This window comes from Prionailurus viverrinus, chromosome D3, assembly GCF_022837055.1.
Source record: "Prionailurus viverrinus isolate Anna chromosome D3, UM_Priviv_1.0, whole genome shotgun sequence".
NCBI classification, from domain to species: Eukaryota; Metazoa; Chordata; class Mammalia; order Carnivora; family Felidae; genus Prionailurus; species Prionailurus viverrinus.
Window position 1 is genome coordinate 68029034 of NC_062572.1, and position 288358 is coordinate 68317391.

Genomic DNA, 288358 nt, shown 5'->3' on the forward strand with positions numbered 1-288358 from the left:
GGAAGGTTTTTGTTTAACCTACTTAAGAGCAGAAGTGTTTTTTAGACTTTGGTGCAACAGTTTGTATGTAAATAGATTGTGCTAACTGCAAATGAGTCTTATCTTTTCTTTGATGTGGGCCCCTGGGGATATTTATTTGGAAATACTTTGTTAGCAGTTACTCGAAAGCAGTGCAATTAAGTTTCTCTCCAAATATTCTTTAATGGAGACTTGTCTCTAAATCAGGAGAGGAAATGTGGAGCTGGTAGAAAACCTTGTCACTCAAGAAGCCAACCTTATAAGGAAGAAGTTTCCAACAAAGCAAGCTGTGGGTGCCAGGGGGATTTGGGGAGGGAAGGAGCAGCTCTGGCAAGATCTGAAGGAACGGAAAGGAGGCTCTGGGGGAGGCAGAGACCATTCCTTCCTTTCCTTCACCCTGAGCTCCAGTGAGGGGCTCTGTCTTGGCTGGAGGGTTGACGTGTAGCGCCTCCTGCCCATGGCCGACTGCCCAGCAACGACCTGGGACTCTGGTGGCAGCCCGGCCTCGGGCGAGCTGGGTTCAGGAGGGACCGTCCCCAGAGGGTTCACCCTCGCCATGGCTGGCTGCTGGGTCTCAGCCTCAGAATTCGGACTGCTGGGGTGCAGAGCTTGGCCACTGCTACGGATAGAGTAACTTTCTGCTTGGGGCCAGGACTAGGGGGAGGCAAGGCGGGTGCCCGGGGGGCAACATTTAAGGGGCCTCACTCTCAGGTGCAGCCCTGCCATTGCACGAGCCTGAGACTGAGCTCCCTTAAAGCTTCTTGCTTGCTTTATCCTAACCCCAGCCTTGCCTTCTGCCCTCCAAGAGGAGGATTCCTGGGACAGCCTACAAGGAAGAGACCGGACCTGAAAGGCAGAGCATCTCGTGGGGGTCCCTCGTTCCTTCCTCGGGGCAGAGTGCCCTTCTCCCCAACCACCTTATAGGGGGTGCTCCCCACCTTTGCCTGCATCCTCAGCACAACCTGATGGAGAAAGGAGGGCGGTACGACATGACTGGCCGGGGGCCCCAACACTTCCTCGGGCAAGGTGGTGCCCACAGAAGCAGGGCTGTGGAGACTGGACCTGCCAGGTGTTGAATTCTGCAAGCCCCTGTGTTCCCCTGGCTATCCACCTCTCCCCCCACCTCCTCCACCTCCTCCACGGAGTGTGAAGGGCGTCAGACGGCCTGGTTCAAGCCCCGCGTTGCCCCTGGGGACCTGTGGGTGAGTCAGAGGCCTGCTCTGCCCCTACAGAGCAGAGAGAGTGGACTAGCATGAGGCCTGGGAACATGGTGGAGGGATGGGTGGCTGGGCGGGCAGCAGGAGACCTGAGGCAGACGGTGCCGTCTCAGCAGGGGCCCAGCAGGGAGGACAGTGTGTGTGGTGGTGCTGGAGGGGAGCCCGCGGGACCTGGAGCTGTGGGCATCTCGCCCCTGATGGAGATGGCCCAGGTCCCGGCACTCAGGGAACCGGGCTGGGGGGAATGTGCCTCGTGGGTAACAAAGTGCGTCTTCGTGCACCAAAGGTGTGACCACTGTTTACGGGGTCTTCACAGCAGCAGGGTCGTGGGTCTCAACAGGCCACCTGTTAGGGGGGCAGAGGAGGCAGGCAGGGAAGGGGTGGAAAGGGCTAATGAGGCCGTGGGTTGTGTTGGCAAACCAGGCCTGCCCCACCTGGGTAAGAGTGAGCCCACCCTGGACCTGGCAGCAGCAGGATGATAACACGGGCTGTCCCTGTGCCAGCTCAGGAGGATCAACCGGACGACAGCTGCCGCATTCCACAGCGAGAGCACACGGTGCTTGCCGGGGGGCACGGCAGAAGACTTCAACTTTCAGCTGGTTCAGACACAGTGGAGAGGCTGAGGAGGAGGCCATGGCCACGGGAACAGGACACGCAAAGATTGCTGTCGGTGGCCTGGGAGTACCTCCTCCCTCCTGGCTGCCCTTTTACCCAACGCTAGTGACCGCGACTTCCACAGGGCTACCCAGGGAGGGGATGTGTCCACCTCGCTTGAAGGCATAGAATCCTGCCCCATCCACAGAAACCGTAGGGATGAAGGATGGGCTGGCTGGCCGCTGGAAGCAGAGATGAGTGGCCCGAATGCCCAGAGTTCGTCAGAGCAAAGGATGCCGCGGGAACTATCTGGGTGTCTTAGGTCCTAAAAACAAGGCAGGTGGAGGCTGAAGCACGGAGAAAGAACCCCCGTAGGCATCCTTCCCTTCCTTCCTTCTCCAAGGGATCGGAACCCGTGGTCAGCAAGAGGGGGGCAGGAGTGACGGTGCAAGGTGGGGGAGGGGCGCCCCCATGCACCCACACGTGTGCACACATGCACCTGCACACACAGTTGCACTCGTGTGCACACACACGCGTGTCCTTCTCCTTCACTTCTGGTCCCCCTGTGATAGCACTGAGTTGGGGGATGGCAGAAGATGAATTTTGAGCCTGACTTTGGCCTTTACATCAAAGCCAGACATTTAAGGGGGGCGCCTGGGTGGCGCAGTCGGTTGGGCGTCCGACTTCAGCCAGGTCACGATCTCGCGGTCCGGGAGTTCGAGCCCCGCGTCAGGCTCTGGGCTGATGGCTCAGAGCCCTGGAGCCTGTTTCCAATTCTGTGTCTCCCTCTCTCTCTGCCCCTCCCCGGTTCATGCTCTGTCTCTCTCTGTCCCAAAAAATAAATAAATAAATAAATAAACGTTGGAAAAAAAAAATTTTTTTAAAAAATAAAAAAAAAAAAGCCAGACATTTATTATTTTTTAATATTCATTTATTCTCGAGAGACAGAGTGTGAGTGGGGGAGGGGCAGAGAGAGAGGGAGACACAGAACTCAAAGCAGGCTCCAGGCTCCGAGCTGTCAGCACAGAGCCCGACGCCAGGCTCGAACTCACGAACTTCGAGATCATGACCTGACGCTCAACCGACTGAGCCTCCCAGGCACCCCCAGAGCCAGACATTTAAATTGCACACCTGTAATAGGCTTTGTGACTTTTAAGGCAGTGGTTGCACTTTTTACGACCTAAGAGAGTTCAGAAGAGCCGAGGCCTGGCTAACTGTTCATCGGGGGCATAGGGGTGCTGGGGCTGGGCGGAGGCCAGTTCCACGGAAAAAGATACAAATAAAGGTGTTTCATGACTACTTCTCCCCCACCCCCACCAACCCAGCTCCCCGGAGGCCCGCTTGTTCAACACGATGGACATACCCTTCAGTGCAGGTGCTGAATTAAACTGCCCGCAGATTAATTTATTTAGTCTGTATGACGACTTATGCAGTAGCTGCTATCATTGTCCCTGTTGGACAAGTGAGGAAACTGAGGCCCCAGGAGATGAAATAATGTGCCCAAGCTCGCCCAAGCTCTCTGGCTGCCTCTGAGCCAGTGCTTGCAAACTCAGCCTTTCTCCAAGGGTCTCTGGGAGCTCCTGGAACTTGCTTTAGACCCATCAGCCTCGATAAGAGTTTACACCTGTCTGGGCTACAGGACACAGGGTGACGGGGGTGGGGGGGTGCCCTCCTATAGGAAGACTTCCTTTCCACTCAGTCCTGCTTCGCCAGGAAAATCAGAAGTCAGGTGCTGAGACCTGAGGCACTCTTGCTGCCTTGCAAGGATCTTGCATTGCAGATCCCTTCGTGACTGTCCACGAGGGAGGGTGTGTGTGTGTGTGTGTGTTTCTCCTGCAGCCTCGTCATCAAGGTCATATCCCTTGGAGGGCAGAGACTGCACCTTTATTTTGTGTCCCTCTCTGTCCCCACCCCCACCCCCACCCCCGCCCCATCACCTTCTGTTCAGGTCTGTGGGTCTCAACTGTGTTCTCACAGGTTAGAACAACCAGTGGGCACCTGGCACAGAGTTTCCCATAAATGATGGACAGAATCACGTACCTTTTTGCAGGCTTATAAACCACCCCCCGCCAGGGCTAAAACAGTTCCTCCTGCTGCTTTTCTCTGTTTGCCACTGGAGTCATTGAAACTGGGGGAAAGGATGCATTTCTTCGTGAGCAGATGCCAAGATGAGTTCTTCGTGGGGTGTGGTCAGTAAAAAATTTAATTAGCCCAGCTTTGGGGGGAAAAACGTGTTAATTAGTTTTCTCTTCAAATACACCACCTCGACGGCCTCCTCTTCCCCACTTCTATCCCCTGGGTGAAGCCCCAGTTTCTCATCTACACTTGGCAAGTCTCAGCCTGGCCACTGCTGTCACTGGAAAAGAAAGCGCAGAAAGTTACTTTTGTGCAGCCAGGGATTCCGACACGCGGTGATCGGTTCCTGTAGGTCCAGGGGACTGAGGAGGGGCGGGGCCCACAAGTAGTCCCCTGCAGCGGCCTCCGGAGAACCGTGAAGTTCCGGGCCACCGCGCCACCCATGCCACCCTTCTGGCGCCCAGTCCCGGTCCCAGGAGGCTCTGAGAAAGGCCTGCTGAAAGCCAAGGTGGAGGCAGCAGGCTGTGGTCAGGAGCATCTCGGCGAGACGGTGGGATCGAGAGCCTCCGGCCCCTCAGACGGAAGGGAAGAGGTCTCTCCAGGTGAGCCCGTCGCCTCGCTTCTTGTCCAGCCACCGGCCGCAGTTAAAGATGGTGGCCACTCCGGTGCTGGTGTTGGTGACTTCCACCTTCTCCACCAGCCAGCCCGAGTAGTAGCCGCTGCTGTCGTGCTCCACCCGCACCTTGCGCAGCTCGCCCAGCTCTAGCGTCTCCAGGAAGAAGCGGTCGGTGCTGCCCCGCTCGAAGAGGTTACGCATTTTCTGCTTCAGCTCCCGCTTGCCCGTGTCCCCGTTGGCCCCGAAGATGGTCACGAAGACATTGGCGTCGGTGCCTGCACCCGGCTCGTAGCCCGTCGTCACAATGACCTCGTACTTGACCGGCACCAGGCTCTGGACCTTGCTGGCAAAGCTTTCGGTCGTCTTGGTGACCTCGAACACCTTGAAGTACTTCCTCTTCCTCTTGAGGGGGATGAGGCAGTCACAGTTGAAGAAGTACCTAGCAGGGACAGAGGAGGCTCAGTGGATACCAGCCAAGGCTCTCACCCTCCCCCCGGGCCCCCTGGGCCATGAATGATCCCCTCTCCAGGTGGCAGGAGATGGGGTCAGAAATGTCTGCATTAAAATATGAGGATGGGGGGGCGCCTGGGTGGCTCAGTCGGTTAAGCGGCCGACTTTGGCTCAGGTCATGATCTCTCGGTCCGTGAGTTCTAGCCCTGCATCGGGCTCTGAGCCTGGAGCCTGCTTCAGATTCTGTGTCTCCCTCTCTCTGACCCTCCCCTGTTCATGCTGTCTCTCCCTGTCTCAAAAATAAATAAATGTTAAAAAAAAATTTTTTAAAAATATGAGGATGGGGTCTTGTTTGTGTTAAAACCCACGGCGAGAGGCATCTCTACTCTTCCAGTGTCTCCTTGATTCTTTCATTTCCATCCCCCCCCCCCCAACTCCACATCAAATCTACCAGCAAATCCCACCTTTAAAATAGGTCCAGAATCAGCCACTTGAAAAAGTATGCAGTATTTCACTATCTGTCCTGCCACTCGTCTGGTCCAAGTCACCACCACCTCCTCCCTCCTAAGTCGGCCTCCTAGCTGGTCTCCCTGCTTCTGCTATCTGTGGTCCATTCTTTCCACAGCAGCCAAGTGACCCCGTGGACATGTAAGTCCAAGAATGCAATTCCTCTACTCAGAACCTTCCAATGGCTTCTTAGATTAAGTAAAAATCACCACCTTACCAAGGGCTGCAAGACCCTATGTGGTTGGACCCTCTGCCTGCCGTTTGCCTTTCTGACCGAGCACCTGGCCTTGTCTAACTAAGCTCACTCCGTGCCAACCGTGCTGGTCCCCTTGCTCTTTCAAAGGGACTGATGAATGTTTGTACCTGGTATTCTCACCTTCAGGGACAGCTGCGGGATCCAGGCAAAGCCAAGTGGAAACGTCCCAAATCCCTCGCACTGGGCTGAGTTAAAGTATGAGTGTGTGTGTGCACGCACGCACGCGTGTGCGTGCGTGAAAACACGTACATGCACGTGCTCATGGTCTGAGGGGTGCAAGGGGTAAGAGAAAATCCTCTACTGAAGCAGCGCCATAAGCAAAAGCAAGTACAGGGCCAAGAGTAATGGTCTTGGACCAAAAGGTCCCCTCTCTATCCCCACCCTCCACACCCCCAATTTTACCCTCTGGGTAATGGTAGTCTAATAATTAATCACAAGGGAGGAAGTCAGGAGACACAGTGGGAAAATGCTGCCTGGAGTGCCAGGGGGCCTTGGGTCTACTCCAGCCCTGCCACCTGCTACTCTTGTGACCTTGGGCAAGCCACGTCTCCTACCCAGACCTTGATTTTCCCATTGGCAATGCTAGAGGTTTGAACTGAACAACTGCTATGGTTTCTTCCTGCTCCCAACTGCTGATATTTTAACAGCTTTGGAAATAAGCTGTCCTGGCACTGATGACTTCAGGAATGCATCCCTAAAAGGGTGTGCCCAACGGTGCAAAATCAGACCCCTTTTAGATGAAAATCCATAACCGCAAAAAAAGCAGGATTTTCTGCTTGCTTCCTCAGTGCCGACCGGGGCTTTGCACCCTTGCATCTCGTTGGCTCCCATGACAACCCGGAGCTTCAGGCATCATCCTCCCATTTCACAGAAGGGGAAACTAAGTCACTGCCTAAGGTGAGCCAGAGCGGGCCCAGAGCCAGCCTGCCTCGCCACCTGAGGAGACAGCCACGGAAAGACACTGGCAGGAAATCCATATTCTGTTTCGAGATCTCTCTTCCCCCAGTTCATCACTTGATAAATTCGGATTGTTGTTACATACCACACTTTCTCGGAGGGGGATATAACTTCAATCTTTGTTTAGACGTTCTTTAAAAATGTATTTCTTTATGCAAATGCTGACTGATATACATAATTCTCTATAAATGCACAAATCATGTGATCACATGCGTGTTTTTCTAAATACACTCTTCTTCCCCTTTTCGCTTGGCTCTCTCTCCTTTTCCCTCCTTCCTTTCCACTTCCACATCCCACCTTTACCTCAGATAACCCATGGAACAGTTGCGGGTGTATCTTGCCAGATTTCCTTCCATTTCACCCAACCATGCACAGACCCACACAGACACAGACATATGTGGGATGTCAGTGTTCCCTTTACAAAATGGCATCATATAATATGTGTTTTCCCATATCTTGCTTTTCCCGGGAATCGCTCCAAGTCATCTGGTACATATTTAATTCATTATTTTTAATGGCTGAAAAATATTCCCTAGTAGACCCATAAGGAAAACGTTTCTCATACATATAAGATCACCAAGATGTGGGACCCTAGAGCTCCGTGGGGTCATGACTCTAGGTGTGGACCCACTGGAAAGGAGGGTAGGGACATCAGAAAGACTAATGACAAAAGCAAAAAATAACAAATGAAAAATTAAATATATTTGAAAAACATGTAAATAGGATCACACTTCTGTGAACAGCGTTTGTGAGATGTTAGAAAAGTGTCAGAGAGAGCGGGGTCACCAAACACTCATACGGTGGCTGTCTCTGATGGGTAGGGCTTTCGGGAAGTTTTACTTAAAAGACGATTTGTATTATTTGAATTTTTATAATGGCTGGGTATTATATATGGTATTGAGATAAAACAATGAAGTTATATTTGGTGAAAGAAAGAAAGAAAGAAAGAAAGAAAAGCCCCTGGGTGTGGCCTTCCATCGAATCCGGAGGGTCTCAGTGCAAAGGAGAACCTTAGAAGGTACAGCACACCCTAAGGAGGAGTCACCACTGGAACCGGCTGAAAGATGAAAGCTGGAGACTCCTGTGTTTACAGGAGAGTGAGATTAAATTCATTTGTAACTCCTGGAAGTCCAAACGGTACGGTTAATGTGGTGGCTGGAAAGGAACTGTGGACGCATGTATGCCATCCATCAGGAAGGAACCAAGCTCGAGACCTGCACAGGCCGGTGCACTATGACCTCCGAGAGCTCCCTGAGCTGGACCCCTGTTGTCCTTCCCCCCGAGCCAGACTCCAGTGAACATCCAGCTCTCTTCCCGGAGGGAGACAGCACAGAGAGGTGACGGGTTACTGCCTGAGGCCACACAGCTGACTTCGTGACAGTTCTAGTATTCAGGGTCTGGACTCTCTGCACCCCCTTCCCTTTGGGCAGAGCCCCCACTCCACGGACATCCCTTCCTCCCCCTCCAGGCCTAGTGACATACTGACAAAAGGCCACCCTCTTTTGAGGGTGTGGGAATGGTGGTTTCTTTCCCTGGATGAGAAATTCTACAACTCGGCCCCAGGACTGTGGGGTAGGAAGCTCCCAGGCTGAGCTCGTATTTCCCCTTCCTTCTGAGACTGGAAGGTGCTTGGTGGTGCTGAGATTTTTGGCTCGGTGTCTTTCTTACAGCCACCATGGCTGGTTTAAAGCTAACTTGAGGGAAGACTATTTCTTATTATTGCATAGTGTTGCACTGTATTATATTGTATTTTCTTGTACTGTTTGGTTTTTTTTGGGGGGTGGGGCTTGCAGAGGTGTGGTATCGGTAGCAATACTCGATGTGGTTGGCAGGCAGTGCTGGGGTGCAGAAGGGGCTCTGCCCTGGGCCCGACTTGCTGGGTGAGGTGGTAACTCCTCTGGGCCTCTATGTCTCAGCTCTCAAGTCTCCATCAGTAATCGCTCCAGGCAGCCAGGACCAGCAAGTCTGGCAGGATTTACTGTAACCGGCTGGTTTTTCACTAAAAGAGCAATGGATAACACACTCTCTCTCTCTCTCTCTCTCTCTCTCTGCCATGACGACACGGCAAGCCAGGGAGAAAGGCCTCACCAGCACCCAACCATGCTGGTTCCCTGACCTCTGACTTCCAGCCTCCAAAACTGCGAGAAAAAGAGGTCTGCTATTGGAGCCACCCGGTCTGTGGCATTTTGATACGGCAGCCTGAGTTGGTCAAGACAGAAGTTTACAAGTCACAGCCCTTCCTGACCGATTCCCAAAGGGGAAGCTTGGGCATCCCAGGGAGCCTACTGTCACAGGTGGAGCGTGGAGAGACACTGCTTTGAGCGACTTGAGCTCCTGAGGCCAGAGAGGGCAGCCGAGGGCGCTGCCCGGGTTGAGCCTGCACCGGTCTGCTGTGCTCACCGTGAAGGCGTCGCCAGGGGCAGGGCCAGCTCGGGGAGCGGGTGGCAGCAGCTCTGGGGGGTGACCCAGCGAGCAGTGGCAGGCTGGCCCCGGAGCTGCACATGTCACCTGTCACTCACTCCTCGGGTCTAGCCTCCCAGAGGCAAGCACTGCCCTCGGCTTCCCCTTCCTCCTCTCCCGGTGCCTTCACACTGTTGTTCCTGCCTTCCAGGGCCTCGGGGCTCTTTCTGGCATCCAACGTGGTAACCAAGTGGTTTTAATTAGAAAAACTGATGGCTGTGGACTGTTACCCAGGTAACTAAAACCCTTAATCCTTCAGAAATGCCTGAGTCTCCAGAAGGCCCTGGTGGGAGAAATGCAAAGCTCCTTATCCGGGGTCCTCAGAGGCAGGTGGGCCATGGGATTACTCCAGTTGGGCTCTGATCCCCACTCTGCCCATAAGGATGGCAGGGCTTTCACTGTGCCAGTGGAAGCATCAGGCTTCAAAGCTGTATTTCTTTGTCATCGCACAGTGATGGGAGGGGGAGGGAAGGGAAGCGTCCGCTGTCTGGTCTTGTTTGGCTTACTTCTTCCAAGGAAGCGTCCCTGGATTAAAAGGCTGGAGCCCTCAAATTCATCTGGCCGAGTCCCTGCCTCTGAGGGTAGGCCTATGGCTCAGAAAGCTCCAAAAGAGTACGGCTGCCTTTCCCTCCCTATCTCGTAAGTTTCCTGAACTAGGTGGCCTCGAAGGGGACAGCTCCCTGGGTCCTGGCATCCTGCCTGTGGTCTAGCCCCGTCCCGCTGTGCGGAGGGAGCAGCCCTTCCGGGGGGAGGGGTGGAGGCACGGTACTTACACGTTGCCGTACTCCATCTCGGTGATGGTGATGGTCTTGACGTGCCAGACCAGCTCTCTCTTGGGGATGAACCGGTCCTCCCTGGCGAGATGGCCCACGCAGAGGGAGGCAATGTCCCCCAAGTAGACGCTGTCAAACTCGAACGTGTCCGTGGTCCCCCTGCAGGACACAAAAGCATGGCTTCTAATAAGAGATGCCGATGTCCGCTGTAGGAAGTGAGCCTTTATTGAAAGCCTACTGCATTCCAGGCACTGGTCTAAGGAGGAGGGATAGAATGGCAACCATGACCTGATGTCAGCCCTGCATTCTTGGAGGGGTTCAGTGCCATTCTGGAACAAGACAACCACAGCCTGGTCCCAGCAGGAGGGGGTGGTAACATCAGGAAGCAGACAGAGGTGGGAGGAGGGCGAGGCCCTGAGGGTTAGGCTGGGGAGGGTGGTGGGGATTCAGAGAGCACAGCAAAGGGAGGGAGGGAAGAGGCCCCTGAGGTGGGCTTGACTTGGCAAAGTCACGGGATGGGGACTGAGGGCAAGGAGGCATCTGTGGGGGGGCGTGTTGGCTCGGCTGCAGTTGGGGTCCAGTCAGGGAAGCAGCCATGGAAAAGGTGGGGTGCGGCCATCTGTGGTGGTCTGCGGGTGCCAGTCTAAGGAGCTCATACTTCATCCCGATGCAGAGGGAGTTCAAATGCAAGGTGCCGTGGGTCACAGGAGGGGGAGACTTCTGTAAGCAGTTCTGGGGGAGCGGGGAAATGAAGTGGGCATCTGGGCAGTTCAGGGGTGGCTCTGGTGTGGAGGAGAAGTTGAGGTTTCCCGGCTGTGCCTGTCAACCAGGAGGGGTGAGAAGCGCCTTTTCCCGAGACCCGATTTTGATTTTCCTACAAAGCATCTAAGAGGCTCTCTCCTCCCTTCCTCCTCCTAAGTAGAACTTAGTCTGTGCTCTCTTACACGGCTCCCTTGCAGACCAGACTGTGAGGTCTGCACGGACTTGGATGGGGTCTGCAATGATTCCTGGTCCTGCCGCACAGCGGGCTCTCTTTAATTAATTAATTACTAATGTTTGCTGTAGCTGTCCATTAACTTTTTAAAACTGAAATATATTTGACACAAACCCGTGTAAATGTAAGGTGTACAATGTGCTACTTTAATATATTGATATATTGTAGTAGGATTGCCACGGTGGTGATATTGGCACCTCTGTCTGGTTACAGAATTATCCTCTCCTTTTAGTGGTTGGAATAATTAAATTCTCCTCTCTTATACTGGCCTCTCTTTGTGTGGCAATCTCCCCCTTTCCCTTTTATAAATTTCCTGTTTCATCCTGTGGTAGTCCATCCGTAGGAGTTCGCATAGGATTGGCACAAAGTAGGTACTCAATTAAGTGCTTGCAGTTTAGGCCCATTTGCATACTTAGGGCACCCACCAAGGGGGTTGATTTTGGAGGTCCCTCTCTTACCCACCCCACCCCCCTCACTCCCCAGTGGGAACCCCCTCTTCCTACTTCCTAAAGGCCCGCTGTCGGGAAGAATTTTCCACGAGAAACTCTTTGGATCGGTTCTTCCTGCCCTCCAGGATGAGCCAGACGTTCTCCCTGGTTTCGCCTCCGTTGCCCGTTTCTATGACGATCTCGTAGGCTGCAGCGGAGAAGGTGGGAGAAGGTCAGCTGGGGAAAGCAGCTTCTCTGTCCTCCATCTGATCTTAGACCACAGCCTGGTGATAGGCTGGAGTCCCCACAAGGAGGCACTACAACAAAAACCTGCCCCAGTCTGGCCGCCATAAGCATGTCTTTTATTTATAGAGCAGCCACTCTGCCTGGTGACCATGGAGCCGCTGGGAGTGAAACACCAGGAAGCAGGCGGTGGGGAGTTTTTTGGGACAGGTGCTGGGGCCTGGCTCTCAGGGATGGATAGCACCCCCCCACCCCGAGATGCAAAACGGAGATCCCGTGCAGAAAGAGGGCAGAGAGGGAGAAGTGAGGGGGAAGCTACAGGCAGTCCAGACTCCAGGAGAGCCCTGAGCCCTATCCACATGCAGTCAGGTTCTGCCCTGTCTCAAGGCCGAGTCGCACCCAGCACCACGGCACCCCTCCCCTGCGCCTCGTTTGAGCATGTCTGCATTCACTCAGCAACATTTGTTATGTCGGTGCTAAGGGTCAGGATGGGGCTAGACTCTGGGGGGGGTGGCCCTAGAGCTCCACCTGCAGCCCCAGGCACACACTGACTACCACAGGCCACAGATGGGATGTGCTAACCTTGCAACAAGGGGCTGAAGTAGCTCCAGGTGAGAGGACAAATGAGCTGCCCATTACCTCTCCCAGCTCTGTCTCCTCGCATTTGCTCTCCCCCTTGCCCCCCCCCCACTTGGGCCCTCTGCCCCCCTGCTGTCCCTGGAGCCCTGGGGTGACTGTTCCCCTGGAGTGCTTCCAACTTCTCTCACTTTGCTCGTGGAGATCGCCCCACCCACCCTAAGATGGCAACTCGCCTGCCTCCAGCGCCCCCGGGTGGCCTTAAGGGGCTCCATGACATTCTCTTTATCACCTGCTACCTCCTAACATGCTATGTGGTTTGCTGCTTATTTTATTGTTTCCTGTACTCCCCCTCCCACCTGAATGTGAGCTCCAGGGGGTCAGGGGCCTTCGTTTTGCTCACTGATAGATCCCAAGTGCCCAGAACAGTGCCTGGCATGCAGGAACTCAATAAGTATTTGTGGAGTGAATGAATGAATGGTTGGGCCACAGGAAGCTTCAGGAAGGAGGTCGCGTTTGAGCTTGTGCTTGAAGACGGAGCCAGGATTCCCGTCTGCGGAAGATGAAAGGAGGTTCTAGGCAGAGGGAGGAGCGCAGGCAAAGACTGAGGGGGGAGGGGATGGGAGTTCACGGGACCCAGCTCCCACTCCCAAGGGACCAGGCCAGACTCGGAGCTGGCACACGGGACACAACCAATGTCGGTCAGAGTGTCCCCTGTGCATATGGCTCTTGCCACAGTAAAGGACTCGTTGAGGGGTTGGGACTCTGGATGCACAGGACAGCTCTTTCCGCACGGCTCTCCCAGGGACGTGATACAGACAAGGGAGACGAGGCGCCGCTGTGTCTGTAGCTCAGTGTATCGCTAGCCCTTCTGCCCTGGCGGCTTCTCTCCAGGACAGTGCGTGCTGCTGAGACGCGTGGAAGCAATCCTGACAAAGAGGCAGGTCGCCGACGAGAGGGCAGGAGAGCCATGGACAGCATAGAACTCCTGAAGAAGGTGGGGCTCTGTGGGTCCGTATAGACCCCAGCCCAGGAGGCTGGGGCCGACCGATGGCCGAGCCACTGTCAGGTCTCACGCCTTCCCCACAGAGGGCGGGGTGAGTTCTGCAAACCCAATACCCGTGAGTTCAAAGTGGGTCCTGGGCTTTGCTGAGGACGTGGTTTGTCAGAGCCTCGGGGAGGAGGCAGGGGCGCTAGGAACCCAGGGCTCACTAGGTGAACTCAAGTCTGAGATTTGAGAACAAATGCAGATGGGGTGCAAACAGACCATTCTTTCCTGATGGTCCTGGGTTAAGGTACATCAGCAAAGACGTTTAGAAAGATTAGGAACAAATGTTGCCAGGGGCATCTGCGGTCTTTTGAGGAGAAGAAGTTTCAATGAGCTTAGTTCACCTTGCCCCCTTTCCCAGTATTTCATCGACAGCTTGATACAAATGTGGAAGGCGTGATTCTCAACTTTGTGTCTATGTTGCTGGGGGGAAACGGACAGAGGAGCATTAGGGACCTGAAAGAATGGGGGCAGTGGGGAGCCCAGGCTAGTGGGGATCAGTGTAAGGTCATCCGTGGGGCCAGCACACCCACAGGACAAGCTCAGCTGGAGAGAGGGGCTCAGCAGCCATCGTGGGAGGCACCAGCACTAAGGGGCCGCCAGCAAAGCCACCACAGGCTCTTGGGGCATGAGTGTAGTTCAAGTGGCAAGACAGGAGAGAGGAGAGCAGACCACCCTTGAAATCTTGCTCCGGGCATGGCATCTGCAGAGGGAGATGAGCAAATAGTTGAGGGCCCCCCCATCATGTGGGCAGGTGCTGGATAAACAGGTGTTCGTCCCGAGGCAAGAACTGCAGGGGCACGTGACGCTGTGGAGTGCCAGCAGGACGGCAGTGGGCTTCCGGAACTTCCTGCTCCAGATCACCTTGCCCACCTCACAGTGTCAGGAGTGTCTCCACTCTAAGGAGCTCCTGCAGTGTGGCTCGCATGGCCAGCCAGAATCTTCCCGTGGGAGACACTCTCCCCTTCCACTGAGGCTGTTAAGTAGAAGGCTGTGGGGCTGGGGCTCCCAGTGGCCGTCTTCCCACGATGCACAGGAAGAAGCAGAGCTGAGACGAAAGGGGAGACGGGGATGTACTGAGATGACTGGAGCCTCTGGAGACAGCCAAGTGGAAACCAGCTCCGCCCGAGCCTTGGAGTTCTGGGAAGCAACACGCTTCCTCTCTGCTGGAGCCAGCTTAGGTTTGGGGTTCAGACACACACAGCCACGAGTCCTGGCCACTCCTGAAATTTTCTGTTTGACTCCACTGGGACTGCCAAAGAATGGAAGCTTCAAGAACGTGAGTATAAAGATGGGTTTTCTAGCATCTTCTAGAGCTGCCCGGTGATGCGGTGAGGTCCCCCACCCCCTGGGGAGCTGGCCATCAAAATGGACTATATTTGGGCTGGAAATGTTGCAGAGAAGGCTGACTGAGCAGCCCTAAAGGTGTCAAGGGAGGGAGAACAGGGAGGGGAAGGGCTGTAAAGAGGGAAGCACCGGTCCTGCTGGAGGACGTCCCAGCGAGACAGATCTATTTTGTCCTCCCAAGGGTGTATGTGTGCACGCGCGTGAGCGTGACCATGTGGGCACATGTGCAAGTGTGCATGCATGTGTGTGTGCACGCATGAGCAGGTAATCCTATTGCCCAGGCCTACTCCAGATTAATCGCAACAGAATTTGGGAGTAGGACCCAGATGTCAGTGTTATTTAAAGGCTGCCAATGGCTTTCAGCTCTGCTGCGCATTGGAGTCATCTGTAGAGGCAGGTGCTTGAAGAGGGCTGGGAGCAGCTTCTGGAGCTGCTAACAGGAGTTGGAGGTGAAGGTAGGGAACAGGGGGCCGAGGCAGGTGGGGCAATCGACCCATCTGGAGTAGCAGCCAGGCCCAATAAAGACAAGGCAGCCAGCAGCGGTGCAGCGAGCCCCGGTCTAAGAATCAGGTCACCTGGGTTGTACCAGCTGTCAATGGGCCTTAGATGTGTCACTTCGCCTTTCTGGGTTTTTGTTTTCCTTACCCATGGGATAGAGGTGTGAATTTGTACCCTATCTAGCTCACGGGGTGGGAGTAGGACTGTGAGGATCTAATGAGAACAGAGGTGTAGAGTGCTTTGCACATATGAAGCTGTTTGAGTATGAGAGGGTGTTGTTCTCACAAGCTGAGTGCTCAGAGGCGCCCCAGGGGTCACAGACACTGAGAGTAAGTGCCACAAGGGCAGGGTCTTTGTTTTATCCACTGGTGTGTCCCAGAACTCAGAATAGGCTGTGGCACTTAGTAGGTGCTCAGTAGATCTTGGCCAAATGGTTACATAAAGGTAGCTGAGGATTGGGATGTTCGGCTCCGGCTGTGTCTGTGGCTCTCCCCAGGATGACCCTCCAATCTGAGGACACGGAGGTGGCCGTCTGTTCCTCTGTGGACTCCTAGAGGGTGCCCCTCTGCCCTCCACAGCCTCTCAGTAAAGACCAGTCATCCAGGCCGGCTCCCGGGCTCCGTGCCCTTGCCGTCCAATCTCCAGTCTGTAACATCCTTCCGGAGCTAACGCAAGTGCCGCCTCCCCTCTGCAATCTCCCTGCCAACTCAACCCTCGCAGGTCTTAGCAGCTGTTTGGCAGGAAATCTGTGAAGGAGACTCAGTGATTATGCTCTGAGCATCACGAATCTCTCCTCCCCTGGACGCCAGTGGCCCGAGGAGCCTCTAGCGCTTATCTTGGCACGTGGGTCAGGGGCTTAAGCATTCCTACTGCGTAAGGGGCTTCAGCGTCTCCCTCTAACAGGATTATGAGGCTCCAAGGGAAAGGACCGCCTCTTCTTCCATCCCCTGAGCAGTGACAGCACACCGAGTCCCAAAGCCTACAGAGCTGCAGAAGGCTACAACAATGAGCGACTCTGTCCCTGACCTCTGGGAGCTTATAGTTGTACAGGGAGACTTACCATGGGCAAAGGTCAACACAAACTGGAGGTCACAAAGTGGTATGTGCCACTCACAGCATCTACAATGAAACTGGGCACCCAGTAACTCCTCAGCTGAGTGTGGTTTACAGAAGCTGGGAGTCCACACTCTGAATTAGGGCAGGCATCCTTGTGCAGTAAGCCTGACAAGGGGGTGCTTGGCCCCTCCTTTGGGTGCTCCCTGGGACACGGGGCTCACTACCTCTGAGAGCCGCTAATCTCATCGTTGGGTAGTTTGGATGGTGTGGCCAACATGGGGGGGGCTTTCTACCAGAGATCCGTGCTTCCTTTCCTTTCCCCCCACCCCCAGGGGCTGTCCACCTGGGCACTACATTTCCCTGCATCTAGATGGAGTCAAGTGATTAGTTCTCACCAATAGAAAGTCAATCAATTCGTTAAGAAGGTAGGGGAGTATGCCTACTCCACACTCTTCTCCCTTTTCCAAGAATGTTGAAAATGGCAGAGACACAGATCAAAAGAGCTTGGGTCCCCCAATCACAGCGTGGAAGGTCTCCTGCCAACAACCACACTGTATGGTTTATCACATGAGTGAGAAATACATTTTGGTTTGTTAAGCCATTGATTTGAGGGTTCACCCCTTACTGCAGTTAGTGTTCCCTTAAAAACTAAGGTTAAAAAATCCTTTCCTTACAACGGGCTCTGCCTTTGATAAGGTTTCTTTGAATCTGTTGGACCCAGACGCCGGCATCTGTATTAAAGAAACAACTCCCTAGTCCTGGATGGCCAGCCACTTTAGGGATCAATTTAAACTCTTTCCCTTTAAATATCACCTGAGGAAGGATCAAAGAAAGTGGCCGATGGGGATGCTGGCTCCCCCTGCAAATTCTGTTTCCAGAAGTCTTGATCTGTCAGCTGTGGCCACAGGTACCAATTGTATGGAGCCCATGATATAAAAACAACCCAGAGAAGGCTTCCCACCAAAGTGCCCAGCCTGGCCCTCGGGACAGGGTAAGCTTGTCCCCAGTGTTTTTCCTGCTACCTAATTAATCCCCATGATTGGGGCCAAGATTTGGTAGCAGTGTCCTGGCTGTTCCAAGTTCACCGAGTAACACTTAGGGTGTTTATTTATGTACCTTCCCAAGACTCTTTCCTTCACTGCACGTCTGATTCCCCTCCAGCTATAAGGGTCTCTCCTTCAGACTTACCAACACCATTCCCATCCCGTCCTGAGCTACCTCGCATTTAACTCTGAAGCTTCAGCCCAGGAATCACACCTGGGTGCCCACCCCCACCCACCCCGCCACGTACTGGTCTCCTCCAGCTCATCACGGATCTCGTTGTTGGCACAGGCAAAGTCACGGAGCGTCTGCCTGTCACCCTCACTCCTGGAGAGCCAGCAGTCACATTGGAAGCGGAAGGTCTCATCACGCGAGTTGTCCTTCACGTCGATGTAGCTCACGTGCCAGCCAGGAAAGATCCCTGGGGAAGAGACGTGATGGGGATTGGGAGCCGAATGCGCTTTCACCTTTCTGCTACCCCCAGCCCACTGGCCGTGTGGCCCCGCACAAGTTCTCTGTCTTCTCTGGGCCTTGGTTTCCTTGTTAACGAAATGAGGAGGTGGGTTAGACGATCTCTGAGGGCTCCTCTAGCCCCAAGCATATAATTCTCTTCGCAAAATCCTTAACCTGGGGTTCATGGGCCCTTGGAAGATTTGCATATAGGCATGAAGCAGTCTAAGGGTCCTGAGAAATTGTGCTATACATAATTCCACATTCACCAAGGAGAGGGCTCATGGCCTTCGTCAGATTCACAGTGGGGTCACTGACTTCCTGGGAGTTCACACAGCTGAAGGATGAATCCTATTCTTCCTGACACCAGTATCCACCTAGTTCATGCCCATTATCCTTTCAGAATCACTGCAGGCATCACTTCCTCTGGGGAGCCTTCCCTGGTGTCCCCTGATTGCTCAGGAGGCCTGTATCTGATGTCCTCCTTGCTCCTACAGCACCCTGCACCTGCCTTGGCCACATCCTGACCACCCTGTGTCATCACTGTTTACATGTGTCTCCTCTCCTGACCACAAGCTTCTGGGGACAGGGACCTGGTCTTGTTTTTGTTTCCCTAATGACTTGCATATCGACTGGCAGGTAGTACCTGCTCAGTGGATGCTGAATGTGTATGTTAGGACTTTGAGGACCTTGGCTGTTCGGCAGTTACAGAATGAATAAGAAGCTGCTATTTCGTCAGGGTATATGTGAAACTTGAAAGGTCTTGGCCTAATATTGAACATACAGCTACTTCTGTGCTAACTGGCAGGGCGTCCTTCAAAAGTGCTCCCCCCAAATCACAGCCATCAAGTATAAGTCCGTGTGCATTTGCTGTGGCAGCTGCGTATTATTTGTACCATGCACCAGTTCAGTTACTCTCCACCCTTCCAAGTCCCTGAGCACTCTGAGAGCCAAAGCACCTGCCACCAGTGGGGGGAAATCCAGTGGTGTGACAGGTTATGGTGATGATCCGTGCTGCTCATCGTATGTTCACAAGGCAACCTCACAAGGAAGGCTTGTATATGCTCTACTCTAATGTCTGGCCCTCTAAGGTCACCAGGGGGTGTGGGGACCACCCCAATGTCCGCACCAAAAAGCCATTCTCTAGGACTGGACACTGCCCACAGCAACATCTGCTGACAGCAACATCTGTAGATCCAAAAGCATTAAGGTCTTACAAGCACAAAGACACAGAAAGATGGACACACACTTCAGTCACGGGACTTCTGGGGTGGGTGACAGATGTGGCGGCTCTGGGCAGGGCATGCATATTGGCAGTCCTAGGATACTTCAATTCTGGGTTTAAAAAGTACTTCATATATTTTTTTAAATGTGAATCTCAACTGAAGTGGGAAACAATGAGTGCTAAAACAATTATGCTAAAATTTAAAACACTTCTGTTGAGTTAAAAGAGCGGTGAGTTACTTTATCAATAAACTTTTTAAAAAATCTCAATAATCGTTTTACTTTTCTACACTAGGGCCAGTTCCGCCCATGAGGTTATAAATTGGTTGCTTTCTGAGACGATTCCTGATAATATCATGAAACTAATTAAACTGCTTAATAATCCCCAATGTGTTCAGTCTGGAAATGATGTCCATAAGACCTGCTGGAGGGGTTCTTACAGGGTTCCAGAGTGGAACAGAGAAAGGGCGAGGCAAGTAAAAAGGAAGGCAGAGAATGAGAAACCAAAATGTTGGTCCTTTTGGAAGGTGTGTGTGTGAGAAAGAGAGAGAGAGAGAGAGAGAGGCTGATTCTACTATCCAGGCCTTACCCAAATCACCTACAGTAGAATCTCTGGAGTAGGACCGAGGTATCAATAGCCTTTAAAGCTGCCCAGTGATTTCAATGTGTACCCAAGGCTGAGAACTAGCACCTGCACTGCAATCACCTGGAAGGCTTGTGGAAATAGATTACTGAGCCCCGCCCCTCTCCCAGAGATTCCGATTGACTGGGTTTGTGGTGAGGTCCAAGAATTTCCATCTCTAACTAGTTCCCCGGTCATGCTGATGCTGCTGGTCCCAGAGCCACACCTTGAGAATCACTGGCTTAATGCCATCTCTTCTGACTCCGGGATGATGGTCTTTCTATCATATCACATCATGACAAAATGACCAGTGGGAGTCAATGGGAATTATAAGTGTGTGAGTGTGTGTGTATGCATGAGTGTTGGTGGAGAGGGATGGCATTAATTGGAGAGGTGGGTCATCATGAGATCATTTCTGTTGCTGGAACACACTATTCATCTTGCCTTACACCCCAGGTAGGTTTCACTCCTGAATTTCATCTCCTGGATTCCAAGCAAGGTGGTGACAGAGGAAAGCCGTGGGCTGAAGGGAAGGGTGGATTCTGGGCTGGCTTTAACTCTATCCATGGACAACCAGAGAAGGAATCTTCCTGGCCCATGTTGCCCTGGTGCTTGGTGGCAGGTTGCTTCCCACCCCACTGCACCTCCCTTCACCTTGTCCTCTGAAAGCATGGCATTGCCTCACCCATCCCAAATTCTTTTCTCAAGTTAGAATTCTATGAAAATAAACAAACTGTTCCTTTCATGGTAAATACCACGGTAAAAACTCTAACTCCTTTAAGATGAAGCACACTTCACCCTCAGCTCTTTTTTTCATTGCTGATTTAGTTGTCTTGTTTTGAAAATATTGGATGTGATTGACAGGGATCCTACCACAACTAGCTCCACGAAGAACTTATCAAACATGTAGCTGGGAACAGGTAGTTCTGGGAAGGCTGATATCACATGGTTGGCTTTCACTAGTGAAGACAAACCCACAGTTACAGCTTGGCTAACTGTGTGGCCAGCACTAGCCTGAGAGTGGAGACCCTGGGGATCCACAGCGAGTCATCTGAAACCTATTATGAGCGAGTCTGTTTCTTAAACAGTCTCCTCTTGTAAACTTATATTTTATTTATTTTTTTTTACAAAAGCATTCTAGCTAGTAAGTGGATAAGAAAGGACAATTAGAAAATCACCATTCGTAATCCTAATTGATCATTACTGGATGAACCCATTAGATGAAGAGTTACGGGACTGACGGTGGGGGGCGGTGGTTGGGGTAACCAGGCTGATAGTCCCTGCACCCACTATTGGATGGGAGAATCAGGAAGAGTAGAGCTGCTGTGGTGTAATGTGAAATACACGATTCCCATTGTAAAGAAGTCCTGATATCACCTATAAAGTATTCTTGCCAAAGAAAGTTGAACCTGAATCCAGGCAAGCCTTTAGAGCTGACTTCCAGATTATATGAAATATGGGGAATAAAGAGGAAGTGACGCCATGAAGAAGTAGACAGGCAGGTCCAGAATAGAGACATGCTACAGATCATTGGGCCCACTTCCTTCGACAAGCCAATAGCATGAAAAAAAATAAAGGGAGTCAGCATGCTCTGCATTAACAGATACTAAGGGGAAGTCACAGATAAATGCAGTGTGTGTGGACCTTATTTTCATCCAGATTCAAGCAAAATCAAAATACAAAGACATTTTTTCATATTAAGGAAATTTGCATACGGAGTGGAAATTGGACGACACAAGGAAGTCACGCTTAAGTGTAGTGGCACTGGATTTCATTTAGAAATGTGCATTTTTGGGGCGCCTGAGTGGCTTGGTTGGTTGGTGGCTGATTTCAGCTCAGGTCATGAACTCACGGCTTGTGGGTTCGAGCCCCGCGTCGGGCTCCATGCTGGCGGCTTGGAGCCTGGGGCCTGCTTCGCATTCTGTGTCTCCCTCTATGCCCCTCCCCTGCTCATGCTCTGTCTCTTTCTGAGTCTTGGAGATGGAAAAACGTTAAAAAAATAGAAGTGTCCATTTTTAAAAGGGAAACATAGCAACCAAAAGGAACACAAGAAAGAAAAAGAAAAAGTGAAAAGAGGAAAGCAAGTATGACAAGTCATAACTGTTGAATCTACATGATGGGTATGTGGAAATTGATTATACTATTTCCCTCACTTTTGTGCAGGCTTAAATCTTTTCATTAAAAATTTTCTGGATAAACAGAAAAGATGGAAAGGTAGAATCAAGGAAAGAGATAACTGCCATACTATTAAGTTAACTAAATGTTTGTAACTTATATGGTATCTGTTCAGGGATCCACAACTTTTTTTGGTGGAAGGCTCTCAAATGAAATATTTTTGTCCTCATAAATTGCTATGCAAGGGAAGCATAATGTAGCTTGAATATTTTTAAACTAAATATGAAAAAATGTGGCATAGAGAGAGCGCTTAAGGACATATTTAGCTGTCTTGGCTTATATTAACATTTAAGCTTCCATCTATGGAGGAGAAAGTTACTATAAAGAGGAAGCTAGGCACAGAACCTGGACTTCCCTGTACCTCTCCTGACCCTAGTATCCCAACCACTTGGGTTCAGTGAGGATACAGACATCTTCCTTTCCCTGCTTTCAGATCCAAATTCTGGTTGGACGCGAGGAGGCCCACTTCTCTGCTTTCAAAGGAATGAGGATAATATTGGTGCCTCTGGGTTTCTTTAAGCCCAGGAGCCATTATAGGAAGAAGGCAATCAGATAGTCTTGAGTTACCAAGAGAGGAACCAAGCTTTTTGAAGAGTCTGGCATGTAATAAACCACAGTAAGCAGCAGCCAACAATACAGTAGGACCTGTATGCAGCTGTCCGTGGTGCTGAGGGGCCTCCTTTTTCTTCCAGGGTTTTGACTGTGAGGAAATACGAAATAATTGGCAGTCAAGTTTTGGCATAAAAGAAAAATGCACCAAGAAAAATGAGCAAGTCTAGATATGTGCACAGTCAGTGCTGGGGAAAAGGTGGGGAAGCTGGTATTAGAGGACCTAATCATGGTCCTGAGATTCATGGCCAGGACTCAATTTTTGAAGTATTAGGCATGGGGAAAACTCTGTTTCCAGAGAAATGTGGTTTTCCTGTGACTGAGGCATGAACAAACCAGAAATGGATCTGAGAGAGTGAAACATGGCTATAAATAAATTCCATTAAAACTATATTAAGTCCCTACTATAGTCCAGGCAATGTGATAGGCATTAGGGGAAGAGCAATGAACAAGAAAATGGTGTTAGGAACGAAGCTTGATTTCTAAAATTTGCCCAGAAACATAGGACATTTTCTAACTGATGCAAGTGTAAAAATGGTGACAATCAACAGTTTTTAGTTGCCTGTCACCCTGCAGTAAAAGGTCAACATGCAGCCAGGGGGACGGGAAAGGGCTCAGGTGGAGAGCTGGGGCCTGCCATCCCCACCACCTCTGACCTTGAGCAGGAGTTACCTTTGTTGTCATGCCAGACCCTCAGCTTGCAGAGGTGGCCCAGGCTCAGCATGTCAGAGAAGTTGAACGTGTCCGTGTTGTTCCGTTCAAACTTGTTCCAATTGGCTGACTGCTTCAGGGCCAGGGTCCCACTGTCCCCATTCTCCCCAAAGATGATGATGAACACATTGGCATCGGTGCCTGCTCCTGGGGTGCAAAGACAGAGGCTCTAGGTGCTAGCCTTTCCAACGCACAGCCCACTTACTCTCCAGGTCTCCATCCTGGCTTCCTCGGAAGCACCAGCGGTGCGGATGGGAAGTTTAATGTTGACGAGGCCACGGGTGAGGTTGGAAAGGGCTGGTTCGTTTCCTGGGACCCTTGGGTCTCCAATTCTATCCTTCGTCCTATCTCTGTACCTTGTAGATGCTGTTGAGCTAACTGGAGTCCTGGTTAGCAAGTATGAGTGGTTTTAGTGCAAGAACTCATTTATTTCTGGGGGAAATGCACCCATACTTAAAAGGTATGCCATGAAGACTGGCTTTGTGGTTTAGAAATACAGACTCCTTCCTGCACAATGTGGGTTCAGAGGGAAATAGGAAAGTTCCTTGCTCCCCAGATCTACGCTTGGTTGACAGTCTACACTAGAGCTTCATAGCATCTGCTTAAGCCAAATAGAGGTATTGACCCTAGTTAAAAAAAAAAAGAGATGCTTCTGGAAGAGGTGGCTCCATGAAAGTTTCCTGACACACACCCCCTATGGTTATTAAGGAACTTATCAACTATTTTCTGAGAACACATCATGAGGAGATGGAGGGTACAAAACATGTGGACACTTGGAACTTCCACCAAAAGGAGTGAAGGTTCCACTGTCAAGAGCAAGGAGGAAGGGAGGTGCCAACAGATTTACCAGCTATACTAACCCATCACTTGTGCCTGAGATCCTACCAGGAGAGCCTAATTTCTTTGGCTAAATGCTTCTCTGTTGAACATGTAAGCTATTAGGACCAAACAGGCTCATCCCTCACTAGTCATTTATAATCAGTGTGAATGAGTTTGCCATATTCCTCGCAACAGCTCCTGGAGAGCAGGTTTGATATAGAGAAGGGTAGGCGGGAGACACTGCCTCCATAAGAGCGTGTTCCCTCTCAGCTTCAGGCCTTTGCAAACACTAGTATTTTTGCTCGTAAGACCCTTCATCTGGTGTTCCATCTGCCTCAGTGGCTTCTCTGTATTTCTGGACTAGACTTTGGCATTGCCTCTGGGAGGCCCTCCATGACCCTTGCCCTTTATCCCCAACTGGGTAAGACACCCTCTTGTGAGTTCCCCAGCTCCTATGCAGACCTTGGGCAGAGCTTCATGTCACGGCTGTGCTAGAATGTCAGATTCATAAGGGCCCAGGGTCATATTCCATCCTAAGACCCAAGGCCTAAAGCCGGCACACAGAAGATTGCTGCCAAGCACACAGATGTGGGAAGGAACCCAAGGGCCTCTGAGATGCACAGCATCTGCGTGAGGGGCATGGGACAGCAGTAGGAAGACAGAGGGCCTCTGAGTTAAGCTCCTGCATAGCTTTCGAAAGTTCTGACCACACTGCCTCATCATGTTCTCCCAGACTGCCTTGGGTGATGGGGGACAGAGCCAATTCAGTAACTGGGAGAACTACTTTGTTCAGACAGACAGTGACATATGGTGGAAAGGACTTGTGTTGACTAACATTTGGGAGGTCATCCAAAGAAAAGTGCCCTGGCCTGGGCCCGAGTTTGAGGAAGGGCAAGGGTAGTGGGATGTGGGACTGGGAGACGGGAGGGCCCCACCGACTCACCCAGGATGTCACTGGTCTTAACTGAGACAGTGTAGGAGGTCCACTCCATCATCTCCTCCCCATCGATGACAGCGCACATTTCACACACCAGGGTCTTCTTGCCTTTCCGCTGGGACAGCCAGTCTCCATAGTAGAACATGGTCAGGTCTCCAGTATTCATGTTCTTCAGTAGGATCTGGGTGAGGGAGCCAGTGTGGGAACACCTGCCCTCACTTCCATCAGCTGCCCACCTGCTAATGCATCCCCCTTGACTGAACCCCAAAGACCCACGACTCCAGACCTCAGATGAGTTCTTTTGACCTAGACTCTCCAAACAAAGACCCTGCTCTGTATGACTTGCACAGGGTCTGAAGCCCCTACTGTGACCACCTTAGTTTGGAAATTTGGAAATGGAGAATTAATCCAAACGTGTTTCTGAGAGGTACCTATCACTGTGCACAAGGAACGTTTGCAGAGCGAATGACAGAAGAACGGACGAACAAAACCACTGTCAGCCATAAACACCTGAAGTCTGCCAGACTGTCCTTGGTGTGGGCACCATATTGTTGGTTCAAGGAAAATCTGTTAATGGCAGAACAGGGACGTAGGAGCCTGAGGGGACTCAAAACAGATAGCTTTTGGTGGATGGGAGAGGAGAGGACTGAGTGGGGGAGAGCAGAGCCCAAGATGGAAAAAGAGGCAGCTACCTAATGTGCGATCACAGGGGCAACCGAAAGCTTCCTGCCTTCCTGCCTGAAGTGCCCACCATTAAAGCTTCTGCTGCCCCAGTTCCTGCTGGGAGCCTGGCTCGTGTAATAACCCTCTAAAGTGACATCTGCACTTTAACCAGGTCCACTGACAACACAGAAGAGCAGGAAGAAGGGCTGGGCAGAAAGGGTGGAGGGAAGACATTTTACCCTCTCCAGGAACCACTCAGGCCGGCTGCCCAGGCCATCAATTCGGATCCGCATCTTAGTGAATGGAGCGATGTCCAGGATCTCCATGATGAAGGTATCATTCTGCTCCCGCTCAAATCTAGGGAAGAGAGGAGGGGCATAAAGTGGGGACCTAGCTACCACGAGGGGCTGGGCAGGGGTGAGGAGGGTACAGGAGGCCCTTACTCAGCTCCTATCTCAGCTCCCAGTGACTCCCCAATAGCCTGTCTCTTACACCCCAGATGTGTTCCTGAAAGCCTGGATTAAGTGAGTTTGGCTGACAGCAATGGCCCTGCATCAAGAACTACCAGCTCTGGTTCCTAATCTTATTCTTCTAGCCACCTAGAGCAGTCCAAGCTTCTTTCTGGGACTTGGTTTCCTTATCTGTAGTCTGGGGGAAATGACACGGACCCTGCAATCTCACAAAACTGTCAGGAGGACCGAGTGAATGTGAAGTCAGTTTAAAATGTAAAAGGAATTCTATACCTGCAAAGCTTTAAATGATATTCTATGAGTGACAGGGTTGCCATGAATGGTGGGGCAGGTTATCCACTGCTCAGCTCTAGATGATATATTTCTATACACAATCCGCAAAACTAAAAGTAGTGGCCTTAGATTGGGTAATAACTATTAAAAGGCAGGCAAACAGAAGGTACATTGCGTTTGTTGCTATTACTGTTTTTCTGGTGAATGACCTCATCATCTGTGAGATGCTCTATCTTGATAATCTTACTCCTCTTCCCACAGTGCTGCATGTATAATGCAACCTTCCATACTGACTGATTGCTTGACTGCTGACTGATTCCAGATGCTGCTGTTGATAAGCCCCTGGGGTAACGCAAGTGGCACTGAAGACATGATGCTGCATGGCAATTATGCTTCCTTGTATACAAGAAGTATTTTTAAAAACAGAGGCCACCGCCAGTGTGGCTGGGACTGAAAACCAAGAACTACTCCTTGCCTTAAAGGCAGTGGTGGGGCAGAGGCCTAATCCTTTTTGATAACATACTCATGTGCACTTTATGATTATTAGAAGTGAAAACATTCTCCAAAAGTCTGCCCTAAATCCCTCCTGCTCTAATTTAAGCCCTGTCTGTCCTTCTGGTCTGCAGAAGCTAGGAGGAGGTGCTCACTAGTTCCCTCGTCAGGCTCATGTCACATACTAGAAATTCCCTCAAATAATCTTTCAACTAGTTGACTCCTCACCAAGCGTATAATTTTGCAGATCAAAGGAATTTAGAATTCTTGGCTTTACGCTTCTCGTTAATTACCACCCTTTGAATTTAGCCAAGAATCCCTATTTTATGGAGATTTTATGGTGGGGCAGGTATAAGGAAAAAGGGACAAAGAAATAAGTTTTTCTTCTGGAAGACTCCAGAGTGGATGACTCTGCCCTTTCACCTTTATTATGGACTAGACCCCAGTTACATCCGGATGGACCTCCTTCTCGCAGGGAGAAAGGCCCGCAACCAAAGTGAGAGCCCCTCCGTGACCCTTCATCCCTCCGTGACTCACCAACCACATCTTTCCTGCTGTCCCAGGGCCCCTCAGGACACCTCAGCTGACACTCAGAGGGGCTCACACATTGAGGGGCACCTTTGGAGAGGCAGTCAGCCTCTGACCCAGGTCCCCCTTGTTTCTGGCGCAGGAGGACAGGGCCGCCCCAGTGGCCCAGAATGTACCCTGCTCATCTGCTCCAAGGAGCCTCTACTCAGCAGCTAAAGAGGCGGAGTTCGGGGACTGCAACCTTGGCCTCCCCTCAATCCCTTCCTATTCTGGTTTCCTTCTGTTCCCTACCCCATTGCAAGGGCCGTCCATCTTGGGAAAGGGCCTGGCACCCAGCCACTCACTGGTGTCTGTGACTTAGAACAGCCGGAGAGCTAACCAGGACCAGAGCTTTTGTCTAGAAAAGCAATTAGTTAATGGAAGAATTTGAGACACTGCTAAGAAGCTAGGGAAGGTGTGTGGGTAGGGGGCCTGGGGAGGGACTGGCTGGAAGACAGGGAAGAAGGGTGTGGGGTCCAAAACCAGCCTTGCTGGGGGCAGCTGCTTAGGCAGGCTGCCTTTGTGCATCTCAAGAGACGTGGCCGGGGCTCCCAGGAACTGCCAGGGTCAAGCCTCAGCCGCAGCTTCACGCTAGACCAAGTTGCTTCCAGGCTGGGCTCTCCACACCAATAGGGTTAGGGTTAGGGTTAGTTCATGCCCCTGTCACCTCCAGTGATGGGCCCTGCATCAGCCTGGGGCAGCTCTTTCTCTCTCTGGATGGCGGTCACCAACTCCTGATATGTTCTGTTTACACTGAGTTGGGCCTCCCCTCACTGGCCCCAGCTCTGCCCACCTGAGCTCATTGTTTCATTGGCAACAGCTCGGCCACACCTGGTGCCTCAACTTCCCTCCCCGGTCCCTTGCAACAGGCCATCTGGCCTCTCTTCTCCAGGCCTCCGTCAATAGAATACTAGGCAGCAGTGAAGACGAGCAAATACATCACAGCCACACTCAGCAGCTCAGAGAAATCTGAAAAGCCTAACGTTGAGGAAAGAAATAACACATAAAATGCCTGCAGCCTGATTCACTTCCGTAACCCAGAGATCCAGACGAAATGGAAGCTGATTGTTTAGGGAGGCATGCACAGGGTAGGGGTAAAATGTGGAAAGAAAGCAAAAAAGTACCTTCAAAACCAACATAACGGTTACCTCTAGGGATGGGGGGAGGGGGTAGCGTGACCTGGACGTGTTCAATTCCTTGCCTAGGGAGTGGCTGCATAGGTTTTGTTCTGTAAGTATTTACGATTTAGGTACAAATGTATGTTATATATGCCACATTTGTTATGCATATGTGAACGGATGACTGGATACAGATAAATACAACTATATTCTCTGATCAATCTGTGCCAAAGTGGCATGAAGTCATTAAAGTATACAGGTCATCGAAGGAGATGTATCCCCACCCATATATGTTTCAAAATAAAATTCTTTTGGGAATTAAATGTCCCTGGAAATTTTGACTATTCCTTACATGACAGGGTTTTCAGATCCATGCTCTGTGGGTCATGGCCCTTGTGGTAGGCTGACAAATACCCAAGGGCGGTCCTTAACGCAGTCCCGAGTGTCTTCGTAAGAGGGAGGCAAAGAGAGATTTGACACATCCGCAGAGGAGGAGATGATGTGAAGATGGGGAGGGAGAGACTGGACAGATGCTGGCCTTGAAGACTGAAGAGATGCGGCCACAAGCCAAAGAAGTCTGGCAGTTTCCAGAAGCTGAAAGAGGCAAGGAAAGGATTCTCCCCCGGAGGCCTTGAAGGGGGTGAAGCTGGGCTTGATTTCTGCCAAATGACACTGATTTCAGACTCCTGGTCTCAGGAAACGTAAGAGAATATGTTCCTGTTGTTTTAAGCCACTAGATTTGCAGTAAATTTTTGTCACAAGCCCAAGAGGCATGGAAGGAGCACTTTGGGGCCTAAAGGGGGGCAGACGATCTGCACAGGGGGAGCTCCAAGGAGCGGCGAGTAGCAGGACGACTGCCTTGGTGGTGGTGTCAGTGTCCACGGGTGCTCACGTGCCTGGGGGGGTAAAAGGCAAAGCCAACAGCCCCTGGCCCCTCAGATCCCTCCTCAGGACCACTGAGATAAAAGTGAACACGGCACACGCCCCCATGAGACAGAAGGTGGCAACAGGGAGCTGCACCCACCTGCCTGCATCCATGTTGCGTGAGTATGATTGCAGAGGTTTGAGTGCAGACCAAAGCCAAAGAAACCTCAAACAGATTTTAAATATTTATCATTCTCAAATGCCAGAATCAGGCTGAGTACCTGTTCAAATCTGCCAATGCCCTCTTAAATTGTGACCTCCAAGTTGAAGGTGATGTGTCCGGAGGGGTCACCCAGCGGCGGGCCTGGGACTTTCCAACTGCCTGACCTGGGTGCTCTCGAAGGCAGCCTGCATTCCTCTTCTGTCCCCTGAGACTTGTCTCCAAGCCCAACTGAGAGAAGGACTCAGCCTCACCAATGACTCCTCTGCCCCTGAAGTCCCCAAAGATGGGCTCTTTCCATTCTCAGAGTTTTAATGCTAACCAGGCAGTGTGAGTTCCAAATGATAAAGATATGGAAGGAAGACTCGAAACTTACAAGCTTATCACCACCCTGGCCATGGTCACTGGTCAAATAGTTCCTAACTGCCTCCTGAAGTGGCAGCTAGAACCCTAGCATTCCCTTGAGCTCAGCTCCTCCTCTTCTTTGCACTGAGGGCTAGTGAAAGCCATGGGGCCATTCTGTTGGTCAGACCCAACAGAACTCTGAATTCCCTTTGTTTCCAGACCAAGGAATCTCCCAGGACATGAGTTCTCTACTAGACCTAGGAATGATTCCTTACAGGCACTTACTTCCCTAAAAAAAAACCTCACATACCTTTGTCTAAAAATAGCACCTATGCCCACTGGACATCAATTGACTCCAATTCCACCATTAGGGACTCATTCCTTAGTTTTCACATTACCTTTTGAGGATGACCCCTCTTTTGGATGCCACATTAATTCACCAGCATCTCAGTGTGAATTAGTTTACCACAACAGCCTCCCCCAAAGTGGCAAGATAAGAAGTTGGGGCTTCAGCTGGGGAGTGGGGTGAGTGCATGGCTATCAACTTTGGCCTCTGGGTATAACAGCATTGACAACAGGGCAATTGCAGCAGGCAAACCCACATAAGCCCTTCTCTGTGTATGTGTGCATGTTTCTCCCTCCTATCTGGTTGCACACCATTACTTGGAGGAAGCATCTCCTTGCAGCACATGTCACAAGCACAAATGAGTCTTACTGTCCAAGTCCCTGAGTCAAGATGTGGACACCCAGAACAAGGCATGGGTCAAACAGAGCCACTTGCAAATGAGATAAAGTTTAATTTGAGCTTGCAAACCAGCGATGGCTCTCATCACAAACAGCAGGTCTTTATTCAGAAAAACAAAATCCTTTAAGTAACAAGGTGCCTCAAATCATTTATGATATGGCTATACTTATAATGTGGCTTTTGAGCAACACTTTTGGAGTTTAAGTACTACCAGAAAGGTGTCTATCTCTCCGTCTGAAAAATAAGGTGGGACAGTGACATGGGATGATTAATTAAAAAAAACAGCAACCATAGGACTTTGAGGTTGGGATGGAAGTAAGGGTCAGAGTATAGAAGTGAGGACTGAAAGAGCATGAACATCCAAACAGACAGCATGTAAGATAGCAGATCTCTGGCCCACAGCTCTGTGGCAACCATCCCAGGCAGCCAGACCACTGCCTACGGTGGTCGAGACTTGTCCAGGACTGCCTGCTTGGGCTCTGGGTCTCCCCCCTCTCCCCTCTGCTGCTCAACACATCAGAGGCCAGGGATGGCTTGGCGGACAACAGCTGAACACAGAAAACCATCCCAAACCCAGGACTGAGTCAGGGATTCGATAAAAGGTGCAGACAGTAAGGGCTATGGGAGGTCCACTATCATCATCCTTACCACTCACTTAAGAGGCAATAGAACCTAATGCTTAAGACTAGGGACGGGTGCAGTTCCCAGTGCCACAGTGTACCGGCCATGTGGCCTTCGACAGTGTGACTTCACCTTGTTGTGCCTCAGTGTCCTCACCTATAAAACAGGGATGATGATAATGGTCCTCATAGAATTGTAGGGAGGGCAAGGTGTGCCAATACATTCAAAGGCTTAGAAAAACTCATGGCACACAATAAGGCCACAACAGTGTTCGTGCTCTTGCTATGGTTCCCTCAGGTATTAAGCCTTGTGAACTTGGGGATCTTCTTTTCCTGGTTGTACTCCGTCTCCAGTGTCTAAGACAGTGCCTGATGGATACTAGGGGTTCAATCATTTTTTACTATTTAAAAAATTCTTTTAGCTTTTTATTTTGCAATCATTTTAGATGTGTAGGAAGGTTGCAAAAATAGAACTGAGTTTCTGTGTTCTCTTCACTCAGCTTTCCCCTAATCTTAAATCTTACATCACCACCATCCAGTGAATGAAAGCAGGAGATTCACAGGATACAGTGCTATCAACTAATAAATATATAGGCTTTACAATAAACATTTCTAAGTGATGGATGAATGGAAGGCAGGAGGGCAGGAAGGCAGGAAGGGACGAATGGATGGACTGTGGGGCTGAGGTGATCAAAGAAGACTTCCTGGAGGAGGTAGATTTGAGCTGGCCCCTGGAAGAGAAAGGTCCTGAGACAGATGAGAATGGATGAAGGGCATTCTGGGAGGGAGGAATCACATGGAAGTCCCTAAGGCATGAGGGGAGAGTGAGGGAGGCAGGGTAGGACTGGAGGCTGGGGGATTGGATGCGTGCAGCAGCAAGAGGCAGAGGCCACCTCTGGATACCTGGCCTTCTTTTTGTCCAGCTGCACTTCCTCTGTGCTGCCATTGATGCCATAGAGGGTCATAAAGATGTTGGAGTCTGTGCCACCGCCAACCACATCACCCGTCCACACTGTCATCTCATAGAGCACCTGCAGGGAGAGGGATGCGGAACCTGACCCTGGGCTTCACCCACCAACCCCACCGGCTTGCCTCATTCTCTCCAGGGCAGAGCAAGCTGCCAGCTCTATGGCTCTGAAAAGAATCCTGCCCCTGATCAATCGCTATCACCTGGAGAACAAGAGTCAGGCCTTGTTACTCTATGTCCTCAGCTGTGTCCAGTTTGGTGCTAGAGAGGAGTTCAGTTTCTGACAGAGGACATGTGTGCACAGAAGCATGACTGAAAGCCCCAGCATTCACCGATCTCTTTGTCAATCAAATCCCAGCTCAAGCCCATGCAGTTGAGCAGCACGTGATGGCGGGACAGCGGCTTCTGGAGCTACCCAGCGTGCCATCTGCATCCCCAGTCTGCCACCTGCCAGCTGTTGAACTTGGGCAGACACTCCAGCCTGGCCAGCCTCTGCTTCCTCCACTGAGAAAAAGGGATAAACATTTCGCAGAACTGTGAGAGCCGCAGACAGGTAAACCTGGGCCCGTGTCCAGCCTTCCGTGTGCTATGGGCCCGGAAGCAGCAATTCCGGGTCCATCCCTGCTTCCTGTGCGGCCAGCGCACATCCTGAGCCTTCATGAGCCGTTACTGTTGAAGGAGCTCTGGCTCCATTCACTTGGGAGGTAGGACAACCACCGATTCCACGATTTGCTCAAGTTGGGATTTTGCCCTTTTGCCTGAGGTTTGCTCCAGAGAGAATGTATTCCTTTTGCGTGTGCTCACTGGAGGGGGAGGGAGCAGCCTTCTCTTTCCTAGATGCTGCCCTCGCTGGGCTCTTCCTCCAAGAAGCAGCTTTGTGGCAAGGGTGGCCACCTTCACCGCCTCTCTGGCGTCCTCTGGTCCTGGCTTCTTACTCCATTCCCTCTTGCCAGGTGCCCAAGGACCAGCATAAGCTCGGGAGAAGTTTGCACACATGGCCAGGGAAGTGCCGGGCCGACCTGTCTCCTCTGAACACGTCTGGCCCTTCCCTTCCCCTTGTGGCTGCCACACGGCAATATCACCTGTGTAGGTGCCTGGTCCCCACTACCCAGACGCCCTCCAACTCAGAGCCCAAGTTATTTGTCACAGTGATAATGCCCCTGACATTGTGCCTGTTGAGTGCTGGGTGCTTTGCATGCAGTAACTAGAATCTTTACCATGATGCTCTAAGGTCAGAAGTGGCATTTGCAGGCCTGGCCCAGAGGACAAGTTTAGCACTTGTTTGCTGAGGACATGATTGAAGAGCCTCTTGCGTTACCAGGAAAATCCTCTCAGACCTTAACAGGGGCATCGTGGTGGCAGGCGGAGCTATTGGGAATGAAGGCAGGAGCCTGGCACTTTTTGCTTTTAGTCAGACAGGCATGAAAAATAGATCAAAATGAGTGCTTTGGCGACTGTATGGAGACTGGCCCCTTAAGGCTGGTCCCTCTGGACTCTTGTGTTCTCTGGGCCCACTTCTTTCTCCTTTACACGCACACATCTCTTTTTAGGTAAGAGGTTGTTTCCAGAAAGAGACACAGAAACAGGGCTTTTATCATTCTGGTCCAATATCTCCTGGGGAGATGGCCAGTCCAAAGAACCCTATGGTGCTTTGCAAAGTGATAAACCTGTGTTCTTTTGTCACATGAATAATAGGGCGTGGGTCTACATTTCCACAGACTAAAGGGCTCAGGGGGAGACGCGGCTGCACTGAGTGGGGTGTGCATGTGTGTGCCAGGAGGGGGGGCAGCACACACACACAGACACACTCACACCCACGCGCATGCTGGGAACTGGGTCAGGATGGAGGTCCCTGGATGAACTGTGTGCTCACCCACACCATCCGTCTGGCCACAGATGGAGATGTCTGGGGAAGGGAGGGGAGGATATCTGTGCTGTAGAAGGTTCTGCTTTCTGGCTCTCAACCAGGCGAGGGGCAGGCATCCACCCTCCTGCCTGTCCAGGTTTTCAAAGCCCCAAACTCAGCCCTTCCTTCTGTTTCCATATAGAAATAAGCAGGGCACCCTCAGGTCTAGGGTGATTTCTTTTTATCTTTGTGGGACACCTTCTGACCTAAATCTAGTAGCTCGTTGGTTTGGATTTGGGAACAGAGATGAGGGCTGGAGCTTCCTGTTGATGCCACAGCTTTTTGGGGAGAAGGAGAAGCCTGTACGGGCACGTGAACCGAGCCCTCTGAGCCACCAACGGGCCACGTATCCTTGGGCACCAGCACTCAGGCACCCCGACTCTTGCCCAGCACCAACTTGTGAGTTTACACAACTTGTTCCAGTCATTTGGCCACTTAGAGGTGGGGCCTGGACAGGAGCTCAGAGCTCCTGCCTTCCAGCCTTTTCCACTTAAAGAGGGTCCCGTGCAAGCAGCTCTAACTGCACTGCAAGATCCCGAAGTGCACAGCATCCCAAATGCTATCTTTTCCCACCCCTGCCTTTGGGGGTTGAGGGAGCCTTCAGAAAAAAATGACTCCGCACATCTATGCAGAGCTTGCGAAGTTCTTCGTGGACTATTCATGATCTCATTCATGCTCATCGAGGTCTCACGTGGAACAAGATGGGAAGTGTTACTTCCATGTACTGTATGAGAAGACCAAGGCCCAGAGAGGCCAGACGTCTTGCCCAAGGTAACCCAGCAGCAGACCCAAAGAGACCTGAGCAAAGCGAATGTGGCTAGTATACCAGGCTGCAGCCCCTGCCGGTGCCCCAGCACGAGTCTCCTTCTTCCTTCACTTCTGTCTCCCCTTCTGCTCTCCGACCCCAACATGCACTGCCCTTGCCACGCAATATGTACACGCAGGTCCCCCTTATACCTTCACCCCAATGTTCACCACCATGGCATCCAGGAGGTCGAAGACACGGGAGGTGACACCATCGCCTCGGTCCTTGGCAAGCCAGCAGTTGCACCGCAATGTGTACTTGGTGCCCTGCGTGGGCACGGCCAAACACAGCTCCTCCACCAGCCAGCAGCTCTCCGGGGAGGCCCCGTCATGGCCCAGCTGGGAGGGGACAGGCCAGGGCCATGAGGGTCTGGGAAGGAAGCCCTCACCACTCAGCATCCCCTTCCCCATTCTGCACCCTCCTTCCTCGGTGCTTCCTCCCAATGTGCTCTGCACGCACTGACCCAGGTCTTTCCCACGAAGGTGAAGAATTTGCAGATAAAATAAAGGCCCCTCATCAGATGATTTTGAGTTAATCCAAGATTATTCTGGGTGAGCCTGACCTAGTCAGGCAAGCCCTTTAGAAAAGGGTCCTGATGTCAGAGATGGGAGAAGTTAGAGAGATCTGAAGCAGAAGAGATTGTGTCTTATTGGCCTTGAAAAAATAAACTGCCATGTTTTGGAGAAGGTCACGTGGCAGGGACACACACGGCCTCTGGGAACTGGCGGCCTCGGTCCTACAGCTGCCAGGAGTGGATTCCGCCAATGACCTTGGAAGAGGACCCTGAGCCTCAGACGAGACCACGGCCCCAGCAGCAACTTGATTCAAGCCCAATGAGATGTTGGAAAGAGGCCCAGCTAACTCGCATGTGGACTCCTGGCCTGGGAAACGGGGAAATAATACATCTGCGTGTTCTTCTGCTAAGTTCACGGGAATTTGTTACCCGGTAATAGAAAACTAATACATCAGGCTTCCCCACTGGGTGGGTGGAAAAAGACCTGGCTGGGTGGTGACTCATTCCAGGTCACCTAGCCAGCTGATGGCAGAGGCCAGGGGACCTTCCCCGACTACCTGCTCTGAGGTGGAGCTCCAGGTTGGTTGCTCGGCCTGCCCTCCATACTCCCTCCCACTACGTACTGGTTGGCTCCTTCCTTCCCTCGGTGTGGGCACCATCCCAGGACCCCGGGACCAGCACCTCTATTTTCTTGATGATGCCCACATCCAAGCCAGCAACATAGAACTCCTCCACAGAGCCACAGCTGAAGCCCTTCTTCCCCCGGGGGAAGTCCAGCCAGATGCGGTTACTGCGTTCATCATCCTCCCCGATGAGGAGGACAAAGGCCCGGCTGTCGGTGGCTGCGTCCTTGTGTTTCCCGGTGGTGACTGACACGTAGTATGGAATCACTGCAAGAGATCAGGGGGCCCAGCCTCAAAATGGGCCAGGTGGACTCGGGGTGGGCTCACAGATTTGGAAATGACTTTTGGAGAGCAAAGTGCACCAGAGCTTTCTAGACTGGTGAATTATCTATGATGAGGTCTACTCTCCAGGGGATGAGAGATCGGTATCTCCCACGCAAAGATCATCCTAAAAGAGCATCCTTGACACTTCTGGAAAGCCCCATTGACCAATTATCTCAGTTGTGCCCAGCACTCCCTTGTGAAGTAGGGTAAGAAAATAACCTTTCACCAGGTACAGGGGTTAGATGCCTGAAAAGCTTACCTCAGTCAGCAAAAATAAGGTTGTTAAAAACAAGGCCTCACAGAAAGTAGGAATTTGGGGAAGAAAAATAAAATAGCATTATATGTGTAGCATGGTAAATGAAAGTTCTAGAAGGCAGCCCCATTTCCAAAACAGACTAGATTAACCTGCAGGAAAACTTGCTCAGGTAGTGCAGCATAGAGTTCTAGTTGCCCAATGAGTACCCATTCTCCTTGCAGTTAGGGGTGGTCATAAAATGCAACCAGATATTATTGGGCGGGTTTCTGGGGGAACTTTCTGACTTAGCTGGGAGGAGCACCCTTTTACCCCTTATCCTTGCATTCATTCTGCTTGGAATGTGGGTGTGATGGCTGGAACTCCAGCAGTCATCTTGGAACCATGGGCAGTCTTTAGGAAGGAAGTCACTGACTTTATTGGAACTGCTGTGCCTGTCTCGTTGCCTATATGTGCACTTTTATGTGTGAAAAAAGGAAAATCCCTCATTTGTTTAAGCTACTATCTTGTCTATGTCACTTGCAGTTACTAACTGATACAAGTTGGAAACCCTTCTCTGGGAATATCTTGAGAGACAATGCTCTGGTATAGGTTAGAGGTTATATGGTTACAGGTTATGTAATTTGTATCTCTTTGAAAGTTTCCAAACTAGACCTTCTTGGCTGGAATTACCAGTACTGTTTTCTGCACCTGCCAGTGGCCTTATTTCACCTTTATAGGAGGATCCCCTTGGCCTTTCACAGTTTATCATAGTGCTTAATTCAGGAGAAATACTTCTTGTGGGTCCTGTCATTTATTCACATAGTGAGAGGGTAGAATAGAAAATGATTGACGCACTCTGGCCAGCCCCAGAGGCCCCTCCCTGCCCCCCGCCGCACACACACATTGTCTCCTGGGGAGGAATACAGTGGTTGTCATGCTCTATACTTAAGAGAGCTGAACAGATAGGCAGTGCCTTTAAATGTCCAATAGACAAACACAGAACTACTTTTTCTCAAAACTCTGGTTGGAACAATGAGCTTGTCAGGGCATTACAGCATCACTTTATGGAGGAGGGGAAAACTGAGGCCAAAAGAGTGACTGTCTAAGGTCACATATATTATTGTCTAAACCAGAAATGGAACTTAAATCCCCCTAAAGCCATCTTAGAAATTCTTCCTCTGTCTGACCACATCACACTGTGCCTTAAGTCTACACGGCTGAAGTCCTCTGTGTGATGCTCTCCTGACATGCAAAGTGTTCCGACTGCTGCTGTGTGGGTCTGGAGAGAACTGTCCCAGGCCCATGGGGCTGAATCTACATCCTGAGAGTCTGGGTGAGGGCAGAGTTCACGGTGATAGACTCCTGGTAGTGGGTCAGTGGATTAAGGGTATCATCACCCTGACTACTCTTAGCCTTCGTTTCTCCATCGGCAACAGGGCTGATGGCTGCCCCTGTTGGCTGTTGTGGGGATGGAAAACTCGGTGTGAATTACAAAGCGCTAGGTAGAAGTCACATGATGGTGGGGCTAATGCATGGCCTGTCCAAGAACATCTTGAACACACGTCCCGGTGCCTGCCGCCCCTCTGCTGAGCCCCCGGCTCGGCCTACCTGGGCCCTCCTGCACGTAGTCAGCCATGGGCCCTGTCACTGTGGCAATGTCGATGTCGTCCATCTTGGAGCTCAGGGCGATCTCCCAGAAGTCAGCCGGGCTGCTACAGTTGCTGCTTCGGTCCCCAGTGTACTCCTGCCCAGGAGCATGACCCAGTCCCCATTATGGCTCCGGCCCCTTCTGCCACAGTACGAGGTACGGCTGAGCCAAGTCCCCCCACCCCACACCGCCTTTCCCACACCTTCTCATAAAAGAGCCTCTCGAGCCTCCCGTCTTCCTTCTTTAGGGACAGCCAGCGCCCGCACAGGAACAGGAACTCGTCCTCATTGGTGTCATTCCAGATCTCCACCTTCTCCACATACCAGTCTGCGCACCACTTGGTGTTGTCGTGGCGGAGCTTGATCTTGTAGATGACACCCAGGTCAGCGGCCTCGATGATGAAGGTGTCGGCCTGCGGAGTCCAGGTGTGGGGACTCGGGTGGGGGTGTGCCCCACCTGCACCCACTCCAACCCCGACCATCCAGTACCTTCCATACCCCGCAGTTGTGGGGCTGAACAGACCTTCCTAGATGGAAACCCTCCAGGCCCAAGTCCCTACCACTGAGCGTTTGGTATTCTGAGGCCTCCCTCACTTCCACAGCTGCCCTGTTTTGCAGTCCTGTTCCTCCTGGGATAAGCCTTGTGGATGCTTGGAGGATGGAACGCAGGCAGGAGTGGGCCAGACGAGGGCGCTCAGCCTGGCCCTGGCACCTGGATGTCCTCGCTTATGTTGAGTATCAGCACGAGTTCAGGTGGGAGGCAGGAGGGAGTAACGGGGAGGGGCTCAAAACGCCCAGGGGGAAGCTGGGAGGCAGTCCGAGTTGCTGCTGGACCAGGCCCAGAAGAGAGGCAGAGCTGGGGGAGGTCAGGCTGAGGGCTCAGGGACAGCAGCTGTGGTGCAGGTGGTTTTATGTGGGGTGTGATGTAAGGCCCTCTGGGTCCGATTACCCCTTCCATAAAGTGTCCTTACACTCCTGGGCGCTTGGACTCTTTGGGGGTTGCTCAGTGAGATGTGGAGATCCAGGCCCTGAGTGAGGTATGGTCAAAAACACAGGCTGAATGTGGCTGGCAGGACTGTGAAGCAGGGCAGGAGAGGCCGGTGACCCTGAGCTACAGTGTTTTTCTTCCAGAAGGTGGAAGATGTGCTGAGTCACTGCTGAGTGCTGGGAACCCAGAGATAAATCCGATAGGCAGCGTCTGCCCCTCCTTGGGACCTCACGGCCCAGAGAGGGAGAGGGCCAGGTGGATAATCACAGCCCATGGGTGAGGAGCAGCCACCTGCCTGGGGGCTAGAGGCAGGGCTGGGAAGACTCTCCAGGAGGTGGCATTAAGCTAAGGGTGGGGGCCAGGCCTTTCTGGCACCACAGCAGGTGACTGCAGGCAGAGGAAACTGCAGGTGGGCAGTGCGCGGCTGACCCTGCAGGCTGCAGGGCTCTGCTACCTGGCTGAGATCACCGGAGCAAAAACAGGCACAGCCTATGACACAGCGATTCCACCTCTTTCCTTCTGTCCTCAGGAGGGGACAACTTTATGTGTGCACAAGGATGCTTATTGCAGGGTAATTTTTACAGTGGAAAACTGGGAGCCATCTGGTGTCCAGTGCTTGGGGAACGGCTAAATAACCATGGTGATATTGTGTGCAGAATGTCACATGTGTGGTGGTTCCGAAGAATGAGCCAGCTTCATCTACACTCGAATATCCTGACATAGGGAGGTTGCACGCCAAAGGCAGGCTGAAGAAGCATTCGTATAGGAATGATGTCATATATATATATATATATATACATATATATATATATATATATATATATATATATGGATTTTCTATGGGCACACGTACATGGATGCAGAGAAGATGCCCAGAAAGGTCTGGAAACAGGAGAGAGCGTGGGGTATTCTGCTGTGGACACTCCATACAGGCTGGCTGGTGGGCCATGAAAGGTTGTGAATCCTACAAAGGGCCCAGGCCAGATCTGGGGATCAGCGGAGGGCCCTTGGCCGGCTGAGTGACTGTCACCTTTGGCTAGGTGACATGAGGAGGTGCGGCAGGCAGCCAGGGTGGTTCAGGAAGCCAGGTAAGCTGAGAAAGGGCTAAGGAGCTGACAGGGCTGGTCTGGGAGCCGTGTGGAAGGGAGACTCTCCAAGACCTGGCTTTGGACTAGATGTGGGTGGGGGGATGCTGAGTGGGGGAGGGTGTCAAGGGGGACTTCTATATTCTGGAGGAGATAATTAGAGAAATGGAAGCTGCTAGATGCTCAGCAGTGAACTTAAAGTCACGTAAATCATCCGTGACTAAGCCAGAAGTAGCTCCAGTTCCCTTGATAGGACATCATAACTGGCGGGAAGGAAAGGGAAGAAGTGGTGTAGAACGGGACAAAGGTTTTCTCGTGACATAACAATTGCCTAGAGAGAAAAAAAATCTGACTCTGAATCCAGGTGGAATGGACTGCATCACCTTCATTTATAAGTTCATTCATTTATGAGTATGTATGGTGCCTCTTCTGTGCCCGGCTCCGTGGGTGTGGCCACAAACCAACATCTACCTGTCAGCTCTGCACATTGCTGTCTTACAGTGCAATCACCAGATGCTGGCTCCGGGCATCAGCGAAGGCAGCCGAAGGTGAGCTCCCCAATCCTCAGCACTGATGAAGAGCTAGGCACCTCAGAGTTTCTAACTCAGTGAACCTACTTTACGGTGGAAGAAACTGAGGCACAGAGATGCGAAGAAACTTGCCAAAGACCACAGGGCTAGTCAGTGTCAGAGCCAGGATGTGAACGTGGGTGATCTGGCCCCAGCCACAGGGCTGACTGCTGAATGGCACTGCCACATCCCACAACAGCATAGGTGACAGAGCTTGTCCCCAGTATAGAGTCCGGGACATCGCGTGAGCCACTTAAGTGTACCTCTCTGTATTCCATTTTTCCCCGAAATGGATAGGCCTCCTATTAGCTACCTTACCGGTGCAGCAAACCATTATATCTCGTGTGTGTGTGTGTGTGTGTGTGTGTGTGTGTGTGTGAAATTATTTCTCCCTGATACAAAGTGTTCTTACATCTCTTGTCCTGTTTTTCAGCCCAGGGGTCTAAGTAGCTATCATACTGCTACTCCCACTTCCAAAGCAGTAAACCAAAGCTAAAAGTCAATGGTTCCTATCCGGATGATGGAACAAATGGATGGGAGCACCAGGGCCTGACTTCCCCGGGACCTTGAGGCCAAGGCTGGACTCCTTCCAGATGGCGGGGCCCATGGGGTCACCAGATGGCCGCAGACCCGTTTAGACGACACCTGCTATCCCTGCTCCAGAGCTCATTTCCTCCTCACAAGCAGGAAACGTTTCAGTGCCAAGGATCATGCCTGGCTGAGAGTCAGGCTTAAACAGACCCCTACTAAACACCCACTGCTCAGTACAGGAAACCCCTGCACGTGCATAGCCAAAGGCAAGACCACAGATCGGGTTACCTTGCTCTGATCACCTTGCAGCTACAGCCTGGTCTGTGGGGAGTTCTGGCAGATTTAGGTGAATGGAGTGAAGGCAAAGAGGCTGAGGCTGTGTGAAGGGGGTAAGGCAGAAAGGGCCTGGGAGAGAGCAGAGCTACCATGGGGAGAGGAGGGAAGTCGAGGGGCTGAGAAGAGAAACTGGGACAGAGGTCTTCCTTTTCCTAAAACCCCAGCAGGTCAGAGCCCTCTGCCTAATAGAGCACTTTCTTGGCACTCCCATAGATAGTTCAGGTCAAAGCGGACCTTAGCTGGGGGAGCGGGGTACTTGTCTGCTCCTCTAATCCCTCCGTGGCTCCCATGGGCCTCAGTTCTGCCCAGAGCTCTGCACAACACAGCTCAGCTGATTCACATCGGGCTCCTCATTTTACAGATGGAGAAACCAAGTCCACACAGGTTCAACCAGATAAGGAGCTGACAGGAGAGGCAGGCCTCCAGCCCCCGCCACTCTGATGTTCACCCCCATGCTCATCATCCGCCCATAGTGAGCTGGATTTTCTGATGATGACCAGCATCCCCCCCCCCCCGCCCCGCCCCAGTACAGCCAACTCAAACAGGCTTCCCAGTTGCCCAAACCCTACCCTCTGGTCTACCCTCCACCCCAGATGCAGGGCCCAGGGCCCATGCACAGGCTCAGAGAGGGGACCAGCTGCTCTGCAGGGAGAAGTGCAAGGCCAACCGCCCACATGAGGGAGCTTGACACCCCACAAGGTTCACAGACAGCTTCAGGGACCAAGAGCTGGCCCCCAGACACCTGGACCCAGGAGGGGAAGGGAAGGGGGTAAAAACTCTGTGTGCCCTGCATACCGTTCCTTTCTCGAACTTGTTGGTGCGGTTCTCTGACTTGCCAAGGTACCGCTCCCCAGTGTCCCCCAGATCTCCATAGATGGTGATGTAGACTTTAGCGTCCGTCCCTGCCCCAGGAACATTTCCGGTAAAGATCTGCACCGAGTACAGCACAACTGGGCGTGCAGTCGGACAGACAGACAGACAAAGGGAAGAAAAGAATGGCATTGGCTTTAGGATTAAAGGAACTGTAAGCCCTCAAACCATCCACCCACCCAGCTGTCTGTGCTTCCAGCGGGGGAAGATACCAGAGACTGCCTGACGTGTGTGCACGCTGTGGTCACTAAATCTACCTTCCCTGACACACGGACAACAATATGCCTGCCCGGGGCCCCTGGGTGGCTCAGTCGGTTGAGCATCCTACTCTTGATCTCGGATCAGGTCATGATCTCACGGTTGATGAGTTCAAGCCCTGAGTTGGGTTCTGTGCTGACAGCACAGAGTCTGCTTGGGATTCTCTCTCTCTCTCTCTCTCTCTCTCTCTCTGCCCCTCCCCTGCTCTTGTCCTTTCTCTCTCAAAATAAATATAAATTAAAAAAATAATATGCCTTCCTACTTGAGGGTGACTAGTATCCATGCCAGTTCCTTCGAAGTGGTTTTTAGAAAAAAATCAAATGTTTTTGAAAGTATAGCTTCCCCATAGTGTCCATTTCCTGATTTTTAAAAAATATTTATTTACTTGAGCTGAAATCAAGAGTCAGACACTTAACCAACTGAGCCACCCAGCTGCCCCATTTCTTTATTTTCCTTTATTCTCCAACTCCCTGCCATCCTGCACCTGCCCCAGTGACTGACACCCTCTTCTTCAGCTCCCATGGCCCATGGGAAGGGCTGGATAAATACTGGTGCCACAGTTATTAAAAGTTATTCATGAAAATAAAAACAAATGCTGTCTTGTCTTTGTTTTGCTGCTGCGGGCTCGTCGAGGAAGAATAAAGTATCTCTTTTTCCAACTTCCACCCCTAGGGGAAAGGCAAGAAGTGCATTTTTATGTGGCTAAGAATTCTCTGTCCCCTCTCTGTATTCCTCTGTCCTAAAAGCTTTGGAGTTTCAGGCCAAGGAAGAGGGGACTTAGCCAGATTATCCCCAAGGGGAGGGATGGAGATTGTGGCTTTGAGGTGAAGGGCGGGAGTGGCCAGCCTGGAGGAAGGTTGGTTTCCCTAGCCGCGTGGGGGTAAGGGTTCGGGAGTCCGCTTGGGTGGCGGGAACCCCTCATCTGCACACAGAGTCCCCGCAGGGGGAAGGCTGAGGTGGTTATCTGGGAAATTGAAGCAAGGAGGCCTCATGGCCAGAGAGAGGGTCTCATGATGAAGCTGAAGTGTTTCTGGTCACACAGAGAAATGCCGACCCGCGTGTCTGCGGAGAACCAGCAGCAACCGTCACCATGTGTTGGGAGGACATAGGTGTCGGTGGTACCCGCCCTGGACTAAGGGCCAGGCCCCTCCTGTGAGGCTCAGGATTCTTATGAAGCCGAAAAAGAGGGATCCCCCGCTCCCTGCAGTGACTGAGATGGACTTTCTCACCAACCCCTGCAAAGTGGGCTCAGACCACATTTAATTAAATCAAAAAAAGGAAGATGATGTGAGTTACTCATACCCATGGTTATGGAACACGTTCACGCCCACAGAGTGGTTCCTATTATTTTCCTCTTTTTCCCTTGGACTCCACAGCATCATTCTCTCCTGCTCTCCATCTGCCTCTCTGGTCGCTCCTTCTGGAGCGGCTTTCCGGGTTCCTAATCTTCTTCCCGCCCCCCAGATGCCTGGTTCTGTCCGCTTCCCTCAGCTCCCTTCCTGCATGCTTTGGGTATTGACCTCTCTGAGTTCCCCAAGCCTGTGTCTCCAACCCAGTTCCCTCGTGTGCCCTGGATCCACATCCTTGTCACCTGGGGGACACGTCTGCCTTGACTAGATGTCACAAACTCACATGCAAACCTGAGCTCAGCCCCCTCCCGCAAGCCCCTTCTCCAAACCTTTTCCCCAGCCACCCTCCCTGCCCAGTGCTCTGCTCTGTCGACCTCTGACCTCCAAGGTGCCCCGTGAGCACAGCTCCCCAGAGCCTGCCCCCTCAGCCAGGGTGGGAACCAGAACCAGGCCCACTGCCTTCGGGCCCTACCTCGCTCAGCTCAGCACGGCATCTGTCAAGCATTTCACGTGCTGCATTAATAAATAAAACCTTCTCTTTGGTGTTTGAGAGTCAACATTACCCAAGTCTGTCTGGCTGACACTGACATGAAGTGACATTAGGAATCCTGTCACAGTTTAGACACAATCGACTGTCCTCCCCTTCATGTTTTCTCCGCCTTCACTTCCCAGCCGTGCATTCAGCCCTGCTCCGCACTGAGGTAGGACCTTTGCTAGGAACCCTCGTCCCAGAGTGGGGTGCTGTGTCACCAGGGGCTGTGGATGGATGGCCCTCCTTCTCCCCCTCCTGCACCCCCACTGCTCTTTCCAGTCCTTGGGGAATGGAACACTGATTCCGCTTCTGGGCGCTGAGCAATGCAGTTGTGCAGTCAAACCCGGCTATTTCTGGATCCTCCTCCCTCCCTTGTCCCACCCAAGCCACACGGCTCTTGGTGGAAAGATGTTTCCCTAGAAACATCGCCAGGCACCGAGTGGGTTTGTGGCATGTTATTAATACAGAACAGCCCAAGTGTGCCGCTGGGACAGCTTTCCAGGGCATCCTCTGGGACCCAAGTAGAAGAGGGAATTTTCCTCCAGATTTAACAGCAAAGGGATTTGGGTAGGGAAAGGCACATTACGGAGGCAACACTTGTTTTTATCTCTAACCGAGTGGCAACTGAGATCAAAGGAAATGTTAGAGCTATAGCTGGTTTACATCCCCCTGGTTCCATATGGGGCCGGGAATCTTGGATTTTAGTCCAGTTTTTTCCAGAAGGAATGCAAGGCAACATATATGAGCCGAGTCTCCAAGCCTTCGGGGCATCTCTGATCCGTGCAGACCGCCCCCATGGGGAGCCTGTGGTATTTTGCACCTCGCCAGTGGTAGAAAGCTTGTTTTTGGCAAGGAAATTTGATTTTTGATACAGCTAAAGCTTATTTAGGGCTGACTGAATAACCTGGGGATTGACAGGACAGTGGCATTGCTGCTCAAAAAAGAGGTGTGACTATCCCTGTCGTCCAGGAGGAATGCGTGCCTGTGTAAGGGCGTGCCCACACACTCGCATGCACACACAAATACATGCAGTCCAGGATGCTTCTTGAATCATACGCATCCTGTGAGATCAGAGAGGACCAAGCCTTGCAGAGGAGTAGTGAATAAACGAAGAGGAGGGAGGCCACAAGGATCAGGAGAATCCAGGCACAGAGCACACATGGGATGCAGTGTCACCATCAGGCCACGGAAAGACGTGCAGTGACACAGCCGGGACCCTGAAGAAGAGCCTGCCATTTATCAGCTGTGTGAACCTGGGAGGTTAGGCAACCTCTGTGGGCCCCAGGTGCCCTCTCTACGGAGTGGAGATAATAACAGACCCTGCCTCCTGGGGTGCAAAGACTCGGCCTGGCACGGGGCAGGTGCCCTACAAGGAAGGGCTGCTGCTGACCGTGAGGAGGGCATCACACTTACTGTCTAGAGGTTCCTCCACTTCCTTGTAGACTTGCCTCAAGGACCCATCTCTCATGTATTTCTCAGTGAAGATATCATAAGGAACCAGTTCTCGAATGGTCTTCTTGTCATCTTCTGATGTGGCAAGCCATCGGTCACAAGGGAAAGTCAAGGTCTCTGTGCCCTGGGGTGAGGAGGCAAGAGGAAAATTAGCCCTTTGTGTGGAACCTTCTGACTTCAGTGATTCATCAGCATGTCAACACTCATGGGGACCAATGACAAGGGTCATTGAGCCCCACAGATAATGCAAAAGCCACCAAGGGAGGCCAGTATATCCAGTCTTATTCAAAGACTTCAACAACCACATCGGGGGTTGGCTCTTGAAGGTGGGGTTCCCAGGGTAACTTAAGAATAGGCATCAGTGGGGCGCCTGGGTGGCTCAGTTGGTTAAGCGGCCGACTTCGGCTCAGGTCATGATCTCACGGTCCGTGAGTTTGAGTCCCACATCAGGCTCTGTGCTGACGGCTCAGAGCCTGAAGCCTGTTTTGGATTCTGTGTCTCCCTCTCTCTGACCCTCCCCTGTTCATGGTCTGTCTCTCCCTGTCTCAAAAATAAGTAAAAAACATTAAAAAAAATTAAAAAAAAATAGGCTTCAGAACCTCATCCCACAGACTCAGATTCAGTGGGTAAAGGGAGGGGCTCTGTATTTTTAAACTGCTCTCAGGTCACTCAACCACAGCCACAATTGAAACCTGCCTTCCACGTTTAGAATTGTGTGGCTTCAGGATGTTTGCCAAGTTGTTCTGGTGAGTTTTTTTCTGTGAGTTGACTTTGAGCAGCGGGAAGGGCATACTCGGTCACTCACATACTGAGGGTCACTCAGTAATGTGGCCCTGGGGGTGGGGCACAGAGACGGGGCTGCCCAGATGCTCCTCCTTGACCCTTAAACCAGGTTCTAAAAGATTCTGCCCTGGACCTGAGCTGGTTCCTGTACTCTGAATGAACTGGGTGAACTGTCCTCAGATTTTACCTCAACCTAATAAGGCTGCAGATTCTTATCAGGAATCCGCCTTGAATCTCCGCTGGAAAGGGGCAAAAGAAACAGCAGAACAGATCGGTCAGAAACTCACATCTTTATCGGGGAGGAGCCTGCGGATGTCCACGTGGGAGCAGTGCCACCCCGGATTTATGCCTGTGTTGTCATGGCCGATCCGAATTTTCTCAATGATTTCCCCTACATCTTCTAACTGTGGAAAGGAGAAAATGCACCAGATCATAGTAGAAAAGTTCAGGAAAGTAAAACTCAGCAACATACTGTCTGCCCAGGGCATCCACTCTTGAGTCCCTTTGAACTTCCAGGGGCCACTTTCTCCCAGTATGCCCCCACTGTCCAGCCAAGCCCGCCCCCACTCTCCTCTCCACACGCCATGCTCATGCTTCCCTTCCTCTCTCCCCACTTAAAATCAGCCTAGATTCCAGAACGCAGTTCCATCAACCTCTGGGAGGCTGTTCTCCTTTTCATGGTGGAGCCCACCTCTCTGTCTTCCATTACTTACCACTATGGTAGTTCATTCCCTGCTTGAGAACTGATTTGGGTTTCAGAAGAGGAATTCTGGTTCTGCCCATGCCCTGTCTTGTCAGCCTGACCTTCTCCTTGCCCCCTAAGGGCCCCCTCTGTCTCCAGCTACCCCTCTTCTATATCCTTCAAATTCCAGTCCCTCAAACTTGATGTTCTCTTGCCACAGGACCTTTGCACAGGCTCTTCCTGCTCTTCCACTCTCCTCTTCTTTAGCTAAACCTCAACCTCATTCAGGTCTCAGATCAAGGATCACTTCCTCAGGGAAGCCCCCCTCACCACCTCAAGAAACTCAAATCTCTTCATGAGAAGCTCTTACAGCATCCCATAGCACCCCTCTCCCCTGCATTTCTCACAGTCAGAAGTTTGCCTTCATTTGTGTAATATCGTCTTCTCTACCACTGAAAGCCACAAGGGCAGGCACTGCACCTGTCCTTGCCCATCATTCTATCCTTAAAACCTAGAACAGAGCCTGTGAACCCCAGAACTCAGGATACCTTTGCTGAAAGGATGAAAGAATGAGTGTTTCCTCATCTGAAAAACAGGTGTGACAGTATCAGTCAGGTTCTGTCATGTGCAATGTTGACCTTAACCATGGTCGTATGTGTGGAAGACTCACTGAATGGAAAAGCTGATGCTTGTGTCTGAAATTCAGGAGACACCATGTCTTGTCTCTCCTGCCTGGAGCCGATGGCACAGGGTGCAGGGGAGGGACTCTTGTCAGGAATGACTGATGCCCTGATCCTTCCACATCCCTAAACGAAGCAGTGGGATGGCCAGACACAAGGCAAGGGGGGATGTGCTGACTGGAGTGTCCTCGAAGCCTCTCTACGGAGCTGGCCGCCTGGCCGGCACCATCAAGTTCTCAGTGCTAGGAGACAGCAGAGTCAGCTCCACGGCAGGCAAGGGCTTTTGATGAGGGAACGGCATCTGAATGATAGATTAAGTCATTCATCAAACGCACAGCCTCTATAACCGCACATGGAGGTGACCTCTGAACGAAACGGAATAGCTTCCAACCACTGGTTTCCTTCTTCCCCACACACCCACCCACGGCTGGCAGCCAAGGACGGGCCCATCAGCCCTGCTGGGGAACCTGCCCGCACTCCTGTCTCCACCCTCATCCTTCCCAGTTGTAGCCACGGTGCTCCCACCTACCACCTATATAATCTGAGGCAAGGCACTTGACCTTCCAGGCCCCAACTTTCTTCTCTATAAAATGGGGGGAGTAATGTGTTACTCAGCTGAAGGCAGAGGCGTTCTTCACCTCTGAAGGCAGAGGTGATTCCTTGAGGTCACTTCCAGGTCTAAGATCACAGTCATGGTTCTGTCACCTCGTCTCTCCTTCCAAGTGACCAGCATGGCACGTCATTGCTGGAGCCTGCGTGACTCGACAAGGGTGTTGCCACTGAGGTTGGTTCTGCTGCCCTGCAGCACAGCCCCCCACCCCCTCCAGCCAGCTCACTCTCACTTCACCAGAGAAGCGCTGTCCCCTGTGATCCCCTGAGGGCCATTCTGATCCCGAACAAAGATTGGTGACTTCAGGCTGACATTAATGCTCTGGGCATTTTAACAAGGCCTCGTTTTCTCGAAACAGGAGAGACACAGGAGCTGCGGGGGAAATCTGTGGCCACAGGACGTCCACTTAAGGACACTGAGCTGCCAGATGCATTGGGCGGTGAAGATTCCCCTGCCCCTCCCTCTGTCCAGAGGTCTCTTTTCTTCCTTCCCCATTCCATCTCTGAGGTTCCAGATGTGTGGACCTTGGCTTCAATGGTACTTTTGGAACCTTAATCATCCAGCCAGTCAGTCAGGGATGCCACGTCAGGGTGGCCGCCTTAGCTGTGACCCTCAGGGAGCAAGGAGGCCTTCAGGGGAACACGAGCCATGGATGACGGGCCTCAGGAATAGACTCGGAATCAGAAGAAACCCTAACATCCTCCCAAGAGGTGGAAGAGCTAAGCAGAGAAGGTTCTGGAATTGAACTGGAGTCCAAATCTTGCCTCTGCCCTTTGTAAATTATGACGCCCTGAGCGAGTTTCTTATCCTCCCCATGCCAGTTCAGCTGTAAAAAGAGATCATCGTACTAGCAACTCTTGGAATGGCGATGAGGATTCCGTGAACTGATGCACATGAAGGGCTCAGGACAGGGCTGGCACAAGGCAAGTGCTCAATAAATTCTAGTTATTATTGCTATTTTCTCGGCCACTCCCCGAGTCTTAGGACAAAGCCACAGAGAGAGGGAGTGGCTTGCTCATGACTTTTCGTCTGAGCCCAGAGCCAGAACCAGGATGTAGGGCTATGTGCTTACGACCCAGCCCTCTGCGTCCTACCTGAAGACCAGTCCGGACAGAGACACGGAGAAACAGAGACACAAAGCTTTTTCATTTGTTTCCAGACCCTCACACTCCCCCAGCAGCCAGAAAGATTTGAAAAGAAGAAAGAAAAAAACACAGCAACAAACTACTGGCCAACTATAGCTGCCGTTAGTGGGCATTCCATTGATAAAACTCCACGGAAGCCGTGCCGAGGTGTGATCACAGCCCCACCGCTGACGGAGTCAGGGCTGGATGACTCAGTACCACGCCATCTTGGGTGGATGAGCTGCCGCTTCGTGTGGATAAATGAATCAGCCTTGAATTTTCTTTGTTAAGACTCCAAGGTGGCAACCTTCCCACAAGTGCTGACTGCTCCCAGAGAAGGTGGAGAGGGAGCAGGGAGCCCCCCAGGATAGACACTGGCCGGGGAAGGAGGATGGGGCTCTGGATTTTGTTTCCCATCAGAAGGGGCACTTCTCCAAAGGTCCCTGCTACCTGGAGAGTCCAGCCTCGTGAGCCGCTTAGCTCTTCAGAGCTGTCCCCTCCAAGTCTTGCTTCAGCTGGTCTTCTACCTGTCATGTCCCTCTCCTCCTGTCCCTCCCACCAAACCACATGCTGTGTTTATTTCCAGCTCTGGCCCTTGGCCATGATGTTCCCCTTGCTAGGAATGCCTCCCCCTCTTGTCCCTCCTTTGCATTCTCGATCAGTCCCGCATGTGCCTTCATCACCATGGGCTAGTGACCTGCAGGGGCTAAGAGCACATATTTTGAGCCAGTACTCCTGGGTTTGAATCCTGGTTCCATTATACCCTAGCTGTGTGAATTTATGTAAGCTATTCAACTTTCTGTACCTCAGTTTCCCCATCTTTATACAGGGATAATAACAGCGCAGAGCTGCTATGAGGCTTAAGTGAGTTAATAGAGATAAAGCCCTATGACACTGCTCTTACCCACAGGATCAGTTATTCTCTCTTGTTGGCCTTGTGTGGAGGTCTGGGGTTCTCCAGCTGGACTGCAAGCCCCTTGCAGAGAGAGTCTGGGCCTTCCCTTTCTCCTACCTCTCCCACCCAACCTAACACACAGCGGAGAGCACAGGGGAGACGCTGAGCTGAAGTGCACAGGACGCCAAGGTGCTGTGACCGACGCCTACAGTAAACATGGAACAAGCAAACCCCTAGGCCAGAGGGGAGCAGGGGACCATCTGGGATGTCCAGAAGCCAAGCTCTCGACGGATACACATGTGTTATCGCTGGCCCTGGAGGTGGCCCCAGTGGAAATGGGATTGTGCCTCTATTTTCCTCAAGCCCTGTCCACTCACTGTCTCCTTAGATCCTGACACTAGTCCTGGTGGGGCCGGGTGAGGTGCCTGCCCTCCTGGTTATTCCGATGTACTGAGTGAGGCCCAGTGAGGCTGGATGAACTGCCTGGCCCTCTCACCACAGCAGCCCGTTAGGGTGCCTCCTCCCCTCTTCTGGTGCCCCCTGCTTCCCAGTCCCAGCTCCCCCGGCAGCCTCCCGGCATTATGGATCCCAGGCACCTCCATAATGAAGCGGGAGGCTGACTTCCTCTCAAAGAACAGCTTCTGCTCCCTCTTGTTGGTGCACAAGTACTTCTGCTGGGTGCACACTGCATCACAGCCATAGATGACGATGAAGATGTTGGCGTCCGTCCCGGCAGCAAAGACGTCACTCGTGTAGAGGATGATCTCGTAAGGGACAACTGAGGATGGCGGACAGACGGTGAAGTCAGAGGGGAGGTGAGAACAGAAAACAAACATGGACAAGATCAAGTTCTTCATCGGCATCATGGCCCCAGGCCCCGTCACCGGGAGCTGCTGCTCAGGGACGTGGACCTTCATGTGGCTGCTTAGCAACCACAGGTGCAGGGGTGGGGGGAGACAAGTGTCCTGTCACACCTAGTGCCCACAGGCAGCGCCTGTCACCTCAGACCAGGGTCTCTGTGCCTCTCACAACACAGAGCTGGTACAGCAGTTTGGCTGAAAGCACAGAATCTACTCTGACCGTCTGTGTGACCTGGGCAAGTCACAGGAGCCTCAGTTTCCTCTTCTGCAAAGTGTCCATCATGCTCCTTAGCTGTGGACACTATAAACAGGAGGATTATATTTCAGGGGGCAAGGGACCAATCAGCTCAGCAGTCTACAGGGTGAGAATCCTTTCTCTTCTCACCCTCACTTGCTCCACACTGGCTTGCCCTCCTAACCCGTCCATAACGCATCTGGCCCTTGCTGGGTTGGATGTGGGTGGTGGAGGGGGGTGGTGGTAACCTTGTGAACTCCTAAAAGGGAGGTTGACCCATCAGTGTTGTTGGCAAGCAGCTTCCCGATGGGCACCTGCCAGCCTGGCTAGAGGCCAGCACTGCCCAGTGTGTGGGTCACTGGCCCTTCACCTCAGAAACTCTTTGGGTACTTATTAAACACCCAGATTCCCAACCTTTCCTCAGATTCTCTATGGGATGAGTCTACTGATCTAAATATTTAACTCAGACTTTACACTGCAGTTTGAGACCAGTAGTTTAAAAGTGTATGTTGCTAACTACAGACTGAAATCCATTAGCAGGTTATGGAATAAATTTAGTGAGTCATCACCAGTATTTTAAAAAATATATGGAATTGAATAGAATCGAATAAAAAATATCACTGGACATCACACACAGGCTAAAAATTTTTGTGACACTTGTTTCATATGTATATAAAGGTATATACAACTTACTCTAAGTCACAGTAATAAAAAAACATTGAAAACCCAGAGAAACGGTTTAAGTGGAAATCTACCCTATCCTGTGGTCTTGACCTCGAAAGGAATCACATTTAAAAGTCGCCTTCTCACAGGTGGCCCCAACCTTCCCCAAATTTTCTCCAAAGCCAATGAATTTTCTTCTCATTTAGTATGATGGTTACTCTGCTGTAGAACTATAACAGCTGTATTAACGATAACTGCCATCTGCTGAGTACTTGTCAGGTGCCAGACTCTTTACTAAGCGTTCTACCTTCCTCATCCCCTATAACCTTGACAATGACCTCCGGAGGAGATATCATTGTACTTTATTTTATAGATGGGGAAAACAAGGCTCATACAGGTAAAGTAACTTGCCCCAGATCATATGGCTGGTCAGAAGTAGAGCTCCAGTGTGAGCCCAGGCTTGTCTGACCCCTAAATCCTGTGTGGTCAACCTCTAAGGGTGCTGTTGTCGTGAATTGGAGGCGAATATTGCTCACTACCTACAAGTCACAGGGCCTATGGCCTACGGGGGTGATCGCCATTCCCACAATGGCCTGAACCGGGCCCTCACCAAGGTTAAGGGAAACAGGCCATCAGGCAGTAATAGAGGCAACTTCCTCTGAGGTCTCTTGGGTGTCTCCCTGGTCTAAGGCCAGGAGGAACTGAACTTTCCTGAGACTCTCTGGCAGCAGGAGAAGCCCTAAAAATATCTGGGCAGGAACAGCCCACCCTTCAGCCCTCATGCCTAGACCTGAGCTCAGATTTGCTTCCTGATTTCTAGTTCTGCCTCTGCCATCGAGGAGCTGTGTGTCCTTAGGCAAATGGATATACTTCTCTGGGTCCTTTTCTTTGTCTGTGAAATGAGAGGGTTTGACATAGAATCTGTGGTTTTCAGATTATTTAACTGAATTTAATTTTCAGTGGAGAACTTCTGTGGAGTTCTGAAAAATACATTTAGGACAGGGGCGCCTGGATGACTCAGTTGGTTAAGCATCCAACTTCAGCTCAGGTCATGATCTCACAGCTTGTGAGTTTGGGCTCCGTGTAGAGAGAGCTCTGTGCTGACAGCTCAGAGCCTGGAGCCTGCTTGGGATTCTGCGTCTCCCTGGCTCTCTGCCCCTCCCCCGCTCATGCTCTGTTTCTCAAAAAATAAACGTTAAAAATTAAAAAAAAAACATTTGGGAAGAATGCTTTGAAAAAAACTTGACTTTTTAAAGCTGAGGAGTAGATCTGGATGGCACGAATTGGGGAGCTGTTCCCTCTCACCCTTTCCCTTCCTGCACCAGCTGCCCTGAGACACCCGCTTCGATACCAGCAATCCCCAGAACACAGGCTTCAGCCTTAACAGGACTCTGACGTTCAGGGCTCCATGCTACGTGGAGCCTGTAAATTCAGACCATCACAATGGTCCACTTCCTAACTGCCCCATCTCTACTGTGTGGGCAGCACATTTCAGTCGGCCAGGAGGCAGTGCCATCTTGCTGTGTTCTTTTGGTTTCACGTGTATTGGGCAGCCTTGATGAACTGCCAAATCTAGTTCTAAGCCTTCCAGGCCCCTGAGATTGACAACTGGGCACCACTCCTGGGACTGCAGCTCCTCATCCCTGGGAGCTCCCTGGCTTTGAGCCCTCAAGACCTTTCCCAAACAAGGAAATAGGTTCTGAGCAGCAGACCCTCCTCTCTGGGCACTTACTTGGGGAGAGGGGCACTTTGAAGCTGCCTCCACAGCTCTCTAGTCAGAAAGGCAAGTCTCTCCTGTGCTGTGTGTGTGTGTGCGTGTGTGTGTGTGTGTGTGTGTGTCTGTGTGTGTGTGTGAACTGAGTCTAAGACAAAGGGCAAATGGGCTTGCTTTAGTATGAGGCTAGAGCTGAATGTATTCAAGGTCAGGCCATACAAATTCAGGCCTGTCCTAGGGCACGAAGGGAGAAACAGCTACTTCTGTCTTAAAGTGTCTCACCCAGTATGCTGCCAGCTCTATGTACATCTGTCAGGTCAGTGTGTCTGTCCTAGACTGCAGGCGGCTCCTGGGGGCAGTGTCTACATCCAGGGTTTGCTTTGTATATGCAGAGATTTTACTAGAGGGAAATGTCACTTTGTTTCAGGCTTTGGACCAGAAAATATCTTGATGGATCGGGTCATTTCCAGTTTAATTGCTTTAGGCAAAAAAAAAAAAAAAAAAAAAAAAGTCATCACTGAATCATATCATGTAATTATGAACTGTTTGGGGGAAATCTTTTGGTATAGCTAATTATTTGGTTAGAAAAAAAATTATATTCTCTGGGTTTGGTTCTGATTTTAGCACATTTAAACAGATTTTTATAGTTTGGTTGATTTCAGTTTGGTTCTCAGTACCTAGTATGTCTTACATGTAAATGAACGTTTAATCCATACTTTCTGATGACACTGTAAAGGAAGTGTCAAAACTTCACCAAATTGTTCCCTTTCCTCCCCTGCTTTAGCTGGTGAGAGGCCTACATTTATCATCTTTTCAAGTCTCCACCTTCCACTCCCAATCAGGATAAAATTTTACAGCGGTGATTTCTTGGTCATGTTACTGACTGGAATGAACACCGGTGATGGGGCCCATATGACTTCTCACAGTTAGACTTTTGTCTTTCTTCCCTTTTGGGTCTTATGACCATGTTGTATTATTATCTCTATTTTGCAGATGAGGAAACAGCCCCAGAGAGGCCAGGCTCTCTGCCTGTTGTCACCAGCTGGTTTGGGGTAGAGGTGGGACTAAATTCTCTATTTCCTTACCGTGGATCCAGAGCACTGCCCACAGCCCACGCAAGGCCCAGGGAACTGGGGAGAGGAGGTACACCTGGCCTGGGGTCGGGGCTGGAGGAGGGGTTGGAGCCAAGACGGGGTAGTGGGCGATGGGGTCTGGGAGGAGGGTCAGCCATGCCGTGCACAGTTCTTACATGGCGTGTACAGCCTCGTCTGAAGCTCCGCGTGGAAGAGGTCCCTGACGATGGCACCGTCGTCTTCATTCTTCGCCAGCCAGCGGCCACAGGGGAATGTCATGCACTTTCCAAGAGAGGGGGCATCCACCTCTACCCAGTCTACAAACCAGCCTGGAGCCTTGCCTGCAGAGAAGGAGACACGGAACCCACCACCGAGCTCTACACAGATGGTTTACTGTGGGTGACCTCAGCCACTCCAGACACGCTTCCCTGCCCGTGGCTGACGTCTACAGCTGCACCCGTGCCCACGCCGTTCCTTTCCCTGATAGCATTGCTAAATGACTCCTGTTGAAATGTGCACCCAGCTGAAGCTGGGTCACACTCCAGGCTGCTGTCGGGGAAATTAACAAGAGCAAAGGAGCCTGGGGAAGAGGTGACAGGAGGTGACGGCAAGCACACTGTCCAGGGTGGAAGGCACTCTAAAAAGGGAGCTCAGAGATGCCAGAGAGAACTCGTATTAATGGGGATTTTGTCATTTCACCCAGCGACAAGGATGACACTGTGAGCTCTCTGGCCTTTGGTCCTGGAGGATTCCAGGAGGGTCATTCCTGCCAGTTTGTGGTGCATGAAGGAAAGGGAAGTGTGTGAAGGACTGAGGGTCTTCCCTGGAAAAATGAGCGATCAGGTTTAAAGAAGGAAGTAGGAGCTGAGCAGAGAACCCGTCTCTCCATCCCAGGGGCTGGGAAGGTGGCCTCCTTCCCTAGCCTTAAAATACTTAAAGACCAAGAACACATGTCCTACTTCACTAAGAGAACAAACTTTGTCTGGCTGTAGTGTCAGTGGCTTCTGGGAAGAACGGACTAGATCCATGGTTCTCAAAGTGGAGTCCCCAGACCAGCAGCCTCATGTGTGCAAAGCAGAAATGCTCCGGTCCCACCCCAGACCTACTGAATCAACACCTGCGTGGATGAGGCCCAGAAACCTATGTTTAACAACCCCCCGAGGTGGTTCTGTTAAGCAACAGAACCTGTCAGGAGCTCCTGGTTCTCAGGTCAGAGAACCACTGAGCTATACTGGGGATTCTCAAAGGTGGGTGCACAGTGAAACCACAGAGAGTAGGGGTTTTGGGAAGTCACTGGTGTCCAGGCCCCAGCCCAGGCCAACGAGACCAGAATATTCTGCGTGCAGCTAGGGTTCCACTGGGTTGAAGGGTTTGAGGAAGTTGTGTCATCATGGAAGGCAGATGACATTCAAGTTTCTTGCGTATTCTTTCCCAGACCCACAGGGACCTGTGTGTGGGCCTTATATTCTTAGCAGAAAACAGAGGGGGAGGGAAGCCAGACCTGTGTTGTCATGGCCAATCCTGACTTTCCACAGATCTCCCAGGTCCAGCGTCTCCACGGTGAAGATTTCGATGCTGTCCCTCTCAAACTTGTCACTGTTGGTCTTGGAGGATTTCAGGAGGGTCATTCCTGTCAACCAAATGGCCCCCATATGACTGGCTGAACCTGAGACCTTTAAACCGAGCCAGACTACCCCTTTGGGTCCCTCCTCATAATGACCAAATTTTTCTAGCTCTCATAAAATTTAGAGCATGCAATTACTATCCACCGGGAACCTTTGCACATTTAACAATTTGGGGTGTGTGTGTGTGTGTGTGTGTGTGTGTGTGTCTTTTTAGTGAGCTTTGTAATTAGCCTTCAAGGTGTGTATTTTTATTTCCAGTTTGTATCTAAAGAAAAGGAGGCACACCACGAGGTGAAGTACCGTATTCAAGACCATCCAGGAGAAAGTGGTGGGGTCCTAAGTCAGTTGACTGTGCCTCCACATCCCCCACGTTTTTCTACATGCGGAGGAAGCCAGGGACAAAACCAGCCTCCCCGTGCTCCCTGGGGTCTCAGCCTTGAACAGAAGAAGAAAGCTGGCAGGAGTCACGGAGAAGAGACCAGTCACTGTTTGGACTGGGAGGCCCTTCACTGTGGTCTTGAAAGGTAAACGGAGTGATGCCTCCAGCAAGAGTACAAGAAATGGCAAAAAAGTTTCAGGAAGGCCTGGAGAAAGAATGACCATAGGATCAGGCATCATTACTTAAGGAGAGGACGCTGAAGGGAAGAGGATGCATATGGCTTCCAAACACTTCTGAGGTAGTAGACAGAGGAATGAAGACGGGAGAGGGGACAGGGGGCTCTCTGCCCCCTGGTGTACAGGAGAACCGGCTTAGAAGCTTTAGGAAGAATCTCTAAAGGAACCAACGTTTACAATCCAGGTAGACAAGTCACGTCACATGGAGATTTTTAAGAAAAAGGGAATATGCCTTCCTCCAACAGCACTAGTTGCATGCAATCTGTCAGGACACAGAATCCGAAGCAGGCTCCAGGCTCCGAGCTGTCAGCACAGAGCCCGATGTGGGGCTCGAACTCATGAACTGCGAGATCATAACCTGAGCTGAAGTTGGACACTCAACCTACTGAGCTACCCAGGAGCCCCAAAATGGATACAGATTTAAACATAAGACCTGAAACTGTAAAACTCCTAGAAGAAAACATAGGAGAAAAGCTTTGTGACGTTGGTCTTGGTAATGATTTCATGGATACGACACCAAAAGCACAGGCAACAAAAACTAAAATAAACAAGTGGAGGAAGCGTCTGGGTGGCTCAGTCGGTTAAGCGTCTGACATCAGCTCAGGTCATGATCTCAGAGTTCATGAGTTCGAGCCTCGTGTCCGGCTCTGTGCTGACAGCTTGGAGCCTGGAGCCTGCTTTGGATTCTGTGTCTCCCTTTCTCTGCCCCTCCTCTGCTCATACCAACCCCCCTTTCAAGAATAAACAAACATTAAAAAATTAAAAAAAAATAAACAAGGAGGATTGCATCAAACTAAAAAGTTTCTGCACAGCAAAGGAAACGATCAATAGAATGAAAAGGCAACCTACAGCATGGGAAAGAATATTTGCAAACCATATATCTGATAAGGGGTTCATTGCCATAATATCCTACAACTCAATAATAAAAAGGTAATAACCCAATTAAAAAATGGGCTAAGGACGTAAACAGACATTTCTCCAAAGAAGACATACAAATGGCCAACAGTATATGAATGAAATGCTCATTGTCACTAAGCATCAGGGAAATGCAAATCAGAACCACAACGAGATCTCACCACACACCTGACAGGGTGGCTGCCACCAAAAATGAAGACAACAACTGTTGGTGAGGATGTGAAGGAATTGGAACACTCGTACGTAGTTGGTGGGAATGCAAAATGGCGTCGTTGCTATGGAAAACAGTACGAAAGTTCCTTAAACAATTAAAAATAGAACTACTAGGGGCGCCTGGGTGGCGCAGTCGGTTAAGCGTCCGACTTCAGCCAGGTCACGATCTCGCGGTCCGGGAGTTCGAGCCCCGCGTCAGGCTCTGGGCTGATGGCTCAGAGCCTGGAGCCTGTTTCCCATTCTGTGTCTCCCTCTCTCTCTGCCCCTCCCCCGTTTGTGCTCTGTCTCTCTCTGTCCCAAAAATAAATAAATGTTAAAAAAAAAAAAAAAAAAAGAACTACCATATGACCCACCAATCCCACTTCTGGGTATATATCCAAAAGAACTGAAATCAGGATCTTGAAAAGATATTAGCCCTCCCATTTCACTGCAGCACTATTCACAATAGCTGAGATGTGGGGAAAAAAAACCCCTAAATGTCCATTAACTGATGAAAAGATAGAAAAAAATGTTGATATATATACATACAATGGACCACTCTTTGGCCTTAAAAAAGAAGGAAATTCTCCAATCTACAACAATGCGGATGGTCCCTGAGGACATTACACTGAGTGAAATAAGCCGGACACAGAAGGACAGATATAGCATGATTCCACTTATACCAAGTATCCAAAATAGCCAAATTCATAAAATCAAAGGCTGGAATGGTGGTTCCCAGGAGCTGGGGAGAGGAGAGGATGGGGAGTTATTAAGCAACAAGTGTACTTTCAGGTGAGTAAGATTAATGAGCTCCAGAGGCCTGCCATACAGTCCATACCTACAGTCGACAGAGATGCATTATCCATTTCAAATTTGAGAGGACAGAGCACATGTTAAGTGCTCTTAATAAATAAAATAAAATAATAAAATAAATAAAACAATAAAATAAAGTAAAACAACACAGGGGAATTCTTCAATTATTTTCTTTGAAGAGAGAAAAACAGAGGCATGACCAGGATTTCCTTGGAAAGTTCTGCTGAGTCTCCTAGTCTCCCCGGGGAGGAATGTGGGTGAGTCTCGCTCGGCCCCATGCTGCGTTCTTACCAGTGTTGTCTTGCGTGCCAAAGAGCGTGATGAAGACGTTGGCATCTGTGCCTGCGTTCTTCTTGTCCCCAGTCTTTATGGTCACTGAGAATGTGGTAGATTTGTCTGCAGGGAGAGGAGTGTGGAGAAGTGAGTGGTAGACTGCCCCTCTTGTGGAGGGAGGAGGGAGAAAACGTACTGAGTACATTTCTACATGCGTGGTGACCATTTCTAGGAATCCCTTTACTTGTAGCATGTGTTGTTCTGCAGTTGCCTGTAGTCTGGAAACTTCCTCAAGGCAGAGATGAGGTCTCCCCGCCTCCAGCTCACATAGGAATCTCTCAATTAATAGAGTTGTAGGATGTTTAGGGGAGACTTGGGGTGACTGAGAGTTGGAGGCTCATCAGCCAGGAGCCTGGTCTGAGTTCTCCACTGGGAAGTTTTAGGGATGTAAGTTTCAAGGAAGGGAAGCATCCTAGAATTCTTCAAAGTTCATTCTTTCCCTTGACAAAAATGTATTGAGGGCTTATGGTGTGCCTGGAGGGGAGAACACAGAACTAAATCGGAGCAGGCTACAACCTATTCTAGCCTAGTCTAGTCTAGTCTTATTCTATTCTACTCTACTCTACCCTACCTATTCTTATTCTATTCTATTCTATTCTATTCTATTCTATTCTATTCTATTCCGTTCCGTTCTATATTCCATTCTATTCCATTCCATTCCATCTCATCCTGTCCTATTTCATTCCACTCCATTCCTGACCATAGCTCCATGCCTAGTCATGTACTTTATACCCAGCCTTATGCTAGGCATGTGGGAATATGTCTCCTCACCTCCCCATTCTGGCCATGGAGGGATAAGGGCAGTACAGACACACTGCCAGAGGAGGGGGTGCTCAGAACCCACAGAGGAAGGGAACATGGAGACCGAGGGAGGGAGGCTGGAGGGAAGAAACCAGCTCTAGTTTAGGAAACCTTTCTGCTCCAGGGCCAGGTTGTCAAGGGGGTTGTTGTCACCACCTCCCCCGGCCCCCTCATCCTCGCTCGGGGGCAGCACATAGGACTCATCCACTGGCAACAGCTCCCGGGACAGCTGGCCATCATCCTCCTCCACTGCCAGCCAGCGCTGGCATGGAAAGTAGTACCTGTAGGAAGGGGAATGAGGAGAGTTTAGGAACGTCTCTTAGGAAAGGTTTCATTAAAGAGCAGTCCTGGGCTGCAAAATGACAGGCCCTCAGAGGCCCCAACACTCCCCTATCTGCCCCCCATCCAAAAGCATGGCCCTCCCATCCTACCCAGCCTGGGGGTCACCCTATGAGAGTCACTTGCCTGGAGCAGAAAACAAACATGGGGACACAGTTTCAAGACCCCCCCATTGCAAATGGCTGCGTAAGATTTGCCTGGAGCATATTAAACCTTCACTCAGGGTCATATTGGAGGTATCTAGAAGTGCTTCCAGGGACTGTGACAGCCTTTTCTAGAATTAACCTGGTAGCCAAAGCCACTTTAGCAGAGAGTATTGTGCATAGTAGGTGTTCAATACCTAAGGGTTGAGTAAATGGATTTTAATGGAATGATACCCAATTATGCTTCTGGAAGATACAGAAAGTGTGGCTAAGGAATGGCATAGCACACAGCTGGCACCATGTAGGGAAGGGAGGTCCACATTAGACTCCTTAGTGTAGAGGCTGAGCCCAGCTAAAATGAAGACACCTAAACAAAACAAAGGGGGGGTCCAGGGATGATGGAGGTAGCAACATGATCTAATTAAGGACTCGCCTCTGGAGCCAGACTGGGTTGGAATCCTGGCTCTGCCACTTATAGTCATGAGACCTTGAGCCAGTTTCTTTACCTCTCTGTGTTAGGGTTGCCAGATTTAGCCAACAGAATCACAGGGCTCCTAGTTAAATTTGAGTTTTCGATAAGCAATGAATAACGTTTTAGCATAAGTATGTCCTACCCAATATTTGGGACATACTTATACTAAAACATTACTCACTGCTTCTCTGGAATTCAAATTGAACTGGCCATTCTGTATTTTACCTGGCAACCCTACTTTGTGCTTCAGTTTGCCATTCTGTAAAATGAAGATCATATTGCTTATGTCAAAGTTGTTATGAGGTTTACGTGGGTTAAATGTTTTAAAGAGCTTATAAAAATGCCTGGCTCTCGGTAAGAATTTGCTAGTACTATTGCTGTTGTTACTCTTATTGTACTTCCCTGTTTCTCCCCTGCCCATGCCTGGGGTCTCTGGAGCTTGCGGCCTGGACATCTGGCCTTGGGCCCCCAAGCTCCCAGAACAACTCAGAGAGTTGGTGGATGCAGCCCATGTCTAAACTGGGGCCATTCTACCCAATCTCCACCCCTTCCTGCCAGACTGGATGCTTAAGATGCATTCAGGGACTGATCAGAGTCCCTGAGGAGAGAAGGAAGTCCCTCCTGGAGAGGAGGGAGCAGTGTAGGCTGGGGGTCTCATCCCTGTCAGAGCCCCACATTCCTCTAGAGACGGTATTGCCTCCTAGGGCCAACACTTTAAATTTTTTTTTTTTTCAATGTTTACTTATTTTTGGGACAGAGAGAGACAGAGCATGAACGGGGGAGGGGCAGAGAGAGAGGGAGACACAGAATGGGAAACAGGCTCCAGGCTCTGAGCCATCAGCCCAGAGCCTGACGCAGGGCTCGAACTCACGGACCGCGAGATCGTGACCTGGCTGAAGTCGGACGCTTAACCGACTGCGCCACCCAGGCGCCCCAAGGGCCAACACTTTAGAGAGGCAGAACCTCAGCCCACACACGGGCTCACACGGGGTGCAGAGGGGCAATTCTGTGTTCATGGACACGGATTCAAAGTGTGGGAGGAGCTCAATCAAGGGCAATATAGATTAAATTGCCTTTAAACTAGGGTTTAAGGGAAAAATGTATATTGTTCCACTTTCTAGTCTTTAAGTTATGAATGGGAAAGTTACATTTTTTATTCAACCAATTAACTTATGAATAATAGGCTTTGGCTCTTAATTATGGCCAATTAAAGGAGCCACAGAAATAAAGAAAGGAGTGGGGTTGCGGCAGAGGCGGAGACAAGGAGAGTGGGAAGCTGGAGCAGAACAAGGACAGAGGGAGAGAGAGACGCAAAGAAAGAGTGGGCGACTTATCCCAGGAGAGAGAAACAAGTCAGCCAGACGGAAGGGGTAAGGCCCAAGCCCGCCCACACCTGCTGAGCATGTGCCTACTTGGGAAGCAGAAGCTGGCTTTCATGGAGCGACTTCTCCAGTGTCTCCAAGATACTTGTACTGGGACATTAAAGACCCTCGGCATGCCCAGAGTGGCAGCATCTCTTCCCATCTCTTTTCTCAGATCCATCCCCCTGGAGGGCAGAACTAGAGCAGGGGCTGGGACTGGCCTGAGTGCTGGGCCTTCAGCCTCTAGCCCCATGATGCCAACAAGCACCCACAGAAGGTTTAGCAGAGGATTCCCCTTCCCCTTCCCCTTCCCCCCCTTCCCTTCTCCCCCTTCCCCTTCTTCCCCTTCCCCTTCCCCTTTCCCTTCCCCTTCCTCCCACAGCAGTAAGTCCTGCTCAAGCAGGTCTCTGGGTACCGGGGACGGAAATTGCCAGGGATTCTGAAGGAGCAAAGGAGAAGAGTGGCGAGTAGGTGCGCTGGCCAGGTGTGGCCACCGCCCTGCTTAAACAAGGCCACTGGAAGGAAAGGGAGGGCTTGGGTGAGCAGGAGGTTTAAACTGATTATTGGAGCAAATCTTAAGTTTCACTCAAAAGTAAAAACTGAGGGGCGCCTGGGTGGTTTGGTTGGTTAAGCAGTTAAGTGTAAGACTTCAGCTCAGGTCATGATCTCATGGGTCATGAGTTCAAGCTCCGCGTTGGGCTCTGTGCTGACAGCTCAGAGCCTGGAGCCCACTTTGGATTCTGGGTCTCCCTCTCTCTGCCCCCCTCCCCCCCCCCCATGCTCTGTCTCTCTCTCCTTCAAAAATAAATAAGCTTTTTTTTTTTTTAAGTAAAAACTAAGGGGCACCTGGGTGGTTCAGTTGGTTGGGTGTCCAACTTCGGCTCAGGTCATGGTCTCACGGTTTGTGAGTTTGAGCCCCGCGTCAGGCTCTGTGCTGACAGCTCAGAGCCTGGAGCCTGCTTCAGATTCTGTGTCTCCGCCTCTCTTTGCCCCTCCCATGCTCATGCTCTGTCTCTCTCTGTCTCTCAATAATAAATAAACATTAAAAAAAATTTTTTTAACTAAAAAAAGTAAAAACTGAGAAGACAGAAAAACTAATGTTGTAAAATGTATGTCATTTGGTATGGCCTTCCGCATTTTGTGCACAAGTGCTGGACCACACCAGGTGTAAGTCAACAGGTGATACTGGTGGGATGACATGGCCACAAGAGCATGACTCTGGAACTCAGGAATTCAGGGTTTGTGTTTCTACTCTTCCCCTATAAAGCTACGTGGCCCCAGGCCCTGAGTTCCACCACTACAAAGGCTGGATAAAATCATCTGCGAGGTCTTTTGTGTCTCAATATCCCAAGGGCCCTGAAAGAGTGTGGGGTTCCAGAGAACATCTTGTCAGATGAAACTCCAGAGGAAGAAGTCCAACAAGCTTTCTGTTCAACTCTCACTGAAAAGCCCACCCAACAGCATCTGTCTTTAATGAGGATCTAATGACACCCTCAAGCCACCAATCAGAATGGGAATCTCTATCTTCGGGCGGAAAACACGTAGAGAAAGCAAAATATATCAGGCTGAATATGGGCAAAACTCGGGACACTAAATATATTCCTAACTTTTGTGGCATTTGCCTCTTCCTCTTTGAACTTGAGTGTATTAGATTTTAATGCAGGTCAAAAAAGCAGCTAACCTCTTAAAGGAGGAAGGAAGACATGACACAACCTCACTTCCTCAACAAGTCAAGAGCTATGGAAAAGAGGGAGAAAGCAGAGCCCGATGAATCAATGACTTAACAAAGATGTGCTAGTTGAAAACAATGTACCCCTCCTGCCAAATCCCACCATTTCTGTCATGTGTTCTGAAATCCAAACATCCGAGGTTCATAGCTTTGGATGTTAGGAGGACTTTGAAGTTTTAAGTCCTTGCTAATATGATTAGAATCTCTGGGCTGTAAGGAATCTTTAAGTCAGTGGGTGATTTGTCACACCTCTTTCCACTATAAGAATGACCGTGGAAACATGTGTTGAGGAAAACGTCCCATCAGCCTGGGTCGCTGAGCGATCACATTGAGCAGAGTCCCCCGATGCCCTGTCCTGGACATGCAGTGTGAGCAGGAAATAAGTTTCTATTGTGTTAGGACACGACATTTTAGGGCCATTTGCTACTCAGCACAACCTAGACTATTCTGACTGGTATGACTGGAGATATAAATTGTGGGCACTATTCTCAAATAAATGGTCACGGAAGTGATGAGGATGGAAGAGTTTGCCCAGAGAGCATAAATCTGTCTGTGTCCCCCATTAGGCAAACTAACCCCCTGAGCTCGGGATCTTCTTGCTTGTTGCCATGTTCACAGTCCCCACATACACCGGCAGCCATAAGTATCCACAGCACTGGAAGGCACTATCTCCTATCAAGGTGAAGTGTTCTCATTTCCTCCTTCAAATTCTTGCAATAACTCTAAGTTTCTTAACCGGCCACTATCCTTTCCTTGAAGATGTATTTTTTCTTTTCTTTTTTTTTTTTTTTTTCAACATTCCCCTTAGAACGTGCTACTTAAAGCCAACCCAAGGCTCCAGGAATTATCTGAGCAGAGGAGAGGGGGTGGGAACAGCCTTTCTGCATTCCAAATACGGCTACCAATACAAAATCAATCTGACACTTTTTTTAACTTTCTTTTTTTTCAGAGTGGCGAAGGAGTGGGGCTTCCCAGGCTAGAGGAGGCTGGAGGAAGCCACAGATAAATTTCCCCAGCTTCACCATCTTCTTACTAGCCCAAAGGACCAGAGAGGTCCTTTCTTGAGGGAATGTGAGCCTGTGTGCAGAGCCCCAGTCCACCCACGAGGGACCTCAGACCCCAGGACCACCCACTCAAAGCCACCCTTGGCTGCAAACCACCGTTCAAAAGCCTTTTCTGAATCATCTTGACTGCCTCCTGCCAGCTTGGGACTCCTACAAAGGACCTCAAGCACTCCCTACTTGAAGAGAAAGAATGCTCTCCTTTTTTGGCAATTTGCATTGTGGATCAATCCACCTCTGCCCTTCCCCTCCCACTGGCCCTTCTTCCAGGTATTTCCAGTCAGGCTCGGCTGCTCTCCAGAACCGGCAGCCTTGGAGGCCAAAGGGACTGGGCATGGCCCCGCTGCCACCCTGCTGAGCGCTAGCCTTGTCGGGGCATCAGAGCCCTGAGCCACTCTGAATCCTGCTTGGGTGACTTCAGTGTGGTAGCAGGGGCTCCGGAGATCACATCCTCTTTAATCTCTCTGCCCCCAGGCCAACATCTCTCATGAGTGCCTCCCTGCTCCTTCTCTGTCTTCCTACCTCAGCCTCAGAAGGCTCTCTGGGAAGGGCACCTTGGTGGCTCAGTCGGTTAAGCGTCCCACTTCTGCTCAGGTCATGATCTTGTGGTTCATGAGTTCGAGCCCCATGTCAGACCCTGTGCTGACAGCTCAGAGCCTGGGGCCTGCTTCAGATTCTGTGTCTCCCTCTCGCTCTGCCTACCCCCCTGCCTCCTCTCTCAAAAAAAAAAAAAAAAATTAAGAAGCAGGCTTTCTGGAAAAGCTGGCCACCTAGGAACCTCTGGCTGTGGAGCCGCACCCCCCACCCCGGCCTCCCTTCCCAAAGTTCTTGTCCTGTTCCCTTCATGCACGAGTTGGACAGAATTACCTACCACCTGCCCGTTCATGCCCCTCTTGCCCCTCGGCTCCCACATCACACAGTTCAGCCGCTTTAGTGCCCTTTGTTCCAAACACCAAACATCACGGTTTGTGAAGGCCCATCTGAAATGTCACCTCGGATAGAGGAGCACCCTGACCCCCTCCTCACCCCCCAGTCCCTGAGCCCCATTTGGGGGGTGCCGCCCTGAGACAGCAGCCCCCTCGCTCTGCCTTTCCTGCTGCCCAAGGAGTTCCTTCATAATCCCACTCATGCCCGTTCCTTCCTAGCTATGCAGCCACTTTTAGATGCCAACTGACTGGGTTCTTACTGCCATGCTGCTACCTTTTGCCGGGTGCCAGGCCCGGCCCTGGCCCTGGCCCTTACACGGGTTATCTTAATGCTGTGTGGGAGTTTTATTATCCCGTTTCATGGATGGAAGAACTGAGGCTCAGAGGGCTTAAGTGACTTTCCCAAGGCCACACAAGTAAAGAAAGGAAGAGACAGGAAATGAACCTAAAACATCTGCCTCCTAGACCATCACAGTTTTCTGTTCTTCAGGGGCAGAGTCGGAACGAGCCGCTTGACTCTCCGCACTTAGATGGCATGTGTTTGCTGGATGAATGAATGAGTCAACACAGCAAATGTGGTTTGTATTCATTAGTTGATTTAGTAAGTATTTATGGCAACCCTGTTGTGCACCAGGCCCTCTTCTAGGTGCTGGAGAGGACGCTGCAGGGAACAAGACAGGTGAAATCGTTACCTTAGGCAGGGACCTTATATTCAGTTGTGGGGAAAGGAACAATGATGAAATACTGCAGTCGATTGTAGGTCAAACATTAGTGACGTGCAGAAAAAGAAACAAAGGAAGAGAAATAAAAGGTCCAGGGTGGGAGGCTTGCTGAGCAGATGACTGTTGAGCAGAGACCTTACTCAGAGAAAGCATGAGTAAGCCACTAGGGGAAGGAGGACCAGGGAGAAGGGAGAGCACATGCAAAGGCCCTTGGCTGTTGGGCTCAAGGAACAGCAAGGAGTGAGCAGGAGGGAGACCAGGACCAAGAGTTAAGGAGGGGGTGTGGGGCAGGCCACTGGAAGTGCTCTGGCTCTCACCTGGGGGTGAATGGGAGCCTCTGCAGGTTGTTGAGCAGAGGAGGAACACACCCCTGACACAGGAGGGGCCAGGGTGCAGCAGAGGGACCAGGCAAGAGCCTCCGACCAGGGCTGGTGAAGATGGGGAGGTGGACCCTGACTCACACCAACAAGACAGGATGACGAGGGTGGGGGAGGTGATGAGGGGGCCAGGAGTGGGGGAGGGAAGGAAAAGAGAAAGGGAGGGAAGAAAGGGGATGGGGAACGAGAGGATACCATTCACGAGAGCGATAAAAATAGAAAATATTTAGGCATAAACTTAGTACGACTGTAGAAAATTGTAAAGCATCACTGGGATACCAGAAGGAACAATTGGATAAATGGAAATGCGCTCCTGGGGCAGCACTTAATATTCTAAATACACAATTCTCCACACATACGATTAATGGCATAACCATCAACATTCCAACGGGATTTTTTTTCTTCAAATCACTTAATGTCTTGATTTGAAAAGGCAAGAAAAGCTAATATTTTTAAAGAATAATGAAAAAGGACAAGTACTGACAGATATTAAAATAGATTATAAGGCTACAATAATTTACAAATTGTTGGGCTGGCCCAGAAATGTCAAATCAATGGAACAGAGTTAACTGACCCTAACGGAGCTCTAAGGGGAAGCCAGGGATATTTGGTCTGTTCCTGTCCTTCTGTTTTTGCCACTACTTTATCCTTTTCCAGCTTAAATGCCTTAGATTTTCAGAACATCTTGAGAAGTAAGCTGGGCTGACATCATTAAGCCTATTTATCAGAAGAGTGAATGAAAGCCCATTCATTAGCACTTAGTTCTAGAACAGAGCACTTAGTTCAGGGTGACCTGGCAAGTTTCTGAGAGAGGACTATCACAGCTCAGGACCCTGGTTCCCGGCCACAGCGTTGTCCCACTGCCCTTCTCTGCCATCACAATGACCTCACGGAAAGCCAGGACACCAGGCCATGTGAGAGGTGTGCTTTGATGTCCCCATCTGAGGCAGTCTCTTGGGCTGGTGGGGCGGGGTGGAGGTGGGAGATGGGGTGAGCCTCCTCACCCCTTGCCCTGCACAGAGAGTAGCCCAAGAAGAGGGCTTGCTCTAAGAGACACCAGACTGCAGACCAAGAAGTTAAGTCAACGTATGTTTGTTTATTGGGTGCCCGCTACATTCTGGACACTGGCGGGCACTCAGCAGCCCTACAACACACTCAGGATCTTGCCTGCCTTCCTCTCTGTCTCCCCCTGCACCTCTCCATCACACCTCCAGCCTTTTTTCATGTCTATTGCTCCATGGCCCCTTTTGCTCAAGCGGCAATGGGGCCTAATGATGGAGACGCACCAGACTCATCATTGATGGTCTGGAGTTCTGACCTTGGCTCTGGCATGAATGGGCTCTGGGGGTGTGGCGGCTTCACCTCCTTGGGGCATGGTTCCTTCACCTGTCAGGAGGATAATATGCCTTCCTCAACCTAGCTCCTGGTGGTAGCTGGGAATCCTGAGCAGGGGCCAGCAAACTATGGCCTGTGGGCCAAATGTGGCCCACTCACCTGTTTATGTACATCCCACAAACTAAGCATGAATTTTACATTGTCTTAAGTTTATTTATTTTGAGAGGCAGAGGGAGAGAGAGAATCCCAAGCAGGCTCCACCCTGTCAGCACAGAGCCTATTGTGGGGCACAAACCCACGAACCTCGAGATCACAACCTGAGCCAAAACCAAGAGTCGGACGCTTAATCGACAGCCACACAGGTACCCCTGAATTTTACATTTTTAAAATGGCTGAAAAAAAGAAAATCTAAGGAACACTGTTATTTTGTGACATGTGAAAATGACATGAAATTCAAGTTTCAGTGTTCACGAATAAAGTTTTATTGGAACACGGCCACATCCACCAAGTATCACCTATGGCTGCTTCCCTGCTGCAAAGTCAAACAGATCAATTATGACAGAGACCAAATGGCCCCAAAGCCTAAAATATTTCCTACCTGGCCCTTAGAGAAAAAGTGTGCTTACCCCTGGTCTAGAACATTAAAACATTGTACTGGAAGCCACTTCATATGTGGAGACACGGATGAGTGACTAAGTCTAGGCATGGAGACTAGGCCAGTGGAGGTCTGACAGGGACAGGAAACCCGACCTTCTGAACTGATGGATCTCAAGAGCTAGATTGGAGGTCCTGTCACCTGCCAGGGCAGGAACTCCAGGGGGCTGCCCAGTGAGAGGGGAGAGAGAGAGGCAGTGCCCACCCAGCCAGCCACAGGAGCCAAACTAACATACAGCCACCACCCCGCCCCAGCCTCAGACATCCCAACCACCCCACCCTCAGCCCTCTTCTCAGGACTAAGAAGCAGGCATGGCCTTCCCCCCCTCCCCTCAAGCCGCACTCACGTGACTTCATTGTTCATGTCAGTGATGTCTATTCTGTCCAGGAACCAGCCCGGTCTGTTGCCCGAGTTGTCATGGCGAATCCGAATCTTGGTCAGAGCCCCCAAGTCAATAGCATAGATGGTGAAGGTATCTGTCTGGGAAGGGCCAGAGAAGCACTCAGAGGGATGCCCCCCCCTGCCCTGAGACATGGTGCGCCCCACCCCCCCTACACATCAGCACCTGGGGGATCCTGGGGCCGGCAGGGAGACTCAAACCATTGAGGGAAAGGGGTGTGGAAACCTGTGGCAGCCAGTTGACTGTGTGTGATCTGCACTCTTTTATCACCTGCCCACACCAGGGGTCTTTTCACTCTGTGTCCCAAAGGGTGGTAGGAGGAGTGGGAAGGCCAGGAAGGTGACCGTGAGGGGCAGAGGAGAAGGCAGGTGGGCTGGCCACCCGCGTTTGTGTTGTGGGTGTGTGTGTGTGTGTGTGTGTGTGCGCGTGCGCCTGTGGAGGGCCCATTGTTGGGTGTGTGCTGAAACCCTGTGCTATGTGTGCACATGTGTGCATAAGCCCCTTCCGCCACGCATTCTAAGCACCTGGGATGAGCCAAAGTGCAAATCCAAGGTGATTTACAGAATTCAAAGTGTAAATCCAAAGTGATTCACAGGAACAGGAGACTTGCACTCCCTCACCATGTGAGTAGGAAGGCCGTGAGCGTAGCCCAATATACGCGTCTGCACTGCAGGAGGCAGGCGACATCGGGACCTGATAAGGGATTCCTCTTGGCTGTAACTTCTTAAATTCTTTATATTGAAAAACAATCAAGTCTACAGAAAATTTGCAGAAACAATACAATGAAATTTTATATGCCCTTCACCTACATTTTGCAATATTTGCTTTCCCTCTCTCTTTTGCTATTATTTTTCTGAAACGTTTAAAAGTAAATGGCAGATACCATGATTCTTCACCTCTGAATTCTTCATCATAGCTTTCCTAAGAACAGGTGATTCTCATATAATCCCAGGACAATTACCAAACTCAGGAAACACAATACTATCGACACAATACTATTATCTAACATACAAGCCCATATTCAAATTTCATCCATTGTACCAGTTACGTCCTCTATGACAGTTTTCTTCCAATCCAGGATCATAGTGGCTATGGAAATAAACCCTAAACCTCAAGTCATGGCAAGGCAGTGTTGAAAGAAAAAGCAGGCAGCCTCTGAAAGAAATCAGAGGAGCCCAGAAGTACTTTCATGGGTTTGGTTTCTCTTCTTCCTCTGTGTGGATGAGGAAATGTGGCTTTGGGATCAGGGGCAGGAATGAGAAAGGTGAGCTGGGGACAGTCTTCCAGCCAGATAATATTGTAACATCTTGAAGGACAAAGATGACAGCTGGATTTTTCACACTCTCCCCATGATACCTGGAAGAGGGGTGTGCGTGCATTTCTTTCACCGCTCAAAAGCCTTCGTGGCTCCCGCTAAGGCAGGACCAGGACTGAGTCCAGGCTTCTCAACCTTCTTTCAAGGCTCTCATGCCCCACCCCCCTTAACTGGGCTCATCAAGCTTCCCAGAGGCAGTGCGCCCCCTGGCTCAGCGTTAACACAGCACAGTGGGAAGACTCCCTGTCCTCGAGCTGGGTCTTCCAGATTTCCACGCCACATCTCTGTCCCCCGGACCCATCCTCGGGGAACACCTCTCACGGTAATCGTGGGCACCCATCCCACACTCACCCACCATGGCCCAGTGTACAGCTCTCCTTCCTACCATGTTTTCCCCAAAGCGCTGTTGGCACTTCCTCCTTGAATCCCCCTGCTCCACCCCCTCAGCGCCTGAGCGTCTGCTACCTGTAATATCTCTGGTCAGTTCCTGTGGGCTTCGTGGTGCTCGATGCTCCCCTCCCCGGCCTATCTTATGCCCCCCACCACAAGGTGCCAGAGCTCACAGAGGAACCGCTTTGATTACATCTGGGTAGACTCAACAAAGCACCCTGCTGGACACCGTGCTGGTGGGGGTGTGGCCTCCGGAACCAGCAGTCGCCACCACCCACGCAAGGGCCAGAGAGCCCCCACTCTACCTGGCCCTGCTCAAACTTGTTGGACTTGTCCGACTTCTTCAGGGGCCGCTCGCCTGTGTCCCCGTACTCCTCTCCGTAGATGGTCAGGTAGACATTGGCATCGGTGCCGGCCTTGGGCACATTCCCCGTGATTACCTGGACCTCATAGGTGTTGGCTGGGGACAGAGAAAAACGTGGCGTTGAGGACACCTAGGCCTCGGGGTGGACCTGAGGCTCAGCCTCTCGGATCCAGCCAGCTCGTGGGAGCGGGAAGGACCTACAGATTCCTCCACATCTGCACTAACCTGGAAAGACCCTATCCCTCCCCACTGCTCAAGACTTTTCTTTGCCATGAGGCCCAGGAGCCTGAGAGTCAAGGGGAGACGCCCTTGGCCGTCCTCCTACGTTATGTCCCACTTTCAGTCATCGCGAGCTACATCCAGGCTCCCCCTGAGAGCCGCCCGAGGGGGCAGGGCTAACCCCAGGCAGAGGCCTGTCACAGGTCAGGAGACCCACTTGGGAAACATGACGGGTGCCCCGCTATGGGGCTGCCACATGACTGGCGAGCTAGACACCCCCCTTCACCTGGCCCCCTTCAGCAGACCTGCAGACCCCTCCTCGGGCTTACGCTCAGGACCCGGCCGGCCTGCCGGCACCAGCTCCACGACAAGTTCATTGTCCTCCTTGCCCCGGGCCAGCCAGCGGTGGGCTTCGAACTTGTACTCCTCAATCACCTCCTGCATCCCCGGCCCAAACTCCTCCTCTTCCTCCTCCTCCTCGGTCTCCTCCTCCTCCTCCTCCTCAGACGAAGACTCCTCCGACGAGGACTCCTCCTCCTCGTCCCCCTCGTCCTCCTCGTCGCTACCCTTCTTCTTCTTCTTCTTCTTCTTCCTCTGCAGCTTGGCCTTCAGCCGCTCCTTCTTGAGCAGCTGCCGCAGCCTGTCCTTCTCTTTCTTCTTCCGGGCCTCCTCCTCGGGCGTGAGCTCCACCTCCCGCACCACCAGGTGCCGCAGCCACAGCGTGTCCACGAACCAGCTGGGTCCGAAGCCTTCGCCCGTGTGCCCCAGCCGGATCTTGAAGACCTCACCCACGTCCGCCGCCTCCAGCTGTGCAAAGCGCAGGGCAGTGGCTGGGGGCGCCCCTGGCGTCCTCCCCACCTCCCCTGTACAGCCAGGCCTGGGCCTATGTGCGGAGCCCCAGTGGGGACGCCCGGGGCCTCGAGCTCACAAGCTTCCACCAGCTCCCTCTTTCTCAGCCTGCTTGTTCGGCCGGCCTTCCATGACCTCTTGCAGCCCCTCCTTCCACCCACACTTACTTCCTTCTAACCCCTGGGTCGTAGTCAGGATGGTCTCCCTGCCTCTCTCCCTTCACCCCGCCCCACATCCACACATGCACGCACACACACATGCACGTCGCATTCATTCCTGTCACTCCTGGTTCCACACCTCTGTTCATGCACTCCCCTCACCCAGAGCGCCTTTATTCCTTCCTCTGCCTCCAAGGAAATCCATTCATTTCATTTCCTGAACCTTATTACTACTTTCCTTTTCAGTTTGTGCTTTTCTGCATTCTCTTTCCAAAGTTTTTTTCAGCATGAATCATATACAACTTTTGTATGTAATGAGCAAGAAAACCGTGTTATTTTTCAAAAATACACCCAACCCCCTCCCCCATGTCCCCAGGGACCCCAGGCTTCTCCCCCAGCACAGGCTTCTTTCCCTGGCAGTGCAGAGGGAGCCCAGACCTTGGCCGTGGTTCTGGTCTGTCCTGGATGCCCTCCCTGTCCACATGAGCTGCTCCCCGCCCACCTGAACGGGGAATTACTTAAGACAGGGACTGTTCTTTCTTGCTTCTCTCCGGCACAGTCTGGCAGAGCGTGGATGGATTTAGCTTTAGCTTTTCTTCAGAAGATTAGGTCCTCGGCCTTCGATCTCCTTACTCTGTTCTAAGCCTCACCCTGCAGTGAGGTCTAGCCCCACAGAGCTCAGGGGAGGGTCCACATGGGGTACCTGCTGGTTGAGCCACTCTGTTCCCCATTCTGATGGGCCCCTTCTGGGTGTCTGACACTTTTCAAAGCCTGGTGCCACCAATTTTTCCACATGTGTCCTGGTGACTGGGGACCTGAGTTTCTCAGTGCCCCATAACTGGAGTCCAGGCCTAGATGAGAACTCAGGTCTTCTGACTCTGTTCATGAAGCCACAATGTAGGCCAAAAACACCTTTGTGAGAAAGTTATCAGCCAAAATGAGAGCCCAGGAGCCCTGAAGGAGAGGCATTTTTCCCTCTCAGCTACTTAGGGGATGGGCTCTGGGCCTGGTAAGTTCGTTCTTCAGCACATTAGATCTCCTCCCCAGCATTTTCCAAGTCAGAGCATCCCTGCCCTCAACCTCTCCAGTTGGGCCTGCTCACCATCCCCTCTTCCCACATCTGTCTTCTCAGCACCCATGCGTCTCCCATGACCGCATTCATGACCGCATCACTTCCAGCCACATGGCATGCTGGCATTGGAAGACGCTCTGCTCTGTCCCACCCCCACAACTGGCCACAATTTCCTGAGTACATTCCCTCACCTTCACCGTTTTGACCCTTCTAAGGACTTCGAAGCAGGCTAGGGAGGCACTCTAAGGCTAGGTTTGAACTGAGGAAGAATCTGAGGCTCAGAGAGGTGAAATGCTAGGGCCTCTACCTTCTCAGCAGTGTTATGGGGGGTTGGCCTCAGTGAGGCCCCCTCCAGCACCAACGTTCCATATGCCCTGACCAAGCTCAATCAGACCCTGCCGGGCACTGGGGTAGGACTCTTTGCTGAGGGCCAAGTGACCTGAGGCTCACAAACACACACAGAGCACCCAGCATGAATATGCTCCCTGCACACACATACCTGCTTACACACACACACACACACACACACACTCACTCACACGCACTAGTATCCCACAGGAAACATTCATGTATCCCCCACAGGGCGTTACACCTGCATTCTCCTCCCCTGCCAACAACATGCTCACATTCTCATCTTTTTCTTCTCTACTCAAAGGGAAGTACAGAATCCTGGGGCATCGAGAACGCAGCCAGGAGGCTCCTCCCCAGATCTTGCCTCGAAGCGTGGCCCTGCCCACAGGTGGAGAGAGCTGTACAATCACAGGCTCGCAGTGGATGCAGTAACCAGGGGCTTCAGGACATATTTTGTCAAATTAGAATCATCTACTCCAGCGGTTCTCAGAATTGGCAGCTTGTTAGCCTCCCGGCAGAGCTTTCAGAAGCATACCCTGAAAACACATCCCACCATAGAGGTTCTGACTTAACTGATCCGGATGTGGGCCAGGCAGCACTTTTTTTTTTTTTCTTAAAGCTCTCCAGGTGATTCTAAGAAGCCAGGGACGAGAACCACTGAGCTAGTCCAATCCCTTCATTTTGGGGCATCCCCTGGCTCTCTGTGGGCACTCCCGCTGTCTTACCCACACACACCTGGAACGTGTCCTTGGATGCCCGCTCAAAAACTTTCGAGCGGCTGGACAGGAAGAGCACTTCTGTCTTGCCGTCCTCACCATAGATCTGCACGTAGACTCGGGCAGTGGTGCCTGCACCGCCCACATCCCCCGTCCAAACCTCAACCTCATAATGGACCACTGGGTGGGCATGTGGGGAGAAAACAGGACATTCGGTAATATTAATAATAGCAGTGATAGCAGCAAAGCCAACATTCCTGACCCTGTGCCACGCCTGGTGCTTCACAGGCACCATCTCATCTAACCCTCTCCGCAGCATCGAGATGAGGACTATCAGTGCCATTTTGCAGGCTGACAAATTGAGGCTTAAAGGAATTGAGTGGGTGGTCGAAATGGCAAACTCAAGCAATCAGACTCCAGACCCCAGTGATCCACTGTACTACACGCGACTTCCGGAGCCAGGCATGAGGAGTCGTTAATATACCAGTGAGCACTCACTGCTGTCTGCCGGCCTCTGGGAAGACACCATGGAGTAGAAAGAAGCAAAGGCTTCCTTATGTTCAGTAAAGGACATGGGACTGAAATTAGAATTTTCTTTCTTTCTTTCTTTCTTTTCTTAAAATACATACATTAACATGGGGCTTGAACTCATGACCCCAAGATCAAGGGTTGCATGCTCTACCAACTGAGCCAGCCAGGGACCCCTGAAATTATAATTTTTATTTAAATATATGCACCTTTCAGATGACATCAACAGATACATCTACACCCAGAGAGAGATGTCTGTGTCCTGAAGTAATACGTTAGTAAGCAGTTAGAGGATGGAAATGTGTTCGAGGTGTGCACCACTAGGTGTGCACCATTTCTGACGATGAGGGAGATGTCTTCCAGAACTATGGGATCATGGTTTTTCAGCGACTACTGTCAAGACTTACCCTCGCAGAAATGCCATAAGATGATATCGTGATTTTTATTTTCAAGGTAAGATTGTTATTTTCAACAAGAGGGGGGCTCTTCCATTACCATAGCAATATGAGAGATTTGGGGCAGAAAATAAGAGGACTGGCTGAGAGCCTAAAGAAGTTGAACTAGAGATACCAGGATCAGCTGGGAGTGAGGGTAGGCAAGCATTTGCACAATGGGGGGATTCAGTAAAAGCTGGCATTCTGAATGGACAGAACCCACAACCTCATTCCCTCTGTCAGATCCTAGAGCAATAGGCAGCCAGAATTTCACAAAACTATGATAAAAATGACCATTCAGAGAGCAAGAACCAGCTATTAGAAATCAACATGTAGCTGAAATAAAATAGTCCATAGTAAGGATACAGTCAAGGACAGCTCATAAGAACAATAGAGGAAATTTCTCAAGAACAAAATAACAAATGATAGACAGGTAAGAAAAGTAGAGGAATTGCAACATCTTACCAAGAAAACAGAGGATAGAGAGTTAGAAATTGTTAAAGAAATACCCATAAAAGTCTCAGAATTAAAAAATTCTCCATAGAAGGAGCCCGTGATGAATCCAGAGTAATGGATGAAACTAAGATCACAAAAGGCAGTGAGGACATCATGAAATTTCAGAATTCCAGGTATAAAAATAGGATCCTATAAACTTCTAGAGAGAAAAAACCCTAAAGGGTTGGATAGCAGAATGGTATCAGACTTCCAAACTGCAACACTGGGAGTTAGAAAATGGTAGAATAATTCCTTCTAAACTTTAAGGGAAAATGAATTCTAAGAATTCTATAATGAGCCAAATTCCTGATCAATTGTAAGACATTCCCAGACATGCAAGGTCTCAACTTTTCTCTTCCATGCACATTTTCTCAGGAAGCTATCCAGTAGAAACGAAAAGAAGGAAGAAACCAAAGAAGAGAAAGACATGAAGTCCAGGAAATAGGAAATCAAAAAAGAAAGGAATTTCCAAAAAGATGGGCAAAAGGAAGTCCCAAAAGGACAGCTTCATGGCAGCCTAGTGAGCAGGAGGACAGAGGTTCCTAAAGGAATGTCTTGGGGCAAGGAGTGAGCGGAAGGAGGTAGAGAGGAAACAGAATTATGAAAAGAATTTTAGTTCAATTGGGGAGATGGAGATAAAATGATGTTATGGGAGAACTGTCTCGTACTCCAACGCAAATTCATGTATTAAAGTCCTAACCCCTAGTATCTCAGAATGTGACTTAGAGATAGGACCTTTAAAGAGAAAATTAAGTTCAATTATGGTCATTAAAGTGAGGCCCTAATCCTATATGACTGGTATCTTTATAAGAGGAAGATACTAGGACACAGACATGCAAATGCCTAAAGGAAAGACCATGTGAACATGCAGCAAGAAGGCAGCTATTTGCAAGGCAAAGAAAAGGCCTCAGAAGAAATGTGATCTGCTGACACCCTGGTCGTGGACTTCTGGCTTCTGGAACTGTGAGAAAATAGATTTCTGTTGTTTAAGCCATCTATTCTGTGGTATTTTTTTATGGCAGCCCTAGCAAACTAATACAGATAGGTGGGTATATAGAAATACAGATGGGTATATAGAAAACTATATAGATGAAAACTGAGGCTATCATTAACTCCAGAAAAAACAAAGAGTTGTACAAAAATTGAAATGTAATCATCATACAGTATGTGTTTCAGAATGTATAATATTTACATAGTCATAATGATGTAAAAATTGAATACTGATTTAATTTTATTGAAGGCTGGGAGGAATGGATGCACACACACACACACACACACACACATTCATGTGTGTTAAAAGAGCTAAACCCTCATCTTCCATTGTAAGAAGTCAAGAGTTCATGTCTATGAATAAAATAATCAAGGAATTGGCAAGCAAATTATTAAAAATACGGAGATAAACTTCAGAGGGAAAGTGAAAGCAATTGTTACCTTTGAAGAAGGGAGATGGTAAGGAGAAGGGAACTACTGCTTCCTAAAAATCTGTATCTTATTAACTAGTACCTGTATTATTGTGATGGAAATCAAGTTCTAACTTCTAAAAAGAGAAAGTTGATTCTTCACAGTGGCAGGTACCATTACACAGCATGTGTATATGATACAGCCCTCAAGAAACCTACAGAATAGTTGAGGAGAGATCACTGTGAACTTCACCCTCATTCAGAGATGTTGTCATCCTGTCCAAAAAAGTCCCCCACCCCCATGTCATTCCTAACATCCTATCCTGCTTCATTTTCTTCATAGCTCTTACTTGGCATTGTATTATATATTTATTGTTTGCCTCCCCTGGTAGAATGTAAATTCCACAAGGGCAAGTTTCACCTATTTTGTGCCTAGGGCAGTGCTGGCTCAGAGAAAGTCAATATATATACTTATTCAATAAATGAATAAATAAACAGCTTTATCTCCTCAGCCAGTCTTCCCAGAAGAAGACACAGACTATGTCTCAAACTCCTGTACACAGGGCTGAGAATGTACATTTTTAAAAAAAATTTTTTTTTCAACGTTTATTTTTTTATTTTTGGGACAGAGAGAGACAGAGCATGAACAGGGGAGGGGCAGAGAGAGAGGGAGACACAGAAACGGAAACAGGCTCCAGGCTCTGAGCCATCAGCCCAGAGCCTGACGCGGGGCTCGAACTCACGGACCGCGAGATCGTGACCTGGCTGAAGTCGGACGCTTAACCGACTGCACCACCCAGACGCCCCCGAGAATGTACATTTCTTAATAGAATCATTTGCTGCCTTTATTCCAGAAAAAAATATTTCATCCACGGAGTCCTCACTTTCCCTATCTGTAATTTGAGCCGCTTTTCCCCTCCTAGAATCAGAAGCACCATCATCTCCCCTAAGCCTCTCCCTTGGAATCAAGTTAAGTCACCCCACAGTCTCTTCTCCTTCCCCACACCCCATCCTGCAGGGAAACAATGCTGGTGGTCCCATCACTGCTGCTTCCATACATTTCTGGATCTCCACGACCTCACTGGGATAGAGCTCCACCTCCAGGCGCCCATCAGCTTGGTTCTTGTCCAGCCAGCGGTTGGCAGGGAAGGTGTACTGCTTGCCTTGGCGGGGCACGCGGATCTGGACACTGCCGAGGAACCAGCTGGCGTGCATGCCTGTGCTGTCATGCCCAATCACCAGCCGACTGATCTAGAAAGAAACCCAGGGTGCGAGTGAGCAAAGAGCTGGTGCACAGAAATCTCCATGCTTCCACCCACCTCCCACCCACCACCAACACTGGTACAAACTGCTTTCCTTGACCCAGACCTCCAGCTCCCCAGAAGAGGGGGGCTCAGCAGGAGGAGGCTGGTTCCCAGTCTTGTCCACCATCAGCCAGTCGGGGCACTTCTCCCGCCCGGAGCCTTTGTTCCTTCCTCTTAAGAGGAGCTCACCCTTGTGGTAGTTGTGAGAAGCAAGTTGGGGAGCGGGTGTGACTCCAGCATGTCTGTGATTGTGTTGAGTGGTGGCCACACAAGGAAGCAAACATTCAAAACATTAACCATTTGCTTCGGTAGCCGTGTTATTGGTTTGGCTTTGCTTTGTTTAAACAAGACAGTACCATACCCATTTCTGCATTTCTTCTCTGATGTATCCCTTGGTTCTGTGCTCAATCCCTTCTCTCACTCTTGGCCCTGAGGAACATCTTTCTCTTTCCAGTAACGCTCAGTAGTCCACTTACTTTGCTATTTTACATTTTAACATCTTTACATTTAACACAGACCACTGCGTAGATCATCATGTTACCATCCTCACGAGTACTTGGTTCTTCAATGTTCAAATCCCTTTAGTGCGTTTTGTTTTTTTTAATGCTGTTTACGGGGCGATTCGAACATTAGACAGAATTATCAAATAGCCTTGAGATCCCTGCTGGTCCCTCCCCCTCCCCTCAGCTTCTCTCTGTGATGGTTTGAAGGGGTAATGCTAGCCATGAGTCTGGTGCCAGAAGGCTAGAGTTAGAAAATTGTTCCTCTAAGCCCTGTTCTCGCTCTTATGAGTGCTAAGTGCCTCTTGCGGCTGATAATGAAAATAGCATCAGAACTGAGTGCATGTAGCCTGGGTCCCCTGGAATTGTAGGAAGGAAACAAGTTTGTTTACAAAGCCTGAGAGCCTTCTGGGTGAGTGCCAAGGGCCACAGGAGAGCTTCATTGTCTGTGGTGCTGGGACAGCAATGGGATCAGCTGGAAGAGTAAAGACAGGGACAAGTGTCTTCTACCTGACAGGATGGGAAGCTCCTTAAGGACAGAACTCCTGAAGTTCTTTCAATTCCAGAATGCCCAGCACCTACATGGCGCGACTGTTGATTAACCGCCAGCTTACTGAGCACCTACTGTGGGCATGTGGGTGCTATCAACATGGTTAATGCCAATAACAATCCCCCTGGTGTCCCCTGTTGTTATGAATGGAGACAAGCAAAGGTGAAGAAACTTACAGGCTCAGCAGGTAAGTGGAAACATGGAGCCTTGGGCCATCAGCAGCCAGAGCTGGCTCTCCCAACCTCTTGGCCACACTGCTTGTTGAGGGGGTTTCAAAAAAGCAAGGAAAGTCCCCAGATGCCATTCCCCTCCCCTCAGATGTCTCATCTATCTGGGGCGGTTGCCAGAAATCCTCAGTAAAGGGAAGAGCATCTCACTCCACGATTATTAATTCAGCTGAAAATGTAAATACATTTTGAGGAAGGAAGACTGTGATTTAAGCTCATTACCATCAAGAGATAAATGACTGACATGAGAGCACTTTGATGGAGTACCTGAAATATGGTGAGGCTGAGAGAGAGGGGAAAGGGACAGGAAAGTAAGGTCACAGATGGGAGCTTGTCAGCATCCCAACTCCTGCTAGCCACACCTTGAGAAGGACAGGTGCTAACAAGAAGCCCAGCTTGGACATTTCCAGAAAAGTTTCCAACACTATGGTTGAGGGCATTAGATCTGTGTTCTTCTAGATGAACTGCTCAGATTTCTAGCAGCCGGGCCACTGGGTCCTTGACAGAGGGACACCCTCAGGTGCCATCTTCTAAGGCAGTATCTCTCCAGTGTTGCTGGGGTTGTACATTGAAACAGGTTTCCTGAGCATAATTCAGATAGATGGATACTCAAGTTTGGAATTGGGAAGATTTTCAGCCCCTCTTTTCATTTTTTCCCTTCTCCTCTTTTCCTTCCCCACATGCCTGTGTCCCCTTCTCCAGTGTCTGGGACCCGGCTACATTGGTCTTGCCTATGTAGGTAAAGGAAATGTTGGAACTATAGACACAAAAATACACATTCTGCCCCTAAACGGACTCTGGGAGATTAACCACTGTTCACATATATTCTGCTGCTCCGGGTCATAGCTGGAAAGTAATGTACTTCGCTAACCCCCAAGAGGGCATCTTTTCCCTTTAAAATGTGTTCACCCATATGCATGTGAGAGTGTGTTTGTGTGTATGTGAGTGTGCAATGTGTGCATGAGTGCGTGTGCATGTGAGTGTGTGCGTGCACCCACACGTGGACACATGCGGGGTGGGTGAGAGCATGTCACATGGTCTTGGGAAGGAGACTTACAGTTCCAATGTTCAGGGTCTCCAGCGTGAACTCATCCACCCGGCCACGTTCAAAATAGTCCTGCAGATTGTTGTCAGAGACGAGAAGAATTTGCTTGATGGTGTCAGATTTATCCCCATAGAGCTTGATGTAGACCCTGGAATCTGTGCTGGCCCCAGAGACGTCCCCGGTCTTCAGGCTGATGTGGTAGCGGAAGTCTGGGAGTCCAAGGTGGGAGGCAGGGAGGGAGGGATTAGTGCAGGGTGGGTGGAAAGGGCTGCAGCAGGAGGGCAATCCGCAGCCAGGGAGGGACACTGGTTTACGGGGGGCGGGGGTGGGGTGGTGGTGGTCAGCCTAACCCTTGCTCTCTGTAAGTTGCCCTGTGATGGGGCAGGGCTCCCTTCATCTCTGCCAGGTCCCCTCATCAACAACACTGGGACACTGATCCCTGTTTGGCCTGCCCGCAAGGTATGAACATGCCGACAACAGGAAAGCATTCAAAGACCACTGAGTGTAAAAGACTTGAATGAAGGACCTCAAACAACCACCCTGTCCAGTTTCTCATCTGATGGATGAAGACACTGAAACAAAGGAACGTCAAGCTTTGCAGACCGTGTTTAGCGCATTATATATGCACTGTATATGTATTCTGATCTTGGCTTTACAAGTGAGGAATCAGAGCCTTAGAAGGTTACATGTTTGGCTCAAGATGTCAATAGTTCAGAAGTAGCCAACCAGGAGTGAAATCCTCACGGGGGCCCGAAGCTCCCTGTCACAAAACAGGATGCCATGTTGGTGTTCTTCCATTTTATCACCCAGAAAGGTCTGCATCGTAGGTGCACAAGGGAGGATAGACACGTCTGTTTGGCTGGTGCTGCCTCCTTTGTTGCTCTCATCAACAGAGGCCTGTGTGCACTCAGGGGCCCATACCCAATGCCACAAAGAGACTACAGAGAAGAGGATTCCAGATCCTCCCTCAGAGCCTCGTCCCCTCCACCCTCCCCACTGCTGCCCTCTGGGAATGACATGAACAGTTCAAGAGCCGGGAGGACACCTCTCTCATCAGGGGCACACCCACCACCTGGTCTCAGGACAACTTACTCTTCAGTGTCGCATTGCTATCACTGGGCAGCAACTCTCGGACCAACTGACCATCATCCTTATCCTTGTCCAGCCACCTGTTGGGCAGACAAGGGGCTGTTAGTTCTTTGAGTGGCCAACAACCAGCCATCACACTGTTTGTGGAGAGTCACCAGAAAGGCCAAAACTGGGAATTCAGCAAAGGAAAAGGCTCTACGGGGGCTGAGAACAAAGGTCCCTGCCCAGACTGGGGAGGAAGACGGCCCTGAGGAGGCAGTATTGGCTGATGTTGGAAGGGTGACAAGGAGTTAGCTGGGAGAAGAAGAAGGTGCCATCTCCAGGGAACAGCAAATGTTGGGACAGAGCAGAGCCTCTGGGAGCTGGTGGAAGGCCAGTGTGGATGGAAGGCAGCAGGAGAAGGGCAGCTAGCCTACAGCAAAGAAGGCTAGACAGGTGGAAGGGTCACAGGGTAGGACCTTGGCAATCACAGTAAAGAGCTTGTCCTGAAAGTCATGAACACCGGTGTCACTGTTATCATCAAAAACAATCACCTAGTTTTGGGAGAGCCTACCATGTGCGTGGCAGTGTGCTGAGGGCTCTGGGGAGGGGAGACGGCAGAGATGATGCACGGAGATCAGTAAAGACACAGCTCAGCCCTTAGAGAACCTACTGTCCAGTTAAGAAGACAGGCTAGACCGGCCAAGGTGCTGAAGACCAGGACAAGGATGGCTGTCGAACCAGAGTAAGTGCAACAGGAATTCAGAGCAATGAGGACAGCTTGTGGGGAAGGGGCTCTGCTCTGAGTCCTCAAGGAAGAATGAGATTTGCCAATAAGGAGAAGTTGGGTCTGGACCCTACAGGGCTGGGTTTGATGGTGGTGACTCCTCTATACGTCAGAGTGGGCCATGGCCCCAGCTCTCTGCTGGTCACCCACTTGGGAGCAACATATTGCACTGGTCACCCAAAAAGCGCCATCTGCCCCAAGCATGGGATGCAGCCTCAGAAATGAGACGACCGTGCAAGCACCAGGTGCCCAGGCCCCAGTACTCACAAGGGTCTGTGATATAGGTGACGGCAGCAGAAGAGACACCCTCGGTGATCTCCAGCACCGCGGGGAAGCCAAGGCACTCCTCTCTTGACCAGTGTCTCCCCATCTGCCTCTGTGTTACAGCTGGTCTTGGCAACCCAGCCCTGTTATACTCCTGGCAGGGAGGCACCTCCCTGGCCACAGAAGCCATCGATGGAAGCCAAGGCGTGCCTCCGCCCCAGCCCTCCTGACACGGAGCTCAGGCCTCCGGGAACCACGGTCTCTCTGCAATATACCCCCACCTGAGTGTTGGCATCCCCATCCCTTCTCTCTTGCCCCCGCCCCAAGCACACGAACTTACACGCCCACCTGCCGGCTGTTAGCTCACACAAAATGTTAGCTGGCAGCTGAGTGGCTACACTCGCCATGGGCTTCTCAATGCTGCGAGCCTAGAACGCCACAATCATTCGGGATTCCAAGACGTGAAGACGTAATTGTAAAATTCTGAGGCTGACACCAGCGTGGGTGGGGGTCAGGGAGAGATATTTGCGAGCGGGGGCTACTGCCTAGAGCCCCTCCGTTAGGAGCCGCCACCCCTGTCCTGCGGAGGTCACCGCCTGCAGAGGTCACCCAGCATTTCCCACAGATGCAGACTGCAGAGAAGGGTGTGGCTCTGGCCACCACTCACGGGGACGGGGAGGATGGAGCCAGCAGGCCCTCCGCCATCGGAAAACCCATGCTCCCTCCCAAACTTCTCTCCACCACTCACCCATCCCCAGGCCTACCGCAGCGGTAAAGGGACACCGTGGCTTGCCATTTCAGTTTCCAATGAAGTACTTGCAGGGTATCGATCGAGATTTCCAAATACAGCCGTTTTCTTTCAGCTTCAGACGCTTGGGCCCAGCACCCAGAGGCTGCTCAATGGGTGAGCCCCTCTACAGGTGATTTTATTGCTCTTTCCCTGGGCTCACAAGAATGTACAAGCATGCACACACACGTACACACACACACACACACACACACACACACACACACACCTGCCAGAGCTAAACCGCTCACCCTACCTGACCCTGGCAGAGAAGTTGGGAGAAAGAGGCCTGGTTTGTCCTCTCCCAGCTCAGGTGAAAAAAGAACCAGCACGGAGCTCCAGCCCCGCCTCCAGCTTCTTCAAAGTCCTCCTGGGTCCCGAGTCGGCAAATGCCATCACCACATGCCTCAGAAAGGTACGAGAAGCCATTTTCTCAAAAATGCATGAACACTTTATGTGTCTGGGGGCAGAGAGGGCTCTGGGGTGTTTGGGGGCCTCAGCTTGCCTTGTGCCCTGCAATCAGCATCACCTGTGCCTCTGGCAGACTGGCTCCTTTCAAAGTGCAATCCCATTCCATCCTCCCCATCACCGTAAGACACATGCTGGGCACGAAGGTGCAGAAGACCAGAGAGGTTAAGAAATTTTCCCAAAGCCACACAGCAGGGAAATGGCTAAGACTCCTGGTCCCACACTCCCTCTGCATCATGCGTGTAGTAAGGCAGGCAGTGTGGACACACCAACTTTTTCCTCATCCCCTTTCCAGATTCCTCATCCTCTTACTGGCCTGTCTCAGGGCTCGGTCCTCACCATTCTTTATCCATGCTCTCCCTGAAGGATCCTATGCATTTCCCTGACTTTAAATTCCATCACTACGCTCTCATTTCCTGGATCTATTTCTCATGGCCTGATTCTGGCTACTCGATTCACAAGCATCTCAAACCTAACGTGCCCCGGCTAAACCTCCCGAGTCCAGCCCATCTCCACCCTCAAACCTTCCTCCCCTCCCCCTCCCCACCCAGAACCCTTCCTCCCCAGGCTCCCCACTTCAGCAAGAGCATGACCTCTGCCCATCTGCCGAAGGCAGAGACCTGGGGTCTCCAATTCCCCTCTCTCTTGTGGGCACATCCTATGAGCTCTACCTCCGGGATCTGCCCCCAGTGTGGCCCTTTCTCCCCACCTCCACTGCAACCCCCTAGAGCCGAGCTGCCATGTTACAGGTTTAAATGCATCCCCTCAAAGTGATACGTTGAAGTCTTTTTTTCTTTAATTTTTTTTTAGTGTTTATTTATTTTAGAGGGATAGAGACAGAGCATGAGTCGGGGGGGGGAGGGGTGCAGAGAGAGAGGGAGACACAGAACCTGAAGCAGGCTCCAGGCTCCGAGCCATCAGCACAGAGTCTGACGCGGGGCTCCAACTCATGAACTGCGAGATCATGACCTGAGCTGAAATCAAGAGTCACACGCTTAACAGACCGAGCCACCCAGGTGCCCTGATATATTAAAGTCTTAACCCCTAGTACCACAGAATGTGACCTTATTGGGAAATAGTGTCCTTACAGGGGTAACCAAGTTCACATGAGGTCACCGTAGGGCAGGCCTTACTCCAAAATGACCGGTATCCTCATAAAAAAGGGAAATGTGAACACAGACACAGACATACACAGAGGGAAGGCAACGTGAAGACACAGGGAGAAGGTGGCCATCTAATCGCCAAGAAAGCCTGTGGCCACCAGAAGCTGAGAAGCATGGGGCAAACCCTGTGCAGAGCTCCTTCAGACGGGACACGGCCCTGCTGATACCTTGAGTTTGAACTTCTGGCCTCTGTAACTATGCGTCAACAATCCTGTGGTGTAAGCCACTCGATCTGTGGCGTGTTATTACAGCAGCCCGGCAAACTAATACATCATGGGCCCCGCAAAGCTTCCTATCAGGCTTCGCTTCCCCTTTGGACCTTCCATCCAGAAGCCCTGCTGCTTTCCTTTTTATTCCTCAGGAAGTCAGCCTCACTGTCCCCTCTGCAGACAGAAATTACCCAGCTCGAAGCCACCCCACCTCAGTGTGGCCGCTCCCAGCAGCCTCCACGCCATCGTGCGGTTTCCTTCATCCCATTACTCACAGTCCATGAGTACAGCTTTCATCGTTTATTCACTTCCTTATTGTTTAGTCCCCCTCTAGGCTACGCACTGCATGAGGTCAGGGAGCAAGTGTGAGCAAGTGCTTTATAAATATCTTTTGAGTGGATGGGAATAAGTCTGCTCCATCCAGCTATCAGCCAGGCAGCCTCCTGGTCCAGTAGGGGGGAAAGGAGTGGGTGACCAGAACTCTCCCACCTCGTGCTTCATCCCCACGTGCATATCAGCCCCTTGCCGGCCTCTGCATGAGCCCCCTCCTCAGTCCCGTGCCTCATGCCACCTCTCCAGCCTGGAGCACCCACCACCCTCTCTGCTCCTTGCCATCCAGCCACCCTCTGATCTTCTGATATTAAATCTTAAATCTTTTTTTTTTTTTTTAAGTTTCATTGAGCGGGAGACTAACACTCCAAGGTAACTCAGTTACATTCTGCAATTGCCATATTGTATCTTTAAAAAGTAAGAACGCTTTGGTACATAAATAGGCACAGTGGCCGCGCACCGGGACACCTGAACCGGGTCTCCGCACCTGCGGGTGGGGTGGGGACGCAGGTCTAAGCGCCATCGGGAGGGCCATCTCTTTCTTGCACCAGCTACATCCTTCAGCCACTACTCCACTCCCCGGTCCACGGCGGTGGGTAGGGCTGAGTCTTCCCAAGGCGGGGGCCCAGGACCGAGGCGGGAGAGCGCCAGCAGCAGCAGGCCCCACGCACCTGAGACACGGGAACTCTACGTTGTCGCTCTCGGGCTGCCCTTCTTCTCTCACGAGCACGCGCTCCAGGAACCAGCCGCTGCCCCCACCTTTGCCGTCGTGCCTGATCCTCACCCGCCTCACTTTCCGCATGGTGACCGACTCAATGGTGAACTCGTCAGCCTTCAAATGGGGAAGACAGCAGGGTCAGTTGGACAGTGGCTCCCTTAGGACCCAAACACCAAGGGAAAACACGGGCCCAGAAATCGAAAAAGCCAGGGCTGATGGGTTGGACTACTGGTCTTTCACAGGTGGGCTGGGGGATACCTAGAAAGAACAGGTCTTACCCCTTCTCTAACTGCTCCCACTGGGAAGTCACTCGATATCAAGTTCCCAACAATGGAAGTCTATGTTTTTTGGTTAAACAATGGCCATTCCTTATGATCTTTTTTTTTTTTTTTACATTTATTTATTTTTGAGAGACAGAGCACAAGTGGGGGAGGGGCAGAGAGAGAAGGAGACACAGAATCTGAAGCAGGCTCCAGGCTCCGAGCTGATGGCACAGAGCCCGACACGGGGCTCAAACTCACAAACCGTGAGATCATCACCCGAGCCGAAGTCGGACGCTCAATGGACTGAGCCACCCAGGCGTCCCTTTATGATCTCCTTCTAAATGGCAGATCTCCCAGGAGGATGGACACATTAGGCTGTTACCAGTCACTAACCATTTATCATGAATTCATTCCTTGGCTAATCAACTTGGGCTCCTGCCACAGAAAGATACTGACTGGGGGACCAGTGGTCTTGCTAATTTCACCGTTCTGCCTGCTAATGGGGCAGCAGAAATACAGTAGGGGCTGGAGAGTTGCCAAGCCTACATGAGCACATCTGGGAGCCTCCAGGAACAGAAACACGAGTGTGGGACTGGTGGACAAAGGAGTCAGAAGAGGTAGAAGGAAAAAGTTAAGAAAGGGTGGGTAGGTGGGAGGGAGAGAAGAAACATATTGGTCTATGTGAACTCTCCCTCTCCATCCCTCCCCAATGAACCTCCGTGTACCCACAACACTCAGATTACTTTTGCCAGCCAAGAACCAGGCCAGCCTGGATTGGCCTCAGAGAGACCTCCACTCGAGTTCCAGGGTTTGTCCTGCCATCGCCAGGCAGGGAAAGAGCCAAGACTTATGTGAGGTCAGTCTGCAAATCTGCTTCACCTGGTAAGCACCTCCAGCCTCCCATTACTGCAACAACCACTCTACTGAGCACCTGCTCTGTGCTGCAGGCCAGGTCTGTTGGGGGGTGGGGGGAATATATGCACATCCCTAATGTTCACATCAGCTGGCTACAGGTAGGCATCCATCCCTTCCCCATTTTAGACATGGGAAAATAGGCTGGGGGAAGGGAGCTACTGGCCCCAGGCTGGGTTTGCCCCCAGATCTGCCCGCCACTTTTCCCATTGCCCCACTCGGCCTCCCCAGGAAACCCATCTGACAGATGCTGAAAATGAGGGGGGCACCCAGCACATCAGTAAGGAGGCTAGGAGCAGATCCCAACTCTTCCATTCCCATGTTTAGTGCTTTCTTGGTTTTTCTTTCAAAAGGAAATGACAAGGTGCCCCCAGTGGTCATGTCAAGCAGAGAAGGCAAAGTTCCCAGCTTTCCACTAGCCTGTGTCCTCCGGTCCACACGCAAGGTGCCCAGCATTCCTCCCTACCTGCCCACCTCTGAGGGAAGAAAGGTGCCACTCATACTTCCCCAAATGTCCTCCTATTCTGCCCCCTTCTCAATGCTTAAGGTGGGGAGGGGACCATGACCCCTCCTGGGTGGCTTTTCAGGCCCCAGCTGAACAGTCCCAGGAGCCTGGAGGGTGTCGTGCATGCTAGTTCGCCATTCCCCTGAGCAAGCCTCTCTGACAGCTGGGCCCCAGCACCCATATCAGCTCTACCTTAGCAGAGAAGGGAAGACAGAAGACAAGGGCACGGGACCTGGGACCAGTTGAGCGGCATGGGGGAGGGGCACGGCTGCACTCACATTGCCTTTCTCAAACAGGTCGGTGTTGTTCCTGCAGTTGTAGAGCAGCCGCTCCCCGGTGTCCCCCACGTCGCCAAAAAGGCACAGGTAGACATTGGCATCGGTTCCTGCGCCTTCGAGTTCTCCGGTGCACACGGTCACACGGTACCGGGCCACTGTCAGGTAGAGAAAGGGACATAGTGGCTGGCCTCCCCCTGCTCCCAGCACTGGCCCTGCTGCTCCTGCCTCTAAGTGCCTCCTCCCTCTTTCCCTCCAAGTCTTGCTTGGGCTGGCCCTGCTCCCTCCCCAGCTACACAAATCCCGACTCAACCCACTCAAGGATCAGCATCCCTCTTCCCACATAAACCAGAGGCTCCCAGTCCTGGTCAACCATCAGAATCCCCTGGGAAATTCTTAAAGAATGCAGATTCCTGTGTCCCACCTAGGCTTCCCAAATTTTAGTCTCCAGAGGTGGGATCCCTAAAACTGCTTTGTTTACATGCTCCCCCAGGAGACTCTGATGGGGTTGGCAGTGTTTGGGGACCACAGGTCTGATTCAAATATTTCGACACTTGATTCCATCCAACCCAGCAGATTCTTTTGTCTTAGGTTGTTCTCCAATTCATATGTGTCCTGTCTTCCCTAGTAAGAGAATTTTTCTTTGTGAAACAGAACTGAGCCCCCCTTTCCTTCAGAATTGAAAGGCACAAAATGCAGCCACCGTGGGAGGGGCGGCAGGTCCTTTCTCTGTTGAAAATGTACCTTGGAGGAGGTGGACTGCATCCCCACACATCACAGCCTCCCTTCTCACTTCAAATAAGCTAGAAAGCAAAGTTCATTCACTCATTCACTCACTCATTCACTCATTGGTCCTGTATATGTTGACTGAAGCCCAGTCGGTGTTCGGCATCATGATAGGACAGGGAATCAGCAGCGAGCAAGTCCAACAGACTCCTGTCCCCATGGTTACAGCAGAGTTGAGAGGGGGCAGGCGGAGAGGAAAGATGGACAGTAAAATCATAACAAATTATAACCGGGGAAATTTCTGAGTTACGTCTGCAACAAAGATTACATAGGAGCAGGGTGCCCTAAAGTGGAATGGAAGTGGGGAGGGGGAGTGTGGTGAGTGAGTGTAAAGGATTTAGAGATTCAGCGAGGAGGTGATGTCTGGCAAAATGCTAATGACAGGAGCGGACCACAGGAAGTTCTGAGAGAAGAGGGTACAGGAAAGTATGAAGCTCCAGGGTGGGGATGCGTATGAGTAGCAAATGTTCCAGCAGAGAGAAGGCTAGTATATCTTGGGGAGGGGAGGAGGGGGGTTAGATGAAGTCCAGAAGGGAGCCAAGGCCAGCACTGGGGGTATGACAGGTCAAGGTGAAAGCGTGACTTTCTAATGGGAAGTCATTAGAGCACTTTTAGTGAGCACGTAACTTGATCTGATTTATGTTTTAAAGGGTACTCTGGCTGCCATGTGGAGAACTGATTGTAGGAGTGAATCAAAGAGGCCAGTTACAGAATAATTACAGTTGTCTAGAAAAGAGAGGAGAGTGCTTAAGACTGGGGTGCTGTGGAGATGGAGAGAAGCCAGTAGACTAAAGATCTATTTTTGAGGGAGAACCAACAGTACTTGGTGATGGGTTGGATAAGTAATTGAGGGAAAGAGGAATCATGGATGACTCCTAGGGTTTTGGCTTGGGCAACTGGGTACTGTTCCCAATAAGAAGTATGGATGCCTAGGGGGAAGGATAGGTTTGGAGATACAGATCAATGGTTCTGTTTGTACATTACAAATTTGTGGTGTCTATTAGATGTTCATAAAGAGAGGCCAAGATGGCAATTGCATGTGTGTCTGGGGAGTCAGGACAGTTGGCATGACTGGTCATCACTGGCACATGGATTCCACTGAAATCTATGGGACCAGATGAGATCCCCCATGGAGAGGATGTAGACAAGGATTAGAGGGACACCAACATTAGGGATCAAGCCCAGAAGAAGCTAGCAACTCAGATGAGAAGCAGCCACGGAAGCAGGGGGGACATGTCTCTGAAGCCAGGAGAAGGCAGGAATGATTTCAGTAGTAAATGCCACCAAAGATAGAGAGTGATCTTTGGTTTAGCTACCTGGAAAGGATTTGTGTTGAGGACAAGAGCAGCCTCAGTGAAATTGTGGGGGAAGGGAAGAATCCCTACAGCAAGAGTTTGAACAGAGTGAGAAAGAAGTGAGAAAGTGGGTACAGCACCTCGATGCCTGGATAGACCTCTCTCAAGAAGTCTGTTGTGAAGAGGAATACAAAAGGGAAATACTAGTTGGAGTGGGGATTAGGTTTAAAGATGCTTTATTATAAAATATTTAAGATGTGAGATACTAGATTATTATACTAAGTGGGAATGATCCTGAAGAGAAAAGAAATGATAATGCAGGAGAGAAGGTGAAGTTCTTTAGAGAGGAAGAAGAAGAATGACCAGAGCATAGATAAAGGACTAGATTTTTCAGGGTTCAAGAAACTACAACTATAGAGACTGCAAGGAGGGCAGAGGTATAGCCTCAGAGGAGTGACAGGTTGTGGGAGAGCCTTGAGTACAAACTGAGATATACTGAGTCAGAAATTTAAAATAAGGCCAGTCCTGGGGCGCCTGGGTGGCTCAGTCACTTAAGCACCCAACTTTGGCTCACGTCATGATCTCATGGTTTGTGAGTTCGAGCCCTCCATTGGGCTCTGTGCTGACAGCTCAGAGCTTGCAGCCTGCTTCAGACTCTGTGCCTCCCTCTGTCTCTGCCCCTCCCCCACTAGTGCTCTGTCTCTATCAAGAATAAATAAACATTAAAAAAAGTTTTTTTAATTTTTTTTAATGTTTATTTATTTTTGAAACAGAGAAAGAGAGCATGAACGAGGGAGGGTCAGAGAGAGGGAGACACAGAATCTGAAGCAGGCTCCAGGCTCTGAGCTGTCAGCACAGAGCCCGACACGGGGCTTGAACTCATGGAGTGTGAGGCATGACCTGGGCCGAAGTTGGATGCTTAACCGACTGAGCCACCCAGGCTCTCCCTTTTATTTTTTTTTTATTTTTTTTTAATGTTTATTTATTTTTGAGACAAAAATTTTTTTAATAAAAATAAAATGAGGCCATTCGCAAGGCTGCATGTTGTACTACAGTAAATCTACAATAACTGAATAGGTCACTTGTTGGCTTTACCTAGGATAAGGTTATCCAGGCAAGCATGATAGAGGGATATAAGGGAAGAAAAGATAAGGGCATGTTTAGAGGTAGATTATAATGGTGGCCCATGCAATCTCATCCAGGTACAGAAAAAACTAAGTACAAGAAGAGGTGATAATAAAATGAGTGGATTAAAGGTCCTGATGCAGTTAAAAAATGTTAGGGTGGGAAAGGCAAAACTATGGAGACAGTAAAAAGATCAATGGTTGCCAGAGATTGGGTAGGAGGGAAGGGACAGAAGAAGAGACAGAGCACAGAGGATTTTTTAGGGCAGTGAAATTACTCTGTATAATACTATAATGGTGGATACATGTCATTATAAATTTGTCCAAACCATTGGACCATTATAAATGGTCCAAACCATTTGTAGAATGTACAGTACCAAGAGCGCTCCACAAGTAAACTATGAACTCAGGGTGCTAAGGATGTATCAATGTAGGCTCACTAATTATAACAAAACGTATCACTCTGGTAGGGGATGATGATAATGGAGGGGGTATACATGTATGGGGGAACGGAGTGTATGATAAATCTTTATACCTTCCTCCCAATTTTGCTGTAAACCTAAAACTGCTCTAAAAAATAAAGTCTATTTTTAAAAATGAAGGAGCTATTAAGATACTCCCAGATAAACAAAAAGTGAAAAAAATTCATCACTAGTTGACCTGTCCTGCAAGAATATTTAAAGGAAGTCCTTCACATTAGACATTAGACAGCAACTTGAATTCAACCAAAGAAATAAGAGCACCAGGGAAAGTAACAACATAGCAAATGTATAGACAGTATCATGTGATTTTTTATTGTAATTATTTTCTTCTCATATCTTATAAAAGACAATTGCATAAAGCAGTAAATATAAAACTTCACTGGTGGATTTACAATGTATAAAGATGCAATTTATATGATAGTATAGCACAAAGGAGGGGGAAGAGAACAAACCTACAATGGAGCAAAGTTTTTGTACATTATTGAAATTAAGTTGGTACTAATCTGAACTAGATTGCTATTAAGTTGTTAGTTGTAATTCTCTGGGCAACCATTAAAAAATTACAAAAAATGTATATATTAAAAGAAATAAGGGAACCAAAACAGTATTCTAGAAAATATTTACTCAATTCAAAAGAAAGTGGTAATGTAAAAATACAGGAACCAAAAAAAAATTCGAAACATAGAAAACAAATAGCAAAATGGCAGGCATAAATCCTGCCATATCAGTAATTACATTAAGTGTAAATGGACTAAATATTTTAATCAAAAGGCAGAGTGTGGTCGTCATCCTGCAGAAACAGGATGGGTTTTTCACCCCATATTTGCTCAGATATCAAGGCTGATGACGCTACACATGTACCAAGAGTGAACATAAGATGTATTATTCACATAATGAGTTCTGGGGAGAGTATGGTAGGTTCCCAAGAAGGTCCAAAAATGGCTTAAGACAGCAGGGAAGGATGACTAGCTTGGGATTTTATGGTGATTAAGAGATGAGAGTTCCCTTGTGGGGGTCAGGGCTTGCATGGCTTGAACTTTCCACCAGTGCTAAGGGAGGAAGCATCCAGTCTTTTTATCAAATTGCCCAGATATTAGGCAGAAAGTGGGGGGGGGGGGCAGTGTAACTTGAAAGTTGTCAGCAGTCAAATATCAAAAAAAGTCACACTGTTACACAGAGATTGGCAAAATTGATAATGGGTCTAACTATCTGCTAGAGAGATACACTGTAGATTCAAAGACCTAAATAGGATGAAAGTAAAAGGATGGCTACGAGAACTGGCCACCAGCAACAGACAGTCTGAATAAACGTATAACAAGTGAAAAGATTAAATCAGTAATCTAAAGACTACTCACAAAGTAAAGCTCAGGCACAAATGTCTTCACCACTGAATTCTACCAAGTATTCAAAGAAGAATCAATACCAATTCTTCTCAAATTCTTCCAAAGAACAGGAGGGAATATTTTCCACCTCATTTTATGAGGTCAGCATTACTCTGATACCAAAACCAGACACAGATATCACAAGAAAAGAAAATTACAGACCTATATATCTTATGAATATGGATACAAAAATCCCCAACAACATTTTAGCAAACCAAATCCAGCAACATAAAGAAGAATTATATACTTTGACAAAGTAGAATTTATCCTAAGGATATAAGTTTTGAAAATCAATTAATGTAATGTATCATCAATAGAATAAAAAACAAATATAACGTGAACATTTTAATAGGCTCAGAAAAAAACATATGACAAAATCTACCATTCTTTTTAAAAATTTTTTTTCTAATGTTTACTTATTTTTGAGAGAGAGAGACATAGCATGAGCAGGGGAGGGACAGAGAGAGGGAGACACAGAATCTGAAGCAGGCTCCAAGCTCCTAACCGTCAGCACAGAGCCCAGCGCAGGGCTTGAACTCACAAACCATGAGATCATGACCCGAGCTGAAGTCGGATGCTTAACCGACCAAGCTACCCAGGTGCTCCCAAATCTAGCATTCTTTTATGACAAAAAAAGAAAACCATCAACAAACTAGGAATAAAAGGGGACTTTATCAACCCATAAAGTCATCTATGAAACCCTACAGCTAACACAGAATTTTTGGTAACAGACCGGATGCTTTCCTTAAGCTCAAAATAAGACAAAGGTATTTGCTTTTCAACATTTGTTTTCATTATGGTACTGGAGGTTTTAGCCAAGGCAGTTAGGCATCCAGATTGGGAAGGAAGAAGTAAAACTATTTCTATTCATGGATGGCATGATCTTATATATAGAAAATCGTAAGGATTCCACTAAAAAATATTTGAACTAGTAAGTGAGTTCATCAAAGTTGTAGAGTATTAAATTAACATACTCGGTCAATTGTATTTCTATTCTCTTGCAATAAACAACCTGAAAATGAAATTAATAAAACATCTCCCTTCAAAAGAGCATAAAAAGAATAACATATGAATAAACTTAAAAAAACAAGTGAGAAACTTCTGCTCTGAAAACTATAAAATACTACTGCTGAAAAAATTAAAGATTATTTAAATAACTAGAAAAGCATCCCATGTTTACTGATTGGAAGACTTAACATTGTTAAGATGGTAATACTTCCCAAATGGATCTATAGATGAAATACAACCTCTGTCAGAATCCTTTAGAATTGAAAAGCTAATTCTAAAATTCATATGGAACTGAAAAGGATCCAGAATGGCCAAAACAACCTGGAAAAAAGAATAATGAAGAAGCGTTGGCAAGGATGCGGAGAAATTGGAACCCTCACACATTGCTGATGGGAATGCAAAATGGTGCACCTATTTTGAAAAACAAAGAGTAACCATGTAACCCAGCAATTCCGCTGGTGGGTGTATATCCAAGAGAAGTGAAAGGATATGTCTACACAAACACTTGTACCTGAATGTTCATAGTAGCGTTATTCACAATAGCCAGAAAAGTAGAAACAACCCAAATGTCCATCAACAGTTGAATGTGATCTATCCGTACAATGAAATATTGCTCAGCAATAAAAAGAAATGAAGTACTAATAGGAGCTGTGATGTGGAGGGACCTTGAAAATACGCTGAGTGAAAGAAGCCAGACACAAAAGGTCACCTGTTATATGATTCCACTCACATGAAATGTCCTGAATAGGCAAATCTACAGAGACAAAAAAATATATAGATTATTGGTTGTCAGAGTCTGAGGAGTGAGGTAGAGGGAGGAGAGTGTGACTGCTAATGGATATTGTGTCTCTTCTGGGGGTGATGAAAATGTCCTGAAATTTGACAGTACTGACGGATGCATGACTTTATCAACATACTAAAAGCCACTGAACTCTACATTTTAAAGGGGTGAATTGTATGGGACGTGAATCATACCGCAATAAAGCTGCTGTTTTTAAAAATGGACACTACTCACGGATGATTCGTCTACAAATGAAGATAAAGTATGCCAGGAATGAGACAAATCACCAAAAAGTTAAAGTCAATGCACACGTTACGTTTTCAGTAATATACCCATTTTCATCTGGAGATGTAGAGACATCTGAAAGTCACATTTGACCATTAAACATGCGGGTCTGTGAAGACGCAGTGTGTGTAGCCAAAGCTCTGGTCAGAAGGACAGGCAGAGAATGACTGCTTGCCCACAGAGCTGGCACAGGCGGGCACTGGAACCAAGGGGCGTGGGGGCAAAAGCATCCTGCCCCTACACTGCCTCTTCACAGGGCCACAGCCCCTGAACTTATTAGAGCTTTTCTGCCTTCTCCAGTCACCTCTGCTGAAATGCAAACACGAAGTGTCTTCAACCTTCAGCATTTGCGTAAGTGAAGCTGATGCTTCTGTGTTTAGCTCCCAGGGACAGAACTGGTAGCAGCAAGAGGGATGAACGGCATGAAGTGGAGTGAGTGAAATGGGGAAGCACAAACGGGAAGAAGGAACACCGGCCTTGCTGACTCTTAATTCTGATGGACAGTTCTGCAGTTTTAGCTGTAACCACCCGGCAATTCCCAGAAACAAACTGATGAGGGAATGCAGCCATCCCTTTGCCTGGGAATTCCAGTCCTCTTTGTTCAGGAGCGCTGAGGTCCATTTGGCTGGAAGTTCTCGGGGCTCCCGATCTTCTCCAGGGGCCCCTCCCAGCCCAGCAGCCATTGAGGTCCATCCTCAAGCTCCATCCTGGCGGGAAGTCTACGGACAATTAAAACTAGCTGTATTGTTAGCTATCAGCAGCATAGACTTCCAACAGATGGGTACATACTACCAGAGCCTCTTGTACTTTAACTTAAAAATTACAGCTCAGACTGATTAACAAGAAGCTTCGATTTTCAGCACTCGAGTCCAGTGGTCTCCCGCCCACTCGTCAGCAGTGTGGCATCACTTCTCCCGGGCCTGCAGTAGGGATTGCAGATCGCATTGCTTCTACATCTCACCGGGCTCCTGAGGGAGGGCAGGGTGCACATACATCATAAGCGGTGTGTCTAGTCCGTGTCCTGGGGCTGCGTGAGTCAGCGAGGCCGCTCCCGAAAGCCTTTCCCCCTCAGACATGTCATTAACTGCTTCTTTGAAAGGCCCTAGGATGCATGTACGTATGTATGTATGTATGTAGTAAACCAGGAGTACACAATTTCAAAGTTAGAGAACTGGTTTTAAACTGGGACTTATCTTATGAGTCTAAGACGCTCCACTTAAGGGACTGCCAGGAAGCCCTGCACATTATTCACTATACCGTGGTACCAATGGGGGACGTGGCACTTGTCACCAGCTCTGTTTACTGTTACAGAGAAGTATCCAGACCAAAAAAAGAGATCCAAGTTCCTGTAGAGGTGTGTAAGGACACCAGGGTGGGTGTTCCCAGCACAAGAGAAATTTATGTGGGCCAGATAAAACATCTGGGAGCGAGGAATCCAAGTTGACATGGGCTCAGAAGTACTGCCAAGGACCCCCAGAAGGCACCAAACTGCCTTTAGAGCCAGGACAGACAGCTCTTTGATTCAGCTCTTCATTAGAGACTGTTTTCATTAGAAGGGTTCTTTAGCAGCATCACAGAAGACAAAAACCAACAGCTATGATAGCCCCACATCTTGTACCCTGTTTAAAGATGTTACATGCACATTTACATATATAACCTACAGACATGCTCTTCCTGCCACGATCTCTCCTTATCTGTCACATCCCTATTCAGAGAACACCTAGCTCAAATGGCACCTCATCTACAGTTTTTCCCAACATCCTGAGCAGAAAGTTCACCTCGCCACTGTGTTCCCATGGCATTCTTTCACCAAGTCCCGCCACAGTCACCTTCAAACTCTCTCTTGGATTTATCCTCTCTCTAGTCTAGCCAATCTTTGCCCAGTCCCAGGACCTCTTTTTCTCTGCCCTTGATGACTTCTTAGAGACTCGCCCCTAAAATCCATCCTCCACACGTCCGTGAGACAGGCGAGGAGAAGTGTTGGGAGTAAGGAGCTAGAAGGAGTTTCAGGACAGGATGCAGTGTCATCGAGGTCATGGGAGGACTGGGAGGCAGGAGCCCGAGCCAGAGGTGGGACGTGTTGCTCAGAGGAGCTTCATGGGCTGATCCTGAGTGAGGCACGGGGACGGAGGGGACTGGGTAAGTGGGTGAGAGGTAGCGATCAGCAAAGTGGATGAGGACCAGGGTGTGGGTGAAGGGATTTTCCACATGAACATTGAAAGAAGCAGCACAGAGGCTCTGAGGCCTTGATGTGCAAACAAATTGCTTGGTATGCTTGATTAAAATGCAGATTACCAGGCACAGGCCTCAGAGAGTCTCATCAGCATATCTGGGGTGGGGCTGAATTGAGTCCCCTCCCCAATTCATATGTTTCAGTCCTAACCCAAAGTACCTCAGAATGTGACAGGATAGGAAGGCAGAGCTTTTAAAGAGGGGATTAAGATAACATGAGGTCCTCCGGGTGGGCCCTGACCCAATGCGATTTATGTCCACATAAGAAGAAGAGATCAGGACACAGACGTGACCACACAGAGGGAAGACCGTGTCAGGACACAGAGAGAAGGCCACCGTCTGCAAGCCAAGGACAGAGGCCTCAGGAGAACCGAACCCTGCTGACACTTTGATCCCGGACTTCCAGCCTCTAGAACTGTGAGAACTGTAATTTCTGTTGTTTAAGCCCCTGGTCTGTGGTATTTTGTTACGGCAGCCCGAGCAGACTAACAACACTGCCCCAAGAACAAGGGCAGGAGGTAGAGGTGTGGACAATGACCGAGGGGCACACCACATCACCTTCAGCGAAAGAGGAAAGTAAGCAGAGGCCACCAAAAGATGGGACTGATCGGGGGCAGAGGCAACACTGTGAGATGGTGTGAGCTCCAAGTCTGAGAGTGCAGAGGGACTCAGGCGAACTCTCTCCCCCGGGCCCCACAGTTTGTGAGGAGAGAAGACAGGTTCAGATGGACAGGGAAGCCAGGCTTTAGTCAGGGTAAGGAGGAGGTGGAGGGAAAGAACATCCGGGGCATTATAAGTAGAAAAACCTCACTGAAATGACAATCTATCAGTATTTTCAAGTTTTAACCAAACAAAAAATGGTTTCATCCATAAAGCTAGGGGAGAGGGACAAGTACAGACAATGGCAACAAGAATTTGGCGCTTGAGAGCCCCTGGAAAGGTGATTAATGCCTTAGCACAGTGTTTCCTCACCAGCAGCAGGGCCACCACTTAGAAATCTGTGAGACAAACAGGTCCTGGGTCCCATCCCAGGCCTCCTGAATCAGAAACCCTGCAGGTGAGGGCCCGCACGCTGTGTTTTCAAAAGCCTTCTGGGTGATAATGCACAGGGAAGTCTGAGAAGCCCTGACTTACCAGACCAGAGAGAACTGATCAGAGCTCTCACTTGTGCAATTTGAGAGGCAACCAGCAAAAAGGCTCAGGAATGACAGCAGCAGGGTCACTTCAGAAACAGGGAGTGAGGATCTAAAGTCGTGAGAATTGGTTAGAAAGACTGAGGAAGGGGTTAGTCCTAAGACCCCAGCCCCACTGGTTCCTCTCGGGCTCAATTCTGGTGCACAAAGGGGCCAGATCCAATAAGAGCAGGTTTATTTCTGCCTTGATGGGCTACATGTTATATAGTAAGTCTCAATTTGGGGCATAATGCTGTTATTGACCATGTCCATAGGGACATGATTGCCTTGTTACCACAGAAAACATTACTGAACGTGAAAAGACAGAGTGTAGACCCTGAACCAGGAGGTGGGAGACCTTGCTCTAGGTCTGACTCTCTCTCTGACTGTATGATCAGGGCAAGAACGCCTCACTTTCCTGAACTGCACCAGGCTATTTTAAAGGCCTTGAACCCAAATATTCTATGGTCACATTTTTATTTAAAAATGAAGAAGAACCATAAAGTAGATGATACATAATTGCAAGCACTGCCTAATTAGACTAACAGGGTGCTTTTGTAGTTGATATTTGCTATGTGGGGTTTCTAAGTTTTTGAGTATTTACCTCTATTTAGATCATTCAACAAACATATACAGAGCTTCTATTAGATGTACAAATGTCTGAGAAGTGACACTATCCAAATATTTAGAAGGGTTACTGCAACTATGAGTGACATTGTTTTCTATATATTCTTAACTCTGTAATTTGGCAATATTGCTATACTATTAAAAACTTAAGGACTACCGCAGTGATAGCAAATAGATTAATCATCTTAAGTGCCAATTCTGATCAATTGCTAATGTCTGCTTGGGGAGCTATACCAAGAGCGCTGAAACTCATTTCAGACTCAATGGGAGAGAATGCTGTGATTACTCAGTAATGTCTGCCAGGGGCAAAGGCAGGACATGTGCTGTGTCTCTGTCTATTCTGCTACTAGAACCTAGAGGTAAAATTATCTCCCTTAGCCCCTTTCAATGTGGAACCTGGGCCCCAGATTAAAAGCTTAGGCCCTCTCCTACTGGCCTTAAATAGAAATAGAGGACTCATCAGGGGTAGACAATCACCAGATACAGCCTTCCTTTTGGGGGAGGGTTTCATGAATAATTTGAAGAAGATGTTTTCTTTAATGTCAGGAAGGCTGTGGAGAAACATTGCTCAGTGCAGAGTCTTCTCATCCCCTCGTAGCCCACCTGAAGACCCATAAATGTCACCTCGCTCCCCCACACCCACCATCATAGAGCGCCGGTACCATGCCGTAGAGATGACTCCTTCAAGCCAGTCTTAAGGCCGAGAACTAAGTTCACCCGGCATTTGGAGGGGGCCTGATGAGGTACAGCAGAGGAGACTACCAGCTCATGGGCCAGCCCCCTGCTGACACACCGAGGAGGAGTTCCGCTGCCTCCCCCAGGACGGTCGGTACTCACTGGCCATTATCCTCCGCACCGTTGGGCCCTCTGCGGTCATTTCCCTCACGATCTCATTGTCATCCTCGTTGGCATCCAGCCAGCGATTGCAGTTGAAGTTATACTTGTCCTTGGTCAGGGTATTCATCAGGGTCATCTGGAATGAAGTCCTGGGTGAGCAAGGGGGTGTCCCAGAGATACACCATGCCCTGGGGGCCCCGTTCTGCTACTGCATCTAAGGGAGGCCACAACCATCCTGTCAAGAGGATTTTTGTGGAAAGCGGAGTGCCAGATTAACACTTGTCCCTCTTGGTCCCTGGAGACCCACGCTTGCCCAGCAGCCAGGTGACCGGAGAAGAATGCAAGACTCCTAAACACCTGTGCATTTTCTTAGTCTGCTTTGGAGGTCCTCTCCCCTCAGGAAGTCCCCGTGTGTCCAAATCGAGACCCACACTTACCCGCCCCCACTCCCAACAGACACAGACTTATGTGACAGGGTCATTAGAAAGAGTTCCTCTCCCAACCACCTCCCAAGCCCCAAGATGGCACATCTCACCCTCTCTAAATGCCAGCCAGAACCAGGGCTCCTTCTGTCATGCCATGCCCGAATCTTGTAAAACCTGCCAAGATCTGGGAGCTCAATCTATGGGGTGAAATAACAAGCCTTGGGTGGACATAATCAAGTGAAATGTGTTTATCCTCACAGCTTACCCCCTCCCTGGAGGGCACCCACCCTGGGCCACTTCTTCAGCAGTGAGGATGGCTTTGCTTCAAGCCACCCTCACAGACTTTGTCCTCTCGTGACCTTGCGACCAGGAGCACGTGAGGGCAAGATAGCCGTGTCGGGCCGGGATTCAGTCTGCCCTGGTGAAATTGAACAAAAATAACTGACCCACAGTAGGATCCAGAATAAAGAAAATCTTCCAAGCAGTAAACTCCCAGTAACGAAACCCATATGGCAACCCTGTAAATTAGCACAGGCCCACAGCCCCAGAACTCTGCTGGGCACTGAAACAGACGCAAAGATCAATACAGCAGTCACGCCCTTTCCCAAAGGGGCTGGCAGTCTAGCCGGGAGACAAATACATGAAGAGCAATGAACTGAGTGCATAACAGAAGCACCAGCGGGGTGCTCTGGGAAGACAGCTGAAAATTACAAATCATTCTCACCTAAAGGTCAGAGCACACTTCTGTTGGCAAAATAAGCCTTGCTCCCGTTAAATATGCACCAGAAATTTAGCGTTAAACTTACAATTTACCTTAAATTCGCTCCTTTCTGATTCATTCCAGATGGGGTGGTTTGACACTGCAGGCTCAGGGTCTCTGTTCTACTATGATTCCCCAGGATTCTAGGCTCCCCGAGAGCATTTCATTCCTGCTTCTGTCCCCCAGCTTTGGTTCTGGAGTGTTTGATTCAGGTGAAGGGCCAGATCCAAAGTGCACACCATTCAATCAATACTTTGCCTATAAATCACTCTGGCACCCCTTGCAAGGAGCTGAACTTCTCATTGCACCCTTTTGTCCTCAAACTGGATTCAAAATCTGGCTTAGAAAACCATCCCCATGACAAACACGTCTTATGTCCCTTCCTCCTTCATCCCTCCCAGCCCATTACACTTCCTTCCTACCCTAAATTTCTCAATTATGCCTGGTTTGAACCACTTGTTGTTGGGATTCAGGAGAATCTCATCCGTCCGCCCCTTCTGCCCATAAATCTGGATGAAGATTGGAGAGTTGGTACCAGCTTTCTTCAAGTCGGTCGTCCAGACCCACAAGGACCAGGGGAACTCTGCAGAGACAGGTCAAGAATAAAGAGATTTTCATGTTACCAGTGGGGAAGGCGAGCAAATCCAAGGAGCTCAGGAATGAAGCACGGACCATGCACAAGTGTGGCCCACTCTCAGAAACCCGCTCTAACAGGTGCCAGTATTAGGAACACAAAGATTCCCTGCTATTTGAAAGAGGGTACCTCAATGTTCCTTTTAACGTGGAAGTCTATTAGGATGTTTTAAGTAGGGAGAAGAGTTGACACCTTGCATCTCTGTATATTTAGAGTGCACTGTGTTAAACCGTTCAGTTTAACATCTAGCCCCTCACAGCAGCTTATGCAGTTTGGGGTCACAGGGGTACTAGGCCTTGGTGCCAGGTATGTAACTCTATGCCGGGCACGCAGCCTGTATCTTGGAGAACCGAGCTCTGCGGGGCCCATTCCCTTCCTTTCTAGAGGAGACCTGAGAAGCAGAAGTGGACTCCTTCGAGGTGAAGCTCTTGCCCAGGGGTCTGACATCCTGGCCTCTGTTGGCCCTGTCTGAAAGGCCACCAGCCTCTGATGCAGCCCCTGCACCTACTTTTTAGCCTCTTCTTCCTGAGAGACACCATCTCGTAGAGCTGCCTCTCGATCAGCCCATCCACCTTCTTCTCGTCCAGCCAGTTGCCGCAAGGGAAGGTCTGCTGGATGCCGGTGAAGGGGCACAGAATCACCACCTGGGAGGGCAGATGAGTCTCCTGCAGCAGGTCCCCGGGTTGGGACCCTTACAAAGTTTGACAGCCTCTTCATATTAAGGGTCATCTACATCAGGTTCCTCAAGGAATGGCACTTCTCTTACTGTTCTCTGCCTCATTAAATCTTTGACCAAGAAATACCCCCCCACAAGAGGTCTTCCCAAGTAGGTATTATCCGTCCTCCAATTTACCAGCCCAAATTCCGAATCCTCCCCTATATATAACACGTTCTTTGAACCCCGTGTTTCTTCACGCGCTTCATAAAACCTCAGAACAAACCAAATGAGCTAGAATACAACATCAATTCCCTACATTTGTCTTGTAGGGAAAAGGTCAATCACATAGAGAGCAATGTGTATCTGGAATTTAATACAAAAACAAACTGCTCTCTTCGGGGCTTGAGCCTCATTAAACCTTTCCTACACTTTCTCTAATCACATTCTGAACTCATGAGTTTAGAACTCAGAAGTGTATCCAGCCTACGCCACTCACATTAGAGATGTCCAAAGGAATGTTCTTGTGACACTACAAGATTTTCTATCAACCAAGAAATTTTGACTATTCACATGGCTAGATTCTCTGCTTTATCTTCTTTTTAACTTGAAAGCTAATTTGACTCTAGCGCTGATCAAGCATTTTGACAAGCTACTGTCTTACTGGGTGTTTGTTGTCAGTTGTTTATGGTTATTACCATTGACTATAGTTTCCTTGGATTGAATTATTACACTTAGATATACCCAGATATCTCTGAGCATTCAACTAATACTGTATGACTGTCATAGCCGTATGAAACCTTGCCTTATAACCAAGGGGAAGGAAGATAAAAGATTAGGGGAGGGGAGGGGAGCGTGTACACCCTCAATCTCCCAGAGAAACTCTCCTCCCTAGAGATAAATGATGTCTCAGAGCCTCAGGCAGTAGCCTCCTCAAACACAGTAGCCTCCTCAAACACAAATGTGTTAGCAATTCATAGAGTCTACCCCAACATGCATTCAACATATGGGAAAGCTGAGGTCCAGAAAAGGGAATGAAGTGCCCAAGTTTGGAGTTAGTTGGTGTCAGTACCAGAAGCATAAATGCTCCTGACTCCTATTAGTTAGGGGCCTTTTACACCCATCAGCAAGAATTTCAGGATTCCTATTAAGGCTGAGGTCCTCTGGGACCCATTACTGCATGCCATCTTTTATGCTGAAGAGTCTATGCAACCATGCATTCAGAAGTGGACCTACCTGTACACAAAGATGGAGGGCACCCACAGAGGGTGGTCTAGGGGCACAGAAAGTAACAATCACCAACAATTATTTAACAGCCTTTCTTTCTTCCCTCTGAACAAATCCTGCAATTACTTCCTCTTAGTTTACTCCTGAATTGCTCTCTAGTTTTTACATGTGTATTAGTCTTGTTTGATCAATAGGAGGAGCAAACTCCTAAAAGGCTGAGGTTGTATGTTCTCACCCCTTATGGCTCCCCCAAAGATGGCTCTAAGCATACAATAGGTACTTAAAAATTCTTGTTACAAGTTCTACTTCTGGAATAGGTAGTCCAACAAACAAGGTAGTCTGAAAAGCCTCTCACCACTGCAAAATACCCACAGGCCATATAAATAACAGGAAATATCATTTTATATACATTGTTGAGCTGACAAGAAGTTACAGAAAGGCCATAAGAGCCAGCAAAATTCAGAGTAAGCAGAAGCCAAGAGAATGGGTATATGTGAAGGCTAAAGTTGGTGCTGCACCAAAAGCGAAAAGACAATACCAGACACTCAGAGATCAGGAAATCAACAGCCAATTGGAAGCAGGAGGCTAGCCCTTGGGCTTTGCAAACTGGAGGATCTGAACTACAAATCCTGAATAAGCAGAAACACTTGAAGGAGCTGCTCTCTCAGAAAAAAGGTAGAGAGGGGAACATCTGCAAAGGGATCCTATCTTCTCTGCTTTCGCTCCAGACAGATAATAATAATCTTCCCTGAGAATTAGTTACCATAAGCCTGGTCCCAGGCAGAATAAGTAGTAATACACCGACACCTAGATGTGTCAAAGAGAAGCACCAGCATGTCAAAGACAAAAAGAAGATAAGAGCATCAGAACAGAAAAGAGAGCTGACAGCAATTAGACTAACAGAAGCCAGAAAATGCCTGGGGGAGGGGAGGGGCAAAATAACTCAATCTAGAATTCTGTACTCCAGAATTATCTTTCAAGAACGAGGATGAAATAAAAACATTTCCCAAATGAACAAAAACAGAGCCCACCACCAACAGACCCTAACCAAAGGAACTTCTAAAGTGTGAACTTCAGGAAGAAGAAAATGGACACCAGAAATAAGGTCTCTGATGCAGGAAGGGATGGCAAGCAAACAAACTGGCAAGCACGTAGGTAAATCTAAACAGTGATTCTACAAAACTGTATCTCACGTGTGGATTTGAAAATAATTTAAAATAAGCTAAAACACTAAGCGAGAATAGCATGAGGCCCAGATGCAGGGTTATTACCATTAGAGATTTTCAAGGTCCTTGCCAAAAAGAAAGTAGAGATGGTAACTGAATTTTGGGTTTGCCACATGTAGGGTAAAAAGTAAGTATGTAGGGTAAAGTATCAAGTATCAAGGGAAAAAAACAACCAATCCAAAAGAAACAAAAACTATAAAAGTAGAAAAACCAACATGCCAGAAAGTACAATAAATATAAGTGGACTAAGTTTGCCAGTGAAAAGACAGATGGTGTCAGACTGGATTATGGTAAAGATTTAGTTAATTCACCAAGAGGCTATAGTAACTCCACACTTAATAACATAGCCTCACACTATATACAGCAAAAACTGTTAGCTCTACCATAAGAAATTGAAATATCTACCACTCATGTGAGAAATTTCAACACATCTTTCTTAGTAATTAATAGATCAAATAAAATGCTAGTAAGGAAATAGATAATTCAAATAATAAAAGTATTAATAAACTGAATTTAATATATAAACTCAAAATCTTAAATTCAACTCTAGGAACAAATGCACAAATTGAACATGCATTGTAAAGTAAATTTCAAATCTCCTTAAATGGCATCATACAGACTATGTTTGCTGGTTGAAATGATATTAAATTAGAAATAAATAACAAAACACAACAAAAGAACATGTATTTAAAACCTAAAAATCACACCTCAAAATAGCTAATGGGTCACAGAAAAATTTTAAGTAGAACAATAACTAAGCATAAAGCAAAAATAAAAAAGCATAAAGGAAAAAGCTGACAAATTGCCTTTCATCAATATTGAAAGTTTCTGCTCTTCAGAAAACATTGTCCTGAAAATGAAAAGGACGGGCACCTGGGTGGCTCAGTCAGTTAAGCATCCAACTCTTGATCTCAGCTCAGTTCATGATCTCACAATTTGTGAGATGGAGCCCCACATGGGGCTCTGCACTGACAGTGCGGAGCCTGCTTGGGATTCTCTCCCTCTCTCTCTGCCCCTCCCTTGCTCGCTCGCTCTTGCTCTCTCAAAATAAATAAATATACTTAAAAAAAAAAGAAAATGAAAAGGTAAGTCACACTTTGGGAGATTATACTTAATACACCACAAACATATAGAGATATATCTGACAAAATACTTCTATCTTTTTTTTTAACGTTTATTTATTTTTGAGACAGAGAGAGACAGAGCATGAACGGGGGAGGGTCAGAGAGAGGGAGACACAGAATCTGAAACAGGCTCCAGGCTCTGAGCTGTCAGCACAGAGCCTGATGCGGGGCTCGAACTCACGGACTGCAAGATCATGACCTGAGCTGAAGTCGGTCGCTTAACCGACTGAGCCACCCAGGCGCCCCCAAAATACTTCTATCAAGAATATATGAATAGCTCTTATAAATTAGTAATGAAAAGACAAAAAAAATTTAAATAGTCAAAAGATACTTCACAAAAGATATACAAATGACCAACAAGCACATGAAAATAATGTTCAACATAGTGGTAATCAGAGGCATGTAAATTAAAATCACAATCAAATACCATGATATGCCCATTATAATAGCTAATAAACAAAAGATTGACAATATCAAGCGATAGTGAATTCTCATATATCAGATGGGCATACAAAACAGTATAGCCACTTGAAACCAGCTTGAGAGATCTTTAAAAAGATATGTGTATATCTACCATAGGATCCAGATATTCCACTTTTAGGTATTTACCCCAAAAAATTAAAAACATGCTCATACAAAGACTTGTACATGATTTTTCATAGCAGCTCTGTTCATAATAGCAGACAAAGAACAAAAACTGGAAGTGACCCAAATGTATACAAACAGTTGAATGGATGAACAAACTTGTAAACCCTAACAATGAAATAATACTTAGTGATAAAAATAATAAATTACTAATATGCAATACAACACAGATAAATATCAAAAATATTATACTGAGTAAAAGAGGTCACACGCACACGTGCGCATACACACACACAGGAGTGCACGCTACATGATTCCACTTACATTAAATGCTAAGAAAGACAATTCTAATCTTTAGTGACTGAAATCATGTTAGTGTTTGGAGCCGTATAGACTGACGGGGGTGGGTGGAGCACAAGAAACAGGTTGCAGTGATGGAAATTTCTGTGTATCGGTTCTGGTAATAGTTACATGGTATATGAATTTGTCAAAACTCATAGAACTACACAGTGTAATTCTATATCAATTATACCTCAACAAATGAAGCAATAAAATTAAATGAAGCAATAAAATTAAACTGAATGGTAATAAAAATATTCCATACTGTAATGTGTGGGGTGCAGCTAGGGCACTACTCTGAGGTAAAGTTATAGTATCAGATGCTTATATGAGAAAAGAAGTCGGCTAAAAATTAATGAGCTAAGAATCCAACTTAAGAATTTAGAAAAATAAATGGGGACCCTGGGTGGCTCAGTCGGTTGAGAGTCTGACTTCAGCTCATCAGGTCATGATCTCACAGTTCGTGAGTTCGAGCCCTTCATTGGGCTCTCTGCTGTTGGCACAGAGCCCACTACAGATCCTCTGTCTCCCTCTCTCTCTGCACCTCCCCCACTCACATGCTCTTTCTCAAAAATAAACATTAAAAAAAAAAAGAATTTAGAAAAATAGCAACAACAGAAATCCGGAGAAATTAAGAGAGAGAACAGAAACCGACAAGATGGAAATAGAGATAAAATGGACTATAAACAAAGCCAAATGTTGATTATTTAAAACGACTAAACACACTTTTTGTGAGAATGCTATTTTTAAAAAGCAAGAAGGCATGAACAAATGATGTTAGAAATAAAAAGGGGATCATAATTACAGATGCAGCAGAAGTTAAAAAGATAAGGGAATGCTGTATAAGACTAACGTTGTAAGTGCCAATACATTTGATACCTATAAACATACAAATTCCAAGAAAAATACAGCTCATTAAAACATTTGAGAAGATGGGGCGCCTGGGTGGCTCAGTCAGTTGAGCGTCTGACTTCAGCTCAGGTCATGATCTCACGGCTCATGAGTTTGAGCCCTGCGTCGGGCTCTGTGCTGAGAGCTCAGAGCCTGGAGCCTGCTTCGGATTCTGTGTCTCCCTCTCTCTCTGCCCCTAACCCATTTGCATTCTGTCTCTGTCTCTCTCAAAAATAAATAAACATTAAAAAAAAATTAAAAATAAATAAATAAAACATTCGAGAAGAAATAGAAAGCCTAAATAATTCTATAACCAGCAAAACAAACACAACAAATTTTTAAATCAGTTATCTCTCTCTCTCTCTCTCTCTCTCTCTCTCTCTCTCTCTCACACACACACACACACACACACACACACAATTTTGTAAGAGACTGCAATCAAACTTTCAGGGACAGATCACTGCAATTTTATACACCCTCTTTCAGGAAAGATAGTATTTCTCATTCCATGCCAGGATCAAACCTGCCAAGGACTATAGGAGAAAGGAAAATTAAGGGCCATGCCCTTCATGAACATATACACAAAAATTCTATATAAAATGCTGGCAAACCAATTCCAGAAGCATGTAAAATTAAAACCTTTTATGACCAAGTTTGTCTTAAATTTGGAGTTGGTCTGCCACTAGAAAATGCAGTCCTAATTCACCAAATTGACAAGTAAAAGAGAAAAGCTTCATGACTAGAGCATTAAATGCAGAAAAAGCATTAGATAAAATTCAACAATAAATAATAAAAACTTTGAACAATACAGAAATAGAAGAGGATTTCCTAATCTAATCTAAGACTATCTACCAAACCCCTCAAAAATCATAATTACCTCAATAGAAAATTAGAAGCAGTTCCTGTAAAATCAAAACCAAAACAAAGATGTCTACTATTAACCCTACTGTTCAGCACTGTACTGCCCATGTGGTCAAATACAAAAAAGAAAAAAATTAAATATAAGCTTTGGAAAGAAAGAAACCAAACTGTCACCATTCACAAACAACAAAGTTTCTATAAAGAAACTTCTCCCAAAATCTGTAGACAAATTATAATTAATTAAAGTTTAGTAAGATGGCTATTTGTAAACTCAATGCACGAAAGTCCTTCTATTTCTACAGAGTATTTCTATTTCTTCTATTTTAAACAAATAGTTTAAAAATATAATTTTAAATTGATATTTATAATAGGAACAAAAATTATAAGGCCTCTATGAATATATCTAACAAAGACGTGCAAGATCTTTATCAAGAGAGATATAAAACTATAGAAAAACACTAGGTCTCCTGGGTGGCTCTGTCGGTTAAGCATCCAACTCTTGATTTCGGCTCAGGTCATGATCTCATAGTTGGTGAGATCAAGCCCCTTGTTGGGCTCTACACTGATAGCAGGGAGCCTGCTTGGGATTCTCTCTCTCCCTCTCTCTCTGCCCCTCTCCGGCTCACACACATGTGCTTTCTCTCTCACTCTCTCTCAAAATAAATAAACTTTTAAAGTAAGGAAAAAAAAAGGGAAATATTAAAGAAGACCTAAATATTAAAGAAGACCGAAATTTTAAGAGGTACATAATGCTCATACATATAAAAAGTACTTAGTAAAGATATCAATTCTTCCAAATGGATCTACATATCCAATTGAATTCTGTTGAACATAATTCTTCATGGAACTTGGCAAGAAAATTCTAAAATTTCTATGGAAGGGTTAAGAGCCATGAATATTAATACAATCCTAAGGAAGATGAATACGATGAGTAAATTTATCCTAGAAGATACCAAGACTTACATAAAGATATGAAATGATGAGAGTGAGTATTGTATTAGTGTCGGAAAAAATTAAATCAATAAATGGAACAGACAAAAAAGCTCAGAGGCAAAGCCATACATTTGGGGAATTTGATGAGACTAAATTGCCTTTTTAGAACAGTTGGGAAAGAATTACTATTTACTAAATCAGTGATTCTGAAACTTCCTTAATGATAAGAATTATCTGAATATCCCAATTACCTGGAAATTCTGACTCAGTAGACTTACATTGTAGTCAAGGAATCTATATTTTTAAAAGAATTACAGGGGTGTTTTTAATTGTTTTTAATTTGTATTTATTATTTTGAGAGAGAGAGAGAGAGCGTGAACAGGGGAGGGGCAGAGAGAGGGAGCCACAGAATCCGAAGCAGGCTCCAGGCTCTGAGCTGTCAGCACAGAGCCCAACAGTGGACCATGAGATCATGACCTGAGCCAAAGTCAGATACTTAACCGACTGAGCCACCCAGGTGCCCCTGGATAAAGCATTTCTAAATTAAATCTTCCTTTGCTCAAAGAACATTGTAGGCAAGCTACGAAAAGATACTTGAACATATACTATCAACCAACTGGATGTTTGTACAAAGATGTATAAGAATGTCATGGCAACATTGTTTATATTAGCAAATATCAAGAAATACAACCCCAAAATATCTGTAAATTAAAGAACAAACAAATAAATGGTGACTGATTCATGCAATGGAATGAATGTGAAATTGATGAACTACAGTTTCTGTTACCAATTCAGATGAATGTCTAAAGCATAGTGTTGAATGAAAACTGCTACATACAAATAATATATACATAGGTAACAATTCATAATAGTGTATGCTCTTTGGGGAAAAGAAAATTTTATGATTGGGTAAGGGCACGGTGGAGTTTCAAAAGTATTGGAAAAGTATTTCTTAAGTAGGGTGGTAGACAAAATGTATATTTGTTTTCTTATCATTATCTATAGTTTACTTTCATTGAGTATATGCTTTAAAGCATAAGTATTCCACAATGCAAACATACATTCAAAAATACTTGCTGATTGACAGATTTATAAGGTGAAGTGAAACACTACACCAAGAACCTGGATAGTTTGTAACTACCAACTACTACCTCTGGATAAGCTATCCTGCAGTCTGGCCCTTGGATACGTGCACAGTGCAGCCCTCATTCCTGACCATAAGCAGAACAAGATGGACGGGCATGCTACCAATCCAATTGCCCAATGAAAGGGATTGCCCATGTGCTCGGTAGCTGGTCCAAAGCAAGCAGGAAGCAGGAAGCAGGTCAGAGTTTGTATTTTCAAGTTAAAGAAGAGAGGGGTTGAATCAGGAAAGGGCCGTCCCTGGGGCATCCCTTACCTTCTCACAGTACCAGCCTCTGTTGACGCCTACGTTGCCGTGTCCGATGGAGACCCGACTCAGGGGGCTAAGGAGGACAGCCAACTCGATGTGGAAGATGTCTGTGCGGCCACGGTCAAACACACCGCCTTCCAAGAAGATTTTCCCACTGTTCTTATTCCCTCTGGCCCCATACATAACCATGTAGATTTTGGATTTGGTCCCGGCACCCCGGACATCCCCAGTGAAGACGGTGACAATATATGAAATAGCTGGTATGGAAGCAACAGGGAAGGAGAAAGTTAGTGCCAGCTGATCACAAAATCCCACCCAAGTCTCCCCTCCCTGGCTACCGCCTCCCTAGGCCCTCCCTCTTCCACGCTTCCTCATTCCCCCCTCATCCTCCTTCCCCAGATGACATCCAGTGCCCCTCTCCGCTTTGTGCTCTTTTTTCAGTTTGTGTGTCAATGTATCTGAGTTTAGGAATAAACTGCAGGTATTACCCTAAGAAGCTGCCAGCCCTGATTACAAGAAACTAACAGAGAGAAGGAGGAATTTGAGTTGGCTAAGAATAGTACTTGTTATTAATGTTAATTACCATGTGCATATTATTAATAGCTGCCGGACGAATTCTGTTATGTCTGATTTAATTATAAGAGTCAACTCCATTAATGGAGATTTATATTCGGGGCTAGCTGATTCATTTTGCTTGCTCTTTTGCTCATAACTTAAAAAGATAACTTTTAATAGAGGGCACTCATGTCTGAGCCTGACGTGGTGGATTGAGGAAAGAGTGAGGGAAGGAGAGCACATTGTGGTCAGGCCATTTGAGGTTTTGGTCGGTCGGGAGGTGAGACGAGGACATGAAGTTCTGGGCAAGAGCCAGCAAAGGGAGATTAAGCTGTGACATGGGACTGAGTAAGAGAAAACACCAAAGACCAGCATCTGGACAGGAAACTCTGCTCAGGTCTCGCCTCCCTCCATTTTGCTCTGGAGTCTAAGGCAATGGTGTACAGGCACACACCCCTCCACCCCACCCCCTGCCTCACCCCTAGCCCCGGACCCAGAGAAATGAAAATCCTGAAAGTCTTTTGGAGCTAGCCACATGCAGCTATGGGATACCTGATTCACTGAAGCGTTTACACCTTCCTTTGTTCAACAAACGCTGACTGAGTGCTTACTACATGCAAGGCCTCAGGGAGACTAGAAGATGAACAAATAGTGTCTCCAGCTCTGTTTCTCCAAAACACACCCAGTATGTATTCCCATGGCCCAGGCTACCAGTAATTCCCAGCCTTTGACAGACGTTTCTCCTTCTCCTCTACCACTGGAGGTCAGTAAGAGTAACATGGTTAAAGGGGTCAGAGCAGACCCATTCTGGGATCTGGTTTTGTTGTTGTTGTTGTGGCTTTGTTTTGTTTTAAGTAGGCTTCATGCCCAGTGCAGAGCCCAACACCGGGCTTGAACTCACGACCCCGAGATTAAGACCTGAGCTGAGATCAAGAGTCTGATGCTTAACCAACTGAGCCACCCAGGCGCCCCTCCTATCTGTTTCTGAGTAAATAACACGCAAGCTTCAGTTACAAATAACGTGCAAGGCTGGAAAGTGGTGGAGCAGAGGAACGTGTGATTTCCTAACTGAGAGCAGTCAAGGTCTGCCCAAGTGTCTGGTGCAAAGGAAGGGAGGGAGTGCCTGTCTACAGGAAGGAGGGAGGGCTCAGAGGGAGTGACAGGGAGCAGGAATTTGAGGAGTGTAGAGAAGAGAAATGGCATTACAGGCTGAGGAGAAAGATATCCTAAAGATAAAGTGAGAGAAAGAGTAAGGCCAGCAGCTCAGGGAGGGGCGGGGGAAGGCACGGATGAGGAGAGGGCCAGGCGAGGGGAGAGAAGCTCCCTCCCCCCCGCCCCCCCTGCAGAAGCAGAAGACAAGTGGATGAGGCAGAAGGAGGGCAAAGGGGGCGTAGGTTCAGGAAAGAGCAAAGGTGTGCTGATGAGGTGGAGCGAGACAGGTGAGCATCTGGAAGTGAGACAAGAAGTTGGAAGATTGGAAGATTCAGCTGACACGTATGTTGCAGCCAAACCATGAAGCAGTTTGCATACTGTGCCCCAGGACTTGGACCTCTTCTCTGTGCAGTGCTAAGCAACAGGATGCTGTGCAGCAGAGCACGTTCTCAGATGGGCACATTCACGACACTGATGTTCCGGAACATCCACGAACTCCCGTGCTGGGAGGTGCGGGTTTTCTGTGGAATCCGCACAGGGTGGAGACTAAGGTGGGAGCCCGAATCCGGATCTGTCACTTGCCAGCTGCGTGACCTTGGACAGGTCTCTCAATGCCTATGTGACTCAGTTTGCTCCTCTGTGAAATGGAAATGATAACAGTTTCTATATTACGGGGTCCTGGTGAGGATTAAAGGGGACAAAACGGGTCAAGTGCCTAGGGGGCCTGGCATACCGTAAGCACGCAATAGTAAGAGGAGCTAAGAGTAAATCCACACCCTCATCCACCGTGAACAGGAGTTCACATTCCAGCTTCACCTAGTGGCTAATCTCTTCTGCCCTGAAAGTTAGTATCTGCTCAGGGGCACCTCCCCCGCCTCCTCTGGCATCAGCAGAGCCTCAGGCTCCAGCACAAAGGGACGGAACACTTTCAAGAGCAGGAGGAGTGGCTGGCTCCTGCTGGATCACAGGCCTCCAGGCCCACCAAGGAGAACACTGAACCTCAGGCAGAAAGTGAAATACCAGCCAATCGTGCTTCCCCTTTCTCAGTTCTACCTGTGGTCTCAGCTCCGCCCACTAAGATATCCCTTTGGATTTTGCCGTCATCTTCATCCAAGGCCAGCCAGCGGTTAAGAGGGAAGTCATATTTTCTCTTGTTCCCAATATCTTCAATGACAATCTGGGAAGGAGAAGAGAGGGCGGGGACGGCAAGGGTCACTAACAGCGCACCTGGTGATCGAATACCTCCATCACTTGAATGCACTCTAAGAATACACTCTCACCTTCTTTGTGGCCCAGGGAAAGCTTAGCACAAGCACATGCCTTTTGCAAAGTACTGAGAGGCACATGGGGACGACTGGCAAGTACCTCCTACTTGAATGACTGAGCCACTATTCCCTCCTCTGCTGCAGATCATTTTCACAGCTAAGTGCAGGAAATTTGGCAGGATGTGCCCTGTGAGACCCGGGTGTGAAGCCTGTATTTACAGACTGCAACGAGAGCATCACCTTCCCCACCTGCTGAAGCCTGGGACCCTACCCTCGGTGAGAAGCCGAGTCCACACAAGGAGAATTACAAGCCCCAAATGAGGCACACAGAATCCCAGGGTCTGGTGATCAGGTCAGAAAACATCAGCCACTGATAGCGAGGATAATGGAAGTGGCTGTCTACAAAGCCTCCCACAGGGCACTCACATGTGGGCCAGGCTGGCGAGGCTGAGATAAGAATGTCTTTCAGAGTTTACCAAGGAGCTGAAAGGCCCTTTCAAGCGTGCCAGGAACCCAACTGAAAACCCACTCTAAGATAAGCAGACTCATCAATAACTAGAATCTCTCCCCCAGTTGTAGCCCTGTGAAGGCGGAAGCATCTGGAGACAGGGTGAGTTGGAAAGTGAAAGTGTCTGCCCAGGTGTTCCCAAGATTGCTCAAGGGCGGCGGGGGGGGTGGGGGTGGGGGGGTGGCGATTTCAATGAAAGACTCCCTTCCTAAGATCAAAATGTCTGCAGTGTGGAAACAGGGCACACACTGGGCTGCCTGAAGCCATCTCACCCTATTCTAATCCCGTTTTCAAAAAAAGAACTTTCTGGGCTAAGAGCTGTTTTCCCAAGGATACCACCCACTAGGGAAAAGCCGGTGGCCTGAACCAGTGACTGGAAGCCACTGTCCTCCCAGCCTTCTCTCCTCAGATATATCCAGCATTCAGGCTTTGGGTTATAAATCAGCCCCTTGTGAGTTTGGTTGGTGTGAGTCACCCTTCAGAGCCTGCTGATTTGATGGAGTGTCTATACTATTAAAGCTGAGCACCTGGAGGCCACTGTGGCACAGGCCAGAGAGGGTTCTGCTGTCAAAGTCCAGCCTCTCACAACATTTCTATCTGCACATTTCTCGCTGGCTTTCATCTCCGTGTTAGGGGGAGACTGGGGAGTCAATGACAAAGGTCTGAGGCTTCAGCCCACCTCCTAACCCCCTTTACTCTGGCTCCCACAAAGTTGGAAAAGCAGAGTGAAGGAAAACAGGACTTCGTTTATCAGAGAAGCTATCGAGCCTACTAATAAACCTTGGCATACAGATTCACCATCTCTGTCTTTCAGTGTTCACAGACTGGCGTGCCAGCCACGGTTTCAAGAGTGAGAACACCACCCTCACGGCTCATCATCAATACCACCCTCACAGTTGTCATCAATAAAGGGCCCCCTACTGGCCTGGTGTCTGATGGAACTTCCTCACCTGAGAAGTTTAGCTAATCTGAGAAATAGAACGTGTATCATTAACTACCTCGACAAGACAAAACTAGCTGAGCCACGAAGGAAAGAGACAATATTTGAATACATTTTTGGAAAAATTAGATTTTCCAAAATACTAAATACAAAGAAGGGCCAAGAGAGATGATGAGAGGTTAAATACCGGTGCAGAAAGTATCAGAGTCCATGAACAGGTCTTAAACTTTTCTAGGGGTGCCTGGGTGAAGCGTCCGACTTCAGCTCCGGTCATGATCTTGCGTGGCTCATGAGTCCGAGCCCTGCGTCAGGCTCTGTGCCAACAGCTCAGCTCGGAGCTGGGAGACTGCTTGGGATTCTCTGTCTCCCTCTCTCTCGGGGAGCAGGGTATCTGGGAGCACGTCTGGTAGCAGACGGTGATCCTTCAGTGGGCAGGAGCAGAGAAGGGGAGGCAGGGAGGGAAATGACCACGCGCCGACTGCCATACGTAAAGACTGTACAGGGGTGTGTGGGGGGGAGGGTAGTGGGTTCTCTCAGAAGCGTCCTGGCCTCTGCTGGGTGGGTTGTGGCTCACTCATGACCCCTGATGCTTAGACGGTCATAACCAAGAGCCCCTTCCGAGGGAGGAGTGAGCGGCTTTCCCACTTCCGTTTACAAGTTGCCCACACACCTCTGGGATTTCATGGAGTTCCTTTCAAGACTCCAGGACCTGTCAGGAATGGTTTTCGCTAAGAGAATGAAATGGTGGTGTTCCCTCCAGACCACTGTTACCCAGGTCCTGTTGTTGTGGCGGCGACCGCTGTAAAATAGGACTGGGGAAATAGAAACGCCCCTCACCATGACTGATAGAAGCACATACTTGGAGGCAGGAAAGGGGAGAGAGAGAGAGACAGACACTGTGTGTGAGAGAGACAGACAGACAGTCAGAAGCAATGGCCTAATAAAAAGCAAGAACCATTATCTCCTGGAGGAATACTCTCTATGGGCAGAAAGCCCCCAGGCAGCGCTGGCCCTTCTGAGAGGCAAGAGGGCAAGCAGGGGTCACGAGCCCCCTGGGAGATGAGGCCACAGCCAGAGAAGACCTGTCCACGGTGGAACCCACTGTCTTCAGCAGCCACAAGGACACAGCACAGTCATAAGATCGGACCAGCCAATGGTAAAAGTAGCTTATTCTTCTACCCCAAAGAAGAGGAGGAAAAGCAGGGGTCGTTTCTTCCCTATTCTTCCCGATGGTTTAGAGATACACTCAGATGATCCAGGGCCTTGGGGCCTTCATTTCCGCCCCACCCTGCAAGGTAAACGTGCCCGTGTGAGCACATGGCATGGGTCCTGGAGTCAGTAGATTTTAGATCGATGGGGAGTGTCACGTATGATTCATGACAGCTCTCCCTGCTCTACACTGAAAAAATTTGCACCAATTTTATATAACCTATTAGAACAGAGGCCTGTTCTGGGCAGAAGTGAAACCCACACACACAGCAATTTGAGGAGGATGAAGGGTCCCCTCCCTCGCACTCATGCACCAAGGTGCCCGAGACGTGCACAATCTGAGTGGTCCACACAGCGTACCCACTATGTACCAGGCATGAGGGCAGGCAAAGAATGTAGAACAAGCCTCTGCTTTCAAGGGGTTTTCAATCTTTCCTTTAAAAATGCATAAATGGGGACACCTGGGCAGCTCAGTCGGTTAAGCATCCGAGTCTTGATTTCAGCTCAGGTCATGATCTCATGGTTCATGAGATCGAGCCCCAGGTCGGGTTCAGCACTGACAGCATGGAGTCTGCTTGGGATTCTCTCTCTCCCTCTCTCTCTTCCCCACCCCTGCTTGTGCTTGTGCCCTCTTTCTCAAAATAAATAAAGACTAAAAATGCATATATGTTATCCAGTAAAAGTAACCTGTGACCCATAAGCAGCCATCATCACATTTCAAGAACCACTGGAGAACTGTGGCTTCCTTCCAGAGTTGTAAGATCAAAGGGCAAAGACCAGGTAAGTTCTGACACAGGAGGAAAAAGGAAGAAGACTTTCAGAGTTTATGAACCCACTAAAATAAATCTCAGTGTCTAGCTTGTGGAAAAGCAAATGAATGTTCCTTAGGGGAAACTGAGGCCCGCCAAAGGAAGGTGAGATCTTCTCCCTGTCAAGAGGCTATCCTTCCCCATATGGTCCAGGTCTCAGCCATCACACTGAAAAACTATAAAACTATGTCCCATAATATAAATAAGTGTAAATGGCAGCATTTGAATGGTGACAGCCAAGCATTCTCTCCACCCTCTGCACTCCCTCTCTTCTGAGCCCACCCACACACCCCCCACCACCTCAGGCTACTGCTCAGTGAAGGCCTCTGATGGCTTATTATGATCAGGGCCTGCAGTTGGTCCTGCCCGCACCTTCCTCCCTAACATGACTTCCCACTTCTTAGTCCTCTGAGCCCTGTGCTCTGGCCCAGATCCACTCAGTATCCCTGCCTCGCCCTCTGGCTCCTCATCTGACCACAGGAGTCCTCCTCCCTGCCCCTCCTGGCAAACCCCTACCCATCTTCATGGCCCAGCTCCAGGGCACCCCTGCTGCCCAGTGAGACGCAGCTCACCCCCACCACCTTGGTGTGTTCCTTACTCAAGACTTTTATCTCATCCTGCTTGGCATTAAAGTCATGGTAATTCTGATTTCTACTCTTCAAGCCAGGAAATCTGATCTGATCGACATTACTTTACTTGTGGGACTCTCATGACAGAATGTTCACTGAAAGCTGGACTCTCCCAGAAATTTAGGGGTATATGGGTATAGTAAGTATAATTATTTAGGGACTTGTCTTATTCTTTCAAGAAGAATGATGCTTGGGGCACCTGGGCGGCTCAGTGGGTTAAGCGCCCGACCTCAGCTCAGGCCATTGATCTTGCAGTTTGTGGGTTCGAGCCCCACATTGGGCTCTGCGCTGACAGCCTGGAACCTGCTTCAGATTCTGTCTCCCTCTCTCTCTGCTCCTCCCCTGGTTGTGCTGCCTCTCTCAAAAACAATAAAGCAAAAAGAGAAGAATGATGTTTATCACAACAGCTGCCGTCGGTAGCCACACAAATGTTTGTTGACTGTTGAGTTTTATCTGGTAACAGAAGGACACACTGAGCTTCCTGATGTCCCTAAGATCAGCTCCATGAGCCTTGGTCTCCTCCTCCTCCTGGAGCCTGTGGTGCGGGCTGCCGTTACACCGCCTACAGCATGCAGCGGGTGATCGATCTCCCGACCTGGATGGGCTAACACATGACGCAGGGGAGGGAGTCCAGACCTGGAGTCCGGAGGACCAGGGTAAGTGCCAGGCTGGCCACTGAAGAGCTGCAAGGCCTTGGGCAGGTCTCTTTACTGCAGCAGATGGACCAAGGACAAGGCCCATTGGAGTGTGACGTGCCATTTTGTGATTGTTGCTCTTCTGAAGCGCTATGACCATCCGAGCTGATCACAGTTGTGGACTAACCCCACGTGAGGGCCCAAGCCATGGGTCGCGGGGCAAGAGCCGGGGGAGGGGAGGATGCCAGCCCCCTATGCTCCAGATGAGGGTGCAACACAGGGGACAGGGGGTGTTGGTCACCCCGAGGGCCATAGCCCTGGGCTGAGAAGCATATGTGGGCAATTGACTAGAAGGGAGACCACCTGTGAGGTGGATAATTATATTGGCTTTTAGGTTTATCCACCAAGCCCTTGAACGTAAATACCCAAGGAGCAATTGTCCTGTGAAGTCCAAGGCAACCAGCCTGGCAACTCTGAGGAAGAAGGGCACTTTCTGTGCAAGCGTCAAATCTGGAAACTCGGGAAGTTCAGCAGCCCCTTTAACTGGTGTCCCTGGGGAGCTGAGGGCCAGCAGATCAGTCCTTGTAAACTGTGGAGGGGCAGCACATGGCCAGAGGTGGGGGAGGCAGAACACTAGAGCTGGCTGTCCCCAGTATGGTGACACAGTGCTTTCCCCCAGCCTCTGGCTTTGGGCTTGCACCTACCCTGCCTGAGATCTAAACCCCTCCTCCCTCTCTTCCTCAGGAAAGTATCAAGTAAATCCAGGCATACTGACCTACGAAGCGCTTAAATTAGTTTCATGTCTTATCCCCAGGAAGCATTTTGGTTTGGCTTAAGTTACAGGAATAGGCTGTCAGGAGTCTTTCAGAAGACCGTGAACCTTTGAGGACACCCACCTTAGCACTGGGGGGACGGGTGGAGGCCTGCCTTACCAGACCCTGAACTCACCCTGCACACAATACGGCTGCACAGAGAACAACCAATCTAATCCTGAAAGGAGCCAAGTGCTTGGCCTTCTGGTTGAAAATAGTGCCTAATTAGCACATAAGAGGAGAAAAAGAAAGGAAGGAAGCAGGAAGACAAGGAGGGAGGGAAGGTGGGAACATCATTCCAAAGAACCAGAAGAAGGGGAGAACTCTGCAAAGGGCCTCACGCTGGATACAGTACAAGAACTGAGGAGAACACACACGCTTAATGGAATACAAGGAGACTGGTCTTTATGAAATAGGACTAAACATCTTTAAGACAGCAGTGGCCGCGTTGAAAAGGCAAAAGATGATAGTAAAAGGGAACCAGACTAAAGAAGGAAAAATATCAAGGAAACTATAGAGCAGCAAATCTGTCAAGGCTCTCACAATTCTGCAAGCCCTGTACCCAACTCCTCAGAATTTACTGTAAGAAGTAATCCTAGATGTGCATAAATATAAGCTATAAGAATGTTTGTGACAGTACTCTTTATAGTATCAATAATTTTGAGGAAAAGAATGTTCAACAAAAGAAGATTGATTCAATAAGTCATGTTATATCTGTGCATTGAAATATTCTAGGACTAGGGGTGCCTGGGTGGCTCAGTTGGTTAAGCGTCCGACTTCAGCTCAGGTCATGATCTCACAGTTCGTGAGTTAGAGCCCTGCGTTGGGCCCTGTGCTGACAGCTCAGAGCCTGGAGCCTGCTTCAGATTCTGTGTCTCCCTCTCTCTGCCCCTCCCCCGCTCATGCTCTGTCTCTCTCTCTCTCTCTGTCAAAAATAAAAATTTAAAAAAAAGAAATACTCTAGGACTCATTAACAAATTGCACTGTAAAACCCTCATGTCACTCTATTTAAATAACGTGGGGACATACGCATGTTCTATTTCAAAGTGGAGACACTGCAGCTTGTAAAACACTGTTTATGATGACCCCATTTTAAAAAATGATACATGTATATTAACTCATAGAAAAATAGCTGGAGGGGACCTGCATCAAAACACGAACACTGGTCATCTCTGAGTGGTGAAATCGTGGTGGTTTAGGTTTACATTATTTTTTGTTTATTTCTATTGCCTAACCTTTTACAATGAACATGTAAATGTTCCTAACCTTTTACAACAAACATGTAAATTCTGAGAAACACTCAGAATTAGAACGGAATGCACACTGGTAGGAGAAGGAAGGGACTGGACAGCACGGCATGGGGGAGCCAATCCAGGACAGGGTGAGGGAATGTGACACGTTCTCCCGGAGTGCAAAGAACAGAAAGTGGAAGGAACAAGAGAGAAGCTGAGAGCTTTGGAAAACAGAGAATGGAGAGCCTGTAAATGGTTAATTGTTACTCCTGAAGAAGAGACCAGAACAAATGCCATCCAAGCCAGAATCTGGCATATAACAGGAGATTCTCTTTTCTGAGCTTACAAATAAATAAATTGTGAATAAATAAATATCCTTTGCATAAAAGCAAACACTAATCGTGTCCCTGAAAAATCAAAAACTAAAGCAAAAGAAAGGAAGGAACGAAGGAATGAAAGGAAGGAGGGAGGGAAGGAGGATGGGGGCGTAAATGAACTAACAGACCCCCCCCCCCAATTTAGACTTATTATAAATATAAAGAAAAAAAAATTCTGCAAGCATCCCGGCTAGAAAAACAAAATAGAACAGATTATCCTGAAAGAAACAAAAATCTCCTTGGCCTCAATATCAAATTTCAGAAGACAATGGAACAAGATTTACAACACCTTAAAGGAAAAAAAGAAAAAAGAAAAAAATGTTTTCACTCTGCTAAGCTGCCCCTTCCTTTTGCAAAGGGGCCTGTTCTGGCACGAACACCCACTTCCTTCATGAAGTTTCTGAGAGCACAGAAGTGGGGTGAGTGGTCCCATGTGACCAAGAAGGAACCTGACCTCAGGAGAGGGCAGTTGGAAAACATGTCAAGGCCACACCCAGGCCCTGCGGTGCACCTTACAGCTCTTTGCACTAACCCTGGGTTTTCACTCAGATGGTCCTTCTTCCCTGGATGAGGGAACTGGGCTTCGAGGCACCTGCTCTGTGCCTCATCCCGGCTGAGGTCACAAACCGCACCTGCCTCCTCTCCCTCCTCCAACCTGGAGACACACCCCGGCCTCTCATTGGCTATTCTCGTTCTGGACCCCTGCCCCATTTCTTCTCCAATCCAAGCAGCATTTAGCCTCCTAGAACCCTGTTCAGCACCAGGCTGGCTGCTCTTACGGCCAAACAAACCCCTTCCTTTCCAAAGGAACCTTGGCCATTCCTCACTTCACCAATTCATGCCCCACCCCACGCCAAGAGCTGGGGAGAGGCCCTCAAGGAACTTCCAGGCTAGTTACGGAGAGGAGTGTGGCAGACATGAGACGATGCTCTCAGCCCTTTCCCGATCACCTTCTTCTTATAAAGGCTGGAAAGCCAGCCATTTGTCCCAGTTTCCACTGTAGCTAGGTTGGTCACACGACTCATTTCTGGCCAATGAAATGTAGACAAAAGGCCTAAGGAGGACACTGCATCTCTCAAAATAAAGAAAGCCTTGCCAGGAAAAAAAAAAAGTGGTTTTCCCCTTGGGTCTTCCCTTTTCTTCCTGCCTGGAACACACTTAAGATGCCTAGAGGCTCAGCAGCCATCATGTGATCGTGAGGCAACAAGGTAGAGGATGAAAGCCACAGTGCCCAGGATGGTGACACAGCAAGAAAGCAGGTGCCCTAGAAAGCAGCTGCCACATCTGGATTTTGTGTGGATGAGAAGTCTTCTGATAACTGCAGGTCAACCACTGCTGACATTAGAAGTAAATGAAGTTAAGCAATAACAAAACCTCACCTATCAGACAGCCTCATTCTCCGTTGTCAAATTGTCTCAAATTGGGAGGGTTTCTGTTTTAAGCACTAAGAGCTTTTTCAAAATATTTTTCAAAACTATGTTATACAATAACCTTTCCCTATCATTTTGGAATGAGCTGAAATATACTGATAGCCTCATGAAGGGAAGTATCTGCAAAGAGCTGATAGCCCATTTTTTAAGTGACCTCAGACTTCTATGGATTTTTAATTATTTTTTGGCTTTTTCTATCTTCTCTGAGTCCCCATTACAGTTTTCAACAGGCCTACCTAATACAAGGACTCTTTCCCTCTCTAATCTTCTACTTTAGGTTTAAAATTGCAGGCAAGAGATTGCTAGAAGGGACTGTAAGTGAGCACTAGGCTATGAGAGAGAGTCTGAGGGGGTCTCTCCTTCAAAATCAGGGCAGGGCAAGATAAAGCCAGGGGCATGAGCTCGCCTCACGAGCTCTGAACCTGCTGTTTTAGCTTCCCAGAAGCCTTTCTGCTTTCTTCTTGATTCTTACCATTGTCTTGGGTTGGTGAGACTACAAGGCATCTAAGATGCAAGGCAACAGCCCAAGATAAGTCACAAGAAAGCTTATGATTAGGGACCAACAAATGCTCTAAGCAGGCAGGGTTATAAACATTCACGGGAGGGAGAGGTTCCGGTGGGCAAGTCAGAGAGAACTTCACGGCAGAGTCTTGAAGGATGATCAGGCCCTGGTTACATTCCGATGGGAGACCTGGGCTTTCTGGGAAGGGGGTAATGTGGGCAGGGTCGGGCAGTATGGTTGGCCAGCAGGCTTAGGTAGAAGAGTGGAGACAGACAGACCAAGAGAGGGAAGTCAGGGCTGAAATATACCCTCTGAAGAGCCAGAATTCCCCCTCCCAGGCCACAGGAACCACAGACAGGCAGTGAACCTACCTTGGACAGGAACCAACCTGCAGACCCGCCCTTGTTGTTGTGGCCAATATTGATCTTCATCAGCTGCCCCAGATCAGGAGCATCCAGTGTGAACTTGTCTTCAGCTCCCCTTTCAAAGTTGTCCTTTTCATTTTCCAGCCTACGCTCCCCTGTACACACACACAGGCAAGAAACTTACAAAGGAGACCCGAAGAGGAGAAAGAACCAATGGTCTGCCCGCTGAAGGTAGTCTCAAAAGTCAATAAGGCGGGAGGCTGGCGGGCAGGGTGGGGGGCAGGTGGTACACAGGTACTTTCTGTACTTGCACCCACTTTTGCCGTGAACCTAAAACTATTCTAACAACAATGTTAAAATTTTTTTTTTAAGTCAACAAGAATAGCTTTACCCTGAGATCTCTGGGCTCTGTAAATCTCTCGTTGCAACCTCCAGTCAAGCTTGTCCTGCGTGTGGCTTGTGCCCAGGTCCCAGAACTGGGCTTCTGATTTCTATCTTAGTCTGGAGTTCCCATCCTGGTAACCACATGTGTACCCCCATCCCTGGAGCTGAGGCCCTGCCTGGCTTGTACCAGTTGCTTGTCCCAAACTGGGAGCACAACCATGGAAGTTGGTCCAGAATTGTGCTGGGACCCTGACAGCCAACACACTTCCTTAGGCCTGCCTCCTTTTCTGGAAAACAGGACGGCCACCATCAGATACATTAGTTTCACGTAGATTTTTTTTTTTTTCTTTCTATTTGTCACCACAATGTGCAAGGGGGTATTATTAATTCTGTCTTGTGGATGAAGAAACAAGCTTGGAGAACTGAAATTACATGTCAGAAGTCACACTGGGTGATAAGCACGTCATTAGGATCCATTCTAACCTGTTCTTTCTGCTTTTCAATTTTCCATTATTATGTTCCCAAGCTTACATATTAACCCTTATGGCCCCACCTAAGCACCAGCTCCGTGCTGATGCCATCCATTCACCTTCTCTTCTAAAATTTAATTCTTTAAATCTTTCTACATTTTAAATGGCAAAAACTCAAAACCGTACAGAAAGTAGTATAAAACATCTGTAGAAGGGTGCCTGGGTGGCTCAGTCGGTTGAGCCTCCAACTTCGGCTCAGGTCCTGAGTTTGAGACCCACCTCGGGCTCACTGTTGTCAGTGCAGAGCCTGCTTTAGATCTTCTGTCTCCCTCTCTCTCTCCCCCTCCCCCACTCATGCTCCCTCTCTCTCTCTCACAAATAAATAATTTTAAAAACATTAAAAAAAAGGAAGACATCTGTACACCCACTGCCCAGATTTCAGAGGCAGAACAGATGCTAACACTTTGTCTAATTTGCTTTAGACCTTTCTCTGTCTTAAAGAAGAGATAACTGGTAAGTCTACAGTCTCACTGGCCATCCTGCCTTCCCCCGCCTTCTCCCTCCCCTAAATAAACACTATCCACAAGCGATATGTATCGTCCTCATGAACTTTTGTTTGCACATGGAGGTATTCATAAAGAAAACGTGCTATTTTTGCATGTTTTAGAATTTACATAAATAACATGGCAGTGCATATCTCTCTGTCTCAGGTTCCTCATCTACACAGTGGGGATAATGGCACCACCACACAGGGTCCTGCTGTGAGGATGAACTGAATTGGTAAACACTAAACACTGCTGGTGACACCCACCCATGGAAAGTGTTATGTTAGTGATGGAGGCTGTTGCTATCGCTCTCTAATCATCCTACCATCGTCATCAACATACCCTGTGCAACTGACTTTCCTTTCAGTTGATATTATGCTTTTGAGATTACCCTGTTGATGCTGGTAGTTTGAGGTCATTTGTGGAACTGCTATATAAAAGTCATTGAATAAAGAAAATACTATTAATGTTTCTTCTGCTGATAGACATTTTGGTTGTGCCTGGTTTTTCGCTATTGTAAACAGCACTGAAATGGACTCTTTCATAACTGCCTTCTGCTGCATTTCTGTGACAAATGCTCTGAGTGGACACCTACAAAGAGTCGCTGGGGGGGCGCCTGGGTGGCGCAGTCGGTTAAGCGTCCGACTTCAGCCAGGTCATGATCTCGCGGTCCGTGAGTTCGAGCCCCGCGTCAGGCTCTGGGCTGATGGCTCAGAGCCTGGAGCCTGTTTCCGATTCTGTGTCTCCCTTTCTCTCTGACCCTCCCCCGTTCATGCTCTGTCTCTCTCTGTCCCAAAAATAAATAAACGTTGAAAAAAAAAATTAAAAAAAAAAAAGAGTCGCTGGGTCCTGGGGTGTGTTCACCTTTGGTGTATTAGGTATTGTAAAATTACCTTCCTAAATGCTTGTACATCAATTATCACCAGCAGTGTATTCGGGGTCCCATTCCCCACAATCATCATTAACATATATACTTAAAAAGTTTATATCAATATATATACCATAGTATCTCATTGTGATTTTAATTTACATTCTCTTGATTATGTGGAGAGATTATAATATATACTGTTCATATACACATATATTTTTGGGGGGGGGGAGAGATATACCCATGTATGTTGTCCATTTAGATCTTGCTCTTCTGTAATTTTTTCTGTTCATATATTTTATATTCTTTATTACCTCTCCTCTGTCTATGGTGTCTTTTATCATACACACACTTCTTTTGTTTTAGTAGACTTTATAAATATTTTCCTTTGTTGTTTGTGCTTTTAGTGACTAGTTCAAGAAACTCCATCCTAAATTGAAATTCAAAAGACATGCTCTTAAAGTTTCTTCTAAAAATTTCATAGTGTTGCTTTTACACGTGTAAGTCTGTAGCCCATCCGGAAGTTATTTTTGTGTATGGTGAAAGGTAAAAAGATTTAATTTTATCTTTCCTCATATGTTAAGACAATTGTTTGCACACCAAGAATTGAATATTCCATCCTTTCTTTCTGATTTATAACACTATCTCTCTGTGTGGGTCTAGACTCTATTCTGTTTCACTGGTTTGTTTCTCCTTCTATCAATACCACACTGTTTTAGTTTTTAGAGATCTGTGGTATCTTTTAGAGATCAGAGTAAATACCCTCACTCATTCATATTGTTAATATTATTTTCCTTATTCAAAATAGTCTTGGAAATAGTTAGCCCTTATGGATGGCAATTTTATTAGCAGCTTAAACTGTGGGATATTGCCTTTTGGAAATGTAACTGAAATTGCATTGCATTCATAGGCTAATCTGGGAAAATTTGACTTCTTAATGAATTTGAGACCATTCTCCTCCACGAGCATATTTCTCCGTTTAATATTCTTGTATATCCTCAAGTAAATATTTATATTCTTTACAGAAAGCTCTTTTTGTTAGTTTTTCTTAGGCACCTTATAATTGCCATTGTAAGGTGCTATTAGGCACCTTAATATTGCTATTAATTTATTTTTAAATTAAATGTTTGCTTGTTGTTTCTATTAAGATTTATCTATTAATCTTGTACCCAGCATCTTTATTAAACTTTCTCTCCCATGGTTCTGGTCATTCTCCTGGATTTTATAGTTGATTATCATTTTTCATGAAAGTTAAAATTTGTTTCCAAATGGACTGAGAGGTTGGAGTCTCTTCTAATTTTACTGACTGTGATCAAAGAATCTTGTCTCTGTCTTATTGCTTAATTTCAGTTTGTTAAGATTTGCTTTGTGGTTTAGTATGTGGTCATTAAGTGCTTGAGAAGAATGTGTATTCTCTACCAGTTGGACACAGGAATCTACATAGATCCAGTAGATCAAACTTATTAACTGTGCAGTTAAAGTCTTCTGTATCCATACTAAATTTTTATCCATTTTACTTATCAGTTATTGAGAGTGATGTATTAAAATCTTCCATTATACTTAGGCATTCGTCAAGTTTCTTCAAGAACTTAGTTAATTTCTGTTTCCCATATTTTGGGAATATGCTGTAAAATTTATAAGCGTTCATAATTATTACATCTTGTAGGTTCATTGTTCCTTTTGTCATTGTCCGATATACTTTTATTTCTCACAAAGTGGTTTCTGCCTTAAAGTTTAACTTGACGAATAATAATATGGCTACACAGCCATCTTCTGTGTTATTGACATGCTCCTGCCACATGTCATTCAGTTTTATTTATTCTCAGCCCTTCGGCATCACATGTTTAAGCTGGATGTTTCTTTCTTTTCATTTAATATGAAAACACTATCCTTTCACTGATGAGTTTGGTTTATTTGTATTTATTGTGATTATTATACATTTACTTTTTTTTATGATTGGCCATTCTTTTTCTTTGTTCCCCTTTCCTCATTTCCTGCCTTCTATTGCATTTTATTGAGTCTTTATTCTCTTTATTCCCTCTATTGGTTTAGAAGTTACACATTTTGTATTGGGGGGGGGGGCATGGTTACTTTTACAATTTTAATATGCATACTGGACTCACTGAGGTCTATAGTTCATCAATGTCTCTACTCTCCTATCACTTGGGGAATGAACTGTGGCCAAGAACCTAATTATGATTTAACTTTCATTATCCACCTTCCTTAAGATTACCGTGTTTGAGTATTTTGGGTCCACATTTTCTCATGCCGTAATGATAGTCATTATTAGAATTGTTTACTATAGTCAGTGCTTGCTTAGCTTTGTCACATAATTATCAATAGTTTTGCTCACTTTCTTCCCTGCTTTACCTGTCTTGTGGGCATGATTTCCTTTTTCTTTTTACTATTTTTTTTAATGTTTTTTCATTTTTTTTAATGTTTATTTTTGAGAGAGAGTGTGCACAGAGTGCGAGCGGGGGAGGGGGAGAGAGAGAGGGAGACAGCACAGAGCTGTCAGCACAGGGCCCAAGTGGGGCTCAAACCCACAAACCGCGAGATCATGACCTGAGCCAAAGTTGGATGCTTAACGGACTGAGCCACCCAGGTGCCCCAGATTTCCTTTTTCTTAAAGCATATTCTTCAGTGGCTGCTTAAGTCTATGAGTGGTAACTATTTCTCTTTGTTTGCAAGGCAATTCATTAATTTTGCCCTCCCTCTGGAATGATAACCTAACTGGATCTAGAGTTCTAGGTTGATATATATTCTTGCTCAGAACGCTAAAGCTATTATTCCATGAACTTATGACCTTGTGTAGGTAGCAGACAGGAATTTGCTATCAACCTAACTGTTTCTGTGGAAGAGAATCTGCCAAATCTGGTTACTTTTAAGATCTTTCCCTTTGCCTTTGGTTTTACCACAATGTATCTAAATGTGGGTTTGTTTTCATTCATGCTGCTCAATGATTCCTTCTGTTACTTTAACCTGAAAATCCGTTATCTTTGCTCAATTTTGAAAAAGTTTCAGCCATTATCTCTTCAAATATATCCTCTTGCTTATTCTATGGGTTCTCTATTTGGAACTGTTCAACATCTATCACAACTTACTCTGTCCTACATATCTCATGACCTCTCATTTATATTTTCCAACTCTTTATACCTCTGCTATATCTGAGTGTGCTCTTATTTGTGTTACAGTTTATAATCTCTATTCAGTGGTTTCTAATTGTGTTGCCTACCACATCCATTAAGTGTTTATATTTGGTAACTACATTTTCATTTTCTGTATTTCTGTTTCCTGTATTTTTCATGGGGCCTTTTTATTTTCTTCCATTGTTTTGTTCATGTCTCTAGTCCATTTAAACATTCTTCAACTGTAGTTTTTCTCAGATTACTCTATTATCTGAAATTCTGCAGGATTTAATCTGTTGTGTCCACTGATGTTTAGTCATGGTGGATTATGTCCTTGAGTGTTTGGTAATTTTGGAAGGTGAAGTCATCTCCAGTACCTTATCTTTGGGAATGTTATACAATGCTTCTGTAAACTCCCAAGGGTATTACTGGCACGGAACCAATTTTGTGTCCTTTGGGGGAGTGGGGGTTCCCAAATCACACCTGTAGTGTAAAATCGGAGGTCAAGCCCACATGTATGCAAGCAGGAGGTATCGATTTCTCAGCAACTGTCTTTTCAATCTAGAGCTCTTGCAGAGATAAGGTTACTGTACTGATGAGCAAATTTTTTCCTGGCCTATTTTTTCACTGAAGATGTTCCTGTGAACTTTCAGGGCTCCTGGCTTTATATGCGGTTCTAATTTTGCCTGTCTTGCTTCATGCAGGACGAAATCTCATTTTCTGACCCCAAATGGGGATGACAATCTATCCTGTAGACAACTGAACATGAAAGGTCCCTCCTTCCAAGAGCCACAGCACCAATTCAGAGCTAATACTTTGGTTTTGAGCTCCCTCTTCATTTCTGGCACCTGGAGATTTCTCTTCTCTTCTTATAAGCTCAGCAATGCATTCTGAATTCTTTAATACATTGTGTCCAAAGTTCACACCTCGATAGATTTTCTGACTCCTCTGTTATTTCATAAAATTGGAAGAAGCAGGAGAGACTCTCCATCCCAGTTCTACTGGCCTGAATGGTCTTCCAACACCTGCAGCCATGTCTGTGTCCTCAGCTCTTGCTTCACCCATGAAGCCAAGTCTAATTCTATCCCCTGATCCCATTCTGGTCTGCATCAAGCCAGTGCACTGAATCAAGCCATGCCCAGCCACATTCAAAATATAACTCAAGATGGAGCTTAAGGAGGTTAGGGAAATAACAGTTGAGCTCCCTGTTGGAAGTAAAGCTTGGGTCTGTTCTTGTCTAGGATGAAGGACAATTTTAAATAGACCTGAACCCAAGAACACCTTATTCTGAAAACACATCACACACATACATTTTACAAGATGAGCACCTTGCTGTCCAGGGAAGCCTGTGACAAACCACACCACAGGCAGAATTATTGCTCAACAGAAGAGACTTGGAGCTGCCTTCCTCTGCCAGGAGTGGGGGGGGGGGGGGTGGAGAGCCCAGCTAAGAAGCAGAACTGGGCACAGCTAGGGAAAAGAGGATTTCAAACCCATTACCCGTGTCTCCATACTCTCCGAAGATATTGATGACGACATCAGCATCGGTCCCTGCACCAATGACATCACCAGTGTATACCTTGACTTCGTACTTGTTACCTGGGAATGAGGACAGAGAAAGCCCCAGCTCATTAGGATCTCGAGAAAGAAGAACAAAGGCCCCAAGGCAGCTACCACATCACCTACCCTTCCCTCCAGCAATACAGGAAGTGTCACCATCGCTGTCAAAAACAGAGCAAGAAACAAGTTGCCTGACATTGGTTCCAAATGGTCATTGCTAGTATATACGTGTATCAGATCAACACATCGCACACCTTAAACTCACACAATGTTATATGTCAGTTATATCCCAATAAAGCTGGAAAGAAAAGAAAAGTCAAATGGTCACTGCTAAAGCTAAACGGTGTGCAGAGCATAAATCAGAGATAGAGGGAACTTCTGTTTTCATACTGCCTTGGGATGCAAGAATCAGCCCAAATGCCACACTGAACCAGACCACCAGCCAATCTCTCCTGGATATTGAAATGCTTCTTACTGGGCCCACTGCACATCTACTCTGCCTTCTCCAATCTGTTCTCCACATACATCACAGTGTAAAAATTACTTGGGGAAAATACATTCTGCATGTGAAAATCAAATCTATATGTAAATTGTCAGGGCCATAACCAATGCAAAGACTAGGGCACCAAGAGTAGCCAGCGCATGCGTGCTTCGTGGTTACCTTACTTTTTTTTTTTTTTAATTTTTTTTCAACGTTTATTTATTTTTGGGACAGAGAGAGACAGCATGAACGGGGGAGGGGCAGAGAGAGAGGGAGACACAGAATCGGAAACAGGCTCCAGGCTCCGAGCCATCAGCCCAGAGCCTGACGCGGGGCTCGAACTCACGGACCGCGAGATCGTGACCTGGCTGAAGTCGGACGCTTAACCGACTGCGCCACCCAGGCGCCCCAAGCCTTACTTAAAGATCTGTATCGCTTCTTCTATCTTTCCCCCAATTGCTGAGCGGAAACCCATGCACTGTAACCCACAAATGCCTCAGCCTTGCCCAAGGCCTTGTAGGGGAGATGGGCTCACTGTAAACTTCACCAACATGCTGAGCCCACCTAGGTGTCCCCAGCTGGAGCCCGCCTTAGGATGGGGAGCAAAGGACAGGCGCTGGTGTGTGTATGGGAAGGAAGACTCCTCTAGACTTTCTTTGGGTCCCAACAATTCGGAGGGCTGAGGCAATTTTCCTTTCCCTCCTCCCTTCCTTCAAAGGCTTTCTATTTTTTATGTAGAAGAATTTTGTTCAGATTTCTTACTCCCAATACGTGAAGTTAATAAAAATTAGAGGTGTTTCACTAACTCAAAAAGGTATCTGTACCCTCACGTTTACTGCAGCATTCCTTATGACAGCCATGACATGGAAAAAATCTAAGTGTCCATCCATGGAAGAATAGATAAGGAAGTTTTGTTATAATTGTTACAATGGAATACTATTCCGCCATGAACAGCATTCCAAGAAGAGAATCTTGACATTTGCAACAACATGAACGGAGCTTGAGGGCATTTTGCTAAGTGAAAAAAGCCTGTCACAGAAAGACAAACATAGCATGATTCCACTGATATGTGGAATCTAAAAAACAAACAACAAAAACACCCCCCAAATCCCCAAAACAAAAATAAAAAAGAAACAACCCAAATTCATAGATACAGAGAACAGATTGGTGGTTACCAGAGGTGGGGTATAAGGGGGTGTGCAAAATGGGTGAAGGGAGTCAAAAGGTACAAACTCTGGGGCTCCTAGGTGGCTCAGCTGGTTACATGTCTGACTTGGGCTCAGGTCATGATCTCACGGTTCGTGAGTTTGAGCCCCATGTTGGGCTCTGTGTTGACAGCTCAGAGCCTGGAGCCTGCTTCAGATTCTGTGTCTCCCTCTTTCTCTGCCCTTCCCTTACTCGTGCTCTGTCTTTCTCAAAGATAAATGAGGGGTGCCTGGGTGGCTCAGTCAGTTGAGCGTCCGACTTCGGCTCAGGTTGTGATCTCACAGCTCCTGAGTTTGAGCCCCGCGTCGGGCTCTGTGCTGACAGCTCAGAGCCTGGAGCCTGCTTTAGATTCTGTGCCTCCCTCTCTCTTTGCCCCAACCCACTCACATTCTGTCTCTGTCTCTCTCAAAAATAAATAAACCTTTAAAATAAATAAATAAATAAATAAATAAAAACATTAAAAAAACTTTTTTTTTTTAATGTACCAACTCGGGGTGCCTGGGTGGCTTAGTCGCTTAAGTGTCTGACTCTTGGTTTTGGCTCAGGTCATGATCTCACAGTTACATGAGTTCAAGCCCCACATTGGGCTCTGCACTGAGTGTGGAGCCTGCTTGGGATTCCCTCTCCCTCTCTCTGCCCCTCCCCACTCACACTGTGTGTCTCTCAAGATAAAAAAAAAAAAAAAAAAACTTAAAAAAAATAAATTAAAATTTTAAAAAAGGTACAAACTCCCAGTTATAAGGTAAAGAAATCATGACATGGGATGTACAGCATGGCAACTATAATTAACAACACTGCATTGCATATGTGAAGTTACTGAGAGAGTAGATGTTAAAAGTTCTTATCACAAAAGTCGTAATTATACGTGGTGATGGCTATTAACTAGACTTGGGTGATTATTTCACAATATGTACACACATCAAATCACTATTTCGTACACCTGAAACAAACATAATGTTTCATGTCAACTACACCTCAATAAAAACAAAACAGAACTGTTTTAATTGAGGCCCAGAGTTCCAGCCCCTCTGCCCACGGCCTCCTTGGGGCCTTCCCTGATGTCCTAGCCCCCCGGGCCTTTCTCCCCTGCATTCCTTGGTTCTGCTATGTTGTCTGTGCCGATGATTTCCAAGTTCACCAAGGACTGCCTTGTGCAGTCTGGTGTTTCCTGCAGGTCAGGCTTCTAAGATTTTCAGGAATTTACAAGAGGTCTGGGGCGGGACTTCCTTTTCACATATGGCTCCTCCCACACACGTTCCCTAGCACAGTGCTGGGCACATACTAGAGCCTCACTAAGTGTATTGGAAAACAACTTGAGTCGAACTTCCTAAAGCTCAAAGTCCCGGGGACGTTGCTCAGTGCAAAGGAGTGAGAGGTGGGGGCGACAAGGAGAAAACCTAATTTCACTCCAACCCCATCTCGAATCCTGCCCCGCCTCTGCCATCTAGAGACAACACGATGCAGAATGTGGCAGGGCACCCATAGAGGACACCCCCGACATACGCCACAGCCCTGAAGGCTGATCTTTAACCTGCTGAGAACCTGAGCCAGAAGGCAGTGATTCTCCCCTCAAACCTCACTCGGTGAGACCCATCACGAGAGAGGGAAGACCCTCCAATCCTGTCCCCAACCGAAGATCTCCGAGATTCTCACCCCCCACCTCGGATCCCCATGAAGCCCCCCTGAGATGGGAGGCAGAACCATGGTCTTCAGAAGAGGCCAGACTCAGGCAACCCCGAGGTCAGTGGCTTGAAATCTGGGCCATATTTAGGCTAGCTTGCTGACAAGGCAATTTCCAGGTTCCTTCCCCCCACCCCCCACCCCCCACCCCCGCCCCCGGAAGCTCCTGAGACACATGGCTGTGAAGAACCAAGAAGGCCTTGGCCATGTCCAGCCGCCCCTGCTCCTGATCATCTTTCAAGTTGCAGAGGCCCCTGGCTGCGGGGTTGTTCTCTCCTCTCCTGGTTGGCAGGGTCTCTGAGAACCTTTCATTCTGGCTCACATCCTTTCTCAGGTCCAGTCTGGGGCTCACTTCACACAGAAGCAAGTCCCCTCTGCAGGGTGACAAGATGCCCAGGGCCCCCTGGCTGTTGATACCAGGGGGGTGGGGGAGGCGCTAAAGGCCACCGCTGAGCATCAGTCAGTCAGAGGGCAAGAGGACGCCAGACAGCACTGGGCACAGGGCAGCAGGAGAAAGGATGAGGGGGGGTAGGGGAGCACTCAGGGCAGGAGTAGCAGACATTCTGCATCATTCCAAAAGGCAGAATTAGACTTAGCACTTGAATTATAAAGAAAGATATTTTAGCTCACCGAAAGAAACGTTTTCTAATACCTGGGGCTATCCAACAAAGGCATGGGATGCCCTTGGGGGAAGTGAGTTTCCCATCCCTAGAGACATCTAAGCAGTCACTTTGTGACAAGCACTTTGGTGGAGAGCCATCTGTCAGGGAGGCTGTAAAGAAAATGCCAGAGGTGAGAGAATGTGAGAACACTAAGGGTCCTTTTCAATCTGCAATTCCATGACATTTGACCAGGAAAGGCAGCCTGCAGACTAGAGAGAGCAGCCAAGAGATGGAGGGGGCCCCTCAAAGTACAGGGGAGGTGCCCAAGGCTGGTACAGGCAGGCCTGGGGAGCAGGACCCTATGCAGGGTTTAGGGAACACACAGCATCCCAGTCCCAGGGAAGTCCAGAGAAGGAGTCATCAGGGCTGGAATGAGGCAATGTAGGAGACAAGCCAAGGGTGGAAGGAGCTTCCAGAACTCTCTGGCTGAGGTGGACAAAGGGCCCAAGCCCAGGGGTCAGAAAGTCAGCTGAACAGAATGCAGTAGGAAATCGGTTCTGGAATAAGGCTGGACTGTTCTCTCACCTCTGCAGAACTCTCTATGGCAAGATGGGGCCCCGGTTCTCCACATAGTTGGCTGAGTGAGAAGCAAGACACCCCCCCCCCCCGCCATGTGCCAGATGACCTCTGACCACACTGGGGAAGGGCTGAGGGCTGCAGCGGGGCGGGCAAGGCACACCTCACAAAACCACTCTGTAAAAGGTCCCAAAGACAGACAATGAGCCTTATTATATTACTGTTCTCCTGCTTTTCGTCCACATTTCCTCTTCAAGCAGAACCCCCATACTATCTGATTTGCCATTTTCCAAACAAGGCCGAGGGCCCAGCGCCAACCCGAAATTGTGATTAAATGCATATCCAGTGGAAAGAGCAAGACGGGATAAAAGCAGGGCTTCATTCTCTCCCGGCTGCCAGACTGTCAGCACAGTGCATCAAGCCTTCCTCCCAAGTGGTCACGAGAGCCCCCCAGTTCCCCGTGATCAGAATTTCAATGAGCACAAACTTGCAATTCTGGTCACAAGTGGGTTTTTACGTGTTGAATTCACCCCTTGGATCTGGTGATCCATGTGAGAGCAAAATGCCCATATGTGAAATGTGGCTGCCTTCCTGGCGAGAGCAACAGGGCCAGAGGGAAAGGTCCGAGGCCAGTAGAAATCCCCGCCCCGGGGGCCAGAAGGGAACAAGGCACAACAGAGAACGGGGATGGGAGGAAGGACTTGAAGGAGGACGGGCCAGGGCTGGCCCACCTTCTAGGGCAAATAATAGGCAACAGTCACCCAGGCCTTGCAGCTCACGAGGTCCCTGCACGTCCTCGATGACATCTGAGCCATACAATGGCCACATGATACAGGCAGGACAGATACTGTTGACATTCTCATTTACAGATGGGGAAACAGAGGCTCAGAGGGCAAGGTGGCTTCCCGGGGGACACACAGCTGCTAAATGATGCAAGAGGGGCTCAAAGCCAGGTCTCCTGCCTCTGAAGTCAGGGCTCTTTTTTAGAGCATGTCATGGCCTCTCAGTCTCTATGTCAGGGGTAGGCAAAACCTGTCCGTAAGGTGCCAGGTGGTAAATATTTTAGGCTTTGCAGGCTGCCCGGTCTCTGCTGCAACTATTCCACTCCGCGGCTGTATCACGAAAGCAGCCCACACACAATACAGGAGTCTTCCACGCCTTCCCCACGCCCCCCACCGCCACTTCCCTGCAGGGCTAGTCCAAGACCCCCGGAGGATGCCTGCAACCCTGACACGGAACGCTTTATAAACTAGGTTTTCTCCTATCCACACATACTGTGACACAGTCTGACTTCTAAAGTAGGCACAGTAAGAGTTTACCAACAGTAACTAATCGTGTTACGACCGTAATAACACGCGGTAATAACAGCGAGGTGAACGCGGTCTCCCTCTCTCAAAATTCCTTCCTGCCCTGTACTCACCCTTCTCCTGAAGATGGGGGAGGACAAGAGCTGCGTGATGACGAAGGGAAGAGAACGACGCAGGCTCCGACGCATGTTACGCTACTACTCACCTTCCGACCCTGGATCAGAGCGAGGATCATCCGCTCGCTCCGGATGCGGGTTCACCTGGAGAAACTCAAACGGCGGGAAGGGAAACGCGGCAGCTACGACGCTACGTAAAAACTACGTCAGCAAAGGGGCGTGGCCTTGTGCCATAAACTTTGTGGGCAACAGACCTCGGAACCTCGTGTAACTTTCCTGTGTCATCAGCTGTTGTTCTTGTTTTAGTTCTTTACAGCCCTTAAAAAATGTAAAACGTCTTTGTTAGCTCCAGATCCTCGCAAAGCTACACCCAGTCGGCCACCGTACTTGTCGTTGGCCACCAGCTGCCCCAGGCTGCCTTGGGCTTTCAGGCCCTCTTCTGTGTGTCTAGGCAGGAACTTCAGGTAACTCTCCGCGCTGCGGCCTGGAACAGGATCCGAGTGGCTTGGTGCTGCTGCAGGGTAATCACAGCACACTCTATTCACCAGCGAAGCAGCTCAAAGCTCTGAAGATTGGGGAACTATTGCCCTTTTTCTGTTGGGCTGGAGGGGGTGAGAAGGGGCATGTCCTGTGCCCAGTGTGGGTAGGCAGGGCCAGCTTTCCCTGCCCATGCAATGCTGGGTGATTGGGCTGAGCTCAATGTTCCCCTGAGTGCAGTGGAGAAAGGGGGGGCTCGGCTGGGGTTTCCTAAAGGTGGGGACAGATGGCAGCACCAGTTCTGCAACCTCGCGTATTGTGCCTTCAGCTCCTTGCCTGCCTGACAGTGAGCAAGGAACAGAGATGAAAAGAGAGGGGAAGGTCAAGTTGGAGGAGGGGCTAGCAAGTTCACTGTGCTTCCCGAGCAAGCGTGGGACCAACATGACCTAGTGATGGATGACAGGAATTGTTGCCCTGGCCAGTTCTGAGGTCGGCCTGTGGTTTAATCAATGCTATTAACATTCTCCCTAGAACTGATTTCTGTCTGGCCTTTTAGGGAGCTACCATTAGTTCATAGGGTGCCTTTCGACAAATTAGAAAAAGGCTTCCTTCCTCAAGACACTTTACTGCCATCTGTTGGATAACTGTCATCATAAATACACAAACCTACAACCTCTATGATGTGAAAGATGTCTCTTTACATAGTCTCAATTGTGCAGTGCACAACCTGCATGTCTGAACCCAGGAACACTACCTTTCAGGGAGTAGTTGCCTTTTGCTGAAGGTCAGTGTGAGCTCAAAGACACCAAAGTAGTTTGAGCATTGATCTGAACAACATACAAGAAGGGAAATAGACCAGAGATTAAGGTAATTACATGGTACCTCTCAGAGCCAAACAGAATTGAGTTGGGGTACTGCACGGATGGCATTAGCAGCAGCCTAAAGACAGATGGCCCTCAAGGCCACAGCATATGGCTGTGCCCTGCTTGCCCTGCCCAGAGAATCCACAAGCCCGGCCTTGCCCCTTATTTCCTCTGTAGCCTCCATGGCAGAGGCACAGGCCTGCTCCCTCTAAACAGGAACCGTGTCCCCTGTGGGCCAGCCGGAAGCTGCCTGTGTGGGCTTCCAGAAAAGGCAGGCACTGGCAGGCCCGAGCTGCCTCCTGCGCCTGGTGCGCCAACCACCCCCACAGCCTCGCCTGCGCTCTGTCTGGAACAGTCAGCACACAGCAGCGACAGGACACATCTGAGAGAACCACCCTGGGCGACGTGGGGGAGGCACAGCCATGAGTGGGCCGGATCCCCCAAATCTCGGCGCTGAGCTGGGCTAAGCTGGTTGTCACGTTCCCGATGACAGGAGTCAAGCAAATGCCCGGAAACTAAGCCTCCGTCCTGCTTGCCAAGGAAGGGACCATCCCACACCCAACGTGATTTGTGCCTCGCAGTAGCTCACGTGGCCCAAGCTTTTTTAGGAAGCTGGGAATCATGAATGAAGTGATCCTGAATTGCCGCACGGTGTTTCTTTCCCTAGCCTTCGCCCCCCATTCTCAGGTCGTGCATATTTAGAATATTTAGACAGTGGCTTCATTCGCCCTGCCCTGCGGGTGAGCGGTGGGAAGGGGTGGCAGGAGGCTGGCTGCACCTGATTCCCTCCCGCCCCCCACCCGAAGCCACGGCTGCTCCCTGGCACCTATCACTTCCACTCACCCAGAGCCAGGCACTGAGGAAGTGCCAGGGGAGAACACGGAAACAAGCGAGAGACATGAAGCGGGGCTGCCCTGGGGATGGGGGCGAGGGGAATGTTCTCTCCCAGCCAGGGAAGGCCCCCAGCTCCTCTGGCCTGCCTGCACCTGTGCTGGGAGGAGTGTCCACGGACCCAAAGGATGGGCCGCAAGGCTACCCGTGGGGAACTGCTTCTTGGCCACTGAGCAGTGAACCAGGTCCTCAGACTCAAGTCTCCCTCCCCTGTTGCTGCCCCCAGAACATTTCCTCTTCCTTCCCTTGGGTCCAGAGGCCCAAATCGCTCACCCAGATTCGTCTGCTTCTTCAAGTAGGACTGGAACTTCTCTGCTTTCTGGAGAATACCCTCAATCTTGCTGCCCTTGTAGACACATGCACGCCGCAAGCTGGTAAGAGCCTCTGATGCTTACTGAGGACTGACTGTGGGCCGGTCACATCTGTTTCTCATGTAATCCTCACGATGACAGACCCTATTACTACTGTGGTCACTGCTTACTGAGAAGAGAATGGAAGCAAGAGGTTAAGAAACCTCATCAAGTTCCCACAGTTAGAAAGGGTGAAGCCCGGACTCAAGAGTTCCGGGCAGGAGGGTTCACTGTCATCTGTCCTTTCGCCCACCCCACAAGGTCTAGCTGAAAGCCCACCTCCCAGGCCCAGGGTGTTCCATTCCAGAACTCCTGTGGCCTGTATCATTTATTTGGCACTTAACACGTGCTCAAGCACAGGCCATGGGGTGAACTCAGCTGAGCCTGGTTACACAAGGACATTAAAACACTGCTTAGCCGGGGTGCCTGGGTGGCTCAGTTGGTTAAGCAACTGACTTTGGCTCAGGTCATGATGTCACAGTTTGTGGGTTCGAGCCCTGCACCGGGCTCTATGCTGACAGCTCGGAGCCTGGAGCCTGCTTTGGATTCTGTGTCTCCCTCTCTCTCTGCCCGTCCCCCACTTGTTCTCTCTCTCTCTCTCAAAAATAAATAAAATGTAAAAAACAAAAACAAAAAAAAATTGCTCAGTCATTAACAGTTGCTCCTGGGTGGTAATCAAGAAAAAATACTCCATCCTTTGTTTTACCCCCAAATCATAGACAGCTAGCACATCTTTTTGGGAAGCTGTGACGTAAGCCTGATGTGATCAGGTATTGAAAGAGTATGGAGTAGGTAGGCTTTTTCTCCTTTTATCTCACTGCGCTCAGCCCCTCTTATCCAGTTCACTGCCAAGCCCCGCAGAGCTATTTCCACACGCCCCTCAGTCACTCGTCTCCCTTGGCTCCCCCTCATGTGGCTCTACAGCAGACCCTCCCCTTCAACCTGCACACCCCAGCAATCTCGTCCATTTCTTCCCTTTCCAACCCAGATTCCACTCTGCTGCAGGAGCTTATCGTCCTCTAATGCACTTCTCATATGCTGCTGGAGGAACCAGAACACCACACAGCCTTCCTGGAGGGCAGGTGAGTACTGCCTGTCAAAAGGCTTAACATTCTGCAAATCCCGGAGCTAACAATTCAGTCCCTGTGCCTAACAATTCATTTATATGAGGAAATACTTGTGTTCATAGATGACCTGTAAAGATGTCTATCACAGCATCGTTAATAACAAAAAATTGAGAACAACCTAAAAATATCCAGAATGGCGGATTGTTGGGGTGAATTATGATATTCACCCATGTGGCCATTTAAAATAATGGTTTAGGAGATTATTCAATGTTTTAGTATTCAGTGAAAAAACCTAGTTACAAAGTCAACTGTGATACAACACTACTTTCTGTCAGTATGTAGTGTTTAATGCATTCATGCATAAAAAAGCACAGGAAAGAGATTCACCAAAATGTTAACAGCAGTGTCTCCGAGGCTCTCCTACACAGGGATTAAGTTCAAGGATCTGGGTTTACTCTTGGGCCCTTCACTTGTATGCACATTACTTAACTACTCTGTGCCTCAGTTTGCTTTACCCATATAATGGGTATAATAATAATAATAATAATAATAATAATAATATATCTGTCATGGTATTGTGAAGATGAGATAGACAGATAGATAGTGATTAGAACAATATCTGACATTGAGTGAATGCCCAATAAATTTTAGCTATTATCATTTTGGGGTAATGGGATTATGGAAGATTTTATTCTTCTTTGAACTCTTGCTTATTTGTACTTTTAATAATTTATACAACAGCCATTTTTCTTTTCCCTGCAATTGAAAACTAAAGATTGAAGTCACCTAAACTTCAATTGAATATTCAATTTGAATAACTCATGCCCTGTATAGTCTGGAAGGAGCTGTTGAGAACTGCCAGCTTGAGGAAAACCCATGCACATGATGGACATCCTTACACCCTCAAGCTGGCTTTGGTACCAGAAACCTTTGAGCTTGCTGGTCTGGGCAGCTAGGAGGCTAGGGGGAGGGTTGAGGACTGGATGAAGGAAGAGAAAAAACAAAGGCAGGGGCCACCTGATAGACATTCAGCTCCAGGTAGGTGGGAACCCCTTCTCTGACACCCCTGCACCACCCTGGCCGATGCTTGGGGCTCAGGGGAAGGGTCCAGCAAGAAAACATTGGTGGCTGGAATGGACACCCACGGCTGGATCAGGCCCAAGGCAATGTCTGTATCATAAGTTCTGATTTCATGCACACAAACTGCAGCTCTGAGAAAGTATTCTCCATAAATGGAGTGGGGAGAGTGTTATTATAAACACCTATTTGAAAACCTCCCTCTGTCGAAAGCCTAGCAAACTCCATCTCAACTATGAAGTCTCAATTGGGCATCACTTACTCTATGAAGCCTTACTGATTCCTCCTTCCTCTATGCTTCTAGTGATAGAGGTCAGTCCCTAATAAGAACATTTTGCACTCACTATTTCCTGGCTTGACCCTCTCCCCTCTAGTTGCTAAGTTCCTAGAGAGAAAGGTCTGTACATATTTATCCTGAGTAAAGGATCCGGTACATAGAAGATTCCCAAATAGTGCCCATTGAACCACTGAATGACATCGGAGGAGCACAAGGTGGCATCTGGAGCCCAGGGCACTAGCTCTGCCCACACTGTGTCACCAAGAGCAGGTGGCTTAACTTTCCAAGGCTTCTGTGTTCTGCAAAATGGAGGAAGAGCAGATAAGGTCCCTTCTGGTCCTGAAATTCTCTGATACTCGTCACTGGGGCCTCATTGGAAACAGTTCTCTTCTTCCCACTCTTTCCGGAGATGATTTTCTGCAATGTTAGGTGGGAGCAGATGGGGTGGGCGGGGAGCTGCTGGGAAGTTCAGAGGAGGAGAGCGCTGCAGGACTGGCCCAGCTCCCCCCACCCCAAAGCCCTCTCGCTCTGAGTCCAGCTCTGAGTCCATGGGCCCAGGACCACCTCCCTAGAGGTCAAAGGAACAGTAACTCCCAACTGGCATCCACAGCAAATCTAGCTCAGAGGGCTTTGGATAACGTTTGAGCTGAGTTGAGGGGACATCTCGGGGAGAAGGAAAAGTGTTTGGAAAAGAGGCACTCCCTGCAGGCTTTAACTGAAATCAAGGTCATCAGCCTGTTTCCAGTTGTCTAGATGAGCCTGCTGCCTTTTAGAGGCGATCCCGGCACTGAGTGGCTCCAAAGTCCTATCTGATTCTGAAAGGCCAGAATCTTGAGTCTATGCATCTCAGAGTCAGAATAAGCCTGGATGTAGGGGAAGAAGAAGGTAAAGCATCAGGATCATAACCACCACCACAATACTCGTTTACTCTATGTCCAGCACTACAGTCAGTCTTTATGTACATTTCCCCAATTAATCAGCCCAACCACTTTATGAGTGGGAATTAATATCCCCACTTTACAGATGAAGAAACAGAGGCACAGAACTTAAGACATCTGCTCATGCTTACCCAACCAGTAGAGTGGCAGGGCCAGGTTTTGACCACAGAGAAAGGGAGTCCAGAGACCAAGCCCACAGTGGGGAGACAGACACTATGCAGAAGAATAGTAAGTATTGGGGTGGGAGTGAAATGAGGAAGAAGTGTCCGCAGCAGAAGGGAGGTCACCGAAAGCCAATTTCCCCTGCCCCATGGAGGAGGGCTAGCCCCAGACCCGTCCTTCTCTCTTTGGATATGACACTCTACTAATCCTAAAAAGACCCCCAGAGGCCACCTAATGCACCCATTCTATAGAGGAAGAAACTGAGGACGGGAGCGAAACTGAGCTCTGCCTTCGGTCTCATCGCTACTGGTGGCAAAGCGAGAACTAGAACTCAAGGTATATAGTCTCATGTGCTTTCTGAGCCAGAGAGCTATATTTTTTAAAATCAATGATTTAATTACTCTGTGGTGTCATCCTGTAGAATGTGGAAATAAGTCAGGGCTGCTGGCTTGTGTGACAGAGCCCTCGTGATAGGTGCTTTCTGCATCGATCACCCAGGCTGCTTTCATGCTGCATCTGCTTTGGCACCAGGCAGTTCTCAGGAAGGCCCATCATAATCCACCGCAGGTCAGCGAAATGTGCACATGCCCCTAAAATGTTAATCATGATCCCTTTCTCGTCCAATCACTTCTTCAAATGCACCGTGGGCACCATGCCCAGCATGGTCTTGCCAAGACTGGGTGCACATCTGGAGCTGTGTGATAATGACTGTGTAGCACAGTGTGGGCTCTAACAAAATTATAACCCAGTTGCCCGATGAAATCACTGGGAGTGGAAACAGTGATTATGCTGGACAAACACAGTCCCATTTCTACCTGTTCTAGCTGGCCTATGGGCAGCTTTCAGCCTCAGCATTAGCTGTCCTATTTGCTATAGCAAAAGAGAAGGAGGAGGAAGAGGAGGAGAAGGAGAAGAAGGAGAAGGAAAGGAAGAAGAAGGGGGAGGAGAAAAAGAAGGAAGATGGGGAGGAGGAAAAAAGGAAGGAAGGAAGGAAGGGAGGGAGGGAGGGAGGGAGGAGAGGAGGAGGAGAGGAATGGAGGAAGGTGGGGAGGGAGGGAGGAATAGAGAAAGAAAGGAAGAAAGGAAGAAAGAAAAAGCCCCAGACTTGGAATCTGGAAGAAAAGGGGGAATTCGCCACTCCCCAACCTGCACGCTCCAGGCCCGCCTCCCCAGTGGTTGCAACTTCTCATGGACCCCCCTTCCCTTCAACGGCCAGCCCCTCGGTCTCTCTGGGACACAGCACAACATTGGCTGCAGCCATGTTTATTATTAACCCACCAAAGAAGATAAATGCTCCTTTAGAGAAAGGGTTGTCCCAAAGGAAGCCTAGGGAACAGGCTCCACTGAGAATGGGGAGCGACAGGACCCACTTCAGACAGGGCCCTTCTGAATGCAGGGCCTCCTCCGCTGTCTGTGAGGCCTGGGTCTGCAACATCGATGAGCTGTTGTGCCTGGGTTCTGACAGCCCTGGGGTGTGAACAGCCCCCAGGCCAGCTGGAACTCAGCTCTTGGCTTCAGAGGCCTGTCGCATTGCCAAGTTGGCAGAACTTTCCCGAAGCAATGTGGTGTGGGCTCAGTACTAATTTCAGCCACGTGATCATCTCAGTGCTTTTTAAGGTGGGCGGGTTTGTGGGTTGGTGCTGGGATGAGAACAATTACTTGTCCAGGAAGCAGGAAATGACATCATATTGGCAGTGAGAAGGCCAGGCAGGGTCTGTCTTAAACAGGTCTGGCCCTCTTCAGCCCCAGAGATGTGTCCTGAGCCTCTCTGGGGCCAGAGGGATGGGCAGCCCTGTGCTCTCAGCCTGTGCAACTCTGTAGCACAGTCACCAGTTGCACCTGGGTGCCGTGCCCATGAATGTCACACCAGAAGTAACAACATCAAGGTTCATCAAGGGAGTGAGTTCGGGGAGTGGGAGACCCGGAGCCAGGTAACAGAGACAAGGATGCATTTAGCTAGCAGAATACCAGAGAAAGCCAGTGCTACAAAGGACCTCGGAGAACGTCTAGCCCAGCCTTCTGGTCAGATGAGGAAGCAGCCCAGAGAGGACAAGTAACCTGCCTAAGGCACACAGTTACCAAAGGGCAAGACTAGAAGCCCGTTATCTGCCTCCCACTCCGTGGTAGAGCTCTTTTCACCCATCTCTGCTGCTGGCCTTCATAAGTGATTGTGTCTACACACACACACACACACACACACACTCACACACACACACTCACACACATGACTGTTTCTTACTAATCTTCACTCAAGTCCCTTAGTGCCAGTGACCAAGTTGGCAGGTACAAGAGAAATAAATCACCAGGTGGGTGGACCCCAGTGTTATGCCCAGAGAAACCTGAGCTTGGCTGGAGAGCCCAGACAGACACATAGTCAGCAGTTAGCACCCAAAGAGGCCAACAGCAGTCCCTGAGATACGGAGTGTCTCAGCTATTTAGCCATCTCAAAATCCCTGGGGGCTACAACCACCCCATCAGCCATGGTGGCTCCTTCTGGGTACAAACTGGCCGGATCATGCCTACATCTCAAGGAGCAGGCTGAAAAGCTCCTCCTCTCTGCCCTGAGATTCCTTACACATCCTTGATGCAGTTGGGTTGGGGGAACCCCCTGAAAATCCACTTCAGTGGATGGCACAGACTTCAATTTCTCCAGAGTTTGGAGGAGGAACACCCGAGGTGAGGGAGCAGCCAGTGCTTTCCAGAGAGGCTGGGGCTTCCCCCGCAGTGGGGTTTGGGTAGCACAGAGAAGACTGAAGTATAGGATAAAAGAGAGCAGGTGGGGGGAGGGGGACCAGGAAGGCACTGGCTCTGACATTTCCTGACCCTGAGATATGTTTTAGTAGGAGATCCACAGTTTTCTCTCTAACCAACTTGACACAGAAGCATGGGAGCAAGGATACCCCTTCCAGGCAGCAGGCAGGCAGGATTCTGGGGCTCTGGGGAGAGCAGTCCTACTGGGTCCTTGTGGGGCTTGATGGGACAGGGCCCAAACCCCAGAAACTTCTGTCAGCAGTCTGGCTTCACTCCACAATCTGGGAGCAGGTGGGGAGAAAATGTCTCATTCTCAGACCCGTTTCCTATGGGTCCCTTGAAACTTCCTCATGGTTTATTAGTGCTGGAGAGAACAGCTTTCAGAGACACCGCCTGCCAGACACTGGAGCCAACACGATCTGAGCAAACACGTTGACAAATGGGAACTGGGACTAAGAATGGGACTAAGGAACACAGGGAGAGGTGGGAAATGCTCTATGCATGCTCACCTTGACCTTTGTTGCAGGTAGAAAATGGGGAAAGTAATAGACCTTACCTCCTAGGAGTGCTGTGGATTTGTACAGTGTATACACATGAAGACACAAGACTACAGAAGTATTTTGTCCAAAGGTCACATAGTTAGAAGGTAGCATTTGGGGATTTGAACCTAGGACTCTTATGACTTGAGACATGGAGCTGTGGACCATGTGATACCTTCCACTCCCCTTGAGGGTAGCTCGTACTATGATGGTCTGTGCCCTCACTGGACTGCAAGCAACTGGAAGGCAAGGGTGATATCCTTACCCCAGACTCAGCATTTAAGAGCAGCTTGGGGAGCAGAAGGGCATGACCAATGACAGCTGCTAATGGTGATGCTTCACTTCGAGGCCTGGGAGACTGTGCTGAGATTCTGGCCAGGGGCTGCCCTCAGTGTATAGCTGTCAATGCAGCTACCCTGCCCCTCTGGGTTCTGGGTTGTCAAGAGGGGCAGCCATTCTAGATGGAAATCCTCTCGGAAGAGAGTCAGGCATGCATGGCAATGGGGGGATGCCAAGAGGCAGATGGCAGGAGGGAAAATTCACTACAATTCTGGAGTGGTTCGAGAGCCAAGACTGTGTTCCCAGGGATAGTCAATGCAGACATGCTGATAAAACGGCTGCCAATGCTCCCCAGACCCGAGTAGGTGCCAGGACCCCTGACACCCACTCTAAGAGGGAGATGACCATAGAGATGGCTGCTAGCTCCCTAGTAGTGTGCATGTATGTCTGCAACTATTAATCAGGAGGTGTGGTGTCTCCTGGACCTTCCCACTAAGATGTGGAGGGGAGCCAGCCAAGAATGGGATACCCGCTCCTGCTGACTCATGTGGGAATGAGTCAGGACAATCCAGGATGTTTCTCCAGAAGCCTTGAAGTCCTGGGCAAGAACTGAGGACTTGGGGTGGAGACAGCATTTTCATCTTTTCTTTTGGGGGGAATAAGAGCCCTTTGGCCTCAAAGCCAATGTGATATATTGTCACTGTGAAAAACGGTTAATGAAAATGTAGGATGGATGAAAAGAAGCAGGACATCAAGGGAGCTTGAATATCCAAACAATCTTAAAAGAAAGGAACAAAGTTGGAAGTCTTACACATCCTGATTTCCAAACTCCGTCCAAAGCTACAGTAATCAAAACAGTGCAGTAGACTTCAGGACAAACATTTGGGTCAATGAACAGAATAAAGAACCCAGAAATAAGCCCTTGTGAATATGGCCAAATGATATTTGACAAGAGTGTGAAACCATTCAGTGGGGGAAGGGACAGTCTTTACAACAAGTGATGCTAGGAAAATTGGTTCTCCATGTGCAAAAAAATGAAATTGGACTCTTATAATGTCCACAAAAATTAACTCAAAATGGATCAATGACCTAAATGTAAGATGTAGAAGTATAACACTCTTAGAAGAAAACATGGGGCAAAATCTTCATGATATTGGGTTTGGTGATGTTTTCTTGGATATGACACCAAAAGCACAGGCAACAACAGAAAAAATAATAAATTGGACTTCATAAAAATTAAAAGCTTTTGTGCACCAACAAAACTCTTTCAACAGAGTGAAAAGGCAACCCATGGAATGGGAGAAAATAATTGTAAATCAATCACATCTGATAAATGATTAATACCCCCAAATATATGCTGGATGGACCCATACAACTCAACAATAAAAACAGACAACTCAACTTTAAAATGGGCAAAGGACTTGAATGGACATTTCTCCAAAGAAAATGTACAAATGACCCACCAGCACAAGAAGAGATGTTCAACATCACTAACTGTGGTTATTATTTTAAAAACCCAGAAGATAACAAGTATTGGTGAGTATGTAGAGAAGTTGGAACCCTTGTCCACTGTTACTGGGAATGCAAAATGATGTCGCTGCTGTAGGAAACAGTATGGCTATTCCTCAAAAAAGTTAAACACAGAATTACTACCCGATCCAATAACTCCACTGCTGGGTCTGTACCCAAAAGAAATTAAAGCAGGAACTTCAACAGCTATTTGTACACAGTGTTCATAGCAGTGTTATTTACAATAGCCAAAAGGTGGGAAAAAACCCAAATGTCCATCGACAGATGGCTGGATAAATAAAATAGGGGCTGTGCATATAATGGAATATCATCTAGCCCTGTAAAGAAATGAAATTCCCACACATGCTGTAACATGGATGGAGCTTGAAGACATTACGCTAAAGTAAAATAAGCCGGTCACAAAAGAACAAATATTGTATGATTCTACTTATATGAGATTCCTAAGTCGTCAAATTCATAGAGACAGAAGAAAGAACAGAGGTTGCCCAGGGCTGGAAGAAATGGGAAAGGGGACCTATTTTATGGGCACAGAGTGTTAGTTTGGGAAGAGGAGCAAGTTCTGGAGATGGATGGTGGTGATGGATACCCAATAATTAATTTATTTAATGCCACTGAGTAATGCACTTAAATATGGTTAAGATGGTGAATTTTATCTATGTCTTACTGCAATAATAATAATTTTTTAGAAGAAGTAGGCTAATGGAGTCAGGGAGACCTATGCACTCTTGTTCTGAGGAGTCCACTCCCCCCGCCGCCCCTCACCCCCGCCCATCACCCGCCAATCCAGAACATAGGGTTCTTGCCTAGGAGGTACATTCTTGGGGATCACTGACAAACCAGAGCTACTCAGGGATGCAGGCTGGGCATAAGCCACAAGAGGAGAGGCCAAGGAACCTGGGGATGCAGTCCTGAGAGGAGGGCAGCCTTTCTTCACATGGCTGAAAGGCAGACATGAAAACATCCAGGGTGTTTGTTAGCAGAGGACTGCAATGGACAAGCAGAAGTCCCAGGGAGAGTGTATGGGTTTTAATTGCAGGAAGAGCTTTCTGAAAACCAGTGCCCCTTAGCACTGGGATGGCTGAGCTGGGTGGTTGGGAACCACCCACCGTCAAGAAAGGCTGGATTCAAACCAAGGCTGGAGAAGCAACTGATGTGGACGCTGTGGAAAGGATCCCTGTGACAGTTGACTGGTCCTACTAACCCCCACGAGCCCTAGCTGTGATCCTTCAAGCCTTGATCTCTTAGGGGCCAGGTTGGTTGCCCTTGGTCTTGGAGACACAGGAAGCCCATTCCAAGAATTAGGAGCCTCGCACTCTAGTCCCAGCTCTATCAGTGGTTGGCTGGTTGGTATTAGATGAATCACCACCTCTCTGAGCCCTCAGTTCAGTCCTCTGTGAAATTAACCCCTGCCTGCCATCCTTCACCTTGCCTCCCCCAGAAGTGTGCTAGGGATGAAGTGAAGCCAAAGGACTCTTGAAGAGAACAGCCCAGATACCCTACCAGCCCTTCTCCCCTCCGCCCCACTTCTACTTTCCCTTCCTCACAGATCAGGGCTGGTAGTGTTTCCCAGGGTGCAGTTTGCACACCACGGGTGGCACACAGGATGCTAATGGTGATACAGGAGGGTTATCTAATGTTACGTATTTGTTTTCACATGTGCTGATATTTACAGGAATTGATAACAGTTTTTTGTGATAGTGATATCTGCTTTCTTTTAAAAATAAACTTACAAGTAAATATATAAGTTGCCAAAAGTGAGTTAAAGAAGAATAAGTAAACAAAGAAAATTGCTTACTTGAATAAGACAAGACTCTTAAAGATGGAATGTGAGCAGCTGGGGTTCGGGAGCCTCCAGTGGTTGAGGGGATAACACAGCTTGTCTCCCTGGTCCCCAGCAACAGATCCCCCCCCAGGTTTGGCAGTCAGATACAAAGAAAACCAAAAGGTGAAGGGTTTGGGTTGGCTCTGCTACCTGGTTTTCTTAAGGTGCCAGGTGTAGTGATTTTACCAACCAATTGAGAACAATTGAGAAATTGAACTTGGGCTCTAGGATCTTCCACCCACACAACTTCATTCCACACTAACTGAGTTAGTCATCATCCCCTTCCTTCTTTTGAACCTCCTGTCCCTGCTTTTTCTCATGGCTACCTTTACCCTTTGGGCTCCATGAAGGAAAAGGGTGGCCCTGACCAGGCATTCACCCCAACGTACTAGGAATATGCGGGGCATTTTCCCATGTTTAAAGAGAACCCAGAGAAGGAAAAGTCACCTCCGTGGCAAACGTCAGGCACTGCGTCATGCAGGAAGGGTAATGTTCTTGCCAGGGCAGCAGTCCTAAAGCTACACAGCTCACCAGCAACCACAGGTGCCGTGTCTCTAACTAAGCATGATATATGAGATCCCCTATAGAGGAACCATCTAGAAACCTGATCAAGGTCCAGTCCCTCCGCCCCTGCCATTTTCTGCTGATCACCTTGGCCAAAAGGTCAGTCGGTCAGCCTAGAACACCTACCCTCCTTGAAGAGCAGGAACAAAAGAAGGTTCCAGCTATTTATCAGACAGAGCTTCAGGAGATGGTCCTGGAGGTGGGGAGAGAGGAGCAAAGCTACCCAGCTAATGACTCACTAACCCTTGGAGGATGAAATATGCACTAAAAAGTCCCCTTCTTAAGCCACCATCCCACGACTTAAAGTATTTTCATATGTCAAACTGCATGGATGAAGAAATAATTATCTTCCCCATTTTGACCATCAGAGGCTCCCCTGCAGCAACCAAATATCAAGTGGGTATAATTCCAGGTGAAAAGCAAAGAGAGTTTACCTTTTGTTTACCAATGCAGTCCTCTGAATATTCGAAGATCCCTTTTTTCATTCCTTCTTTCAGAATCCAGCCTGGAATTACTAAAACTCCAGTGCCTCCAGCTCATAAAAGGGCAGGGGGCCCAGGCGGTCTGATTCAGGGACAAGGTCAGCGGGTGTCTTTGTCCTTCCTTTAAGAGGCAAGAACACTACCCTGGATGATTCTTGTGAAAAGCTGGGGAACTATGGGGTCACATGAATTCTTTCTTAATGGTGACTTCTCATAAGCTCTTCTAACAGGGGAACCCTAGATTTTCATGTGACCAAAGCAAACAGTAGCATGAAGAACTAAATAGTGGGAAAAGGGCAAAAAAAAGGGGGAGCCTGGGAGAATAGACAGGAAGATAGCCAGCTTGACAACTTGCTAAGGATTATTCCTAGTAAAGAGACTGGATCAAGAAGTAAAGATACGTAAAGTTTTGACGAAAATCTATGAAATTCACCCCAGTTGAAAAGACAGGCATGGGGTATGGGCAGATAATTCACACACACACACACACACACACACACACACACACACACACACACACTACCAATGACCAATAAACACAATAAACACATGAAAAATATCCAGCCTCACCAATTACCAAAGAGGGAACATTGTAAAACCCCCTTTCCTAGCCAATTAGAAAATTAAACAATACTAAGAATTGAGGGTGAGGAAAGTGGGTGCTTTTGCATAGCTGGTGGGGTTATGCACTGATGTACCCTTTCTACGGCATTTTGGAAATGCCCATTAAAAGCTTTAACCATGTGCATTCTATTTGACCTGGAAATTCTATTTAGGAATTTATCCTAAGGAAAGAATCGTTTGTCTGTGCAAAGATTTGGGTGTATTATTTATATCAACAATAAAATTTTAGAGGGGGACATGATGTCAATGTCCAACATAAGGGATTCAGTGAATGGATGATGGTGCCCCTCTATACAAGGACACTTCACAGCCACTGCAAGCAGGGGTGTTGAGCCATATTTAATGGCATCGAAACAAACATGCTCTAAAACAGGATGTGGTACCAGTCCATTCTCTCAAACTATGCATAGAAAAGACTAGAAATGGGGGCACAAACATGTAACCAGTGATGTTTCTCCAGATGATGGAATTACAGTATTCTTTTTTTTTTTTTTTTTAATGTTTGCATGTTTCTGTTTTCTAAATTTTCTGCAATGGTCAAATTTGGCTTTTGTCATAAGAGAAAGATCAATAGCAACTCTTTTTTTTTTTTTTTTTAAAGAAACAGTGAAGTTGCAAGGAATTATGGTGGGGGCCACAGAGGAACAAGGCAAGTTCAAGATCAGCTGGAAGGTAGGAAATCAGAGGTAGACAGAGAAAGGCGAGCTGAAGCCCAGTGGACACAGAATATGCTTATTTCTGCCCAGCTGGGCTGCAAGAGAGGACGGAACCTGGAGACGACAGGGCACACACTGGAAGGCAGAATCTAAGGAGTGCGTCCGCCCTCTGTTACTCTGTTGAGCGACCCCGGCAAAGTCACATGGCTATCAAATGCCTTCACCTCCAAAAGTCTATGACACTCTGCAAGCAAGGTGCTATGATGGTGGTGCCCACGTGTTATGTCTCCGTTTTTGGAAAGGCAACTATGTCCAATAATGAGGTGAGGTGAGGTCAGAACTTTAGGGGACAGAGTGTGATTAAAACAGGCCACGGGATACGGTGTGTGTTTTTACATGATTTGTTCCCCCGCCTCCTGTTGAGCTAAAATGCCCGAATTTAAGGCCTTTGGCCAGAGATGCACTTGAAATTAGTCGTTTCCCTCCTCATAGAATCAGGAGGAGGTAGGGACAGCTTGATGGAGCCCCTGTAGCTGTGAGTTCTGATTCCCATCTGCCCTGCCCTGGCCGTAGCTCACCTTCCTCTGGGCATCAGAAGAAGGGCAAAGAGATAGGAAGACGGAGGCAGCTGCCTTTGAACTCAGAGAGGACTCTAGGTAGATACCCATCAACAAGAGATGTTGAAAACACAGGATATGCCCAGGGCTGCTCCCACCCCTCCATCATGCCTCCTGGTTCGTTTGCATTTCCCATTTCCTTGAGTCCCCAGAGCACATAAGCTTGCTCTTGGGGAGGTCATGTGGAAAAGACGGGGCTTCAGCTGGGCCCCAGCCAACTGGAAGACCCTGGACAAGTGGCAAAGGGGACACGGGACTGCCCAGAGCAAGACAGGGACGGGGGCCAGCCCAGGCAGGGAGGGACGGCAGGCAGGCCTGCCTCGGCACTGACCTCGGGGCATGTCCATGGGGTTGAAGCTGGCTAGCAGGTCACGGCACCACTGGCGGTCACCTTCCACCTTGCTCAGCCAGTTGTTGCAGTTGAAGTAGTAGCGGAGGTGAGGCCGCTTCATGTCGGTCACTATCACACGATCCAGGTACCAGCTGGCGTTCAGGCCGGTGTTGTCATGCTCGATCCTGGGGCAGAGGCAGACACCCACATGTCATTGGCAGCAAGAGATGACACCCTTCCACACTGGCATACCCAAATGTTCACTCCAAAGAGAGCTTCCCTCATTTTGTCGCGGTCGCTTTCCCCCTCGAGCCTCAGTTTCCTCATCTGCAAAATAGGAATACCTTGCAAGGTAGATGTGCCTATTAATGAGTGTTAACGTTGTGACATCACCTGCAAGGTAATATTGCCTTCCACGGAAAGTCCAGGATTGCCCAGGCTTGCAGCGGGACCATCTTGAGCTTCACTTCTCTCCCTGATCCCCAGACCCCCAGAGACCCCCAGACACTCCCCTTAGTCTCTCCACCCAGAGAATACCCTGTAGCCATCTACACTGATGTTGCCTCACAGATATATCACATGAGCTGCGTGTGCGAGCCATGTACATAGGTTTAGATTTTCTAGATATCTAGAAGCAAAAAAAAAAAAAGCAGGTGAAGTTCATTTTAATAATACATTCTATTTCATCCATTTATCATTTCAACATGCAACCGTGTGACAATTTATCAGTGCAATATTTTATATTCTCATACTAAGTTTTCAAAACTCCGTTGTGCTCATATATGTACGGTGCATCTCAATTTGGAGTAGCCACATTTCAAGCACTCAGGAGCCACATGTGGCCAGGGGCTACTGGATCGGGCAGCATAGATCCACACTCTTCAAAATCTGGCCCTCCAAATTTCCTGCACTTCTGATAGTGCCCCTTATCCTTGGCAATCCCAGTTTTTTCTCTGAGGTCAGTTTCTCCCCCAGACCTTGACCCCTGCATAACCTCACTTTATGCCAAACATCACCTCCCTGTGCACTGCAGTGGGGCCTTATCTTTGCAGGCCCTCATGGGACAGACACAGCTCACAGCACACAGCCCCGATGGACCGATGACCCATGACGTGCCCGAGGATGTGTGCCTCTGTCTGGCACAGAGCCCAGCACCTAGTGGGACCTGAGCGTAGTGGTTGCCTTTCCCCACAGCAAAACCCTCTTCCCGACCCTCCCCTTCCCTGTTTGTCACACCCTTCCCTCACACACCAGTGCCAGGGCCCTCATTTGTCCCTTTTTTCCAAGAAAGACAGTGCATGGTCCTATACTTTCTAGTGGGAGGAAGACAACTTAGGACTGAGGCAGCCAGGCCCTAGCCTGGGTGCAATCAGACCCCAGATGGTGACATTCTGACAAATGGGCATGAACTTGAATGGGTGTGGGTCGTAGGGAGGGAGGAAGGAGGGGAGAAAGGGGGGCAATTGAAGACTCTTCCTTGGCAACCAGGCTGATAGAATTATCCTTCCCAGCACACTCACACAGACGCCCCCAGAGAGAGGCAAGCTCTCTGTCATAAGGCACCCTGCAATGTGACCCAGCATCTCTAATACTTGCTGAGTGCCAGTTACCATCTGAGCACTAACTTGTTGAGTCCTCCCTAACTCTAGGTGGTAGGAATCGTTATTACAAATGAGGAAACTGGGGCTTGGAGAGGAAACGCCCGAAGTTCCACAGCTAGCAAATGGAAAGGCAGAAGTTTGAACCAAGGCAATCTGGACTCAGAATCCACTCTTAACCACTATGCTAGTGCCTCTTAGAGCATATTTCCCAAGTTTGTGAGAAATTGTCTTAAGTAGTCTCAACACAGAGAAGTGAATCTCTAATGGGCAAGTTTAGGGAGCCATGACTCAGCATGGGTGGGAAAGATCTGGGCCTTCAGTCACCCCTCAAATGACACCAGGGAGTAACTGACATCCAGAAAGTGTCAGTAGTGACATCAGTTCCTAATCTACTGGTTTTTATCTCACTTGCTTTCTGGTCAGGGGCCAGATTCTCACCTGATTTTGTAGATGAGGCCCACGTTGTTGGTTCTCACCCGGAAGACGTCGACATTGGCTTTCTCAAAGGCAGATTCACTCCTACAACGAACACGTGCACACTTAGTAATCTGCACTCGGCTCACAAGCCTGGGAGGAGAGCCAAGGGCTGGCATCCCCCTTCTTCCTCCACCATCCCAGTCCTGGGAAGTGCTATGAGTAACCACTCCCATTCTGAGACTCCTTTCTGACAGAGGGCAAGGTCGGTTACTACTCGTTCCTTGCTTTCACACTCAAGTTGTCCTGTGATGTTCGCCACGCATCACTAAGGCAGGTATGGTGGGCAACAATTAGCCCCATTTTACAAACAAGGAAACTGCCAATTGATCGCAGATCTGGGATCAGAACCTGGATCCCCAAAGTCATGACCCAATGCCCTCTGGCTGCTCTGCGTTGGGACAGCGGAGGAGGAAGGAGGCCATAGTGAACGCCATGGTGCTCTTGGGTCTGCAGGCCCCCGGGCCTCTCCTCACCTGCCTTGCTCTTGCTGGGGGGAGTTGCAATGGCAGCCCCAAGCAGCAGATGCGGAGCTTGGGTGGTGGCCCATGGTCCTGCCATTCCAACAAGAAAGGAAATGCTCAACCAAAAAACCAGCAACCAGGGAGGCGGGTGGTGAGGGAATGCATATCTGGCGTCACAAAGACCGTGTGAACAGAAGCAAGTACACCTGAGATGTTCCTCAACGAGCTGCCTGGGTGGGTCCAGACTCTGGAGCATCCTAGGTGGCATCAGCTTAGACACAGGAGGGCTGGAGCAGCCTCACCCGGAGTCCTCCGGGAGCAGAAACCTGAATCTCGCACGGACATCTGCTGTGTCCTCTGTGTGGGCTCGGACCCGGCCATCCAGTTCCACTCACAGCTCTTCCTGCCCACACAGCGACGCCCTCACAGGCCGGAGAGCCGTCGACCTCCCCCGGGGCTTCCAGCCAGGGCTCTCGTCACCAGCACTCAGCCCACGGGAAAGAAAAGTGTGGAAGACAAACACATATAATAACTAGGCCATCACTGTGCTTCCAAATAAAGACAGAGGGGAAGAGCCTTCCCTCTAAGGCAACAAGGCTCAGACTTGGTAACAGAAGGCCTATAAGTTCTGCACACTCCAAAGCTGTGGTTCTCTGCAAACAGACCCACTTTAGCAAATAGTCTGTCCCGAGAAGTTTCCTTCAGGTGGGCGTGTCGTGAGACATGAGGCCTAAGGTCCTCCAAAAGCAGGGCAGATCTCATGAAATTAAGTGGAAAATGTACACTGAGGGGTGCCTGGGTGGCTCAGTCGGTTAAGCATCCGATTTTGGCTCAGGTCATGATCTCACGGCTTGTGGGTTTGAGCCCCGCGTCGGGCTCTGTGCTGAGAGCTTGGAGCCTGGAGCCTGCTTCGGATTCTATGTCTCCCTCTCTCTCTGCCCCTCCCCTGCTCACACTCTGTCTCTCTCTTCCTCAAAATAAATAAACATTAAAAAAAATTTTTTTAATGTACCCTGAGGCAGCCTTGTTGGGGGGAAAGAGGCCCCCAAGTTGTGGTCTGGGCACCGAGGGGGAGGAGGAGAAAGTGATGGAAACTTCTGGCTTTTTGCTCGAGTGAAAGGGCCCCTTCTCTGGGGTTGCTGCACATACCTGTGAGAATCTTATCTCCAAAAGTGATGAACAACAACCCCATGTTGTGCTGCAGGGTAAGAGCAGATGTGCAACGACATGGAAAACACAGGAACGTCAAATCTAAGCACCATCAGGCTTGTGTGGGTGGGATATAAGGAAGTGAACAAGAGGTATTTTCAACCTATGAGACCAGGAAATAAATGTGTAGAATAGACAAGGGTCTCTACACCAGATAAATACCCTAAGAAATAGCCACCCGGGAGGCTGTGAGGTAGAATATTACGCAGCCACCAAAAACTCCCATTATAATGTTAATGGAACAGGAACAGGTTTATGATATGGGCTTAAAAGAAAAAGCAGTTGCAAAAGAAAATGTAGGAACACCACGGGAGGCCAGCTGCTTTTAAAAACAATGAAGAAGAAGGATTTATACAAAACATCATGTCTCGATGGTAAGAGTATTATGAAGTGTTGCTTATGTTTTCTGGTCCGTGTATGTATTTTCTAAGTTTGCCGAAGGGAGTACATCTCGATCTGTGATTATGCACACGGCGACAGGTCCTGTCTCCACAGCCCCCCATGCCCCGAGGCCAGCAGCTGCCTGGGCTGAATCCTTGGGGGATGAGTTCGAGGCTTGTCAGGCTTCATCTGCTGAGCCGCCTGGAATTTGGAAAACAGCAAGTGCCCATGAGCAGGGGAAGAGGAGGGTGATTTGGAAGGAGAGCAGCTGGCGTCCTGGGGGGGCCTCTGACCACAGCTCCTTCTAGAGAAGCACTGACAGCTCCCTGCGCCCTGCACAAAGGCCCTGAGCCCAGGGCCAGGGAGAATGTGGATGCGTGCGTTCCAGCATGTTTGTTAAATAGTTGACCGCCATGCTTCACTGTCTCACGGAAAACACTTTGTGAAAAGCAAAGCGGAAGGAGGGGGACCAGGAGAGAAAGAACTACCAGTGGGGGCAGAGGGTCTCAGGACCACACCCGAGTGTCCCAGGGCATCACACAATGTGGAGTGATTGTCTGCAGTGTCAACATCTTCCGGAAGACGAGAGGAAGGCCTTGTGAGGGCCAGTCCTCAGAGGAACGAAAAGAAGGACTGTGGAGACAGGCCTACCCGGACTCTCTTCTTGCAGGGAGCGGCCAGGATAATCCCAAACAAACCCCCAACTGCAGCCCACCGGGGTCAGATTCCCAAATCCCCATGTCTGGGAAGTCAGAATGCAATGCCGGTGGGTTTCAGAAACTGGAGGTGAGGTGGAAATACCAAAGCGTGGAGGGTCCCCTGTCAAAGGAAACATTAGAAATGCAGACCGCTCGTTTCTTTGTGGAGACTGCGGCTTCACCGGGGCTCCTGGACACTCAGCAAATGAAGCGTAATGCAGTACCCAGCCCCCTCCCTGTCCGTACCTGCCCATTCAGCGGGGACCCCTACCCAGGAGAGGCTTCACAGGCTGCACAGGGCATTTTAGCCGCCAGCCTGGCAGGGCCAGCAGGCTAAAATGCCAGGCGTTCTCTGACACTCAGCGGGCGAATTCTCAACAGGAGATCCGTGTTCCAGAAGATGCATGAGATCCCATCCTTTTGCCATATTCTGAACATGTGACCCAGTCAGTGCTGGGAGTGGTCCTGGGTCACCGGGAAGGGCGCCCAGCATATGGGGGCCTTCCTGTGGGACCCAGGGCTGTTGACACTCAGCTTGGTCTGGGGTCGGGGTGGAGCTAACAGAGGATCAAAGTGAACACGTCACAGTCTTTGCTGCCCAAGAGACGGGCCAGTGTGTACGGAGGAATTTAGACACTAGACCATGAGGATAAGCACAATCAGCATGTTAACCTCAGGCACCAAATCATTGCAGCAGAATGATTCTGTATTGGGAAATAAGCATGCTGATAAGCCATGTGGGAGGTCCTGGGGCTCAGGAGAAAAGGCAGAAGACGGAGCAGGAACAGAAGGGAGAAAAGAGAGGACGTAGGCGAAGCGGGAGAGGACGGTGGGGTGAGGGGACAAGACCAGACGCTGTGGAGAAAGCAGCCAGGAAGAAATTCCAGGATAGGCAGTGGTTTAATCTTAAGATGAGGGAGTCTGTCTAATATTCCATCTTAAGTCAATTGCTTGGCTGTGCTGGGAACTCCCTCTGGTGCCCTGAGTATTGGTGAAGTCTGATGGACTCAAAAACACCTTGTAGCCCGTGTGTACGTGCGTGTGTGTGTGCGCGCGCACCCGTGTGTGTGTGTGTGTGTGTGTGTGTGTGTGTGTGTGTAAGGCAAGGAAAAGGAACTCAGTTCCAGTTGACATGCGAGTTGGGTTTGGGTGACACAGCGTGGCAAGGAGGGACCAGCAGCAGACAGCGAGATGAGAGATTCCGAGCCAGACCCCAGGGCGAGGGTGGGGGTGAGGGGTGGGCTGGAACACCTGCATCTAAATAGCACAGAGCACGGTGACCTCTGTGGCCCTGGCGTCCGGGTCACCCAGGCAGCCTGGGATTCCTTGGAAAGCGGTGCTCCCCTCCCAGGCCCAAGGTCTCCGTCTTGAACTGAATGCATCTTAGATGGCGAGGACTGACTGTGTCTTTGCAATTCTCTCTGCAGACATTTCCCTGGGGTCTTGCGGCAGCCAGATTCATCCTTCTGGGCCGCATCGTAAATCGGGCCTCTGCTGATCAGCTTGCAAGCAAGGCCTACCACAGCCTGTCCTCCCCTCCTGGCCCCTTGCTGCCTCCGTGTGTCTGCAAGCTGTTCCCCGTGGTCTAAACTACCTTCCTCCTGCCCCTCTCTCATCTGAGTCTTTCCCTCACCCAAGGCCCAGATCACCTGCCCTTCCCTATAAAGTCCCACTCTGGCCGCCCTGACGGTATGACACTTCCTGAGCCCTGACTGTTTGCCAACAACTGGGAGAGGGGCCAGAGGGACGAAGCAGACTCCCCTCATCACCCCTCCACCTGGCATCCCTGTGCATGTCACCTCTCCAGCCTCCCAGGACATATGCTGATGCTACAAAAAGACCATCTCTGAAACCACCCACTCCCCATGGGCTCCTGCAGAGCCCTCCAGGCCAGCCTGCCCGGAGTCCTGGCCAGACCTGTGCCCCTGCTGCCCCACCCGGAGCACCATGCGGGTACGGGAGAGACCTCGGAGTAGCAGGGGGAAGGGGTGTTGACTTCTGTCTACGGGGCTGGCGGGAGGGCCTGTGCGTGACGCCCGGAGACCTCCCAGCCCTGCTCGTGCCTTAGCCCCTCTGCTGTGAGGCAGTACCTTCCACATTGAGAAGGAAGGCTGGATCTCACACTCCTGGAAACGGGGACTCAGGGACAAACCTTCACACCAGCTCATGAAGGGTGACTCTGGGGCCTTCCCGAGAGGCTGTTTTGACAAATGAAAAGGCCAAGGGGGAAGAGTGAGGGCACTAGGTGCAAGAAAGTGGGAAAGACAGTGAGAAATGACCATGAAAGGAGAAAATGGCTCTTTTTGTTTCAAAAGGGCAGGCTGGGGACGCTAGAAACCAACTTGGCTGCATTCCCAGAGCCTAGTGGCTTCTCCCTAGAACGGTGTGCTTGGGGGAGGTCACATGGCAAAGAGGATGGACATTTCATGTCTTCCCTTTACCGTGCCCACATCACTGGTGAGAAAGACTTCCACAAGCCAGTCACTCTGCAGTGTAAGCAGTACAAGAAGGCGGGTACCCTGTTCTGCAGAAATGGACAAAATAGGACGTTATGCCTGCCTCGATGGGATCGCATTTATACCACAGCCCGCGCTCAGGGTAAACCTGGGACACGGGGCCAGGTCAGTCTGTGAAGCACAGAGTTCGGGGATGTCCTGGCCTGTGGTCCCCACCCCTCTATAGCCTCCCCGGCGCCCTTGGAAGTGACGACCTGGAAGCCTGCAGGGGAAGCTCCCACGCACCCTCTGGGCCACAGGGCCAGCACTTGAGGAAAACGTCCACATCAAGTACCTGGGGTTTGAGGACCAGCTTTACCATCTAGGAGCTCCATGGCTCAGAGCTAATCTCTACTCCTCTCTAGGCCTCAGTTTTGCCATGAATAAGTTGAAATAAATTTAGTGGTTTTTCAAACTTTTCTCAGTACAAATAAAATCTGACTCCGAAACTCGGTGGGTAAGACAACCATCAGTGAGCTACTCTGCAGGAAGGATAGAGGCACGATGGGCCCAGAACCAACGGACCGATCCCTGGTTCCATTCAGCACAGATTGAAAACCAGGGCCTAGACCACGCCTGCAGCCCCCGGAAAGCTCTAGAACTCTAGAATTCCACCAAAGCGTTCCCATGTTTTGCTCTGGGTATATCTGTGTGCGCCTGTGTGCGGTCGGGGGACAGGGTCCAAACAAAGAGGCAGCAGCCCCTGCTGTCAATGGATCACAAATGATATGGGGAACACAGGTGCACACACGAACACATACACAGAGCACGTCTACACAGACACGCACACGAGCACACATGCTAGTCTATACGGCTGACTCGAGTGTGCGTTAGCAGGTTTAGTGTGACATTGGGCCCCTGGAGAGACACAGGTGCAGAGCACTTTAAGCTCATGCTTCCTTTGAATGCATGCATTTGTTTCTTCTTCTCAACCGCCCTGTAAGTTTGGTAAAAGGGGAATTCTCACTCCCAGACGCTAGATGAGGAAGCCAGGCGGTTGGATGCAAAGAGATTTGGCCAAAGTTACATGGCAACCACGTGGTAAAGCTGGACCTAGACCCAGGTTTCTTAGTCCTGAGTGTCCTCTCCCAAAGCAAGGGACAGCTAATAAGTTCCTGGGGAAGTCAGAGATCCAAAGTGGGCGATACTTCTCACAAAAGCCAACAGGGGAGCTAAGGAATATTGGCTGGAGATCACTGGGAGAGACCTGGTTGACAGAGGCCCCGTGCCACTTAATATGCCTATGGACACATGGGTCTTCTCCCCCGGCTCCAGAACTGCACCAACCCCGACTAATGGCCCGTGACCCCACTAAGGCCAAGTTGGTACTCACTTGCTGGTGAGGTGGAGCTTGGGAGAGAGCCCATTCTCTCCGAAAATGGTGATGAAGACATTGGCATCTGTCCCTGCGCCGCGAACATCCCCCGTGGCTGTGACCACCTCGTAGACTAGAGGAGAAAAGAGAACACATCACGGGCTTCTGAGAAAACCCAGAATCCTACAGGGGCTTGGAGAAGTCACAGCTCCTGCCAGCTGTGCAGAGGATATCCAGCCACAAAGGCGTCTATTCTATAAACCCCGCTCCAGCCCACAAGCCACTGAGCCAGGGTCAGAGCCACACCAACTCCCGTGTAAGACCCAAACCTCCCATTTAATGCCACACATTCATCTTACAGGTGAGGAGCCTGCAGGCAGCAGGGAAAGCCCAGGTCACATACCACTTGGTGTCAGCACTAGAGCCCAGCCCAGGGCCTCTGGAGGCCTGGTCTGTGATCTTTCCAGCACGGCACTCATGTGCCTCCTAGACCTGGCCTTCTTCAGAGCCTGCACCTGCCCCTCACTCTCCTCTCTGCCCTCTACAAACACAGCTGCATTGCCAGCCCTCGTCTCCCGTGAGCTCCCGGGCGCTGCCGTCACAGGCTCCAGACGAGGCATCCCAGAGCCGAGCAGAGCTTTGTCCAGTGTCCCTTCTTAGCAGGGGCACTGATTTCCCTTCTCTGAGGTTCCTAGAACCTTGTGCTATTTGCTGTCGATGCCTTTTCTCTTGAAGTCCCTGGTTCTGATGAAGGTCTCGATCAAGGCACTACAAGACAAGAAAGGAAGCAGCAGTACATTTGCACAACTCCTGGTCTCTGGGGACAAACAAATCCTAATTCTTCATAGCCTACACCACAAGGGTGCCTGATCTGTACACAAGCCCTCCTTGGACGACTCCGGGGCCTGAGGCGTTGCCCACACAGCTTTGCACGTACATAAGGGCCTTTCCAAACTGAGGGTCCACAGAAGAATGAGCAGGATGGTGGAAATCCCAGGACCACATCACCTGCGAGAAGACAGAGGCCTGGAGACGTGTGGTTTGGAGAAAAGGAGAGTCTGGGGCACGAGAGGGATGAGGAAGCTGCCTCAAAAGCTGATTTCAAGGGCACACAGCTCCTTCTTCAACAGCACACTGGCCATAAAAAATGTGATAAATTGGACTTAGTGAAAATTAAGACCATCATGAGAATGAAAAGGCGAAGATATTTGGAACACGTATGGCTATCAAAGGACTCATAAGCAGAAGATATAAAGAAGCCATACAAATAAATAAGGAAAACAGATACCACACTATTAGGGCAACAAATTGTTTAAAAGATAAACACACGCTTACAAGAAGACCCAGACATTCCACTTTGGGTATTCACCCGGGAGAAATAAAAACATGCCTTCTCAAAGACCCACGTACAAACGTTCAAAGCAGCTTGGTACATAACAGCTCTACACTTGATCTTAGCCAAAAGGCCGAGAAGCGATAATAATGGCTCTAAACTGGACACAACCTAAATATGCAACTGCAGGTGAACGGATCAGCAAATCGTGATGTAACCATACGACGGAATCCTACTCAGCAGCAGAAAGGAGTGAACCACCCTTATATGCAATATAGGTGAATCTCAAGCAGGTTATGTTGAGCAAAAGAAGTCAGACACAAGACACTGCACACTATAATGCCATTTACATGAATCTCTAAAAAGACTAAACTATTTTAACAGAAAGCAGAACACAGCTGCCTGGAGTTTGCAGCATGGAGAATTGACTGAGGAGGGGCTCAGGGAACTTTGGGGGATAATTTAAACGCTCTATACATAGATTGGGCTAATGGTTACACAGAGGTATACATTTGTCAATGCCCATCAAACAGCACATTTAAAATCGATACATTTTGGGGCGCCTGGGTGACTCAGCCAGTTAAGCATCCGACTTCAGCTCAGGTCATGATCTTGCGGTTCATGAGTTCAGGCCCCGCATCGGGCTCTGTGCTGACAGCTCAGACATGGGGCCTGTTTCAGATTCTGTGTCTTCTCTCTCTGGCCCTTCCCCTCTCGAGCTCTGTCTCTCTCACTCTCTCTCTCTCTCTCTCAAAAATAAATAAACATTAAAAAAAATTTTTTAAATAAAGTAAAATTGATGCATTTTATTAAAAAGTAGTTACAGTTCAATAAAACTGTATTTCAATAAAATTGACAAATGGGCCAAAGATTTAAGTAGGCAAGTCATAGGCGAAGATATCCAAACAGCCAATAAACATATGGAAGAGTGTTCAGCATCACTGTTCGTCGGGGAAATGCAAACTGAAATTACAATGAGATACTACTATATCCCCACCAGAATGGCTAAAATTAAAAAGACTGACAGTGCTAAGTGTTGGCAAGAATGTGTCCTGATCTGAATGGTAATTACCCAAGCACGCACGTACCTGAAAAGTCACCCAACTGTATCTTTGTGAAAGTTTTATACTGTATATATATTATTCCCCAATTTAAAAATTTTAATTAAAAAACTTAATTCAGATGGCCAAAGAACGATCTCGTGGAGGACACATATCCCGGGGAAAACACAACATTCTGTTTGGCTCCAGAGGGGATGACCCCAACGAACAAAGTACCCTCCCTGGTCAGCACAAAGAACCATCAATGGCACCATAGCATTGCTCCTGGCACAGAGCCTGGCACGTGGGAAGTGCACAATAAATAATTACCTGGGGGAATGAATGAGCAAATGAATGTATCAATCGATGAAATGAACATAGACTATGGAACTCAAGTGACCGATATCTGACCCCCAATTCTACCATTACTGGCTATGTGATAGCAACCAAATTTTGTACACAGCCTCCATTTCCTCATCTCTGAAGCAGGAACAATTTCTTCCTTGAAGGATTGTGATCAGGATTGAATCAAATAAAACAAAATTTTCAGTGTTCGTTCTCACTGACTCTATCACTTGCATTTTGAGGAACTTATCTTACAGACGCTCTTCCACAGTTGGATAAAAGATATGTGTTCCTCGAGTGGTAGACTGCCCTCATAATCACCACCACCATCATCACCATCATCCCTATCATGGTCATCATCATCTCCATTGCCAGCATCAAAGGCATCATCATCATGCCCGCCATTATCCCCATTAAAAATTCTCAGGGAGGCTGCCTTGGGATATTATACTGCAACCGATGCTGGGCAAGCCTGTCTGGGCTGCACAAGAGGAGAGGGTCTCAGGGCTGGAAGCGTGTGCCAGATGGCCCCCAAGGTCCCTTGGATCTCAGGTTCTGAAATGAGTCTCACTCTTCCCCTCATGGCCCTGTCCGAGCCAGGAGACAGACCAGTGCCGGGGCTCAGCCTTCCCTCAGAGGATTGACGGAGCCGCTCTGCTCCCACTGGCTGTTGGTGAGCTCCACTGTAGCCTGGAGGTGACCTGAAGAACAGAGAGGGACACCGAGGCCTTTCTCCTTTTCCTCCTTCTTCTTCCCCATCCCACTCCCCAACAGTCTCCCCATAATGCAAGAACTGGAGCTCAAAAGAGTGGGAGACATGTTGTTCTAGAAGCGAGAGAGTAGCAGTGACCACGAGGGTTCAGCATGTGACTACCATTAGCAGCATCCACCTTTACTGCCAGTGTCCTGCACCTGACTGGGGGGCCTGTGCGCCCACATCTCTTAGAAATGTCAGCGTTACGCCCACCTCGCCTTGCTCTTCTCCAAGCGCTGGTACCACAGTCAAGGTCAAGCTGCTCAAGAGCAAGCACGAGCCAGACCAGCTCGATTCAGATTCTGACTGCGACTGGGTAGCTTTGTGATCTCGGGCGAGTTATGTAACTTCGCCATGCCTCAGTTTCCCCATCTGAGAAAGAGGACAAGGACCCCACCTGCTCCTCGGCTGGTTGTGAGGATCACACTGGTTAGTATGAGCACAGTTCTCTCGATGCGCCCGGTGCACAGAGCGCCGTTCCGTGTGGCGGCACCGAGAGGTCAAGGGGGGACTCGCCTTGAGAAAGGATATTTTAAACTCTTCTCTCTCCCGCCTGCGACTTTGCTCAAGTCACTTAAGTTCTCAGGACCTCAGTCCTTAACCTGTGAATTGGGACTGATCACACCTGCCTTGTTCTTAGGAATCTTCGAGGTCAAACGTGAGCACGGAGGGAAGAAGGCTTCACGAAGGGTAAAAAGAAGAGCAAACATGTGAGGGACCAGATAGTCACACAGGCGTGCAGAGCCCCTGAACAGAAGTGGACAGGGTGGCAAGTCCGGGAGCTTTGAGAATGTGCTTCCCGGCAGGCAGCCGTGTGCACTGGGAAGCTGAGAGTACTTGCCGAGGGTGCTGCACCCACATCCAGCTGCAAACACCCCCCCCCCCAACTGGTCTGGGCTTGTAGCACCTGCGCTGGGGGAGGGCGGCAATGCCTCACTCGTCCAGGCACATCTTTTCTTCCGGCAGCCCCCACTCCCCGCCTCCACTCCAGGAGGCACCCGGGACATCCTGCCGGGAAAGGGTCCCCAGGTGAGCCACGGCCTGCATGCAGCGACCACCTTCTCTGAGCCTGGATCTGTGCTGGCAGCTGGGGGAGGAGTGAGGACAAGGGAAGGAGGGCCCCACCTTCATGGAGGGCAGTGTGGCTGAGGCTTAAGAGGCTACGACAGTCCAGGCTTGCGTGAAGCAGCGGAACAATGAAGAAGTGGATGTAATCAAGGAGTTCCCAGTGGGCTGGGATTAAGGAAGGCTTCATGGAAGAGGGGGACCCAAGCTGGGCTTTCAAAGTTAAGATAGGAAGAGGGAGAAAGGGGAGGGCGAGCAAGTCCACGGGCAGGCACAGGGCAGGCATTCAATGGATATTTGGTGTCTCAATGGATGGACGGGTGAATGAATGAATAGGTGAGTGAATGAATGAATGTGGTGCTTACAGGGACAAGTGAGCCACTTTGGAGTAAGCACGGAGAATTTAAATGCCTTCAGGGGCCAGGCAGGCAGCGTCCATGGGCAAAACAGACGTAGTCTGAGCGACAGGGAGCAGTGGAGACTGTGGTGTCCACAAACTGGATGTCCACAGCCTACAGGCGTTCACAGGCCAAACCTTTGAAAACATGGTAATGGCAAAAAAAACCCTGAACACCATCAAACCAAACCAACGACAACCCTCTGCGGGCCAAAATTACCTTCTGGACCCCGGATTCTGCCCTCTCTGATTATCTGGCCAGAAGGTGGAACCCTTCAAAGCAGCCCCATCCACCCCGATCGGCGGTGGGGGTGGGGGGTGCGCAGAGACTGGAAGAGCAAGCCCCGGGGTGCAGAGCGGTAAGTGTCCTCCTTGCCGAGCCCCAGGCCCCATCTCCACCGCTGTGGTGACAGCCGTCCCCACCCCGCCAGGCCAGCCGTGAGGGGTCAGGCCTCCCTCTCTCTCCCCTCCACAGCCCGAGCAGGGGCTCTGGGCCGTCAGACCACAGGGTGGAGGCCAGGTTGGAGCCTGGCTCTTGGGAGGCATAGGACTGGGGAGCGTGGGCACCGCGGTTCAGGTCTATTCTGTGCCACTGAGACATGACTAAGGGCAGCTGGCCTCGACTCTGTACAGGGGGCAACCCCGTGTGATGCCTGCCCGGTCACTCCTGGCGACACAGCACAGACCCAGCAGGAGACTCCGCGGGAGGAGCCGGGTTGGAACCCGCATCTCCTCCTCCAAGCGCAGGAAAGGGCCCCGCGCAGCCCTGCCCGCCGCCCGCACCTTTGGCCTTGTAGTACTCGTGCTCCAGCTCCTCCTCGTCGTCCTCTGAGGCGTAGTTCAGCAGCTCCTCCTCGTACAGGGCGAGAAAGTCGATGTCTTTCTTTCTCCTCTTTTTCTTTTGGGGCATCATCTTGCCGGCTGCCCCTTCCTGGCACTCACAGGCTGACGGCACCCACCACCTCGCACCCTCCTGGCCCCGAGGCCTTTTCTCCCTGAGCTCCGGCGCCCACCTCTGGGTCCCCTGTGTCTACAGCCCCCTCCTGCTCCCCTGTCCTCTCAGGCCCCTGAGCAGAACCCCTGTGCCCTATCTCTGCCCTTCCTGTCCCTGGCCCCTCTCTCTGCCACCCTGTGCACCTGCCCTGGGGTTTCTCCTTGGGCCTCATCTCTTATTCATGGGGACTGCGGGCACGCTGTCTTCCTTACCCCGCCCCTCTCCTCCCCTCATGGAGAATCGGGTGACATCAAGCCCTTGGCATCTTCTCCCACCTGGCCTCACAGCAAGGGGGCCCCCTGGGGCCTCTCCAGGTCACCCCAGGGGTAGGTGGGGGCCTCCCCCATGGAGATCCCCTAACCTCACAGCTAGAGCTGTGAACAACGTCCCCAGGCCTTGGGGCCCTTCCTAAGGAGGGCACGGCCCGGAATCGTCTGAGCTCCCAGGACTCAGAGGCCTCTGTTTCTCTCCATTATTCATGACCTCTGCTCGCCTTACAAAGCAGGCAAGGTTCTTACTGGATCCTTCTCATTCCATCTCTCTGCTTCCATCTCCTCGTGACCGCTGGCTTCTGGAAGAAACCATTTGGCTGGAGGAGACCCTGCTGCCCTTCAGAGACGCTTCTCCAACCAGCACTCAGATAATCCACAAAGCATTTTCTGAGGTGTGAGTTACCGGTACCACCAGGCCAGAGCCACGGACGCTGGAGAGGCGCGCTGCGTCATATGTGACCCCCACAATGCCTGGACAGGCCAGTCAAGGTTAGCCAGCATCTGTTTTAACCGGCACTCTCCATTGGCCCACATTGCCCTCTGCACTTTCAAATGAAATGGTACAAGCCCTCTGAGCCCCTCCACTTGGCCGACATTCCCCCAACCACGGCCCCACAAGGGGGGATTCTGAGCTGGGGCAAGAGAACCGAATCCCAGGGACCCCTCTCCCCCCTCAATCAGCAAGAAAAGTTTCCCTTAGGCCCACTGGACTCCTCTTCCTTGCTTATTTTATTTTGCTAAGATTTTATTAAAGCACTTTGGCCTTAATTTTATTAAGATTTCTTACAACCTGAGTTGTAAATTTTCTGTGTAAATCCCCAAATGCTAGAAATTTCCAGTCTACGTGCAACTCCTATCTCTCTGTCTTGGCAGTGTGAGGTCAAGAGGCTAGAACTGCCTCACTGCCTCCTGGCTGTATGGCCTTAGAGGAGGCCTGGCCCCCCATCGGTGGAAGGGGGATAATGACCCACGAAGGCATATCGAGTACTTGGAGAAAGTGCTCAGTAAGCAGAAGCCTCTGGAACACAGTAGGGGCTTACTAAATGCCTGTGACTCCTAATGAGCGTTTCTCTCTTATTTTGCATGGTGTGTGTGTATGGGGGTGGGAGGGGGGTAGGCAATGCTTTGATATCATCTCAGATTGTTCCAGAAGCCCCCCTTTGGGTCCCCTGTGCAAGGACTGGCCCCATGTGTTCTCCTTCTTCCGTGGGGCCCAGTCCACGGCAGCACATCAGAGACCATAGGTGAACACGCTGAATCATCTGTGTCCTCCAACATAGGGCAGAGATGTCCATTTACTTGTTGGTCTCTCCCCCCGCCTCTCCCAGCCACAAGCTCTGAGGGGGCAGGCATCACGCCCCCTTGTCCTGGACCTATCATATGCCTGGCACATGGCGGGCTTCAGTAAGCATCAGTTCAGTGGATGAATGCACAAATTGCAGGCAGATCTATAAAGCAGCCATGAACACAAGGCCCTCTGTTTCCGAGGAAAACAGTATGGGCTGAAGAGAAGTCACTTTCAATGATATGTTGGTAGGGTGAGTGTCCCAGAATGGGTACTATTCTGAGCACATTAGGCCTAGAGAACAGGACACTTCCTCACAAATGTGAACAACTGTCCTGCAGAGCAAGCACTAATCTGTGTGGCTGTGGGTGGTGATTACAGAAAAGCAGGTTTCAACCCAATCCGGGAAGAAGGATGGTACCCCCCAGGCCAGAGGTCCCTGGGTGACACAGAGTGGCTGGAGGGCATCGCTCATGACCTACAGCAGGGGGCGCTCCAGCAGCCCCTGTGGATTTGGATTGGACCCCCCCCCCCCCCCCCCCTCCATCTGGGAGCTGGGATACTCCAGGAGGCTGGATGGCAGGTGCAGACAGACAGTGGAGGAACCATGCCAGGTCACCCAGCACCACAAGACTTTTCACCAGCTTCTCCTTGGTCACCCCTGTGTCCCACCACCTCTCGGCCCAGAGCTGAGTCCACCGACTGTGCCCTTAGCCCAGAGCCTCAGCGCCCAGGACCCCCGGCCACCACCTCACCTTCTCTGTTGTGGGTCTTCTCCCTCTGAGACGCTCTCTGTCAAGGTCAATGTTTCCTAAAGCCGGATTCCAGAATGCCTGGATTAGCCCCGCGGGATTCACCAAATGCCGATTTCTGACCCCACACCCCTACCCCAGACCTACCGAGTCCAAGTCTCTGAAGATGAAACTTGGGGATCCAGAGTTTCGACAAGCCCCTCTCGTCAGGGGGGAGGATGGGAGATGGGGGGACGTCCTAAAATTAGAGAGCAAGAGGGGCCGATACCTGCCCAGGTGAACTCACTAACTTGATCAGTTCACCTGGGCTAAGGGGAGGGGCTCAGCAAGCTTCCGTCGCCACACACAGCCTTATCTGCACATTGGAGTCACCTGGAGGGTTTTTTAATGCCGATGCCTGGGTCCCACTCCCAGAGATGCCGATTTTCCCTGTTTGCGGCGGAGCCTGGGCGCAGGGAACTTCCGAAGCTCCCGGCAGATGCGGGACAGCTAGGCAGCAGTCAGCACTCACACCCCTCCCCAGAGTCTGGGGCAGCTTTGTTCTCTCGAACCACCCGCGTCCCCACCATGAGGAGGCATCTCTGACCCCAAAGTCGTCACCCAGGAAAGATCAACTTCACCTCTTCCCCTGTTCTGCTGAAGGATCGCCCTGGAATCAGCCCAAAGTCCTTGTGAGGGAAGAAGAGCGAAGTTCAATCGTGGACGATGCGCGCCCCCTGCTGGCAGCATGTGGTTTGACCTCTGTTGTTAATTCTACCTTTGCGTTCTTTAGAAACAGACCTTAAAGAGTACAGAGAAGTTACTAAGATTGCTATGGCAAATACTATCCGTCCAGAGAAAAAAATAAAACAAAGTGCTCATTTTGCATTCAGGAAGGTTTAGATTTAAAAAAATAATAAAATGCTTATTGGACTGTTTTTTTTTCCAAAAATTTAAAATAAAATATTTTGAGAAAATCCATGGCATTAAAACACGATAAGAGAACAGGGTCTGAAACAGTACCACGTGTTGATGGGGACATGAAACAACTAGAGCTCTCACGCTGCTGGTGGCAGTGGTAAGTGGTGCAGCCACTTTGGAAAAGAGTTGGCCCTGTTTTATAAAGCTACCCAGACACTTCCCACATAACCCAGAAATTCCACTCCGGGGTATTTACCTAAGAGAAATGAAAATACATGTCCACACAAAAGCTGCATGTGAATGTTCACACAAGCTTTTATTCGTAAGAGCCCAAACCTGGAACAACTCACACGCCCGTCAACTGGCCAGTACTACTCAACCACAAAAAGGCAGGAAGTGCTGGACATGCTACAGTATGGACGAATCTCGAAAGCATTAAGCCAAGTGAAACGACCCAGCCAGAAGAGAACTGCATTCTGCGTGATTACGTTTGTGTGACATTCTGGGAGATTTAAAACTGGACTAATGGTGGTAGGGGGTGGGCCGGGGGGCAGGGGATTCACAACACAGGCACAAGGAGGCAGCGCTTTGGCTCCCCCCCTATCTCTCTTCCTGGTCCTGCCTCGTGCAGGTGCCAGCCCATCGGGGGAAGGCCCACCATGCAGCCCTGGCCGCTGACCTGAGCCTCGTCCCAAGCTCTGTGGTGTTAGGACCCTGTGTGTGGTTGGCTGGGAAACAGGGCTCAGGGCGGGTTTGCAGACCCACTCTCCTTCCAGGCAGGGCCAAGGTCAATGCCGGCCCCTTCCTGCAATCTAGGCTTAGCATCCTCCAATCCAAACTATATAGGGTGGTTCTTGGGGCGCCTGGGGGGTTCAGTCGGTTGAGCGTCCGACTTCAGCTCAGGTCATGATCTCATGGTTTGTGAGTTTGCGCCCCGCGTCCAGCTCTGTGCTGACAGCTTAGAGCCTGGAGCCTGCTTCGGATTCTGTGTCTCCTTCTCTGTCTGCCCTTTCCCTGCTCTCTCTCTCTCTCTCTCTCTCTCAGAAATAAATAAATACTAAAAAAAAAACAAAAAACAAAAAAACATTTTAAACTGTATAGGGTGATTCTGTACCCTAAATGATAAAGCTGACACTTGGATTCCCATCAGTTTCTTGTGTACTGGTAAAAACACCAAGACCAGACATGGCAATTATAGGAATCCCAAACCTCTGACTATAGGGAAGGGGTTGTTTATCCCACAGACCATTTGCACATGCACACAAATGCACGCACATACACACAGAATGATTTCATTGCCCCAGCCTCACTCTCCTTCCAGGGCATCCTCCTGCTGCTCAATGAATTCTCTTAAAGCTTGCCTTTGGTCATGTCACGTTCCAGTTCAAACACCTTCACTTACACCTCAGTGCAAACAAATTTTATCAGCGAAGATTCTGGACTGCAAGCAGCAGAAACTAACACTAGCTAGTTTAAGTAGAAAATTTGTTTAAAAAGTTAATATCGGGGCAAGGGGGTCTCAGAATTTCTGAGAGGTCTTAGGAGCTGCTCCCTAGAAAGGATACCTGACCCAGGGAGACCCCTACTGCCCCCAGTGATGGGTCTGGACACACAGTTTGTACCAAGCTTCAGCACTGGCCTCTGCTGCCCCTGCTGATGCCAACCTTTCCAGAATAGACTCTGCTGACTTCTGCCAATTCAGAGTCTGGGGCTTGTGCACCTGATTGGCTGAGCCTCAGTTATGTGCCTATACTTTGCAGCAAAGGAGGCTGGGAAAGTGAGTTTGGGGCATGTTCAGCTCTTACATTGGGAGCTGTCCTCTCCTCAAACTTTAGAAGGGCGCTCAGACGCTAGGTTGTGGAAAGAATCACAAATGTCCCCAACACAAATTAAACTCTAGCACGTCCAGCTGACATCGGAGGCCCTCTGTAATCTGTCCCAACCTCCCACTTAGGGGAGTTAACATTGTAGTTAAACTGAAGACGTCCCTGGGCACTTTCCTCCCGCAAGCCTTAGTTCACTCTGACATCAGAACTGTAGCGTGCATTTCTGTATCAGCCAGCTATTGCTACATAACAGACAATCACAAAAAACTCAGTGGTGCAAGTGTCACGTGGCTGGGGCTTGGCTAGGGTGACTCACTTACCCTGGGCTCAGCTGGCAGCTCTGTGTCAGTCTACAGGCCTGGCTGAACTTGGCTGGGGAGGCTCACCCGGGGGCCAGGCTGAAGGAGCAGCTGCTGCCGGGAGAGCACTTCTCAGGGCCAGGGTGGAAGGGCACGGGGGTGAGTCTGGTGCTGCCAGCACCCTTGAGGCCTCCACCTGCATCACAGCTGCTAACATCGTTAGGCCATGCAAAGCAATACAAGTGGCTGAGCCCAGAGGCTCAGGCTTTAAACTTTCATAGCAAAGGGTGTGGACACAGCAAAGGGTTCTCCCTTCCACCAGTCTGCGCTCCCTTCTAAGGAAGTCACATGCATCCCCAGTGCCCACTGGAGTATGAATGTGGCCCTCAAGACATGTTGAAGGAATGAGCCAATTACAAGTGTGTGTGTTGGGGTGAGCGGGGTGTAGAGAGTCCATGTAAGAAGTCCCAAGAACTTGAGGGCGTGTCCTAGAAGCTCTGGTTCCCACCTGTTCCCTGTTCTGGTTCCCTGTTCTGGTTCCCACCTGTGGCTCCCCACTACCACATGTGCCCGATTTCTCACCCAAGGGAACCAGCTAGTCCGATATCTCAAAATGAACCACCCCTATTCTGGAAGCAGAGCAGGTGATGTAGTGTGGTGAGGTTGGTGGTTTTCCCGTGTCACTGAAATGTTAGTTCCCACTAACATTTCACTTTAGGCTACCCGGGGTATTAGGAAAGCTCACCCTCAACCACTTCTGCCCCCTCCGATCCACCCTGCTCACAAACACCGAGAGATTTTACTGAAAAACAAATCCGATTGTGAGTGTCTGATAAGTGTTTATTAAATAAATCAATGAACTACATTCAACTTCTGTTCCCCAGCTCACCGATTCATTGATTGATTGATTCATCGATGGATTGACTGATTCATTCATTCACTCAAAAATATATTTTGAACTGCTGCTTCCCTGACCCTGAGCTCTTTCTCTTATGAAGATTGACTAGAATACAGTGCCGGGTCTCAGGGCTAACCCTCAAATAGCAACCTTAGATTCCACGGTTGCTTGCTTCAGTGTTTGGCATTTTGTAGTTGTAATAAGAAACATTTAAACATCTTGCAGCCGGCATGGAAATTCTTGTTAGGAGGAAGGCGAAGTGTGACCTGAGATCCCAGTTCGGTAGGAGACCAAGTGCACAGAGACGTGTTCTCCCCTGGACACAGTTGAGGAACTGGGGACAGGAGACACAGAAGGGATAAGAAGAGGAGGGGCCAGAGAGGCTGGCTGAGGCTGGGGCCACGTGCAGTGTCCACACTGGGAGGCTGGCAGGCGGTTGGGCTGGCCAAGGACATGTTAGCCTGGGGACGCCGAGAGGACACTGAACATTCCATTTGAGGTTGCTTGTTTGGAAGGGGTTTCCATTGCTTTCTCCTCTCCTCCCGCATCACTGTATATACATTATATGATCATGGATATCAAGGAAAGGTCTACGTCTAGTACCTGGGTGGCTAAGGGATATACAACCAAAACATGTTCAGAAGCAGGTGTCTGAATGCCAGCCTCTGAGGGTTTACACATCATCTTCTCTAATGGGAAAGCACAGGGAAGGCTTTGGACCTCCCCAAGATGCAGATTTGGGGAAGTCTTTTCCACAGGTGAGCTCCAGTCAGGCTGTTTGTGCACAAATTAAAAAAAAAAAATAATGTGTATATATGTGTGTATATATACATACATATATACACACATATATAGGTATATGTATTTACATATGTATGTATATGTATATATATGTATATGTATATATGTATATGTATATATGTATATGTATATATATGTGTATGTGTATATATACATATATATATACACACTCCTATTTTTTTTTTAATTTTTTTAACGCTTATTTATTTTTGAGAGAGAGAGAGTGTGAGCAGGAGAGAGGCAGAGTGAGAGGAAGACAGAGGACCTGAAGTGGGCTCTGTGCTGACAGCAGAGAGCTGGAGGAGGGGCTGGAACTCATGAACCGTGAGATCACGACCCGAGCCAAAGTCGGACGCTTACCTGACTGAGCCACCAGGCACCCCTATATAATCCTATTTTAAACACACTCATGGACATTGGCATGGAAAGAGCTTTTTAGAACATTTTAGGGGCACCTGGACGGTTCAGTCAGTTAGGCGTCCGACTCTTGATTTCGGCTCAGGTCACGATCTCATGGTTCCTGAGTTCGAGCCCCACGCTGGGCTCTGCACTGGAGCCTGCTTCAGATTCTCTGTCTCCCTCTCTCTCTGCCTGTCCCCTGCTCTCTGTCTCTCTTTCAAAAATAAATAAACATTAAAAAAAAACTTTATAAGAAGCTAATTTGTGCTCCAATGCCTTTTGATGTGACTCCAGACCTTGACGGCTGCTTTGCTTCAAGAGAGGTAGGGCTGTGTAGCTTCCAGGTATGAGCATGTCTGATACCCCACCTGCTCGGTCGGCCCTCCAGCCCTCCCCGGGACTCTCCCTCCGCAGACACAAGCCTGTGGTTCCCTCTCCGTGTCCTCCTGAGGCCTGTGGGGTGTTGCTTCAGGACCCCACCGACTTGGTCTGGATCTGGTCTCTGAGCCCACCTGCTCTCCTGCTCAGACAGGAACAGGTCACATGAGGACCCAAGACCGCCCAAAGATATGCCCAGGGAGGCCACGGGTCCCTCCCAAGTCCAGGCGGCCTCTTTGCATTGGGCTGTGCCGCATGAGCCCAAGCCTTCAAACACACACACACACACACGGCCACAGCCAGTCTTTGCTAGATGAACCACATGACTGGTTTTATTGGGTAGAAACTGAGGGCCTTGCAAGCACAGTGACAGATACAAAGTGCCCTGATTATACTCCGAGGACAGATCAGTCATCACTTCCGAATCCCTCAGGGACGGCCGCACACAGCTGTACTTTGGATGGATGTACTTTGGCCGGATGTACTTTGGACGTACCCCTGGATGAACCCCTGCTCTTGTGCACGGACTGCACTCCCCGTCACCCCGTCTGCACCCGGCAAGGAGCGTCTCCCTCCGAGGCATCAGGCCTCAGGGTGGCGGAGGGAGCGAGCCGGGCGGGCCAGAGAGGGACGTCCTTCAGCATCAGCCCCCTCGCCCTCAGCCGGCGCGTCTCCGCATCCCAGCAAGTGACACCTCGGCCTCCCTTTGCTTCTCCGGCGGGGAACGGCCCCGTGGAGCACGTGCGGTGTGATTCAGCTCCTGGGAAGGACAGCGAGACAGGCACAGGCCGAGAAGCCCCCAGAGGTCACGGCCACGTGGCCCCTTTGTCTTCACACACAGCAGCCACTCGGAGTGGCGTCGGTGCCACCAAGCCCTCGGGGACAAACTCTTCTGCCTTCACGTGAGCCCCTGGGCAGGGCTCCCTGCAAAGTGACGCGGGGCCAGCGCGGCCGCAGGGCGGTGGGCAGGTTTCCTCTGCTGGCCTCGTCGTCTGCCCCCCCACCCAAGCTTCATCCGGGCAGCAGGGTGGCAGGGGACTGACTCCACACTGTTAACACTAAACGACCCGGCGTGTGCTCATTGAGATAGTGTGTTAGTTAAAAATAATAATGATACATCTGCATACGTTTCACGGTTCAAACAACACAGCTTTGAAGAAGACTTACAGCTTTCTGTGGGGAGGGCGGTTGGGTCCAAAAATGAAATTTGCAGGCGACCAAGAAGACCCTGTTGCACCCTAAAACATTTGTGCAAAGTGTGGGAGCCCCCAGGGAGGGACTAGCTGTCCCCCAAAGCAACGTTGGGCAGGAGGGCGTGCTCAGAAGGTGGCCACGGTGAGAGTCAAGGGTCCCGCTGAAGAAGAGTGTGGGAGGGCTGGCTCTGGGATGGGCTGGGAGGACCTGTCGCTGGGGCCCCCACCAGCCTCCTCCCAAACAGCTACGGCGCCACGGGTCTGATGCTGACCTGCTCCACAGTCCCCCTCTGCTCAGACCTGTGGCCTTAGGCGACCCTCTGCCAAGTACAGCACAGCCACCCGGTGTTCCGGCTCTGGGAGCCCCGCGCGCAGGACCTCGAGAGGAATGAATGCTACAAAGAGCCCTCCACAGACAGAGGCAGGGTGCGAGGCCCGGGGTAAAGCCCAGGCCTGGACCAGACTCCAATCAGCCTGGCAACCTCAGCGGGAAAGCAGAGAAGCCTGAGAGGCTAGCGCAGGACATGGCTACTACCCCCCTCTGTCCCCTCAGGAAGCTGGGGCGCCTAACCCCAGAACACTACCACAAATCCCATGTGACCGGGGGCATGCCATAGTCGTCCTTCTGGGCCCCAGTGAGGTTGGGACGCCCCCTGACCGCCCCACCGTTCTCAGAAGAATACAGGGAGGCCTGGTGAGAAAACCGAGGACGACGGTGCCTGGAAAGCAGGAAGTGCTCATCTGCGGGTGGAGAAAAAGAGTCCTATTCTTAAATTCACAAAGGACTCCGGGCCGGAGTCACTGCAGAGACCGCCCTGGCCCCAGCGTGACCAGGACACCACCGGTGGAAGCAGAGGTGCAGATAGAGAATGTTGTGGCAAGCACCGTCTACCACGCTGCGAAGCTCCCTTCCAGGGATTGGTGGGGGGAGCAGAAGGGGCGCATCCCCCCCTGCTCCTGGCCTTCTTTTTCTTGGGGGAAGAGTCAGAGGGAACATGCCGGTCCAAAAGAGTGAGTCTACCTATCTCGTTTACCCTACATTCTCAGATAATGAACGACTGCACCCACCCGAACTTCAAGAGATCTGAGGGCCAACCTTTTAAGCACCAAGATTTCTAGGATTGTGTTGTAAGTGTTTGGGAATGGAAGTAATTCCGAAATGGGTAAGCTGCTCCTCTGCCTTCTTTTTTTTTTTTTAATTTTTTTTTCAACATTTTTTTTTTAATTTATTTTTGGGACAGAGAGAGACAGAGCATGAACGGGGGAGGGGCAGAGAGAGAGGGAGACACAGAATCGGAAACAGGCTCCAGGCTCCGAGCCATCAGCCCAGAGCCCGACGCGGGGCTCGAACTCACGGACCGCGAGATCGTGACCTGGCTGAAGACAGAGGCTTAACCGACTGCACCACCCAGGCGCCCCTCCTCTGCCTTCTTAAACACAGGATACCGAAGGCTGTTTGCTCCCGTCCCCCCAGTGTGGTCGCCGACGTCACAGGGTGAGCAGATCTAAGATGCTCTGGGCCCTCGGGGCTACCACAGCACACTTGCACCTCCACTAACCGGCCTCAGATCACTTGGCTGTTTTCCGAAATGTAAAATGTCGAGTTTTGGTCTTTTTAATGCCATTACTGTTAGGCTACTAGCTGCCATTTCTTGCTAAATCTAGCACCTGTTGTCATTCTCTTCGTTCACTTTATTATGAGAAACCGGAATCAAGTTCCCTAGAATTGAATTTAAAATTAAAGCGAACGCCACAAGGGATCCGCTGTTTGCAGAATGTTCGGTCTTTAACACAGAGCTTTACAGCATCTATTTCAGGGGCTCAAAATCAATTTTCCTTCATCTGAGTCCCCAACTACCTAAGGGCTGAGTGAGCTTGCTTGGGTAAGTGGTCCCGGGAAGTGAGGTGTGCTTTGACCTTGTTTCAGTAAGAAAGTAATCATAGTCTCCTTTAACAAGTCTGCAAGGTGTTCAGTGGGTCTTGTAAACTTTGCCGTTGAATATGGGCTTCTGAGCTGCTATGCGGATAAAGTTCTTGCTGGGACCACATCGTTGGAGGCGTCCCCAGAGGGAAGGGGCAAGGGACTTGCCTCCAGTTGTGGGGAGGAGGGACTGAGGCAGGATCCAGATAGTAAGATGATGGATTCAACTGGAACCTTTTCCAAAGGCAGGTGGAAAAGGAAGGAAGAGCCCAGCGCAATAGGGAGGGAACTTAGTCCCTGGGTCACATGAACCGTTTCTGCAGAACGTTCCCTCATCACCTGCTTGTTTTCCACGGGTGTGGTAGGGGATAGGGACAGACCACTGCACCCAGCTTCCACCCTCAGTGGGCCAGGAACTCTGTGCTAAAGAGTGCAGCGTGGCAGAAGAGCCCGGGACTTACCCTGAGTGACAGTCACACTCACGGGAGCCCTGGGAGTGACCATCTCACGGCCCTTTGACCTTGTCACACCCTGACTGCTGGGGTTACCTTGGTCTGGGCACCGGCTCCCCACAAGGCTCCCTGGGCATGCTCTCCAGGGGACCACAGGCACGTCAGCAGGAAAAAGCAAACACTGGCCTGAGGGTTAAGGGTCCCGGTTCTGTCCTGTCCCTGCTCTGGGTCAGAATCCACCCCCCCCCCCCCCCCCCCCCAGGAAACCTGAGGCAGATGGAACCAAGCAGCCACATGCATGGCACAGGCAGAAAGAAGCACAGACCTGGAGTCAAGGGCAGGGTGCCCAAACCCCCCAGTGTGCCCAGGACTGGGGAACTCTGCCCGGGATGCAGGGCTTCCCTTGGGTCAAACCTGGAAAATCTGAGGCCAACCAGGATGGGGACCCCTCATCCCTGGACCGGCATCGCCATCACTTGGGCGCCGGCAAGAAAGGCCCCATGCCAGCTCACCGAAGCAGAGACCGCAGGCTGGGGCCCGGGAACCCCCAAGCTCTCCGAGTGACTCTGATGCAGCTTCAGGTTCAAGAACCTCTAGAATATGGTTCTCAACCTTGGCTGCGTATTCGAGTCATGGGGAGAGGCTGAAAGACTTGACTACCTAGGTCATACCTCAGACCAACTGGATCAGAGCCTCTGGGACGGACAGGGTCCAGGCACAAGTATTTCTCAAACTCCTCAGATGACTCCAAAGTGCAGCCGAGGCAGAGCCCCTCCGCCCTAGGACAGTGGATCTTAACCGCTGTGCCACAGAGTCACGTAAGATTTTTGAAAGGATCGAGGCCCTATCCCTAAGCCAACTGAATCAGATTCTCTGGGCGAATCTCTGGGACCCGGCATGAGGGTTATTTTATAAAGATCCCCGGGTGATTCTAATGTGCACACAAGGCTGAGAACCACAATTCTAGAGGAAATAAAACTTTTACCCCAAAGCTGAGCAAGTCATTTTTATTGAAGGAAATGAGTTACTTAGTTGCCAAGGGAACCATCCCCCGAATGGAAAGAAAGACAGTCACTGATTTCTGGCTTTTGTGCCAAGCGCTAAGTCACTGACTGAAGCGTGTATTTCTCTCTCGCTCTCCCTCTGCCTTTTCTGCTTGTTGAAATGAAAAACGAAGGAGGGTTCACAGAAGAGACTCTGCAGGGGAAACATCTAATGACTTAAAAAAGATGGGCAGAGCTGTTGCCTCTCAGGATACTGGCTGTGGCCAGGACAGCTGAGCCCAGCTAGCAAAGCAGACCGGGTCTGCTGAGCCTCAGCAAAGGTGTCAAGGTCATCAGAAGCCAGGGATGGACCAAGGGCCCAAGAGAACTGCTCCGGACCAAAAGGAAAATCAGAATTGTATTACAGAGACACTGAAAACAACGAATGCCATCTGAGAACAGCTTGTACCTACCTACATGATACTGTATGAAATAAACCAGTCACAAAAAGACAGATACCATATGATTCCACTTATACAAGATACCTAGAATAATCTCATTCACAGAGACTGAAAATAGGGTGGTGGTTTCCAGGGGCTGGGGGAGGGGAAGTGGAGGCTGTCCTTTAACGGGCATAGAGTTTGTTTTGTAAGATGAAAGGTGTTCTGGAGACTGGTTGCACAACAACGTGAACGTACTGAACGCTACTGAACTGTGCGCTTAAAAATGGCTCAAATGGTCGATTTCACGTCATGGGTATTTTACTACAATCAAAAATAGTGAAAAAAAAAAAATCTCTGAATCGTGTCAAGGCCAAAACAGATTTCATAAATGTAATCGATTCCCAAACAATTATTTTTGTGTTGCTAGTTTAATAGTGGGTTATGTCTTATACTCGTCTTCACAGAGGGGCAGAAGTGGGGTTGTGTGCCGGATTTTCATTTTCACTCTTTTCTCACTTAAGACGCTATCTCGTCTGAATTCCACGCCGGACATCACCACTCACCGGGCAGCCGCCACTGAATGGCAGGCATTGCAGAGTGTGGCTCTCCATCAGCTGTGCTGATACGGAAGGTGACAGAGAAGGAGGAGCCAGGCGTGACCCAGGGTTTTCGGGTGAGCGACCACCAGTGCAGGAGAGCCATTCACTGGGGGAGGGTTGGGGGAGGGAGGAGGCCGAGGAAGCTGGGCTCACCGAGTGTCTAGTTTGTGCCAGGCTCTGTGCTAGGCATCGTGCAGCCCTATTTCACTTGACCCTCGCCACGGCTGGAGAGGCTGGCGTCCTGGCCTCACTCCTCAGATAATGAATCAGACCCTCCAGGGACTTCAGCAGCTCCCTCTGGGTCACGCAGCTAGTAAGTGATAAGAGGCAACCTTGAATCCAGGGTGTCCTTTTAACTACGCCAGTTGAGGACATGATGAGGTTTGCAATGCAGCGCAGGGACAGATGTTCAGGAGGCCACGGTGAGCGTGCTTCCGAAGATCCAAGGGAGAACCAGCCTGCAGGTAAGGGGGCTAAGACGCAAGGACGGGAGAGACAGGCTGCGAATAGATGAGCTTTCTCTCCTGCTGAGAGAAGAGAACCCTGAGGTTCACAGAAGATGAGTCAACAAAGGGGCCTGAGAAGGAGCATTCAGAGACAGGAAGGAAGTCAGGGGAGAGTGGTTTGTTAGGAAACAAAGGAGGAGAGGACTCAAAAGGACAGCGAAGCCACCCTTGTCACACGTCACACGGATTTCAAGGATGAGGCCTGAGAAGCAGCCGCTGCATTGGCAATCACCAGCCTGCAGAATTCCAGCTTAACTCCGGCACACCCTCGTCCTCTTTCCCTGGTAACTGTCCCCGAGCTCGGACTTGCCAGCTTTTAGCACACGTGTGGGATCCTGGTTCAGTGTCTGGACACGCCCACCAGGCTGTCAGCCCCGGGGGCGGGCAGGGGCTACGTTTTGATCATTTCGATCGATCGTTCATCCCCCAGCACCTAGCACGATGCCTGGCACAAAGTGAGTGCCCAATAATTATTTGTTGAAGGCCTGGCTGAAAGCCAGCTCTGTGCCCTCCCTCAACTGTCAGGAAGTGCCGTCCCTGCCCCCTCCCCACATTCAGCAAAGTCAAGGGCCGTGAGGTCCTCTGCTCTCTGTGGCACCAGGTGACTGGTGGGCAGAGTTGCTTCGACAGCATTGCTAAACCGCCTCAAAGGCGGCATCTGACCTTGAGCTACCTTCCGTTCTGCTTGGCTAAGCACTGAGTCATTTACTTGTTTCTGCTGCCTTTCAACCCTGGAGCCGTGGGTTTAGCACAAAGGAAGACACGAGGGTTGTTTTATTTGTGGGGAATCGATTTCCCTTAAATAAGAATTTAAACTGCTAGTCTGCACTGCACGGTGGGAGGGTCGGCTTCGAGGAGCATGGTGGGGGCTTCCTGAATCGATGCCCAGGTCTCTCTGAGCCTTTGAAAAAAATGTTTTCCCCACAAACACTGACCGCGGGAGAAGGAGGATGGCCTGGAAGTCAGGAGACCAGGTGAGTCCCAAACAAGGCCCTAGCTGGCCATGGGGCCTTGGACAAGTCAGTCAACATGTTGTCACTCTTTCTGGGCATCTGTCCTCACCTGTAGACATAGAGATGCCCTCAACCCACCCCACCCCCAATGCCAGGACAGCACACGTTCACTGTGGGTGGGGGTGGGGGACAACTCCAGGCAGAGACTGCCTTCGGACCCAAGACGGCCTCCCAGAGCATGTGTCCCTGGAGGAGGGTCCACCCTGCAGCGCCACCTCCGTCAGGATCCCTCTGGTTCCAGCCCTTGTGACACTGGCCGAGAGGCAGCTAAGACAGAGGTCCAGAGCGTGGGCTTTGGGGTTCCACACGCTTGGGTGTGGTTTCCTCCGCTGGGTGTCTGACCTCCTCCTCACCTGATGGGAGCCTTCTTACCTACGGGGTCTTGTGATGATCACAGGAGATAATGCAAAGAAAGTGCTTTGTGCAGGGCCTGGCACAGAATGAGAACACACTAAATGTTAACTATCGTAATAACAAATACTATTTGTGGCTCAGATCCATACATCAGGAACACCTCCAACAACAAATTAGAGATTGCAAGGACCCCAGAGATCTTTCCTAAGCCTCTAGTTGTAGTGATGAGGAAAGTGAGATCTGTGGGGAGAGGAAGCAACTCGCCCTAAGACCCGCAGGCAGAAATGGGACCATGAGTCCCGATTCCTCTATGGGTGTGGATCATTATGTCCTATCGCCAGCTCCTACGAGGGCCCTGCTGGGGCAGATGCCAACCCGCAGCACCCTCGAGCGGTGGGAACCCTGATGTCTGATTCACCGCGGCTCCTGCCCCCCAGCCCTGCCCCACCTGGAACAGAAGTGTCACTCAGGGCTCTGGCCATTCAGTAGAGCCCCAGGCACGACCCAGGCCCCCTCCGCCTTCTAGGTCTCTTCCCTTAAATGGGACAAAATGGTCTTTAGGAGTCTTGCAGTCTTAACATTCCACAGTTTCAAGAACTGCACTCAATTAACCACAAACAAGTGGCTGGAAACCTCCATAAGTACCTTGGGAGGAACAGGCAGAGCCCAAGAAAGCGCAGCCCTCCACCGCCCCGGGGGAGTTTTCCCCAGTTCATGGCGTACTAGGGTCTACTTAGTCTCAGTGGCTACTTCCCTGCCCTACAGACAAGCAGCGCGAAGTCTCCCGGTCAGGACCAGGGCTCAGAACAGAGGCGGAAGCATGCACTCCATGACAACCCACCAGCGTGGAACACAAGCCCAAACAAAGCGGTTTTGCCAAGAAAGGAGCCGTGGGCCGGGAGCCTGGAGGCCTGGGACCAGGCCCACGCTCCCCTCTGTGTCTCACTGGCGGGATGTGCTGTTCTGCGTTGTACAAGGAGGCCATCAGATGGCAGGCCGCACTCCCTGCTGAAACCTCACAGCCCCTCATCCTCCCCAGAGCACCCAGCAGCTGGGTTCAGGCCTGCATACGGTCTGCCCTCCGGCCCGAGGAGAAAGCAATACTGAATTGATTTGTCATCACGTCTTCCCAAGGCCAACCCCAGACCAAAGCAGAATAGGCTTTCGGAAGTGTCTAAGGGAGGAAGGGAAGAACGGAGAGAGGGAGGGAGGGAGGGAGGGAAGGCGAGAGGTTGGAGTCTGAAGTCCCTCCAGAACTAACATTCTATGAGTCCGTGCAGCTAGGTTCTAAGGCAATTCACCGTGGGTGTCTATTAGGTACAGCCACGCTGGTGGTGGTAACACCCTGCGGGGAGCAAAGAGAATGAACTTCAGATGTGAAATGCCACGTTAACCCCTTTTGGCCCAGGCACAGTTAACTTCCCAAAGCACAGGCTCTGTGGGTCCGTGTGCGTGAGGCCGCCCGGCTGTGTAAGGTGCCAAGTCCTGCCTTCACAGCAGAAGCCTCAGTGATGCTGGTGTCGGAGGCCATGATGCACTCCCGTCTGCAAAGCTCATCGGTTACATCTCAGTGCTTTCCAGCCCGGAGCCCACAGGTCAGAAACGCAATGTAGCAGGATTCTGCAGGATTCTGGAGCATAAAGAGGAACAGATCTTATAAATAACTCCTGGTTAAAACAGAGCTGGAAATAAGGAGACAGGAGAGGAAGCAAATTGCTAAGCACGTATTGAGTCAATCACATTGGCTTGGAAACCTTAGTGCAAATGGCTGGTCCTTCTCATCAGAATATCAAACACAGGATTGAACCCGGAGGCACCAAGACTGTGCATGTGTGTGTCTGAGGATGTGTTTGAAAGGGCGTGGTTAAGACCCTGGACCCCCCTGAGCCACTCTGTCTTCACAGGAAGGTCTGGCTGCTGGGTTGCTCTGTAAGCTCTGAGATTCTAGATAGCGATTCACAGCTGAGGCCTCAGTATAAAACTCAGGAAGCCAAAAGTCTGAATTAAATCTCGACCATGCTCACACGACCAGTCTCCCCCTTTTCCATTCCGTAGGGCCTTTCTTTAGCTGCGACAAGGCCACTACAGCCTGCACTCTCCCGAATGCTAAAATTGAGTGCAAATGTGCTTTAATCACTGGCAATCCTCAAGGCCCCTGATCTCGGGGTGTGGCCCAGCAGCATGCTACCTACGGGCAGGGTGGGGTCATAGGGCCCCGGCTGAGGCCAGGAGGCTTAGCACAGAGCTGACTGTGCCCGCCCCCCCATCCCTGCCTCCTGGCCCACGCACTGCCCGGCGCAGGAAGGAGAGGAGGAGCGAGGTTCTGCTTGCCGGGGTGGCCGGCCAGCCTGTGCCGCCCTCAGCAGCAGGTGCAGGTGCCCGTGTGCACGCGGAGGATGCCTCGGCTGTGCAGGTGCAGGAAGTTGAAGATCTCAGAGGGCATGGCGTGGAAGCCGGGGCGGGGCTTGACGTTGTCATAGTAGTGGTGGGTGATGTAGAGGCCCGAGGGGTTCATGGGGAAGGCCCAGAAGCCGAACAGGTGCACCTCCTCGCAGAGCTCGAGCGCCGCCGTGGCCAGGATGAGGCCGGTGCTGATGCGCTTCGCGCGCACCCCCAGGCTGAGCCAGTAGCGCGACACGTTGACCAGGTATTGCGGGTGGAAGTAGTACACGGCCTGCGTCGACTCGAAGTCGTCCAGCACGTACTTGACGCGGATGGACACGTCGGTGTTGCGCGTGTTGTAAAAGGCGGGCAGCAGCACCGACGCGTTCTCGTACACCTGCAGCACCCGGTAGAAGGGCCGCCGCCACTTCTCCAGCTTGTGGAACCTGGGCGGGGCCGGAGCAGAAGGGTGGTCGGCCCACTCCCCCCCCCCCCCCAACGTGCCTGTGCGCCTCTTCCCCCGCCCCCCCGCCCCTGCTGCCCCCATCCGGCACCCTGGGGTCTTTCCAGAAAATGCAGGGGACTCAAGGCCACCCCACTTCCTTTCATCTCATTCACCTCCTAAGATGAATGGCCTGCCTTCTGTTTTCTAAGTGGAAGCAATCTGAGTCCAAAGGGACAACCATGTAGGGAGGGCAGTGCTTAACCCAAAGGGATGAGAGCATCCCGGGGCTGGGTGGGGGGAAAGGGGGGACTCCGTGGGGAGGTAGGGAGGAAGTGGAGGCTTTCCCTGGGCCCTCAGGGCAGACGCGTGTACTTTCTTTCCCAAGATCCCCAATGAGTACCCCAAATGAGTGCCTGCTCTCTCCTTCCTGCCCCGCAGCCCCTCACTCGTGCTTTCCTCGCCTGATTTACCAACTCTTTAGCCTCTGGTCTCTGGCTGTCCCCTCTCTTACCCCTGGTCTGACCTGGATGATGTGACTAGGCCCTTGGCTGTTGTTTTAACCCATTGACCCCGTCCCCAAGGCCTCCCAGTCAGACAAACCCCAGGAGGGGAACTAGGTGGGGACTGAGATCTTTGTTAAGAGTCTTCTCCCAGGGCCCCCTGGATACACCAGGGTAGGGAGCTGTCTTCCCCCGTCACACTCAGGAAAGCTTTCTGGCCCATCTACGTGAAGACTGTCTAGACCGGTGCTGTCCAAAAGAAATAGAACTGAGGCCACATATCTCACTTAAAATGTTCTAATGATCATATTTAAATAAGTAGAAAGGAGTGGGTGAAGTCAATTTTTATATTATATTTAATGCTCACAATGTTTTATTTAACCTGCTGTACCCAAAATACTACTCTTTCTTTCTTTTTTTTTTTTTTTAATTTTTTTAACGTTTATTTATTTTTGAGACAGAGAGAGACAGAGCATGAACGGGGGAGGGTCAGAGAGAGATGGAGACACAGAATCCGAAACAGGCTCCAGGCTCTGAGCAGTCAGCACAGAGCCCGACGCGGGGCTCGAACTCATGGACTGCGAGATCATGACCTGAGCCGAAGTCGGACGCTCAACCGACTGAGCCACCCAGGCGCCCCCAAAATACTACTCTTTCAACAGGTAATCGATACAAACAATGGATGAGATATGGTCCATCCTCCTTTCCATGTTAAGTCTTTGAAATCGGGTGTGTGTTTACACTTATACACAGCCCACATCAATCTGGATAGCCACATTTCCAGTGGCCAATAACCACATGTGACTAGGGGGTACCATACTGGACAGCACAAGTCTAGAAGAGGGTCAGTTACCTCTCGGTGATGATGCTGGGGTTCACAGTGACCACATCCGTCTTCACTCCCACATCCATGGTGTACTTCTCCGAGATGGGGGGTAGGTTGCACCTGCACAAGAGACAAGGCACCCAGGCCGTATGTGCTCATTCTAGACACAGCTGGAGAGCAGGCAGGGGGAGGGTGTGGGGAGGGAGGAGATGTTGCTCCTATGGGCAGAGGGAGGCAGAGGCAGCCAGCTGGATGGAATCTTTGTGGCCTGTGCATAGAGAAGCAAGTCCCCCCTCCCCCGACTGGCACAATGATGGTGGACAGCCTCAACCCCAATCCCTCTGCATGAAGCCTTTATTTTCAACCCATCTTCTTTATCCAGGCTAAAGATGTAAGCGAGGATCCCCAAAGAGGTAAGAGGGGGCTCTGAGGAAGAAGAAATACCAGGACCCATCTCTGACTTAAAGCCAGGGCGAAGCCAATATTGGTGCCAGCCCCAAGGCCGCCCTTGTTCCAGGCCCTGCTTCTGGAAGAGAAGAACCCAGTTGGGGAGGGTTCTGCACACCCACAGATCTGCACAGACCTTCATATAGCTGCTATGCTCTTTTTAAAAAAATTAATTATTTTGAAAACAGAGGTGTTCTTTGCACACATCTCATTCCACAGACGTGGAAACAGAGGACCTGAGAGGTTTGGCCACTGGCCCCAAGGGATAGGGCTGGAGAGGGCAAGAAACAACCCAGAGCATGAGGGTGTACAGGGCTGGGGAGTGGAGGCTGATCTCTTGAAGGACAGCATTGGGGCATGGGGGTGGGGCACCACAAGAGGGAAGGGCGCAGAGCCGGAGGGCCATGGGGGCAGAAGCAGCAGGTGCAGAGCCTGGGGGATTCTTTACCGGAAGACAAAGTCAGCGCTGTTGATCTCTCTCCCACAGCGGCTGTTCTTTAAGATGCCTCCATTGCCCACCACTGCACACTTCTTAAACTGGGACCGGTAGTAGGGCATGTCCTGGGGGAGACAGGGACGCGGCTGTCACAGGCAATGCCCTCCCTGCCTTCTTCGGGTGCCCTCACCCCTGTACCCATGATCACGTCTACGAGCCAGCCTTGCAGGGAATGTGGGAGAAAAGTGGTTATTCCACTTTGCAGATGAGAAGAGAGGCCAGGAGACTTGTTCTCAGTCCCACTGGCCAGTACGAATGAGCTGGAACAGAAGCCAGGTCTCCACAACCTTTTTCAATAAGCTCTGGGATGCCTCAGGTTTCCAGAAAGAAGAGAGTACAGGTTGTGGCTAGTCCTGCTTGCCTTTGGTTTTGCCAATGTTGGGAAGCTCATCTTTAGGACTTCTAGTATGCATATTTTATTGGTTAATGCAGATGTTCTGGGGGGTGACAGCAACAGAGATGGGGACAGGGCCGCCTGGGACCAGGGCCCTAAACCTGGCTCTCACCCCTTTCAGCTCAGGGCATGGTACAGACCCTCTCTCTGCTCTGCAGGGGGGGGGGACATGTGCCTGGGATACAAAGATCAGATGGACCGGGACACATGGCAGGACTTGGCAGCAGCAGGGACAAGAGACCAAGGGCTGAGTAAGCAAGGCCACACTGGGGAACAGCGAGAGGCCGGAAATTCCTGAAATCTCTGCGAAGTGCAGAGGAGCCTGGGACTTAGCCTGAGTGACAGTCACACTTGCGGGAGCCCTGGGAGTGACCATCTCACGGCACTTTGACCTTGTCACACCCTGACTGCTGGGGTTACCTTGGTCTGGGCACCGGCTCCCCACAAGGCTCCCTGGGCATGCTCTCCAGGGGACCACAAGCACGTCAGCAGGAAAAAGCAAACACTGGCCTGAGGGTTAAGGGTCCCGATTCTGTCCCGTCCCTGCTCTGGGTCATAATCCGCCCCCCCCCCCCCCCCAGGAAACCTGAGGCAGATGGAACCAAGCAGCCACATGCATGGCACAGGCAGAAAGAAGCACAGACCTGGAGTCAAGGGCAGGGTGCCCAAACCCCCAGTGTGCCCAGGACTGGGGAACTCTGCCCGGGATGCAGGGCTTCCCTTGGGTCAAACCAGGAAAGCCCGGGACCAACCAGGATGGGGTCCCCTAGGCAAAAGACCCAGGTTCAGCCCTGGTTTTGTGTGATAATGAGGTGAAGGAACCATAGACAAGTGTTTTGAGTTCTCAGCAACTCGGTTTTCCCATCTGTAAAATTAGGATAATTCCATGTGCTTTTCAAAAGTGAGACAACGTGAAGCAGAGTTTCTCGATCTGGCAGCGTTGACACTTTGGACCAGCTCATTCCTTGCTGGGGGGGGAGGGGGGAGGGGGCTGCCCTGTGGACTGCAGAATGTTTAGCAGCATCCCTGGGCCTCTCCCCACCGGATGTCAAGGGTAACGCCCAATCATAACCACCAAAATGTCTCTAAACGTTGCCAAATGTCCCCAGGGTTAAGAACCACTAGTGTAAATGAAAAGCCTATCCAGGGTGATGCTTGGCCCAGAGGTATCTCGGCAGGAGGACCAGATTATTACTGTCATTAGTCCCCAAAGATCCCTCCCCCCAGGAGCCTACTGGACAGCTCCCCTTCCAGCACACATCACCTGGCCAGCCCTGAATGACAGCGGCCCTGGCCGGCACCTTGGCCTCCCGGTGGGGTCATGGGCAATCACACCACAGTGGGTCCTCAGGAAGGAGACTAAATCTGAAGAAGATGCTGCATCCGTCTGTGGGAGACTGTCCTTCAAGGCCCATTGTCCCTGAAGGGACAGGCCCAGGGGCCAGGATGGGGAAAACAAGGGTGTCTCACAGCCATTGGGGAAAACTGCACTGTTCGACTTTTACCAGGGAAAGGAAAAAACCAAAGTTATCTTTGGAGAGATCCTCAAAGGCCTTTATGTTCTATGTCAGTGTCTCCCAAACTTCTGTACATCAAAAACAACCTGGAGTACTTTCTGGAAATAGAAATTCCTGGGCTCCTTCCCAGAACCACGGAATCAGAATCTCCAGGGTCGGGGGAGGAGGTGGAGAAGCTGAATTTTATACAATCCCAAAGAAGTACTTACCTTGAGGGTATGAATCCTTCTAAGTCACAGGCTCTAACTCAGGGGGTGGCTAATTACGGCCTGCGGGCCACCTCGGACCTTCTGCCTGTTTCCGTACAGCCTGCGAGCTAAGCATGGGTTTTGTATTTTTAAACGGTTGGGGGTGGGGATCAAAAGAAGAAGACTTTGTGACACGTAAAAATTATGTAAAGTTCACGTTTCAGTGTCTGATAGGAACTAGAGTGTTACTGCAGCCCAGCCACACTCGTTTGTTTGTGAAGGTCCGTGGCTGCCTTGTGCCGGAACCATAAAGGTGAGTGGCTGTGACAGAGACCATATGGCCTGCAAGGCTTAAAATATTTGCTCTCTGGCCCTTTCCAGAGAACATTTGGCAGCCCTGCTCTCACTCCCTGGGCCTCGGCCGTCTATACCCACGGCACCTTGTTGGACCCATATGTCATAACTGAACTGTCACCCACTGGCATGACCCGCATGAGATGTAAGTCCACCTGTCGGACATCAGCCTCCTGTTCCAGGCCTTGCAAGACCCACGCTGTAGGGGTGCCTGGGGGGCTCAGTCGCTTAGGCATCTGACTTCAGCTCAGGTCACGATCTCGCGGCCCGTGAGTTTGAGCCCCGCGTTGGGCTCTGTGCTGACAGCTCAGAGCCTGGAGCCTGCTTCGGAGTCTGTGTCTCCCTCTCTCTCTCTGCCCCTCCCCCCTCACACTCTGTCTCTCTCTTTCTGTCTCTCTCTCTCAAAAATAAACATTAAAAAAAAAGACCCACCTGGTAAATGTGGCTTATCCCCATCATCCTCCAGCCCAGTGACGTGGGGAGAGAATGTGTGACACCTCTCCACCTTGTGCTCCTCCTCGCTGCCCCCACAAGGCCCAATCTTATCAGCACCCTCCGTTTAAGTAACAGAACGCAGGGACCCGTGGGCTTTGTTTCATGAGCATTCCCGTTGAAGCAGGGCAGCCCAGGCCCTCAGATTTCATCCAGAAAGACCTGACATGCCCCCACTCAGCATTTCTGCACACTGGACTCACTAAGTCCTGCCCTGGACCCGTTGCTCTCCAGGTGGTGGTTATGAACACATCCAGTGGAACCTTCTTCCTCTTCAGATGGTAATAACCACTAGAATGAGCTGAAAAGGCAGGTTCCAGGCCCTTTTCTCTGAGATTCTGACGCTGTGGTCAGGCCACAAGTGAAGCCAGAGCTTCGGTGCCCTGAGCCGTTCATTCATGAGATCACTTATCCTGTGGTCCCCCATGACCAGGGAGCCACCGTACTAGCCCTCCCGACTTCTTTTATGCGGAAGGAAAACAATTCACGTCTATCTTGTTTTATTTAGATTTTCTGTTATAAGCAGCCAAACCTATTCCTAGCCTAAACCAGTCCAGTGTGATGGACAGGGAGACTGGGGCCTTGGAAGATATAAGAACCGTCCAAGGTCATCCAACGTGAGAGCAAATCGTTCTCGATTTGCTTTCTACTGGTCCATGATTTCTCACGCATGCAACCTTTGTGTGAATGGTTTTGCTCCTGCGCCTGCCTCCAGTGGGGGACAAATGCCTAATCACTCTCCCAGATATCTTCGGGATGTCCTCTGCAAGCAATGCAATAACCAAAATTTGACAACCGTTTTCTTGCCAGAAGTCGCTCAAATAATAGCCAGTTGGCACTCACTCTGCCCAGACGGGAGCCCCGGAGGACAGTCCACTGAGCCAACCTGACCCGGGACAACGGGTGCAGAGGGCACAGCAGAGTGATGCCACACTGCATGGGCGTGGCCACAGGGGGCCACGTGAGGTCGCCCCTTTGCCCTGCCCAGACTGCCGTGCCCCAAGCAGCACCTTGGGAAACATGCGGAAGATCTCCTGGTTGATGTGGTAGATGCCGCTGGTGTCCACTTCATACTTGAGCTTCGTCCCCAGGGGCGTGTTCTTCTGCGTCGTGAAGAGGAAGGAGGGGGCGTTGCAGCACCTGGACAGAGTGGACCTGCCAGGCAGGAGACACAGCAGGAGGGACAGGTGACACAGGGCAGAGCAAAGCCTCTGGAAGAACAGAGGGGTCAGGGAGCTGAGGCCCCTCGGGGTGAGAAGTTCTCTCACCCCCACCCCTTCCCACACTCACTCCCACCCCCTCGCCTCTGCTCATGTCGTCCCCTCCCCCTTCAACATGCCTCCCAATGTCTGGGCCTTGCCTCCCCTCCTCACACTCGCCTTTCTCTCCGGGAGCTCCCAGCTGCCCACCCCACTGACCTCACTGGCCTCCGAGGTCCCAGAGCACAGACCAGCTACCACCCACTTCGTCACCCACCAACCCCCTCCCCACTTGAACGAAAGCCCCTTGATGGCAGGCACCCTGCCTCTCCGGATCCTGCACGGTGTCAGTCGCACGAGGGTTCGGGTGTTCAACAGCCAGCTGCCGGCCAGTCGTGGGATGAGTCATGCCTCAGTCAGGCGTTCGCCAAGATCTGCCAGGCATTCTACTACTTTCTGGAAACACTCTTTATCCAGCCTTGATGGAAATCCGGGGACACAGAGGGTTCTTGGCCCCTTAGACAAGGTGTTTACCCCTATCCCACGGGGGGCAAAAACCCAAGACACCGATGGTCAACAGAAGCATTTAGAAAGTGTCTGAGGAAGAGGGGAGGTCAGGAAGTGGGCTGGTGCTGGTTGATGACTCCCTGCAGAAAGAGGAGCCTGACTTCCTAAAGAGGTTTTCAGGAGTCCATTGTTTCTTAAAAAAAAAAAAAAAAGAAAGGAAGGAAGGAAGGAAGGAAGAAAGAAAGAAAAGAAAGAAAAAAAAAAGCCCTGTGGCTTTCACTCACAAGAGCAGTCAAACACAAGCCACAGAAGGGTTAAAGCTTAGAGGATGCAAGCAGCCTTTGCAAAACTAAAAAATAAAAATAAAAATAAGCCCTCCAAGGGAGAAGGTGGCTGCTGAGGCCGACCTGGGAGTCGGCCAGGCCGGAGAAGGCTGAGTTCTCCCTCTGCCTCAGCTGGTGCTCTGCCGGGTCACTCTCTCTCCGAGGCCTGCTGAGGGGCGGGATCCTGGGCACTGCTCTCCCCTGCCCTGGGGGCCCAGAGCCCCCCACCCTGGCTGCCCAGGGGCTGGACCTGACACGGGAGGCAAGCTGCTGCTCTCCCACGTGGTGGGGTGGGGAGGGCTTTGAGCCCGCGAGGCTCCGTTTTCTCCCAAAGCAGCAGTGTTATGCTGAGTCCACACTGGCCTCCTCCCGCCAACACTGGCTCCAGGCACTGTCACGTGCAGTGTCTAGGCGGCCCCAGGAGGGACGGGACACCTCCACGGAGCCGGGATGATGACGACCACCAACGTTTGAGGAGGGGCTTGCTGGAGAGTTCACATCCAGGGTCTGGGATGGAAACTTGGGCTGCCAACCCGGTGTCAGGAGGCCTGGGTTCTAGTTTCTGCTCCGCTCCTGCCAGCTGTGGGGCTCTGGGCTCTGGGCCTCCACCGCCTCATCCATAGAATGTAGTCTTGGCTCTTCTCCCTCTGAGCCTCTATAATTCTGCGACTCCAGGTTGCCAAAGCCAGGAAGGTTATAAAACTATGTTTTATGACTTTATTTCTCGTAGGGATTTCATTGGGGAAACTCAGCTGGCTGCCGATCGGAGAGGGCCTTCCTGTGGAGTGATGAGTTTCAGAATGTTGACTGAGTCTTCTCAGAGGGGAGGCCACGGACCCGGCCAGCAGAGGCCATGAGTCAGCACTGGCCCATTTAGCTTTGCTGGTCCAGAAACTCAATCTTGCCAGCCAGCTGGAGAGTTCACCACTGATGGAAACTCTCTCATATTAACCAAGCCTACCAGTGACGGAGCTATAAACCAGAAGGCCAACACGTCCATTTGTAGGCAGTAGGGTGAGGGAAGGCCTCAGTTACAGGACTCCTTCCAGCATGTCCCCTCCACCCCTCCCCATTTCACCATACCAGGGTCTTGCAAACCTGAATGAAGGATCTCATCATCGTTGAATGAGCTTGTAATGAGAGCAAAGGGAGGCAACCGACTGGCTTTGAAGGTTTTTCCATTTGGAGCCTGGCAAGACCTGATGTCATCTCCCTTTTCCACACCTGAAACTACTCCCCTGCCCCCCACCCCGAGAAGGGGCTCAGCATGCCCGCCCCACGCCCGGAGCCTCTCTGCTGGATAGTGCTGGCTGATCCCTGCCGAAGGCTCCCACACTTAATCCTTGTTTATCTGCTGCCATATCATCTTCCTGCTGCTTCGTTATTTCCTTAGATATGTGAATCCCACGGAGGACACTTCTGTGCAGCTCCCAGCCCAGACAACATCTCCTTGCATCTCGCTGACCTTCTCTGCGCTGGGTGTTTTATCAGCCTGCTCAGGTCCCACCCACCCCCGGGGGGCGTCTGCCAGGGCAGTGCCTACACTAACACCTCTTGCTAAGGGCTGGATTTGGGGTGGCACTTGCCGCACAGACCTTGGACCTGTTCCCGCCTCCCAGCACTTTGCTCAAGTTCATGTTCTACTTTTATGATGGCGGGGGGGGGGGGGGGGGGGGGGGGAGGGGTGTGGAGGCGGGGTCTTCCTGCCCTCCTGTTGGGCCTTAGCTGGGAGTCTGCAGTCTCACAGAGGCCTCTGGTTTGCGGCTGCCGGTACCTGCTCTTCCGGGGTTATCACTTTAAACATCCACATTTCTAAAAATGTGCCACTTAAAACTACTACTCAGTCTCTAGACGTGGCCTGGAATTGCAGAAAACTGGACCAAATGACTCATAAGGAAAAGACAAAATGCTTAGTGTCATTTGCTTTTCACAGCCCCCCCGGGGTAGGATTCCTGCATGCTGATGGCTCCTGACTGCATCCAAACTTCAGCCTGAGTAGCCTGCATCCGGTCTATACCCACATGCCCGGGGTCCCATCAGTCCCATTCTGTAAGGTCTGTCTGCACTAAAATCCCACCGTGAGCTCACAGAATTTTAGCGATGAATCTACAGTTCACGTTAATCTGCTCATCTCTTGCAGACAGGGGAACCTTAAACTATGGCTCTTGCCTCTCTGGGAGCTTATAATCTATCGCTTTGGGTCAGGGAGCAGTTAGAAGCTCATCTACAGCAGGCCTCACGCGTCTGGTGCAAGCAAGCTGCCCCCGGAGGGGCTGGTGACAGGGCGCGGCCATAGAAGAAGGCTCAGTGCACCTCACCCCTCAGGCCTGCTGGAGACCTGGAACCAAGGTGGAGCTGTAGTGGCCACACCACACCCCCCAGCCCCCCACGGGGCTGCCGCAAGGCCTAGGGGCCGGAATGCAGGGGTCGTGGCCAGCAGGGTGCCCATCTCGGCCTGTGTACTGAGTCAGAACCTCCCCGCTGCCCAGATCCCAAAGCCCAGCCAGGGCCAGCTCCGGGGAAAAGACGACCCCGGGGCCGGGCCTTGCAGGACGGGGCGGCAGGAAGGAGAACATCACCAACGGGAGGGCGGGGGAGGGCAGACAAGTCACAGATACTTGAACTGGTTGGCCTCAGAGATATTCATTGCCCATCTGCACATCTGCAGGCTCTTCCATCTGTCGAATAGCTCCGACTGCTTCACCCTTTGGGAGTAGAGACAGAAGAGAACGTGAAAGGGCCAGGCTGGGCAGAGCGTCGGCATTCGCGATCACCCCTTCCTGCTCCCCATGTGCCCAATCCTGGTGTGGTCCTTTACGCTAACTGTGGTTTCTTATTTTTGGTGTCCTCGATGCTCGGGCACCCAGGGTCTTGCTCACTCCTAGGGGGAGTGAACCACTCTCCTGCAAGCCTGCCTTCCACATGCAAACCAGCCCGTCCTGAGCCCAAAGCCTCACGGCCTCCTTTATCAACAGAGCCACCAGCCTTAAGGGAACCCAGGAGCTATCCGAGTTACAGGCACGATGCCATTTCTGTCTGCCCATGTGCATATCTTGGGGAGAATCTGCAGCTTTCACCGGCTTCCCGTAGAGGTTCTTGATTCCAAAACCAGGACAAACACTCACTTAACTGTAAAGTAAAAACCAGTTTCATTCTGCAGAGCTGGGTCCCCTGTGTTGTTTTTTTTTTTTAACTTTTTTTTAACGTTTATTTATTTTTGAGACAGAGAGAGACAGGGCATGAACGGGGGAGGGTCAGAGAGAGAGGGAGACACAGAATCTGAAACAGGCTCCAGGCTCTGAGCCGTCAGCACAGAGCCCGACGCGGGGCTCGAACTCACGGACCGCGAGATCATGACCTGAGCTGAAGTCAGCCGCTTAACCGACTGAGCCACCCAGGCGCCCCAAGATCCCCTGTGTTTAAATGGAGGGGAAAGGGTTGTTCCCAAACGGGGCAAGCCTCACCCACAGAAGGAACACATACATGACTGGTACGGGGCGGGGTGATGGGGGAGCGGTGAGTACAGGAGAAATACAGAATAGCGACAAAGTATGTGGATTTTGCACTCAGAAGAGGAGCTGGGCCTCAGACAGAGTTCATATTCCCCCTAACTATGGGACCTCGGGCAGGTTATTCGACCTCTCTGAGTCTCATCTATATAATGGGCATAATAATAGATTATCACTCACTGTCCCAGATCTGTGAAAAGTATTAAATAAGGTGATGCAATAAAGGCCTAAGCATAGGAAGTGCACACGGAAAGTACCTGGTAGATGTAAGCTATTGTTATGGTTAAACTGCACTGCCTAGACTCTGCTCGCTCACAGCCCCCTGGACTTTTCCCCTTTTGTGAAACCCATAACCCATCCCTACTCACTCCTGATCTTTCCCACAAGATAGTAAGTAACGGGAGGGGCAGGGGATCACGCCTGAGTTCACACCATAAATCCAGGGCGAAGGCACACGGCCGACGTGTGGTAAATATGTGTTGAGCGTATTAATAAACTGGTGAATGAACCAAGAAGTCTGAGTTCCAAGAGAGTCTATAATTATTTATTGAACTCTTCTCTGTAGCGGGAACTGGGGATACAGCAGTGAACAAAACAACTCTCTGCTTCCACGGAGCTTAAATAGCAGGAAGGAGGCAAGTGGAAAACAGGTACATATGCATATGACAACAAAAGCACAAGCGATGAAAGCAAAAATAGACAAGTGGGACTACGTCCAACTAAAAAGCTTCTGTACAGCAAAGGACCACAACAGAGTACAAAGTCAACACAGAGAACAGGAGAAACTATTTGCAGGCCATTTATCTGATGAGGGGTTAATATCCAAAACACATAAGGAACTCTTACAACTCAATAGCAAAAGGCCAAATAACCTGATTTTATTTATTTATTTGTCAATGTGTATTTATTTTCAGGGAGAGTGCACGAGCAGGAGAGGGGCAGAGGGAGAGAGAGAGAGAGAAAGAGGCAGAGAGAGAATCCCAAGAAGCCTCCACGCTCAGTGCAGAGCCCAATGCAGGGTTCAATCCCATGACCTGAGCCAAAGTCAAGAGTCAGACGCTTGGGGCGCCTGGGTGGCTCAGTCAGTTAAGCGGCCGACTTGGGCTCAGGTCATGATCTCACGGTCCGTGAGTTCAGGCCCCGCGTCGGGCTCTGTGCTGACAGCTCAGAGCCTGGAGCCTGTTTCGGATTCTGTGTCTCCCTCTCTCTGACCCTCCCCCATTCACGCCCTGTCTCTCTCTGTCTCAAAAATAAATAAACGATAAAAAAAAAAAAATTAAAAAAAAAAAAGTCAGACGCTTGGGGCGCCTGGGTGGCTCAGTCAGTTGAGTGTCCGACTTTGGCTCAGGTCATGGTCTCACGATTCGTGGGTTCGAGCCCCACTTCAGGTTCTGTGCTAACAGCTAGGAGCCTGGAGCCTGCTTCAGATTCTGTGTCTCCCTCTCTCGCACGCGCTCTCTCTCCCCCTTCGCACCCTGTCTCTCAAAAATGAATAAATGTTAAAAAAAAAAATTAAAAACGAAAAACAGTCAGACACTTAACTGACTGAGCCACCCAGGCACCTCCAAATAACCTGATTTTAAAATGGGCATAAGATGAGGTGCCTGGCTGGCTCAGTTGGTTAAGCATCCAACTTCAACTCAGGTCATGATCTCACAGTTCATGGGTTCGAGCCCTGCATCTGGCTCTGTGCTAACAGCTCAGAGCCTGGAGCCTGCTTGAGATTCTGTATCTCTCTCTCTCTCTCTCTCTCTCTGCCCCTCCCCCACTCATGCTCTGTCTCTCTCTGCCTCAAAAATAAATAAAACATTAAAAAACAATTTTTAATGGGCACAAGAATTGAAAAGACATTTCTCCAAAGAAAACATACAAATGGCCAACAGACATATGAAAAGGTGCTCAACATCACTAAATATCAGGGAAATGAAAATGAAAACTGCAATGAGAGATCATCTCATACCTGTTAGGATGGCTAATATCAAAAAAACAAAAGGGGCGTCTGGGTGGCTCAGTCGGTTAAGCGTCTGACTTCGGCTCAAGTCATGATCTTGCGATTCGTGAGTTCGAGCCCCGCCTCAGGCTCCTTCTTGCTGTTAGCACAGAGCCTGCTTCAGATCCTCTGTCTCCCTCTCTCTCTCTGCCCCTTCCTGGCTCACACACACCCTCGCACCTGCTCTCGCTCTCTCTCTCTCTCAAAAATAAATGAACATGTTTAAAAAAAAAATAAAAACAAAAGATTGCAAGTGTTGGCGAGGATGTGGAGAAAAAGGAGCCCTCGCACGGTGTTGGTGGGAAGGTAACACGGTGCAGACAGCACGGCAAATGATACGGAGGTGCCTCGAAAAATTACAAAAAGAACAACCACGTGATCCAGCAGTCCCACTTCTGGGTATATATCCAAAGGAATGGCCATCAGGATCTAAAAGAACTACATACAGTCCCATGTCCACTGCAGCCTTAGTCAATGTAACCAAGACAAACAATCTAAATGTCCACTGACGAGTGACCAGATAAAGAACATGTGTTATAGACGTACAATGGAATACTACTCAGCCTTTTACAAGAAGGGAATCTGTCACATGTGACAAGTTGGATGAATCTGGAGGACGTTATGCTAAGTGAAAGAAGCCAGTCACAGAGGATATATACAGCATGATTCTGCTCATGATGTATCTAAAATAGTCAATCTCATGGAAACAGAGAAGAGAACGGTGGTTGCCAGGGACTTTGGGAAGGGGACATGGTGAGCTGCTTGCTGTTCGATGTATATAAAGTTTCAGTTATTTAAGATGCCTAAGTTCTAGAGATCTGCTGTACAGCTTAGTGCCTACATTTAACAACACCGTATTAAACACTTAAGCATTTGTTGACAGGGTAGATCTCACGTGAAGTGTTCTTTCGCCCATTAAGAAAAAGAAAACAGCTGGTAGAGCCATGAAGAAAAATGAAGCAAGGCCAAGGAACCAACAAGGGACTGCTTCCGAAGGGTTGGTCAGGGAAGCCTTCCCCCAAGAGGCGAACTTCGCACACAGAACTGAAATGATCAGGAGTGAGCCATGCAAATTATCTGGGGGAAGGAGTATTCCAGGCGAAGAGAAAAGTGAGTGCAAAGGCACAAGGCTGGGCACTTACTTGGTAGCTTTAAGGAGCTGGAAGGAACCCAGCCTTCCATCCTGATGCCTTCCTTCTGGTTTTTCCAAAGCTCCCACAGCAACCGTCACATCTCAGGCTAATGTGACATCAGACGAGGGTGCCATTACGCAGCCCCACCCTGGCTCACCCACTGCTTCCCTCCCCTGCACCCTGCAACCTCCAGGCCCTTAGAGCAGTGCCCTACATGGCCAATGTTCCAAACACCTTCTAGAAACACAGCCCTGGCAAGACTGAGGCCAGGGTCCCAGTTCCAACTATTACCAGTGTCTGGGCCCCATTCTATGTGCCTCCAATGCCTGTCACACGCTGGACCAAGGCTGGGGCCTGAACACCCAACCTTGAATCCTGGCTCTGCCCCAACTTGCAGTGTGACCTGACACAAGTCATTTAATCTCTCGGAGACTCAGGTGCTTTATCTATAAGACAGATACAGTGATCTCTGCCCTGCTAACCTCAAGGGTTGTCAGAAAGATCAAATGAGATAATATACATAACGATATTTTATAAACTGCTTTACCAAAGCAGAGATCATCTTGACTTTATTTTTTTTTTTCAACTTTTTTTTTTAATTTATTTTTGGGACAGAGAGAGACAGAGCATGAACGGGGGAGGGGCAGAGAGAGAGAGGGAGACACAGAATCGGGAGCAGGCTCCAGGCTCCGAGCCATCAGCCCAGAGCCCGACGCGGGGCTCGAACCCACGGACCGCGAGATCGTGACCTGGCTGAAGTCGGACGCTTAACCGACTGCGCCACCCAGGCGCCCCCATCTTGACTTTAAAGATGAGGGGTTGATCACAGGCTCTTATCTCCTTTCTCCCAAGATACCACTAATATTCCAGATGAATGGAATGACCGGGATGGGGGGAGTCCAATGGAAGAGAGATTTGACAAGTGTGTAGAAGGAGGAGGGGGGACATTAGGAGGGGTGACACAGCCCAGAGACAGAGTCCAAGCTCATGGAATATTTTAAAGAGGGGTGGAGGGTGGGGAAGGGGCATGGTGCTGAAGTGAGCATCATTTGTAAGTCTGTATCTGGAACCATCAAAGCCACCCCCAGAGCAGCCAAATATTTAGTGTCCAGCAAAGGGAGGGGAGGGATTGAACCAGACTCCCAGGGAAAAGATCTGGACATTCTAGCAGCAAAAGGAGCAGCCTCTCCGACAGTGACTCTTCTTTTATTATTTAATTTTTTTAAGTTTATTTATTTTGAGAGAGAGAAAGAGAGAGCAGTGGAAGAGCAGAGAGAGAGAGCGAGAGAGAGTCCCAAGCAGGTTCTGTGCTGTCAAAGCAGAGCCTGACGCAGGGCTCGATCCCACGAACCGTGAGATCATGACCTGAGCCAAAATCAAGAGTGGGACGCGCTCAAACGGAGACTGAGCCACCCAGGCGCCCCTCCAACAACAACTCTTAAGGAAAGCCTGCAGTCAGTTTCTATCAGCTTTTTATTGTTCTAAATTTAAATATGAATAGAAAACCTAGAATCACCTGGTCAACTGGATGGAAACATTAGACAAACCATTAGTTAAAATATTCAAAGAGGGGGCACCTGGGTGGCTCAATCTGTTGAGCATCCAACTCTTGATTTCAGCTCAGATCAAGATCCCAGGGTCATGGGATCAAGCCCCATGGCAGGCTCCACATTGAGCATGGAGGCTGCTGGACTTTCTCTCTCTCTCTCTCTCTCTCTCTCTCTCTCTCTCTCTCTCTCCACCCCCTACCCCCTCAGTGACTCTCCCCCTCCCTTAAAAAAATATACAAAGAGAAAAATGCTGGAGGAACAAAACACAACTTTAAAATATTCTACTTAGTGTCTCCAGAGATAGTCTAGAAGACACGGCATCCTTAAAGACAGGAATAGACTGCACTCAGAACAAAGAAGGAGCTCTTGGGGGGACAAGTTTGCTCAAAGAGCTGGAAGGTGAAGTCAAGGACTCATCTCAGAAAGTGGAAACAATGGGCAGGGACAGAAAAGCTGAGATCAAATGAGCGATGCAGAAGGTCCACTGTACAACTCTTAGAGGCACTAGAAAAAAAAAGGAAGTAGAGAAGAATAGAGAGAAGGAAATATTTTTAAAAATCCAAAAGAACATTTAAAGAGTTTGGACATGAGCCCCAAATTAAGAGGTCCCCACAGGTGTCTATCCTGAAGGACACCACTGGGACATTTCAGAACCACAGGCTCTGGAAACACTCCAGAGAAAAGAAAACGGGTCACCTCCAAAGGAATGACTAGCAACACATTCCTCTAGCCCAGGATGCCCAAAGGTGATGGGGAGAGCCGTCGGCATTCTGCAGGAAAACGACTCGCCCCTAAAACACCAACCCCGTCCAACCAACAATCAGGTATAAAGGTAGAATTAGGTCATTGAGACACAGAACTCAAAGAACTCAAAACCCTTAGCCCTGATGCATCATTTTTGGGGAGATTACCAGAAGATGAGTGGGAAGCAAAATGAAGGAGTAAACAAACAGCAGCTATGGGTTCTCAGCAAAAGTGAATCCAACCCAAGGAGGCAGAGGAGGGAAGTTCCCAGGACAATCGCGTGTGACCCACCAAGAGAGCAGCCTGTCCACGCTGGAGCAAGACGATGAAGGGAAAAGCTGAGGGGAAGGCCTGGCTGATGGGAGAGGCAGGCTAAAAACCAAAATAGGGCATAAAAGAGACAAAGAGTTCAAGAGGGAAAAAAATGACGAGAAGCTCCGGGAAAAAGGGGGAAGGGGAGTGTACAAGGAAGGAAGCAGAATCACTATTTTCTGATCTTGAAATTTTAGAGTCAACCTATCGAGAAAACCCCGAAACGACTCACTATGGGTACAAACCGAATGTAAATGTTATCAGCCTTGACCTTTTAAAGGTAAACCCGTGGGTGACTGGAGCCAGAGGCTGGAACCAAAATAAGGGGATAATTTTAATAGCCTCATCTCACAAAGTACAGGATCAAGAGACACTGCCAGTATTTGGTAGAACAAGAAACAGGTTCCTCGGGCAATCTATAGACAGAAGAACTAAAAATAGCAATATCTCTCAACCCAGAAGAGAGGGGGGTGTAAGGGAGGGGGTGTAAGGGGGCCGAATCCTCACCCACTGAGGCAGGAGGCGAGTGCACGCTGTGCAAACTTGGTAGGTCGGTGAGTCAAGAAATAACAGCAGGTGCATATTACCGATAGGTGTGGAAGTAATTACAGGAAGAAACAGCCAAGAGTCAAAGGATGAGGGTGGGTGGAAGAAGGTGTGCAGCAGGGACCTGGCTTTTTACTATCACCAGCTTTTGTATCCTACTTGATTTTCCATGAGGGTAATGACTAGGTGATAAGGGCCATCTCTGTTCTCCTTCTTCTTTCTCCCCCTTTTCTTGATGGCCTCCCGTTTCCACCCAGTTCTTGGGTATACACGTGCCCAATCCGCTCATTCACGTAACAAGCACGTCCTAAGCCCGTGCAGGGTCACGCTCGCTCGGGGGACCCAGAGAGGTCTGGGCGCCAAAGGGCCTCTCAGCCCTTGGAGAACCCTTGCTCCCAGCCTCCTTTCCGGGGTTCAGCGCAGGGTTGCCCGCCCCAGAAAGATGGAGGAGGAGTGGCATGAGAGGCCCCAGGGAGACGTCCCAGGTACCACCCCCATCTGGCTTAAAAATAAAGAACCTCTAAATAAATAAATAAATAAATAAATAAATAAATAAATAAAATTAAAAACTAAACCAAACTAAAATAAAGAGACTCTAGAATGATCACATGCAAACAAATAACTTGTACAAGCCCTCGTGACAACGCGTTTCATGATAAATGGCCACGGAGTGATTCCTCTTGCGTCTGACATTGTCAGGGACCGAGGCCTTTTCCATGTGGGAATTTTCCGGCTGACTGGTTTCTACCAGCGTTCCGAGCAATTCTGGATCGGAATCATTCCCAGATGACTCACACCCCTCCCTGTCTCCTCAGAACGCCAGCTGACATTCTTATGCCGAAAGGGCCTCGCGGCCCATCCGTCCAGCCCCCTCCGTTCACAGATGGCGATTTAACCTTTCCCCAATGACTCAGAGTCTCCGCTGCGAGCACCGCTCATGGCTCTGGGCCAGAGCACAGTAAAGCCCACGGGTGCCCTGGTGATGCCAGAACCATCCGAATCAGAGGCCGGCCTCTGGGCTCTCTGATTTCAGCCCTGGAGAGCCCACTGAGGCTCGCAGAGCCAGGTTGGCAGACAGCAGGCTCGCTGCTCCCAACCGTCCCACCAGCCTCACGCCGATGCCCCGCAAAGAGCCTCTGTCTTGCCTCTCCTCTCAGAGCCCGGGGACCACAGGGGGGCCAGGGCCCTGAAAGAAATGGGGTAGTGCGAGGCCCAGGGGTCACCAGCTTGGACAGCTGCTCAGCTCAGGAGACCAGAGAGGGCGCCCGAGGGCAGGGATGAGAGCTCGAGCTAAACATGCGGAGCACCGAACTCGCATCCACGACAAGGGACAAAGGTTTGCACAGATCACCGAAGCGCGAGTTTCCTCCCTCCCACCCCACCATGTTTGTGGTGTAGGGCCTGGGTCATTTTGACTTCGGTCCCCGAATGGAAGCTGCAACAGAGACTGTTATGGGCTGAATCATCTCTCCCTCAAAACTCATATGTTGAAATCCTAACCCCTGAGGCCTCAGAATGTGAGTCTTGGGAGACAAGGTCTTTACAGAGGTAGTTAAGCTAAAATGAGGTCATTAGGGTGGGCCCTAATCCAATATGACTGCCGTCCTCATTAGAAGAGGAAATTAGGACACAGGCAGGAGGGACAGGAGGAAGCCCGTGTGAAGACGGAGAAGGCGGCCATCTGCAAGGCAAGGAGAGAGGCCTCCGAAGAAGCCGTCCCTGTCGGCACCCCGCTCTCAGACCTCTAGCCTCCAGAACGGTGGCGTATGAAGTTCCGTTGTTTAGGCCCCTGGCCTGTGGAACAGGAAGTTATGTAGAAGGATGACCAACTCATGGGTCTCTCAGATCTCTGAGTCTAGACCACGAAGTAACCATGAAGAGACTATCTGCGTTGTGTAATTTAAAAAGTAATTATTTGCCTTTGAAAACACTAAGGAATGTTGTCAACAGGTGCGCTCTGGCTTTCCAGAATGTCACGGTTAAGGGCCTGAGGTCTTTGAATTCTGGGAAAAGACAAAGGATCTCTGCTTGGAAGCTGATGACTTTGGCTCGCGCCTGAGGTCCCGGTGACCACGTTTGCCACTAAATCCCAAGTCCTCAACCAAGCACATCACATGCACTTGCACTGCCACTTGCTTAAAGCTTTCTCACGGGTTCCCACGGCCCTCAGATGATGATAGAATCTGGATCCCAGACCACACTGCTAGGCCTCACAAGGTCGGGCCCCCATGTGCCCCTCCAGCCACAGGGCTTCCGGGTCCCCCTCTCACACTCCCCTTCAGAGCCTGGGACACAGCGGGCTTCCTCCTGGCACAGGGCCTTTGCACAGACTGGAACCTCAGTCTGGAACCTTCCTGGCCTACTTAATTCCTATTGCTCGTCCGATGGGAGCACCGGCATCCCTTCCTCAGAGAAGCTTTGCCTGAAAACCCCCTCCCCACCCGAGCCCAGGTCAAGCTCCCTGCCATCCCCTTGTCTCTCTAGGGTAGTTATTAATGTCTGCTTCCCTGCCGGGCTGTGAGCTCCATGAGGGCAGAGACCACAGTGCGCGCGCAGCCGAGGGCTGGGTGGTGTTGATGAGAGGCTGAGCTGCCTCACACGTTGACCTCTAGAGAGGGTTACGTAGACCCTTGGTTTGCACAGGGACCAGAAACAACGCAGTTATTCCCAGCTGGATTTCTTGGAGCTTTCCTGCAGCTACTAAGCTTAAGGATTCTGAATGACAGCCCAGAAAAGCTGCCACTGCTGGTGGTGGCTCCAAAAAGGAAAGAAAAGGGAGGGAGACACATTTATTTGTTTATCGAGCACCTCTGTGTGCTACTATGGATGTGGGCTCCCTGCTCTCACATGTTATTTCATCTAGTCTTTATGGAAACCCTTCAAAGCTAGGTAATAGTGTCCCAATTTCTATAGGTAAGAAAAGGCTCAGAGAGGTTAAGTAACTTGTATAAAGATGCAGAGCTTGTAAGATCCCAGGCCTGCCAGACCCCCGGGACCATGCTCTGACCTGATTTCCACAGCACATGGAAATCATGTCAAATAGGTAAAGGAGCCATGGCCCCTGCCCGTGGGCCATGGACAGTGGTCCCAGGGATCAGGGCAGGGGCCCACGAGTCCACAAGAGCATCCAACACCACCTGACCCCGAATAAACCATATTCCTTCCACATCCAGCTAGAACCGTTTTCAAACACATAGGAATTTTATTTGAAATTAAGTATCGTGGGGCGCCTGGGTGGCTCAGTCGGTTAAGCGGCCGACTTCAGCTCAGGTCACGATCTCGCGGTCCGTGAGTTCGAGCCCCGCGTCGGGCTCTGGGCTGATGGCTCAGAGCCTGGAGCCTGCTTCCGATTCTGTGTCTCCCTCTCTCTCTGCCCCTCCCCCGTTCATGCTCTGTCTCTCTCTGTCCCAAAAATAAATAAACGTTAAAAAAAAAATTTTAAGAAATTAAGTATCGTGATTCACACAACAAAGTCCCTCTCGGGGGACGACGGACTCATGGTGGCCCCGTGTGGGAGAGAAGGAGGGCGTGAGCACACACGCTGAAATGTTCCGCACAGGATGTGCTTCTCCTCCCGTGGCTTATAAAAGAGCCATAGGCGCCGTGTTGTTGGGCGCGAAGCAGAAAGTACAGTTCTTCCGCGATGTGTGCAAAAAGAGAAAAAAGAAATAGATCCATGCGCGAGGCTGGTTTATGCAGACTCTCTGGGAAGACGCACAAGGACACGCTGGTCGCCTCTGACAAGAAACGGGGGGCTCTGAGCAGGGGAATCTTCTCTGTGTACCTTTTTGGACTACTTGAATGTTGTATCACTCCAACACCAACATTTGGTAAGAAATGTAATCAATCAATATAAAATTTTTAAAAGGCAATAGCAAAGGGCCATGCTTAAAGCCTCCGCTCGGAGTACTGGATTTCAGGTGAGATGCTCCTGTGCCCTCTTCGGTTTCTGTACAAGAGGAGCCCGGCGATGATATCACGGAGACTGGTAATTGAGACAGGGACTGAATCCCCAGAGTCCTGGGGACTTGCAAACCTGGCCTTTTTTTCATTAAATGCAATTATCCCTGCTCTCCAAATGCCAGAGGCCCTGGGGGGGGGGGGGGGGGGGGAAGGAGGACCTAATTCTTGCTCTGCTGAGATCAGCCACCTTCCAGTCTCCTTCGGCCCGTGCCCCACCCTGCCCCCTGGTCCTGCCCCATCCCACGTGCACCTTCACCCACCACCCACCCCGGCCACACTCACATGGACAGCACCTTCACTTCCAAGATTTCGTGTCTCAGCTCCAGGCATCTTGTGGAGTTATACTCAAACGGGCCCTCGTAAAACTCAAAGTACCTGGGAACCAACAGGGACAGAGGTTACTATGCAGAGAAGCCGGCCAGACCTTTGGGGGACTGCGGGGTTCTCGTGGGGGGTGGGGGTGGGTCTATTAGCCGGTCAAATACACACAGCACATCAATGCCACCCCAGCAGATGACCTAGTGGGAGGGGGCACCAGGACCTCGGGGGCCCTCTGGCTTGATCGCTGGGTGGTTGACTACTCAGAGCACTCCGCTATCCCAGGAGTGTAAGGCTTTACGAGGGATGAACTCATCATGGCAAATCATGGCATTCTGAAGCAGGCTGGGTTCCAAACTAGTGGCTGCAAAGGAGAAGGGAAGTGGGGGGGGGGGGGGATGCTCTGAGTACCGTCTCCTTCTCCAGCTTCCTGTGATCGGCCCCTGCCGGAGGCAGTGCTGGGAGTCTGGGCAGTGAGACCCAGACTTTCAACCAGTCCTGCCCTTTCCTGCCCCTTTCTCCTCCCCTTGGGCAAGTGCCACACGGGGACAGCCTCAAACACGGCCAAGATCTTCTGCTTTTGCTACACTCATTAGCCCCCTTGACTCTCATGCTCACACCGTGACTGGGTGAGACTGACGTTTCTTTCTCCCCATTTGGCAGCTGAGAACACTGAGGCTAACAGATAGAGCTCCAGGGCACACCAGCGGTAGGGCAGGGTCAGGCTCGGGCCAGGTCCCACCGCAGAGGGGCACACGCCCTTTCCAACACCGGCTGGCTGGCTCCCCCAGCCAGAGGCACCTCGGGATCCCTTCCGCAGCTCCACGCAGAATAACGCCAATTTCGGCCAGCGCCTGCCGAGCCCTTTCCTCGGGCCACACGCTTGCCCTGGATGCGCTCCCTTTTCATCTTTAGAACCAGCCTATGAGGCAAGTGACCATCGCAAGCATCCCGAAGAAGCCCCGGGGGTTGACTCGCTGGCCCAGAGTCACACAGATGGTAGGCGGCAAAGCTGGGGCATGAACCGACACGTTGACTTGAGGCTGCTCTTGTCCACGCTCCACCGAGGACAGCTGGTGGCCCCTGAAAAGGGCCCTGTGGCCTCCCGCAGCCACCAGGTGAGGAGACCTTTAAAACACCCTCCTCGCACCTGAAGTTTCACCAGCCCAGGGCAGGAAGAGGGCCTGGGTGGGGGGAGGGTTCCTGCAGACGAAACACAGCAGTTCACTGCTGGGCTCGGCCAGAGGCAGGATGGGGCCTCTCCTCATGGCCTCTCTCTCTCTCTGGAGTGGCCTCTCTCTGGAGGTTGCTCAGAAGGGGTTGGGCAGGGGCAGGGGCGCCTGGGTGGCTCAGTCGGTTGAGCGTCCGACTTCTGTCTTTGCTACCTCTGTACCTTTTGCGCTACAGGCCAGAAAGCTAAAACCTACATTTCCCAGACTCCCTTGCAGCTAGGGTTTGGATAGAATCTAGGTTCAACCAATCAGAAGCATTTGCACGAGACTGACTCAGAGCTGGGTTAGAGGTGAACAATGACAAGGCTCCAGGCATTGTTTTGCGGGTGCAGAGTGTGGCGGAAGGGCACAGGGCACGGCTCTTGGAAACTGCAGGCTTAGCAGCACCTTCTTGATTACATCAGGGGCGGCAGCTTTCACGGTGGCCCCGTTTCACGGTGCAGTGCGGGGAGGCTCAGCCTTCGGTCTTTCTTCAGCTTTCCCAAAGATTCCGAGCTAGCCGTGCCCTAAATAAATCCCTTTCTGCTTTCACTAGCTAAATGGGCTCTGTTATCTGCAATTAAGAACAAGGGGTCAGCATGAGGCCACCAGAAAAGCCTGCGACCTTGGCTGTAACTCACGTCATTTTCCAGTCACACAACAGTAAGCGAGGTGTGGCATCTTACCACGGAGATCAGTGTTTGCAACCAGAGCCAGGGCCACTAGGTCCTCTGGAATCCACTGGGTCACCTGAAGCCGTGGTCTCAGGCTGCTGCTAAGGAAAGCTCCAGATTCAAATGGTGCAGGGGTTATTTCGGGGGAGACTTAGCCCAGAGCTCTCAGGGGGTTGGGGGTCTTACAGACACATCGTGGACACGCCTCTAAACCCAGCTGTGTGACTTCGGTAAATCGCTTCCCCTCTCTGGGCCTCTTCTTTCTCCTCCTGAAAACAATCGGTTTAAACTAGGTGGTAGCCAAGGCCCCAGCCAGCACGACAATATGATCCCAAGTGTCCCTCAGTGTTTCCCACTCGCTAACCAAGCCAGAGTGAGACACAGTTTGTGGATGAATGACCCACCGACACGAGGAAGAAGCTCGCGAAGATCAGCCAGCCCCTCCGCCGCCTCCATGAGGCCATCCCTGCCTTACCTCTGCCAGCCTCCACTCGGTCTCCTGCTCTCCTGAACCCCCAGCCTCACCCATCCGGGGAACCAGGCAGTGCCGTGACTCCAAATGGTCTCGCGCCTCGTGTCTGGTGACTATTAGGTGGACAGGCCTTCAGAACGGGGTCACGTCCTTTCTCTGCCCCCACCCCCCGCCCCCCGGCCCAAGCCACCCTAGGCCCATCGCTTTTGCGAGCCTTAGTTTCCTCATCTGTAAAATCCACACACGAGAAAGGGGCAGTGCACGTGTGACAGGGCTGAGGTAAGATAGCGATGAGAATTTCACGGAAAGCCCCAGCACGGTGGCTGGCACGCAGCAAGAGCCCAAGAAACGTTTGTTCCGTTCTTTCTCCTTTCTCCTGCCATCAAAGGACGGGAGTGGCCAGAGAGTCAGCGACTTGCTTCTGGACCTCAGCTGGCTGATGGCAGAGCTGAGTCAGGCACGACGAACCTCAGGAAGCTTCTCCGCCATCTGGACCGGCTGGCGTCCTCCTTCCGCTGCTACCGGTAAACCTCTCCTCTGCCACCCTGCGCATAAAGCCCATGACGTGTTCTGCCCGGACATGGGACTGTCCCTGATCACCCAACTCTGCGGCAGACTCCGTGCAGAAGCTATATGTGTTTCGGATGCTTTAACATCCGGGGCCTTGTTGACCCTGGGGCTAGCCAATCCCTCCAGACGGTAACCTCCCGTGAGCGCACGTTTCCTACGCAAACAACCCAGTCCAGAGCTCATAACCCGCCACCACCACTCCTCTCACATTCAGGGCCTCTTTCCCCCTGCCCTTATCATCCCAGGACCAGGTACCACACAGCTAGGGACAGCGCTTAGGCCCCAGAGTCCACCAATCCCTGTGCCCCTGACTCAGCTGTTTCTTCCCCAGAAACCCCTGTGAAGGCTCTTGCCCACTTTCCCCTCTCACCCTCTCTGCCTCCTGACCAGCCCTGGTGGCCCCCTATGTGGCCTTTACGGTGCGACGTGCCTCCGGTGTCTAGGGATCTGTGAGTATAAAGTCTTCCTCCTTCGTGGCAGTGATTCCCACTTCCGTGGAGTCTTGCCATACGTGACGATACCGAGCCCCAGCTACCCCGAAAACACCCCACGTGGTGCCTCAGCCAAGTTGTCAAAAGCGCCCCACACCGGGGTCTACAGCCCCAGGTGTCCTGTCTGAAAACGGAGCCAATGGCCCTGTTCCTGTCTCCATCCTACCCGGCTTTGCTGTTTTGAGCTGTGCTGCTTCGTCCCCCGTCTCTAAAGCTAACACTCGAGGAAGCAGGATCATAACAACCGCTGCTGAGAGCCCCCCCTCCGGACTCCGCTTCTGACGGGACACCCAAGGACTGCGTTCTGGAAAAAGCACGGTAATCCCTGTCTGGCGGGGACACAGACTTTGATGCGGACGTCACAAGTGAGGCTTCCGTCTCCTTGTGTAATGACGTGGGAAGACGCTCCCAGGATGATGCTGAACGGGAAACACAAGCTACAGCACTGTGATCTCCCGAAAGAACGGTGAATGCACGGGCCGCAGGGAAGGGCCCTACCAAAGCACTGATGGGCGGCTTCTTTGAATAATGGGATTGTGAATGACTGTTAAAATACTTTTCTGTACTTTTGTAAGTTTTCTGTAATGGGTTATGACTCTTTCGCTATTGGAAAGCACTAATAGATGCCCCTTTTTTTAAGTCCTAGATCTCCCACGAAACAGTTCGAGCTTCCCGTCAAACTGCCAGAAGTCTGAGAGAAGCAGTCTCTCCAACTTTCTGAACTCCACTGGCCTCTCAGGGTGAGTCAGTCGCTGTCTCTTTGTCCAATTCTCGAAAGCCGATCTCTGCCCGGCGCAAAGGGAGGGGCCCCGGCATCGCATTCGGCACCTCACGGGTATAAATAGTCACGGCCGCTCAGACCAGCTCATCTCAGATGCCACTTGGCTTCCGGCAGTCAAGTCCGGGGCGGGCGCCAAGCTGCCTCCATCCTGCCCCCTCCTCTGTGCCCTCAGGGACCATGGCGGGGGGGGTGGGGGAGGGCCAGGCAGCCCAGGCTGCCCAGCCAGCAGGTGATGGCCTCTGCTAAGGGAGAAGACAAACTCAGAGGTGACCACGGCAGTCCTGCGTGTTAGTTTCCATTCTCCTACCCAGACGCGGGCTCCAGTTCTGCAGGCTGAGGACGCCTCTTGTCAGCGTGGCCGGGGGCCCTCACGCATCCCTGCCAGCCTTTGTCCATGAGCCTGCCCCTCATAGGGCCCTCCTGTTGGTCTGAACCCTCTCGGGAGCTTCATCAGGACCATGGGGTCTTTTTTTTTTTTCAAGCTTATTTATTTATTTTGAGAGAGAGTGAGAGAGCACAAGTAGGGATGGGGCAGAGAGAGCGACAGAGACACAGAGAGACAGAGAGAGAGAGAGAATCCCAAGCAGACTCTGCACCACCAGCACAGAGCCTGATGTGGGGCTCAAACTCACAAACCACGAGATCATGACCTAAGCCGAAGACGGATGCTTAACCGACTGAGCCACGCAGGCACCCTAGACTGTGGGGTCTTTCTTGGAGGTCCCAGAACTTGAGCCCCAGCAAGCACCTGGCTGGAACAAGATAAGGTGCATGCCTTCAGCTTTCTATCTAACACTGCCCCTCGTCCCCGGGTGCTGATGGTGTTCAAGAGGACAGGAGCCCAAGGAGGTCTCTATGTCCTTCAAGAGCCTCCACCAGCCCAGAGCAGGGAAGCGGCCCCAGCTCAGCAATCTGAACCCCTGCACTCTTCTCAAACCTGGTACAGAGTTTCAGAGGACCACAGAGTGGTTTATGTATTCCACACTGGGTAGGGATACAGTGAGGGTATGGCACCTCTGTGCAAATTAGGAAAAAGTACCTCTTTCTCCAGATGAATTAAGCCACATGCCAGTCACATGATTTATCAAGTGAGAGTGAGCTGGATGTCAACCCTGCCTGACCCCTTGGCTGGGTATCTTTGTGCAGTGCCCATCCTGCACAACTGTATGTGGCAGTCTGAGACTGGACTCTTTAACTTTGTCTTGTTTAATTCTCCCGACAGCCCTGTGAGGACAGGTATTGTTTCCCCATTTTTATACCCAAAATTCAGACTGTAAGTGGAAAAGCAACTTGCCCAAAGTCATTCAGCTCATAAATGGGGGTGCTGGAAAGGGGACCTCAGGCTTTCAGGAGCCCAGAACCTATGTTCTTCAGTGACTGCAGTGTACTCCCTCTCCCTGATTCTGACAAGCCACGGTTATGGGGGGGTGGGGGGGATTTCTCGGCGAGCAACCCCCTCCCCTTCAGTGAGCTCCATGCTATTTCGGGGCCAGAACAGCTGCCATCTCGAGACAGCGCGCTACCCGTCAGAGCAAACGCACAGAAACCAGAGTCTGGAAACTGCAGCCTGACAATTCAGAGGACTGTGGTGTCTTCTCAAATAGGTGCAGAGAGAACCAAGAAGAGCTGGGCTGTCAACTGCAGGTCACAGCTGCCCAGAGGAGACACTCCCCCCTCCCCAGGTGGTAGAGAGACCTGACTCGGCCCCCTGGCTGGACGCTGGCTCTCCCTGGACCACCATTTCCTCATCCGTCCGTGGGAATCTGCAGAGGGGGTTGAAGGATCAGAACGGAGAGCTAAGAAAGCCTGATGTTCTGAATACAACCCTCGATAGTCCCGTGATCCATCCACTGTCGGCGCGAGCTTCCCTGGAGGGTCGTTCCTGGCAAGCGGTGGGGGCTGGGGGGTCAGGGGCAAAAGCTTGTTGCCACTCCTCCTTTCCACCCCCCCACCCCCGCCCTGTGGGTCTGCAGGGCCCCACACCCAGTGTGCCGACAGTCCACGCAAGTGTGCACGCGCGGGAGCCTTACTTTGTGCGCTGCACCAAGGAGCCCTGGAAAGCTCCCCTCTAAAATCCGGCCCAATCACCCGGCACACCTCCACGCGTCTAAACGAGCATGGTCGGCCTTCCACCCGGACACCGCCCTACTGCCCCTCTGCGCCTCACCACCATGCCCCGGGGGCCCAAGCTAACCGCTGAGACCTACTGGCCTCCTCTTACTTCCCCTCTCCTCCCCTCCCCACCCCAGCTGGCCACCTCTGCTCCCTTCGGGGTCCTTCTCTCCCTCCCGGCACCAGGGGCGTGAATCGGTCCTCTTTTCTCACTGGAGGGGTGTCTCTCTCGGGAACGCTCTTCCTCACTGTGTCTTTCGTGGCTGCTACCTGCTTGCACATCAGAGGCCAGCTTCCTGGCAGCCTTCTGTGTTCTGCCTCGAACGTGCCTACAGCCCCCGGCACGCTCCCCAGCTCAGTCCTTAGTAAACTGGACTTTGTGCAACTCCCCTCGATGGATGGTCTTCTCCTCTTTCACTCACCGAAGATTTACTGATCCATTGCTACACGCCAGGCACAGTTTCAGGCCAGGATGCACTGACGACCAAGCCAGATACAATCCCCGCCCCCCGCCCTCCTGGACTTTCACGAGAGGAGACAAATGAAATATTAATGCAACATAGTGCCAAGTAGTAATGAGCTCTATAAAAGTAAAACAGGATAGGGGGCTGGAGGGTCCCTGGAAGGCTGGTAGGAGGTCAAGGAAGGCCTCTCTGAACAAACAGAAATGGAGCCCTCAGCAGGAGCGCAGGAAGAGCATTGCAGACAGGGAAGGGCAAATAAACACAAACACCCCGAGGATGGAAAAAGCCAGCGGGCTGCAGGGACAGGGCAGTGGGGGCGGTGGGGTGGACAGGCAGAGGACATGAGGCCGGAGAGGCGAGCGGCACCAGGTCAGGCTGGGCCTGTGGGCCCCTCGATACAGCCGGGCGTTGAAGCAGAGGAATCGCACGGTCTGATGGAAAAGTTCCCTCTGGCCGCTGCAGGGAGGACGCACTGTAAAGCAGACAGGGAGACGGGACTGTTGCCGCCTGAGAAGAGGGGGGATTGCACAGAGTGGCAGCTAAGACGTGGGAGAAGGTGACAGAGCAGGAAATGGGTTAAGGATAAGCTGATGACAAGATCTACGCAGCGACAAAGAAAGAGAGAAATCAACGGTAACTCCTAGGAGTTTCGCTTGGACAACTGGTTGCATCACAGAGCCATTTCGAGAGGAGGGAACGATGAAGATAAACAGCGTGGGCGGAAGTCCGAAGCCCCTGGGCCACCGTAAGGCTGCTGGGACTCTCAGACATTCGGGAGGACATCGTAAGTAGGCAGTCAGCAGTCCAGTGCAGAGGCCAGGGTTAGAGATACATGTTCCAGAGTCAAGGCACAAAGGACGAAGTGAGATCTCAGAGGAGGGCAGAGCACAGAGGGGCGCGTGCAGTCAGCTCCGACATTCAGATGGTGGCAGGAGAGAAGGGGCCAAGGAAGGAGACTGAGAAGGGAAGTCTGTGGGAAGAAGGAAAACCCGGAACGCCCAATGCCACAGAAGTCAAGAGCAGAGAACATTTCCAGGACAGAAGGGTCGGCTCTGTCCAGAGCTAATGGAGGCCAAGGAAGAGGAGGATGGATGAGGTCCTGCTGCCCTAGCAACCAGACGGTCATCGGTGACCCTGACCGGCGCAGATTCAGGGGAGCCGGGAGGCAGACGCCCCACTGGCGTGGCTTGAGGTGAGGACGGAAGTGGGAGGTGCTGGACACAGTCACCGCGGGAGTCTGCGTGACGAGCAGAGTGAGTGCCACGGGCTGAAGGTGTGTGCCCCCCCCCAAACTCACGTGCTGAAACCTAACCCCCCAATGTGATGGCATTAGGAGGCGGGGTCACTGGAGGGCCATTAGGTCATGAGGGCGCAGCTCTCACGCATGGCATCGGTGCCTTTATAAAAGGGACCCTACAGAGCTCTCTCACCCTCTTCCCACCAGGCGAGGGCACAGCAAGAAGATGACGGTGTGCAAGGCAGGGTGGGCTCGCATCTGACCCTGAACTGTGCTCTCCTCCTGATCTCGAACACCCAGCCTGCAGAACTGGGAGGGACAGTCAGTTGCGTGTGAGGGACCCGCCAGAGGAAGAAGGAAGAGACCCGAGTGCTCTGTAGGAGCCCCGGTGGAGGGTGACGGGACGAAGGTTTACATCTGTACAAGGAGGCCTGCGCGGGAGGACAGCCTCTGTGAGCCCCATCGCCCCATCACCCCCGCCCCAGCACAGTCTTTACGGCCATCAACCTAGCAGGTGCAGGCCGTGTGCATGGCTACGTGGAGTGCGAAACTGGGACGGCCTCGGGCGCCTTCCTATCCGGGAGCCCCCTAAACTACTGATCACGGGTGCATGCTTGGTCCTCCAGCCTGACCCCACTCGCCTTTTACTTGCCATTCTGGGAGCAGACCTGGGGGAGGCCCTGGCAGGCACCTTCGATCATCTGATCTGGACACCACGGCTCAGAGAGAAAGTCCTCATACTCAGCCATGAGTCAGGATGAAGCTGGGGCCCGGATCTACCCAGAAGGTCCTCTCGGGGGACCCCACCACTAGTGCCTGAACAAGGTGACAGTGCAACGGATGAGGGAACTGGGGCACAGACCCATGCGCCCAAGTGGTCATTTGCCCAGGAGACTCCATTCAGACTCAACCAAGGGCCACAAAGCTCGAGGGCCAGGGGGACTTTACCACACGGGACACCACCACTTGATGAGACCCAGGACGCCAACGACCTGGCCTCCACAGACGGCCTCCTGCCTGTTGGCCACCGGAGGTCCACGTCAGGTATGTGGGAGGAGATGCGAAAGCTGCACCATCTTTGTTTTGCTTTTCCAGCACCCAGCCCAGAACATTCTGCCAAACCTGATTCCCCAAATTCTTCCCAGCTGGATGGAGCCCGAGAGAACTCCGGCCGTCTTTTTATTTATTTTTTTTGTCCTTTCTCACAGCCTTAAAAATTGACCGGAAAGGCTGATGCTAAACCAGACTGCACTCACGAGTCAGGTGTGTAGGGCACAGTGCACGAACATTCTTTCCCTCGGGCTAATCTTAAATTTTTTCTTTTTTAACATTTATTTATTTTTGAGACAGAGAGAGAGAGAGAGAGCATGAACAGGGGAGGGTCAGAGAAAGAAGGAGACACAGAATCTGAAACAGGCTCCGGGCTCTGAGCTGTCAGCACAGAGCCCGACGCGGGGCTCGAACCCACGGATGGCGAGATCATGACCTGAGCCGAAGTCGGACGCTTAACCGACTGAGCCACCCAGGCGCCCCTCCCTCGGGCTAATCTTGCCCCCAACAGCTCCTCTTTGAAATGTGGAGCCTCCAGGAGCAGGTAGAAGGAAGCATTTGTCAGGGGTAACAGTCAAGAAAGCACTAACCACAAAGGGGGTGGGGGAAAGACACAGAGGATAAAAGGCGGCAAAGAGATGGCGGGGAGGGGGGCGGTTGAGAGACCCTAGAGAGGTACCCGAACGCCCGACCCTACCCGGGTTGACCTGTCCACAGTCCAGAAAGAACAATCCCTCCGTCTAGCACGGGCTGTCAGTCCGGGGAGTCTGGAGTCACACGGCACATGGTGTGACCAGCTCCATCCCCCATCACTTGCAGGGACTCGGTTTCCTCACCTGTAAAATGAGGGCGATGACAGTACCCGCCTCAAACACGGGAGAGGGAGATGAAATGCAGGATGGGGGGCAGGCGCCCGGCACAGCACCGGGCACCCCGTCAGCCCCCGGAGCACTTGCCCGTGGGCATCGCCTGTCAGGATCCAAGCCCGATTCTGCCCCCCACGGAAGCACCTCTGACTTCCGCACTGAGCTCTTGGCACACCCACCATCCGTGCCACGCAAATGTAGTACCTGATTACACACTGTCTTGAAACAACTGGGGAATAGCCGAATACAGCATAACACAATGCGAAATTGAACGCCAGCTCTGAAAAATGACAACCCCAAACCCCGGACTGCAGAGGCCGTGCTGGACACGCACACAGACCTCACCCCAGAGCGAAGGGCTCTGGCCCGGGCCCTGGACACTCAGCTGGCTCGCTCTTCTGCGGAACAGAGTCTCTCGTCGCGTCAGTTTGGGGGCTTTTGCTCTTTCGTCCCGTGGCTGGTGCTCCCCTCCCCCCCCCACCACCACTTGGGAGGTCCCCTGCACCCCAACCTGGAAGCCCAGCAGCACAGGAAGAATGCTGTCCCAGGAACGGGCAGCGTGGATGGGCAGTGGCCTGGGGCCAGCTCTGCTCTAGACATCAGAGAGAAAAGTTCCTGGAGTCGTCTTTGCACACCGGCTCTTGCCGTATCACCCAGACCAGGAGGGCCAGGGCGGTGCAGACTCTGGGAGAAGGGCGGATGAGGCCGGCCAGTCAGGGCACCTGTGGGCTGTGTCTGAAGCTGGAGGGTCTGGAGGGCCCTGGAGATGCACGCACCGTTCTTGGGATTTGGGGGATACCTGAACAAACACGGAACCGTGTACGTGCACTTGCTGGAGAGTTCTCTGGCGTGAAATGATAGAAGCATTCCTCTGTGCAGATACTTCTTATAGAATATAGAGAGGCTATCCAAGAAAGCTTCAAGGAGGAGGTGAGTGGGAGGTGGGTACTGGCAGGATGATAAGGAATTGATGTGGGGCTGGGGTCCAGCTGGCAGCAGCTGAGCCAAGCCCTTTAATGCTGCGGCCGCAGGCCTGGCTGACAGTCAGCACCTGTAGGACTGACTCCTGCCCCAGCGGCCCTCGGCCCCTCTGACCCGGTCCTTTTCCTGGGACACGCAGAGGCAGTGGAAGCAAAACTGCCCACCCTGCAGGACCGTGACCGCCAAGGGCGCTGCTGCCTCCCCGGCCCTCTGGGCGGTCACGGGGAGGGCAGGCGGCTGGGCCGGGCGAGGTGGCTCAAAGCACTGAGCTGGCCATGGAGGACAAGAGCTCTCCCTTATCCGCGTCCCACAGTTGCCACGATGCTCTGTGGGAGGTGTTTGGGAGGGCTTCTCAGTTACTGCACAAGTACACAACCTGCCTTCACTGCCTTCTCTACTTCTTAGCCGCCCCTCTCCCCCTCCCACAGCCTCCCTTTCCCCACCCGGCTGCCCAGAATGCCCAGACTTCCCTACCACCTGCTCTTCTCAGATCATTCCACACTGTGAACGAGTTTGTGATTCAAAGTGCGGCCCCTCTGGGGATTAATTTTCAAAGCCAGTGCCAGAGACAGACTGATTCAAAGGAATAGATCTCTAAGGGAGAATTCGGCCACACTGACATCTAAGTGTGCTTTTTTACCAATAGCCTTGACTACGTGCCTGCTTAATTCATTTTGTAATTCAACTAACGTTTACTGAGCCCCTTCTGCTTACACACTGGCTGCTGAGAATTCAGAGGTGGAGAAGCACAACCACTGTCTAGTGAGGGAGACAGAAACATAAACACGTAACTGGAACGTGATGAGAACTGTCTTCTAAGATCTTCCTGCTTGTTCAAAGCACCCCACTTACACAGCAGCATTTGCTGATTAAAAATTATCCCTATCGGGGCACCTGGGTGGCGCAGTCGGTTAAGCGTCCGACTTCAGCCAGGTCACGATCTCGCGCTCCGTGAGTTCGAGCCCCGTGTCAGGCTCTGGGCTGATGGCTCAGAGCCTGGAGCCTGTTTCCGATTCTGTGTCTCCCTCTCTCTCTGCCCCACCCCCGTTCATGCTCTGTCTCTCTGTCCCAAAAATAAACGTTGAAAAAAAAAAAAAATTAAAAAAAAAATTATCCCTATCGGCTCCCTAAAGCAGTTCCCTTAAGGACTCCTATTGGACACTTTTAGACCTGCACTTGAATTAATAAAGCTATATGTCGATGTATATTTTACGACTCACACACTTTCCAATTCGGCCCGGCCTTCCCCGGTCTTCTCCTTGGACAACACCTGACCACAGCCATTAGGAGCTCTATCTGGCCTGGGTTTTCTGTGTGGTCTTATTTGGAGCTTTCCAGACCGATCGCTTGGACCTGCTCCTTCTCCTGGGCTCCTGGCTGAATATACAATTTATGAGTCATTCGCTTTTTTTTTTTTTTTGCCTCTTCTTGTCCTCTGGTTATATATGGTAACTCCTGACTTTCCCTTCCAACCGTGTTAATAATAAATAACACACTTCACCACACTCCGACACACCACACAACTATAGCGAGCAAAATATGGCATACGCACTGAATTACTCACTAGGTGAATAATACCACGAGGCACAGCACACGTTCCATGCGTGGAGGGCTGTTCACTGCGGTGTTTTCACCCGGAAGAGCACTTTCCACAGCAGCGTGAGCTCCCTCCCCAAGCCCTGCAAATCTCCTGCCAAGAGCTGTCCTACCAATTTTAAGGACCAGAAGCTCCAACGTATAGTCCAGTTCTAATTACATTAACCATTATTTCCGACACATGGGAACTGTACGTATTGTGGTTTCTCACATACATAGTAGCTACTTTGCAGGGTCAACCAGAAATTGGGATCTGACCCTGGGATTGTCCCAGAAGAAGTTGGGATGTGTGGTCATCACATTTATTCCATGACCAAGGGGGCTCTGGGTCAAATGGCAGCCCTCCAGGAGGAAATCAACTCAGCTAGCTGGGGAGGATGTGGAACAAAGGGTGCCTTAGTTCCAAAGCCAAATGGAAGAGGCCAGCAGTGACCCTGACCCTGGGGGATCCTGGGTGAAAGGGGAGGGGAGGCTGGTCTGGGTCACTGGGAGGGGGAGTAGTTAAGAAAGGAGGTGGGAGGGAAGCAGGAAATGGGGACCAAGCAAGTGTGGCAGGAAGAAAGGGAGGGGAGAGGAGGTGGGGTAGGGAGGCAGAGAAATTAGCAACAAAATGCAGAGAAAGGAGGAGAGAGAAAGGCTGTTAGCAACCGGAAAAGGAGGAAACAGAACTCTTGCTGGAGTCTCCCCTCCCCCAGGAAATGCCTGTGCCATCCAGCTCAGTTCATTAGCACCTTCTAGCCAAACCTCTCCCAGGGGGTTCTTCAGAGTCCTTCCCAGGAAGGTGGACACCTAGACCGCCCGCCATCCAGGCGAGCGAGTCACGAAAGGAAATGGAAAGACCAACACTGGGGGCTCAGTGCTTGGAAGGGGCAAGTCTGGACTCCCTGCTCTCACCGGGTGACAGCCCAGGGGCCCAGCAGCCGGCCAGGGCTCCTACCACTCATATATGGAAAGAACCGTACTCGTAAAGGCCAGGATAAGACCAGGTCCCCGAGGCTACCCCACGTCCTAAGGCCTGTCTGTGGACACTGCCCCGACTGATGTTTTTCTGACACTGGCACCACTTTTTTACTTTTTCAGAGCATTGAACAAAATCACACATATTGGGGGGGGGGGGGTTGTCCCTGAAACACACACTACTTCTCCTCTGTGGGGTCCATTTAATATTCTGATGTCAAAATGAATAACAACAAAACTCAGGCCTCTTTCCAGGGAAACAGACCCGAGAGTTAGCACGCACTTAGAAATGCAAAAATGAAGGGACCAAACGACTTAATTGGCCCCTGGAAACCCTTAGCTGGCGGGTTCCAGCCACACCCAGCTCTGAGCAGAGAGAGTTCTGCCAGTCTGGAAGAATTCCCCGCGACGCCTTCCCTGCAATGAGCGTGCCCCACCTGAGGATACTGTATTTTCCTTCATTCAACAAACACTGAACTCCGGAATGTACAGAGTGCCCTTCGTTACTGATTGAACTCCAAACACGGCAGCAGAGCAAGAAGAAATATCCATGTGACCGTATGAATGTCAAATGTCAGCACCATCTTGATGGGAATGGCTCTTCCCCAGTCAAGGTCAGCCCCGCCTGGGGCCTGCCCAGTGGGATGTCAGAGGACCCGAACCCACGCCCAACACCCAGCCCTGAGGCCACCCACACACCTGCTCACGCTTGCAGGCTGACATCCGAAATCCTTGTGGGAGGGACGGAGCCGAAGCCCCCACCTCAAATGAAAGCTCGAGACCCAGACTCCGCACCCCTTCCAGCTCCAGTCAGAGAGGGGCCAGTGAGTCCCTACCTTGTGGTTGGGTCTAGCCCTCACCCCTCACGGCAAGGGAGACAAGGCCGATGCCAAAAGGCAGTAAGCTTAGGGCCTGCTTCTTCCCTGAGGGTAGCTCTGGGGCGGAGCATGGGGCAGGGGCTACGAGGTCACCTCAGGATGGGCTTCCCCCCTCCCTGGTCACTCGCCGGGGGTCTGTACCTGGAGCTGGAGTCACTGCCGCTCTGCACTGCTGGGTCGTCCGTGACATTAAAGAGCCCCGTCCAATTGGCCAGCTGGTCGCCACTCTGCCAACCAAACTGGAGGCTTCTGGCAAGAAAACGAGGCAGTCGGTACTCAAGGCCCACATGCCGGGTTAAACCCATCTACCACAGATCACTTTCTGTTGTACCAAGTGACACATCGCCTTGACCACGCACTCGCTGGAGACAGAGGTGACGTCTACCCACGAGGATGACTGACGGTAACAAACCACAGCTCTGCTCACTTACATCCAGCACCCCCCCCCCCTTCACCTCTGCCTGCAGAGCTGAGGTTACGTGCTGGATACACAGAGAAACTGAGCCTTGGCGAGGTCAAGGTCATAGAGCTCTCCTACCTCCTGTGTGGTGCGTCCCTCCACCCCCACCTTCTAGAGACTTCTACCAGAAGAGCTCCCGCCTGCCAGCACTTTGCCGTCCTCGGGGGTCAGGCACGCTGCAAAGCTTTTAATGAAGTCTGGCTCTCCTGGTCAACACACCTGGTTATTTCCGCTGCCTGCCCAACCCTGACTGAAATGATAGCAAAGGAACAGACAAGGCCGCGAGCATGGAGAGGTGACAGGAGAGGCCAGCCGCAGCACCGCGCAAGATGAAAGCAGATGGGTAACTAACTCCCTCAGACCTGAGAGAGTGGAGCCCCGTTTATGAGGAGCGCATCTCTTCCCCGTGCACAACTCAAGAAGGCTCTTAAACCGGGGGGCCGGGGCCCCTGAAGGCAGGAGCACGGAATGGGGCTGAAAGGCCGGGGACCTAGGTTCATATGAGGCGCCCATGGACGCTGTGGCATCGGCCTGCCCGCCCCATGGCTGTCAGGAGGCCGCGCCGCGGGGAGCTGACCCACGGAAGTGCCTCAGTCCTCCTCATTCACGGACAAGCTAATCTGAAACCCACCTGCCCCACACCCCGCCCCACCGGTGGCTATGGTGGGTTTGCGGAGGGAACCAGACCAGGTCAAAAAAAGGAGTGGGGGGGGGGCATGTAAAAATAGGGCTTGGGTCACCCGATTGCCCTAGCACAGGGTCTCTCAACCTGGTGCTGCTGGCATTTGGGGCTGGGTCATTCTGTGGTGTGAGACTGTCCTGTACATTGTGGGGGGGCTGAGCTGCACCCCCAGTGTCTACCTTCTAGATTCCAGGAGCACCCCATCTTCCACCCTCCCATTGGGACGATCACAAATGTCTCCCGCGCCGCCAAGGCAAAATCCTCCCAGCTGAGAACAACTGTCCTAAGACAATGCCCTCCTCACAGGGCTCCAGTGAACCTTCTGGAGACTGGCTTGCCCTTAAATATGAACAGGCGTTGTGAGAAAAGCTTGAACTTCAAAGTCAGAGAACAAAACAAACAGCAAAAAGGGGGGAGACTCAGGGGAAAAGAGATAAATGAAAGAAGAAACAAAATTTTTAATAAAAACCCTTAAAATACATAGCCTCTAAGCTACAGGAACAGGACAGCGATGGTTGTCTGAGCTGCCGTCTGGTCAACCTGGATCGGCCACTAATGAGCCCGGTGACCTTCGGCAAATCTTCAGAATTCTGTTCCCATCTTTCAGGCGAGGGGAGCTGTCTCGGATGTCTCCAGAGCCCCGGACCAGAGTATCACAGAGTTAAGCTGTCTCCTCCATGCCCACCCTGCTCCCTCCTTGGGAGTCTAGGGCACCCCAATATTTAAGTGCCGCCCATGAATTCAAGGTGGAAACACTGTGCGGACCAAATGCGCCATGTTGCTTGCTGGATGCCGTCTGGGGGACCCCCCGCCAGAAGCCCCTGTGCATAAGGGAGATAGTGTGCATCATCCATCACAGCTGAGGAAACTGAGACACTGGGTGAGAAATTACCTCTCAGCCAGAGGGTGGCAAAGCTAGACCTGGAACTCAGGAGTCCCGACTCTCAGTCTAGTCCTTGTGCCACCGACGTTCTGGATCCCGTCCCGGGAGCCGGCCGCACACAGCACGCGTTAGGGTCTTCCGTCCCGGGGACTGGGTCAGCCCCCTCAGCCTTTTGCCTCATGCACAGTGCACAAGTTCACCGCCACAACAGCACCCCCTCCGGGGAGCCCAGGGGAGCACCCTTCCCTTCCGGAGCCCATGACTACCCTCTTTCAGCCCACTCGCCCACTGATGGAGTGTGCAGTAGGAATCCACATGCCTGACCTGCTATTATTGCAAGGGTAACCTTGAGTTGGCTCTATGTGAAAAAAAAAAAAAAAAACCCATAAAAGAAGAAAGTCATTCAGAAAACATCAGTATGTAACTTTCGTGGGAGGATAATCTGTTGAATTATTTATTCCCTCCCCCGCTCCAAGAAGGGAGCTGGGCTTTTTTATCCTCTTACTTTAGGGCCTTGTGGGTTGTGAAGGCTGAAAGCTTCCCAGCCCCCTGAAGAAACTGAGCTGGCACCAGGAGGGGAGGGGGTCCCCCAGGTCTAGGAGGGGTGGCTGGCAGAAGATGCTTCAAGTCCAGGAGGCCCGGGGTTTCCCCACCACTTCCCCCTCTAGACAGACAGCAGGGCCTCAGAAAGCCCACTGCTCGGGGCACCCCAGGAAGCTGCACCTAGGGCTCCAAAAGCCTCCAGAAAGCAGTGCGCAGACTGATCGAGGCTGGGGTGGCTAGGGAGCCCCCAACTGTTTGTTCCGCACAAACTCTGGGGTGGGGGCGGGGAGTAAAAAGAAGGCACCTCCATGATGATAGACTCAGTTACCCACCAGCTGGTGGATAAGGTGGGCTTTTTCTTTTTTTGAAATAAATGTTTATTCATTTTTGAGAGAGAGAATGTGAGCAAGGGAGAGTCAGAGAGAGGCGGACAGAGGATCTGAGCGGGGTCTGGGCTGACAGCAGCGAGCCCAGTGCGGGGCTCGAACTCACGAACCGTGAGATTATGACCTGAGCTGAAGTCAGACGCTCAACCAGGTGAGCCACCCAGGCGCCCCTGGATAAGGTTTAATTAAAAGAAAAAAAAAAAAAAAAAACGGGGCGCCTGGGTGGCGCAGTCGGTTAAGCGTCCGACTTCAGCCAGGTCATGATCTCACGGTCCGGGAGTTCGAGCCCCGCGTCAGGCTCTGGGCTGATGGCTCGGAGCCTGGAGCCTGTTTCCGATTCTGTGTCTCCCTCTCTCTCTGCCCCTCCCCCGTTCATGCTCTGTCTCTCTCTGTCCCAAAAAATAAATAAAAAACGTTGAAAAAAAATTAAAAAAAAAAAAAACAACAACAAAAAAAAGGAAATGAGCTCTTTCGCACCAAGTTTGTGAAATGAAATGGACAACCACTTTTCCATTATTAACCAGCAAATCGCTTGTGTTGTCCCTCACAGCTGACTGAGGAGACCTTTCCTTTGTCTTCACGCTATTTTATTTTTATTTTATTACATACATAGACTCATTCCAAATATTTATTATATTATTCTATGTTTATCGAACAGCCCTGCCAGGCTGGGGGCTCGGATTCAACAATGAACAAAGTAAAGACAAAAGCCCTGCCCCAGAGGAAGGGACCTCGACCAGAGAGAGATGGATACGACGACAATAAGCTAACAGGTCATCGACGTGCAGTGTGTCAGAGGGTGAAAGGTGCCCTGGAATAAATAAAGGGCGGCGAGGGGGTAAGGAGTTTCGGGTCAGGGCGTCTCTGAGAAGGCGATATGGGGCAGGACAGGAAGTGGGTGATGAGGCAGCAGGTGGGTCCGGAGGAAGGATGTTCCAGGAGAGCGCCAACACCTGCAGGGGCCCGAGGCCGGAGGTGATGGCTTCTCCTGGGGCTGGCAAGAGTGACCCCGCGTGAGACAGGGCAGGCGGCAGGTGATGGGGCATGCGTTCAGAGAAACAGCGCCACCTTTCTGGTCCCTCAAAACCATCTGAGAGGGAGATGAGACCAATGTCATCTTCTGAGGAGCCAAGAGCTCAGCTGGGCCACCAGGAGTCTGCAAGCGCTAAGGCCCCCCAGGCCTCCCCCAGCTCCGGGTCCACAGAAGGAACTGGTCAGAAAAGGCCTCTCTGAGAAGGTGCTTGGACCTTCCCACCCGGATCAGGGCGGAAACGCCTGCCAGCTGGGAAGCCTTTTCAGTGGGATTAATGGGCCTAACTGCCAGGTTCCCCGTGCTCCCTCGCCTGTCCCCGCTCCTGACTCACCAGTGACTCACTACTTCTCTGTGAAGGGCCGGGTGGTAACATCCCCCTCAGAAGAACCTCAGGAGGGCAAGGGAAGTGGATTCATCCCCAGGGTTCACCCAGTTGGGGCAACAGAAAAGCTGTTGTAGTGGGAGCTTCCTGAGGGAGGAGCAGAGGAGTGGGGGACTGTCCTCCCCTGAGGCACTGCAGAGGTCTCCTTGAGAGCCCCCAGGCCTGGGACCCAGGGTCCCAGGGGGCAGATAGAGCCTCCTGGATTTAACGGCCGTCCGTGGCTTTGCCGAGGCTTCTGGCTAAGGAGCTGCTGGGCCAGGGCCCGGGGCTGTCCGAGCACTGACAGTGCTAGGGCAGGGGCAGGGGCAGGGGAGGTGCACATGTAGACACCCAGCCAGGGGAGGGGTCCAGAGAGAGTGAAACCAGACAAGCTCCAGGCACAGTCCTGAGACCACCTTGCCACCCCCAATCTACAGACCACGGAAGAGCCTGGGCCCCTCAGCCGACATCCAAACATCCAGCGTTCTCTGGGCCGCTGTTCCAGACCTCCCTTCCAAGAGGGGCTGCGGCAAGTGGAGCACGGCGTGAGAGAGGAGCTGCGGGCACACACACAGCCCTCCTGCTGTCCTCTGGCACTCCGGGCCCAAATGGCACACCACAGTGAGCAGAGTGGGGACCCCTGGCTCCTTGGAAGGCAGAGGGGTGATGGAGACATCGGGGGCGGGTCCCCTCAAACACTCATCCATGCATTTAGTCCAACCGCTCTGAGAGCTCCCGCTAATTCTGTCTTTTCCCTCTGATGATGTGTCCCAGATCCTGTGTGTGCGCGTGTCTCCGGGGTCAGCAGCCCACACTCTTCTCCCCAGCCTGGGGAACCCCGTCTGGCTGAACTTCTCCAGTCATTTCATTCCTGCACCAGCCTTGGCTCCCGCTACGGGTTGTATCCGTCCCTCCGAAATTCGTATGTTGAAGTCCTGACCCCCACTACCGGGGAAGGTGACCTTACTTGGGAATCACAGACGGTATTAGTTAAATTAGGATGAGGTCATACTGGAGTAGGGTGGGCCCCCATATAAAAAAAGGAAATTCGGACAGCGACACGTACGCGGGGGTGGGGGAACGCCATGTGAAGATGAAGGGGGAGACCCTATAAGCCGACGAAGGCCAAAGATGACAGGCAAAGCCGAAGAAGCTACGGGACAGGCATGGAACGGGTTCCCACTCACAGCTCGCAGAAGAACCAGCCCTGCTGACACCTTCATCGTAGACTTCCAGCCTCCAGAACTTTCGGTTGGAGCCGCCCAGTTTGTGGTACTTTGTTACAGCGGCTCCACCAGACCCTACTAGGGTTGCTTCTCTGATCCTCTAGGACAAGACCTTCCTCTTCCTTCAAGACTCCCCTCAAATCCTCAGCCTCGTCCAGTGATTCCCAAGCTTGGCTCTGTGGAGCACTGGGGTACCCTGTGAGACTCTGCAGAGGAGAGAGGGGACGTGGTGGAGGGTGGGGGTGAGGAAGAGGGAGCCAGGTGGGGAGGACTGGAGCCCCCACCCTGTTTCAAACCGGTAGTCTCCTTTATCCATTGAAGACACAGGTTTCCACAAGGACTGAGGCCACAGGAGTCTCTCTGTCCTAGAGCCCCAGCCCACTTGGTCCTTAGTACGTAACAGAGTTTGTGAACGTTTCATGAGTAGTTGGTCCCTCTCCCCCTATGAGCTCCTTGAAAGGGAACCTGTTTGCTACATCTCGGCAACCAGAAACTCGAGCCAAACAATCCAACAGAAATACACCAGGAGCCACATCCATAATCTAGAATGTTCTGCTAGCCACAATAAAAACACCTAATAAAATTCCACAGAAGTGACTACATACGGACACACAAATGAGTGGTGTGTAAAACCAGTGAAGTCTGAATTAGGTTGATGGATTGTATCAATGTTAATTTCCTGGTTGTGACATCGGTACTATAATTTTGCAAGATGTTACCATCTGGAGAAACAGGAGTAGGGTATACAGATTCTCTCCGGACTATTTCTTACACCTGTATGTGAGTCTACAATTCTCAAAATAAAAAGGTTTCTATGAAGTAAAAAAAAAAAAAAAAAAAAAAGTGAAATTAATTTTAACAATATATTTGTATTTAATCTAATATATCAAAAAAATTGTCATTTCAACATATAATCAATTTAAAAATTAGTGGGATATGTTACATCTTTTTTCATATTATGTCTTTGAAATCTAGCGTGTATTTTATACTTACACACAACACACCTTAGTTTAGATCTGTCTCATTTCCGGTGTTCCACAGCCACACGTGGCTAATGGCTATTATATTGGACACCAAAGGTCTGGTATAGAAAGGGCACGGAAGTTATGCTTGCTGAATGAACGAACAAACTAATGAATGAATGAACAAACGAACGAATGAACGAATGAAGCGAGAAGGCAAGCACTTAATCAACCAACCCAAGGCGAGGCTGAGTGAGACTGGATGTGCAGAATGCCTCCACCCCACCAGCTGGAGGGCACTGGGTGGGAGCTGTGGGAACATCAGCTCTACATGCACTGGACTCAGAGTCATGAACCTGTGTCAGGACAGCAGCCCAGCCTGACAGGGAAGAAAGAGAAAACACTCTTTTTCTCTTAAAGGAGAGTCCCGCCTCCTTTAAGCCTTCTTTTGGAAGGTTGTGGTTTATTTCTGGGGAAACAGCAGTGGTGATCCCAGAAATACTGATCCTCAGCCTAATGGGCTGGGGAAGAATGGAGGGGGAAGAATGGTGAGCTGGGGTTGGGGGGGTGGAGGCGGAGGCTTAGGTTCCTTTGCTCAGAGACTCAACAGAAGCAGCACAAATCGCATACACTCTCAGGCTGGGGTGAGCACGGATGCATTTCATTCTCCCAATAAGCTTGGCACCCTCACTGTGCGGTGTCCCACACGCCATCTCCTGGCTTACCAGCCTCGTTTCCGTCCCCCACCATCCAGGGGCTCTGCAGGACTGTGGGCCCCTTGCAAACAGAATTGGCAAAGCCCGTCCCAAGCCTCTGTCCGGAAGGGCCGGCCCACCTCATCAGAGCCGGGAGAGAGAGAGCAGCCCTCTTGGCCATCCACTCACACTGCAGAGGACTCAGCAGAGACCAGAGAGGCCCCCCGGCTCACAGAGCACTAGGGAATAAAAGAAATTCAAAAGCCTTCGGTGGTTTCCATCACCTGCTCCTGCAGCCTCAACACCCCAGCCTGCCCCCTGAATCACCTTCCTGGAGCGCACTGGCTCTCCAAAGCCCACATCAGGTCCCACCCAGCTACCCATCATCCCAACTGCTCTCACCTTTGAAACCTACGAAATTTGTCGTCTATGCCACACAGTTACAGGCTTATTTATACAGTTTACATATTTTTGATGTCTGTCTCTTTAAGTGTGCTGTAAGTTCCTTAAGAACATGTATCATATCTAATAAGTCTTCGGTAACATCCCCTCCTCCCCCTGGTTCAAAGCTGAGTGCACATTTAGTTGACGTTTGTCTGTTTTTAGGAAAAGTTTAGAGGTTCCCTTTGTATGTATCCATTCATTCAATGATCAATGTCAGGCACTGTGCTGGGTCCTGGGAATTGGGAGATGGGTAAAACATCTCTTTTAGGGGCACCTGGGTGGCTCAGTCAGTTAAGTGTCTGACTTCGGCTCAAGTCACGATCTCATGGTTTGTGAGTTCGAGCCCCACGTTGGGCTCTGTGCTGACAGCTCAGAGTCTGGAGCCTGCTTCAGATTCTGTGTCTCCCTCTATCAAAAATAAATAAACATTAAAATTAAAAAAAAAAACACCTCTTTTAAGGGTCTTACAAGCTTTGTGACCTCATACAAGTTACTCACCCTCTCTGAGTATTAAATGAGGATGACTGTCTCTGTTTAGCAGGACTGCTGTAAGGATTAAATGAAATAGTCCTCCTTTAGGATTATCTCCTAAGGTCAGAGCCTGGCTCATAAACCCTTAAGGAATGTTAATAATATCATTAGCTAATGAATCCTTCCCCTGTGTGTGGTGGGGAAGGGGCGGGGGTCCTTACACACAGGGTGGAGGGCTAAACTAGAGACGTTTTGGATGAGAGGGTCTTAGATGAGAAGTGAGTGGGCCTGGATAAGTCAAAGAAGAGATGCCGAGTCCTCTAAGAGGTAAAATTTCCCTGAAAAAGTACAGATGTCAAAAAGAAAAGAACTGGCCAGAGAAAGGGGTAGGGAGAAGAGTGAGAGAACAGCACTGTGCCTCTGTGTGTGGTGGGGAAGGGACGGGGAGCTGACACCCCGACCAAGAGAGGAAGGGGCACACAGCAGGTCAGACGCGGGACTGCACTGAGGCAAGCAAGACTCCCGGGGTGCAAAATTGCAGTCAGCCCCTGATCCCAGGCTCGTGCAAGGGCAGGGTAGACCCCAAAGAGGAGGCCTCCATGAGTTCTGTCCCCTGGGTGCCTGGCTTGCCTCACCCGAGTCCCAGCCCTGCAGCAGGTGCTCAAGACAAGCTTGCTCTGACCAGAGAAATGATAAGGTCATGACCAGAGAAATGATAAGGACAGCACACACCCCGGTGGCAGTCAGCTTGGCATCTTTCTCCTCTCTGGGGGACCGTCCATCTCCACCAGGTCCCCACTAGGCACCCTTCCCCTCCAGAACCAGCCCCTGGGTAGACCCTCCAGCCCCTATGGTCCCATCTCCTGGGCTATGCCTGCTTCTCAGGGCAGCCGAACAGAAGGAGGGGTGGCTCCTCGAGGAGAGGCTTCAAACACACACTTCAGATACAGCACAGAGTCAGGCTGTGCTTTTCCTTGACCCAGTTTCATATCCTCAAGTCTCAGGCCTGCACCAGCCACATGCAGGCAGCCCAGATCTGCACCCTCCCGACACAGGAGAGAGCAAGGCTGGAGGGAAGAGAGCGTACAGGGGAGTTTTCTCCACGAAAGTCAGGACAAAGTAGACCCAACCTCTGCTCCTGTGTGATGGAAAAAATAGAAAACCCAAATCATCTTTAACCATTAAAGGAATGGAATTAGTAACTTATGGCCTTCCCACAAGGAAAACATTAGGTGTGGATGGCTGTGCAGGCGAGTTCTACCAAGCTTTCAAAGAACAGATGATCTCAAACCTGCATAAATCATTCCACAGAATGAAGAGGGAATATCCCCCAACTCTTTTTATAAGACTGGTTTTTTAAAAAAAATTTTTTTTTTAACATTTATTTATTTTTGAGACAGAGAGAGACAGAGCATGAACGGGGGAGGGGCAGAGAGAGAGGGAGACACAGAATCGGAAACAGGCTCCAGGCTCTGAGCCATCAGCCCAGAGCCCGACGCGGGGCTCGAACTCACGGACTGCGAGATCGTGACCTGGCTAAAGTCGGACGCTTAACCAACTGCACCACCCAGGCGCCCCAAGACTGGTTTTAAGACAAGACAAAGGCAGCATTATAAGCGAAAATTACACACCAGTAGCATTCAATAACATAAGATACAATATCTTAAATAAAAATTTTACTCAACAAAATCTCACATCACAGAAAATAAATAATACACTATCAACAAGCTGGGTTTATCCCTAAAATTATAAGTTTAACATCTGCTAATGGAATTTATCACATCAAAAGATTGAAGGCAAAAAAAACCTATATATCACCCAACCAAGGTAGAAAAATCATCTGCTAAAATGAATATCCAAATACCATAAAACAAGTAAGCAAAATGTGTTGAATATTCTACAACGGAGTCGTCTTAATCTCTTAGAGCTTATCTATAAAAAAACCAAAACACTAAGCAGATATACTCACTGCAGACACTTGAACCATCATTCCCCTTAAGGTTAGATTTGGTCACACCATACACAAAACTCAACTCAAGTGGAGCAAAGACTTCAACCTAAGAGCTAAAATTATAAAACTCTTAGAAGAAAACACAGGGGTAAGTCTTTGTGACGCTGGTCAGCGGGCATGGGCACTGGCTTCTTAGATACGGTACCTAAAGCACAAGAGACCAACAGCAAAAAACATATACAGGAATCAGAATTCACCAGAATTAAAAACTTTCACGCTTAAAGGAAGTAAAAAAGTCAACCCCCAGAATGAGAGAAATATTTTAGAAATTATATATTTGATAAGGGACTTATATTTAGAATCTACAAAGAACTCTCACAATCATAAAAGGACAACTCATCCGATTTGAAAATGGGCAACGGATCTGAACAGACATTTCTCCAAAGAAAATATACAATTGGCCAGGAAGTACTTGAAAGTCTGTTCCACATCGTTAGTCATCAAGGAAATACGAAATCAGACCCACAATGAAATACCGCTTCAAACCCATTGAGATGGCTATGACCAAAAGGATAGACAATGAGTGGGTTTTTTTTTTTTTTATTTTTAAAAAAAAAATTTTTTTTTCAACGTTTATTTATTTTTGGGACAGAGAGAGACAGAGCATGAACGGGGGAGGGGCAGAGAGAGAGGGAGACACAGAATCGGAAACAGGCTCCAGGCTCCGAGCCATCAGCCCAGAGCCTGACACGGGGCTCGAACTCATGGACCGCGAGATCGTGACCTGGCTGAAGTCGGACGCTTAACCGACTGCGCCACCCAGGCGCCCCTTTAATGAGTGTTTTAAAAACTGTGGAAAAATTGGAGTGCTCACGCACTGCTTGGAGGGAGTATAAAATGGTGTAACCACTTTGGAAAGGAGTCTGGCAATTCCTCAAACGGCGTAACATAGCGTTACCACATGACCCAGCAATTGCACTTGCCAGTATATACCCAAGAGAAATGGAAACGGATGTCCACACAAAAACCTGCACACAAATGCTCATCACAGCATTATTCATAACAGCAAAAACAAGAACCGAATCTCTACCACTGAAGAACGGACAAAATGCAGCCTATTTATAAATGGAATCCTATTGAGCAACAAAAAGATAAAAAGAAATGAAGTACTTGACGCATATTATAACATGGATGACCTTTGAAAACATCAAGCTTAATGAAAGATGCCAGTCATATTGGACACATAGCATATGATGCCATTTTGTACGAAATGCCCAGAAGAGACAAACCTATAGAGACAGGAAATACGCTAGAGTGTGTATATATCCCTACAGCTGGGAGGGATGAGAGTACTAGGGATGATGGTTAAAGAGTCCTGGGTTTCTTTTTGGGGTAATGAAAATATTCTAACATTGATGGCGGTGATGGGCACACAATGGTGTGAATATACCCCAAGTCATTTAACTGTACGCTCTAAGTGGGCAAATTATATTTTGATAAAGCTATTTAAAAGCAAAGTTTAAAAAGAAGGAAAAAATGAGGATTAAGGCCAGGATATTCACTATGACATTTTTATTGAACATTACAGCAAAGGTCCTAGCCAACTCAATAAGACAAGAAAACGAATTAAGGTATAGGGTTGGGATAAAAGAGAAAAAGTCTATGTAGAAATTCCAGAAGACTCTACAGATAAATTATTGTCCTTATGCATACATTATCCAGGTTGCTGATTATATAATCAGTATACCAAAAAAAATCAAATTTATTTCTATATACTAGCTACAAGTGCTTAGAAAATATAATTTTTAAAATTATGTTTTTATGGGGCGCCTGGGTGGCTCAGTCGGTTAAGGGTCTGACTTTTGATTTCAGTCCAGGTCATGATCCCAGGGTTCATGGGATCCAGTCCCAAGTCTGGCTCTGCACTGACAATGCAGAGCCTGCTTGGGATTCTCTCTCCCTTTCTCTCTGCCCCTCCCCCGCTCACTTGCATTCTCATTCTCTCTCTCTCTCTCCCTCCCTCCCTCCCTCTCTCTCTCAAAATACATAAACCTTAAAAAAATAAAAATTAGGGGCGCCTGGGTGGCGTAGTCGGTTAAGTGTCCGACTTCAGCCAGGTCACGATCTCGCGGTCCGTGAGTTCGAGCCCTGCATCAGGCTCTGGGCTGATGGCTCAGAGCCTGGAGCCTGTTTCCGATTCTGTGTCTCCCTCTCTCTCTGCCCCCTCCCCCATTCATGCTCTGTCTCTCTCTGTCCAAAAATAAATAAAAGTTGAAAAAAAAAACAAAAAATTAAAAATTAAAATTAAAAAATTAAAGTGAAAAAAAAAAAGGCAGGTTGAGACCAGATTGTACAAAAATCTGCAATGACCTTTCTTTCTACCTAAAAAAGAAACAACAACGACAACAACAAAAACAACTATTGCCCTTTCCCTGACCCTCTGTTAAGGTGTAAGTCCTAGAAGTCCCCAGCACTCTAGGGATGCAAGTCTATGTGAAGTAAAAGCTTCACTAACAAAGGAGCATGGAGGCAGTGGAGGGCTTAAAGGAAGAGGGTATAATTTTCATGCCCCTGATTCTAGAAACTCCTTCTTTTGTTTGACCCATCCTCCCCAAATCCAAGTGGGCCGTATCCTACCTGATCCCTCTGCTGTGTGTGTCACAGGTGACTGCTCCTTGCCTGGCACCAGTATCCCTTGGTTTCCTTAACACCTGTTCCCCTCTACTCTATGCAGCCTCAGTTTCCAGAGCCAGCTCTCCTCTCCGGACCCTTAGGTGCCGGCATACCTCAAGGCTCTCCTTTGTGCCCCGACCTTCATCATCTTTCAGTCTGTTCTCTCCTGGGTGACCTCATCCAACCTCATCACAGGGACCAGTGTTTTTCCAACGAAGGGTTTCAAACCAACAGGTTATAAGATCGTGTGGGTGGTTTGCCCCTAGAATTTTTTAAGCTTTTGGATTGTGGTAAAATATACGCAACAGAAATTTACCATTGTAGCCATTTTTAAGTCTACAGTTCAAGGGTATTAAGTGTACCCAATCTGTTGGGTAACCATCACCCCCCTCCATCTCCAAAACTTTTTCATCTTCCCAAACTGAAACTCTGTACCCATTAGACACTAATTGCCACCCCACCTCCAGCCTCTAGCAACCGCCATTCTACTTTCCGTGTCTATGAATTGACTACTCCAGGTGCCTCATGTAGGGGAAACATACCATATTTGTCATTTTGCGCCTGGTTATTTTAGCAGAATGTCTTTGAGATTCATCCACGCTGTAGCGTGCATCGGATTTCCCTTCCTTTTTAAGGCTGGATTTGTTTTTTAAAGTGAAGCGGAATAAAAAATATTAAAGCATATTTCTTTTCTTTTCTTTTCTTTTCTTTTCTTTTCTTTTTTTTTCTTTTCTTTTCTTTTCTTTTCTTTTCTTTTCTTTTCTTTTCTTTTCTAACTGTTTATTTTTGAGGGAGGGAGAGAGAGCACAAGCGGAGGGATGGCAGAGAGAGGGAGACAGAGGATCAGAAGCAGGCTCTGTGCTGACAGCAGCGAGACCCGAGGTGGGGCTTGAACTCACTGTGAGATCATGACCTGACCCGAAGTTGGATGCTCAACCAACTAAGCCATTCAGGCGCCCAAAGCGTATTTCTTTCTTTCGTTTTTTTTTTTTTAATTTTTAACATTTATTTATTTTTGAGAGACAGAGTACAAGTGGGGGAGGGACACAGAGAGAGGGAGACACAGCATCTGAAGCAGGCTCCAGGCTCTGAGCTGTCAGCACAGAGCCCGATGAGGGGCTTAAACTCACAAACCGGGAGATCGTGACCCGAGCCGAAGTTGGACGCTTAACCGACTGAGCCACCCAGGCGCCCCAAAAGCATATTTCTTATCATAAGGCCAAATACTGTTTCACAAAATGTTTGTTTCAGATGGATGTGTATGTGAGTGTGTTCGAGATCTCTGGCCTATTTCTTACTGTGGATAACAATGATAAAGGGTGGGAAAATGCTGATTTTGATGGTGACTGCACCATCTCCATTGCTAGCTTGGCTCTCCACCCCCCACCCCGCCCACCCCCCCCCACCCCCGCCCCAGTTCTGGAGCTCATTCCCAAGGAGCTGCAGGATTGCTCTAGGTGGATCTCTTGCAGTGTCTTAACAGATCCAGACTCAAATCTGTTACCCTCCTTCCTCCAAACATGCTTTTCTCACACATCTCCTGCTTGACTCTCCATAATCAAGCCCTGCCTGCCTCACCTTGCACCCCGCCCCCCACTATACAGCTGTGACATTCTAGTTATGCAGAATTACTTTGCTTCTCTCTGCACTTTGCAGTCCTTATTCAAGCTGGGTTTCATCCCCCTTCCTTCCACCTCCCTTCATATGCCTCCATGTACCTTGAAACCATCCTGATCCACTATGACCCCCTACTCATTTTTGGAGTCCTTTGCTCACACCTCCAGTTTGGCTTATGCGTGTATCATGTGCCTTTCCATCTTCCCAAGAGACTGCACGCTCCCCAGAGCCCCTGGGCTGTGTTCGTCTTGCACACCACTGTCCTCAGAATTTAGTGCACCGTTTAGCATACAGCAAATCTTCACTAAGTACTTGTTCAACCAAGAACAGACACGAGGAAGCCAAGAACATCAAGGACAAACTTCGCAGTTGTGTCTCTTGTTGTTTCTTCCCAATCCACAGAGTCTCCTTAGAGACACTATGCCCCCTGGGCCCTCTGCACTGCCCCCCTTCTCCCCTCCTGACCACCAGAGGTGTTTGCAAGATGGGTCCCCAGAGTCCTGACTGGGAACTCCCAGAAGTGACCACTGCACAGCACATTGAGAGGCCAGGCGTCCAAAGAAAGAACACATACCCACTCACATCCCCCGCTCCCTTCTAGTGAAACCTGTCCCTGACTCTCACGGAGACAGTCTGCGGTCTTTGTGCCCGTGAGCTCTTTGTGAGGTGGTTAACAATGGAGGCTTTGCTGAATACATCATCAACCCAGCCCAGCCCAGACGCAAAGGGCAGCAGCCTTCAGGAATCCCGGAGGTCTAAAGGGGATCTGCCCCTACACCAGAGTCTTCTCACTTTTGACCAGGTTGTGACAATGGCCTCCCAGTCTCTCCCCATTGCTAACCTCTCCTTACAAAACCCAGAAAACCTTCCTTCCTAGTGGCTTTTATCATATCACTACTCTACTCAAAGACCCCATGTGGCTCCCTACAACTGAATGAACCAAGTTCAAACTGTCCTTCCCAATCCACAAAGCACCTACTGAAGCTTCTCCCCCAACGTTACATCTGGTCCTCCTTGTCCACACTCCCCCTTCTACCAGCTGGACCCATTTCTTCACTGCGTCTTCCGATTACCCTGGGCGCACACACACCACTTTCAATCATTTCTTCATTATCCAGTATTTATCGAGAGCTTACTGTGTGCCAGGCAACCATATTTGGTGCTCAGGGTGCAGGTGGGAACAAAACAGAGCGAATCCCTGCCTCCTGGGGCTTTCAGTCGAGAGCAGGGTTTCTCCACTTCAGCACTGGTAGTTGGGGCTGGGCGATGCCTTCTTGTGGGAGGCAGGTGATGCACTGTCAGATCTTTAGCAGCATCCCTGGCCCCTACCCTTAACGTGCCAGTAGCACTCTCTCCCAGTGTGACAACCAAAAATGTGCCCAGATACTGCCTGGGGGTAACGCTCCTCTCCCCGCAGAGAACTGTGGATCTAGAGTGGCAGGGGGAGCTTGCTACGAGTCAGCTGGGGAGCCTATGAAAAAAGCAGGTACTGGCTCCATCCCCCGAGGCTCAGATTCTGAGCCCAAGAATCTGCATTTCAGTGGCCCCGTGAGTGATTCTCATGAGGCTGTCTCAAGACCTCTGTCTGGGGAACACTCAAGTGTGGAGTGTTTTCCAGACAGGACACAGACCAATAATCACATCAGGTCAGTTCATCACAATGAGATGTGATGTGTAACAAACGAGACAGGTAAACAGGTAGGTGGGTAGTCCAGGCACGGGAGATGTAGAAGGGTGTGGCGCCTTTGCTCGCACCCTCTTCAGTTCTGGAATGTGCACTTCCCCTTCCCACCCACCCCCCCATGCCCCGAACACACCCACCTAAATCTTCTGCTTCCTTCAAGGGCCCGCTTAATTTCTACCTCCTCCAGGCAGTCTTCCCTAACTACTCCAGTCCACTGGAACTTCCTTCCTCCGGCAATTTAATTAACACTGACTACTTATCTATCTCCTTTGTGGTCCTTTTGTTTCCCCAAAGAGACCTCAAAGCCCCTGAACACCAGGACCGCGGAATCATCTTCACAGACCCTCACAGCATCCTTCCAGGATCAGGTATGTGCAGGTTCTGTTTGCCTGACTGGATGAGCCCAAGTCGATGGAGTGCAGCCTGGGAGGTGGCAGCTGAGATTTAGGGAGTCAGGATCTCTGTGTGAGGGAGGGATGGGAGGCAGCTAGCACCCCCACCCGACACCGACACCCGGGAGGGCTTGCCAGAGCAACCAGTTAGTAGTTGAGCTGGCGTTTCCCCTGGGCGCTGATGTTTTCCCACTGTTGACAAGGCAGCAGGGATCCCAGCAGCCCCAGTGGTGCTGCAGGTACCAGCAGGGTGCAGGAACCCAGAGCCACCCTGCTGCGTCGCAAGTGCAGGTGGAGGCCGTTTGGGGCCCAGCGGCCCTTGTGTAGGGTTATCTTGCAGGGGCAGCTGTGGCCGGAAGAGGAGGCAAACCCGGGCAAGCCAGGAAACTCTGAAACTGTCCTTCAAAGCCCCCCGCACCATGCAAAGCTCAGCAGCTGCTTTTAACCAGGCAACAGTGCTGCCTGGGGAGGTCAGGAGCAGAGGCCAAATGTCCACAAACGTCCTGGACAAGGGACCTCAGACTCCCCAGCTCTGGGACGTGGAAGGGGAAATAGCCTAACTGCCTGGCTTTCCTGCTTCTGGAAGGAAACCCAGCAGCAACCCTCACCCAAACCAGGGGCACGAACTAGAGGCACAAGTGACTGATGTGGAACCCAAACCACGGAAAGAGAACAACCGTTTTAATATCTGGAAGTCTGGAGAAGACAAGACGTGTATGCAGCTGGAGAGGCCTCTTGTTTTCCATCGGCCTGGGGGGAGGGGAAGTGAGCGAGCGTGGGGAGGCACCGGCAGCCAAGACCTGCAGCCCGAAGGAGAGGTAGGCTATTTCCAAAAGAGGCTCTGATGTGGGAGTATCCTAGGGTCAGCACTCTCCCGCAGCTCTGAAACCAGCTAGAGTAACCCGAAGCGTCTCCCGCCCCCCCCCCACCCCCCAGCAGAAGGAAACGGCTGGCATTTCGCACACACAGCGACCGAGGCCGTGACACCTCCCACTGCTCTCTTTCTCTGAACGGGAGTTCGCGCGTGGACGGGGTGGGGTGGGAAGCGAGCCAACGAGGGGAGAGCTAACTTCTGCCGCAGCTCTGACCTTCCGTGTAAGGTGGAGAAAGAACAATTTGTCTCAGAAGGGATCGGGTTGTGAGTTTCACACACCCAGCGGTTACTGGGTGATTAAAATTCCCTATCCCTGTGGCACCGTCCCGCCCACCTCTCACTCCCCACCTTACCCTGCACTCCTGCGGGGAGGGGGAATGCTTTCCACCTGGAAGCCCTAACAAAAGTTCAGGATTCACGGGGTGATCCTATTGGGTTTTGAGCCCTCCGCTCCTGGGAGCCTCCCCTCCAACCAAATGGCCACGGCACTGTAGATGTGGACGACTCCGATCTGACCCCGTGGCTCCTCGGGGCATTCAGATGGATTCATCGGCAGCTCGGCGGCTCGGAATTCCAACCTGCCCCCCATTGTCACAAGAGAACAAAGTTGTCGCACCCCTCTGGCCCACGCTGGGCAGGCGCTCTCCTCCCGCTGGGAGACGAGATGCGCTTCGGAGAGCCACGACCCAAACCTAACGCGGCAGTGCTGGAAGCCAAGTGCGGAGCCACGGTCACTCAGCCCGGGGACACCCGGGCCGACTCTGTGGCCGCCACCCGGGGGTTCGCCCGCGGGCTCCGTGCACCCCCCGCCCGCGCTCAGACTTTCTTACCTCTTGATGTAGTTTCTGCCATACAAGATCTGTTGCAGCAAGGTCACCAAGGCGAAGGCGCAGATGAAGATGAAGAGTAAAGTTCGGTTCCCCAACAAATCCCGGTTCGCCGAGGGGTCGGCGTAGCGCATCCTGGCGGCCGCTCGCGCACGGCGGGGCGCGGCGGGCGCCGGGCGCCTGGCGGGCCCCGCAATCACGCGCGGGGCTTCGCGGCCCCGGAGGGCGCGCCGCCGACCGGGAGCCTCTCGGCGCTGTTAGGCGGGCAGGGGACGTGGCCAGGCAAAGTTTCCGCCCGGCGGGGCGGGCACAGGGGGCATCCGAGCGTGGCCGGCGCCAGGGCGGCGGGCAGGGCAGGGCTGGCAGCGGAGAGCTCGGCCGCAGCCCCGGGCCTTCCCTCCGGACGCCTTTACCTCTGGACGCCCGTGCCGGGCAGCCGCCGATTTCCCTGCGGAGAGGCGACTCCAGGTGCCCCGGGCCCGGGGCGGCCCCTCCCGCCGAGGTGACGACCAATGGGGAGCGGGGCCCGCGCGCCGTCCGCCCGGGCACCCAAGAGCGCGGCGCACCGCCCCCTCCGGCCAGGCTCGGGTAGCGGCCGCCCAGCGCGGCTCCCGGCCCCGGCGGGCCCCGTCCGACTCTCGGCCCGCAGCGAGGGAGCGCGAAGGTTGGCCTTCGGCTCTGCAGATGGGAGGTGGGGGACAAAACACCCGGACAGTCTGGCGAATGACGGGAGGGCGGTGGAGAGGGGGGGAGGGGTGGAGCGGAAAACGCCGGGTTTGAATCGTGGAATTAAAAAAGAGGGCAGGAAGGGGAAGCCGCGGCGGAGCTGGGCATGCTGGAAGGGAGCATTTGCTTGCGGCACGCAGGGGCACTGAGTCACCGCGGTGGCCGCGTCCTCGCGCCCGGGAGATTTCTCCGGAGAAAGCGGAGCAAGGTCAGCGGGCAGCCCTTCAAGGACGGCGCGCGCGGCTCCTGCATGCTGATGGCCTGCGGGGCTGCCGCCTGCGCTCCGGGCACCCAGCTCCTGCCGGGAGAAAATTCCGAGGCTCTACACCCCGGCCACGGGCCTCCTCCCTCCCCCCCAGGCTGCAGCCCGCGGCCGGTCGTCAAAGACCTTGTTGTTACCAAGACACAGGGACCCTGTCTCATCCTTAGAACCGCTCGTAAAGCCTAGGTCAAGCAGGCAACCGCCTTAGGGTACCACGGTCGCCAGAAGCTTTAGTAAGTCAGTAAGTCTGGAAAGGTCTGTGCTTCAGAGTGCACGCCAGGGAAAATAAACAGAAATGCAATGCCAGAGTCGTGCCTCTTCAGAAATCCAAGCCCCTAAATGCGCTCCTCTTTTCCCAATCACACCCCGCCCTGCGGGCTGGGCGACAGCCCTGCCATCCTGACACCGCAGTCTCTCGAGGCCTGGGGTGTCACGTGCCAGCGGCGTTCACCTGGCTGGAAGATTTCAGGGCGCCGCTTCTCAGGGCCCTCTAGCCTCTAGGGAGGTTCTGGAGTCAGGGCAAGGACTCAGCTCTCCACGGGACTGACTCCAACCGCAGCCAGCAAATAGAACTTTGATGAGGACTCCCCTGCTCCGGCCTTACCCTTTGCGACTTCGTTCTTCCAGCCGGAAAGAGCAAGGAACACGGGGGTAAATCTCGTGATCGGGGATTCATCAATAACTTGGAATGCGTGTTAATTGACAAGGTGGAAGCGGACCCTGTGCTCTCTGTAAAGAGTTTATGTACCAGATATTTAGCTATGAGGTCATAGGTAGGCTTTGTAACCAATTAAAGAAATAACGCATAACCATTTAGATGGCCCATTATTATAATCGCGCCTGTATTTATTTGGTGCCTTACAAGTGCTTGCTCTTGCGCATATCAATTGAATTAGCGCCTCCCAGCCTCTAGCTAACCCACTTTACAGTCCAAAGGATCCAAGCTCTAGATGCCCAAAGTAGCTCATCTAGCAGGAAGTCTTTGGAATGGGAGATGTGACATTTTCTCCCACACAGGCTTCCTGGGAGGCAGACCAGGGCCTCCCCCACCGCCTCACCCCTCACCCAACGCTCCATTCTTGCCATCTTTAACTTCTTAATAATTTTTGAACTAGGAGACCCCGCACTTTGCTTTGCACTAGGCCACACAAATGAGGCAGAGGGTCCTGCGCACGCGTCCAAGCTGATAGAGTACGGATGTTCCACTTGGTTGGTCCTCACCTGTGCAGCTCGTAAGGTACCATCACCACTCCAGGCAAGACCCTCTTGTTTCCTTTCTTCTGCTTGTTCCCCACCCCTAATCAGGTACCCGCTCTGATAGTTGTCTTTTAATGCACAGTTCCTTGGAAAAACAAAATGAATCTATTTTAAAATAAGAAATCTAAACGATGCTAAAAATGCACAGCTTGCTGAGATTTCACGAGCTGAACACACCCGTGTAAGCAGCACACAGATCAAGAAACAAAAATATTATCGCCGCCCCCCCCACAAGACCCCTCTTCTGCTCTTTTCCAGTGACCATGTACTCAAAAGCCACCACTATTCTGACTTTTAACCCCAAAGATCAGTACGTCCTATTCTTGCATTTTCTACAAATAGAATCATACATTATATATTCTTTCGTGTCTGACTTCTTCTGCTCGCCGTTGGCTAGAAGATTCATCCATGTTGTCGGGCGTGGTGGGCAGAATTCTAAGATGCCCCCGGAGATTCCTCATCCTCTCCTAATTCACACTTTCTCCCAGTTACTCAATCAAACGTGAATCTAGGTGCTGCCGTGAAGAGATTTTGTGATGTCATTAAGGCCCAAATCAGTTGGCTTCGAGATAGGGGAGACTATTCTCAGTGGGCCTGATCACATGAGCCCTTAAAAGGGACTAAGCTCTTCCTGGCGAAAGAGCTTTGAAGTATGAGACAGATGGACGCGAGGGAAGTTCTTCATCGTTGGCTTTGCGGACAGAGGAGTCCGCATGACAGGAGGTACGGGCGGCCTCTGAGAGCTGAGAATGGCTCCCGGCTGACAGGCCCCAAGGAAATGGGGGACCTCAGTCCTCCGATCACAAAAAAAGACCCTGAGTTCTGCCAACAACCTGAATGAAAATTAGGAAGACGGTCTGAGCCCCAGCCTGTGAGGCCCTCTGCCGAGAAGCCAGATTTAAGACCCACACAGCTGTGAGCTGGTAAGTGTGTGTTGTTTTCAGCCACTAAGTTTGTGGTCTCTTGTTTCACGGTGTTAGAAAGCAAGTACTTTGTGTGCTATCATTTAGTTTGTGGATACACTTCTAGTTGGTTCCATCTTATTTCTGTAGAGAATGTCATGGCTGGCCTGGAGCATAGCTTACTTATCCGTTCTACTGTGGATGGACCCCTGGATAGCTGTCTCCAGGAATTTTCCAGTGTATGCTTTTCGTGACTATATGCATGCATATCTACTGAGTATCACTATTCAGAAGTGAAATTGCTAGATCACAGAAGGTTCCACTTTAGTGATTATTGGCAAACGGCTTCCTGAAGGGCCAGGTTATTTTTTTTCATAGGTATATTATTCAAACCTGCCATGACCTAATAGCAATTGGGCCCCACCCTAGCTGACAATAGCATTAACTAGCTAATCTAACAGCAAAAAACCAAAACCAAAAACAAAACCCAAAAAGCAAAAAACACTGAGCCAAGAGCCAAAATAGTCAAGAGAAAGTAACTACTTAACCCTGGGTACTGGCTCTTCTCAACGGCCCCGTCACCTGCAGGGATCAGCAGTGAAGGCTGATGCTGACTTTGGCCACTTGATAGCCGGCAAGGAGATCAGCAGTCGTCCAGTGCGCCTCTGACGACATGGCTCTTCTAATCCTAACGGTGCCTGAGATCTCACCATCTTTATATCAAGTCGGGAATTACCTTTAATGTACACACAAACACAAGCATAGTCTGTGGAGTCAGAGAGCAAAGATCGCGAAACACAGACGTCTGCTGCCCCTGTTGCGGCTATTAATATGGATCCAGGTTCCATTTTAAGCCGAATTTATATTCTGCTTGCGGAATTGCAGCAAACACTCAGAAGGCCGCGCAAACAAAAGAGTAAACACATGGATAGCTGATCGCCATGCCAGATTCAGCGAACACCATTTTTATATCCTAATTGCCAGGAACGGGGACAGCTGCATCATTGTTGAAAACACACACGCACGCACAATTAAGCCAAGAACAAATGTCAACACTGGCACAATCTGCTAAATTACTGATAACTGATGGGCATTACTCATGCTGTGAGCATCGTCTCCCACAGAAAACGAAAAGATTCCTTTTGAAAAAAGACCTTAGAGATTCCTCCTGGTTTAAGGAAGCTGGGGTGTGTACTGTAACGGCACAACCACAGCCTGCCAGATTATGTAAGTGACATTCCAACCATGTGTTCAAGGAGTTTGTGATAAGTACACGCTGTTCTTGTGCCTCTTTATATTTGTGTGAACAAGACAGGCTCCAAGAGGCTGATTCCTGGTTTGGGGACACTTTGTCTGTGATGAAGGGGTCTTGCAGCCACTGAGCAGAAATGCCCGGGGATAACCTCATACTCTAGAGCGACGGGGCTTGCCATCGCGTGATCCAAATGCAGACACTGGATCCCGCTTCTTCCGTCTTGCTCTCAGTAGGTTATTATTACAGAATAGAACTAGAATTTAAACCCCCTTGTTCAGTTCCCTCACAAAGTACGAGGGGCCTTCGAAATAACTTATTAAGTGATCCTGAACAAGGCTATGAAGTCACGTTTTGGCCTTCACGTCTCCAGCCTGAGAGGGCACTTCCTCTGGTCTTAGCACCACCTCCCGGGGATTCCTTTCCGGCACCTGCCCCGATTTACCCCGTTTGTCTCCACAGGTGGAGACATGCTTCTTGTTATTAATCCACAACGGCTCCTGGATCGCAGAGCAGAAAGACCCATTCCCCTCTTGGGAATGTCACGCTCCCACAGGTAGCCGGAAACAGCTATCCTATTTATAATGAGGTCACTCCGAGCGCGTTTAGATGACACGGTATCTTCTTTGCTCACCTTAAAGGCCAAGCCCTGGGGTAGAAACACTGGGCTCAGGTTCCGCCCTTCGAGGAGCTCTGACAAATTCAGCTGAGACAACGTTTTCCACTCCCAGCCCAGTGCAGGCTCCTTGACACCTTGGGGGTCTGTAGAATACTAAAATTTCAAGAGGATGCCCTGTGAATACAGCTGCTTAGAAATGTTTAGTGTTCCTTAGACACCTGAAAAGCGAAAAGGGGTGAGTGCCCCACTATGATCATCCATTTCTAATTTTTTTTAATGTTTATTTTATGGGGGGGAGGGGAGCAGAGAGAGAGGGAGACAGAGACTCAAAGCAGGCTCCAGGCTCTGAGCTGTGAGCACAGAGCCCGACACGGGGCTCGAACTCACAAACCGAGAGATCATGACCTGAGCTGAAGTCGGACGCTTAACTGAGTCATCCAGGAGCCCCTGATCATCCATTTCTAAAACACCAGAGGAGATTCCCAATCCCAACGCCATGGCCACAGCAAAGTGTGTGTCATTTCACGTCTGTCTGAGGTTCTAAAAGCTCCAGGCTTTCAGTGGATGTGGTGGGAGTGTCCACAATGTGGTATCACGTGACGTGCCAGGGAACTAAGAATCAGTAATTCACAGTCTGTGCCCTTGAAGGAATATATATATGTGGCAGTGAAGAAGACAGAGCCCTTAGTAGAAGTATGCCTTTAACCCAACTGGGGTGGCAGGGTGGGGCGTGGAGGAGAGGGAGGAAAGGCAAAGAAGGGGTCCAAAAGAGGTGGTGCTTGCCGTGAATTGTGAGGCAGAAGGATGATGAGCCAAGGAGTAGGGCAAGAGGAGCAATGTGGACAAAGCCTGGCAGTGGGGGACACGGCCCCGTCCGCTCAGTGTGGCTGGAGAGGTGAGGCCGGGTGAGTGGGCAGGAGCCACAGCATGGGAGTTGGGATTTTATCGGTGGAACTATTGCAAGACTTTAAGAACGGGAATAATACGATCCGATTTGCATGTTAGTTAAATCCAGCCTCCCGGTCTGTAGAGAGCAGTTTGAGGGAGAAACGCCTGAAAAGGCATGGACGTGACAGCCTCTCTTTTCCCCGGCCGCCATCAGACCCCTCCCCGCTGCCGCAGGCTCACGTACCCGCCCTGGGCAGGCCGCCCCACCATTTCTGTCTCATTGCGGTACTGGTACCGACTTGAGAAGGAATTCTCTGCCCCCTTGCAGGGGAGCCGGCAGAGGGTAGAGGCACAGGATTACTGCCTTATGAAAGCTGTCTCTGTACTCAGCGCTTTTTCATCCTACTCGTTTGGTAGTCATGGAAATCGGGTAGGCGTGGTCAGCGCCCGTCCACTGCACACGCTGCAGTCGCAGAGCTGGTCTCTAGGCCACTCTTTTTTGCCACTTTCTGGGGTTCCCTCTGCTCCACAGATTCCCGGTGCAGAAACGCTCTCTCCCTCCTCCCTCTGAAAACCCTGCCTTTGGGAAAGGCTCTGATAGCTTCCATTTATATCCTAGTGTTCCCGATGGAGAGAAGCTTCACCCGAAGGATCATCTGTGCCTGTAATAAAGGTGATGTCCTATGAGAACTGCACTCAGAGCAAGGTAAAGAAACCCACAGGTGACCATCACCTTGACCACATCCTCAGATGTTTTCAGTGCAGTCGAACGGGGAGTGGTTTTCTAGAGAAATACATACCCGATATTATAAGTAGGAGTTAGTGGAAATAGGATTTGTTTTAAAGGAAATTTCTCATCAGCCAACAATGTCAGTACTTACACTGGAAAAACAACAGAGTTGATGGAGTCTGCCGGAACGCTCTGGAAACAGATCATCGTTCACAAGTGTGGTCACCAGTGTGACAGTCCGAGCCCAGCCGTGTTGTGGGTTTGCCACCACTCATAGGCCAAGTAGACAGTGTGTATGCCAGGGGTCAGGAAACTTTTTCTGAAAGGACCAGACAGTAAATTCTGTAGGCTTTGTGGGCCATACAGTTTCTTTTGCACATGACTCTGCTGTTGTAGTGTGAACGTATCAACGATATAGAAACAAATGAGTGTGACCAGAGTTGGTCACAGGCTACAGTTTGCTGCCCCGGGTCCATACTATGTGATTTGCAGAGCCCCATGCAAAAAGTCCTACCCACTGAACTAAGGAGTCGCTGTGGAAGCCATCCCCCCATGTTCAGGCATTATGTCTACAAAGGCCTGTTAATTATAACATGTTAATCTGTCATCCACCATCAACACGTTTGCACAGACTCAATTACCCTTGAAGTACAGCCTGGAGATCCTAGGATGACATTTCCATGCATAAAGTGCCCTCTCACTTTGACCATCTGCTCCATAAATACATGTCCCTGGTCACCAGGGACTACTGAACACATAGATGGGTTGCTTGGTGAGACTCTATCTCACTTCTGGAGACAATAAATTCTTGTGTCCTAGAGGTCATTGTGTTAGTTAAGATCTTTTGACCAAAGTAACAAAGGCCACAGAGAAACTTATTATCCCACATACCAGAAAAACTGGAGGTGGGGCAAGGATCCACAATTGGGTAAACAATATTTTTAGAACCCAGATTCTTCCTATCCTCTACTCTGCCATCTAAAGAATAGGCTTCTTTGTAAGAGTGTCCTCATGGTCATATGATAGCTGCCGTCAGTAATTGGGAAGATAGTAGGAAAGAGAGAGAGAAGAAACCCCTCCAACCTAGACCAGTAATAATCACCAGAGGGATGCCATGTGCTGATTGGCTTACACTAGGTCCCTGAGCCAATCACTGATGAGGAGATGGTATTCTCCTACTTGGTTTAGTCTACTGAGAACCCTCCCCAGGAGCCAGGGTCAATTCCGGAAACATTCCACATGGCTGCTTACACAGATGGAGATGGAATGATGTTGGAGAGTCAACCCCCACGTGCACCATCAAGAGCAGCATTTTTTTCCACTTACGTTTCCTTTCCTCCTTTTGGTGGAGCACTGTTGCTGTGATTGAGTAGTGTTGATGACAAACAAGACAGTGAGAAGATGTGCCCTTCTGATGTCCCAAAAATGTTGTTTCAGAACCATGAAGAGCATCACCTGTGGCCCTGTGTCCTGTCCATCTCCCCAAACACACACACACACACACACACACACACACACACACACACACACGTTACAGGTTCACTGATGCTAGCTAGCATCTCTGACTATAATCACCAAGCTATTAGTGAAAGAAAGAAGCCAGGCAACAGGTCAGCCAAATGACAAGTGTGGAAACAGATTATGTTTATGTCTGAATGACTTGGTGTTTGGCTGCAAAGGCTGTGACATGCTGGAGAAAGCAGCTGCCAGCATGGTGGTGGGAGGGGGCTGCAGGACGGCAGGAAGGAGCTCAGGATGGGGAGTCAGAAGAGACATGCTTCAGGTCACAGCCCTAGGAGCTCTGGAAAGACACCTGCCTTCTCTAACCCACTGGCATCCTCACATGTAAACTGGAAAACATGGTATCTAGCCCTCAAAGTAGGAGTTTGTGGAGATTAAGTATAAAAATGTAAAAGCATGTTGTAAGCTATAAAGCTGTATAACTCTAAGATAAACAGCATTATTTACAATGGCCGGAGATAGAGATTTCACAGATGTTGAGTCTCAACACGTCTCAGAAGGTGGTCAGGTGTCATCAGCGGCCTCCCTCTTCCCCCGTCAGCACTGACTACTCCAAGAGCCCAGAAATGTCTGCTGCCCATAACAGCATCCACCAGACCCGGATCCGCCCCCTCCACTCTCCTCCTCCCGAAACTTACCCATCTCAAGTCTCACTGTCCCATCTCCTTAACACACATCTGAAACTAACATAAGGAAATGTGAAACGGTGGGACAGCACAGCCTTAAGGGTCAGAAACCTGAATTCTAGATCTGGCCATAACACTAACTAGCCACCTGAATTTAGGCTAGATTAACCTATTGGTAACCATGGACTTTGAACCCATAAAATAAAAGACAGTTGTGGTTTTTCTAAAACTTTCTCCAGCGTGGAAACCTAGCTTCAAAGCAAAAACAGTGCTCCGTGCCTGCCATCCTTCCCTCCATCCTTCCTTCCTGCCCTTCTCGGCCTGAATGGCAGCGCAGGGGCTTTGCCAAAGCATAGTTTGAAAACCAGTGAGCTAAATGATCCCTCAAGGGCCCATTCATCTCTACAATCTCTAACTCAGTTTCTGCTTCTAAGACAAATTACTTCATGCTAATGTGAGAGGCACTATAATATGGTTCCCCCACCTAGAATCATTTTGTATTTAAGTAGGCATTCTCATAGATGTATACTTTTATGAATTAACAAATAAAGATGGAATTTCAGACACCATGAACGTGAAAGAGGCCATTGGGAGACTCCCTGATCCCCTAAAATCACTCGACTTGGGTTATCCATTCAGCTTTCACATAGGGCCTAATTTTGAAGCAGTTAATGGCATTTTTCAGGGTGGTGAGTGACCCAGTGGTGGTGAGGCTTCCCAGTTTTGGACCAGCCTAAGCCTGGGCTCCCATCAGCTCCATGGTGAACCGCGAGGTCCAAGGAAGACAAGGAAAGTCATCGTGTCTTTCACGTGACAGGGCGGGGAGGAGTATGAGTTACAATCCGGTACAGAAATCCCTCAAGGAACAAAGCTTCATATACACATTTTTTTTTTCCTGTGACATAACAGATGTTCAGAGGTAAACAACGTGAGGCTGGGAGAGTGGCTCCATTCAAAAAAGTCTTTGAAGATCCAGGGAGGGGGGACCCGTGACCAGTGGTGGGTTCCATGTCAGGAACCAGTCGGCCACGAGGAGGGGGCAACAGTTCTCAGAATTTCAGTTCTGGGATCTTTACATTGGTCCAGACTCTCGAGAACTTTACCAGAGTATCTCCAGATTCTTCAACATAACTTTTCATGTCATTTGAATAGATGCGGATTAGAGCTGCATAAGTAATCGTGTATGAACTTTAAAAATACATTTGTTCTCAATAACTATATGCTACAAGGTTCCTATTTTCTTTTTGACCTTTTTAAGAAGTCTAACATATGTACAGAAAAGTACGCAAATCGTGGCACACAGCTCCACGGATTATCACAAAGGGAAGACACCCGTGTCACTACCGCTAAGAAAAAGGAAAGGAGGAAACTGCCGGTCCCCAGAACCCGCCTCGCGCTCCCCTCGGTCTCATGTGCCCTGTCCCGTTCTTTCCTTCCCAACTCTGTCCTATCCTTGTCTTCTCTTCTGCTTGCCTCACTCCCCCGGCCTCTCAGAAACCCGGGGAGCAGGTGGTGGTGGTAGTGATATGTTGGGGCAGTTTTGCCTTCTGGCACAGTGGCAATAGCATGACTTTTGGAGCCACATCTACCAAGATCTAGATCTTAGGTCCTCTGATCAGCAGTTTTGTGAATCCAAGCAAGAGGCGGAAACCCTCTAATACCTACCCAAGCACTGGCCGGTGGGTCGGACCACAGTACTGCAGTATGCCGGGCACCGCGCGCATGGTGGCCCATGTGACCGTCACTGCGTTTTCATTTTTATTCTTTTCGTTGGGCCCTGTGAGGCAACACTCGTTATTTCTATTTCACAGATTAGTGCCAAGAGGCACACTGAGGCCAAATGACTTGCCTGGGGCTGCATAGTGGATCGGCGACACAGCGAAGGCTAGACTCGGAGCTCTGAGTCTGGGCCGGCGCACGACCTAGAGCCGTAGCCCTCGCGACCCAGAGGAGCTGAGACCAGGGAGGCAGATCGCACGTGCCTCCGGGCCCACAGCCACCCAGAGGCTTGTCTGGCCCGGAGGTGCCTGGTTCTTCAACAGATTCCCCGTCACCCTCATAGTCGTCTCAGCCTCGCCAGAAGGTTTCCTAAACAGACACACAAATGCCAACCTTACGGCACCTGCTAACAAAAACTGCCTCAGCAGGAGTGAGTTCCAGGGGTGCCTAATAATAACCGCAGACACGGAGGAGTAAATGGCTGGCCGTGCCAAGAGCGCGTGGGACCCTCCAGGACCAGACAGAGTGTGGGGCAGTCAGGGTCAAGGCAGCGTCTGCAGCCAGGACAGGGGCGGGGCCTGGAGCTGGCAAACAGGGCAACTGGCGGGAAGACGAGGACAGTGAACCAAAGTCAGGCCCCATCCCGGCCGTGCTGGCAACGCTGGGGCAATTCGTGCCATTACCCAACAAACACGACTCGGATAATGACCCTGGGGCAGGCGCTGGGTGATACGTGGCTACAAATGGTTGGGGGGTTCAGAGGAACATTCCTCTCCCCTCCCTAAGGTGTTGAGGCATTTATTTAGAAGGGGCCAGGACTTTCCTTATATTAGAGACGTAAAACTGACAAGCAAGTAACCCTAGGAGAGGAGGCCTAGGGATGTGTCCAAAGTGACGTAGAGGACAAGGATGAGAGCCTCCCCTGGAGGCAGCTGGCTAAGCCCTGTGGCTTCTCCTTGTCCACTCTAGAAGCCTCTCCTCATCTGGCCCCATCCTGTCACAGCTCCTCACCAGCTCTCCGCAGAGGCTGTGGAACAGCAAAGTCAACAGCACAGGCGCTCGCCATGTTATGGGCACTGCTCGTGGTATTTCCCTGCCGGTAAGTCATTTAATCTCCCTTGAGTGACGGTAGATGAAGGGGAGGAGCTATTCTCAAGCCTGCCTGTACACAGGAGGGCACAGATGCGCCATCCAAGGTGACAGAGCTAGTAAGAGGAGCAGATGGGATCCGGACCCAGGCCATCGGGTCCTAGAGCCCGCCCTTCAGCTTCTGTGTTGATGTCACTCTGCAGGGGGCTGGTTCCCTCGATTCTCATGTTCTCTCCGGTGCCACGGAACCACAGGGCCCAAGGCAGGGTCAGTCTGCTCCTGGGTGGCCCCGACTGAGCCCTTCACACCCTTTCAAGGCTCTCATCACAAGGTCCCACCCTCTTCTCAGCCCGGTCTGTAAACTCAGTGTTTGGCACTGAGGCTGGCTGCCTTCCCCTCCGCCTCGCCGCCGGCCACCAGGCTGAGGGTTTGGGTGGCCATCCGGAGGATGCAACCAGCAGCCAGCCTCACGGGCCTCCACCTCTCTGCACTTGCACGGTGGCCCCAGCGCGGGCCAGGCACAAGAGCGGCGTGGCCGAGAGCGTGGGCTCTGGGGTCAGGCTTCCTGCGTTCTAATGTTGACCCAGCCAGTTACGTTTTGCTCCCTTGGAGAAGTTTCTTGGCCTCTGTGAGCCTCAGTTTCTTTCTTTATGAAATAGGTTAATAAAAGAAACTCCCTTCCAGAGTTATGCTAGGGATTGAGATTGAGCCCACTATCACCTACTTTAAAAGGCAGTCAGCTGCATAGGAAGCATTCAGGCAATGTTAGTGCTTACTGTGACCACCAACTTGTCAAGCCAGCTCTGAAACCATAAAATCAGAAATTCTACTTTCTAACCACAACTTCCCGTTTTCAATTAAAAAAAAAATTTTTTTTGATGCTTATTTATTTTTGAGAGAGACAGAGACAGAGAGAGAGAACGAGCAGAGGAGGGGCAGAGAGAGAGGTTAGACACAGAATCCAAAGCAGACTCTAGGCTCTGAGCTGTCAGCACAGAGCCCGATGCGGGGCTTGAACTCATGAACCGTGAGATCATGACCCGAGCCAAAGTCAGATGCTTAATTGACTGAGTCACCCAGGAGCCCCTGGTTGTCCATTCATTTTTTTTTTTTAAGAAATTTTTAAAAATTTTTAATGTTTCCTTGAGAGAGAGAGAGAGACAGAGACAGAGTGCGAGTGGGGAAGGGGCAGAGAGAGAGGGAGACACAGAATCGGAAGCTGGCTCCAAGCTTGGAGCTGTCGCCATGGAACTCGACGCGGGGCTCAAAGTCACAAACCACAAGATCATGACCTGAGCTGAAGATGGACACTTAACCGACTTAGCCACCCAGGTGCCCCTTGGGTTTTCATTCTTAAAGATCTTCTGCCCACAGTAGCCTACTCTGCTGTGCTAGTGTGCCAAGGGCTGGAGTCCCCATTCTCCAGTGTACCGGCCACCCCCGGCTTCTTGTCCTTTCCTGCTCCGTTAAGACCCCACGGGTGATCCCTTTACTGACATTCTTACAATTACCCTCAATTTCCTCATGCTTGGTCTGTTTCTATTAGGATTAGTTTCAATGGTATATCATAGAAAACCCCAAATAACAGTTCTTAAAATCATTAGTGTATTTTCTCTCTCACATAAAAGAAATCCAGAAGTAGTTAGCGCACAGGTGGGATGGTAGGTCTAAGTGCCTCAGGGACCTGTGCTCCTCTTCTCTTCTTTTTGTTGTTGTTGTTTTTTAAGCACATTGTCTCCTTGTCCAAGATGGCCGTTAGAGCTCCAGCCACGGCGTCTCCATTCCAGACAGCACAATGGAGAAGGAGAGCCTCCCCATCCAACACCTTCCTCTTCCATCCCATCAGCTTGAAGCCAGTCACATAAGCTCACCTAGTCACTGCTTACCTCCTGTCCCAAATAAGAGGGAAAAAGAGGGAGGACGGTCCTACCACTGTACCTCCCTGGCCAAACCACAGCCAGTGATGATTTCACCATCTACTTCTGTTTCCGGGCTGGCTTGCTGCTGGAGAAAATAACACAATCATGCTGACACACACCTCTGTAGGCTGTGGCTTCTAGCCCAGCTGAGCCCCCCACACTCCTGGACAAGGCCTTTTTTCCTCTCTTTTGCATGCCTCATGGCAGTTATTCCAAGAATTCAGTCACTTTCCTGAAACACTCCTCCCACCCTTGGCTCCCTTCCTCCTTCCCTCTCCCCTGTTTAGATATCCTTGTCGTTCCTCTGAAGCAGCTCTAGCTGCAACCAGAGGTGACCGTTGCCCTGGCCCGAGCAGACCTTCTCTTTCCCCTGAATCCTACAGTCAACAGGAATGAACCGATGAGAGGCCCTAACAACTACCCGTTTCATCTAGAAACTGTGTCTTTAACCACAGCATCCATGCTTCACTCCAAAGGAGACTCCCAGGGGAGGTCAGAGGCCCCAAGCAGGCCGCCTCGGGATGCTGCAGGGGCAGTGGTCCCCCCAGCAGCTGACGGGCCTCAGAACAGAGAGCGATTCCCCCCGAAGAAAGCTGGGCATCCTTTGGCTCCCTCAGCCCCCCCTGACACTTGTGCCAGTCCCTGTCCTGACTTCACAGTGGCCCGAGGGCACCAGGCGCACCACCCACCTCTGCAAAGAGGCAAAATGACATGGGAGAGAATGTCAGTATTTCCCCACATTGAGGGGACCGTGTCCATATTCTTCTGGAAACGTCCCCTTCGAGTTCCTGGCTGCTTATAAGGAGCAGGCTGAGTGCACACGCCCCTGGGTTTAGGGGCTGACGGAGGTAGCCCCACCCTTCAATAGATGCAGGGGGGGCCACCAACCCCTCCTGCACAAAACCTTGGTTCCCGCCCTGCCGGGAGGGCGTGGAATTGGGGTGCTGCTCTGTGGGCTCACGCGGGTTCTCGCCGCCCTGGCCGCATCCACCGTCCTCCACCGCTCCCATCGGGGCTGATGAGGGCTGGGGCCAGGAAACTGCTCAGGGGCTAAGGGTTCCTACTCGGTGTGAGAAGTCTGCCTTACAGGTTGCTATAAAAAGGAGCAAAAATAACAGAGGTGCCTCTTCGTCTGTCTTTATGTTCCCCGGTTCACTTCTCACACACATCTTGCAATAGCTACTCATTTTCACATTTTCTTCAGTCACTTCCTCCCTCCAACGTGAATTACCTAAAATAACAACCTCTCAGGGTCAGCCTCAGCCATGCATCACAGGCAGCTGCTCCAGGGTAAGGACTGTGCCCAGAAGAAGCCTCGGGTGACCGCTGCCCCATCACCATCCCCCGGACTCTCCAGCCCATCAGCGGCACCATGGCCTTTTCTGCAGGCGGAGGCAGCGCTGAGCGAGGAGGCCTGGGGACTCACCTCCCACGGCAGAGGCCGGGACGACATTGGAAACTTTCCTGCGGGCGAGGTGGGCTAGGGGAGCAAGAGAGAGCAGGACACAGGCCATTTGGCATGGAAGGAGCACCTGACCAGAGATAGGACCTGGGTTCTGGCCCAATACATTCTGTCAGCATGCTGTGTGACCATGGGCAAGTTGCATCCCCTCTCTGGGTCTCAGACTCCTCATCTGTAAAATAAGAATGTGTGAGGGTCCTTCCTGAGCTGGGTCCATGCCCGGAGCCTCTTCAGCATTCAGTCCTGGCCCCTAAATCTCTCTCTTCTCCATCCCTCACCAATTAGGCCTGTCAATGCCTTAGTCAACTGCCTATTCATAATATGTTGTGCCTGGTCTAATGTAGTAGACCCTGGACTGTCCCCTTCCAACTTCCCCCCAGCCTCTAGAGTCTGTTCTCCACACTGCCATACTGTTTAGAACCCATCAGGGGCGCCTGGGTGCCTCAGCTGGTTAAGCGTCCGACTCGTGATTTCGGCTCAGGTCACGATCTCGCAGTTTGTGAATTCAAGCCCCGCATTGGGCTCTACACTTACAGTGCAGAGCCTGCTTGGGATTCTCTACCCGCCCCGCCCCCCACCCCACCACCAACTCTCTCTTAAAATAGATAGATAGACTTCAAAAAAAAAAAACAACAACAACCCACCAGGCACTCTCCACTGCAGTCAACTCTTTAGCCAGGCAAAGATTATCACTGTCCTACTCTACGTCTCTTTCTACAGCTTCCAACCTCATTCACAAATATTTATGGAGCACCTGCTATGTGCCAAGCACTGTTCCAGGAGCTCCGAATACAGCAACAAACCTTCAAGACTCAGTTCAGTTGTCACGACCCCTGAAAAGCTTTCCCACACTCCTTCATGCCTACCTGCAGGGTGAGTTCACGGCTTCTTCCTCTGTGTGTGCAAGCTGCCACGCCTGTCAGATGGCGATGGTGAGATAGCGGCTTCCTTGCTGTATCACCAATGGGCATACCTAGGGAAGTTATGTTCCGTTGCTCTTGGCTGAATGTGATGGTCAGTTTTATGGGTCAACTTGGCTGGGGCCAGTACCCGGTATTTGGTTGAACACTATTCTACATATTTCAGTGAAGGTGTTTTTCAGATGAGATTAACATTTAAATCAGTAGGCTTTGAATAAAGCAGATTACTCTTCATAATATGGGTGGGCCTCCTTCAATCAGTTGAAGGCCCTAGGAGAAAAAAGATCCACCTTCCCCGAGGAAGAGGAAATTCTGCTTCTGGACTGCCTTTAGACTAGAACTGCAACCAGATCTCTTCCCTGGATCTCCAGCCTGCCGGCCTGCCCTGTAAACTTAGGACTCACCAACGCCCACCATCACAAGAATCTATTCCTTAAACACACTCTCTCTTTTTTTTTTTTTTTTTAATTTTTTTTTTCAACGTTTATTTATTTTGGGGACAGAGAGAGACAGAGCATGAACGGGGGAGGGGCAGAGAGAGAGGGAGACACAGAATCGGAAACAGGCTCCAGGCTCTGAGCCATCAGCCCAGAGCCCGATGCGGGGCTCGAACTCACGGACTGCGAGATCGTGACCTGGCTGAAGTCGGACACTTAACCGACTGCGCCACCCAGGCGCCCCCCCACTCTCTTTATACGCACACACACACACACCCGATTGGTTCTGTTTCTCCGGAGAACTCTAATACACTGAGTGAACGATTCTACCCTCCTTCCCCCCCACCCCCCCACACACTTATCTGGTACCAATGGCTAAAGAAGGTGTAGGAGGAGTAGGAGGAAGAGGAAGAAAAATGGATAGTTTTTTCATATGCTTATTAGCCTTTTTTATATCTTCCTTTATGAAAAACCTACATAGGTCTTTGGTTCTTTTCATTATACTGTTGTCTTTTATTATTGATTTGTAGGAGGCTTTCAAAATATATTCTGGGTACACATTCTTTGTCAGATATAAGTGGCTTGTAAATATTTCCTCCTGGAGTTCGGTCTGTGTTTTCAATTCTTTTTTTTTTTTTTCAACGTTTATTTATTTTTGGGACAGAGAGAGACAGAGCATGAACGGGCGAGGGGCAGAGAGAGAGGGAGACACAGAAACGGAAACAAGCTCCAGGCTCTGAGCCATCAGCCCAGAGCCCGACGCGGGGCTCGAACTCACGGACCCCGAGATTGTGACCTGGCTGAAGTCGGACGCTCAACCGACTGCGCCACCCAGGCGCCCCCTGTGTTTTCAATTCTTAATGTTGTTTTTGATTAGTAGAAATTTTTAATTTTAATGACGTCCAATCTATCCATTTTTTTGTTATGATTAGACACTTTTGTGTTCTAAGAATGTTTTTCTATAGAAGCTTTACAGGTTCACCTTTTGCACTTAAATTTATGGCCTACTTCAACTTCATTTTTCGGCATGGCATGAGGCAGAGGTCAAGGTCCACTTCTGCTCCATAAGGACATTCAGTATTCCAACACCATTTACAGAGAAGACATTCTTTTCGCCTGTTAAATTCATTTAGCTTTTCTGTTAAAAAGCAAGTTATACTATATGGGTTTACTTCCAGATTTGATATTCTATTCCATTTATCTATTTAGTTATCCATATGCCAATACCATATTGTCTTACCTATTATAATTTTACATGTCTTGAAATCTGGCAGTATAAATTTTCCAACTTCAATCTTTAAGACTGTTTTTCTTATTCTAGGTCCTTCTGCAATTTCATATACATTTAAGAATAAGCTTATCAGTTTCTGCAAAAAGCCTAATGGGATGATAATTGGGATATCATCTTAACAATATGACATCTGGACGAAATTAAGTCTTCCAATCTATGAACATAGAATACCTCTCCATGTATTCATACCTTGAGTTGCAGCTATGTTCTGTAGTTTTCAGCATAAAGGCCTCCCGTGTCTTTTGTTAAATTTCTTCCTAATTATTTTTTCTGATATCATAAATAGCATTTTAAGAATAAACTATTCTTAGAACGGCTTTAGATTAAAATGTTTATTAATGTTCATTTATTATTTTTGAGAGACAGAGAGACAGAGTGTGAGCAGGGGAGGGGCAGAGAGAGAGAGAGAGAGAGGGAGACACAGAATCCAAAGCAGGCTCCAGGCTCTGAGCTGTCAGCACAGAGCCCGACGTGGGGCTCGAACTCACGAACCATGAGGTCATAACCTGAGCCGGAAGCTTAACCAAAATTGCCACCCAGGCACCCCAGAAAAGCTTTAGATTTAAAGAAACATTGCAAAGGTAGGACAGAGACTTCCTCTATAGCCCACACTCAGTTTTCCCTATGGTGAGCAGATTACATTAGTGTGGTGCACTAATTATGGTCACAATTAATGAACCAATATTGATAAGGTGTTACTAACTAGAGGCTAGCATCTATTAATATGTCCTTAGCTTTTACCTAAAATCCCTCTTCTGCTCTAGGATCCCATCCCGAATGCCATATTACATTTAGTTGTCAAGTGTCCTTAGGCTCCTGTGGGCTGTGACAGTTTCTCGGACTTTCCTTGTTTGTGATGACAGTTTTGAGGAGTACTGCTCGGGCGTTTTGTAGAATGCCCTTCAGTGGGGTTCATCTGCTGTTTTTCTTGTGATTGGACTGGGCTCATTGGTTTTTGGCAAGAAGACCACGGAGGCAAAGTGCCATTTTCATCATAGCGTGTCAAGAGCACATATCATCAACATAACTAATCACTGTTGATTTTGACCTTGGTCACCCGGCTGAGGTAGTGTTGGTCAGCCTTCTCCACTGCAAAGTTACTCCCCCCCACCCCCTCCATACTAGACCCTTTGGAAAGAAGTCAGTAAGTGCAGCCATACTTAGTGGAGAGTTATGCCCCATATCTCTTAGGGTAGAGTATAAATGACTTGGAATTCTTCTCCACGGGCCATCTGTCCTCCCCCATTGATTTATTCGCCCTCTACATCCGTGGTAATGTATACATTAGTTGCCACCTGTGTCTATTCTTTGGTGAAATTTCTGTTCAGATATTTTGCCCATTTGATAATTGAGTTGTTTTCTCATTCTTGATTAAATGTTTACACATACATATATATTGTATTTGTTCTTCCAGATACAGGTGTGTTTTTTGCAAATATCTTCTCCCAGTCTGTAACTCATCTTTTCATCCTTTCAACGGTGTGTTTCAAAAAAAAAACAAAAAACAAAAAACCAGAACTTTATTTTAATGAAGTTCAATGTATCTTTTTTCCTAGAGAGTGTTTATGATGTTGACTAAAAACTCTCTGTCTAACAAGAGCTTAAAGATGTTCTCCCTGTTTTCTTCTGTCAGTTTCACAATTTCAGGTATTACAGTTAGGTCTGGGACTCATGTTTTCTTAACCAGGAATTCCTTTGTTTAGAGGCAGCTGTTGATAGTTGGCATTTCCATGCAGTTTTGTTAAGCCGATGAGGTTCACAGTGTTTGAGGACACTGCCTTTAAAAATCAACAACGACAAACACAACTGTATTTTTCAGTTGGCAGTTTTAGGCTCACAGCTCACTTGAGCAGAAAGTACAGAGTTCCCATGCACCCCCCAGCCTACCCCCTCCCCACATGTACAGCCTCCTCCACCATCAACATCCCCTCCCGGAGCAGGGAAGTGTGTCCCTGTCCCTGCACAGGCACATCATTATCATCCAGTCCATAGTTCATGCCACAGTTCACATGGTGTTGTCCAGTAGATGGTTTGGGACAAATGTATAATGACATGTATCCACCCTTAGAGTATCATACGGCGTAGTCTCACTGCCCTAAAATTCCTGTGCTCTACCTATTTATGTCTCCTCCCTCACCCCTATCCTTACCAACCCCCCTGATCTTTCTACTGTCTCCATACTTTTGCCTTTTCCAGAATGTCATAGAGTTGGAACCACACAGGATGTAGCCGTTTCACATTGGCTTTTTTTCACTTAGTAACGTGCATCTACGTTTCCTCCGTGTCTTTTCATGGCACGGTAACTCATCTCTTGTCAGTGCTGAGTAAACATTCCATTGTCTGGATGTGCACAGTTTATCCTTCCACATCTTTATTGATTCCAAGTTTCGGCAATTATAACTCAAGCTGCTATAAACATCTGTGTGCAGGTTTTCGTGTGGACACAAGTTTTCTGCTCCTCTGGGTAAATACCAAGAAGCATGATTCCTGGATCATCTGGTGTAAGAGGATGTTTCATTTTGTAAGAAGTTGCCAAACTGTGTTCCAGCACGGCTGTGCCAGCAATGAATGAGACTTCTTCTTGTTCGACATCCTCGCCATCATTTGGTGTTGTTAGTGTTTTGGATTTGGGCCATTCTAATAGGTTGTTTTAATTTGCAGTTCCATCATGACATATGATCTGGAGCATCTTTTCGTATGTTTACTTGCCATCCGTATGTCTCCTTTGATGAGGCCTTTTGCCCATTTTTAAATCGAGTTGTTTTCTTCTTGTTGAGTTTTAAGAGGTCTTCGTATATTTAGAGTAACAATCCTTTATCAGAGATGTCTTTTGCAAATATTTCATCCCTGTCTGTGTCTCGTCTCCTCCTTTTCTTTACAATGTCTTTTGCAGAGCAGGAGTTTTTCATTTGAATTAAGTGCAGCTTGTCAACTATTTCTTTCGTGGGTTACGCCTTCGAGGTTGTAGGTAAAAAGTCATCGTCATACCCAAGGTCATACAGATTTTCACCTGTGTGATCTTTCAGCACATTTGCCTTCCGCGTGTATTTCTGTGAGGTTGTTGCCTATTTCTCCAAGAAATCATAAAGACCGTGAGGTTTTAAATCTCTGTATTCTCCACAGCACCTTGCATACGGTAGAATGATAGCTGAACAGGCCAGTTTACCAACAAGGAAAAACGAAAGTCTCATAATTCCAGGCTGAACCCTACCTTTCTGGCTCCACAGGTCTCTCTGTACACATGCGGGTAGAAAAATTGTGAAGTCCTGGGAGTCTTCTGTATACCCACCCTCCCTTTCCTATGACCTTGCCACCCTAGGTGGCCTCCGTGGTTTTCTCATCTTTTTGCTTGGTAGCTGTCCAAAAGAGAAAAAAAAAAAAAATCATCTGTGCTTGAAAGCAAAGCTTATTCACAAGAATGCTTGCCAGTTTCTTTTATGCCATGAAAAGATTTTTCTCTCGTAAAAGAAATGAGAAGCATTAATAACGAGATGAAGAAGGTCTTACGGGCATGTTGCCCTAAAATCATGCCATACCTAGCACTATTCCTGAGGAGTATGGGGCAAGATCTGGGTCTGTGCCCTGAAATGTGTGTCTGTGTGTGGGTGTGCAGGAAAGAGAGATGGAGACATCAGCTAAGAGAATACGATTAATAGTCAATGGATTGAAGTGTTTACACAGGGAGAAGAGAAAAAAAATGTAATGAGTTGTCAATAAAAAATGATACTAATGACAGTTGTTCAGAACTGCTTTGCCATTTCTAGCAGATTGTCATGCAGCTTTAAGTACAGAAATCAGTGATTTTTAGACCCTTCTTCAAAGCATAGGTTTCTGCGGCCGTGCTCCCAGGGCCCCACCCCCATTCCACCTCTTCCTCTACTTAGGAGATGTCATTTGAAACAAAGTTTCACCAAAGATGAAGGAAAGAGAAGAGGGACCAGGGGCAAACCATGGACACGAAAGATGAAATCTAGAGTAGATAAACTTGTGACTTGGATTAAACTTTTTTCTCCCGTTCCGAAAAAAAAAGCAGCACAGTACGAGGGTGTGACCAGATATTACAATGCATTACAAACGCTCCATAATGAAAACAGTATGGTAGGGGGGCACCTGGGTGGCTCAGTTGGTTGAGTATCAACTTCAGCTCAGGTGATGAACTCGCAGTTTGGGAGTTCGAGCCCCACATCGGGCTCTCCGCTGTCAGCGCAGAGCCCGCTTCAGATCCTCTCTCCCCCTCTCTCTGCCCCTCCCCCACTCTCACTCTCTCCCAAAAATGAATAAACATTTGGAAAAAAAAAAAAACAGTATGGTAGTGATACTTGAATGAATAGATTACTAAAAGAACAGAATCGAAAGTCCAGGAATAGACCAAAACATGCACAGCCATTTGGTAAACAGTGGAGACAGCTTATAAAAGAGAGACAGCTACTCTGAATTGTGAAATGATCCTTGACAGGGAGACAAATGAGAAATCTCTCGAATTCTTGGAGGAGGTACACTCTGAATGGGGTCTCTACTTTTTCTCCTTCTACCCATGATTTTGGGTTTGCCGGACCTAAAATAAAACACAGCACTTGTCATAATCGTGTGTTCTTTTCTAAATTCAGATAATTTGGGGCAGCTGGACAGCAGGCTGAGTTCCTGCTTCATTAAGTAAGTCTCCGTTCACCAGAAAGCCCTTCAAAGCTGCTTGCCTCGTGCCTCCCTCTGCGGGGCCAGCTGTTCCTGGGCAGGGAGGCAGAGCTTGTCCAGAGGCCAGAGGCCCTTTCCACCCCTCACACAGGCCAAGGCCCAGTTACTGTTAGAGCAGAGAGCAGCTCTCCATGCGGCTACCACTCTGCCTGGCTCCTCGCCCCTGAGTTCTGACTGGCCTGGGGTGCGGCGTGGCCATCACAGATTTTTAACTCCCCTCCAGTTTGTTTCAAGTATGTAGCTAAGGTAGAGAATGACCATCATAAATTGTAAGGCATCTTTCTTTCCATAACGTGTGGTACATCGTTCTCTGGTGCTGGGTGGTTAAGTGAGAGAATATATGTAAACGGGCTTTGAAGCTACAGTGAATGTCACCTATTAGTGTCATCAGAACCTGCAGGGTGAGGGTGACAGGATGAGGCTCTCAGACCCTCGGATGTTCCCATTGTAGCTGCTGTTCGGTGACACGTCGTGCTGGGCAGCAGCCGGGCCTTCAGTTACCAGTGCTGATTTCAGATGGACCGACCTCCTCCATGTTTTTCCTAATAACTCGCTTGCTCAAATTACAGGGGTTGTCGCCGATCCCTCGTGGGAATTCTCAGGTGAGCAGGCTTCGTGAGCCAAGAAGCATCCCTGCTGCCCAGCCCGACCCTGAGGGTTATAGCTGCCTCTCTCCTTTTCCACGACTGCCCCTCCCCAGAAAGCACAGGCTGATGCTGTTTCTGAAGAGCCATCCATTCCACGACTCAGGTCTCCACACTGCCTCGTGAGGCACCTTTAAAACACTTTCGTTGTAGCCAACTTGGTAATATGTTGTAGTTTTCCACCTAATTATCAGTCTAAACCTAGTTTATTTAAAAATATATGCACTTGGGTTTGGGGCGCCTGGGTGGCGCAGTCGGTTAAGCGTCCGACTTCAGCCAGGTCACGATCTCGCGGTCCGTGAGTTTGAGCCCCGCGTCAGGCTCTGGGCTAATGGCTTGGAGCCTGGAGCCTGTTTCCGATTCTGTGTCTCCCTCTGCCTCTGCGCCTCCCCCGTTCATGCTCTGTCTCTCTCTGTCCCAAAAATAAATAAACGTTGAAAAAAAAAATTAAAAAAAAAAATACGCACTTGGGGCGCTGGGTGGCTCAGTTGGTTGGGCGACCGACTTCGGCTCGGGTCATGATCTCGCAGTCTGTGAGTTTGAGCCCCGCATCGGGCTCTGTGCTGACAGCTCAGAGCCTGGAGCCTGTTTCGGATTCTGTGTCTCCCTTGCTCTCTGACCCTCCCCCGTTCATGCTCTCTCTCTGTCTCAAAAATAAATAAACGTAAAAAAAAATTTTAAAAAAATATGCACTTTACTGCACCCCAACGTTTATAGCAGCATCATGTACAATAGCGAAGATATGGAAGCAGCCCGGTGTCCATCGACTGATGAATGGATCAAGATGTGGTATGTGTATGTATGTGTACACACACACACACACACACACACACACACACACACACAGGAATATTACTCAGCCAGAAAAAAGAATGAAATCTTGCCATTTACAATGATGTGGATGGAGCTGGAGGGTATAATGTAAGTCAGAAAAATAAGTCAGAGAAAGACAAATACCATGTGATTTCACTTATATGTGAAAAACAGAACAAAACAAATGAGCAAAGAGAAAGGGAAAGGTGGCGGCGGGGGCGGGGCCAGGGGGTTGCGGAGAGGCAAATCAAGAAATAGACTCTTAACTTCAGAGAACAAACGGATGGTCACCAGAGAAGAGGTGGCTGGGGGGATGGATTAAACAGGTGATGGGGATTAAGAGTGCACCTGTTGTGATGTATGGAAGGTGCTGAATTACTATATTGTCCACCTGAAACTAACATTACACTGTATATTAACTAATTGGAATTCACATAAAAACTTAAAAAATGTATACGCACCTTATTTTTATTCACTAATTTATATATCAACCTTGGGGTTTTTGTTGTTGTTGTTGATAGCTTGATCATAATAGTAGACTTTGGTTTCCATAATTTGTTTCATTTACCCATTAAATACGAACAAACCAGTGGTCAAGTAGACACTGAGTAAGTTTCAGTACGGCTTACTAAATAATTTTGGTAAAAAACCACCACATTTGCTAAGTGAAGTAGGCAGAGAGATTTGAACTTCACAAAATTCATTCTGTTCGTCATAAAGCAGTTGGCTGGCTTGTCACTTTATTTGCTTAGCCCCCCTCTGCCCTTGGATCCTAAGTGGTCCTGAGTCATAGCTAAATCTGAAGATTGGGACCCTAGGGCAGGGGACCTCAAGGAGAAAACTTTGCAGACCTCCTGCTACAGACTAAATGTTTGTGTCCTCCCAGAATTCCTGTGTTGAAGCCTAACCCCCAGTGTGATGGTATTGGGAGGTAGGGCCTTTGGGAAGCAATTAGGTCATGAGGGTGGGGCCTTCAAAAATGGGATGAGGGTCTTTTCTTTTTTTTTTTTTAACGTTTATTTATTTTTGAGACAGAGAGAGACAGAGCATGAACGGGGGAGGGTCAGAGAGAGAGGGAGACACAGAATCTGAAACAGGCTCCAGGCTCTGAGCTGTCAGCACAGAGCCCGTCTCGGGGCTCGAACTCCCGGACCGTGAGATCATGACCTGAGCTGAAGTCGGCCGCTTAACCGACTGAGCCACCCAGGCCCCGGGATGAGGGTCTTTATAAGGGGATGAAGAGACCAGAGCTTTCTCTCTTCAGCACATGCTACAATGAAGTTAGTTGACTGCAATCCGGAAGCAGGCCCACAGCCGGACCCAACTCAGACTTCTGGCCTCCAGAACAGTGAGAAATACTTGTCTGCTGTCTGTAAGCCACCCGCTCAGTGGTACTTTGTAAATTCAGCCCAGAATAAAGCACTTCCTAAATTCTCCTAAGCCAGGATGTCAGTTTTGAGATTGTGTCCATGTTCCTTATGTGCAGTGTTCTACTTGGCTCCCTAACAGGACCATGCACACTTATACGCAGGAATCAGCACAGTCCCTTCTCTGGTGCTCCCATAAAACTCAGCACTGCTTTGGGCATAGGCTAGTCTGCAAGTGACTAATTCTTTAACCCAGAGGAGTCTTTACCATGAAGCTGAAGAAACTTAAGTTCCTGGGACCCCTTGAAAGGCCCTGCAAGGGCCCTAGTAATGTGTTTACCTAGTCATATGCATTTGTAACATTTGTAAGTAATGCAACATTTACAATTATAAATGCATGATTTTTTTAAATGGGAATTGTGAAAAATCAAGTGTATCAGAATTCTGGTGTTTTTCAAACACAAACTATAGTGAGTGGACTACAAACAATGGGTGCATCTGTTTGTGAAGCTGCATCTTTATGCATCTTAACTATCAGCAATAAATTCTGATCAACTACTAGAAAACTGAACTTTCTGTTCTCTCTATAGAAAATATTACAAAATATGAAAAGACAAGAATATGCAGTAATGTAGGAACACTGTTTTATAGAACTATGTCAAGCAATTAATAAAAACATTTTTTCCCGGGGCGCCTGGGTGGCTCAGTCAGTTAAGCGGCTGACTTCAGCTCAGGTCATGATCTCTTAGTCTGTGAGTTTGAACCTTGCATCGGGCTCTGTGCTGAGAGCTCGGAGCCTGGAGCCTGCTTCAGATTCTGTGTCTCCCTCTCTCTCTGCCCCTCCCCTGCTTGCTCTCTGTCTCTCGCTCTCAAAAATAATAAACATTAAAAAAAATTTCTTTTTAATTTTTTCCGGACTTTGTGGTATTTGTCAGTGTGCAGTAAAGGGTTAACTCAACAGATTCAGATTGCACATTCCAAAGAAAAGATTCTCACCCTTCAAGGCCTCCGGAGAGAGAATTTCTGAGCTCTTGGAATATCCTGATAGGCGGTTGTTTTTAAATACCTGAGGCCTTGGGCCACATTCTATCAGTTTGAACAGGTAGTTTATGCTAACAGTGAGACTGAGAGTGAATGCCTGCTCTTATATGTCCAAAGCCCTGGGCAATACTCTATCAGTTTGACCTTTTGGGGGCTGGAGACTGAGCGGCTAAGGTCAGCTGCCCGGGAGCTGCATGCCCCTGTGACTGACACCTCCCCCCAGTAAAACCCTAGACCCAAGTCTCAGGACACTTTGCGTAAGCTGATGCACATCATGGGTGGGAGAATTAAGTGCTGCCCATGCAGCTCCCCCGGGAGAGAACAAAGCCTGCATCTGGTCTCTCCTGGACTCCACCCTCTCTGCCTCTCCCCTTTGCTGGTTTTAATCTGCATCCTCTCACCGTAATAAACCACCACTAGGAACATAACTGCTTTTCTGAGTCCTTCTAGCTTAACACAGCCTGAGGGTGGTCCTGCAGACCTGCAACATAGCTTTTCAAATTTTGAACTGCTATAATCTTTTTCATTCTCGGTAAATATCTACTTTCACATCTAACCTTCTATTCCTAATACTGTATTTCCCAAAGAGGGACCTCAAAGTTGTATAATTTTCAAATTCTACAGAATGTGTATCCACCCTGGGGCGCCTGAGTGGCTCAGTCAGTTAAGTGACTCCAGCTCAGGTCACAATCTCGCGGTTCGTGAGTTCGAGCTCCTCATCGGGCTGACAGCTCAGAGCCTGGAGCCTGCTTTGGAATCTGTGTCTCCCTCTCTCTCTGCCCCTCTCCCACTCGCGTTGTCTCTCAAAAATAAAAAATAAACATTTAAAAAAATGTGGATCTACCCTTGAGTACAGGTTCTCTGGTCTCTTGGACCTTTTCTCATGCAAATACCTTCACTTGGGATGAGCCAAGACACCTGAAAATTTCCTACTTCCTTCCGTTTTCTGCCAGAACTTTGCTCTCCCTCCTCCGAGGCAGTGTCGTTACCCTACCCCCACCATCCCTAACACTTCACACATGACTTTATTTTAGCACTTGTCACATTACAACATCATTGGTTACATTTCAGATGCACGTGTGCCTGCCTTGCTAGGCCAGGCTAGGCCTGGCTCTGTCATTACTCCCTCTGGAAGGGAGGGAAGACAGAAAGGGGCAACGTGGTGAGCCAGAATTGGCATTTATCACCAGACAGATGTTGAGCCCCCCATTTACAGCTGTGACGGGTTGGGCAAGTTTACCTCTCAGTGCCCCAGTCTCCTTGATGGATAGTGGGTGAAATGCACTTGCCTGAGAGGCTATCTTGAAGGTGTAGGTGAAAACACAGCCAGCAATCTGAGTAAGATGCTGGAGCAAGGAGCTCTGAACTCGAATGTCGTTTTCCCCACCTACTGGCTTGTGACTCTGGGCACCTCCTCAATGTCTCCATTGTGTAATGGAGACAACAGTGCCTTCCCCACAGGGTCAGTGTGCTGATTAAGCGAGCTAACCAGTGCCTGGCTTGTAGTAAGGGGTCAGTAAATGTTAGCTATTGTTAGACACTGGAGGAAGGCGAATTCCTTTCTGTTTGGCAGCATGCATAGCAGGAATAAGTCTGTTCATAAACTCTGGCATTTGTGTTTATTTCATCTAAATAAATATGATCCTGTTTGTGTCTCCATCCAGCTCCCACTCACAGAACCGATAGGAAATTCAGCCTCAGGTATGTGGTGAGCTTCCCCCACACCCAGACCCAAGAGGTGCTGGGGTCTGAGAGGTCCCAGGTACCAGTCACTGGCTCCTGCGGGCACTCTGGAGTGCAGGCTCTTTGGACATGCTTGGGAACTGAGTTCTTGACACACCTTTGGCTGTCCTGTACCGGATCGCCATCAGAAACCCACTGTCTTATCTCCCCGCTTGGAAGGCTGTCTTAAGTCTGGGTGGGGAAAACCATCCTGACCACCCCAAGGCCCTGCAGCAATACTCCCTCAAAGGGCCGAAAGCCAGGGTAGCTTCCTAACTTGGCACAAGCGCCCAGGAGCTGGCACCCACTGGGGTGCGCGGTTACGCTGGGGTGCGAGGGGAAGACAGAGTGGAGGAGAGGGGAAGAAGGAAAAGGAACTGGAGCTTCAGCGTGTGCTTCTGCTACTCCTATCGCTGACTGCAGCAGGCTTTCCATCACAGCTAGTGCTCTCTCATGTACAAGGGAGCCTCTGGAATAATTAACCTTCCCTACGGCAGGTGCCTGGGCCTCAGTGAGCGGCAACTTCCTATACTCCTACAGGTCCACTCACCTACCCCTTCATTCCAGATATGGACCCTACTTGCGGGCACGATGGTTCTTAGCCCTGGCTGCACTTTGGAATCTCTCCACCCACCCCCCATCTGGAGCTTTTAAGAAGTGCCCATGCTGGATCGCCATTCCCCAGGAACTGACTTCACTGGTCAGATGGGGGCCCAGGCACAGGTTAATTTTTAAAAGCTCCCCAAGTGACCAGATGTGCAGCCAGGGCCGGGGACCACTGGATTAGGAGTTTGTGGCTTTGGATGAAATGGGTGAATTCACAATGTCCTTTGGCACCCACGTGCCACTACCTCCTCTCGAGCTTTATGTAGGATGGTTACTGCTCCTCCCAGGACAGCAGGGCCCGCGGGAAAGGTGTTGGGTTGGAAATCCATTTGGAGTCCTGTCTGACCTTTGGTGAATATTAATATTCTGTAGTCTACTTTCCCTTTGGAAAATACTGAGAGAGAGAGAGAGAGAGAGAGAGAAGATTTCTGCCATCTGTTCCTCATGGGATTATAGGATATAACTCTTTGGGGATAAAAAAGTTATATAAAAGTCTATTTTTTATATATCCCTAATAAATTCAATACCCTAATACAGGAGATATGTTTTAATACCTTTAACCTTCTTCAGAGCTTACAGTAATCTTACCTCTAAGCTCTGAGGAGAACCACAAAGAAATTGGCGGGGTTATTGCCAAATTAACAAAGGCAACACAACATAGGCCTGGTGTGAGTCACAAAACAAAACAAAAAAATGTAGTAACATTATATCCAAATATATCTAATTAGAAAATATACTAAAGAGCATTCCGTTGGAAACCAAAATGGTTTCAAACCAGAAACTCAAACTGAGTGAAATACATTGAGTTCAGGCAGCAAATACTTTCATGCCTTTGGTTTCACAATTTTATCAGCTTATGTTGCTTCACTACTTTTATTTTGCTTACATCTGAGGTCCCTTCAGGAGGAAAAAATTTTAATATTTAGGCTTAATTAGGGGTTTGGCAAATGAGAACCATTTATTCTAACCTGAGATTTGATCATCAGATCGTTTCGATCACTTCCGCAAATTGAAAGGGAGTGTAATGATAGTACTTATTAAGTGCTGGGTATTACTCTGATAGCTTTACATGTATTTTACTTAATCCTCAAAAATGACAAACCCAGAAGTAAAGTACTCCAATGATCCTCATTTTGCACGAGGGGCAACTGGAGTATAGAATACTTACATGACTTTGCCAAGATCACACAGGTAGCAAGTGGTGGAGAGGACATGGGATTTGAACCCAATCTAGCCCCAGAGTCCACGCTCTTAACCACTGCCACGGGAGCTGGCCAGACTCTGCTCAATTCCAAGTGACACGAAGCATCTCTCATTCCGCTCCCGTTCCGGTTTTTCTCCCTCCAGAAACCTCCTCCCAAACCACAGAACACAGGCCTTTGTGTTTCTACCGATGTCGAAAGAGAGTGTTGTCCCCACTGCTTGTGAGCACTACTAATAGAGGTGTTTCACGTGTCATTATTCAACGAATATTTACTGAGCGCCTTTCAAAGCATGGAGGGTCAAAGAGCAAAGGAGGCAAGGTCCTTGCCTACAAGAGGTTTACCTTCTGGTGAGAGGAAAGGTAAGCTGCTAGTTGTCTGTTCTGGGCAGCAGGATACTTGCTCCAGGGCAGGGCAGCATAGGATGCCGGGATTGCTCCTGAGACAGAGACATGCCCAAAGCTTAGGAGGACAGGGATTGTTGGGGTTTTCCTGGAGAAGTGGCCCTTAACCTTGGCTGCACGTTAGAAACTGCGGGAAGATTTTAAAAGATTGTCAAGCCCAGGCCACCGCCCACACTAATCTATCAGAATCTCTTAAGCAATTTTTAAAGAGCCCCCAGAACAGCAGCCTGTCAAAGAACAGCATTAATATCCTGTGGGAACTTGTTAGAAATCCCATCCCAGATCTACTCAATCGGCCCTCCAGGGGATCCTGACACAAACTCAAGTTTGAATAGTGGTTCGAACAGTGGTTCTCAAACAGGCATCAGAATCTTCTGGAGGACTCCATAAAAAACAGATTAATGTTTGTAGAGCCTCAGAGGCCTCACCCCAAGAGTCTTGGTTCAGTGCCAGTTCTGACAGACACCCAGAGTGCACACTTAGAGAACCACTGTCCTAGAGAAAGGGATGGCCAAACTGGAATCTGAAGGATAAGTTAGCAAGCTGAAGAGGGTGTAGGGTGGGATGAAAACATACTGATGACGCCCTCATATTTTTATTTCTACTCTTATTTTTTTCCTTCCATTTTTTTGACTTAGGATGCTAGTCTTACTCCAACTTCATATGGATGTTTGTCTCATCCATTTTCAGCCTAGCTTTTCTTTTTTTTTCAAAGTTTATTTATTTTTGGGACAGAGAGAGACAGAGCATGAACGGGGGAGGGGCAGAGAGAGAGGGAGACACAGAATCGGAAACAGGCTCCAGGCTCTGAGCCATCAGCCCAGAGCCTGACGCGGGGCTCGAACTCCCGGACCGCGAGATCGTGACCTGGCTGAAGTCGGACGCTTAACCGACTGCGCCACCCAGGCGCCCCTCAGCCTAGCTTTTCTAATGTACATCTTTGAGGCTGCAAACCTCCCTCTAAATATTACTCTAGAGGCGCCTGGGTGGCTCAGTCTGTGAAGCATCCGACTTCAGCTCAGGTCATGACCTCACAGTTCATGGGTTCCAGCCCTGCATTGGGCTCTGTGCTGACAGCTTGGAGCCTGGAGTCTGCTTCAGAATCTGTGTCTCCCTCTCTCTCTGCCCCTCCCCTTCTCTCTCTCTCTCTCTCTCTCTCTCTCTCTATATATATATATATACACATATATATGTATATATATGTGTGTATATGTGTGCGTATATATACATATACGTATGTATATATATACATATACATATATATACGCACATATTTATACACACATATACACATATATATGTGTGTATATATGTGTGTGCGTATTATATTTATATATAAATATATACATATATACATATATATACATATATATATACATATATATACACATATATATATATTAACTCTAGCTGCATCCCCAAAATTTTGCTGTATTGTGTTTTCATTATCATTCAATTCTAAATACTTCCTAATAATGCCCAATACAATTTCTTCTCACACTCAGGAGTTATTTAGAAGTAGGTTTCTTAATTTCCAGACATAGAATTTTTTGCACTGGCTTCTAGCTTAATTACATTGTGGTCAGAGAACGTATTTCCCTGTTTCAACCCTTTGAGATTTGAAATTTATGGCCCTAGAATTTGGTCAGTTTTTATGACAGGTCCCACCTGTGCTCAAAAGGAATGTGTATTCTGCACATTTGACAGAGTGTTCTATATCTATTCATTAAATCATGCTTTTAATGTTATTTAATTCTGTACATTTCTAACGTTTGAATATACTTCTTCTATTCCTTACAAAGACAGGTGTGCTACTATTTATCACAACTGGATTCTTTAAAATTTTTTTTAATGTTTATTTATTTTTGAAGGAGAGATAGAGTGTGAGTGGGGAGGGGCAGAGAGAGAGAGAGAGAGAGAGAATCAGAAAGCAGGCTCCACGCTCTGAGCTGTCAGCACAGAGCCTGACGTGGAGCCCAAACCCATAAGCTGTGAGATCATGACCTGAGCCAAAGTCAGACGCTCAACTGACTGAGCCACCCGGGGGCCCCACAACTGGATTTTTAAAATTCTGTGTGCAGTTCTGACATTTTCTGCAATATATATTTTGGCTATGTTACTAAGTGCATGTAGCTTTGAAACTGTTTTATCTGGTAATCTTATGGCTTTTTTATATTAATGCAGCTACATCAATGTTCTTGGTATTAGAACATGCCTAGCACATCTTTTGCTATCTTTTTAAGTTCAATATTTCTGCACTCTTCTTTCAGATTTTTTTGTAAACAGCATATTCATATCTGACCACCTTTGTCACGTAAGTGGAGATTTAGAATCTATTTTCACTGTATGTAGATTTTGAGATATGTGCCTCCCATTTATCCCAAATTTTGATGTTTCTATTTCTATCCTTTATTTCTATTGTTGGAGCTATTATTATTATTATTATTTGTTTTTACATCCCCATCACCCCCCTCCTAGTTTGGAAGTTGCTTGTTTTAGCAGAAGGCACTCACCTGGTTACGCATTTGTCTGAACCCCCCCCGCCACACACAACTGGACAACACCCAGTGTTGTCAGGCAGTGCTTTTCAAACTGCTGCTTGACACAGTTTAATGTGTCAGGAAATCAATGCAGTGGGTCACAATCAGCCTTTTTTAAAAAATAGAAATAAGTATCAGAAATAACTATTAAAAAAGATACTGGAATAGGAAATACCTAAGTGAGAGTGCCCATGGACTTTCTGCAAGAACTCGACATGCCTCACTAAACACTAGAGCCAACCAAGACGAACAGTATAGGAAAATTAGTGAAGGGCATGTGATGATATGAAATGGAAAGACCGGGTCCTTTCACCTTTTGTAGAATGGTGTTCCATTTGATTTTCTGGCACGTGCAGGGTCACTGCTGTATTGTTTGAATTTTCTATTAACATAATCCACTCTTGGTACTGTAATCTACTGTTGGTAAACATGTCAATACTCTGACAGTTTTTCAATCCTGATGAGTCTGTTGTTCAGAGAGAATATCATCAAGGGTAGCATTTTCCAAGTCAAAAACAAGACTCAAAAGTTATTATTCTACCATATTTCCTAACATTGTTAGGAATGTGAATGTTTTTATGACAATTTAGGAATGTGAATGAAATCTATAAATAAAGACGGTATTATATCTCATTTTTCTGTCACAACTTTTACTACATTCCAAGAGAGAAATTTGAAACATTAAACAAAATTTCAGTGACCTCCTCTCTGCCCAAGAAAGGACTGGATTTAACCTCGTGCCTGCAACAATCAAAATATCCAAGAAACATGTAAAGCAATTGCTCCTAAGACACTGGACATCAGGCGACAAAGGACAGTGATCCCTGAGAGTGAGGAAACAAATGGGGTGCACCCTACCGCCTTGAGAGATTCTAAGCTGCAGCACAGAAGAGAACCCAGGCAGAGCCCAGCAGAACCCCTGGATTAAGAAAACGGAGCCAAGAATCCAGAGAGACAAGGTGGTAAGACTCTGCCAGAAAGAGTACTGGAGACAAGGAGCTAAACAGAGAAGCATCCTCTAAGAAATTCATCACGGTGGTTATAAGTACATGTGAGGAAATTATCTGAGGTTGGGGAAAGAACTGCCCTGGAGAATCAAAGGAAACAATACCTAGGACACTCACAGGGCCAGGAATAGTACCTATCCCCAACAGCCAGAGTGCAAAACCTCGTAATTCAAGAGACACTGGGTTTAACACCCAGGTAGATCTTGCCTCAGTAGTGGGGAACAGTTAGCTCTAGAGAGAGCACTGTTCTGGAGGTAGCTAACAAATCCTAAAAGCAAAAACCTGAAAGGATCGAATGTTTCCAAGTAACAAAACTGCATCCCAGAGCAATGCTCAACTATATTCATGGGAATACAAATATATCCGGCACCTGACAAGGTAACATTTACAATGTCTGGTATATAAACAAAGATTACCAGGCACACGAAGAAGCAGGGAAACACGACCGATAATGAAGAGAAATATCAATCAACCAAAACCAAAACAGAACCCAGATGTTAGAATTTGCTGATAAGTACAGTAACATAGTTATTGTAACTTTATTCATATGCTCAAAAATCAAATAGCAACTTGCGAGAGACTCAATTCAGACCCCAAATGAACTTCCAGAGCTGAAAAATATACTGAATGAAATTATCAGATGATTAGTAATGCTGTATTTAAATGTTAATTAAATCATAAATACTTCTTAGATAAGGACAAAGACTGTTTCTTTAAACTTTTGTTAAAAATATGTGTATATATAAAGTATATATATTAAGATATAATGTAAAATATATTTCTTAGTGGGGTCACAAGTGAAAGTTTTAGAATCACTAATGGAGGGCCTGGTAGGTCATGGTAAAAACATTTGGATTTTACCGAGTGAGCCAGGAAAACATTGAAGGGTTGTGAACAGAGCAGTTACATGATCCGATTTGTGTTTTAAGATGACAAATTTGTTGCTATAAGTAGTAGTTGTAGGGATGGGGCGCCTGGGTGGCTCAGTCGGTTGAGTGACCGACTTCGGCTCAGGTCATGATCTCACGGTGAGTTTGAGCCCCGGGTCGGGCTCTGTGCTGACAGCTCAGAGCCTGGAGCCTGTTTCAGATTCTGTGTCTCCCTCTCTCTCTGCCCCTCCCCTGTTCATGCTCTGTCTCCCTCTGTCTCAGAAATAAACAAACATTAAAAAAAAAAAAAAAAAAGAAGTAGTTGTAGGGAGGCTGGGATGAAAGTGACAAGACATGTTTCCTACAGTTACAATAGTCCAGGGAAGAGGAAGACACATATGTAGCATGATCCCCCGCCCCAGAGCATGAATTACCTGCTGAGACAGAAGGAGGTTTTCCTCAAGAATTAAAAACCTAGGCTTGTGTATCCCCAACATGAATGACAGAGTCAGCCCATGAGCTCTGAAAACATGCAGCTTCTCCAAATCATTATATAAACCACCAAGGAACCAGGATTGGTTCACATTCCACACATTTTAGATCAAAGTTCTCTTTCAGCTTTATCTTTTAAAATGAGTAATACAGGGGCGCCTGGGTGGCTCAGTCGGTTAAGCCTCTGACTTCAGCTTGGGTCACGATCTCGCGGTCCGTGAGTTGGAGCCCCGCATCAGGCTCTGGGCTGATGGCTCAGAGCCTGGAGCCTGTTTCCGATTCTGTGTCTCCCTCTCTCTCTGCCCCTCCCCCGTTCATGCTCTGTCTCTCTCTGTCTCAAAAATAAATAAAATGTTAAAAAAAAAAGTTAAAAAATAAATAAATAAAATAAAATAAAATGAGTAATACAGGTGCACACAGTCCAACCTGTCCAACCTGCCACACAAAGTTATTATGAGGTTCAGATGAAGTAATGATGTGGGAAATACAACTCTACATTATTTTTTAAAACTATTTACTCATTGGGGTGCCTGGGTGGCTCAGTCAGATGAGTGTCCGACTCTTGGTTTTGGCTCAGGTCATGATCTCAAGGTTCATGAGTTCAAGTCCCGCCTCGGGCTCTGAGCTGAGAGCATGGAGCCTGCTTGGGATTTCTCTCTCCCTGTCTCTCTCTCTCACACACAAAAAATAAACATTAAAATTTTTTAAAATAAAAAATAAACGATTTACTTACTTAAGTAGGGCTCTACACCCAACGTAGGACTCAAACTCAGGACTCTGAGACCAAAAGTTGCACGCTCTACTGACTGAGCCAGCCAGGTGCCTAACTCTACATCATTTTTAAGTCAGAATGCTATTACTACCGTGCCTTCTCCCATTTAAACAAAATGCCTTTAAGGACCTAATTGTACTGCTAGAGCTTTGCTTCTTTAACTGAGGACATGAGTGGGGTTGCTTCGAGGCGAGCTATCGTTCGATGTTGTGAAAGACAAGGACGGACTCCGAGGTTAGGGCACAGGGGAGAAAGGCTGTAGGTTCTCACAGCCTGGGCAAGAAGAGGTATAACCTGTGAGTAAAAGAGTTTACAACAGCTGGGGAAACCAGCTGGGAAGCTGGGGTGACCCAGAGAAATGTTGCCAAATTTGGCTCAGACACAGGTCAACTGGTGCTTCCTTTACGTCTCATCTCATTCACTTAAAGTAGACAGGCCCAAGTAATAAAGGTAGAAATAGAGAGTGTTTGGGGGGAAAGCTGGCATTAACTATTATTATTGAGGGGTGCCTGGTGGCTCAGTAGGACGCGAGCCCTATGTCGGGCTCTGTGCTGACAGCTCGGAGCCTGGAGCCTGCTTTGGATTCTGTGTCTCCCTCTCTCTCTGCCCCTCCCCTGCTCACGCTCTGTCTCTCTTTCTTTCTCTCTTTCTCTCTCTCTCAAATATAAATAAACATTAAAAAAATGTTTTTAAAAAAATATTATTATTGAAAATAAAACTGGCTGCTTCTGCTTCAGGTCAAGATTGGATAACAGGAGTCAGATTTACTCCTTGGAGACAGTGGGAAAAAAAAAAAATGGGAAAAAGTAGTTCTCAAGCCACTGGACATACGGCAATGAAGGAAAGTGATCCGAGAGAGACGGGGAAACAGCCCAGATGAGCCTATATTTCAGGCCACAGGGCAGGGAGTGGGAATGTGGGAGGAAGCCAAGAGCCCCCTTTAAAAGTTGAAGAGTCCAGTCCAGCATGAAAGGAGCTTAGAAGCTGCCACTCCCGCCCGAGCAACAGGAAGAAGGTTGAACAAACCGAAAACCAACCACCCTTCTAGATCCAGCAGAGAAGTAGCATCACAGTGTATAAACTGCTGTCCCCCAAACTGGACAGATGGACGGGCAGATGCAGAGAATCACAACCAACCAGAACAGGAGCCCAGGAGAGAAATCTTCACAGGAACCAGTACTGGGCCCCGTGTACCCAGTATATATTACATCTGACTCCCAACAAAAACACTGTAAGGCATACTACAAAACCAAAACAGTTTGAAGAGAGGGCAAGCCCCAGAACCACACTCACACATGGCAGAGATGTTGAAATTATGAGACCGAGATTTAGAGCAATTTATGATTAATAAGGTAAGGGCTCCAATGAAAAAGAAAACAAATGGGACACCATGCAGGAACAGACAACACACACAGAAGGATAAAAATTCTAAGAAAGAATAAAAAATAAATTCTAGAAATAAAAAAGTGTCACAAAAATCATGCCTTTGATGGGCTCATCAACAGACTGGACGTGGCTGAGTAAAGAGCCAGTGACCTCGAAGAAATGTTAGTAAAAACTGCCAGGGGCACCTGGGTGGCTCAGTTGGTTAAGTGTGAGACTTTAGCTCAGGTCATGATCTCACGGTTCGTGGGTTCGAGCCCTGCATTGGGCTCTGTGCTGCCAGCTCGGAGCCTGCTTGGGATTCTCTGTCTCCCTCTCTCTCTGCCCCTTCTCCACTAGTGGTCTCTCACAAAAATAAACGTTAAAAAAAAAATTTTTTTTAAACCTCCAAAACTGAAATGGGAAAAAAAAAGAACAGAATAGCCAAGAACTGTGACATAGCTATAAAGGGATACATATACTTGATGGGAATACCAGAGGTAAAGAAAAAGAGAAGAGAACCAAAGTACTATTTGAAACAATAATCACAGAGAATTTCCCAAAATTAGTGAGACACCAAACCACGGATTCAGGAAGCTCTGAGAACACCAAGCAGGATAAATATTTAGAAAATCCACACCAAGCATATTATATTCAAAGTGCAGGAAATCAAAAAGACAGAAAATCTTGCAAGAAGCCAAAGGGAGAAAACATCTTACCTATAGAGGAGCCATGATAAGAAATACATTGGACTTCTCTTCGGAAACCGTGTAAGCAGAGAGAGAGTGGAGTGAGATATTTAAAGTGGTGGGAGAAAACAAACCTACCATCCCAGCATTATCTCCCTAGCAAAATTATCCTTCAAAAGTGAAGGCAAAATAAAGACTGTCTCAGATAAGCAAAAATAAAGGGTATTTGTTAACCATAGCCTTGTCTAGCAAGAGAGGTTAAAAGAAATTCTTCAGGAAGAAGGAAAATGATGTCGGTCAGGAACTCGGATCTGCTTAAAGAAAGGAAAAGCATTAGAGGAAGAATAACATGAAAGTTAAAAAAAAGCCTTTATTTTTCTTATTCTTATTTGAACAGTTTGTTCAAAATAATGACAGCAACAAAATATTCAGTGATTATAGCTATGGGTAAATTCAGTGAAGGATAGCAGTATCACTTTTTTTAAAAAGTTTATTTTGAGAGAGAGAGAGAGAGAGAGAGAGAGAGAAAGAGAGAGTGAGTGAGTGGGGGGAGGGGCAGAGAGAGAGAGGAGAGGAGAGAGAGAGAATCCCAAGCAGGCCCCGCACTGTCAACATGGAGCCCAACACAGGGCTTGAACTCATGAACCAGGAAATCATGACCTGAACCAAAATCAAGAGTTGGACACTCAACCGGCTGAGCCCAGGCACCCCAGGACAGCAGTGTCATAAGAGATGAAGGGAGGAATTGGGGACACTCTGTATAAGACACTTATATTACCCATGTAGCAGTATAGTGTTACCTGACAGAGAACAGGACTTAGTTGTAAATGGATCTTGCAAACTCAAGGGCAACCACTTAAAAAAATTTTTTTTTCAAAAATAAAATTGACATCCTGCAAAGAAAAAAATGGAATATAAAATGCACAAAAAGAGGAGGGAAACACCAAATAACATAGGCAACAGAGAACAAGAAAAAATACGGCACATATTAACCCACCTACATCAAAAATCACTTTAAATGTCAATGGTGTAAATAGACCAATTAAAAGCAGAGACTGTCAGAGTGGATCAAAAAAAAAAAAAAATCAAACTATGCTGTCTACCAGAAACCCACTTTATTTATTTTTTAAAGTTTATTTATTTGAGAGAGACAGACACAGCACAAGTAGGGGAGGGGCAGAGAGTGAGAGAGAGACAGAGAGAGAGGGAGAGAGATGGAGAGAGAGAGGACCCCAAGCAGGCTCAGCACTGCCAGTGCAGAGCCTGACACGGGACCCAGACTCACGAAACTGCAAGGTCACAACCAGATCGAAACTAAGAGTCTGACACTTAACCGACTGACCCACCCAGGTGTCCCCAGAAACCTACTTTAAATGTAAAGACACAGCTAATAAAAAATAAACGGATGGAGAAAGACGTACCATGCTAAGACTAACCAAAGATAGCTAGAATAGCTCTATTAACTTCGGACAAAGCAGAGGTCATAACGAGGAAAGCTATCAGGGATAAAGAGGGGCATTATATGATAACAGAGTCAATTCTTCCATTAGACACAGCAGTCCTTAATGTGTGTGCACTCAATAGTCAAAATATTTCAGGCAAAACCAGATCGAATTTCAAGGAGAAACAGATACATTCACCACACAGTTGGAAATGTCAACACCTATCAGGAATGGGCAGATCCAACAGCACAAAATCACTTAGGATGTAAGGAACTGCACGGCACCATCAACCAGATCTAAGTGACAGCGACAGACTACCTCATCCGCCAACAGCGGAACACACATTCTTCTCAAGCTCACACAGAAATTCATCAAGACTGACCACCTCTGGGCCAGAAAACATACCTTTACAAGCTTAAAAGAGCAGAAAACATATAGTCTACTCTCAGACCACAAGAGAATTAAATCAGAAATCAATAACAGAGTAAGCAGAACCTGCCATCCCGCCCCAAATGCTTGGAGATTAGATAGCACACTTCTAAATAACACATGAGCCAAAAATTTCAAGAGGAATTTAAAAATATTTTTAAATAAATGAAAATGAAAGTACAACGTATCAAAATTTATGGGATGTAGCAAATAGCACTGCGTAGAGTAAAATTTATACCAATGGATGTACACATTAGAAAAGAAGAAATATCGAAAATCAATCATCTGAGCTTCCTTTCTAGAAAACTAGAAAAAGAGGAACAAATTACATCCAAAGAAAGTAGAAGAAATAATAAAAATTAGAGAAGAAATCAATGCAATTAAAAACAGGAAATCAGTGGAGAAAACCAATGAACCACTCCCCGCCCTCCATCGTTAAAACTGATAAACCCATAGGCTAATTAAGAAAAAAAGGGAGAAGATACAAATAACTAATATCAGAAAGGAAGCCATTTCTGATACCATGGACATTAAAAGGATAATAAAGGAGGGGCGCCTGGGTGGCTCAGTCTGTTAAGCAACTGACTTCAGCTCAGGTCATGATTCGTGGGGTCCTCGGTTCGAGCTCTGCGTCGGGCTCTGTGCTGACAGCTTGAAGCCTGGAGCCTGCTTCAGATTCTGTGTCTCCTTCTCTCTCTGCACCTCCCCTGCTCGTTTTCTATCTCTCTCTGTCTCTCAAAAAGAAATAAATATCTAAAAAACTTTTTAAAAAAAGGATAATAAAGGAGCACTATGCACAATTCCATGCCCACAAATTTGATAACCTAGACGAAATGAGCCAATAAACTTTAAAATAAAATATATCTAGTTAAAAATATAAACTACCAAAATTCACACAAGGAGAAATAAATAATCTGGATACTAAGCCTGTATCTACGAAAGAAACTGAGTCAATAATTATTCAGCTTCCAAAACTGAAAGCACCAGGCCCAGATGGGTTCACAGAATGCCACCAAACACTTCAATAAGAAATGATACCAATTGTCTATAAATTCATCAAAAAATAGAAGCAGAGGGAGTACTTCCTAACTAATTCTAGGAGGCCAGCATTACCCTAATACCAAAAGCAGGCAAAGATATTACAAGAAAACTACAGACCAATCTCTCTCATGAGCCTAGCTGTAAAAACCCTCAACAAAATACACTAAAATCTTGGATTGTGAGTAAATTGTTCTGCAAGTGTTCCACAAGACGAGCAGACATTTGTAGTATTTTTAAATTTGATAAATGATCGATGTCTTGCAACACGAGTAGTATGTGATGCCAAACGTCATATGATCACAGCTAAGCCACTGGTTCTTGAAATTTGCTTTGATATACAAGTGCTTTGGATTACAAGCATGTTTCTGGAATGCATGATGCTTCTGTATTAGCCAATCAAGTCCAACAATGTATAAAGAGAATTATCCACGATGACCAACTGGGATTTATTGAGGTATGCAAGGCTACTTCAACATTAAAAAAATCAATTAATGGGGGGGTGGGGTGCCTGGGTGGCTCAGTCAGTTAAGCGTCCAGCTCCAGCTCAGGTCATTATCTCCTGGCTTGTGGGTTTGAGCCCGCATCGGGCTCTGTGCTGACAGCTCAGAGCCCGGATCCTGCTTTGGATTCTGTGTCTCCCTCTCTCTCTGCCCTTCCCCTGCTTGCACTCTGTCTCTCTCTCAAAGATAAATAAACATTAAAAAGAAAAGAGAAAAATAAATAAATAAATAAATAAATAAATAAATAAATAAATAAAATCAATTAATGGGGCACCTGAGTGGCTCAGTCGGTTAAACTTCCAACTTCGGCTCAGGTCATAATCTCATAGTTCATGAGTTCGAGCCCCACATCGGGCTCTGTGCTGACAGCTTAGAGTCTGGAGCCTGCTTCAGATTCTGTGTCTCCCTCTCTCTCGGCCCCTCCCCCACTCACACTCTGTCTCTCTCTCTCTCTCTCTCTCTCAAAAATAAAATAAACTTTAAAAAATCAATTAATGTAATCCATCACATCAATAGGCTAAAGAAGACAAACACATGGTCACATCCATAGATGCAGAAAAAGTATTTCACTAAATCCAAGACCCATTCATGATAAAAATGCTCAGCAAACTAGGAATAGAGAAGACCTTCCTCAACTTGATGAAGAATATTTACTAAAAATGTACAGTTAACATCATACTTAGTGATCAGAAACTCAAGGCAAGGATGTTAGCTCTTACCACTCCTATTCAGTAGCATACTGGAAGAACCAGCTAAGGCAATAAGATAATAAGGGGTATATAGATTGGGAAGGAAGAAATAAAACTGTCTTTGTTTGCAGATGACATGATTGTTTAGAAAATCCAAAATAATGGACCCAAAACCTCCTGGAACTAATAAGTGATTACAGGAAGGTTCCAGGCTACAAGGTTAATATACAAAAGTCCATTGCTTTCTTATATACCAACAACGAATAATTGGAATTTGAAATAAAAAAACCACAATACTATTAGCACCAAAGGAAAACAAATATTTAGGTATAAATTTAACCAATTATGTATAAAATCTATACATGTGATTTTATACACATGTGAATAAAACAACAAAACCCTCATGAAATAAAAGAAGATAAATATATGGATAGATATTCCATGTCTATTTATGTGAATACTCAATATTGTTAAGATGTCAGTTCTTTCCAACTTGATCTATCTATACATTCAACACAATCACAATCAAAATCCCAGTAAGTTGTAGATACTGAAAAACCGATTCTAAAGTTTATATAGAGGCAGATGACCCAGAATAACCAACACAATATTGAAGGAGAAGAACAAAGACTGACACTATCCGACTTCAAGACCTAATACAAATCCACAGTACTCAAGACAGTGTGGTATTGGCCAAAGAACAGGCAAATAGATCAACGGAAGAGAATAAGGAGCCTAGATACAGACCCACACAAATACAGTCAACTGCTCCTTTGCAAAGGAGCAAAGGAAAGTCAACAGAGAAAGGATAATCTTTTCAATACATGGTAGTAGAACAGACATCCACATGAAACAAACAAAAAAAACACCCAGACATAGCTTTACACCCTTTGCAAAAGTTCACTCAAAATGAATCACAGACCTAAATATAAAACACAAGGTATAAAACTTCTAGACGATAACAGGAGAAAATCTGGATGATGTTGGATTGGTCACAATGATTTTTTAGATACAACATGAAAACTATGATCCATGAGAGAAAAAAGAAAATTGCTACATTGGACTTCATTAAAATTGAAAACTTCTGCTCTGCCAAAAAACACTGTAAACAGAATAAGAAGACAAGCCACAGACTGGGGAAAGATATTTGCAAAGCATGTATTTGATAAGGACTGATTTCTTTTTTTTTTTTAATTTTTTTTTCAACGTTTATTTATTTTTGCGACAGAGAGAGACAGAGTATGAACGGGGGAGGGGCAGAGAGAGAGAGACACACACAGAATCGGAAACAGGCTCCAGGCTCTGAGCCATCAGCCCAGAGCCTGACGCGGGGCTCAAACTCCCGGACCTCGAGATCGTGACCTGGCTGAAGTCGGACGCTTAACCGACTGCGCCACCCAGGCGCCCCCAGGGGACTGATTTCTAAAACAAACTCTTAATACTCAATAATAAGAAAATGAACAACCCAATTAAAACATGGGCAAAAGATCTGAACTGACATCTCACCAAAGAAGACATACAGATGGCAAATAAGCATATGAGATGATACTTAACATCACACGTCACTAGGGAATTAAAACAATGAGATACTGCTATATAGCTATTAAAATGGCTAAAATCCCAAACACTGACAGTGTCAAATACTGACAAAGACGTAGAAAACACAGGGACTCAAATTCATCGCTGGCGGGAATGTAAAATGGTACAGCCGCTTTGGAAGGCAGTTTGACAGTTGCCTATGAAACCTGACATACTCTTACCATCAAGCAGAGGAACCCTATATGCTTGTTACTAAGTGAAAGAAGCCAATCTAAAAAGTGTACATACTGAATGATCCAAAACAATATGACATTCTGAAAAAGGCAACCTATGGAGACAGTAAAAAAGATCAGTGGTTGCCAAGGATGAGGGTGGGGGAGAGGGATAAATGGGGGAGCAAAGCGTGCTCATTTTTGTTTAAAAATGGGCAAAGGATCTGAACAGACACTTCTCCAAAGAAGATATACAAATAACCACTGAGCATGTGAAAAGATGATCAACATCATTAGAGAAATGTAAATCAAAACCATAATAGGTAACACGTCAAGCCCACTAGGAAGACTATAAATAAAAAAATAATAATAAACAAAAAACAGATGTTAGTGAGGATATGAAGAAATCAGAGCCCTGATTTCTTTGTCGGGGGGGAATTTAAAATGGTGCAGCCACTTTGGAAAACAGTCAAAATGTTAAACATGGAGTTACTATACGACCCAGCAATTCCACTCCTGGGTATATACCTAAGAGAAACAAAACATGTCCACATTAACACTTGTACGTGAATATTCATAGTACCATTATTCATAATAGCCAAAAGACAGGAATAACCCAAATGTCGATCAACTGGTGGATGGATAAACATAGTATGGCACATCTATACAATGGAACATTATTCAGTCATAAAAAGGAATGAAGTAGAACGTGTTACAACATGCATGAATTTTTACATTTGGGGCTAACTGAAAGAAGTCAATCACAAAGGCCACAGATTTGATGTCCAGAATAGGCAAATATATAGACAGAAAGTAGATTAGTGGTTGCCTAGTGCTGGTGTAATGGATCGGAAAATGAGGGTGGCCGATTGCTAATAGGCATGGAGTTACTTTTGTGGGGTGAGAATAATGTTCAAAAATTGACGGTCACACAATTCTGTGAATATACTGGAAACCAATGTTGTACACTTTAATTGGGTAAACTGTATGGTGTGTGAATTGTATCTGAATAAAGCTGCTACTTAAAAAAAAAAAAAAAAAACCTACACCAGACACCATCAGGAAACATGTCATCATGCCCACATCTCTGTGAATGTCATCACAGGAAGCCAGAGAATCCCACATCCACCTAGACTGTCATCCCATTAAGACACGGAACATGCCCCAATAACATCTGCCATTACTTCTCGATCCTCCGTCCCCTCCCCTTGGGCACTCTGCAATTCAGGGTCCATCCATCATCAGCAAAATCCCCTAAATTATCATGCATTATCTGAAATTTCCCTTCAATGTCTTGATCTAGTAGAACCCTGTCTCTCCCCTAAGGACCTTACTTATCCCTACAATACTCTCGAGTGGATGGATGTACCTTCTCTTACTCCTCCCAGTGGAAAGACCAATTACTGCATCCAGATGATTCTCCCTTTCCCCTCCCTGAAAATCGCCAGCTCCCACCGTGGGATTATACCACCCCTCCCTGGTGCAGAGTCATCTACAGATCTACAGGTCACTTACCTCACTCCCTGAAGCCAGCCCCTGGCTGAGTGGCTCAGTCTGTCTGTCCCACGCCGTGCCTGTTGTATTTCTTGGTGACCTCAGTATCTGCATGGATGGCCCTTCCAACCCTGGCCTCTCAGTTCCTTCACATCCTCTTCTTTAATAATATTGCCTTTCTCCCCATCCTCAGACCCCTTCTATGAATATACCTCAGCATTAAAGATTGCTGGACTCTTGGGGTGCCTGGGTGGCTCAGTCGGTTGAGCGTCCGACTTCGCTCAGGTCATGATCTCATGGTTCGTGAGTTCGAGCCCTGCATGGGGCTCTGTGCTGAGAGCTCATAGCCTGGAGCCTGCTTCCGATTCTGTGTCTCCCTCTCTCTCTGTCCTTCTCCCCCTCGCGCTCTCTCTCAACAATAAATAAATGTTAAAAAAAATTTTTTTTTAAAAGATTGCCGGGCTCTTACCGAAGTGGTCAGTAATCACTGACTTCACTTCCTCTCCTCCACTGCCTCGTGAACCCCTCCAGTAGGCTCTTATTCTTACCACTCTACTGAAACTGCCTTTGTCAGGGTCCCTGATGCCTTCCACATCACTAAATCCAGTGGCCAGAGCTTTTGCTAGACTTTTTGTCCTTTCTCCCCTGAGAGGTACAGGCATGTGATTTAAGAAACAATCAAATCTCAAACAATTATCATCCCTTGAAACGTCTATTAATGAAGCTTTCATGTTAACAGATTGGCAGCAAATTGAAAGAAAACAAATGCGAGACTAAAAATGTAATTTTTTTCTGGGTGAAACATCCATTTCATCATACTTTCAGATCTTTCTTTTACAAGGACTATTATTTTTGTATTCAGAAGAGATATACACATCCCGCTCTCTCCTGCTCCCCCACCTGTGAAATCCTTCTCTGATATCGTTCCGCCATGGCTCCCAGGGAGGAAGGGAGGGATGACGAAACCATGACCAAGGCTACCTATCTATCCAGAATCTGTGATTAACATGGGGGACGCTGAAATTCAAGAACTTTGCAAAAGATGATGAAATGCCATATGAACAACAGATTGACAGAATCATTCCACACAACCTGAGATTAACCACTGCTAACTCTTTAATAACGTATAGTAGTTCTAGCAATTTGTTGAAGCTCTTTCCTTAGAGATTTCTATTAGCCAACACTTGCTGTATGGCCTTTTGTTATTGTTAGAGAGGGTCGGGGGAGGGGGGAGCGAGAGAGAGAATCTCAAGCAGGCTCCATGCTCAGCGCAGAGACTAACACGGGGCTCAATTCCCTGACCGTGACCATGAGATCATGACCCGAGCAGAAATCAAGAGTTGGATGCTCAAGTGACTAAGCCACCCAGGTGCCCGCTGTATGGACTTTTGAGAAAACAAAACATTCTGCCATCTTAGTTTTTGTCTGGTTGTTTTTAAATCATAATTTAGACAGTAATCACTCCAGTCAAACACCACAGGAAAAACTTCAGGTTCCATCACTACCCATCAGCAGAGGTCAAGTGGAAAGCCTAGACTTCTTCTCTCACCCCGGGATGGGTGATTGCTAATGGGCAAAGAGTTCCTTTTGGGGGCGATGATAAAGTTGTAAAAAGGTGTGGTCACACAACTCTGTGAATGTAACAAAAACCAATGAGTTGTACACTTTGAATGAGTGAACTGTGCGGGCTATGTGTTGAATTGTGTCCCCCACAAAAAAAGTTATGCTGGAGTCCTGACCCTCAGTACCTCAAAATGGGGCCTTATTTGGAGATAGAATCTTTACAAGTAATCAAGTTAAAATGAGGCCATTAATGTGGGCCCTAATCCAATATAAATAGTGTCCTTAGACAGGCATGGAGGGGAGACAATGTGAGGTGACATAGGGTGAAGACGGCCACCAATAAGCCAGAGAGAGACCTGGAGTAGATCCTCCTCAGAGCCCTTAGAGAGGGCCAACCCTCCAGACACCCTGACTTCAGACTTACGGCCTCCACATCATGAGAAAATACGTTTCCGTTGTTTAAGTCTCCCCATTTGTGGAACATTTTTACAGCAGCCCTTGCAAACTACAACTATATGTGAATTATGTCTCAATAAACGTTCTACCATAAAACAAA

At 49.5% G+C, this 288358-nt stretch overlaps 2 protein-coding genes and 1 long non-coding RNA gene across 5 annotated transcripts; 1 reads left to right on the top strand and 2 right to left on the bottom strand.

Annotated features, from left to right (window-relative positions):
- Positions 1-3833: 3833 nt before the first annotated feature.
- Positions 3834-169057, bottom strand: LOXHD1 (lipoxygenase homology PLAT domains 1). Of its 2 annotated transcripts, XM_047827881.1 has the most exons (41): positions 168928-169057; positions 163229-163343; positions 156613-156693; positions 154574-154758; positions 132249-132347; positions 125360-125508; positions 115694-115817; positions 112940-113190; positions 104208-104343; positions 103488-103648; positions 102416-102502; positions 101881-102016; positions 89873-90027; positions 87868-88028; positions 83213-83289; positions 82133-82329; positions 79553-79745; positions 75657-75817; positions 72821-73298; positions 72214-72368; positions 70150-70283; positions 60795-60964; positions 59841-59945; positions 56891-57019; positions 55566-55730; positions 51441-51622; positions 47141-47257; positions 46032-46194; positions 42405-42559; positions 38304-38513; positions 38062-38197; positions 35953-36161; positions 34910-35095; positions 31983-32110; positions 25605-25722; positions 24709-24883; positions 22908-23093; positions 17406-17576; positions 11422-11554; positions 9925-10083; positions 3834-4960 (listed from the first exon to the last, which is right to left on the bottom strand). In XM_047827881.1, exons 1-41 carry the CDS (start codon positions 169055-169057, stop codon positions 4480-4482), a joined length of 6843 nt encoding a protein of 2280 aa, XP_047683837.1. In that variant the 3' UTR covers positions 3834-4479. The 2 variants fall into 2 exon arrangements, with proteins under 2 accessions (XP_047683837.1, XP_047683838.1); XM_047827882.1 differs by lacking the exon at positions 34910-35095.
- LOC125149146 (uncharacterized) lies at positions 138489-153986 on the top strand. Its single transcript, XR_007145821.1, has 3 exons — positions 138489-138740; positions 141846-141939; positions 153571-153986. It is a non-coding gene; the product is annotated as an uncharacterized LOC125149146 (long non-coding RNA).
- Positions 169058-180758: 11701 nt separating the features above from the next.
- ST8SIA5 (ST8 alpha-N-acetyl-neuraminide alpha-2,8-sialyltransferase 5) lies at positions 180759-241577 on the bottom strand. 2 transcript variants are annotated; one of them, XM_047827947.1, is made up of 8 exons: positions 241055-241577; positions 223029-223136; positions 208512-208604; positions 197101-197187; positions 193464-193608; positions 189461-189573; positions 188593-188685; positions 180759-187240 (listed from the first exon to the last, which is right to left on the bottom strand). In XM_047827947.1, exons 1-8 carry the CDS (start codon positions 241183-241185, stop codon positions 186772-186774), a joined length of 1239 nt encoding a protein of 412 aa, XP_047683903.1. In that variant the 5' UTR covers positions 241186-241577; the 3' UTR covers positions 180759-186771. The 2 variants fall into 2 exon arrangements, with proteins under 2 accessions (XP_047683903.1, XP_047683904.1); XM_047827948.1 differs by lacking the exon at positions 223029-223136 and having other exon boundaries at positions 241055-241576.
- Between the last annotated feature and the right edge of the window lie 46781 nt (positions 241578-288358).

Coding starts and splice junctions, on each gene's coding strand:
- ST8SIA5 (XM_047827947.1), bottom strand. CDS start 241,185: ATGCGCTACGCCGACCCCTCGGCGAACCGGGATTTGTTGGGGAACCGA. Junction 197,188..208,511: donor GAAGTGAAGGTGCTGTCCAT/GTGAGTGTGGCC, acceptor CTACTCCCAAAG/GGTGAAGCAGTCGGAGCTAT. Junction 189,574..193,463: donor TCTTCCGCATGTTTCCCAAG/GTGCTGCTTGGG, acceptor TGTCTCCCCCAG/GACATGCCCTACTACCGGTC.
- LOXHD1 (XM_047827881.1), bottom strand. CDS start 169,057: ATGATGCCCCAAAAGAAAAAGAGGAGAAAGAAAGACATCGACTTTCTC. Junction 88,029..89,872: donor ACCTGTTTGAGAAAGGCAAT/GTGAGTGCAGCC, acceptor CCCCATTTGAAG/GCTGACGAGTTCACCATTGA. Junction 46,195..47,140: donor GGCTCCTCCCCGATAAAGAT/GTGAGTTTCTGA, acceptor TCCTCACCCCAG/GGCACAGAGACCTTGACTTT.